Raw genomic sequence first — 272,640 nt, 5'->3', positions numbered from 1 at the left:
CACAAGGCAGGCTAACAGATAAGCTTTAGACTTGTTGTGCTACATCAGTAACAGCCACAGAGACCAAAGCAAAATATTTTGCTACATTTTAACAGTCTGACAACCTAATTCTACTGACTTAATTATTTCTGTCGCTTGTGTCACAGAAGGGTCATGTTCATCGACACTGTAATACTGTAAGTAGATCCAGATAAGTATGCTCCAGGAAATGATGTATTCCTCTGGGGAGGAAAGGGAAAAAAAATAAAGATCCCAGCTGCCATAGGACAAGAGGCAGGGTAGACCCTGGACAGGTCGCCAATCTATCACAGACAGACAATCATTTACACCTACGGGCAATTTAGAATCACAAATGAAGCTAACCCCACTTTTTTTCCTTTGGACTGTGGGGGAAAGTCGGAGAGCCCACTGACAGTTTATTAATATTTATCACTCCTTTTTCTGAAACACAGTGAGCAAGTAAGTGAGAAAGTAAACTCAGCTTTGATAATCGTATTAATAAGGTAACCACTACTATTTTCTGTCACTTAAACAATATATCAAATGTTAGAAAATTCTTATCTCAAACTGTCTCTGAGAAACTGGTCCACACGATCATATGAAGCGGATTAGAAAATGGCAAGGCTGTATTTGCATGATTATACAGTCTATTACAACTTCACCTCAAGAATCCCTACATGTGCTTGGAGATTTGGCCATATTACTCCAGTGCTGAAGCCATTCATTCATTGGATCCTAGTTCAATACAGAATCACCTTTAAAATGATTTTATTAGTTCATAAAGCTTTCAGTGGTTTGACGGCTACATACATCTTTGACTTGCTTAGTGTCTAATCAAGCAAGACCTCTCGGGACCTGAGTATACCAAAAGTGTTTTCAGTTACTGCGGCAGGACTTGGTGAGAATGGGACAATCTGGTTGTTACATCCTGGGAGGCTGTGGGAGTGTGTGGGCGTGGTGTTGTCTTCTCTCTCTCCTCCTCCTTCGTTCTGGCCCCTCCCCTTGTCTCTCTCTGCCCCTGCCCTCTCCTTTAGGTCACACCTGCTGCTCATCTGCTCTCGTTACAACCAATTACCCTCAGGGGTGATATAAGCTGGAGAAGAGCAGTGTGGAAGAGGAAGGGAGAGGTTTCTGGTGGTTTTCCTCTGTGCTGGTAAGAGTGTGCTACTGACTTAGGTGTGGAACAGCCTGCTGCGTGTGACCAGCCTTCTGGTGTGTGGCTCTGGTGTGTGGCTCTGGTGTGTGGCTCTGGTGTGTGGCTCTGGTGTGTGGCTCTGGTGTGTGGCTCTGGTGTGTGGCTCTGGTGTGTGGCTCTGGTGTGTGGCTCTGGTGTGTGGCTCTGGTGTGTGGCTCTGGTGTGTGGCTCTGGTGTGTGGCTCTGGTGTGTGAGTAGTGCTTAACTGAGCAGTGATTGCCCATGAGTGACAGCGGCCTTCCTTAGTTTGTGTGGCCTGCCTGGATATTGTTTGTTAGCAGCGTTGCTGTCTCTTTCTGTTGAAGCCTTATTGTTGTTTTCTTTGTTGAAGTGGTCATTACCACTTTGGGTTGACCTCCCTGATTTCTTATTAAAGCAGCGGTGCTGTCTCCTTTTGTTGTTGCCATTTATAGTTATTGAGGTGTTTGCCTACAATAAAGATCTATTTTATATTAAATACCTCTGCCTGGCGTTCTTTTCATTCCACCTGGATCTAACTGTTACTGTCCCCCACCCTCATCGCCTAGCATTTAAGAGGGGACGTAACAAAGTGGGGGCTCGTCCGGGATCGGAATGAAAGGAATTGGGTTGATTACAAGTGTGAACAGGTGTTTGTGTGTTGTGTGAAGGTCATTTGGCTAGCTGCTGCTCTCCCCGGCTAGCACAGGGGAGTGTCTAGCTGAGCATTTGCTCTTCCTTCGGACACTCGTTTTTTGTTTTGCCTTTTTTATTTTCGGAGCAAACCCGGGTGGGGATTAATTCTCTGTTGGGGGTAGGCTTGTCGGTGCCTGTGGCACTTGATGATTTGCCTTTAAAGTGGCCTCGAGCCTGGTACGCTCCAGAAGCTAGGACAGGCTAGAGTCTGAGTAGGCAGGACTGGGGGGAGTGTGGGTAGAATTTTTAATTAATGGTTGACTTGACACAACACATTTCTCTTTCGCCTGTGTGTGTAGTTCTATAGTGAAGGCGTTGTGTGTGGCCCTTTAGTGGTTTGCTTGTGTTTTGCAGGCCGTTTTGAGTTTTCATGGCTACTTTTGATATTGCTGGGTTTACGGCAGAGCCGTCGCTTGCCCTGCTGGATGTTTGTAGGAAGAGGGATCTGCATGAGCTGGCTACATATTACGGGATCAGTGTCTCCACTGGTCTACGCAAAGCCGAGCTGAAAGCCGCTCTGGTGTCCGGGTTGTTGGAGAAGAGGGTGGTTGTAATGCAGGAACCCCCGAGCACACCCGGTCCGGCTGGACCAAGTGCGGCGCCTCACGTTCCAGGCCAGGTTGTAGAACCATCAGTGTCTACACCTATGGACCAGGGGTTGCCCGAGGGGGGGCTAGTGACGCTGCCCCGTTTTGATCCACTCTCCACCCAGTCATCAGAGGGTTCTAAGCAGGATGCTAGGCTCAAAATCCGTCTGGCTCGTCTCCAGCTGGAGAAGGAGCAGCGTGAGAGAGAGTTCCAGCTGAAAAGGGAGATAGAGCTTAGGCGTTTGGACGCGGAACTGGCTAGGGAGGTTGAGCTGATGAAGGTGGAGGCAGAGACGAAGGTCAAGCTGCGACAGCTAGAACTCCAGCAGGCCTCCTCCCCTCCTGTGGTGGCTTCACTGTCACAGACAGACGTACAGTTTGATGTAGGACGGAATAGTCGTCTGGTCCCTGCATTTCGTGACACTGAGGTGGAGATTTATTTTGAATCATTTGAGCGGATAGCGACAGCCTTGCGTTGGCCGCGGGATGCGTGGGCCATCCTGCTACAGTGCAAGCTGGTGGGCAAGGCACAGGAAGTTTGTTCCTCGTTGTCCGCTGAATGCAGCTTGGACTACGACAAACTGAAAAGTGCAATCCTGTTGGCCTATGAGCTAGTCCCCGAGGCTTACAGGCAGCGATTTCGGGGGCTGAAAAAGGTGCAGGGTCAATCCTTCCTGGATTTCGCAAGAGAAAAGAGTGTCCTCTTTGATCGGTGGTGTATGGCCTGTTAAGCTGCAGACCTAGCTTCGGTACGGGAATTAATTCTCATTGAGGAATTCAAAAACTGCGTCACAGAGTGGATGGCGGTATATCTGAACGAGCAGAAGGTCTCTACGTTGCAGCAGACCGCGACCCTGGCTGACGAGTTCGCACTCGTCCATAAAACCAGTGTTAAGTATGAGAGACGCGATATACTAGAAAAGGCTAGCGGTGCTAGTGGTGAGCAAGACACAAGGAGAGAGGTGCCTGTGCCTCGTCGCAGGTCAGACCGGAAATGTTTCTACTGTTTTAAATCCGGCCATTTAATAGCGGACTGCGAGGCCTACAGGCGGAGACAGCCAGTTTCAACACCACGTAAACCAAAAGGGATAGGGCTGATTAAAAACGCTTCTCCTGGTAGCAGACCACTTAGCACTGAAACGCCTGACGAATGTTTTAAACCTTTCATTTTCAAAGGAGCGGTGTCACTCTCTGGTAAGCCTGGAGATGGGCGTACTGTGACCATTCTACGCGACACAGGTGGTTCACAGTCCCTCATACTGGCTAGTGCACTTGCCTTTGATGAAAAGACTGCCAGCGGCACTGACGTTATTGTTAGGGGCGTTGGAATGACTTATGTGCCAGCCCCCCTCCATCGAATTTGGGTGCAGAGTGACCTAATAAGTGGTGCTTTTCCTGTAGCTGTGTGTCCTTGCTTCCCGATTGATGGTGTAGACTTCATAATGGGCAATGACATTGCAGGCGGGAAGGTTTATCCTACCCCAGAGGTCATAAAGACCCCTGACCCAAGCCCCTTGCCAGATGTTTTAAACCGGCAGCACCCGGATGTATTTCCCGTAGGTGTTCTTACCCGGTCACAGGCCCATCGGCAGGGAGAAGTGGTTGACTTGTCAGGGTCAGTGGTCGGCTCTATGCTGGGGATGGATGTGATGCCCTCGGAGGGGGAGGTGGGTCCTGATGCCAAGGAACTGGCTCAAGAAGTGGCTGAGCCTGCTCCTGAACCCGCAGCCCCCCCTCTCCTCACACGGGAGGCCCTTATTATCACTCAGAAAGCAGACCCATCGTTAACCAAATGTTTTGCTGCCGTAGATGAGAGTGATCATCTGACAGGAGACAGGAAGCAGACATTTGTTGTATGTGATGGATTGCTAATGCGCAGGTGGACTTCAAAGCCAGGGGAGGACTGGAGTGTAGTCCAACAGATAGTGGTCCCGGCTAGTTTACGTCAGCACGTGCTACAGTTAGCCCATGACCATTCATGGTCAGGACATTTGGGGATAACTAAAACATATGACCGTATTCTGCAGCACTTCTTCTGGCCGGCAATGAAGACAGATGTTGCGAAGTACTGTAATACTTGTCATACGTGTCAACTGGTGGGCAAACCAAACCAAACTGTGCCCCCCGCCCCACTATGTCCAATACCTGCTGTTGGTGAGCCATTCGAGCATGTTTTGGTCGATTGTGTTGGTCCGTTGCCAAGAACACGAGCAGGCAATCAGTTTTTGTTGACCATAATGTGTTTGTCCACGCGGTTCCCTGAAGCAATTCCTCTGCGGAGGGTCACCACTGCAAACATTACTAAGGCGCTAATCAAGTTTTTCACTACCTTTGGTCTTCCAAAAACAGTGCAAACAGACCAGGGAACTAATTTCTTATCTCGAGCATTTAAACAGACTTTAGCCTCCCTGGGCGTCTCTCATTCTGTGTCTAGTGCTTATCACCCAGAGTCGCAAGGTGCACTTGAGCGTTGGCACCAAACACTTAAGGCCATGCTAAAAAAGTACTGCCATGACACGGGCAGAAGCTGGGATGAGGGTGTCCCCTTTGTACTGTTTGCAATACGCAATGTTAAGCAAGAGTCCTTAGGATTCAGCCCAGCTACACTTGTGTTTGGCCGCGAGGTGCGGGGCCCGCTAAAGATGTTGAAAGAGAGGTTCCTTAGTGGGGGTGTTCCAAAAACTAACGTGGCAGATTTTGTGAAGACATGTAAGGATCGTTGGCAACGTGCTACCTCATTAGCGAAAGAGGCCCTGTGTACTGCCCAGGCGTGCATGAAGACGTGGCATGACAGAAAGGCTGTGAAAAGGCATTTTCAGGCTGGGGACAAGGTCTTAGTGTTGCTACCGGTGCCTGGTTCTGCTCTTACGGCCCGTTTTGCGGGACCGTACGTCATAGTGAGGAAAGTGTCTGAGACGGATTATGTTCTCAGTACCCCAGAGCGCAGGAGGAAAACACTCCTGTGCCACATCAACATGTTAAAACCCTACAATGATAGGGAAACCCATGAGACTGTTGCCAGTGCGGCAACCTCCGGCTCTGTCTCTGCCACCGTGCTGAGTGTAGAGGCCAGTGCTGACGACGGTCTGCATATACTTTCTGAGGGACAACAGTGTGGACGGTTGGCGAATTCAGCTTACTTAGCCGAAGTAACAGCCCACTTGTCTCATCTGTCCCCTTCACAATGCGAAGATGTGCTTAATCTACTGCACTCCTACCCCTCTCTCTTTGGTGATGTGCCCTCGCGTACAAATGTTTGTGAACATGATATCGATGTTGGTGACGCAACCCCAATCAATGGTTTGGTGAAACCGAGTCACAGCCCTTGGAGCTCTCCATGTTTACTTATGCCCCAATCTGGTGGCTGATGCACTCTCACGCAGTGCATAGTGATGAGTTTCTTCTGTGTTTTGTATAGTGTGGATATAGGGTGGGGGGAATGTTACATCCTGGGAGGCTGTGGGAGTGTGTGGGCGTGGTGTTGTCTTCTCTCTCTCCTCCTCCTTCGTTCTGGCCCCTCCCCTTGTCTCTCTCTGCCCCTGCCCTCTCCTTTAGGTCACACCTGCTGCTCATCTGCTCTCGTTACAACCAATTACCCTCAGGGGTGATATAAGCTGGAGAAGAGCAGTGTGGAAGAGGAAGGGAGAGGTTTCTGGTGGTTTTCCTCTGTGCTGGTCAGAGTGTGCTACTGACTTAGGTGTGGAACAGCCTGCTGCGTGTGACCAGCCTTCTGGTGTGTGGCTCTGGTGTGTGAGTAGTGCTTAACTGAGCAGTGATTGCCCATGAGTGACAGCGGCCTTCCTTAGTTTGTGTGGCCTGCCTGGATATTGTTTGTTAGCAGCGTTGCTGTCTCTTTCTGTTGAAGCCTTATTGTTGTTTTCTTTGTTGAAGTGGTCATTACCACTTTGGGTTGACCTCCCTGATTTCTTAAAGCAGCGGTGCTGTCTCCTTTTGTTGTTGCCATTTATAATTATTGAGGTGTTTGCCTACAATAAAGATCTATTTTATATTAAATACCTCTGCCTGGCGTTCTTTTCATTCCACCTGGATCTAACTGTTACTGTCCCCCACCCTCATCGCCTAGCATTTAAGAGGGGACGTAACACTGGTTGTTCAGTGATCCTACTTCCAGGCCTAAAGTAGTCTGCGTTTAATATGGCTTTTGTCTTGTTAACATGTTTAATGTTATGTATTTTCTTATATTTGATCTCAAAAGCTCCTAAAACAGTCAGTGATCATTTATTTAAGCTCAGTTTTTAAAACCTTAGGATGTAACTACAGCCCAGCCCATGCAGCAGTATATGAATGACTAACCTCGTATTGTGGATGGATTATCTCAGTTGTTCTCCTGGCTGAAGTTTGGTCCTTTTACAGCATCTTGCCATGCGATTACATTTGTTCCTGACCACCGAGAACACTCACGCTAAATTTATTGAGTGGGAAAAAAAGTTAGCTTGTTTATATCATGCTAACATAGCTGTGTCACTAGCGGTCACGTAGCACATCATTATATACCAGCTAGCTCAACTTCAGTAACCCTACAAACGTCACTGCTGTTTAGTTTTCTGTCTTCATTTATGCTGGAAGTGATAACAGAGCTGTACGTTTTAATTTGTTTCCAAAACCCCGCAGTCAGGACATGCTATATTGTATTTAGATAGAAGCTAGCGAGCTAACTCCCAACTCCGTTAAATGTCATAAATTCCGTTTTCATGGATGCCTGGATGTTAAACTCAATTGTTACACCTGGTAGAGCAGAACTCTGATAATTTTATTAAAGATGAAAGACTTTAGACAGTTTTTCAACTCTCAGTAATGCCATAGTGATCGTTTGATATATGGACCTGCAGCGGAATTCAGGTCCAGACACGGCTAGTGACGTCAGACTGAACAATCGGATAAGCACTATGACTGCTAAGGGGAAAGAGCTGACTGATATGATAGAAAGAAGGAAGGTAGACGATAAGTACATTGTATGAGTAGAGGAGGATGAGCAGGAGGCCAAATGGAAGGAAAGTAAGGATGAAAGGATGGAAATGGTGAACACATAATTCAAAAACAGGAAGGAATATAGGGTGATGTAAAGGAATGGAGGTACATGCAAAAGGTGCAATCTGAAAGAGATAGGAAACTAGAAGGTAATGTCTGGGGAGAGTCAGGTAGGTTTCGCTTGCTGTTTTGCCCTTAATAACTAAAATAATTATTAAAAAAATAATTCATCAAATAAGAAGTGAAAGAAATAACTTTAAGTCATAATGTCTTGGAGCAATGCACAGTAAGTCTATTCACCACCATGCTCCAAGAATCACCCATTATCATAAATTTCCCCTGACGCTTAATGTTCTGTTATCAAAATATAAATAACTAAATAAATAAATACATTTTTGGGTTTCATACAAACGGTAATTGGTTTCATCTAGTACAACATACAATGTTTAAAAGTAATCATCCATACATTTTGTTCCACGTTTTCAGTTCAGGGTCGCAGGAGCATACCTCAGCTATCTTAGGGCAAGAGGCAGAGTACACCACGGTAAACTGTCCAGAGATACAAAGAGCCATTCATGCTCACACTGATTGGTGATGATCATTTTCAAGCTACTTTCAGCTTCAGCTTCTGTTATGGGATGGCTTATTTTAGAATTATGTGCAGTACCTGGATTAGAGGATTAATACAGAGAAGTATTCTTGAGAAGTAGTGGTACACAGAGGGTTGTGAACAGCTCTGAAAATGAAAAAGAAAGTACCTAAAGCTGCTGCCAGTGAGGAATTCAAGTCACACAGCACTTTATTTTACATAGGTTTTAGTACTGAAACTACTTGTCAAGGCTAAAATATGCACTTCCAGCCCATCAGTTTTTTTTGCCATAACACAGTACATAACAGACTGCCAAAGGACACCTTGTGTATACATGTGACATGCCAGCAGCTTTGACAAAACAGCATTATCTTGGGAATGAGAACAGCACCAGAGCTTCTGATTATTGGATGACTCGCATTACCTCCTGAGCCAGAGCCACAGCCACCCCAGAGCAATGCCAGCATGAATATGGGATAAAAGCTCCAATTAGTGTCCCTGGAGAAGTTAGTGCAGCTAATGGAATCTCAGTCGCTGCAACTTGATCTTAAAAATGCAAAACTAGCTTTCCAGGTCAGATATCCGCCTTGGGAAAACAGAACAGCTCACAAATGTTTAGCCTCATGGAAAACATTGGCCCTCATCTGCAGTGGACATGGCGTGAGGAAAGGTAAGTGATGCAACAACTTCCAATAACCGTTGGGGGCTTAAAAAATTCTCAGAAATGTACAACATCAGCTAAAAGTGGTTGAGATACCTCATCTATCCATCTATTATTATGACTATGATGAGTTTGTGATATGGACTACTTTGGGTTTCATATGTTAGACTGGTTTTGATTGTTGTGACTTGATGGACGGATTTTTTTATATATATTACATTATTATTATTATTATTATTATTATTATTATTATTATTATTATTATTATAAGCCCAAAAGATTCCCTCCTGCTACTTGTCTCCAGGTGCAATTTATTACCTCTTTACCTACTGCCTGACAATACTTGAGGCCCACACATTTAAAGCGTTAGAATTACTGTCACAGGTAGAACTCTGCTGGGTGCACTTGCTCCACCCGAAGGCCATCTGCTGATCAGCACCTTCACCAGACCATGACTGCCCACCCACAAAGCCATTATGGGTTTTTCCAGTGAGTAACAACCCCATTGGGGAATACTGACACAGGCCCCTACACAGCAAGCAACACCCTGACCCATTGTTCAGATGTCTTTTTTATTCTCTCTTTTCTTTCCTCAGAGAAGGTGTTATAAAGCCAATTTTCTCCTTTCCCAGGTCCCTCACAGATCATAAAAGCCAAACACAACTCAATCCCATTGTGCCACTTTACAACAGCTACAGTAAAAAAGAAATGGAAAGACCACATAACTACCATTTATCAGACCCACTGATAAGAAAGTACAGTTGTTAGCAAATGCTCTAAGGAGTCCAGCAGAGGGGAAATTAGGTTCTACTGTATCGAGCACATACAATGAAAGGCAGACACTGGGAAAACAAGGCTCCCTAGAGAAACTGTGACTCCTGACCAGTGTGAGACGATCAAAATGTACCTTAACCTCGAGATAAATTTGTATATGGGGCTGAAAGCTTACGCAACAAGTTTCAAGAACTTCTCAGTGGGAGACAGCAGGGGAAGATACTGGCAGCCTGTCAGAATTTGAGCAGCGTATTATGACAGGCCCAAACCGCAAGTGCCTGTCAATCAATGTCACTTCCCTTGTTAGTAAGTCATTATTTCATGATAGCACTGACGTTATTCTATAATATCATAATCACCGAAGTGAAATATTGCAAACATACTCTGCAGTGGCCTCTTTTGTTAGCAGAAATTATTTCCAATAATCTCCAATAAATTTAGGAAGGACTAATGCTCCTTTTAGAGGTCACCACAGCAGATCATCTGCCTACAGCTAACCCTTTTTCCAGCATCTTCTTCTGTCACACTGACCTTCTTCATGCCCTCCTTCACTGTATCCATCAATTTATTTTCTTTCTCTTTTTCTCCTGCTTGTCGTGTCGTGTTCCTTGCCTCTCTAACTTTGCCTAAAAAACCAAATAACCTGAGCTGTGCCTCTGATGTACTAATTTCTAATCGTATCAATCCTGGTCACTCCTGATGGAAATCTTAATATATTTAACTCTGCCTCCACTTGATTTTTTATTATTGCTACTGTCTCCAAAATATACATTGCAGCGCGGCTTGCTATTATCTCATAAACCTTCCCTTTAACTCTTGTGCCATCTTTTTTTGTCACAAATCACAGCTGACACTTGTCTCGAAACACTCTAGCATGCCTATAATCTCTTCTTCACCTCTCTTCTCAGCCTAGCTTCAGTCCGTCTGCATATCACCCTCATTCTTCTCTATTGCTCAGGGTTCTTCTCACTCTCTAAGATTCCTTTAAACAAAAGTCTACTTCCCTGTGTCCTACACATGTACTTTCGTGTACTTCCTTATTCCACTTTGAAGTGTCCTTGTTCTTCGTCCTCTGTCCAGATGCTGCACCAAACACCTTATTGGCAGTTTGCCTTGGTACTACAGCTGTAGTGCTGTTTTTTAGTCATTTTATAATTCTTCCCTACCACCCAGAGCCTGTCTCAACTTCTCCCTCAGTAAAAGAATTCTTCCTTTTTCAATTTCTACCATTTAATCCTTGCCTTTGACTTCACTCACTTCCTCATCTTAATCTTCAAAGTCATCCTACAGACTACCATCCAATGCTGCCTAGCTACATTTTCCACTACCACCCATGCCTTGCATGCCTCTCTTAACCCCAACAACACTATTCATATACTTCCTTCAAGATTACACCCACTCCCTTTCTCATCCTATCTAAACCATCTAAACTGTGGTAGAACATTTAGAATCCACCTCCAATGCTCCTGGCCTTGATTCGTTTCTACCTGGTCCCTACCTTGCCCTTATCAGCCAACCAGCTAATACAAAAAACAGAAAAACAAGGCGAGGTGAAACAAGGGAAAAACTAAACTGAAACCTAAACTGGGAAAAATTACGACTAACTATGAAAACAATGACGAGAGACAAGAACATAAAACTGAACAGGAACATGCAACAACGCAACTCTGAAATACAGTGGTCCCTCACTATAATGCAGTTCAAAGTGGCTCAAATGTCTGTGTCTCAATCTCGCGTCTCATAATGACGTGAAGAAATAGTTTTAAAAATTATTGAATATGAAAACAATAAGAGAGTGTTACAGACATCGCCCTAAAGAATGTAGCCTCATGGGCAGTGTAGTCCGTGCTGCAGAGAGAATGGACCGCCATACCCGTGATGTGTCTGTGAGCGCGAGGAGGGAGAAAAAGGAGAGTGGAAAAGTAGGCGTTGTCATTGAGCAGAAACGGGAGCTGGAAGCATGTAAATATAATAATAACCACTGCAGCCAAGAAGAGTGCCTGACGAGCCCAGTTGTAAGTAAGCTATTAAGACTCGACTGTACACTGTGTTCTTGTTTTCCTCCGAAACAATAAGTTCTGTTGGAGCAGTCTTTCAACGCCTCTCTCTGTCTCTCGCTAGCAAAGTTGACCCAGACAACAAAGTAAAGCTAGTTTTCGGCTTCCAACACAGAACCTGACGTATTAGCCAGAGGTCCCTTTACTGGCTCGGAGCCACGGACCTGTTTTATATACGCGCAGAATAGTTTTCTATACGAGATCGCTGCAAAAAGTGCAGCCTTACTAATGTCCACCCTACTGTTCCTCATTTTATATTAAGATTGAAAAATCTAGTCGGTATTGGTAGGGTGAGTAACCTTCAGTAATAGTAATAAATCACATTCATGTAGTTGTAAAAAGCTTGATAATATATTAAGTAATCCAAAGTATTCAGAATACGTTACTGTCATTGAGTAACGTAACGGAATACGTTACCAAATACATTTTGGGGCATGTATTCTGTAATGTGTAGTGGAATACATTTTAAAAGTAACCTTCCCAACACTGACCAAAAAGTTGGAAAAGTGTGAAAATGTTCATGCTTGTTTGAGAAAAGTGTATAAAGTGTGTAGTGAGGGGTTTTACAGCCTTAAAACATCTATAATAATTGTAAAAAAAAATAAATGAGCGACCACTGTAATCCAAACATGAACCTGAACAGTGAAAAGCAAAAACTCTGTGACTTGACATACATGCATACAGACAACCCGACAAAGAACAGGAGACAGAGGACTTAAATACATAGGAGGGAACAGACTGATTACAGACTTACTCTTTTTGGCATTCAGTGCAGTCTTTTCCCATCTACAGCAAATTATTTTCTTTGGCTTGGCTTTGGTGTGGGACCAAAATTTCAAACAATTTCAAGCCATTATTAGTGACTGAGGCTTGGGATTTGTGAATTGAGCTTTTTACTTGGGATTCTTTTACCAAATAGTTTGTTCTTTTAGAAGGACATCAAGTCCAGATCGTTTTTCAAAATGGAAAACCTGGATCAGACTGATTGCTCTTAAGTTTGGCATGCAGTTGAAACCAGCCTCAAATATGTTGTGTATGTTTCTGTTCTGTGTCCTGTTCTGTTTGTATATGTGCTTTTATTCTGCTGCTGTTACAACCAAATTTCCCCTTGTGGGACAATTAAAGGATTATTCTATGCTTCTATTGTAAATAACCAATAGAGGAACTGCAGTTTTTTAAATGCAATGTTCTAATTCAGCTGGCAAATATTGGTGCTTGTCCAGTCTCTTACAAAACACTAAGCATATATTTCCTGTGACTGGTCATCGACATCCAGCAGGGCCAGATTTATTTGACTAATGAACACAGTATATTATCGAATCATTTTTGTGGTTCGTGTTTTCGTTTTTTTTTTTTTTTCAATATTCATATTTGAAAAGTCCAAAAATAGCTGCTCACTTCTTCATAATTGGTCACCATAGTAGATAGATTTCTTTATTAGCAGCCTAGGCTCCACAGTTTTCAAGATATGTTCAAATGTTGTGTGATGGTAGATACCACTGATAATGTCTGATAAGAGGAGATGAGCAGATGTGAACACTGCTCTAGAATCCATTACCACAACCAGTAACACTGAAACCAGTCAGCTGATGTAGGTTATTATGACTGTATTCCTGGAGGCGCTTGGTTATAAGATCTAGGATACATGTAGAGGAACCCATGCAGAAGAAATTCAGGGAAGCCTGGATAATATTAGTCGGTTAACTTTTTTTTTTTTTATGCTATTGTTCACGTGCTATTGTAAGGTAACCTTGAGGGTCTGAAAGGTCCCTATAAATAAAATGTATTATTATTATTATTATTATTATTATTATTATTATTATTATTATTATTATTAACTGAGAAGCAGAGGAGTTTCGTGAGTCGTTGATGGTACAATAAAATGTTCTGGAGTTTCTAGACCCTCAGTTACAGACAACGGCTCACAGCTGTAGCTACCAGGACTTCTTGAATCATGTTTGGCATCATTCTTGGGTGTGGTCCAGTTAATTTCAGTTAATTCATGATTTAACATATGATAAATATGCAGTTGATCTCAGGAAATCACATGATAACATGGGGCTAGGTTTCACAATGGGTTCACCTGAAATCTTGGCTGATTGTGACCCACATCCGTTTTCACACCTTGACTCGTGTGATTAGGTAGAGGATCAGTAGGGGGTCCATGACCCTCTTGGGGACACTCCACCAATTGCTCATAGAACTGAAGAAGCTTCTTGGATGAGAGGTGAAATGTTTTACATTAAACTTAAAGAAGTCCAGACGCTTTTCTTTCAAAGCCCCTTAGACTACGTGGATGACTGAGAACCTTCACAGACATAAATATGAAAAAGCAAATGACAAATCAGGAAGGGGCAAATACTTTCTGATCAGACTATACATGTACCTATTCTACAACGTACTTGGTTCACTTATTATATCCTGCAAATCTTTCTTATATGTCCCATAAATCATGCACTTCCTTCTCACATGTGGCTGCAATAGCAGGTTAATTAGCATTTGTGAAAGCAGTCCATCTGGTCTGTCAGAGAGTATCATCACCAAAGGATGTAATAGAGGAATGGTGTCCCTAAGCATACCATATGTTCTCGTTTCCCAGTGTGAACAACCAGGGAACCAGTCACTAAAAACACTTACTGTTTATTAAAATCAGCATTTATAGATATTTAGAGTCTATTAACAGCGGTTTTTCATGCCAAACCGGTAGAAAACAAACCCATCTGTTGGTCTATTGCCATCAATAACCACCTGAGAAAAGAGTGGAGAGTGTTTGTTGGTTTCATAACCCTCCAGAGTATCTCTGGTCAGTCACACTTTATGGTTCCTAGTATCACAGGCTCCAGAGAAAAGTAAATGGGCAATAGTCGACAGCCTCTTTTTTAGGGGCGTAAAGGTTGATTATTTTATGTTAGGTTGCTTTTCCTTTCCTTTCCTTTTATTATGGATTAAGGGCTTAAAATCTATACAGAACAACTCTAACATAAACATTAGAGATTAGCGACTGCTGTTTCCAGGATGAGTGATACACCTGCTGCTGTCAGACCTGCAGTTATCAGGCTGTGATGTTCTCCTTCATAGTGGACAGAAATTATTTTTTTGGAGTGGCACAATTAATTTGTGTGGCATCTTATTGAATGCAGAACAGCTGACTGTTATGTAAATAGTTTGAAATGGTTATTTAAAAAAGGAAAAAGTCAAATGGCTGCAAATAACTTTCTTATTTGCCAGTTTGTGCATAGGATTTTAAAATTGACAATTTATATTTGCATTTAAAGTTATTAAAGTTATGAAATATGATTCAATAAACATGTTTGTGGTTGTTACAGTAGAAAATATAACTTTTTCTACTCGGATTTTATGTTTTCTGTCTGACTTTAGATCAATTGTGTTAATACAGTATGTCAAAATGAAAACATAACTGTAAATTCAGGCGCATGAGGTTGTGCTGAAAAGAATGATACGAAACAAGGCAAAGTAAATAGTTTTTAAAGGTGAAATGTAGAGGAAACATCAAAAGTAGTAAAAAATGGCCAATTATACCCTGGACCCCAGAGGGTTAAACTTTTTTTTTAAAGTAACGCAATAGTTACTTTTCAAGTAATTAATTACTTTTAGAATCTTGTAACTCAGTTCCTAACTCAGTTACTTTTGGAAGAAGTAACTAGTAACTATAATTAATTACTTTTTCAAAGTAACTTGCCCAATACTGGTCATTTGCAAACATCATAGTCCACAGAGACTCTTGCACCACCTCATTTGTCAACCTATTCATCACTAATGGGCTCAGAAGCAAGGGCTCAGAACTGGTCTGTGATGTAATCCAGTCCCTATTTTACTCATCTGCCACTCCTACTGAACACCTCACCACTATCTCACTGTCCCTATACATGTCCTGCACCACCCTCACATACTTGTCTGCCACTCCCGACTTCCTCATGCAGTACCAATGTTCCTTCCCTATACTTCTCCATCAGCACTCCCACAGCAAACATTGTAGTGCTGTTTCTCGGCCATAAGCCATACTGCTGCTCACTGATTGTTGCCTCTCTTTTCAGTCTGTGTTAAATATCTCTTTTCTATGGCTTGATGGTATGGTTCATCTTTATCCCTCTGTCATTACTACAGCTCTGTTAATCATTTTGTTCTTTAAAATTGGTAGAATTACACTTCTCCATTCCTCAGGCATTCTCTCAGTCTCTAAGACTTTGTTAAAAAGTGTGGTTAGAAAGTCCACTGCACTCTCAGGCATGTCAATACCTCCAATGGTATGTCATCTGGACCAAGCACCCTTCCACGAACCTTCCTCCATTTGTCCTCCTCCCTCTTATTTTCTTCATTCATTAGCTCCTCAGAGCACTGTTTCCACCACCTTAGCACACTCTCTTCAGTCATTAGTACATTGGTGTCAGTATCCTTAATTACCTGTATCCTTAATTAAAATTTTCCTTTACCAGCTCTCTCTTTGCTGTGAGCCTTGTGTCATGACTTCTGTCCATTTTCTCCATATCCCTGCCTATCCCATTTTTCTTTTATTAGTCTCTTCCTTTGAATGCTTTCCTGTACTTCCTCATTCCACCTTATCCCCTTACCTCTGTACAGAGCACCCCCCAGACACCTTCTTGGCAGTTTTCCTCATCGCTTCAGCTATAAACAGCACCACATTAACATGCAGCTGCAAAATCAGATCTCATATTTACAATAGGGTTTATTACACCAGGGCTAGAAGTGCCAGAAGTGGCAGGTAAATTATACCTTTCATATTTTCATTACTTCCTTCTTTCTCTATCTCGGATTAGGAACATACAGCATTGTGCACACTAATGAGAGATAATGTAATGGATGGGGTAAACCCTCTATTTGGCAAGGTTTCAGTATATGGGGAGGCTTGAACCAAGGTTAGTCTCAGTTGAGCCTTTTAAAATTATGGTGAACTACTAATGTTTGGTGTTTTGGCTCTACAGTAGGGCCCAAGGACAGCCCACCTCTTTGCTGATGATGTAGAGGTGACATAAGAGAGCATTTATGAAACTGAAATTAGAACTTCCAAAGTGGATTATCTTGCCTGCTGTAATGTTTTATTTACCATACCAAAAAAAAATAAAAAATCCATATATCTATTGTTTTGTACTATTTGTCTGCATCTCATGAACAAGTTTCTGCATGAAAACAAACAGGGATAGCTCAGTAGGTAGAGTGTTTGTCCCATGATCGGAAGATCGGGGGTTCCACTGAACGGCTACCCTGAGGTACCCCTGAGCAAGGTACCGTCCCTACACACTGCTCCCCGGGCGCTGCATTGGTGGCTGCCCACTGGTTGAATGGGTTAAATGCAGATCCACGTAATTTCCCTACGTAGACTAACACATACACATTATTTATTATTATTACATGGTCTCTTCCCCTCTACAATAATGGAGAGAAACCCCAACAATCAAATGACTCCCTTTAAGAAGCACTTGGGGAAAGTAGGAAGAAAAAAATTCCCTTTAAACAGCAAGAAACCTCCAGTGGAACCAGGCTCATCTCCTGAGACAGGTTTAGGGCTGAGGGGAGGAAGGCAAGACAAAAGTCACACTGTGGAAGAGACCAAGAGATTAATAATAACTAATGAGGAGCCTGAAACCTGAAGGCTCTGCTTCCCATTCTACTTTTAAATATGGAACTTGCAGGAACTACAAGCAAGCAAGCAGTCTGAGAGCAAAGTGCTCTATTGGGTGATATGGTACTATGAGGTCTTTAAGATGAGATGGCGCTTGATTATTCTTGTATGTGAGGAGGAGGATTTTAAGTTTGATTCTGAATTTAACAGGGAGCTAGTGAAGAGAAGCAAATGTAGGAGAATGCTCTATTTTTCTAGCCCCTGTCAATACTGTCGCATCTAGCATTTTAATCAACAAAACGGGTACCTAGCACATGCAAAAATAAAGTTTACAAAGCTTGGATTTTGGGGGTTGTTAAACCATAAAAGTTATCTAAAATATATTGAATTTTGTACATAAGAAATTAAATAAATAATTTAATTTTTTTCTGACAAGAACAAGCTTAGAAGCATTTTTCGATGTGATGTCCCAACTCATTAGTTCATGCCTTCCAAATTCAAAGCACATTTTCAAGTCATTCATGTAATCTTATATCTGTTTGCTGAAAGTTTAAAAAAATATGCAAACTCTCATAGCATAAATTACTAAAGATGGCTAGTTAGAACAATTTATTCATTGTAAGCAAACAGTACTAAGAAAAGCTTGATTGAGTGAGCAATACTAAATGTTTATCCACCGATATTAACATTTTAAGTCCAACTACAGAAAAAAAATAGTGGTACCTTACTATTTTTAATTTTGCTTAATTTTTCTTGCTTAAATTGAATGCAGCTAAATCACAGTATGGATTATCATCCTTGAAGAAATTCCTAGTACAACAACATTTATATAAACACTGTATGTAAGTACGATTTAAAAGTAAGAATTTAAAAAACTTCTTGTGCTGGAGTGAAGATCAATCAAAACTTTAAAAAAAAAGAATTAATAAAAGTATACTTGCCAAAATATTGCACATTGTTCTGCTGAACAACTAAGAAGTATATTGCCACTATTACCACTAATTTAAGAAAAATTTATAACTTACTAATAACCTTACAATGAAACAAAGTATCAGATTTAATTATTGTGTTACTAAGGTTTTTTTTTGTTTGTCTGTGAAGGTTCTCAGTCATCCAGGTCATCGTAGTCAAAGGAGCTTTTTTTTGTTTGTTTGGGGGGTTTTTTTGTTTTTGTTTGTTTTTTCTTTCTTTTCTTTTTTTTCCTTTTTCTTTTTTTCTAAAAAAAAGTAAATAAAACAGTCCAGGTGTTGCGATGTGAATTATGGGAACATTTGTCCATTGAGGTGCACCTCTACAACAGCTCGTGAGGAGAGAATTGTTCGTTTGACTCTTATAAATGCTAGATCTCTAATAAACAATACTTTTCTGTTAAATTAATCCTTCACTTTATGTTTCTGACAGAGACTTTGTGTTGGTGATTTCACCCCATTCTCAGAACTTTTTCCCCTTGACTGTATGTTTTCCAGTTCCCCTCGAACTACAGGCAGAGGTCTGGGCCTAACAACTGTATTAAAATCCAGTTGTGTTACTAAGTTTAAGTTTTCCATAACTTTGTATTTCAAATTAATATGATATAATTAAAATAATATGTATTTATTGTACAGCCACAACTGCAGTCTGAGGCTCAAACAACATATTTGTTTTGCATTCAAACACAGAAGCTTAGTATGTTGTTATGTTTTAAGGATGTTTTGCTTCCCATTGAAAATTACAACATCTTTAACATTGTCTCAACTTACCTTTACTACACTGGCAGTGATGTGAGTTGGAAATGCAATGACCTTGAACCTGGAAGTGAACCTGCAAATCTTCACCGACCACACCATCTGTGACGGAGTCCTCATCTCTCCTGGTGTCCTGCAAGGAAACAATAATTTTCTTTAGAATAATTGAAATATTTGCTCTTCTTAAAACATTTTTTTCTGCATTTGCTACAGAACAGACTTTAAGATAGACAATTAAGCTGCATTATTACACTGTTACCAAAAAATACTGTAAATGTGATATAAACAATTATCCCATCCATCCACCAACCACCTTGGGGCCGCAGCTCCTAGCAGCAGTCTCAGCTATGGCAGTGCAGAACATTGTCCATTCTGACTCATGGTTCCCAGCCTCCTTTGTTTGTTTACGTTTTGACAGAGATGGAAGCGGAAGCCCTCCCGCACTGAAGCCTTCCACACCTAATCGGACCTGACCGGCTGGCAGTAATTATCTGCCATCTCGGGGCTGTCTATTTAACAGTGTGGTCGGGTATCAGCCAGCGCTGGAGCATTAAGCAAAGATTGGTAGTACAGCCATGGAAGTATTTTGGATAGACGTGTTTTCTCGGGATTGCCTAGTCATCGCTCTGTGTGCTTGTGTCACTAGAGATCAGGATGGAGAGGAGTTCACGGGAGCTGTACTACTGACCACAGATAACATTTTGGAGTCGCTGTATATTCACTTCACCTTTTATTGTGTACAGAACTGTTGTTGTTTTACTTCACTGTAAATAAACCCACTATTCTTCCTGAAGGAGCTCTGTTCAAGTATTGTATCATCTGGGATAAGACCAAACCATGAACAATGTGTCATAAACAACAAATTATTATTTTAATCTAAAAGGGTGAGCTATTTTACACATGTAGATTAAAACAGCGGTCCCCAAGCCCCGGGCCTCAGACCGGTACCGGTCCGCGGGAGTTGAGGCTCAGGTGTGAAATGTATGGTTTTCAGGGTTTTTAAACGGTTTTCAGCGTTCTTTTGTTATCATTTTTATCGTTAGCTCGGTTTTCCTGGGTCTTTTCACCTGTGTTATGAATAAATCTTACTAGTTTTATTTTGTTGTATTTATCCAGGACACCTTAAAGGCCGGTTTGTGAAAATAATGTCGGGCATAAACCGGTCCGTGGTGCAAAAAAGGTTGGGGACCGCTGGATTAAAACACAGTGAAGGAGTTAGCTCAAATTAGGTAGGCATCTTTCAGAGGCCCTGGTCTATGAGATCTTCGATTCCTACCTTCAACAGTACTTTGACAGCATTCTGAGGGAGGCTGGGGACACTGCGTCTGAGTGTTCTGCAAGTCAATTGCCAAAGCTGCTGCATAGAGCTGTGGGGGCAAGTTGATTGGTCCCTATCTTGGCAGTGACCCCAAAACCAGATGCCTATCATCTGGTTTTGGGGAAGTGATGGTAGCTGTCAAGGTGAAGAAGGAATCCTATCATGCTTGTTTGACTTATGGGGCTCTGGAGACAGCTGACGGGTACCAACAGGCTAAATGGACTGCAGTCCTAGCAGTAGCTGAAGCAAACATTTGGGTGTGGATAGAATTCAGTGAGGCCATGGATCAAGAGTTTTGGAGGACCTTGAGACAATACTGTCAAACTGTCTGGTGATTCAGGTTTCATAATGCGGAAAATACTGAACCCAAAGAGGAGACTGTCAATAAACATCTTAAACATGCCAAATATTTACTCCAAACGGTGAACTGTGAAAAACTAGTAAGTTGGAGGTGCCAACAGTGTCTTCCCTGCCACAGAAGAGATAGGAAGCGATAAGAAGTCCAGAAGAGGAATATTGTTTACAGAGAGGAGTTTGATAAAGTGTGTCAGTGTTGCAGCAGAATGGAGTCATAGAGAGGGTCTGTGGGTGGGTGGTGGCAAACTAGAAGTAAGAGCAACATGCACAGAGTGGGCAGGCTGGTGCAGATGAGTCTTTCCTTTGACAGGCTCCAGTGAACGGGGATGAAGTGGGAAAGCTTTGCTGGAGGATTCCACAGCCAGAAGGTGATTGTGTTTCAAAGGCAGCAAAGTTTCCAAGAGAGGTGGAAGCAGGCAACTAGTGTGTAAAAACAGGCAGCAAAAGTAGCTTAACATTCATAATGGTGATGATGATTTGGCAAAGAACTCCTGCGACCTTGATATACCCATCGCTGGATTACTAAATGTGAAGCACATGCAGGAAGGAAGGAACTGTGGGGAAACTCCTCTCAAGGATGGATCCAGCAAGAGGAGCCAGCCCAGCAACTCTACCTGACGCCTACAAAAAAAAGGTTAGAGGAACAAAGAAAAACAGGCAACACTTAACACCTAACCAGCCACACTACAACATCAGTAAGGGGAACCAGCATGCTGCTCACACTGTATACAGGTGGGGACAGAGTGCTGCTGCCTACAGCTGAGGAAATAATTCCACCATGTGGTAGAAGTAATACTTCAAGGAACTACTCAACCCCAATGACACACCTTCTACAGTGAAAACAGAGTCTGGCAATTAATTGCCCACTGTGACTGATGTCAGTGAAGTAGTGAAAAAGCCACTCTCCACTGGCCAGGCCCTTGGGGTGTATGAGATTCTCATTGAGTTCCATAAGACTGGTTGCTGTAGTGTTGTCTTCTCAAAGAAAATATATGTCTTAAAAATGTAAAGGCATCCTAAATTCAGACAAAACTCAGATCTCTGTATATTGTTCCCTAAAGATCTTACATTAAATCTGGATGTCTAAAGTAACGGGATGGCATTTCTTTGGTCCCCAGTGAGGAACCTGGGAGTTATTTGTTGTTTTCATACATTAAAGGACATATCTTGATCAAAAATATGCGGGAATGCTGTTTTCATCTGTACAATATCACTGAAATTAGAAACATTCTGTCTCAGAGTTCATGCATTCATTTCTTCTGAGCTGGACTGTTCCATGATATTCTGCTACTCAGATGTTCTCAGAGGTGTAGAACAGCCACTGATTTAAACAAGTACTGCACCCCACTTAGACACAGTTGATAAAACAGAAAGGACTTTAATACACTATTAAAATAACTTTCTGTATAATGTGAGTTGTGAATGGCAGAATCCTTAACCCCCAGCTGTTGCAGGTAAAGTCCTTGACACTGATCAATAATTCAGACCTGTGAAAACGCTGTATATTATTGACATTTTGTGCTACGGGGCAGCAGAACTCTTTCTTTCAGTCTTCTAACTTTCCAGTAGAAAGGGTGTCTTGTTGTTACAGATCATTTCTGGAAAGCTCTGACTCAGTGTCCTCTATTTTGGTCTAATTGAATGATGTGTCAGCATAAATGAATTCAACTCTGTGGTGTGCAAATAGGCAGACAGGTTTGTGTGTAGGTCTGTGTGTGTGTGTTGGGGGGGGGGGGGGGGGGTGCATTTGGGGGCGATTTTGGAAAAGTGGTAGCTACACTAAAAGGTGATTATTGCTGATTGGCATCAAACACCTGCATGCTCACATCATCAGCAGCTTAATTTGTGATTGTTGAACTTTCCCATGAGTCATTCTGGTTGTAAAAACTTTAAAAGTGGCACAAATGTCACCTTTGAAAAGAATGAATTATAGAGAAAAGATATTATTGTCTGAAACATATTACAAGTGTGTGTGTGTATATATATATATATATATATATATATATATATATATATATATATATATATATATATATATATATATATATATATATATATATATATATATATATATATATATATATATATATATATATATATATATATATAGAGGCAGCTGGATAGCGTAGTGGTTAAACTACACGCCTTTGGAACAGAGGATCGCAAGTTCGATTCCTGCCTGGGGCGTCTGTATCCAGTAAGGGTCCTAAGGCTAGACCCCTATGCTAAGCAAGCCTACCGCAGACATGAGCGAGACAGATAAATATGAAGGCATGCCGGCTCGGACGTCGCCCGGATCAACAAGGTCCGCGTCAGGTGTTGAGGAACCAGGGCACCCTGACGAAAAGTGGGCTACTGGAACAAGAAGGCATCGGTGGGCAAGGGACGAAAACAGGGCGTTGTTGGAATGCTACTACGCAAGTAACCCCGGCGGAAGGGGCTACATGAATAGGATGAGGGACCTATGGATTCTTCGATACCCAACATCCACAATGACGGCGAAACAACTAGTAGCTCAGTGTTCCAACATTCGAAAGAAGGGACTGCTCTCACAGCTAGAGATTGACGAGGTACAACACAAATGCTACGGCAAGGAGGAGTCAGGACGCCAGGTCAGGGGGGAGATATCATCACCCCCACCCGAGATTGGGTACATAGCCCCAAGTGCGATAGGGGAAGGATCGTTGAGTGCGAGAGGAACTGACCTGAAAAATAGGATCATGGCCAAGCTTGAAACCTGGATCCCCCGTAGCCGGTTACCAAGATTACGTGAAGTACCCTCAGAAGGTCTGCTAGATGATGTTAATGCAGCACTACGGGCAATACCTACAACCACGATTACCGACACTAACAAGCTGATCTACAATACGGCAGCAGTGATCAGTGAGATGCTTGGCTACAAGTTGAACAGCCACAAGGGGCAGTACCCTCCATGGAGAAGGAGGCTAGAGGGCAAGATCAAAGTAGCACGGAGGGAGGTTAGCCAACTAACAGAGTTGCAGAAAGGTGCGACAAATAAGGTGCCTAAGAAATACAGCAAGCTGTCCATACCTGAGGCCTTGGAAACTGCCAAGCAAAGACTCACAGCCTTGGCCAGCCGCTTGAGGAGGTACACCAGAGAGATAGAAGGCAGGAGAATAAACCAGCTGTTCTCCACAGAACCAGCAAAGGTGTACTCTCAGTGGCAAGGGAACAATAAGAGAACAGCACCACCAAGGCTGGAGACGGAGCAATACTGGAAGAGCATATGGGAGAAGGATGCAACCCATAACGGCAATGCTCAGTGGCTAGTGGATCTGAGGGCAGACCACAGCGACCTCCCTGAACAGGGTCCAGTAACCATCACAGTGGCAGATATCCAAGAAAGGGTCTCCAGTATGAAGAGTTGGACAGCACCAGGGCCCGACATGGTTCACGCCTACTGGCTGAAGAAGCTGACTGCACTCCACGAGCGTCTGGCAGCACAAATGAACCAGCTGCTAGTTAACGAGAGACACCCGGAATGGCTAACTGAAGGCCGGACGGTCCTGATCCCCAAGGACCCCAAGAAGGGACCGGTCCCCTCCAACTACCGACCAATAACCTGCCTCAGTACTACATGGAAGCTCCTGTCAGGCATCATATCGGCTAAGATGAACAGGCACATGGGTCAATACATGAGCGGGACACAGAAAGGAATTGGCAAGAATACCAGAGGTGCAAAACACCAGCTACTGGTAGACAGAACAATCAGCCGAGACTGCAAGACCAGACTGACCAACCTGTGCACTGCCTGGATTGATTACAAGAAGGCCTATGACTCAATGCCCCACAGCTGGATACTGGAATGCCTAGAATTGTACAAGATCAATGGGACCCTAAGAGCCTTCATCAGGAACTCAATGGGGATGTGGCGTACAACACTAGAGGCCAACTCCAAGCCCATAGCACAAGTTACCATCAAGTGCGGGATCTACCAAGGAGATGCTCTGTCCCCACTGCTGTTCTGCATAGGCCTGAACCCCCTCAGTGAGATCATTAACAAGACTGGCTACGGATACCGACTACGGAACGGAGCAGTTGTCAGCCACCTCCTGTACATGGATGACATCAAGCTGTATGCCAAGAGTGAACGAGACATCGATTCACTGATCCATACTACCAGGCTATACAGCAATGACATTGGAATGTCGTTCGGACTGGAGAAGTGTAGTCGGATGGTAACAAAGAGAGGGAAGGTAGTCAGAACTGAGGGGATTGAACTACCAGAAGGCAACATTGCAGACATAGAGGACAGTTACAAGTACCTGGGGATCCCGCAGGCAAATGGGAACCATGAAGAGGCCGCTAGAAAGGCTGCAACCACCAAGTACCTGCAGAGGGTCAGGCAAGTCCTGAGGAGTCAGCTGAATGGTAAGAACAAGATCCGGGCCATCAACACATACGCCCTGCCCGTGATCAGGTACCCTGCTGGGGTAATAGGCTGGCCAAAGGAGGAGATAGAAGCCACTGACATAAAGACAAGAAAGCTCCTGACCATGCATGGAGGGTTTCACCCCAAGTCCAGCACCCTGAGGCTGTACGCTAAGCGGAAGGAAGGGGGCCGGGGACTGGTGAGTGTCAGCACCACAGTCCAGGATGAGACAAGGAACATCCAAGAATACATTGGGAAGATGGCCCCAACTGACCGAGTGCTCAGTGAATGCCTCAGGCAGCAGAAACCCAAGAAAGAGGAGGGAGACGAGGAACCATCATGGAAGGACAGGCCCCTGCACGGTATGTACCACCGGCAGATAGAGGAGGTGGCTGATATCCAGAAATCCTACCAGTGGCTGGACAAAGCTGGACTGAAAGACAGCACAGAGGCACTAATCATGGCAGCACAAGAACAAGCTCTGAGTACAAGATCCATAGAGGCTGGGGTCTATCACACCAGGCAAGACCCCAGGTGCAGGCTGTGTAAAGATGCCCCAGAGACAATCCAGCACATAACAGCAGGGTGCAAGATGCTAGCAGGCAAGGCATACATGGAACGCCATAACCAAGTGGCCGGCATAGTGTACAGGAACATCTGTGCCGAGTATAACCTAGAAGTCCCGAGGTCAAAATGGGAGATGCCCCCAAGGGTGGTGGAGAATGACCGAGCTAAGATCCTGTGGGACTTCCAGATACAGACGGACAAAATGGTGGTGGCTAACCAACCGGACATAGTGGTGGTAGACAAACAGAAGAAGACGGCCGTAGTGATCGATGTAGCGGTTCCGAATGACAGCAATATCAGGAAGAAGGAACACGAGAAGCTGGAGAAATACCAAGGGCTCAGAGAAGAGCTCGAGAGGATGTGGAGGGTGAAGGTAACGGTGGTCCCCGTGGTAATCGGAGCACTAGGTGCGGTGACTCCCAAGCTAGGCGAGTGGCTCCAGCAGATCCCGGGAATAACATCGGAGATCTCTGTCCAGAAGAGCGCAGTCCTGGGAACAGCTAAGATACTGCGCAGGACCCTCAAGCTCCCAGGCCTCTGGTAGAGGACCCGAGCTTGAAGGATAAACCGCCCGCAGGGGCGTGCTGGGTGTTTTTTTATATAAGTATAATCTGTTTGATGCCTGAATGATTATCAAAATCAACACAACACTCAGAAATAAATTCTACTTTCTTTTGGTCTTAAAGTCTTTCAACTGAGCAACACTGGATAAGAGAAGTGGAACAATAAAACTAGAGCACAATACATCATAAAAATTTACCAACTTTTCAAAGAATGGAAAACAAAGACTTACTGTTAACATGCTCATATCTTATACTGGATTACGTCCAGTAACTCTTTTTGAATTAGGTGAATGAAATTAGTTTTTGAGAAACAGGATTACTGTGTGTTAGGTCTTCCACTACTGTGACGAGCAAATGCATTGTCTTTATTTCAATGCCAGTTTTTTTGCAACTTGTAACTGAAGGCCCTGCCTCCCATTGTCTTTAAACTATGTACATGTAAAACTGTAGCTGAGGCCTCTCAAGTGCTAGTGTTTATAGCAGTGACTATAAATGAATATTATGTCCTTGCATCATGTTTAAAAGTACTTGTAAAGTACTTGTAACTGAACCTTGCCAATTTTAACAATACATAAAATACATAAACGGCACATTGTTTCACTGCACCATCTTGTGGAATATTCATATTACAGGAAAGTACACCCAGGCCCTGTTTTAATATTGGGGGGTACTGTCTCTCTTTAACACAATGTGTAGATGTTTTGGACAATGTCATAGAACTTGTTTCTTCATAATTGTGATAGCATTGGTCAATTTGGGGAACTTTGAATCTCTTTTTTTAATTAACAACATTTTACACTAATGTATGTTTAGTACTGCAGAGTGTACTTTGGGTAAATTGATTCCCTTTCCCATGATTGTTTTAGAAAAGTCTTCATATAGCATGAGGTTGTAAAGCTGCTTGCTAACAGATGGTCTTTATACTCTACTTTAGTAGATTCTGCTTCTTGTAAAAAGGATGTAGACATAATATATGGGTACAGACACAGTTGGAAATGCTGTCTAAGTAGTGGGGAAAGGGAACGAATGGGTGGGTGTGAAACTGCACACATTGTGCTGGCATCATGCAGCATACGCTGTGCTGCTAAGCACTGCCCTGACTGTTTACTTAATAGAGTATACAGTGGGGCAAAAAAGTATTTAGTCAGCCACCGATTGTGCAAGTTCCCCCACTTAAAATGATGACAGAGGTCAGTAATTTGCACCAGAGGTACACTTCAACTGTGAGAGACAGAATGTGAAAAAAAATCCATGAATTCACATGGTAGGATTTGTAAAGAATTTATTCGTAAATTAGGGTGGAAAATAAGTATTTGGTCACCTCAAACATGGAAAATCTCTGGCTCTCACAGACCTGTAACGTCTTCTGTAAGAAGCTTTTCTGTCCCCCACTCGTTACCTGTATGAATGGCACCTGTTTGAACTCATCATCTGTATAAAAGACACCTGTCCACAGCCTCAAACAGTCAGACTCCAAACTCCGCCATGGCCAAGACCAAAGAGCTTTCGAAGGACACCAGGAAAAGTATTGTAGACCTGCACCAGACTGGGAAGAGTGAATCTACAATAGGCAAGCAGCTTGGTGTGAAAAAATCAACTGTGGGAGCAATCATCAGAAAATGGAAGACATACAAGACCACTGATAATCTCGCTCGATCTGGGGCTCCACGCAAGATCTCATCCCGTGGGGTCAAAATGATCATGAGAACGGTGAGCAAAGATCCCAGAACCACACGGGGGGGACCTGGTGAATGACCTGCAGAGAGCTGGGACCAAAGTAACAAAGGTCACCATCAGTAACACACTACAACGGCAGGGAATCAAATCCCGCAGTGCCAGACGTGTTCCGCTGCTGAAGCCAGTGCATGTCCAGGCCCGTCTGAAGTTTGCCGGAGAGCACATGGATGATACAGCAGAGGATTGGGAGAATGTCATGTGGTCAGATGAAACCAAAGTAGAACTTTTTGGTATAAACTCAACTTGTTGTGTTTGGAGGAAGAAGAATACTGAGTTGCATCCCAAGAACACCATACCTACTGTGAAGCATGGGGGTGGAAACATCATGCTATGGGGCTGTTTTTCTGCCAAGGGGACAGGACGACTGATCCGTGTTAAGGACAGAATGAATGGGGCCATGTATCGTGGGATTTTGAGCCAAAACCTCCTTCCATCAGTGAGAACTTTGAAGATGAAACGAGGCTGGGTCTTCCAACATGACAATGATCCAAAACACACCGCCCGGGCAACAAAGGAGTGGCTCCGTAAGAAGCATTTGAAAGTCCTGGAGTGGCCTAGCCAGTCTCCAGACCTCAACCCCATAGAAAATCTGTGGCGGGAGTTGAAAGTCCGTGTTGCTCGGCGACAGCCCCAAAACATCACTGCTCTCGAGAAGATCTGCATGGAGGAATGGGCCAAAATACCAGCTACTGTGTGTGCAAACCTGGTAAAGACCTATAGTAAACGTTTGACCTCTGTTATTGCCAACAAAGGTTATGTTACAAAGTATTGAGTTGTATTTTTGTTACTGACCAAATACTTATTTTCCACCCTGATTTACCAATAAATTCTTTACAAATCCTACCATGTGGATTCATGGATTTTTTTTTTTCACATTCTGTCTCTCACAGTTGAAGTGTACCTCTGGTGCAAATTACTGACCTCTGTCATCATTTTAAGTGGGGGAACTTGCACAATCGGTGGCTGACTAAATACTTTTTTGCCCCACTGTAGATACTGCAATGGCTAGGAGCCAGGCTGGACATGATATATGACAAGGAGGAAACTGCAGCAGGAAGAGTGAGATAGAGCATGTTACAACAAACACACACACACACACACACACACACACACACACACACACACACACACACACACACACACACACACACACACACACACACAGTCATACAGTACACGCCATCTATATTCAAATGCCACTCCATATTAAAGTTGCAGACTACTGTGGCATCTAAGTGCTGGTGACCAGATAGCTATGTTGTATATAAAGTGGTTTGCTCCAGAGAGGAAGATGTATTGTATGTGGTCAACATGAGAAACAAGTAAGAAGAAAGTAGCAAAGACACAAAGAGGGAGAGAGAAGAGAGACTGGGAGAGGGCGCGAATGCAGGTTAGACTGCAATGCTGCAAAATGTATTGGAGATGGTTTTATAGCTTTACTTCATGTTTAGACAATTTAACAAACCTCTACTGCCACTCTGTGGTCTGAAAAGGTAGTAAAGTGTGAGAAATAAATAAAGCAAACTGAGTGAAAAAATTGTCTTCTCCTCCAACCCTTTGCCCAGTATATGGCAATAATGTACCTTTAGACTAGAAGAGAAGAAATCTTTGCTCACCTACACTTATGGATCAAATGATCCAAAAGGTTGGCATTGATACGTAATTCAGAAAAGAATATGTATAGGAAGGTTTCGGAGAAGCAATAGCATCTTCACATCAATCAGGTGACCAATCAGGTGTCCATTGGTGACCATGGATAGGATAAAATATGTCCTGTTACGCAACCTTGAGCGGAGCATTTTCAGTTGCACCTGACTGTGAAACTGGATGCTCTTTGGCTAATGATTCTTCAAGCCTGAGTCAATGCCCTGGGTAGTCTCTCCTCCTGACTCTGAGTTTGATATCATTTAAGATAAATGGACTTAATGTGCTTTTCAGTGTGACCTGAATCTAGTGACTGAGCCCTGAAACTGAAGAAACAAATCACGTCATTTTGGCATTCCACTTTTTCTGTAAAGCATTTCCATTTGCAAGTTTGATATAGGCAAAAAGCAGATGTTAACCAAAACCTGAGCATATGCCTAACCATGGATAAGTCACAGTTAACCTGACATTTGCTGCCAACGATGTCTTTCTAAGGAAATTAGATTTTTAATCTCAATGAGATTTTTACATATATATATATATCTATATATATATATATATATATATATATATGTAAAAAGCTAGAAAAGCTGCAACCACCAAGTACCTGCAGAGGGTCAGGCAAGTCCTGAGGAGTCAGCTGAATGGTAAGAACAAGATCCGGGCCATCAACACGTACGCCCTGCCCGTGATCAGGTACCCTGCTGGGGTAATAGGCTGGCCAAAGGAGGAGATAGAAGCCACTGACATAAAGACAAGAAAGCTCCTTACCATGCATGGAGGGTTTCACCCCAAATCCAGCACCCTGAGGCTGTACGCTAAGCGGAAGGAAGGGGGCCGGGGACTGGTGAGTGTCAGCACCACAGTCCAGGATGAGACAACGAACATCCAAGAATACATTGGGAAGATGGCCCCAACTGACCGAGTGCTCAGTGAATACCTCAGGCAGCAGAAACCCAAGAAAGAGGAGGGAGACGAGGAACCATCATGGAAGGACAGGCCCCTGCACGGTATGTACCACCGGCAGATAGAGGAGGTGGCTGATATCCAGAAATCCTACCAGTGGCTGGACAAAGCTGGACTGAAAGACAGCACAGAAGCACTAATCATGGCAGCACAAGAACAAGCTCTGAGCACAAGATCCATAGAGGCTGGGGTCTATCACACCAGGCAAGACCCCAGGTGCAGGCTGTGTAAAGATGCCCCAGAGACAATCCAGCACATAACAGCAGGGTGCAAGATGCTAGCAGGCAAGGCATACATGGAACGCCATAACCAAGTGGCCGGCATAGTGTACAGGAACATCTGTGCCGAGTATAACCTGGAAGTCCCGAGGTCAAAATGGGAGATGCCCCCAAGGGTGGTGGAGAATGACCGAGCTAAGATCCTGTGGGACTTCCAGATACAGACGGACAAAATGGTGGTGGCTAACCAACCGGACATAGTGGTGGTAGACAAACAGAAGAAGACGGCCGTGGTGATCGATGTAGCGGTTCCGAATGACAGCAATATCAGGAAGAAGGAACACGAGAAGCTGGAGAAATACCAAGGGCTCAGAGAAGAGCTCGAGAGGATGTGGAGGGTGAAGGTAACGGTGGTCCCCGTGGTAATCGGAGCACTAGGTGCGGTGACTCCCAAGCTAGGCGAGTGGCTCCAGCAGATCCCGGGAACAACATCGGAGATCTCTGTCCAGAAGAGCGCAGTCCTGGGAACAGCTAAGATACTGCGCAGGACCCTCAAGCTCCCAGGCCTCTGGTAGAGGACCCGAGCTTGAAGGATAAACCGCCCGCAGGGGCGTGCTGGGTGTTTATATATATATATATATATATATATATATATATATATATATATATATATATATATATATATATAAAGGACTGCTAATAATAATAATAATTTTAAAAAAGTATAACCTAGTGGATGTTAAGAGGTTGACTATACCTGAGACATCCACCTCAATCACCCATCTAGGCTAAGCCTAAGCTAGATACTGTAGGTTCCTAATCAGCTTTAATATGTTAAGAAGGTAAAAATAAGGAAGGTGTCATGAAACTGTTAAGAATAAGTCACAGCAGTGTGAACAGTTCTCTCCTTATGATCAAAAAATCCCACTTGGTGTATGTGATTTTTGACACCACAATGAAACAGTGCATGTCCTCATTATTTGTAGAAAACATGTAGCAGAAAGATGACATAATGCCAGGGCTGCAGCGAAAAGGACTAACAGGAGAGTGACTCGAAAAGTGCACTGAAATCTGGAAAATGTCACCCAGGCGAAAACATCAATGTGATTTTCTTGTGAGATCTACTCTGTTAAGGAAATATGTGAAGACTCATGTCATTTTTTATTTTTTTGCACGATTTTGTGTTTTTTCTAAAGAGTTTCAATGTACCTCAGCAATAACAATGAACCTGATCGTGACACTTTGATCTAAAATGTGCATATGTTCAAAAAAAAGTTTTTATAGTGTACTCACTCAAAAAGTGAGACAGTTTAAATTGTGTAACAGAATTAAACAAATCAAGAAAATCTGCTGACTGTGACATCAAATAAAACACTAACACAAAGCTCACAGGCACGATAATATGATTTTAGAGTGCTGGAGCAGCACTTTGTTTCAGTGACAGTAAAAATATAAATGAAGATATGCCTGAGGCATACATGTGCAGGGTTTCCCTAGGAAATTGGTTTGCTGCTTCCTTCATACTCTATTGGCTAAAATATTGTGATTCTCTTACATCAGCCAGATATTCGAGTTGCACTGCAGAAAGTTGTTCTTCTCAACTGAGCCTGCAATGTGATCAATCAAACAATCTCCAGCTTCACCTGCTGAGTTGAATCTGATCCTGGTGCTTCTTGTGTCATAACATCCTCTGATATTGTGTATTTCAGGTTAGGAAATTCAGCAGGAAACCTCAGTATAACAATAGCAGCTATGTGTGTAGTGCACTAAAACCCTTAATGAACCATTGATCTACAGTATAATTACAAGATTCTACTGTAATTAGAATTTGCCGAATGAGTCTGCAATGATGTTAGAGAAAAAAAAACGATTATGCCAAAGGAGATTGCAAAATATTTTTATTTTTGGGCACTGCTAGTACAATTTTGTTATCCTATTTTACTTGAGAGCCATTAAATTCCAATAACTGATATTAGGGCATGTATAAAAGTAATATCTTTTATTTTGTCAGTCATCACTAATTACATCCATTATTGGATTTTTCAACAATATAAAATTAGAGTATGTTATATGTTAATCACAGGCTTTGTGCAATCCATAATGGCTTTTTGCAAATTATAGAGTGTAGAGTTGATGGGCTGTGGTTAGAAATGGTAACCACAATAGTTAATAACAAGTGAGTACAAAACTATCACAATAAAAATAATAAAAACAAAAATCTCCATTACTCTTAAGTAACAAAACAATAACCATGCCTGCATAAGTAGCATAACCTTTTTATGTAGTGTACACCCTGGACAAGTTGACAGCCTTTATCAATCCAGAATATGACAAATGAAGGGAAAAAGCATAGCAAGGGTCCAACATAAACTTGGGTGGACTCATCACTGAAATAGCTAAGCTGGATAAACATTAAACAATAAATCATAATGATCTTAATGAGAGGACACAAAGTGTTTTGTCTTACAGTTTTTCCAAAGGTCCCTTCCAAATAAATTAAATACAACTGAGCTATGAGTTGATCAAAATTTCACAGGGCTCTCTCAAAAAACAAATATTTTCTGTCGCAAAACATAATTTCTAATAAAAACACTAAAGATAAAACAGTCTGAAAGCCATAAAATTAATTTTCCACAATAGTACGCAGTGTGCCCTTAAAAAAATAAGAAGTAGAACATACGAAGAACTGAAAACTATCTACACCAGATGAACAGTATCCTTAAGTAATTCCCTTAAGATAAGAAAAGACCTGATATAGGACTTCACTTCCATCTACTGTTGAAAATCATTGGTTTTGGTTCAAATCATCCTCAGTATATATGCAGAAAATCATAAAAAGAGGTACATTGCGTTTTACTGTGTCTACAACATGACAGAACATGACAGTAGAAGTATACCTGGATACTGAAACACACAATGGTACAGTATTGGTCATAGATTGGAGTCCCCAAAACATAAACTTCGGTATTATTGTAGAAGTGCGAGACCATATTGACAGAGAAGAGAACAAAAGACAGGTTATTGAAATGTCCTTTAAGAAGCTCTGGGATCTATTTCTGAAGACTAGCTTAAAAACATGCAAGAAACCCTGCCTGAGAGAGGCTACATTGTTGAAAGTGTCTCTTCATTGTCAGCTTTCCCTCCACTTTGGCTAAAGCCCCAGTTCCAGTTCCAGAACAGTTCACCTTGCCCGTGATAGGGTTACCAGTAACACTGTGAGGAACCTTGGTGTGATTTTTGACCAGGACATGTCCTTCAACACACATATTAAACAAATACGTAAGACTGCTTTCTTCCGTTTGAGCAACATCTCTAAAATTAGGAGGAAACCGGAGGAGTTGTGCTTACTTCTTATGCCACCAGCTTGTCCTCGGTCACGGTTTCCTTCCACATATAGCTTTGCAAAAATTGCATAAAAAGCGCTTGCAGGAACAAAAACATAATATTCCAGAAACACGCTTTGCCGATCCGATCAGCTGTTTGTAACACTTCCCACAGTGAAACAGACAGACGTTTCACTGTGGGAAAACAACAGTTCAAAAAAGCGCCCCTCCGACAGCCAAACCCATCTGTTCTCTGATTGGATTGTTACATTTGTGATTGACATGACATTGACCAATCAGATGAAAGGAAGAAAAATAGGGTCAAAATTCGTACTTGTAACTTGCAGGGTTTTTTTTGGCTAAGTCCACACACAAATCTTTTTTACGCACACACAAATTTTTTTTACACATACAAATCCTGATTTACAAGTACAAAACCGATTTACAAGTACAAAATATTTATGACCACATTTTGAGCCCATAGTCCCGGATCAAAATGCGGTACAATCGTCGTCGTCGTCGTTTTTTTTTGTTTTTTTTTAATCGTTGTCATTTGGAAATGAGATCGCACATAAGTATGAATCGAGATCGCGATTTTCTAACGATTAATCGTGCAGCCCTACAATCATGTGTGAAAAAGATTTTTTCTTCTTATCTCAGAAGCTGTAAAAGTGTCAGGATTGTCCAGATTAATGCTAGTCAAGTCAAATGGTCATTGATACAATCAAATGTTTAAGTAAATAAATAAATAATAATAATAAAAACAAGTTATTTTTTTATTTAATCTGGCATTTTTACAAATTTGTGAAAATTATAAAGTGGAGTGAAATGTATCCTAACAGAAAAGGTAACATTCAGACAAACAGGTAAATAAAACACAGATCTCATGGCCATCATTAAACAGAGTATCAGCCGAGTTATTAGTAGGCAGAGCTAGCTAACAAAAAAGATTGTATGCCATATTATGGTCCAAGTAAAAATTTACTTAACTATAACTTTGGATGTACATTTTGGAAGGTTAATGAAATCAGGCTGGTTGAAACCCTCTGCCTAGAATATATCCGAAGTATCAGAATATTTGAATAATTGATGCAGCTTCATGTAGACTGAAGCACGTTTTAAATTAACTGCTGTACACATGGGTTTACATATTCTCTGTAATGGCTATAGGTATCTAATAACTAAACAGCAACTAAATATAAACTTCGAGTGAGGTAGTGGTGTTTTCTGTTCCTCGTTTACTTCTACCTCAAAGTAGATGTGGGACCTGGTTTAGATCGGGTTTATTTTTTAGAGTTTTCTGTTTCACAAAGAACACTTACTTATAATGTGTCACTTAACAGGGTAACATACATTGTGATCCTATCCTGCTTGCTAGTAGGTTTTTAGCATAGTGGGTGCACATGTACAAAGGACAGAGGAGTGGTGTAGCCTGGGCTAAGGCAGACCTTATTGTGCAGATGACTGTCTAAATCCATAACATAGTCAGCAGGGGTCAAAGGACACATGGCTTCTCAGGAAGTTAAGGGAACACTTGATCATGGCTTATTTTTTCCCTAGTTTAGCTTTTTAGATTCAGAATGGTTTATGCTTCCTACCTGGACAGACTAATCCATGAAATTTACAGTGTTGTGTTACAGTGTGATGATAGAGAGAACCCTTTATTTTTCTGACAAGCTTTCTTCTGCTGCCAGCCATTTGTTTTTACCCTTCAATTCTTCATTCTCAATCGTACCCTACTGTCAGTGGAATATCACTTAAACTGGAATTTAGTGAGAAGTTCTAAGTTTCTTAGAAGTTACCTTAGTGAATCTAAGGTAACTTCTAAGAAACTTTTCTCACTCAAAAACAAAGATGTACACATCAGGGCATCAGGGAGAAAGCTTTGCTCTTCAAAAGGAAAATTACTGTCCACAGTCTGCAGTTTGCTAAAGATCACAATGACAACCAGGATGAAAACAAATTACAGCTTTGTTGCTTTATATGAGAAGCATTATAGGGCAGCAAAATGCTGCTTTCTAGGGTAACAATCTTATACAATCTGTGGAACACGGTGGTGGTGATAGAATTGCAGCACAGATAGGTCAAAATATGAACAAAGGATACAATCACACAAGGTGTAGCAGACACACAAGGAGGATCATCTGTCTTGCTCTTTTGATCTGTCTCTTACTTATTCTGTTTTATCCTCATCCTTGTACCTTTCATTTATTTTTTCTTTGCTCATTTTCCCATCTCTTCCTCCATTTTATTTGCACTGCAGGGCAGTCCAGTTACAAATCTTAACAGTATTAGATGTGAATGTATTTAATTCAATTCAATTTTATTTGTATAGTGCCCTACAATAAAACAGAAATAAACTCAACAATCTGACAGTACCCTATGACCAAGCACTTGGTGACAATGGGAAGAAACCTGCAGCAGAACCAGGGTCACCTGATCCAGCCCTAATTAAATGATTCATCAAAATGAACATTGTCTGTGAAGGTTCCCAGTCATCCAGGTCATCGTAGTCAAAGGAGCTTGCAAAGAAAAGCGTCTGAACTTCTTTGAGTTACTTGAAGACGTTTCACCTCTCATCCGAGAAGCTTCTTCAGTTCTAAGGTCAAATGGTGGAGAGTCCCAGATATAAACCTAGTGGGAGTAACCCCCCAAAATGAACATTGTTAAGCTTAATCTTAAACACAGAGAGGGTGTCATCTCCCAAATCCAAACTGAGAGCTGGTTCCAGAAGAAGAGCTTCAGATTTGAAGGCTCTGACCCCAGTTCTATATCTTATGACAAAAAGTAAACTAGCAGTCTATGGTTTACTTTTACCAGCAGTCAAAGACTACGAAGTCTTTAAGATAAGATGGGGCCTGATTATTCAAGATCTTGTATGTGAAGAGAAGGATTTTAAATTTGATTCTGGGTTTAACAGGGAGCCAATGAACAGAAGTTAATATGGAAGAATTATGCACTCTAGTGCCTGTCAGTACTTACGCTGCTGCAATGTGATTCAACTGAAGGCTTTTCAATATTTTTTTAGGGTAGCCTGATAATAATGAATTAGAATTGTCCAGCCTAGAAATTATGAATGCATGAACTAGTTTTTCAGCATCATTCTGAGACAGGATGCTTCTAATTTTAGAGATATTGTGCAAATGTAAGAAAGCAGTCCCATATATTTCATTAACATATCATATCCTGGTCAAATACAGCTAACCTCAGTTTTATCTGAATTTAGAACCAGGAAATTAAAGGTCATCCAGGTCTTAATGTCTATAAGAAATTCCTGAATGTATGAAGAAAGTATTAAGTGACATTTTCTTTACTTTTTAAATGTTATGACATATATAATTAAAAGAATGCTAAAAAAAAATCGAGCAAAACCTGGGATACCTAACATGAGGGCTTTTGACAGTAGAAGCAAGCTTCAGTTTCAGAGATATTCTTGATACACCACTTGAGACACATGATGGCACTGCTGCACTACTGCTAAAACACTAAAGCACACTGCAGCAAGAGTGAGCAAGATGTAATACCCCACCACCCGTCACCCAGGTTGTCCATCATCTCCTGAATCCTAAACCCTGCCCCCACTCTCCTTTTCATTCTCCGTATCCTTCCATTATCATATTCTCTCTGTTTCACACTGTCACCTCTCACCTTGGCCCTTTTGCCCTCTATCCTTTAGGCCACCATACACTGTAAAAAAAGTCAGTAAAATATACAGCAAAACACCGTCAAATTCCAACAGTAATGGAGCATAAAACCAAAAACTTCCTTTTACTGTATTAAATAGATTGAATAACCGTTAATTGTGAGACTGGATAAAACTTTGTTTTTTACTGTAATAAAATGTTGAAATTATAAATATTTTCTGTGAAAACAAATAAATATGCATACATTTTACAATTACATATTGTAATGTTGAAAATGTCTGAAAAACTTAGATTTTACGGTATTATTTGAGTAAAACTACATCTTTTGGGGTTGTGCACATTGGAATTCACAGTATAAAGCTGTAGATTTTTAAGCAAACAAAAACATTCATTTTTACAGAAACAAGATGTTAAAAAATAGGGTCCACCGTAATAATACAACCAGTACATACCATTAAAAAAAAAAGCAAATATCAGCAGTGAAAGACAATAAAACTGATAGTATTTTTATTTTTTTTTAAATTCAGATACTGATATACAGATTAAAAGTTAGGCCTGCAGTATATCATTGTTAACCTTCTGATAAAAAAAATCAACAGCAAAAGAAGATGTTAAAAATAAAGTTTATGGTTGTGAATAAAATTGATTTCAATAATCTTTTTTAATTATTATTTTAAAACAACTTTATGTTGTTGTGTTTCACGCCATATTATCAGACCACCTTAAGTGGGTCGGCCTTAAATTTTGAATTTGTGTGATCGCTGTTGATTGGTAGCTAAACTGCTGGTAAACTGTGTGTACAGACGTTTTACGTTCGAATTGCAGAGAAAAAAAATCTGGTAGCAACATTGTGCAGTATGAGCGAACCATTTCACCAAAAAAGGGGGAAGCAAGGCAAGACGTGGCTGCAGCGGTCTGCAGACGTGACTTCTGATCAAATTCGAACCTCCTAAAGAAACAAAGAGCGACGTTACATTGCGGGATGACGTCACCTGAAAATGACCAATAGCGTGGCGCGCTGCTGAGCTGTGTGCCAACCGCTCTTTTTTTCATGCAGGAGACTCAAGTTGGCTTCGCTAACGGACACAGTTTTGAACTCGTATATTAGCGCCATTTATTGCTGCTTGGACCACAGCATCTTCGGAATTTGTAGACATCCTGGCAGCTTACAATTAGTTCGAGGTGAGGTGAGTACATGCAACTTCAAGTTATCTCTGTTATAAAAATCCACCAGCCCAGCGTTTATAGATAATTTTAGCAGTTCGTTTTTTATGAGTGAGGTTGTGAATTTAGTTAGCATTTGTGAGTTGAGTTAGCATTACTGTTGCGAGGGAAGCATTGCTCTGGATTAGTTTCTGTATATGGCGTGCTTAATTCGCTAGGGAGGAATTACCAAAGTACATGGAGTTATGTTAACCTGTAATTTCTGTGGTAAGGTAGTTCAGTCATCAAGGGGCTACGTGCTTCATTGTAAACTGCATCGGAATGAGCCACGTAGTTTCTTTCGGTGTATTGAAGCAGGCTGCAAGCAGACATACACCAGGTATGGCGCGTTTAAGGCTCATTTTTACCGAAGACACTCTGCCCCCACCCATGTCACTGGTGTGGTGGTGGTTTCTTCGTTTACATGTGCAATGGCGATGTGTGAACGTCAGTGTCAGAACTCTAAAGAGTTAATAGCTCATCTGAAGAGCCATATTGTGGAAGGACACGTGGTCACTTGTCCAGTAAGAGGATGCACAAATACCTTTAGAGTTAAATCATCTTTTGCTGCTCACATGTCACGTAAACACAGAGTTTTCAGACAGCAGCATTGGTGATTTATATAGAGAGTCTGGATGTCAATCATCATCTGTTCCAACCACATCAGATGACTTTGTACCCTTGATTTCCGAGCCTGCTGCACAGTCTATTACACATGAAGATAACATGGAAATGCCCCCTGAATTCTGTGATCTTTTTCTGAGAAACATTTCACTATTCTACTTAAAATTGCAGGGTCAGTTTCTACTGCCTGCTTCAACCATACAGAACATTGTAGAGGAAATGCAGAACATGCATGAGTTGGGACAGACATACAGTTTGGGTAAACTTGCATCACTGTTAAAAGATGACACATCATTATCAGAGGAGGACATCAATAAAGTCTGCGAGTCTGTCAAAAGCTATGATCTTTTTTCTGCATGTCATACCGGGCCATTGAGGACAGTTCACTCCAGAGCTCAGATCTTTAAAAAAGCCTTCAACTATGCGGAACCAAAGAAAATATTTTTAGGGAGAGATGAAAACAGAAAAGATAGGTTTGCCTATTATGTGCCTTTAAGAGAGACTTTGAGATGTCTGCTAGAGTCTGATCTGTGGCAGAAATCAGAAGAGCCCTCTACTGAGCCTCCTGCTGATGTTCTGTGTGACATAAGTGATAGTAAGCTGTTTTAAATAAAATGATTTTTTTGGTCAAAACCCACTGACTTAATTGATTTCTATCCATTAACATCTTACATGAAGTATGGGTACCAAATGGTTCCATTGAAACACAGTGTGCTGTCACAATAATGGTGCTGTTAGTTTGGTACTTACGAAACACTGTATAAAAGTGTAGTATCAAGCAAGATCAGCTTCATATTTTAAGACCAAAGGTACCACTTGGTGTAAATTGACCTTTATTCACATTCTTTTATCAGACATCTTGGAAATGGGGGACAGCATAAGGAGTTCCATTACTAAGGTGCTGCCGGACCTGTCTGCCTCAATCCTTGAAATTGTACTGGAGGCACTACAATCATTAGGAGTGGAGACATCTGAGAAACAAACCAGTAAGTATTATGATTTCATTGCACAATAGCCATGAAGGGCTTTCTGTTTTTTCGATTATGCTTTGGCCAAGGTCCAAAAAGTACAATTAATCTATTGTTTGTGATATTGTTTTACAGCACCAAATATGGAAATTTCAAGCCAGGCCAGCATATCGTCTCCATCTGTTTTAAGGTTTAAGGGTGGTGGCGCAGCTAAGACCCAAGAGTCTCTTTCAAGGTTAGTAAAGTAAACAGATTCAAGAAGATATTTTACACATTTCTTTGTCGTCTGTCTCTAAATCTTATTTTGTCTTTATTATGATTAAAAAGGTTTGTTTTGTTCCTGCCCTTTTCAGACACTGAATTTGAGCAGAAACCATAAGGATACTCAAAGGACCTGTGACTCTCAGGAAATGGTGAGATTTCAGGTCATAATGTTTTTTTTTTCCCATTAAATTAATTTTCCTTTTCCCCTTTACAATATTGCTGTTTTGTTTTTGTAAACGGCATCAAATGAGAGGGACCGATGAAACAGTTTCAAGACAATGGCAGGAAAAAAATGCTGAAGATTGAAACAAACCTTGGCTGGAAATATTTGGTATGTGGTTTACCGTAAATCAAATTGTTGAAAAACATTCAGCTACACTGTAACACAGGGAAACTTGATTTGCACTTATTTTGTTACTTTAATTTCTTGTCTCATTATTTTTGTCAGTTATTATTGTTTATGGTGTATGCCCTTCTTGTTTTCTTTCTGAATGCAGAAGGTATCTAGCCAGTCCACAATGAAAGCTTCGTTGCACCCAATGAGTCTTCTGGCAGAAATGATGGCGGCTGTATTCTTTGGTTTCCCTAAACATCACACCCTGCCTGTTTATACGAGGCTCTTCAATTAAGTCTGCACCCAAAGATTCAATGAGAGGTAAGCAGTGGTATTATTCAAGTTTTGCTAAAGAAAGATGGACAGGAGACACTAATCTTAATCAGCCGAGCTCAGGTTCATGTCCAGGTGAGCAGTTTCATACGCTATAAAATGTAGATTGAATGATAGGTCTCATCACCATGCATTCAGCCATTAACTTCAAGATTTAAAGTATAACTATTGCCAAAACGCAACCTGGGCTGTGTTTTTTTTTTTTTTTTTTTTTTTTTTTTTTTGTACTGTATCGATTTTGATGTGCTCAAATTTATGCCCCGGCCCCCTAGTATTCCCATTCACTGGCTATTGACCACAAAATAAAATCACGGTCAATCTCAAAAACGGCTCGTTTGTCGTAATTATGCTTTTAGATATATGTTTGTCTCGTTTACAGTAAAAAAACAACAACAAAAAAAACAGCCCAGGTTGCATTTTGACAATAGCTATCCTTTAAGAACTGTATATTTTACACTTAAGAAATCATTTATCATTAGATCTGTTTTTGGCAGCACGTTTTGTTCATTTCTGTGCATTTTGCTCAAGCACTGATCAAACTTTGTCCATTTTTTTTGCTGCAGAGGGGATCCTGCCACTCCAAAGTGAACTCCTGATGGACACTGAAGTACTCCTGCAGAGCTTGTATCTTCAACACCATGCGCATTAGAAACTCCACTGAGTCCTTTCCTTCACCAAGGCAGGACCCAGTGACTCATTACTGTTGATAGGTCAGGGGCAGGTAATATTTTGTTTCATGTTTATTCATTCCTCCATGGATTACCAGCCATATATATGGACACATGCTGTATTCTCAAGATCTATGCTGTTTTGTAGGAATAGAGAAAATGATATGTTTAGTCTGTTTTCAAATGGTATGTCAAATTTTCTCATTGTTTATCAGTAATATTCTCTACCTTGGTTGTATATGAGCATCTTTAGATTTTTCTATATTTAGCGGTTGCAAATGTAAAATGTACGGTAAACCATTTATGTTCCTCATATTGTACTGTATTTTTAGCGGTAAAATACCGGCAGCTGTGGTTGCCAGGAATTTACCGTAAAATGTATCTGGTCAAAATAAAATGCTGTAATTTGTTATACAATTTCACTGTGTTTTTTACTGTCAAAGGTTTTAATAAGGTTTAACATATTTCTGTTATTTTTACAGTTATTTACAATAATAGGGTCTATCCTATTACTGTTAAATTAACAACAAATTACTGTAAATATTATTATATTATAACTTTTTTTTTTACTGCAAATATCCGTAAAAAGCTATGGAAAGTTGCATTTTTTTACATTAAATTGCTGTATAATTGACAAATATATTTGTTTTTTTCTATCATGATTTTGGTAAAATAATACGTTGTCTACCTTAAAAATTAGGGTTACAAAACCAGTATACCGTATTGTCTTTTACAGATTCCACATTTTTTACACGGTATATTCCTGGCAACCACAGCTGCCGGTATTTTACCGTAAATTTGACAGATTTTTTTTTACAGTGTAGAGTCATGCATAGATATGATCGCAACAGTGACACATGAATAACAAACAGTGTTTTCTCATGGGAACTAAGGAAGGTAGAAGGGATAGATGGACTTTTCATCACTTTTGATCACATCCAGACAGTGATTCAGGATGAATTCTCATCAGGACATGAGTAAAAAAGGGGGTAAAAGTTCAAGGGGAAAAGTAGGAAGGAGAGGTCTTAAGGAATGGAGCACTTGAATGTCAATTCTTGGACAGAAAAGTGTCATTCGAGATGGAATGCTTGGGTGAGGGTGTTGAGGCTGTATAGGAGGAGTGGCTGTTGCACTTTGCAGAATGTCACAGCTCCAGTAAGTATTAATCTTTCATTGCTCTCTTTTCCTAATGTTTGAAGCTTTCATCTTTGTCCCTACGTTTGGCACGCTCTCTCTTCTTTTCGTTTGACAGACTGCAGTTTGACAGCTTTAGCTACAGATAATATTCTGCCTCAGACTGCACATAGAATTTGCTCGCCAGGATAAACCACATTACAACACATTGCAGGCTCAAGATCATTAATTTTCAGGCTACTTTTAGGAAAGTAACACAGATGGCATAATAAAATGTCAAATACATTTAGTGGAGATTTGTGCTAACCAATATCATCTAAGAGTGTGAAGAAGTTTGTTCGGCTTATGGTAAATAAAAGTACACCTCTGAGCAGAGATGGGCAGTAACGCGTTACTTACTTTTTTCAGGTAACGAGTAAAGTAAGGGATTACTATTGCAAAAACGGTAATTAGATTACCGTTAGTTTCCCGTAGGAACGCTGCGTTACTGCGTTACTAAAACCGTGATTTTTTTGCCAGAATGTCTCATGACAGTGACGTAAGCAAGTGCGACGTTCGTGACAACAGCTGTGTGCAGATCAACAATGGATCATATATCGAATGCAGGAGAGAGTATGAGCGTGCAGCATTTAAAGCGTGGAACTACTGACCTTATTTTCAGTTTAATTCCATAAAAAGTGACAAAAACATTAGCGTCCGTTGTGCGTGGGAAGAAAACTTCTCTTTACAGTGAAAAAAACCCCTAAACTTCCAAGCAAGCCCGCGGATTCTTCAACTGACCGCCGCGGCACACCTGCACCAGGGCAAACCTCCGCCTATGCTACTCCTGCTTTACAGGTGAAAATAGAGCAACAGGACCGCTAGTCTTTGATGTTATTTATTTTCTGCTGTGTTTTACTTGCATCTATTTGAAAGAGTGAGTGTAAACACAAAAAATAAATATTTTATGTGCTGGAATGTGCAGAAAATAAGTTTAAATGTTAAGCAAATTTCTTCCAGTCAGAGAATGTTGCATATAATAAAATTTTTGCTTGATGCATAAAATTAAAAGATTAAAACTAATAAAACAAGTTTTAAAAAGGGACTTTTCCATTTGATTACATTTTGTATGATGGATTATGCAGAAAAAGTAGAATTGGGCTGAAAGATCTATCGCTTCATCACCTATTCAGGTTGTAAGTTGTGTTTTTAAAATGTAACTAAGTAATTAATTACTTTTGAAAATCAGTTATCAGTAAAGTAACGAGATTACTTTTTGGGGAAGTAATCAGTAATTAGCTACTGATTACTTTTTTCAAGTAACTTGACCAACACTGATCAGCACCATAAATCAAAAGGGAGGCAGGGATGAACTGAGCCTCCACCAGCCTGGGGACTGAAGCAGGGACCAGCTGGGCCCCAGCCACCCTCCCCAGAGGAACTGTAACAGGTGCAGGAGAGGGCTGGACCCGAGCCGCCCTGGGCCCAGGAACGGGAAGAGGAGAGAGAAGCTCAGGAGCAGTCACAGATGCAGGAGTGTTAACACTGGCCATGTCTGAATAAACTGGCTGTGGAGCCACACAGTCTAGGGGTGAAACAACACTAAAAACAGTCTCAAAATTCACAGGCTGAGGAGTGATACAGTCCAGGGGGGAAACAACTCTCGTCTCAGGACAGTTTCCCAGAGGAGAGCATGTTTATCACGTGGCCATCCAGAAATTCGTGGAGTCTGAGAAGAGCTAGCTGCGCCTGCTGCAACTCAGCATTGTAAGCTAAAGACCTCACAATAATACAGAAAAACCTGCTTGTTCATAGAGGTCATCCAACTGTGGAGGAAGAAGAGAAGGAAAAACTCCCTTTTAACAGGAAGAAAGGCTGGGCGGGGAGGGGACAGAGACACGCTGGGGCAGAGAGCCAGACATTAATAATAAGCAGTGTAGGGGTAGGGACAGGCTTGGGGCGTCGGGGGATTCCCCAGGAGCATCTTGCTTGGAGAGCTCAACCCGGTAGTGATGGGTCGTTCGCGAACGAAATGGCTCTTAGAGCCAGATCTTTGACGTGAACGACGCGAGCCGGCTCCTTATCGCGAGCCGTCACGTGGGTTTTTTTTTTTTTCTTTCTCTCAGCCTCTCTCTCGCACTTTTTTTCCACTTCACTCCGCATGCGAGCCTTGTGCTTTACGCTGGGCAGAGGGGGGAGGGGCGGTAGTTACACTCAGTAGTAGGGGTGGGTTTTTATAATCGATTTATCTATTAAAATCGATTCTGGCTTGGATAACATAAAATCGATTCATTAAAATCCTGAATCGATTTTTTAATATTAATTTATTTTTCCTGAAATGCCAGAATCTCTGGCGAAATCTCACAAAATTTCAATAACCACCAAACAGCTAAGACAGTAAATGAGAGCAGGAACACGGATTCTGCACATAGACTTAAACACACAGCGCAACCCACGGATCAGAATCAGTTAGATGTCGCCTTTCTCACGGTCGGGGCTGAAAGTCGACAGCTCGCTGATTCTGATCTGTCGGCGGGTCCACGCTTTGTGTTCACGCCCTTTATGCGCCGATTCTAAAGCTGCTAGTTTTATCTCTCTCCAACCAATATTGACAGAACCAGCAGCAAAAGAAGATCCAAACTACCCTTCACATGGTAAATGGCCTGCATTTGTATAGCGCTTTTCTAGTCCTTAAGTAGGCAGCACGGTGGCACAGTGGTTAGCACTGTTGCCGCATAGCAAGAAGGTCCTGAGTTCAATTCCACCATCATGCCAGGGTCTTTCTGTGTGGAGTTTGCGTGTTCTCCCCGTGTTTGCGTGGGTTCTCTCCGGGTACTCTGGCTTCCTCCCACCGTCCAAAGATATGCAGCTTGTGGGGATAGGTTAATTGGATAATCCTAATTGCCACTAGGTGTGAATGTGCAAGTGAATGTGAGTCCGAATGGTTGTTTGTCCCTGTGTGTTGGCCCTGCGACCTGTCCAGGGTGTACCCCGCCTCTCGCCCTATGACAGCTGGGATAGGCTCCAGCGCCCCCTGCGACCCTGAAAAGGAGAAGCGGAAGCGAATGGATGGATGGATAGTCCTTAAGCGCTTTACTCATTCAGTCATCCACCCATTCACACACACATTCACACACTGGCGATGGCAAGCTACATTGTAGCCACAGCTGCCCTAGGGCGCACTGACAGAGGCGAGGCTGCCGGACACAGGCGCCACCAGGCCCTCTCTCTCTCTGTACTTCAAGAACAGTTTCACGTCTAAAAATCAATTTTCTGCATTATTCGCTTGCTTGTTACGCACAAGTCTACCGTTGTTTACAGCGCTGTCGGCCGCTGTTTTTTTTCCCTTTTACATTCTTCCGAAAAGAAAACCTCATTTCTGCTGTTTAATACTGAACAAATTTAAACTTTTTAAAATTATTCAAAAGGCAAAATGCTTAACCGTGTCTCTAATAAAACCGCTGTAACGTCAGACGTAATGTTCATATGTTGATTAATGATTTTCTTTCGTTTTTGATGTACTGCAGAATATTTTTTTATAAAATCCCAGGCCAGGAAAATCACCTTTATGTTTTTCTGTGTTTTATCTTCAGCTACTTTGACACAAAGGCATCTGATGTGACGCTTACACCTGTGATAAAGTCTTGCGTGTGTCAGCTTCCTTTTTATTGATACAAAAATATGTAAATGTACTGATCTGATTTATAATATTTCTGACTGTCAAAATTTCCCAGATTTAAATCGAATCGAATTAAATCGAATCGTTGATCAAATCGATTCGGGACCTTGTGAATCGGAATTGAATCAATTCTAGAAATCAGTGACGATACCCAGCCCTACTCAGTAGCACAGGAACAGAGCCAGAGGAAGAGAGAGAGAAAGAGAGCCAGGGATAACAACGTGACATTAGAAAGGTATAGTAATCATCCACAACTATTTTCGGTTGCAGATGATAAAGGATTCAGAAAGTTTATTCATGCAGGCCCATATGACAGAGAATATGCATCTTCTTTTTGTTTTCATATTTTAATTTATATTTAATTGTGTTGTGGTTTGCAGTGTTTTGTGTTGTTTCACTTTAAATTTGGAAAAGGAAAAAGCTGAAAATTTAAATAGTTAAAAGTTGAAATGTGAATAGTTGATTTTTGTATTATATGATTTATTTATTACATTTTATGTGGAGTGAATAAATAAAAGTATATTTACGGTGGCCCCTACAGACAAAGCACATACAAACTTCAAATCATGTACGAACTCTGAAGCACGTACAAACTCCAAAACACATAAAAACACATACTAACTCCAAAACACGTAAAAACACGTACAAACTCAGAAGCACATAAAAACTCAAAACACGTAAAAAAGACAACAGAAGTGCTCCAGGATGCTAGGCGCAGTGTTGAGCCTTTGTTACCTACACAAGCCAGCAAGTACCAATGACCGGATTTGGTGTGTGGTAGTAACAGGTAAATGAACTTTTTTTAAAATTATTTGAATATATATGAGTGCGTGTGTATAAATACACAAACAATACACACATGCTTTCAATTGTGCAATTTAAGTGATCTAGTAGCTCTGCTTTGGAAGTTCAGTTAAAACTAGAAATGTGTTTTGGAGTTTGTACGTGTTTTGTCTCTAGGGGCCACCGCATATATTTATATATAAACATATATAAATAAAACCACTTTTTTTTACATTAGTAATTCCTTTTGTGCATAATTTTATATTATTGTTAATAATAAATTTATTAAAGCAACAAAACAACCCGAAGAGCCGGTTCGGAGCTGAAAGAGCCGGCTCTTTTTAGTGAGCCGAACCGAAAGAGCCGGATCTCTAAAAAGAGACGGAAATCCAATCACTACAACCCGGGGTAGCGGTCATGGCCTATTAAGGGCTCTCTTGGCTCTTAGGTGATGGTTTCCTCGTGGCTGCGTGCAGCGGGGCTAGGGGAGGGACTGTGCTGACGGACGTGGGTTACTGACCTGGTAGCCTGGCTGCCCCTGGGTGCTCCGTCTCTGGGCTGGGTCCCTGGCTGGGCCTTGGGGGCTTGGGACCTGGTTGGTGTGTCGCCGGGGTTGTGGGCGGGTGGGTGTATGGGGGCCCAGCCCTGGCACAGGGTGCCGCCAGTGCATCGAGCCACCTGGGGGACTCTTCAACTGGTGGGGGAGGCTGTTATATCTTGCAGGAGGGGGAGATATAGGAGAGGTGGAGGAAGATCTCAGCCTGGGCGTCTATTGTCTTGTGTAGTCTAGAAGATGAGTGGATGAGTGGGTGGAGTTTTCTCTGTGGTGGGGTCGGGTGGGCTGTCCTGGGCTCTTTGGGGCTGGGCGGCTCTGCTGAACTGGGCTCCAGTCCGGATGGGCCTGGGCCCCCTTTCCCTGGTGGGTTGCAGAGTATGGGGGTGCCTACTGGGGTCAGCTGGCTCCAGGGAGGGGTCACTTGCCCCTCCCTTCCTTCCCTTCCCATCTCCAGCTGCCTCCCTCTTCCCGCTCCACCACAATCACCCACACATGGAGGGCCTTGGGGTAAAGGTGTGTCACCAGGGTGCAGGGGAGGCATCCCCTTCCTCTGTCCCTTTCTGGCTGCCTGTGCCTCAATTTTATATATCCGACAACTTAGACATTCACATTACTCACACTCTCATAACACATTCATATAGGACCTTGGGGGTGGGCACGCTACACGGAATCCAAAAGACCATCAAGGTGTACAACCTCACACCTGGCGTCGTTGCCCACCTCTCAATTTTAAATACACGTATACATTGAGGGCTATCAGGAGGGGCTATGCGCTTACCTGCTGCTCTCTGGCAGGTAGCTCCATGCCCTCCTGGGTTTTAAATGCACCTTAGAACACACATGCATCAACACTACATATGAGCGGGCGGGGGGAGGTTTGGAGTCTTCACACACACCCCCGTTTGTATATGTGCGTGCCTGAATGTCTGTGTCTATATGTCAGGTTGGGTGTCAGATGCCACCTCTCTGGGGACATCTAAGGCCCTCCAAGGTTTGGAGGCCTATCTCCCCCCACCACCACTTCCCCTGCCAGTGGCGGACTCCCTCAGACATTGGTGCATTAGTGGTTCTTTGTGTCCGGGGATGGGCGTCCAGGTACACACCGGCTCCCTCCTGGTGGCTGCTTGTCGGGCCTGGAGCCTGGGGTTCGCTCGGGGCACTTTGGGGGTTGGGTGCCCCCAGTCTCTCGGCCTGGGGCTCGGTCACCCTGGCACAGCTGGCTGCCGGCGAAGCTCATGGGCACGTCACTGCAATCCTCCCTGACTTCTGCCCCGCGTTTGCTGAGTGACCCCTCATCTGGGGCTCTCCTCAGCTCTTTCTGGGATAGTGGCGCGACTGCCCCTCTGTTGGTCTTCATTGGTCTCTTGTGCTCTGAGGGCCTCTAGATGTCTGGAGTCTTGATCTCCTCCATGCCTGCTTCATGCCCTGGAGGACGGGGCTGTGGCACCCCACACCCTCTAGCAGATCATTACATGAAGGAACCTTTTAAATACAAGCGCGCTCATGCTACAGTGAGGAGGGAGGAGGTAGATTGTCTGGCTGAGTGGTGCGACACAAACAACCTGCTGCTTAACACCGAGAAGACCAAGGAGCTCATCATGGACTACAGGAGGAATGCTGACCCACATCCACCCATCTACATTAAGGGGACGGCTGTGGAGCATGTGAGTAGCTTCAAGTTCCTGGGAGTCCACATCTCCGAGGATCTCATCTGGACGACGAACTGCTCCAAGCTGGTCAAGGAGGCTCACCAGCGCCCCTTCTTCTTGAGGACTCTGAGGAAGAATCACCTGTCCTCAGACATCCTGGTGAGCATCCTGACCAACTGTATAACAGTCTGGTACGGGAACTGCTCTGCCTCGGACCGGAAGGCGTTACAGAGGGTCGTGAAAACTGCCCAGCGCATCGCCGGAGCACCACTTCCTGCCATAAAGGACATCTACAGGAAGCGGTGTCTGAAAAGGGCTGGGAAAATCATCAAAGACCCCAGTCACCCATCACATGGACTCTTCACCCTCCTGCCCTCTGGGAGGCGCTACAGGAGCCTCCGGACTAAGACCACCTGGTACCGGAACAGCTTTTTCCCCACAGCTGTCAGACTCCTGAACTCTGCCTTCTGACATCTGACCCACGTTAACACATGGACTGGACATACACACACCCACAACCACCTACACACACAGACAATGGACAACTGTACCCTCAAACACACAATAATAACATGGACTGAACCACCACTCACAACCACTAGCACTTAATAAAGGCTCTTAACTGCACTACTGTATAGTTCTGTGTAAATAATCATACGATAATTTTTAATTCTACAACTGTTTACAACTTGCATAGTTCCCATTTCTGTATAGCTGTATATCTCATATTTCTGTATAGTTCTTTATTTCATATTCTGTACAGATTTTTTCTTATTTATATCCTGTTCATAGCCTGTACATAGCTTGTACTCACTACAGCCTGTACATACTTATAGTTATAGCATATTCATAACATACTTCATACCGTGTACATATTACATACCATAATAGACCCATTTCTGTAATATACTTACATATCTATATTATTGCTAATATATATTTTGTAATATATCTATATCATGGCTAAAGCACTTCTGGATGGATGCAAACTGCATTTCGTTGCCCTGTACCTGTGATATGTGCAATGACAATAAAGTTGAATTCTATTCTATTCTATGCTCACAGGTGTACACACGGGTGCTCACACACACAAACTACACCCTTTTTGGCTGCTACCTCAAAGCACACTGTGCGCTGTCAATCTTACGTGCTGCACAATAATGTTTAATATTTAGTATTTACTGTTATATTCCCATAGATCATCGTGATGTTGTTTATTAAATTGCTCTTTTTTTTTCTTCTGCTTGATTCCCCTTTTTTCTTTCTCAACAGGTGATCCAGGTAATTGATACATGTATTTTTTGTCTGCTTATTTTGTTGTTGTGTTGTTTTGGGGTTGTTGTTTTTTTTATACCCGTCCCTCTTCCCCGCTGTTTTTCTTTCTCCCCTTTCTTTTCCCCAGTCAAGTCTGTCCCGTATTTAGCAAGTGAAAAAAAATAATATAAACAATAAAAGGTGTATCAAATAGACCATTACGGCAAGGCTGGGATGGTCCATTTGGTAAAGTAAATCCGTTGGGCATCTTTCTTCACCTTTAGACAATAATTCTGATGGCAAAAGAGCCGAACAGGACAGGAAAAAAATAAAATATATAAATTAATAATAACAATAATAATAATAATGATAAGCAGTGAATAAATGCAGAGAGGTGTATACAGTCACAGTGACAAGCTTTGATTTAAAGTGACAACACAAAGAAGCAAAAAGAAAAAGGCTGAACGTAAAGCTGCAGCAGGTACTGTAAGTGTTTTAGCATCCTGCACCCTCTCAGTGGCTTCTTATCACCTGCTTTTCATTATGCCTGTTCTGTTGCTTAGAACTGCTAAATAACGGCTTATTGTCACTGTCCTAATGAAATGAGGGCTCATAAAACATAATGAAATCAGGCTTTATGGGCGAGCAGAGCTGAGCTGTGGAACCACAACAAGGGAGCAGGAGAGATATGAACTGTGTTCCATAAGAGATGAATGTAGAGCATGCAAAAGGGGAGGTGAAACACGACACGGGGAGGAGGAGGAGCAGGGTGAAGGCATGGGTGAATGGTGGCTCTGTGAGGCCGATGAGCTGCTGGATTGTGCATTGTTCAGCCTCCCAGCAACCAGCGCAACCACTGCTCAGTCATTCAGCACGAGCGCAGATCCACCTTTATAATCAGAGGTCAGAAGTCAGCCATGCCCTGATGCTGCTGCAGCACATCACTATCACTTTTTCAGCGTTCCTCCCGCTCTGATGTTTTTATATACTCAAAATAAATGAAAACAATGCGTTATAATGGGAGTATGTGTGTTATAATGGGAGTATATGGGTTATAATGGGAGTATGTGTGTTATAATGGGAGTATATGGGTTATAATGGGAGTACATGGTTTATAATGGGAGCATATGGGTTTTAATGGGGAACCAGGAGAACCCTCAGACTTTGCGGTTAAAGAAACATCTGATAGCAGGTGTAAAACCCTAATTTAATGTCTTCCCTCCACCTGTTCTGACCGAAGCCGTCTCCAGCCGGCCTGGACAGCATGTTTCTGCACATCGAAGAGGTGATTGACGTATCGAGCCGTCTCCTGTGCCTGCCGGACCAGAAGCAGCTTCAGCCTGGAAAACCTGACTTCCTGCAGAGTCTCTGTAAGTGACCTGAAACCAGACCTTTACTTTGACGTGTCACCCTCACAGTTTCAGTCTTTCTGTCGTTATAAACAGGAAGTCAAACAGGAAGTGGTTGTTGTTTGTTCTATTTGTTTAAAGCGCATTTATAAATTCATAAATTTACAGATGAAGTAGTGTGATTAAGCTCAGGTGAGCTCCTGAATCACACAGGTATCACTTCCTTGTTCCTGGGAAGCTCCAGACTCTTCTTCACAGACCAGCTCAGCATGTAAAGTCTACCTTAAAAAATCTCATCTGTCATGAGATGGTCAGAATAAATGATCGACTTTCAATCATCGATTTTTCTCTGATCCTCACAGTGTCAACTGTGTCAAACAAGTCCACCAACATTTGGGTTGATGTCTCGCAGCAAGTTACTTTCACGTTTGCTGGCGTTGAACTCTGAACTGTGTTATCAAACAAGTGGGTTTATTTACAACACCGCTGATTTCTACATACAGTGAATCAGGAAGAAGAGGGGTCCAGGGCTGGGAAAAAGGGGAGCGTATGCTCAGTCCAAATCCAGAGTCCACACTGTGCTCAATCTCACTCACACTCAACTGGGAAGGGTCTAGAGAAGACAGGTTCAGGTCCAGGAAGGTCTATATAAGGGAGATGGAGACAGACGTCAGAGCAACACTCGGGAAGATCAGCAAGAGACTAAGCCGGGCTACACTAACACTACCAAGGGACACCAAGGGCCTGAAGTATGCTCAGTGTTATTCAGCCATGATGAGCCACAGTGCATGGGTGTGAAGATCAGATGACCACTGGAAGTCAGGCACCACACCCCAGGACAGCCAATGGTGGATCATGACAGTTACACCTCGACCAGATGCTGTTGGATGGAAGCACAGCAGTGGAGTGGGGCGAGTGGGAGGTCTAATCAGGCACAGTGATACTTCCACAGTTCACAATAATCATTCTGTACGTCATCCTGGTGCTCCTCCTATAAGACAAATGTCTTCTGATTGGCTGCACCTCACAAACAGCAGGTGGGTATCTCCTCTGAACCTTTGGTTCCTACTGACACTGACCTCATTACTACATGTTCCAAAGCAGTGCGTGATGACCTGTAAGAGCACAGTTGGTTTATGTAACGCAGCAGTGTGAGAAATTTGATGCCCTGGAAAGATTCTTCTATGTTTTGGAAAACCGCATCTTGGAGCTACTGGAGAACATGAAAATGTACCTGCAGCACCTGCAGGTAAACTCATGCACACACTTTGTCCTGTCTGTTCACTGCAAAGCTTTACTGGACTTTAGTGACTAAACATTAAAACTGAATAAACTCATTTGTAAAACATGACTTTGTGTCTGTGATTTTGCCTGCACAGGTCAGCAGCAGTCACTCTTTACGGCTTTAATAAAGGTTTCAGGCTGTGACTCAAGGTCAGCCTCTGCAGCAGCATATCATTACAGACATGCAGTCACAAGTTTGAGTCTCTGTCAGGAGGTCACACATGTGTTTGTGTGTGGTTGGTCTGTGGGGCTTCCTGTCTGCTGCACGGAGGACTTTGACTTGGACTGGACGGAGAAAAGGCACCGATCTGTTACAAGGAGATCACTACGCCACTCTGATTAACTCTGAGAGCAGTGCTGTGGTCTTTACAGGTGCAGGAAGTGCTGCATCCTGTCAGCTTGTGTCCAGTTACGAGGACAGAAACAGCACTAGTTAAACTCTCGCTGTATCACCTGTGTGTGGCAGGAGATTTAAAGATTACATCACAGACTTCTGTCTTTGCAAACAGCTTCTGATTAGCGGACGGCCTGCATCCTCCATCCCGCTTCCAATCTCCTCTTCACACGCTCAGAACATTATCATAGGTCAGAAACAGGCTGCCACGTCTCTGAGCGCATGTAGAGGTGGACATGCATATTTTGCCCCCCGTGAAAGGATGATTCAGTGGACGACGGTCTGCTGATGTCGGTCTGTTCTTTATTCCTTCTTCCAGAAGAAGAGGATGAGGTGATCCACCAGTTGCCCTGTGCTCTCTGGGACCTCTGGATGGGCCCGAGGAATCTGATCAGAAAGAGACTCGACAAGCTTCTCAGCTACAAAGTGATCGAAGGAAAACCCAACCTGAGCTACAAGGAGCAGGCTGTGGCCAATGCGTACAGGTGGGAGCTGGTTTCTGATGGTTGGAGCTGTGACTGGTGTGACCTCCTTTACTCCCCCTCTCCTCCTGACAGGATGTTGAACACGCTGCTCCTGAAAGAGCTCCCTCATTTTAATGGGCTGGCTCTGCAGATCAGGAGCATGTTCGGGTCGTTCAGCTGTCTGCACAGAGATCTCGCCGCAGACATGGAGCAGCTGTTTCACTGCTTCGCTCAGCAGGTGACGTCCTTACAGATAGGCTAATGAACAAAAACATGTTGGCTATCTGTGCTCATCTTCCACATGTCTCCCTGCAGCTTACTCACAGCAGCCTCTCTCCTGGTGCATTCTGGGAGTGGGCAGAGTCTTCAGTGCTGGAAGGAGCAAGAAGGCTGAGAGAATTTATGTGATTTACAGAATCACCTCAGGGCGCTTTATACTGTAAGCTACAGACCACTATGGGCAAGTACTTGGCGACAGTGGAAAGGAAAAACTCCCTTTGAACAGCGAGAAACCTCGAGGTTCAGGGAGGGGCAGCAAACTCTGTGACATGTTGGAGGTGAGGAAGACAGGACAAAAATACGCTGTGGGAGAGAGTCAGAGATTATCAACTAATGATGTGATGCAGAGAGGTCTATTAATATATTTAGCCATTTAACTGGCCCACGACGACCAATCCACTTTCCAGGAAACTGTTCATCTAGGAATGCTCGGACCTAGCACCCATAATGTGGTGGTGCACCATCTTGCTGGAAAAACTCAGGGAACGTGCCAGCTTCAGTGTATACAGAGGGAAACACATCATCATGTAGCAATTTCAAATATCCAGTGGCCTTGAGGTTTCCATTGATGAAGAATGGACCCACTATCGTTGTACCCCATATACCACACCAAACCATCACTTTTGTTGTTCCAACAGTCTTGGAGGGATCCATCCAATGTGGGTTAGTAAATGGTAAATGGACTGGTTCTTATATAGCGCTTTTCTACTCTGTCCGAGCACTCAAAGCGCTTTATACATCTAATTCATTCACCCAATCACATCCATTCACACAAGCACTTCTAAGCTTAAGTGCTAAGTATCTAACATTCATACACATTCACACTCCGATGGATGCATCGGAGAGCAACATAGGTTTAGTATCTTGCCCAAGGATATTTGGCATGCAGACTGGAGCAGCCTGGGATCAAACCACCGACCTTCTGGTTAGTGGCTGATCCGCTCTGCCACCTGAGCTACAGCCACCCCGTTAGTGTCAGACCAATAGCGGTGGTTTTGTTTGTTAACTTCACCATTCACATAAAAGTTTGCCACATCACTGAACAAATTCTTCTGTGTGAACTGAGGGTCCTGCTCCAATTTTTGTTTTGCCTATTCTGCAAATTCTGTGCGCTGATCTGGGTCATCCTCGTTGAGATGCTGCAGCAGCTGGAGTTTGTAAGGGTGCCATTTGTGAGTAGCTAATATCCGCCGAAGGGATGTTCGACTAATGCCACTCTCCAGTGATATGCGACGAGTGCTACGCTGTGGGCTCTTGCTGAATGAAGCTAGGACAGCCACTGATGTTTCTTCATTAGTGACAGTTTTCTTACGTCCACATTTTGGCAAATCCAACACTGAACAAGTTTCACGAAACTTAGCAAGCAGTTTGCTAACTGTAGCATGGGAGATGGGTGGTCTCGTAGGGTGTCTTGCATTGAAATCTGCTGCAATGACACCAGATATCAACACAATTTCTATCCGCTCCTCACGTGTTAACCTCTTCGAACATGTCAATGGCTGTGAACAAAGAGAAACTTGTAAATAACTCATGAAAGAATAAAGTTACGTTGAAACCAAGCACACCATTGTTTTTCTTGTGACATTACCAATAAGTTTGATGTGTCACATGGCCCTCTTCCTATTGAAAAAAACAAAAGTTGTATCCAAGATGGCCGACTTCTAAATGGCCACCATGGTCACCACCCATCTTGAGGAGTTTGCCCCCTCACATATACTAATGTGCCACAAACAGGACTTTAATATCACCAACCATTCCCATTTTATTACGGTGTATCCATATAAATGGCCCACCCTGTAGAGATAGTGTCTGTCTCCTGAATCCAAACTGGAAGCCTCAGGCCCCGCAGAAGAGGGGCCTTAAAACTGAAGGCTCTGCCTCCCATTCTACTTTTAAATACTCTAGGAATAACAAGTAAGTCTGCAGTGTGAGAGCGAAGTGCTCTAATTGGGTGATATGCAGAGATGGGCAGTAACGCGTTACTTGTAACGCGTTACTGTAATCTGATTACTTTTTTCAAGTAACGAGTAAAGTAAGGGATTACTATTGCAAAAACGGTAATTAGATTACCGTTACTTTCCCGTAGGAACGCTGCGTTACTGCGTTACTAAAACCGTGATTTCTTGCGAGAATGTCTCACGACAGTGACGTAAGCGAGTGCGCCGTTCGTGACAACAGCTGTGTGCAGATCAACAATGGATCACATATCGATTGTGGGAGAGAGTATGAGCGTGCAGCGTTTAAAGCGTGGAAGTACTGACCTTACTTTGAGTTTGATTCCATAAAAAGTGACAAAAACATTAGCGTCCATCGTGCGTGGGAAGAAAACTTCTTTTTACAGCGAAAAAAACCCCTAAACTTCCAAACAAGCACCGAGTGCGCTACAACGTAATTGGAAATTCACAGAGAAACTCGCGGATTCTTCAACTGACCGCGGCACACCTGCACCAGGGTAAACCTCCGCCTACGGCAGTCCTGCTTTCCAGGTGAAAATAGAGCAACAGGACCGCTGAGTCTTTGACTTTATTTATTTTCTGCTGTGTTTTACTTGCATCTATTTGAAAGAGTGAGTGTAAACATAAAAAATATTTTATTTTATGTGCTGGAATGTGCAGAAAATAGGTTTAAATGTTAAACAAATTTCTTCCAGTCAGAGAATGTTGCATATAATAAAATTTTTGCTTGATGCATAAAGTTAAAAGATTAAAACTAATAAAACAAGTTTTAAAAAGGGACCTTTCAATTTGATTACATTTTGTATGATGGATTATGTAGAAAAAGTAGAATTGGGCTGAAAGATCTATCGCTTTATCACCTATTCAGGTTGTAAATCGTGTTTTTAAAAAGTACACAGCAAAATCTCCAGTGTTAAATTAACACTAGAGAGTGTCTATATGGGTCCACACCTCTGAGTGTTAAATACAACACTGTTGAGTGTTAAATTAACACTTTTGACAGTGTTATATGTTTAAAAGTAACCTAGTCAGTTTTGAAGATTAACAATGGCTAACACTGAGCAGTGCTGATTTTCTAACACTGGAAAATAACTCAAAATGTTAGAAATATTCCAGACGACTCACAAAGCGGTACCGGTCCATGGCCCAGGGGTTGGGAACCGCTGTTGTAAGGCATAAAACTGAAGACCCCAAACAAAAGACTGTAAATTAACAGCATCGTGAGGACAACTCTGCTAACCTCAGACATCTTGAGGTGACTAAGGTCAGAATAATAAATATAACAGTGATTATATTATCCAGCAAACATCTTTCTCTGAATATCAAACAACACAGATGCCGATGATGTCACATCGACTTTCCCAGTCTGAACTTCAATTTCCTGAGATTGTAGGTGTTCGGGTCCCATTATATACTCTGCAGCTGCAGAACCAGAAGTGGCCCTTTCTGAGTCATTGTTTTCATTTCTGAACACCTTCCAGGTAAATTTGACCGTGTGTGAGTAATTCAGCAGCCCGGGCCCTAGTTAGCAGCTGTTTCATTGTGTTCTGCCTGCTCTGAGATTTGACATCTGCTCGTGTGTTTCAGTCTCTTAGCCTGTCCTCTCAGCGCCGTCTGAAGCAGCTAACGGATAAGCATGTCATCTTCCATCATCTTCCAGGTGATAATCTTCCAGGCGACAGCCATGGAAACAGAAGGAGGTGGCTGGTCGAAGCAGGAGGTGAGACTAAGGTTTTATGAAGTCTACACTGAAACACTGAGAGGAAGAACAATGGTGCCATCTGCTGGCGAAACACTGTTATTGAAACAGAAACAGACGTGCAGCCAATGGGATCGCTCTGTGAGGGAGTAACGGGCTGGTCTGACACTGAACAAATGAATGTTAAACTATTTAAATGTTATGTCTTCACGCAGGGAAGCGAGGCTATGACGCTGCCTTGAAACTCATTCGCTATCACAAGCCAACAGAAGACCCGCCCACTTCACCACACCTGACCCTGACAGAAGGTGTGACCGCAGGCAAAAGACAGTCCTACAGCCCAGCAGGCCACACCCCACTGCCCATGAGCTGCTTCTAGGTAACTGAATTCCTCTCGATTAGACTGTCCAGGAGAAGGAGACTGCGTGCTGTCCACCAGAGCAGGACTGCAGGTGTTCACTAACGATTATCCAGCTGCTATCAGAATACGTTTTCTTAAATCCCTGAGGACATTATGTGCTGACAGTCGCTCCAAGACAATAAGAACAGAGTGAACCTATTAAATAATACAACATTTACAAAGTTCGCTCTGATATGGAATCGCACAGAGATGTCCACGAACAGAAATGACTTCCTGTGTCGTTCAGTGGTGCATTATGGGTAATCTCAGTCTCTGACTAAGGCTGTGTCCCAATTCAGGGTCTGCACGCTTGAAGTACACATTTTAAGTGCGATTACATCACCGCCACGCGACGACGGCTGTCCCAGTTCAAAGTGTGCTTCAAATGCATACTCCAAATGCGCCGTCGATTTCCCCAAATATCAAGCGTGGTCCGGTGCACGCTTCATGGTCCTATATATCCCACAATTCATAGCGCGGCGGTGGGTGTGGATGATTTTGCCGCAAAATACGGCAGAAGGGAGTGGCCGAAGAGTGAACTGTCAAAAGTAAGTACTGGATATGACGTCACTTATTTATGTGCGAATGTTTAATAACGAAGAACATTAAAACATTACTGTTGGCCACATGTCGGCACAGTTATGTAACATTAGTGATGTTTGTACTTTCAGCGTTATATAAATGTGTGTGTATATATATAAAAAAAAAAAACACCCAGCACGCCCCTGCGGGCGGTTTATCCTTCAAGCTCGGGTCCTCTACCAGAGGCCTGGGAGCTTGAGGGTCCTGCGCAGTATCTTAGCTGTTCCCAGGACTGCGCTCTTTTGGACACACACACATATATATATATATATATATATATATATATATATATATATATCAATCATAATAATCTGACAATACTATAATATTGGTCATATTATATTTACATTACCACAGTGAGATGACTTTAGTCTCATGAACAACATTAGCTAATTGTTATTTACTAACTAATCTTAAATGACTGTTCAGCACAGAAACGAAGCCCAACAATCATGTTTGACAGTCTCGTGGTTTCAGCCTCAGATACTCAGCTAATCAGAGTGATGTCATGACAAAAATGAATGACCAGCAAAACATTTTTTCTCCTCCATTTCTGTCACACAATGCTGTATGTAACGTTTCTCGCGGTTAGTATCATGGTTGCTAGGCAACCTGAACAGCGCAACGAAGGCTAGACCGTCCCATTTCACAAGCCTCTCACTTCCGCACTTCTCATACTTATAGTACGCACCGTACGTAGTACGCGTAGTGCGCGTACTTCAAGCATGCAGACCCTGAATTGGGACACAGCCTAAGTGTGCTCCTGTGACTGGCCAGCACGTCGTGGCGTGGGTGGGAGGTGTTGTCCTTATCCTGCACAACATCCACCTCTCCACCTTAACAGAGTTCAGCTCTGTCCGTTACTGGCCATCCCAGCATGCAACAGCACAGAGGATGGCCCTGGCCACAACAGTACGACTGAATTTGTTGTCGTGCACACTAACTGTGACGTTGTCACATCCTCGTAACCGTTGATACACTGCTTGATGGAGCACCGGCGGTCTTCTCCTGAACAGTAATGTGAAATGGAGCGGCTCTGCCTGAGCAGGTGATTTAAAGGCCGGCAGGATGTACTCTCAGCTTGTTGGTGATGCTGGATACTGTTTAAGCTGTCAGTGTTTACAGTGTTTAGACCACCCTGTAACAGCCGTCATGTGGATCTGACTCGGTCACGTGCAGCAGCAGCAGGCCTGTGTCTGCCCGTCCTCACACACTGTCCTTCAGTACCTCAGAGGGACAGTCCACACCAGCCTCTCAAACCTAGTTTTTATACCATCATCAGCTGACTGTTTCTTAAACGGTAGAAGAAGACGTGTTGTATCCTACCCTCGTCTCATACATGACGACATGTGTGCTTGGAGTACTTCTTCTTGTCTTCGTGTTGATGCGCTGAACTTCTCTGAGCTTAATTCAGTGCAGAATAAGAGCTGAGCTGCAGTCTGTACAGCAGAAGCAGTCTCTGCCTTCAACTCCTCAGCATCTCTGGTGTGTGCTGTAGAGGCGAGCACTCCTCGTCCTCGTGCTGAAGCTGTGTCGTCTGCAGATGCTGTCGTGGTCATTGATGTTACAGTCACAGCGCCGTTGCTGTTGAGCACAGTTTATTAGAAAGAGCCGGGTTAGGTGGTAATAACGACCCCACGCTGGTGTTTTTAGACGAGTTGGGATGTGTGTGTGTGTGTGTGAGCTGAGGACAGACTGATGTGTGTAATGCTGCTGTATCAGCCTCTGCAGCAGTAACAGCCTGCAGCTGGAAACATCTGCATCTCGCAGCGTCGTTCAGACCTTTATCTACGTCACCGTCAGGGAAGACGCTCTCGCTGAGCTCTGTCACTTCCTGCCTTTGTTTCCTGTATGTGGTCTGCAGTTATGAAAGGAGCGACTGAGTGGAGCTGAATCACAGATTAACTCTGGATCAGCTGAAGTTCAGAGCTGCCCAGGAAAACTCAGTAACGATGATGATGTGTGATCCTCCTGAGCTACAGCCAGGAGGTGCATGTATGTGATGGAGGAAGGATGTGTGGATACAAGTGACGGTGTGGAGGGAGAGACCTTTAATGCTGCCTTTTTTTTCATGTTTTCAGGTTGTGGGCACTTACAACTTCACAGCCAGATCCAAACACAAAGTTTGCTTCTGGGCCAGAGAACCCGTTCATGTCCTGGAGCCTCACAACAAACGAAGGAGCCCCGAGTGGAGCCTGATCAAGGTCAGAGGAGGTCAGAGAGGCTACATGCCCTCCCACAACCTGGCAATCATGCCCGTGGGAGCGGGGCTGCCCTCGGGCACTGGCTTCTTCCTTTAGGGGGTGGAAACTGCAGCTGGTGCAGATGAGAGGACTGATGGAAGAGCCTCCCGGGATCGGTTGCTTACAGTCTCAGTGTTAATCCTTCCACTGTAACCTGTTTACGACTGGAAGTGTAAAGTTTCTTCTTGTGACGTTTCCTTCCTACTGGTCTGCAGTGATCTGTGCACAAACATGAATGCATAATATTCCAAGAACACTTTTCAAAGATGGCGCCTGTAACGTCATGAAGCTCTGAACGTGTAGATAATGTTTGATTAGCGGTTTTAAGATGAAGGACGATTTTCATGGCTGCTGTATGATGAAGTGCTCATTTCCCGTGATCCTCAGAGGCATGCTGCATGTTCTCATTACAGGGTCTGAGTGCTATCAAGTTAACTGTAACGTGTGTGTGTGTGTGTGTGTGTGTGTGTGTGTGTGTGTGTGTGTGTGTGTGTGTGTGTGTGTGTGTGTGTGTGTCCTCACCTGGAGCAGAGCTGACAGGTACATGGCGCTCTCATCATCTCAGACTGTGTAATGTGATGTAAATGTGAAAGGTCTCCGGGGCCGAGGAAGAACAAGACTCAGCAGGAGGAGGAGGAGGAGAAACTGGGAGAGGGGTGAAGGAGAACGCCAGTTTCCCGCTCTGCCTATGAGCTGATTTAAATTTCGTTGCACTTTGATTCCCGAATTTTATGTAGGAAGAGTGAAATGGGTCAGTCAGAACAGAATAAGGTCCTCTTGCAGTCACATTCACCCGACGATGCTTGTTGCTATGGATACAGCTCAGGCAGTGCAGGTCACGTCTGTGGAGTTTGCTCGGCTGCAGCATCATTTCTTGATTCCAGCACTTTAAACATTTTTGGCTCAGAATCATTTGAAAGCATCTCTGAGCGCATGCTGATTGGCTCTCAGGACATAAAATGAACCTGAGCTCCAGTAGTTTTGCAGATGACAGCAGTTTTAACCTTTGAGCACCACATACTCTGTCCTGGCCTCCTTCTGTGAGGTTGAGCAGCCTCAGCTGCTGTGAGCATGGAGCAGAGGGAGGGAGGCCGGGAGTCTGAGCTGCTCAGCTGTTCAGTTCAGCAGTCACTCAGCAGCATGATACAGTAGGAGAAAATATAATAAGATATAATAAAAATAATAATAATAATAAAAAAAAAAGAAAAATAGTAAGGAGCAAAATATTAGAGAGACATGGTAAAAGAGAAAAGATGACTAAATATATATGTATCTATAAATATAAATATATGTACACTAGTGATTAAATAAGAAAATCTTGAAAACAAATATGACGGGAGGGCAGATGGGATATTGCACAGGAATGAGCAGCAGAACTTCCCATCAGGAGAAGGAGGAGGAGGAGGATGCTTCTCTCCTAAAATACCATATGTCCTCAGGGTTAGTCAGATGGACTCAGAAATCTCAGCCTGATAACATTTACCTGATTTCCCCTCCTTGAAGGCCAGTTTAGGATGAGAGGAGCGGTTCATTCCTTAAATGCAGCCTCAGTTATTTTGGGAAGTTTTAATCCAAATAGACATGCAGATGAAGCTGCAGTGTTTCTTCTTGTGGATGAAGTAGATATTTGAACCCATACACACACGGAAACCACAGAGTGAACATTTCTGGCTTTTTCTGTCTGATCAGAAAACAGGTCAACATCTTCCTCGCATGCTGTTTGCATTTTCACCACCAGAGGGTGGCAGAGACTCAGAGCATGTTTGCATGATCAGATTAACTGTGTGTGTGTGTGTGTGTGTGTGTGTGTGTGTGTGTGTGTGTGTGTGTGTGTGTGTGTGTGTGTGTGTGTGTGTGTGTTTGGTAATCGCAGCCACAGTTTGTACTTCCTGTTTTGTTTCTGTGTGGTTTCATGAAACTGCTGCTCAGCCGGTCCTGCTGAGTCATTCTGATGATTTCCTCAATGCTGCAGGGCTGCGTGACCTCAGCCGAGCATGAAGCGCTGCCAGAGTTGTGATGTTGAACTCAGTCTTCACACAGCAGGTGGGAGATCTGAGCAGCAGCGGCAGCAGAGAACTGAGTGTGGCTTCAATAAAACTAAACTCAAACCTTTTTTGTGGCATTGCATCATTTCATAATCAGATGTTAGTCGTGAGAAGAAGCACCTGAATATTTGTGATGATTTACGAAGCTGTGAGGCCCACACCAACTCAGCCTCTTTTACAGTTAAACATCTGGAGACACGGCTGTTCTTCTTCATGCATCATCATCATCATCAGTGTGCACATGTTTTCACCTTCTACTGAATAACAAGCTAAAACATGAAGCTGCAGCTCCTCTGGCGTCCAGCAGAGGCAGCAGTGAGTCAGTCCCCATACACTCCAGTGTTAAAATAAACACATTTACCTGAAACAGAAACACTGAATTCAGAGAGAAATATAACAGCTGTTCAGGGGAGGATGTGTCTGTAACTCACCTGTTTAAATTATATTAAGGCTAAAAGTTTGCATTATTAGGGGTGTGGTCTCTCTGACTGACAGAAGGATGATGACACAGGTGGCTGTAGCTGCTAGTTGTCAGCTACAGCCACCTGTGGTCTCTCTGGACCTCTGGACCTTGTTTGTGCTGTTGGAGCCTTTTGGAGCATTTTAATGTCATCATGTGACCAGTAGCATGGCTGCTGTGAGGTCACTATACTAACAGACTGTGCAGAAAGGATGAGCTCCAGATTTGGTGCAGGGGACAATTCTAGGATTTTGATTGGATGTTACTGATTAGGTGGTGCAGCTGATACCTTAACACACCCTCGCGGTCACTTCAGTCTCCAAAAAACATGACTCCCTGCACTGGGACAGAGGCGGCCTTCCTGATGAGCTTATCCAACTGAAAGGCTGTCGGCCATGTTGTCTGTTGGAACACAACAGACAACATGGCCGACGCCACCTTCAGAAGCACCTCTTGCACTCCAAAGATCTCTGTCTCCTCAGCAGGTTGAGTCTGCTCTCAGCCTTCCTGTAAAGACCATCGGTGAACACTTATACTTCAGGTATGCCACATAGAGATGAAAGCTGTAATTTATACATCATTTAAAGCGCTTTACTCAGGGGTTGATGGCATTCATGGTCCTGATGTTAATAAAGTTGTGTTTGCGATAATTCAGGATCTAACTATCGCTACAGAAAAGGAGCAAACATAAAGGGAGTAGTTTCTATCACAAACTGTTGGTGTGTGTGTTTGTCTCAGTGTGTGTGACCTGAAGGTCCAGCTGCTGGATCACAGCATGAGAGAAGCTCACTCAGAGATGGAGAGAGGGGGAAGAAAGAGCACAGGGAGGAAGAAGAAAGTTGGATTTAAACATAAGGACCGTGCTGACTGTAACTCTGTGTTGTTGAACAGGTCAGCTGGTCGCAGCTTCACACTGTGCCACTACAGCCACTGAGAGCTCCTCCACCTTCTTACACCGTGCTGTAATGGCTGATTTCCGTTTACGGTGGAGGCAAAGCAAAAGAAAAAACTCCCGTGTTGTAATATTACTTTAGCAGGAGTTTCAGTTAGCTTTGCACTACCTGTACTTTGACTGTTACTTGAATCAGTACTTCAACTAACACAAGTCTGTGTACTGCTAGTTAAGAATGTGTGTACTTGCCTGTGCACCCTGCCTGTTTACAAGTAAAGTATTCATCTCACACCTGTGTGTGTGTGTGTGTGTGTGTGTGTGTGTGTGTGCCTCTTTCTGTCTCAGTGTTGAGTTTATTGTGTTGTTGTGTATTTTCTGACAGTTGAAGTGAAATCAGCCAGTGAGAGTGAAACAATCATCGTGTGGACGCTCTCCGTCGGGGACTTCCTGCTTTCACGCTGAGTATGAGCTGATGCAGAGCATCGTTTCCAGGTTCAGCAGCTAAAGTAAAGAGTGGTGATATAAAAGGAGTGCAGTGCTTTTCTTTCTTATCTGACACCAAAGAGTTCAGATGAACTGAATAAAAACAGCAGGGGGTCACATGTTTCGCCGACAGGGTGAGCCTTTCCACGCTGCTTTTGATGTGAGACATCAGTGCGGCTCACTGTAACACACTCTGTATCCCGATGAACTCTGTGAGTCAGGCGTTCAGCAGAAACGAGGCGGCGAGCTGCTGCAGCGTTCAGCCTGCTTCACCAATATCATCAAAGGAGTTTTACCCGAGCTGATGATGGCTGCTTCGACCAGAGAGCTCCTCCGAAGAGCTGAAATGATGAAGATGAAGAGAGCTGCTTCGCTACATGTCTGACAAATATATATACAGATGCATTTCTTTATGATCTCTGCCTTTATTAAGAAACTCTAGCTCTGTGTGTGTGAAAGCCTCAGCAGCTAACAGTAAACAGATCAGGAGCTATAAATATCTTTTCCTTCAGCTCAGCTGAGCTTAAAATAGATCCTCAGCTCACTCTGCCACCTACAGGACAATGCTGGAGCTGCACACAGCCTCCGTCTGGTGCCGGGGCCCCGTCGAGGTCATCGGAGTGTTCACTTTGTTTTTGGTTTTCACCTTTGCTGCCCAGCATGTTCTGAGCTCTGTTATTTTAGTTTATTTCTCTGCATGATTTTATTCTCAGTCTCAGTTCTGCCTCTTGGAGTTCGGTTTCCTCTGCTCTCTGTGTAACGTCTGCATTACTGTTCCCCTTTTCTGTTACTTCTTGTTTTATTTTGGTAGTCTTTTGTGCTTTGCATTTATTTTTACTTCCTTTGTCTGTTTTTCTCAAAGGAGAAGAACAAGAACAGCTCACATTGATCACTAAATCTGTAAAAACCCTGCTGATATAAAGATGAAGGCACACAGAAACAAAAGAAGAAAGGAAAATGGTAATGGGCCTGAAGGAGGGGGGCATAATCTCCTGACTCTCAGCAGCAGCAGCTACATGAGAGGGACGAGGCAGCAGCTCCACATCTGCAGCACACCAAGAACATAGGCTTCAATTATTCCTCATATCAGTTGCTTCAAACATGCACAATTAAATTAAAACTGCTCAACAATCATACTGATGTTTGATGCATTTAAATCCACAGAAATGCAAGTGTAAGCGTGCACGGCTCCCATCATGAAGAAAGGGATGGAACTGCTCAGTTTATACCTGACAGAGAGAAGCAATCAACTCCCTGATGCTACTGCAGAGACATGGAGCTTCAACCCTGCCTGCTCAGCGCTGCTGCTGTTACCTGATGTGTTAGCATGCCGTCTGTGCAGATGTGTTAGCATGCCGTCTGTGCAGATGTGTTAGCATGTGGTCTGTGCAAATTGGTTAGCATGCCCTCTGTGCAGATGTGTTAGCATGTAGTCTGTGCAGATTGGTTAGCATGCCCTCTGTGCAGATGTGTTAGCATGTAGTCTGTGCAGATTGGTTAGCATGCCATCTGTGCAGACGTTTCTGGAGTTTTTGTCCTTTAAAATGGAAAAAAAGTCATCTTCATATCTGCGCTTCTCCAGCCGCACACTGCTCCATCATTCCCTCGCGCACACTGACTGAACTAAACTGACTGTAGGAAGAAAAAAATAATCAGGTTTTTTTTCCATTTCCATTCATGCAGATTACTGAAGGGCCTCTGTATCACATTGACCACATAAACGTAAGGCAGTAACGGAATGTGACTACAGTGGTCCCTCGCTATAACACGGTTCACCTTTCACGGCCTTGCTGTTTCGCTGATTTTTTTGTGCAATTTTGCATGCTTTTTTTTTTATTACAGCGCATTGTGTTCTGTGTCTGTAGACCACCGTTAAACAATCTCCTCCGTGCCATATCTCCTGTACAGTACAGAATGCGTTCAGCTTATCAAATTTACATACATCTTCGATCGCTAGCAGTGTGACTCTGAAGTGCTGTACTGTATGTTTGTATGTTGTAAGTTTTCTCCTCAACAAACACAACAATGTCGACAAAACGTTTCACACCGTCAGAGGCACCTGTGGTAGCACCCAAAAGGCAGAGGAAGATGCTAACCATCGCACAAAAAGTTGGACTTCTGGACATGCTAAAGGAAGATAGAGATTACCGTATTTTTCAGATTATAATATAACACTGGACTTATTTTTCTACAAAGGTTTGAGGGTGTTTAAACAAGAGACAAAAGTGTGAAAATCTTCTTGCCTGTCTAAAAAACGTGTATAAAGTGTGTAGTAAGGGTTTTACAGCCTTAAAACATCTATAAGAATTGTAAAAAATAAAGTTGGCTACTTTGCGGATTTCACCTATCGTGGGTTATTTTTAGAACGTAACTTCCATGATAAACGAGGGACCACTGTATACACATTACATCCAGCACAGTCAAATACACAAGAAGGTACAGGTCTTCATGAGTCCATTTTTTTCTCTTTCGGTTACTTCCTGTTTTACTTTGAAGGTTGTTCTTGTCCTGCATTTTTCTTCCTGCTTTTCTTCCCCACTTTTGTGATTGTCCCGCCCTCACTGATTTCACTGTGTTTTTGTTGCTTCCTGTTTGGGTCCTGGGGCCTGTTCTTCGTACCTCGCTAAGTAAGTTAGCTGGATTAGATTGTTGACGAGTTTGCGTGATCCTGGATCGTTCGGTTCCCCGAAGCTCATCCGGGACTTGCTGTCATAGCAACAGAGCCGTAAGCGTAAACCTGCTCGGGAGCAGGTTTACTTTATGTAAACAGGATTAGATCACGGCCACGCAGGTATGTCCGCTTCATTTATACGAAAGCAACAGCGATATTCCACCACTGTTTCACCATAAATAAATAACATCAATGTAACTAAAGATAATGCAGCACTTGATCCTTTTATTGATGTCACACAGATACATACAGGTCATTTCCTAAAAAAGGGAAATGTACTATTAACATTCTATTACATGTATGTAGGGATGGGTATCGAAAACCGGTTCTTGTTGAGAACCGGTTCCCACTGTTTCAATTCCTTGGAATCGTTTGCCATTTTTGCAAACGATTCCCTTATCGATTCCAGTCGCCCCGAATGACGTCACCACGTTGCGGAGCGTCATTTACCTGGCAGGAAACATGGCGCCTAAGCGGCTCAAACGCTCAAAAGTTTGATTATACTTTATGAGAACCGATGACAACAGGGCAACTTGCAAAGTAGATATTTCATTTAAGGGAGGAAACACTACGAATATGCAAAAGCATTTGCTCACAAAACACGCGATGACACGCGTTTTTAATTCCGCTCCGGACTCGTGACTCTCAACCCAGCAGCAGCGCTAACGTTTGCACGTCCTCTCCCGTTAATGCGGCAGGTAAATAATCAACTAACAGTGCATATTATGTTAGCGCAATCTGCCTTATTACAAGACCTGCCATTACTGTACATGTAGGTGACCATGATGAGAGAGACAGACAGAGTCTGGCTGGCGCTCGCTGGCAGTTCTCGCTGCAGTCTACCGGTAGCGTCTCCTTTCAGGCCAGGATAGACTAATGTCACCGAGCAGTGTCTAAGTTTGTGGTCAAAGGCTTGCACCCATTTGCCACAGCAGATGCCCCCGATTTTTGGTAAGTGAATGTGTTTAATTGTAGGCAGGGACATTACTGGATATTCTTGTGTAATTGCCACAGAACAATTTATGTTATACTTTGTTATTGCTACAGAAGAATGTTGCAGCTTTAAGGCAGGGATGACTCCTGGAGTTGCTTTCTCACTGCATATGCTTTATTTCACAATCAGATCGATTCGATAACAAAAACATACAGCAGCTCCTCTCCTACTCCTAGCCCTTCGCTGCGGTGGAAAAAAGAACGACTTCAATCCCCTTCAAGGAACATACGTACAAAATAGTTTTCCTGATACACCAATGGGGCGTTCAATGCCATCTTGTAAATATGAGTACTCTGGCAGAGTAACAGTTCAAATGAAAAATACACCAGAACAAACAAGCAAACAAAAAAAGAAGTGTGGGGTACCTTTGAACCAATGAACAAAGTATAACAATTTATACTTTTTAACATAACCCGACCCCGTCAATATGTGATATGTCTCACAAGAATATTTATTTTATTATTTTACATTTACAATTTTTTTTTCCTGGGGACCCTGTGACACCCCATTGAAGAGCCGTAGGCTGGATCTCTCAAGATCTCACTGTTGGGTTTGTAAGGCCATGTTACTCCTAAATTTCTATCTTGTTCAAAGAGAAGATATAAAACAAAGCTCTGAGCTAATCGACCTTAGTGTTCTCCTTTTTTAAAAAAAAAAAAAGAATCGATAAGAGAATCGATAAAGAATCGAATCGTTAAACAGAATCGAAAATGGAATCGGAATCGTTAAAATCTTATCAATACCCATCCCTACATGTATGTGATTATTACAGATGTAATTCATATTTCAGAGTAGTAATTGTAAATTACTTCGTGTAATCAAGATGAGAGACCACGGCTATAAAAGCGAAGGTGGATTTGGGAAGCCTGTCGCAGCCATGTCCTGTCCGTATACGCGACCAACCCATTGCGGAAGGTGCAAGATTGATAAGGAGAGTCCTCAGAATTCAGCGTATATTGCGGGATAGACAGGATCCTTTAGCTCAGCGCGACAGTGTGCTCATTGAGAGATATCGATATTCCCGTGAGGGTATTATTTACTTAACCAACTTGTTGACGAGGGGGTGCAGGACCACCATCTGTCTTTTTTTCCTCTGCCCTTTTCTTGGTTGCTGTTATGAACAAACTAACAGAGTATTACAGGCCAGTATTACCTTGCCAAGAGACGAAAAGCAATCTAAGAGATAAATATTACCATTCTGTAGAATACTCCTGTATTCCACTTTTACTTGTTCCCATGTTCTTGTGGGTCCTGTTGTGGCTCTAATGTGAAAGGGGATATAATATAACATATTATAATATAATATAATGCCATATGATATTGGACAATATAGTGTCATATGATAGATCTACCCTACCGCCTACTGGTGTTGGCCAGAGGGGCCGATGGCGCGATATGGCAGCCTGGCTACAACCGTAGCTGCCTCCACCAGTGTGTGAATGTGGGAGTGAATGAATAGTGGTATCGTACAGCGCTTTGGGTGCCTTGGAAAGCGCTATATAAACCCAATCCATTATTATTATTATTATTAAATTACCTACGAGTTTGATTTGTCAGCAACTTTCTGCCAGCCCCTCTCTCCTTGCTTTTGCAGCCTTTGCAGTGTTCTCTTGCGTTTTCATTAAACTCTGAAACTCCTGAAATCCCTCACTCATGAGTTCCTGCTCTGCTGCCGGAAAATACCGAGCACGCCCCTTCGACATTTTCGCCGACCAATCAGCGGGTTGCCGATCAATGTTTCTACTATCGATGCGTAGCCCCTTTTACGACACCCAGTGATGTCACATTACTGCGTCCAGCTGTACTAATCGTCAACAGCAGGTGTGTTCGGGGAACCAGATTAGCGAGCTCACGGTTAGCGCGATGGTTTGGTCTTGGATGTGTCATTTGATCTTGGATGTAGTAAGCGACGTACGAAGAACAGGCCCCAGGTTACAGCGATGGAGCTGAACATAAAAAGCTGACATAGGCTGCAGGTGTTGATAAGAGGCATGACCAGGCCTTTTAACTCCCAGTGTGACTGAGCATGTGCAGGACCTGAGCGTGAATCACAGAGGCCACACCCTCGACCCTCAGGACGGGTGAGCAGGAGGTTTTATCGCGATGACTGATTTGTGTGCATTCCGTACTCGGAGGCTTGTGAGTGAAGGTTAAAGTGTGTGTGCATGTGTGTGATGACGCAGACAGTCTGCAGCATGCTGGATTAATGCACTGAGCCATCACAAACCTCCCCTCCCCCTATCTGAGTACTTATACTACCACATCTGTCCAGCTGCAGACATCAGGCTGACATCTGTGTAGGTGGGCTCAGTCACATGCTGCAGCCAGGCACAGGCTTTCCTCACACACCTGTAAAGATGAGTGTGTCACAGCACACTGGCTGTGCTTTTCTCTGCTGTTGTGTTTACAGATCTGACAGAAACTGACTTTGTGTGATTTCAGGACCCCTGCTGGGGTTAAGGCTTCTCCCGGTGTGGTGTTTATGCTGCCTCTGTGCGTCCCGGTGACCTGATAACAAAAGTCCTCATCATGGAGCCGCAGAGATCTGCTGACACGCCGCAGCACTCTGAGATATCGTTCTTTATCAGCAAACAGCAGCAGGCTCGTCTTCATGGGAACGCTCTCTGACTGTAAGATCGTTGGCTCGAATACCAAGGTCAGCAGCACTTCCTTACTGCCTCATAACGTATTGTCGAGGTGCCCTTGAACGTCACGTGAAGTCTCCAGCCCGGCTGTAAAGAGCCCGCTGTATTGTTCCAGCGCACAATCATAAAACTTTATTCTTAAGCAGAGAGCAGACAAAGGCAGGCCTGAGGAGAATGTTAGCAGCAGCTTCAACACGCCTGCGGGATCACACACACTCAGTCTGAAGCTCAGAAGCAGATCCACTCTGACCCGAGTGTGTGCGGAGCAGAAACAACACAAATATGGCCAATTGAAACAACTCAGAGCAGTAATACAGACACACCTGATGTACAGCATGGTTTAATATCGAGTGGGACGGACCGGCGAAAGAAGTTTAACTGTTCATTTAATCTCCGAGATATCAGAGTATTAGAAACAAGAGCTGCTGCCTCATATGTACTTTCTACTATCGGCAGGAAAAGCTGGAAAACTTCAAAATCCATCCCCTCTAAGAAACTTGCAGTGGGATGCAGTCTTGCTTCCTTTGTGACTATTGGTCCCGCCCTCATCAGCTTCACCTGTGTGAGTCCACCTGTCAGTCAGCAGCCCCTGTGTCGTCTCCTTCATACAGATACAGCAGGTGTGAGACATACTCTGAGACCTGAACGAGAGGTTTTCTTTTTCCATGACGGTGCTGCTTGTAGCTGCAGTGTGTAACAACCTTTATTTTGGCATAGCACCGCCAAGGGGTGTTGTCCTATTATTGTAGTATTTGGAGAGTCTCCCAATGGGTTAGGGTTAGGATGAAGGTTTGGGCCCTGCCTCCAGTTGGAGGTGGGTTAGGGGTTGATAAAGTTGATAAAGAACAAATCAGGGTAGAGTATAAAACACGCAGCTGCCGCACGTCATTCAAACTAACGCAGGAAGTCAGCTGACACGCCTTCAGCGCCGCCTCATTCCTTGGAGTGCGTTCACCTTCCCGTGGACGTGATGACACGCATCCTTCAGTCTGTTATGACAAGGATTACATGTCAACGGCGCCGCTGACTCGGCTCTGTCCCTAAACAGCCGAGTGTTTCAGTGTAAGCAGCCAGCAGAAAGCTTTCCCAGTGGAACCCAAACAGAGCTGAGCCTGTGGTGGAGATGCCATCTAATCAGAGCCATGGGAAGCGGCGCTGCACCGCAGACCCAACGATCCGCCCTCCACAGTCCCACGCGGATAAATCCAGGTAAATATCACATTCCCGGCTCACACTCAGCCTTCTTTCAGACCTCCATGATGAACTGCACATGTTCAGCGAGAGGAAGGATCGAGCATGTGATGCTGCACCTGCTGCGTGGCCACGCTTCATATTACACGTGTGTCTCAAGAACAACGAGGGAATTGTTTAATTGGTTGCATACCTGTGTGCTTCACCACACCTGCAGCTGCAGCCTTCCATCAAGAATTCTCCACCTGCTAATCACACGTCTGTCAAAGAGAAAGAGGCGGGGCCTAGCTGACGCTGTGATAGATTTCTGTCCACCTCATTTTTTACATTTATCAGTCAGATCTGGATGTTTGTGCACACCAATATAAGTGCTTTTACTCTTTTTACTACACATTAGTTTTGTTCACGAGAAACAGACCGACCTGGCGGGCCCACGTCTTCTGTGTCGGCTAACCTGAACTGACAGCCCGCTCGTACTTAACGGCGTTCCTGCTGTTTTACAGGGAAACCTGAAGAAGTTATAGCTAGCTCATGAACATGCTGCTAGCTCGGAGGTACAAACAGCTCCAGGTGTTTGATTTCTGGGTCCTGACCTACTTCCTTTTTTTTTTACCCTCTGCTCTCTTCTCTTTAACCCCTACCCCCAACCAGTCACGGTCTCTACCTGTTAAAAGGGAGTTCTTCCTTGCCACTGTTTCCAGGTGCTGCTCGTAGGCAATCATTTTTGGTTTTCTCTGGATTTCTGCAGGGCCTTTACCTGTAAATATAAAACTCTTTGAAAAGCATATTTGGATATGCCCTCACCTGTCGTGAGCAGACACCTATCTGCCGCTCTGCTACATCAAATGGTCATCAAACAAATGTTTCTTTTAGTCCAAGATCATGTGAGTAAATACCAAATGGACTGATTCTTATACAGTGGGGCAAAAAAGTATTTAGTCAGCCACCGATTGTGCAAGTTCCCCCACTTAAAATTATGACAGAGGTCAGTAATTTGCACCAGAGGTACACTTCAACTGTGAGAGACAGAATGTGAAAACAAAATCCATGAATTCCCATGGTAGGATTTGTAAAGAATTTATTCGTAAATCAGGGTGGAAAATAAGTATTTGGTCACCTCAAACAAGGAAAATCTCTGGCTCTCACAGACCTGTAACGTCGTCTGTAAGAAGCTTTTCTGTCCCCCACTCGTTACCTGTATGAATGGCACCTGTTTGAACTCATCATCTGTATAAAAGACACCTGTCCACAGCCTCAAACAGTCAGACTCCAAACTCCGCCATGGCCAAGACCAAAGAGCTCTCGAAGGACACCAGGAAAAGTATTGTAGACCTGCACCAGACTGGGAAGAGTGAATCTACAATAGGCAAGCAGCTTGGTGTGAAAAAAATCAACTGTGGGAGCAATCATCAGAAAATGGAAGACATACAAGACCACTGATAATCTCCCTCGATCTGGGGCTCCACGCAAGATCTCATCCCGTGGGGTCACAATGATCATGAGAACGGTGAGCAAAGATCCCAGAACCACACGGGGGGACCTGGTGAATGACCTGCAGAGAGCAGGGACCAAAGTAACAAAGGTCACCATCAGTAACACACTACAACGGCAGGGAATCAAATCCCGCAGTGCCAGACGTGTTCCGCTGCTGAAGCCAGTGCATGTCCAGGCCCGTCTGAAGTTTGCCAGAGAGCACATGGATGATACAGCAGAGGATTGGGAGAATGTCATGTGGTCAGATGAAACCAAAGTAGAACTTTTTGGTATAAACTCAACTCGTCGTGTTTGGAGGAAGAAGAATACTGAGTTGCATCCCAAGAACACCATACCTACTGTGAAGCATGGGGGTGGAAACATCATGCTATGGGGCTGTTTTCTTGCCAAGGGGACAGGACGACTGATCCGTGTTAAGGACAGAATGAATGGGGCCATGTATCGTGAGATTTTGAGCCAAAACCTCCTTCCATCAGTGAGAACTTTGAAGATGAAACGAGGCTGGGTCTTCCAACATGACAATGATCCAAAACACACCGCCCGGGCAACAAAGGAGTGGCTCCGTAAGAAGCATTTGAAAGTCCTGGAGTGGCCTAGCCAGTCTCCAGACCTCAACCCCATAGAAAATCTGTGGCGGGAGTTGAAAGTCCGTGTTGCTCGGCGACAGCCCCAAAACATCACTGCTCTCGAGAAGATCTGCATGGAGGAATGGGCCAAAATACCAGCTACTGTGTGTGCAAACCTGGTAAAGACCTATAGTAAACGTTTGACCTCTGTTATTGCCAACAAAGGTTATGATACAAAGTATTGAGTTGTATTTTTGTTATTGACCAAATACTTATTTTCCACCCTGATTTACGAATAAATTCTTTACAAATCCTACCATGTGGATTCATGGATTTTTTTTTCACATTCTGTCTCTCACAGTTGAAGTGTACCTCTGGTGCAAATTACTGACCTCTGTCATCATTTTAAGTGGGGGAACTTGCACAATCGGTGGCTGACTAAATACTTTTTTGCCCCACTGTATAGCACTTTTCTACTCTCACTGAGCACCCAAAGCGCTTTGTACAACTTGTGCATTCACCCAATCATATCCATTCACTTTATCTAAAGTTTTTAGTGTTTCTATCTAACATTCACTCGGATTCACACTCCGATGGATGCATCAGACGGCAACATGGGGTTAGTATCTTGCCCAAGGGTATTTGGGATGTAGACTGGAGGAGCCTGGGATCGAACCACAAACCTTCGGGTGAGTAGGTGACCTGCTCTACTACGTGAGCTACACGATTAAATCACGATTACATTTTTTAGCATACAGAAGCTATCCTACCTGCCAAACAGCGAGCTCCACCACCTTAGAGGGTGTAGCTGTTAGCTGGCACGTGGCCTGACGTGTTGCACAAGAGTCATTATACGTGAGCATAACCAATAGTTAGGACTATTATTATTATTAATAAGCTGGTATTTGATGCAGTAAACAAATCTTACAGGTACACTTATTTTCCAAAATTTGATTTTGTCCTAAAGCAAGAAACCAGAAGATCAGCATTCCTGATCAGGAATCTGGAATATTCAAGTCAAGTCAAGTGGCTATATTGTCATTCCAACCATGTGCAGCGGTACAGTACACAGTGAAACAAACAACACAGTGTTCCTCCAAGACCACAGTGCTGCATGTGACACACAATCAATACGACTGCATTAAGAGCAAAAAAACAAAACAAAGACAGAACAGAATGATACAGACGCAACAGTGCAACAGAAAAGTGCACAAGGTGTGTGTGTGCGTGCGTGCGTGCGTGCGTGCGTGCGTGCGTGTGTGTGTGTGTGTGCGCGTGTGCGTGCCCACATAGGTCGGGCTGTGATGACATGGGTGACATCATGTGTTTGTTTTTACACCAGCTGCTGTGCTTGACCCTCCCCACCAGGGTAGTCGAGAAGGCATCCTCAACAGGTTGACTCAGTGTCACTCACACACACACACCCACAGATGGAATTTTAGGAAGCTGTGAGGATGAAGAGTGTGCTGCTGAGGTCAGAGGTCACTGGAGGTGTGTTGGGAGACACAAACAGATGTTTTCCAGCTGATGATGCATCATGTGGTCCATCAGCAGGTTGGCCCTCTGATTTTTATTCTGAGCCCAACAGGCGGGAGCAGTTCTAAGGTTGCATCCACCAATCATCCATGACTGACATTATCAGCCTCCACGTCTTCCTCACACCAGGTTAAGGTTAGTGAACAGGTGAGACAGTAACTTCCTGGTTTATGAATATTTATGATTTCGAAATATTTTCTTGCATGTTGCTCAGGGCATGCGTTCACATCACGAAGCATTCGACACACCTCAAATACCATGTGAGTCAGTGGTTTCCATGAATTTCAACTTCCCACACTGTGAATAAACTGAGGCTGGTGTTCCAGAGGAACCTCTGACCCTGCAGCTTCTCTGGTGTCCAGCAGAGGCAGCAGTGAGTCAGGCCCCATAGACTTCCATGTTAAAATAAACATGTTTACAGCCTGATACAGACCAAACTGGTTTGGTCTCTGCGGACCAAACCCTTCATAACAGCCACCTCCCACTGGGTGTACGTGTGAATGTGCACTCAGTCAAACTGTAAATGACGACAGCCTGCAGAACAGGAAGTCTCCACCTGGATATAATCCAGATATTTGTGGCTGCACCATCGACACTTGGAGGCTTGGCCTCGGGTTAGGCTGCTGTCTCAGCAGTAAGCAGGTAGTGGGATGCAACTGTTAGCTGTGTTCAGTCGCTGAAGTCGTTTGTTTCAGTTTATGGTCAAAGAGTCTGCGTCGGCGTCATGTTTGAGCTCAGATGAGTGGATTTACCGTCTTCATCCTTTGACTTTATTCTGGATCCATCACTTTCACTGAAGAGCTCTGCACTCTCCTGTGCTTTGGTTCCTTTGCAGAACAGCTGCAATTTAACAATACACCAAAACAACAATGGAAAGTTCAGAAGAGAAACTGAGCATGCCAGAGAGTTGCCATAGAAACACTGCTTTAATGAGGAAGTGATGATCTCTGTGACATCAGTGCTGCAGTGCTGACATGTTTAAATCCAGTAAAGCTGGATCCTGTTTCCTCCCTCGTGCTCCTGTAGGTGGCGCTGTGGGGGTGATGCACGTCTTCCTGCAACCCTTCACAAGTCAACCTAAGAGGAGCATTAGTGGTGATGAGTGTGTTCTCAGAGTTCTTCTGTCACACCCAAGATCATTCTCAGCTAACAAGACTAACTGAAGCACCATGTCAGACTACAGCCTCACCCCCCTGCTCCCTGACCCCTGCAGTCCTGTTGTAAGACGCTAAACTCCAAGCTGCTGCTGATGCATCCACCAGGGTGTGAGTGTGTTAGAGAGCGCTCAGGCATCAGTAACAGTGCTGCATATATGCCAGTCCATTCATTCTATCTGTGATGCACCTCAGTGTTCAGACGCAGCAGCAAGCAGACCCACAACAAGCAGAGAAGGACGATCACCTGCTGACGGAAAGAGCAGTGAGGATAAAGCTGATGAGGCCACGACTAAGGACAGGAAACAAAATGACAGCAGAGGAGAAAAGGTGTGAAAGCCGCATCCTGTTGTGTTACTCATCAACAAAAAGACTCCACAAAAACTCGACAATTGGTGACACGTTCAGGTCAAAGGTGACGGCGTCTGAAAGCTCGGGCCAGGAGTGCATGCAGCCTCCGGCCTGGCAGCCGTGATGGACGAGCGGGGATACGAGTGGACAGGCCAGTGGCAGGATGTCAGATCAGCAGCGTTCTGCTGGTGTGAGAGCGATGAAGAAGAGGATGAAGGAAGTCTCCCTGAGTCAGTAACTCCAGATGTGTCAGTGACATCGGGGGGTGGGGGGGCGTCTACCAGTCTCCATGGTAACAATCAGAGCAGCAGACGGGACCAACAGTTTTAGTGTAAGTTTAGTTTCATACAGACACAAAAAGGCCAGCTCACTGCTTCTAACCTGGTCACACGTTCTCCAGAATCAGAACCCTTCCATACCTGTGCTGCTGTCCTGGTACAAGAGCAGCTCTCTCTCTCTCTGTGTGCTGATTGGCTGAGAGCAGCGAGGCATCACACAGTGATGGGTAAAAGTGAGAAAACTTCCAAATCATTTTACAGGTAAATGCAGGTGAAAGACATGAAATCAGAGTTGATATTTCATCACATCATTCTTGTTTTTCATGCTGCAGCGCATCCAGCCGTCTGCACGTCTGTCCGAAAGATCTCTGTGAAAAAAAACAGAGGGAAATATTTAGAAATCATTAAAGTTCATGTTTAATTAAAATACATCACGTTCACAACGCGTGGTGTACGCGTCCATCAAACAGCGTTTGGAGCATGTTTGAAGCTGGACAGAACATTAACACAGATGTAGCCTGCGCAGTGAAGAGTGGCAACACACTGTGACACACTGGGCTCAGACACACACTCCATGCTGCATGCAGAAGAGTGTTCACAAGATTAATAGTCCCCCAAAGTGAAACATAAATAGCATGATTCAGCACTGCTGCCAGCACACACACGACACCGGAGACCGTCAAAGTCAGCGCTGTGCAAGTTTTCATTCTTCTCTCACTGAAAATGAATCCGTTTCCACATCAGTGTGGCTGAGATGGTCAGCACTGACCTTCATGCATCAGTGATAAGCTGGTCATTAACTGGCTGAGTTAACCCGGACTTGACCCGTGCATTCGCATGAAAGGGGTGGAGTTAGCACTGTGAAATTACATCTTGACTTACAGTCGTTGATGGAGCTGTGATAAAATCACGTTTAATGTTGGTTTTCACACAAACACACACCAACTGCTGTCGTCTCCTTCGTCTCATTTCGCTGTCTGTTTTCCAAGTCATCACCTCCTGCTCTCAGCACCTCCTTCCGTCTGCTCCTGGATGGGTATTGAAACAAAAATGAAGCAGAGCTCAGAGAACTTGGGATGTGTCCACTCAGAAAAGGAACAAAATCATCGTAGGTTGTCTGTCCCTCCCCACACGTTAGTTAATCGTCATGAAACTTCAAGTACTCAGAGTACCAGGGTCACCAACATCTGTGTAGCTTTTGGGAAGTATTTTATAAACCTCAAATCTTTCTAAATTAAATGTAGATTATGTGTAGAAGAAAACCAACGCTCCGTCGACTGTGGATTCCCATGTCTGTCAATTGTCCTGGTGTTTAACACACATGTGTTTCATTGGCTTTTGCAACAAGCCAGCACGGATGTTAAGCAACAAGACGGTGTGTTGGGTCAAAGGTGGTTGGTGCTGAAGTTGCTCTACATGTCAGTGAAATTCTTCCATGTAAAACGGGAAAAGGATTTTTTCCATACACAAACCATCCATCCATGCCGAGACTCTGAAATGCTGCAGGTTGGAGCTGTGATTCCTCTTTGGGGATGTTGCTGGTGCTGGATTTTCCATCATGTGACCAGCTGTGTGTGTGTGTGTGTGTGTGTGTGTGTGTGTGTGTGTGTGTGTCACTGTCTCATGGCTACCAGCAGGGTTATTGATGTCAGTAACCTTCAGGCCCTCAAATGATGGCTGACTGCTCAATAATAGATGGGAATGCTCTTATGGGGAAAATTGTGTGTGTGTGTGTGTGTGTGTGTGTGTGTGTGTGTGTGTGTGTGTGTGTGTGTGTGTGTGTGTGTGTGTGTGTGTGTGTGTGTGTGTGTGTGAGAAATGAAAATGACAGAGTTATTGCTGTATATGAGCAATGTGTGATATGTATGTGAATGTGTGTTTAACTGACCTGTGTTTTGTGCAGCATCCGCAGTGTGTGTGCAGGAGGGGAGATCAGCCAGAGGTGTTAAGATGCCCCAGGGGGCAGAAACAGGTAAAAGAGGGGGGTAAGTGTGAGCGGCAGGTAGAATGTGCTGACGTTTTAAAGCAAAACTCACCTTATCGCTAAGGCACATCCTCCTTTGTATTTAAGATCACCTTTTTAAATGTTCGACTTGACCATCATAGTTTTTGTAACTACAAGTTTAAACTGGAGCTCTGCCTTCCTGGACGCTCTGTTAGTACAGTGACCTCACAGCAGCCATGTTATTGGTCACATGAGGTGTCCAAATTCATAGGCTGCATCCTCCTGAGGACCTGTCCTTCGCAGTCTATGTAGGAAGTGAGCGGCTGTGAAATTGGGCGGTCTAGCCTTCAGATTTGCGTCATCGCTGTCTTGGTGGAGTTTAATAAACTCAGCCGTCTACTCCTTGCTGTCTAAAATATAACAGAACACTGGCGTAAATTCTCAACCATCTCACACTTTTGTTTAATCAGTTTTCTGTTTGACGTTTATTCAACTGTGTGAAAACCAAGGAGGAACCCACCTGAGGGATTAATAAAGTTTTATTTTATCTAATCTAATCTAATAACTTTAATCTCAACCAAACCGATTTACTCACCAACAAATAAAACTTTGAAAAAAGCCAAACAATAAAATTTTTAGGTTGTCTAAGTGACAACCTAAAAGACCGCGGTGATCTGAAAATGATGTGCTGGGAGTTTGACGTTCTCACCGGCTCTAGTGACCCTCGAGCTCCCGGCTAGCTGTCGAGCTGGTGGGTAACAGACGTCTCTGAAAATGTCGGCACACTTGCAAATATGTGATGTCTTGATAATCGAGCAGATATTTGAAGTTTACACAGCTACATTCTCACCTGAAAATATGTTAAAAGTTTATTTTGTGACCCAAAAAGATTAATAAGAGTAATATTAAAACGTAGTAGCGGCCACCATTGTTGGAAACTGGAACTGGCTGGGCCGCGCTATGAATTCTGGGATATGGTGGGCCACGAAGGATACACCCAAACCCATCCTTCAAATTCGGGGAAAAGGAGGACGCATTTGTCGCGTCGCTGTGACGTAATCAGCCTACAAATGTGACCTCAGGAGGATGCAGCCCATGAATTTGGACAGCCCCCGTGTCAGAGGACCAGCTCAGGTGAAGCTAGCAGACAGTTAGCAGCTACAGCCACCTGTGTCACCATCCACAGATCAGCCCGGCAGGCCCGTAAATACTTTGCGCCCCCAGCTGGCACACATATACTTTCTCCTTTGATGAGGAAAAGCTGCAGGGAAAACAACAAAAAGGTTTTAGAGCGTCTGAGAACGTTTAAATGAACAGAAATAAATATAATAAAAATCAAAAGTGATGCAGTTTCTACTTGAGCATGAATCCGGTCTGACCCCTTACACACATCTTCTACTGTCTGTGTGTGTGTGTGTGTGCGCTGTAACACGGGCACAGCTGTCTCCATCAGCCATGCACACAGACTCACAAACGTGGCTCACCATTAACAATGAAACATTTGTTTATGTTTGCAGGAGCGATCGCTCCGTTTCACTTTTAAACTCTATGATTATGATGACACATGTAAACAAGTGACTCATTAGAAACTGAATAAATGGCAGCTACGCTGACTCTGCTGCACAGAACAAACTTTAGCAGCATGTTACCGTGAAGCTGTGTGTGATTCTCCTGAGTACAGCCCTGCTGATTTCAAATCTCCTCTATAATCAGCCGCCCACAGGTCACTCCATGACCTGTGGGCGGCTGGAGTCTGACATGCACCCTCGTTTATTTTCATTAAGATCTTTTTGTTGGAAATTCACCTAAAAGCTTTTTTACTCATTTTTCATTTAAACCAGCAGCTGAAGTCTGGATGGGTGATGGAGGAGCTACACCTTCAGCCAAACCCCTCCAACCTCTTCACGGCACTGCATTATTACCGCCACTAAGCAGCATTAGCGTGTTGCTCTGTGTGCAAACGTGACAGCTGGAAACGTTTGAATGAACTCATGTTTTTTTTTCTTTTTTTCTTTTTTGTGTGTGTCCCGTTTGGATCTTTAGCCATCAGAATTGTTGTCTTAAGGCCAAGAAAGATGCCAAGCGGATTTATTTTACCAAGTGGATCATCATGGCCTTGCTATATTGGTCCATTTGATTGACCTTTATTATAATTATGTATTTATTTTATTTTCGGTTGCTACAAACGGGACAGACATGACTGGGGGATAGGACAGGGAGAAAGAATGAAAGAAAGAGAGGGAGAGAAAGAAAAACAGAGGGGAGAAGAGACGGTGAGAAGGGGGGAAGAAAGAAAGAAAAACAAACAAAACACCTGGATCACCTGTATGGAGAAAAAAAACAGAAGAGAAAGCAAACAAAAAAAGAGCAACATAATAAAAAACAGCACCATCACAATAAACTAGCTAGCAGTAGATAACAGTAGATACTAAATAATAAACGATATTGTGCAGCACGCAAGATAGACAGTGCACAATGTGCTTTGAGGCAGCAGCCAAGAAAGCTGTAGTCCGCGTCTGTGAACACCCGTGTGCATACCTGTGTGGATCAGCATGCTTGTTTTCCAAAGATTTCTCCATGTAATGATCTGCTAGGGAGTGTGGGGAGCCATAGCCCCGTCCCCCAGGGCATGAAGCAGGTATGGAGGAGATCCAGGCCCCAGACATCCAGAGGCCCCAGAGTACGAGGACCCGAGGAGGACCACCAAAAGGGGGGAACCATGCCACCCTCCTGGGAAGAGCTGAGTAGAGCCCCAAACGAGAGGTCACCCAGCAGCTACGGAGCAGAGGCCAGAGGGGGTTGCAGTGGCATGCCCGCGGGCTCTGCCGGCAGCCAGCTGTGCCAGAGAGGACCGAGCTTCAGGCCCAGAGGCCAGTGGCCTGAGGGCGCCCCACCCCCCGGAAGGGGCCCAGCCAGGCCACAGGCGCTAGGCCCTGCCAATCGGCCACCAGGAGTGAGCCGGTACATACATGAGCGCCCAGCCCCAGTTGACAAGAACCACCAACACACCAACGTCTGAGGGCATCAGCCACCGGCAGGGAGTGTGGTGAGGGGAGATAGGCCTCCGTACTTAGGAGGGCCTGAGATGTACCCAGAGAGGTTGAGTGCCAAAGACCCAACCTGACATATAGACACAGACAAACAGGCACACGCGGACACAGACGTGCATTCCCACCCCATATGCACAACCAAATACTCGGCACTCACCCAACGTGTAGACAGACACACTACCCAAACATACTCTATATCCCAGGTCCAGGTATCCCCGCCCCCAGAGGGGCAAGCCACACCTAGACCCAGGAGATGTAACCCTTCTCTCTGAATGAACTCATGTTAACAGTATTTAAAATTTGGCTTCTGTCCTCCCCCGTCATCAAGGTGGGGGGAAAAAGGAACTATGACTCTTACAGGTGTGCTGTGTTGTCAGCACATACAAGGTACCAAATAAAGATATCATGTTTCAGACCTCACTTTTACAGGGAGTGCAGAATTATTAGGCAAGTTGTATTTTTGAGGAATAATTTTATTATTGAACAACAACCATGTTCTCAATGAACCCAAAAAACTCATTAATATCAAAGCTGAATGTTTTTGGAAGTAGTTTTTAGTTTGTTTTTAGTTTTAGCTATTTTAGGGGGATATCTCTGTGTGCAGGTGACTATTACTGTGCATAATTATTAGGCAACTTAACAAAAAACAAATATATATCCATTTCAATTATTTATTTTTACCAGTGAAACCAATATAACATCTCCACATTCACAAATATACATTTCTGACATTCAAAAACAAAACAAAAACAAATCAGCGACCAATATAGCCACCTTTCTTTGCAAGGACACTCAAAAGCCTGCCATCCATGGATTCTGTCAGTGTTTTGATCTGTTCACCGTCAACATTGCGTGCAGCAGCAACCACAGCCTCCCAGACACTGTTCAGAGAGGTGTACTGTTTTCCCTCCTTGTAAATCTCACATTTGATGATAGACCACAGGTTCTCAATGGGGTTCAGATCAGGTGAACAAGGTGGCCATGTCATTAGTTTTTCTTCTTTTATACCCTTTCTTGCCAGCCACGCTGTGGAGTACTTGGACACGTGTGATGGAACATTGTCCTGCATGAAAATCATGTTTTTCTTGAAGGATGCAGACTTCTTCCTGTACCACTGCTTGAAGAAGGTGTCTTCCAGAAACTGGCAGTAGGACTGGGAGTTGAACTTGACTCCATCCTCAACCCAAAAAGGCCCCACAAGCTCATCTTTGATGATACCAGCCCAAACCAGTACTCCACCTCCACCTTGCTGGCGTCTGAGTCGGACTGGAGCTCTCTGTCCTTTACCAATCCAGCCACGGGCCCATCCATCTGGCCCATCAAGACTCACTCTCATTTCATCAGTCCATAAAACCTTAGAAAAACCAGTCTTGAGATATTTCTTGGCCCAGTCTTGACGTTTCAGCTTGTGTGTCTTGTTCAGTGGTGGTCGTCTTTCAGCCTTTCTTACCTTGGCCATGTCTCTGAGTATTGCACACCTTGTGCTTTTGGGCACTCCAGTGATGTTGCAGCTCTGAAATATGGCCAAACTGGTGGCAAGTGGCATCTTGGCAGCTGCACGCTTGACTTTTCTCAGTTCATGGGCAGTTATTTTGCGCCTTGGTTTTTCCACACGCTTCTTGCGACCCTGTTGACTATTTTGAATGAAACGCTTGATTCTTCGATGATCACGCTTCAGAAGCTTTGCAATTTTGAGACTGCTGCATCCCTCTGCAAGATATCTCACTATTTTTGACTTTTCTGAGCCTGTCAAGTCCTTCTTTTGACCCATTTTGCCAAAGGAAAGGACGTTGCCTAATAATTATGCACACCTGATATAGGGTGTTGATGTCATTAGACCACACCCCTTCTCATTACAGAGATGCACATCACCTAATATGCTTAATTGGTAGTAGGCTTTCGAGCCTATACAGCTTGGAGTAAGACAACATGCATGAAGAGGATGATGTGGACAAAATACTCATTTGCCTAATAGTTCTGCACTCCCTGTACATGTCACATGTGCCTTTCTTTCCAGTTTACGCCACATGTATTATAACTTTAAAGTAAGAGAATGAGCTGTTAGAAATAGGCTGTAATAGAATATTAAATAATAATATACTGAGAAGGTATTCACAGATCACTAAACATTTAACAAATCAAACTCACAGTGAAGTGAATGGAAAACATGTACAAGGTGATATTATTGGCAAAACATACTGTATTATATATATTAGTGGTACAAAAGATATTTAATATATAATGTGAGTTTGTATGAATGACTTATTATAGTTGTTACCTTTTTAAAAAGAACAAAGAAAACAAAATGAATATGAAGAAAATACAAAACTGTTCCCTTAAAAGGAAATGTTGGTGAGCAAGTGGGCGAGGTTCGTACTCCACCTTCTGTCTGATTTTGTATGTTTTTGCTGACATCATCATTGGACAAACATCAAAGAGAGGTGGTGTAATTTACCATCCACTATGTAACAGGTAACTCTTACTGCTGTTACAAAGGCAGGATTGTATTCAGAGGAAGAACCTGTAAAACCTGACGCCGTGACTGTGCAGAAAACTGGCACAACCTTTACAAAACCAGAGAAGAAGAGTTCAGAGCCGTGGGCACATGGCCAGGAATTTACTGTCAGTGGGTGCGTGTGTGTGTTGTACTTGAAGGTCTTGAAGATCAGTGAGGGCCATCCGTCTATCTGTTCTTCCATCCACCTATCTATCCATCCAACTGCTCCTCTGGGGGGACACTGAGGGGTCTCCTGTTGGTCAAAAACACTTAAAACACCAAAAGTAGTCCAAGAAATGTCCTGATAGTTTCCAGCAGTGCAAAGCCAGCTCAGAGATCCTCCCGACATCCATCTAATCAGGCTGATGTGTGACAGAGCAGCTCATTTAAATGTCAGCGGGCGGACTGACACAGCTGAGGCAGAATCCACTTAAATGTGTGGTAAGAGCAGCGGTCACAGGGAGGCTCACAGCAGTAGGACCGGTGATATCTGTGAGAGTAACGCCAAGCTGCTGAGAGTGTGCGGCGTTTCAGGCCTGCTGTAAACTGACAGAGGTCGCTTGCTCTAATATGACTGATAAATGATTCAAGGAGCAGATCTATTCTCATCCTCCACCCTGCTCCACCTGGGGGAACACAAAGTCTCCATCATCCTCCATCTTCCCCGCTTTTCTTTTATTCTTCACCTTTTACTCTACCCCCCCCCATCCACAGCTGAGGAGTAACGACAGTGTGTGCATGTGTGTGTGTTGTATTTCTATCATACCGCAGGGAGCAGCGGCTGGTGTCCGTTCTGTTTTGAGACCCTCTGCTATTTACAGAATGTATCATATGAGCACGATCACACACACACACACACACACACACACAGTGACCTTCACACACATAACTCACACAGTGACACTGAAATTTGCTTCCACTTATTCAGACAAATACACACACACACACACACACACACGTGGTGCTTAAACCACAAACAAATGTCAGCAGCATACAGAGCAGCCTCCTATCGGGCTCTGCTCTGTTGGATTTTTATTCGTTACAGAAACAGCAGCTAAAGCTGGCGTCTTCGTGCTCTTGCTGTTTGCTTCTGCAGCTTGTGGGTAAATTGTGGGTTCAGTTGGGTTCTGTGCTCCATGACTGTAGAGTCTTCCTCATGACTGTGTGGATTGCTCTTCTTCCTCTTCTTTAGGGGTCCCCACAGCAGCTCCTCTGCCTCCATCCTATCCCAACATCCTTTTCTGTCACACCACCCCTCTGCATGTCTTCCTTCACTACATCTATGAACCTCCTCTGAGCTGTTCCTCTTCTCCTCCTGCCTGTAGCTCTATCTTCATCCTCCACCCTTCCTCCTCTGCACATGCTCAGACGCCCTCAGCCTCTCTGAGATGTCCCTGTGATGGACTCATGTCTGATCCTGTTCATTCTGCTCACTTCCGACGAACATCGGAACATCTTCAGCTCGGCCTCCACCCACTCCACCATGCCTGCATTCTCTTTTTCGCCACTCTTTGGATGGGTGACCTCAGGTATTTAAACTCATCCACCTTTACTACCTCCACTTGCCTCTCTCTCATTCACACACGTATTCTGTCTTGTTTCTGTTGACTTTCAATATCCTTCTCTCCAGAGCATCCCTCCACCTCTCCTGGGTCTCCTCCACCTCTACATATATTATAGTGTGGAATGGAGAAACATGTGGGTGAGGCTAATTAAAACTATGTTCACTAAAGAAAGACAAAAGACTGACTGTGAATGAGCAGTGGTGCAGCTGTGAGGTGGAGGAGCGAACAGACGTTCTAACCTTTATGTCCAGGTCCTATATGCCCCTCGCCCGAGGGCCAATCACCCCCCTTCACCCATACATCCACCCACAGCCCCTCCTTAATCCTGCCGGGGTTAAAGTAGGCGTTCTGACTTTTTGTTTTTGTCGTCTTCAGCACTGAAGCCTGAGAGTGTGTACATGTTAAACAAGCAGAGCGGGATGCAACCTTTATCCCAAGTTATGAAAACACAGGAGGTGGGGGCTGCTGCATGTGTGTGCACACCACTATCACCCTTACATGCATGTGTGTTTGTTACTGAGAGGACTGGAGGCGTTCTTGTTTTGAATTCCTCCAAACCAACTGTCATAATAGAGCAGTCTGAAAGGAGGAGGCGGAGCTACCATGTGTGTGGGTGAATGTGGTGATCTCTGAGGACAGACAGCATCTTAGCAGCACATCAGATCACTGCTGTAGATGCCCTTGTTGCAGGTGGATGTAGCTGTAATAGAATAATAACCATGCTGGCTGCTGTTTGGACAATTCAGGATATGAGATATTTGTCTGTGAAGTTTCCACCTCTGTGAGAGGAAGGAAGATTGAATTTCCTCTGGAGTGTTCAAAGCACTGGAAAAAGAGAATTAAATAATTCAGCAGCATTTCTAGACTGAAATAGCTGCAGACGTCCACCAAACTGGCTGTGAGCAAAGACACTCCAAATAACACAGAGGCTGTTTCTGGAAGCGTGTGCTTCATTTTTATTAACAAAGATCATTTCTGATGTGTGTGTGTGTGTGTGTGTGTGTGTGTGTGTGTGTGTGTGTGTGTGTGTGTGTGTGTGTGTGTGTGTGTGTGTGTGTGAGAGAGAGAGAGAGAGAGAGAGAGTGTGAGTGTGCATGTGCTCATATCTGACCCGTCCCAGCATTCCTGAAACAACACAAGAGCATTTCTATGTTTAAGGACTCACAAACTGAGCGCTTTCTCATATGGGTACATATGAGCCGATGGGTCTGCATGACGATGGCCTCAAATTATTGTTACATATGTAAGAAAAACACAGCGAGAGGCACACGTGTAATTCCACTGGAACCGTTGCAGGGATCTTTGTATTCTATCGTCTGTAACAAGGGTCGGTGTGAGGCCATCGCCCCCTCTGAGGCTTACTCTGATGAGTATGTGTCATGGTCCTGGGTCGGTGACCCAGCGCTTTAAGTTTATTATTATCATTTTCTAGTTTATTATTATGATGATTATTATTGTTGTTTGAATTCTCTTCGGTCTGCCTCTGCGTCTGTATCTCTGTCTGTCTATGGCAGGGGTGCCCAATCCCGGTCCTCGAGAGCTACCGTCCTGCAGCTTTTAGATGCATCCCTACTCCAACACAGCTGAATCAAATGGTTTGATCTCTACAGCATGCCATCATGTTTGGCAAAGGCCTGATAACAAGCCATTCATTTGATTCAGGTGTGTGGGAACAAGGATGCATCTAAAAGCTGCAGGACGGTAGCTCTCGAGGACCGGGATTGGGCACCCCTGGTCTATGGTGTCACCCCGTCTATTTGTGAATCTGTCTGTTCAGTTCAGCGTCTTGTCTGGTTCCCTGTGTCTGAGTTTCCTGTTTTATTGTGAAGGTCTGTGTCTTATGTGAGTGTGCTCAGTTTACGTTTCCCCTGTCTCGTCAGCTGTGATTTCTCCCAGGTGTGTTCCCCTCCTGTCTCTCATCCCCTGATTACCGGTGTGTGTATTTAAGCCCTGTGTGTTCTCCTGCCTGTTGGATTGTCTGTGTTATGCTGAGTCAGTCTGTGTTTCACGGTGTCCTGGGCGTCGGCTGCATCTCTCTGCCTCTCATTCCTTCTTGTATCATCCCAGGTTTGTTGTTTAGTTTTCCCAGTTCAGGTTTCTTTAGTTTATTGTTCCCCCTCGTTGCCTGTTTTGCCACTTCCCCTCTTTGTAAATAAACTTCACTAGCATTTCATCCACTGCTTGCATCTTGGGTCCTTCTTCCTCCAACTCCACACGGCTCGCCTCGGCAGCCGTGACAGTATGAATATGAATACGCGTGTGCAGCCCATATGAAGAAGTGTGTTTAATGCATCAGCACCTTGACCATCTAAGTTTAAGAAAGTCACTGTTTACTCTGTTCACAAATGGGCCAAAGTCCAAGAGAAGCAGAGTATCTGATTCATTGTTTCAACACCACCGATAAACTGCTCTGTGGTTATCTGTCTAAGGAGACGGCTTGCTTTTAAAGCCGTCCACACAAAGACCAAAGTCAGCTCTTCTGCCCTATTTAGGCAAAAACCGTTAAAGCCTCAAGTCTTCATTTGTCTTTCTTACCATCAAAGTGAATCAGGAGCTGTAATCTGAGTACTGAGTGCACACTAATAACAATCATTTTCATGTTCAGATTTCATTGTGTGGAAAAAAGGCCTGAAATTAGGTCGATGAACGATTGTTCAAACAATCCTCCTTTTTTGGAGGCGGCCCTTGCTGGTTGGATCTGTGTGTTGGGTTCAGGATTGTGCATTGGGTTGGTCAGTGACGAGCAGCTAATACATGACTGTAGTCTGCTTGACTTGCTAAATGAACACATGAACTGTATTCAATTCAATTCAACTTTATTTATATAGCGCCAAATCACAACAAAAGTCACCTCAAGGCGCGTCATGTAACTGGAACTTGTTTCCTTATGTTCATGTTAAATGACATGAAACAAAATCAGTGGGTTTGAAGCTTTCTCTCATTTCCGGGTAAGCAAGCTGCTCCAGAGTGTGGCTGAGCACGCTGGTACTTAACCTCTTTCCTCTGAATTCATCCTGAACTCGTTTTCTTCTGTTTCACAAAGTCCAACTGATCATCATCGGCTGTCTGCAGGGTCATGACAATATTGCCACATGCAGCAGGAATTAACCAAAGCGCCCCAGGGAGTGGGACCCGTGGCCTCCATGTTACACGTAGAATATGCCAGTCATTAATTTGCCCATCAGTATCGTATCACACACGCATATGCATATTAAGTTATCAGAGTGAGCCTCTGAGGGGGTCGTGGCCTCACACCGACCCCATTACAGATGATAGACTCCGCAGCAGTGGAATTACGCGTGATGCAAGCCATGAAAGGTCGCCAAGAGGTCAAAGGAGGTGTTTCATAATGTTTGGAGGGAGGTCGGCGTCTGTGTAACACCTACGGTTCAAAATAAGCCCTGAGCTCAGATAGCTCATACACACTCAGCTTCTCATTTTAGTCACTGTGTCCAGCCCAGCGAGCTGAAAATATCTAAGAAATGCAGTAATGATTTACATGGTCACAGCCAAACGAACTGAAACACGCTGAGGTCGACCACACCTGCAATAACCTGCAGCTCAATACAGCTGCCCACAAAAGGATGGACTTTGTGCCGAGGCCTGTGCCACGAAGAAGGATTTGGGCTCATCCAGGTGACACCCGGGTGTTTCTGTACTACAAAGGTGGTTCACTTCTTCCTGGTTTAAATCGCTATGGTAACTTACGCTGCATGCTTTCAGACCTGCTGATTAGAGGTCAAGGCCTGTGAAAACGATGTGCCGGGAGTCCGCTGTTCTCGCCGGCTCTAATAATCCTCGACCTCGCTGTCTGCTATGGAGCTGGCAGGTCACAGATGTCTCCGAAAACGTCGGAGCGCGTTTGGAAATATATGATATCCTGATAAATCGAGCAGATATTTGAAGTTTACACAGCTACATTCTCGCTTGAAAATAACTTTTAAGTTTATTTTATGACCCAGAAAGAGTTTTTAGCCCCGCTCGTCCGCCATTGCCGTGTTTGAGTTTTGGACAAAATGCATTCTGGGATATTTAGCTGTACCAAGTCCACACAAGTCACCACCGATGCATGCTCGATAAAACGGGCAGAGTGAGAACACATCCGGGACTTTTTTGTGTTCTCGGCTTGATGCGTACTTCGAATTGGAATAGTACTTGGTCTCCGACTGATGACGTATCACGAGTACACAAGAACGCAAGTACGCACAAGTACGCATATTGAGAAAGGCCCCGATTCTCCACAGCCAACAGTTTTACAGCAGTTTTATTGTTCTGTAAGCATTAACATCTGATCCTCAAACACCTGCACTGTACCTGCCCTTCAACATCAGGCCCATGTGCGCTGGTGTCGGTAACGTGTGCACTGGAACCTGAACACGTTTGAACGTTATGTTCAGCAGGTCCAGGTTCTGTGTACGCCACGTGGATTGTAGCGTCCAAATGTGGAGAAGACGAAGACAATGCTGGGGCCATAGCAGCTTTTGGTCGAGGCAATGTGACGACGAGGGGCCAAAAACAAGGCGTGTCATCACTGGAGGTGAACTCAGCACGCTGGTAGAAGAGTGACTGTTAACTGTCAAACAAGCAGTTTGTCTTCTACAAAGTAACTTTATTTTTGAATGCTCCAATAATCTAAACATCCATGAATTACACCAATCAGAGCTCTCCTCCATGGTCGGGATCACAGCGTCACTCTTCCTCCTCCTCATCCTCTCTGAGCATCGATCCAGAAGAAAATCCTCCGGAGGAAGATGATGTGCTCTTGAGATGACTTTCATACTGCACAATTACAAAGAGGCTTATTACACACACGCGCACGCACGCACACACACACACGCACACACAGGCACGCATACATGCTAATGCACAATCACACCATCTCAGGTAGACAGACACACACACACACACAGTCACGTGTATTACCAACACTAATCAATAGCAGCACTAATGGGAACAGCAGGATCAAAGCTGACACACACACACACACACGCATAGACAAAAAATCCTGACATGTGGAAAGGTTAAGACGAACATACACTTTCAGTTTAACTGCAACTATAAATTGAGTGAGTCATGATCCTGCTGTACTAAAATGCAAATGTTGCACGGAGAGCACACAACCACACACACATGAACACACGCACGCACGCACGCACACAACCAAGTGGAATGCGGCGCTCATGTGGAGCTGGCTGACCTTCGGCCACTGACACTCGTCCTTGAGTCACATGATAGGGACTCTGACTCTGAGTGAGCATGTGTGAAAACTGCAGAGCTGCACATGTATGTGCCCCTACAAGATACTGTCTTCACACAGTGTATGTATGTGAGAGCGATACAGCCCTAACTAGATGCTTTAGCAAAAAGGAAAGTTTGAACTCTAATCTGAAAAGCAGAGATAGTGTCTGTCTCCTGGATCCAAACTGGAAGCTGGTTCCACAGAAGAGGGGCCTGGAAACTGAAGGCTCTGCCTCCCATTCTACTTTTAAAGTAATACCAAGTGTATCACATCTAATACACGAGTATCAGTGAGTATTTGAGAGTATCGGTGAGTATTTGAGAGTATCGGTGAGTATATGAGAGTATTGGTGAGTATTTGAGAGTATCGGTGAGTACATGAGAGTATCGGTGAGTATATGAGAGTATCGGTGAGTATTTGAGAGTATCGGTGAGTATTTGAGAGTATCGGTGAGTATATGAGACCTCTACATCATTGGTGTGACTTTTTCCCACAATTCCTAAATGGCACAAAAATACAGAATGCAGCTGACACTAATATTGGCAGAGTAAAAACGAGAGTGCTGCAGCGATGAGCTATGAGCGTGCTGGATAAAATTCAGGCTCCGCCTCTTTCAGCCTTTCTGTACTCTCCATGTTTGAGGAGGAGCCTGTAATAACTGTGCTGTTTTTGTATGAATACCGAGCTTCTTATTAACTGCACGCACACACTGATCTCTGCTCCGCTTCCACTTTATTTCTTATTCTTTTCCCTTGCCCTGAAGCTTCTTGCTCGCCGGTGAATTACACACATTGCAACGACACAGTGCCATCTAGTGGCTGATACAAACATGGGTCAACATGCTACATCTCCCTTCTTAAAAAAAAAACACAACTCAGGCTTGTAAAATTTCTAAGGCAACTGAAATTACAGGAATAACATCCTGAGCACATCCATTGATAACATAGCATTCGACTCAATACTGGCTATATCACAAACATAATAAACAGATGCATTTAGTGACATCATTGGAACAACAAACATATAAACAGCCTTTTTTTTTTTCTAGGGCAGCGATCCGCCTGCACCCTTTACAATATTACAGGTCCAAGACCTGTCTTGGTTTGGTAACATGCCCATATCGAGTCGTGTATCCAGGTGTTGTAATGTCTTCACCAGGGGGCTCCACAGGCGGGGGCTGAGATACCACAGGGCTGTCATCGCTGATGCCTGTTGGTTGAATGAACTCCTCACCTCCTACGCTGTTCCTGCTTCTGCGGAGGTGTCGGCGGTTACGCCGGTAAACTTGTCCTGTATCTGTGGTTATGTTGTAGCTTCTGGACGTGTCGGCACAACTTGTGACCACAGCTGGTTTCCAGGAACCGTCTTTTTGCCGGAACCGGACCGGTGTGCCAGGATATAGTTGAGGCAGAGGTCGGGCGGCTCTGTTGAAATAAGTCTGCTGGCGCTGCTGGCAGACTTCTCTCCTTTCACGCACTGTTTGCTGGCAAACTACTTGGGGTTCCAGCTGTTTTGGTGTTGCAGGGAGGATGGAGCGAAGTCTCCGGCTCATGAGTAGTTGTGCAGGCGACTTTAAGTTGTCCACGGGGGTGTTCCGGTATTCTAATAGGCTCAAGTAGGGATCCTTATGTTCCGCTTTGGCCTTGTCCAGAAGTTTCTTTGCTGTCTGGACTGTTTTCTCGGCTAGACCATTGCTCTGTGGGTAATGGGGACTAGTAGTGGTGTGGGTGAAACTCCATGACTTTGCGAACTGTTGAAACTTACTCGAAGCATAGCACGGACCGTTATCACTAATCACCGACTCTGGAATACCATGCCTAGCCATGGCTGACTTTAGTTTGTGGATCACTGCTTCTGCAGTGCAGCTGCGCAGTCTTTCCAACTCGAAGAATCTACTGTAGTAATCTACCATGATGATGTAGTCTTCCGAGTTCCAAGTGAACAGATCGGTGGCTATGACCTGCCACGGTCGTTCTGGTATTGCATGTGACAACAGGGGTTCCTTGGGGTTAGCAGCTTGTCTCTCCTGGCATGTGCTGCAGGCTCCGACGGCTTCCTCAATCTGCTTTCCCATGCCTGGCCAAAACAGAAGGTCTCTGGCTCTGTTTTTGCTCTTTTCTATACCCATATGGCTGGAATGAATCCGCTCTATCATGTCCTTTCTGAGCCTTTTTGGGATGATCATTTTCTCTCCTTTAAACATGATCCCGTCTATCAGTGAGATCTCATCCCTGTGGTTCCAAAACTCCTGGATGTCAGGCGGGCATTGAGACCTTTTATCTGGCCATCCACTCAATGTGGTCCTTCTCAGGGTGTTGAGCTGAGGATCTTGGGCTGTTTCGTTTCTTATCTCTGAGAGTCTCTGATCACTGACAGGCATGTTGCTGAGGACTGAGTGGATCTGCGCATCCATCCCGTCACATAGTGATTTGACGTGGAACTCTATGGATTTCCGGGAGAGCGTGTCGGCTACCGGGATGTCTTTCCCTGGCTTGTGGATGATGCTGATGTCGTACTTTTGCAGCTGTATTATCATCCTCTGTAGCCGTGGTGGTGCTGATGCTAGTGTTTTTTTGAGTATGGACTCAAGTGGCTTGTGGTCCGACTCAATGGTCACATGTCGACCGTACATGTACTCGTGGAACCGCTTGCAACCAAAGAGAACAGCATACAGCTCTTTTTCTATTTGGGCATAGTTCTGCTCAGTGCTGTTAAGTGACTTGGATGCGTAGGCAACTGGCTTGCCGTCCTGCAGCATCACAGCACCGAGGCCACTTTTGGATGCATCGACCTGGAGTCGTAGCGCTTTCTTGGGGTCGAAGAAGGAGAGAACTGGGCCTGGTTCTTTAGTGATCAGCTCCTTCATTCGTTGAAAGGCTCTGTCATGGTTCTTGTCCCATACAAACTCACTGTCCTGCTTTAACAGCTGGCGGAGCGGAGCATTTATCTCTGACAGGTGTGGGGCAAATCTTGCTAGATAATTAACCATCCCCAGCACTGTTTCCAATTCCGCCCTATTCTGTGGGGGCGCCATGTCTTGGACTGCTTTTACTTTTTGTGGATCTGGTTTCAGCCCTTCGTGTGACAATGTGTGACCGAAGTAACTGACCTCTTTGACGCAGATGGTGCACTTGTCAGGGTTCAGTTTTACACCTCTCTCTCTGCTGCGCTGCAGCATGGCCCTCAGGTTGTCGTCATGCTCCTGTTTGGTTTCTCCGAAGACCAGTACGTCGTCCACAATGGCTGCCACGCCCCTCAGGCCCTCGTAGGTCTCGTCCACGCGTCGCTGGAACTCATCCTGAGCTGAGATTATGCCGAATGGCAACCTGAGGAAGCGGTACCTGCCAAACACAGTATTAAATGTGGTTAACAGAGATGATTCGTGGCTTAGCTTAATGGCCCAGTAGCCTGATCTGGCGTCCAAAACACTGAAATACTTGGCCCCAGCAAGTTTTGTGGTGACATCCTCTAAGGTGGGTAGAGGGTAATGGGGTCTTTGTATAGCCTTGTTGAGGGGTCTGGGGTCCAGACATACTCTGAGTCTGCCTGTCTTGGGTTTTTCCACGACAACAAGTGCATTCACCCAGTCCGTAGGATCTGTGACCTTGCATATGATTTGGTTCCTTTCCATGTTGTCGAGCTCGTCTTTGAGTCGGGCTCGCAGAGCAATGGGAATCCGACGAGGTGGGCTGACTGTGGGTGCAACGTCTGGATTTACATGGAAACTGCATTCACCAGGAAATTCTCCTATCCCTTTGAATACGTCTGCATATTCGTCTAGTATTGCCTGTGAACTGTTGGTTGTCTGGCCTCTTTCCTCCGTCACTGCCATCACAATCCTTACCAGGTTAAGGTCACGGCAAGCTTTCATTGCTAATACAGGTGGGGCGCTTGTGTTAACAACATGGAATTCCAACGTGCAGGTCTTGTCTTTGTGTTTGCATTTTAACTGGCATTTTCCTTCCACGCTGAGTGAGTGTCCCCCATAATCTGTGAGCTTGTGTGTGACAGGCTTCAGTGTCACGTGTGGGAAGAGTGTCTGGAACATGTTAGCTGGAATTGTGTTTGCTTGCGCCCCAGTGTCAACTTTAAACCTCACTGTCTGTGGGGGGGAACCAAGCTGCATGTCTGCATATGCTTGCTCATCCTTTCTTCCTTCATTTTCTATGGTGATGCTATCAATGTAGAAACAGTCTTGGTCCTCATCTGTGTCCTTAGTTGTCGTTTCTATGTTCTCTCTCACAGTGTGTACTGATTTGAGGTGGGTTTTTGTCTGCGAAGGGAGTCTTGACCTGCATGCTCTTGCAAAATGGTTCATTTTCTTGCATTTTGCACATTGCTTCCCTTTTGCTGGGCAGATGTCTTTATTACTGTGTTGTCCGGCACAATAGCTGCACGTTTTTAGTGTTGCATTAGCGTGTTCTTTTGGTCTCACGCTTCTTGTTTGATATTCTTGTCTGTGCGATTTCCTGCCGATGGCGTGCACAGTTTCTTGGCCCCTGGAGTGACCCATAGTTTTTAGCTGTTGCTTTGCTAGCTCGTGTGATCGTGCTATATCTATAGCTTTCTCTAGCGTGAGCTCTGCGCCTTGGCTGAGTAGCTTTTCTCGGACGTGTGGCGAGTTAGTGGCAAATACAATGCGATCCCTGACCATTTCATCTGTATTTGGGTACCCACAGTCTTTAGCAAGTAGTTTCAGTTCCGTAATAAACTGTTCAAATGTCTCATTTTCACCCTGCATCTTTTCATGAAACTTATATCGGGCGTAGATTGGGTTAGCTTTCGGTATGATGTAATCAGTGTACTTATCGTAGTACGTCTGAAGCTTTCGGGAGTCGTCTGTGGTGAGCGTCCACGTGTTGTAGACGTCCCGTCCTTTCTCACCGACCCATAGAAGAAGGTAGCTGCATTTGTCTGCCTCCTCCTTCCCCCGAAGAGGACCAGCGAACATTAGCTCGGCGTGCTGCTTGAAACGCCGCCATGCCTCGGGCAGGTTGCTGGAGTCCCAATCCATACGCGGTGTGGGAACGCCGTAAGCCTCCATGTCTGCGCTGTCCGACGGCGAGGGATTGCGTAGAATCCGCTACTCTGACACCATGTGCTGTTTTTGTATGAATACCGAGCTTCTTATTAACTGCACGCACACACTGATCTCTGCTCCGCTTCCACTTTATTTCTTATTCTTTTCCCTTGCCCTGAAGCTTCTTGCTCGCCGGTGAATTACACACATTGCAACGACACAGTGCCATCTAGTGGCTGATACAAACATGGGTCAACATGCTACAATAACCTGTGAAGTCCAGCCATCCTATCACGGCCCGAGTCTGCTGTAATCTCAGAGTGTGCTCGTAGAGCAGCAAAGCTTTTACTTTTGCTGTGTGTGAGGACAAAGGTCAGAGCAGGTGTGACAGTGCAACCATAGCCTTTGTGCAGGTAACGGCCTCACGGTGACACAGCAGAGTGAACAGGGAGCACACCTTCGCTGAATGTGTTTCAGCCTGCAAAGAATCCACAGACGCTTCCTGCAGTCGGTTCAGGATGCAGCTCCGGGATCACCGCAGACCTGCAGACTCCAGAGAACAGAGCGAGCTCACAGCTTCACTTAAAAGTGTTCAGGTCCAAATGTTTACGGACAGCATTGTATGTTTCGCATATGTGTACAATGGCCGTAATCCCAGAACAGTTACTGCAATACTTTAGCTAAACAGCATGAAATAAAGCTGAGGGTCCTCCATCACATCAGGATCTGTATGGAGACAGAACCACGGCTGTAAGCAGGGGTCCGTTCATTTTATTTTAGTCCATTTTATTTCCAGGAAGTTTTTTTCACAGGCTGCAGTTCTCTGTTGGGGCTGAGCCTACTGTGATGCAGGTGAGCTCAGGTGAGCTGCTCTGAGAATGGACCCAGGCTGATCACCTTATTTTATTTCTTTTATGAGATTTTCAGAAATGTCTTATTTTACTTTGGTGTTTTGCCTCTTGGCTGACTAAAAGGAGCTAAAAGGCTCAAATCAAACTAAAATGATCTCAGTCTGGGAGAGAAGAGCATTCTGAGTCATTCTTGTCACTTTTGTGCAAAACAAAATTCACCAAAGAGCAACGACTAAAGCAGAGCGTCCTGTTATGTTGGGACTGAACTTCTGTCCACATCTGTCTGTGATCTCAACTGTGACGAACACATGACGCTGCTGTCCTTCATCTTCTTACAGTAAATGCGTTTGCTCATTCGTGTCCATGGTGAAGTTTGAACCCCAGCCTTGTTTCTCAGAGTGCAGACCCAGCCCGTGATCAAAGGTAAATCATTACAATATTAACTTCCTCATTCACCTCCATGGAATTTACTGGGATTTGATCCAGACACACGTGACTTACCAAGCTCTTTGTCACCTTCAGTATACATGGGTGAACCGCCGCAGCACAGAGAGCAAATATTCCCCCAACAGGGGCAACAAAGACAGGTCGAGGCGGAGGGTTTGGGTCAAGTATCTCCACAAACACTGTTAAAGACTGTTAAACACCGAGCTGATCAAAAACAGACGAGGGAAACATTTAGAAAAAATGTTTCCTCTCAACCAGTCAGACGGCTCCTCTGGACCCTGGCTTTCTGCTGTGACTGTGGGAGTGAGAGTAGAGATGTAAAATATTCCAGTGTATTCAGTGACTGAACGTGTTTCAGAGTAAATGACTGAGAGATTCAGGCTTCACATCATCACAGACCAGGATGTGTTCAGGCACCAGCTTCATGCTCTCTGGTCCACCATTGGACGCCACCTATATGTTAGTTATTATATTCAAGCTCAGCCTAATACATGTGTTTGGAAAACATGGGTCAGTGGGCGTCGGTCCATCTGCGAGGGTCCCTCCCTCTGCCAGAGTCACCTCACCCAGGTCCAGGAGGTGTCCTGCTCAGAGGCTGAAGCACTGCTCCTGGATCAGCCAGCTCCTCACTCAGCACGAGCCCTCAGAAGATTTCCACCGCTCGATCTCATTTTGTGGGTCACATGACCTGACGCCAACTTTATATTCCTGAAGCTGCTCTCAGCTCCTAATCATCAAGGAGCGATACAGTTCCTCAAGCTGTACCAGAACATGTGCAGGGTCCTTTGCAGAGCAGGGATTATGGGGACATGATGACAGCAGAGCAAATAGCGCCTGAGGGCTGACGGTGTTCCTGCTGCGATGGAGCCATGCCAGCAAGTGAGGATGATCAAACTGTTTCTGTGCTCTGCAAACACATCGTTCATGTCTGACTAATTATCACAGATGTTTATCAAACTGTCGGGAAGTATAAAAGATTTCAGAAGCTTATTCTGTTCCTGTTATTCACTCTCTGTGCTCCTGCAGCACTTCTATTTCTCTCTCAGCTTCATTTTGGTGGACAGAAATAATCCCAGAGTCACGTGGAGAGAGAGGCAGAGTATCACTGCACTAACACACACACATATAAAAGAGATTGTCAGCATGTGTGTTCAAAGACAGTGTGACACAGAAATGAACTGAGAGGGTGAGAGAGGCAGATGACAAGTGAGAGAGAGTTGGAGGGGGTAACAAACACGCACATACACATACTGGTTTCCAGCTGTTGTGGGGACCAACATTTTAATCATCACTTGTAGGGACTCTCAAGGCATTTATTTGGACTCTCCATCACAACCTGTAAACAAACAGATCCATATGTTACTATAAACTAGAGATGGACCGATCCGATATTACGTATCGGTATTGGTCCGATACTGACCTAAATTACTGGATCGGATATCGGAGAAAAATAAAAAATGTAATCCGATCCATTAAATATCACGAAAGCACCTCACAAAACTTGCAACACGCCGTAACTCGCCTCAGAACGTTAGCACGTCGGAGCAGTATGCATCATGTGATAGAGTGGCTGTGGCATGCAGGACCTGTCGGTGGTCTGGATAGCATTTGGAGCTTCGCTAGCAACCCGGCATTTCATCTCCGACAAAGTTATCCCCGAGAGAAGTAAAAAAAGTGTGTAAGTCCATCTCTGAATGTTTGTAAAGCATTCCTGCGTTAAGCTTAACAAGCGACTGCCTCTTCTTGCTGCTACTTCAATCATGAAACTGGTTAATGATCAGCTGATCGGCTTTTCTGTCGCGAGTCCGTCTCTCTGGTTTGTTTTTGGCCCACTTTGCACCAGAAAGAGGAAACCAGCGGCTGAACAACAGCAGCACGTTTAAGCTTGATAAGCTGTTGTTAGAATTTATTTAATATTACTTTCTACTCGAGGATCTTTTTCTACATAGCTGACGCTGGTAACTGTGCAGGGGCGGATCTAGCAAAGTTTAGCCAGGGGGGCCGATAGGGCATGAACAGGGAAAAGGGGCACAAAGACATACTTTTCTTTCTTATTCTCATTTTAAATGTCTAGCTTTTAATAAATAATTATCTGACACCCAAAGTTTTAATTTGATGTAAAATGAATAGAAGTCAATTACTGTATATAGTGACTATTAAGTCTAATATATATACCCTAGTAAGCTATAGTACTTTTTCCTTTGGGAAGGTACCATCTGTGCAGTCTGCAATTTTGTTGAAGAAAGATGTTGAATCTATTTAATATTTCTTGAAAAATAATTGATTTCTGTGCATTTTTTTTCCACACTGCATCAAATTAAGGTTGATTACGTCGATTAAGCATCATGAGGTGGAGGGTGGTTCCCTATTTTTTATTTATTTATTTTTGTTGTTGCTGGGAGTTGGAACCCTATTAGTTAGGTTGCTTAATATTTACACTAAGTACTCTTTAAAATACCAGAATAGGGAGGATGGTGTAGGTTTAAGTTTATTAGATTGATCAGTATTGCTGAACTATGAAATATTTTTTTTGCATACAGGTATAACAGAATAGCTTTAGTGTAGTTGTTGTTTTAAACTTGAGTATGAACTTATACAAAATGCAGCAAGATATTTAAAAAAAACAGTTGTTGATTAAAAAACACACTATATCGGATTCATATCGGTATCGGCAGATATCCAAATTTATGATATCGGTATCGGTATCGGACATAAAAAAGTGGTATCGTGCCATCTCTACTATAAACTAGGATGTTTGACTACGTCATGAGAGATGTGAGCTCATTTTCACTTTGATGTCAGCAACATGTCTCTAAAAGTTTGCAAAATGGTGAACAAGAGGCTGGCAAAGTACTAAAAACAAAGAGTTGGCAGCTACTCAGGTGACCTGTCAGCAGGTCGGTCACATGATCAGGGATAAAAACAGCATCTTAGAGAGGCAGAGCCTGAAAAAACCTGTGGAGCAGCTTCAGAATAGTGTTCCTTACTGTGAATCATCTACAGAACATCATACCATCAACATACTCAGAGAAGCTGGAGGATTCTCTGTACGCAGGCTGGCAACTGTGACCTTCAGCAGCGCTCTGCATTAACAACACGAGTGTGATAAATCAGTGCACTGCTCATGAACACTTCCACTTCCACAATGCAGGTTACAGCTCCATCATGATGACGCCACGTGTGGCCACAATGGAGAAATGTGCTCCTTTAAAACTGATCTGAGGTCGGACCTGTGCAAACACGGACCGCGTGAAGAGGAGAGGGAGCGTCCGGCTCGTTATCAGCGCTCAGGTCAAAGCCTGATCAGCCTGGGGGGGCATCAATCCTTCTGGAGCTGGAAGCAGGCACATCTGGAAAGGCTCCATCAGTGCTGAAAGGTGTGAACAGGTTTTAGAGAAACATCTGCTCCATCCAGATGTGTTTTTCAGGAAGGCCTTTATATTTGAGCAGGACAACGCTAAAGCATAGACTGCATCTTTTCCAGCAGCACAGCTTCACTGTGTTTTCACACTATGCTCCTTCTGATGAAGTCCTCTGCATTTATACCATTACCTGTTTGCTCACTCACCTGTAAATACTTTGTCATTCTATTTGAATTTAAAGTGATACTAATAAGTAATTAAGTAATGACTACTTTCACTGCTGTACTCTTAAATATTTGAGATTTAAACAACTCTCTATCTCCTACAGAGAAACACTAGAAAAAGGAGAAACACAAATATCATAATATATCAACTGGAAATCATGGTGTAATACTAAAGTGTCATTACAGGTTACAGCTCAGGTTTAGAGTTCATAGTAATAAAAAATATCACCACGTTTAAATCTAGTGAATGATTTACAGCCACACCCAGATTTATCATATCACAGGATAATTTTAATGTTGAAGAAATATTTTAAACATTTCTATTACTGTGCGGCAGCTCTTTATTTGTGTTATGAGGTACAGTATGTTTTTACAGAGCACCGCAAGGGACATTGGAGGAAAAAAAATGAAGATGAACTTTTGCGAGATCTCGCAAAAGTAACTCGGGAGCTATGTCCCAATTCCTAGGAGGCATCCTTCACAGGCCGCATTTGAAGGCCGATTACATCACAGCCAGGCGATGAAGGCTGTCCAAATTCTAAGGCTGCTTCAAATGCGGTCGACAAATGCGTCCTTCATTTCCCCAAATTTGAAGGATGGGTTGAGAGTATCATGGCCCAACCTATCCTAGAATTCACAGCGCAGCCCAGCCAATTCCAGTTTCCAACAATGGCAGCTGCTACATAGTTTTAATATTACTCTTTCTGGGTCACAAAATAAATTTTTAAGATACTTTCAGGCGAAAATGTAGGTGTGGAAAATTCAAATGTCTGCTCGATTATCAAGACATCACATAATTGCAAAAGTGCTCCGATGTTTTCGGAGACATCTGTTACCTACCAGCTCGATAGCTTGCCAGGGGTTCAAGGCTCACCAGAGCTGACGAGAACAGCCGACTCCCAGCAAATCGTTTTCAAACACCCCGCGATCTTTCACTACTCAGATTATGATATATAAGTCACTTAGACAACTTAAAAATGTTATTGTTTGGCTTTTTTCAGTGTTTTATTTGTTCCTGAGTAAATCAGTTTGACTGAGATTAAAGTTATAGTTTTCACACTGCTGAATAAATGTCAAACAGAAACTGATTAAACAGAAGTGTGAGATGGTAGAGAATTTACTCCATTGTCCTGTTATATTTTAGATAACAAGGAGCAGATGGCTGAGTTTATTGACGTCCACCGAGACAGCTGTTAATGCAAATCTGAAGGTTCAACCGTTCCCTATTTCACAGCCTCGCACTTCCGGCCTTCTCAGTCTTTGGAGGAAGGACGTAGCTGGGATCTCGCTCCTGAGTTACTTTTGCAAAAGAAACTCGGGATCTCGGAAAAGTTTTGCAGGATCTCGCAAAAGTTTATCTTCATTTTTTTTTCTCCCGTCCCTTGCGGGGCCCCGTATTTTTTAACCCAGTTATAAAAAAATAAATAAATAAAGCAGGATTTGGACATTTTTTATGAACATATCAAGGTCATGACTGCCAACAGAAACCTGCTTGACCTCAGGCTAATGTCCAGTTAATTCTAACCTCAACATTACAGCAAGGCTCTGGGCTTGGCCCAATGTTATTCTCATTATATATGCTCCCCCTAGGCTTAATCTTTGAAAAATATAACATTTCTTATCACCTCTATGCCGATGATATATAAATATATTTTCAATTAGATGATGACGACGTTGCTCCTTCGTTGCACGGCTTCCTCGAGTGCATGAGAGAAGTCAAAGAATGGCTTTCAGGCAATTCCCTTATCCTGAATGAAAAGAAAACGGAAATTGTGGTGTTTGGCAACCATATACCTTTGGTTCCTTTGCCACATCTCTCTCTGACTCAGTTAGTGACCTAGGGGTCCTGCTGGATAGCTCTTTCAAATTTAACAAACAAGTGTCCTCAGTAATCAAATCTTTTGCCAACTGCGCCTTATTGCTAAGGCTAAGCACTATGTCCCTCATAAAGATCTTGAAAAGCTCATTCATGCTTTTGTGACTTCTATATTGGATTACTGTAATTCTCTCTACTTTGGTCTTCACTCCGCTCTCCTTCATAGACTCCAGCTTGTCCAAAATGCTGCGGCTCGCCTCCTGACTGGCACTAGAAAGCATGCCTCTATCACCCCTGTTCTTATTGATTTGCATTGGTTACCCATAAAATATCGCATTGAATTTAAAATATTGTTGCTCACCTTTAAAATTATTAATAATTTAGCTGGTCTATATGTCCCTGGGCTAGCCCTCAGGTCTTCAGCCCAATTACTCTTGACTCAGCCTAGATCTAGACTTAAATCTAGGGGTGCCTTTTGCCTTATTAAGTGTGCCTATGCGAAGGCACACTTATTACTATTGCTCGGATTTATTATTATTATTATTCTTTTTCCGCCTGAAATTTTGGACCGTAACTCATCCCACAGTTTTGACACAAGCTTCATATATGTTATATCATTTTGTGCGGCTGGATCAGGAATGAGTTGCTATGCCTTTTGGTGTTTATTACTTCTATAGTTTTTTAAATATGAATATTTTAATGCAAGTTTTTGCCCATTGGAATGAATGGGAACGAACGAAAGTGAAACTTAACTTACTTTGTGGTGTGTTTGCTCACTCACTTAATTTGTGGTGTGTTGGCTCACTCTAGTGGTATGTCCCCGTATTTGGATTACCATAATGACGACAATATCAACGGCGCGCACAGCGTCGGTGCTTTCAGGAACCATTGGAATTCTTAAGGTTGCACGAAGCATTGAATAGTTACGGTAACGGCAAGGGTGTATGCTTGGTGGAAAACTGCATATCCCACAATTCAAAGCACGCCTCTACCAGTCAAACAATGGCGGCTGCCACTTGGTTTAATATATTCCTCTTATTTGTGTTTCTAGGTCACAAAGTAAACTTTTAAGATATTTTCAGGTGAGAATGTGGGTGTGTAAACGTCAAATATCTGCTCGTTTTGTCAAAACATCCCATATTGGCAACAGATTTTTCACGATGTTGCGCCGCTTCACTCAAAAGCACCCAGGTTTGGCTTTCAGTGAGGCGTCTCTAACTCCTTTCATCCCCGATAGCTCCGCAAACAGTCTTTGTCTTAGCTGGACTTATTTTTCGCTTATATGGGCCGATGATGCTGGTCGATGAGGAAAAACTAACTGAGTTGTTTGGTGGTGGCTAACGCGGAGCTAGCTAGCCACCGGTATGTGTCTCTTTCCCCTCATATGTGGGGAAAGAAACATGCGAGGCGGCCGCCGATCGACCGGTTTTCAGGTGAGAATGTAGGTGTGTAAACGTCAAATATCTGCTCGTTTTGTCAAAACATCCCATATTAGCAACAGATTTCTCACGATGTTGCTGCTAGCCGGCTAGCTAGTTCGGCCGGCCGGCTAGCCGGCTAGCTAGCTCGGCTAGCTAGCGCCGCTTCGCTCAAAAGCACCCAGGCTTGGCTTTCAGTGAGGCGTCTCTAACTCCTTTCACCCCCGATCGCTCCGCAAACAGTCTTTGTATTAGCTGGACTTATTTTTCGTTTATATGGGCCGATGATGCTGGTCGATGTGGAAAAAATAACTGAGTTGTTCATATACCGGTGGCTAGCTAGCTCCGCGTTAGCCACCGGTATATGTCTCTTCCCCTCGTATGCGGGGAAAGAAACATGCGAGGCGGCCACCGATCGACCGGTGGTGGCTAACGCGGAGCTCAATCGTGGATAAGGGGAACCCAATGCAGGAGAAGCAGGCGGCTGGTGAACTGAATTTCAGGTAAGACGTTATTAACTGCACTCTATTTGGGTCAGATATAAACCGAGTTTAGGTGTAGTTTATTTTCGTTGTGCTGACAGTTACAATAACTGTACTGCGTGCTAGCTAGCACCACGGAGTTTCTATACAGCTGTGCGCGCTAAGTTACTGATGTTGAACTTTATGACAGCCTCCCCTATTTTCAGGCGATAATGTAGGGGTGTAAACTTCAAATATCTGCTCGTTTTATCAAGAAGTCCCATATTTTATCAAGAAGTCCCATATCTCTCACGATGTTACTGCTAGCGCCGCATGGCAGCTAGTCGGCTAGCTGGCTAGGGCGGCTTGGCTGACACCCAGGCCGGGCTGACTGATATCCAGGCCGGCTCACGCTCTCGTTTCACCGCCGCATGGCAGCTAGCCGGCTAGCTGGCTAGCGCGGCTTGGCTGCCACCCAGGTCGGGCTGGCTGACACCCAGGCTGGGCTGGCTGACACCCAGGCCCGCTCACGCTCTCCTGTCACCCCTAGTCTTTCGTGATGACTCTTGGTTGACTGCTGGACTTATTTTTCATTTATATGGGCTGGTGATTCGGTATGAGTGTCCGGTGAACTGAATGTCAGGTAAGACGTTATGTATATTTAAGGTAGTGACTGGAATAAGTCACAAGGTGTCGCTGTTGAGCTGCATATATGTTGTAAATTTTAGCAATTTTGACCATTTGTCCTCTGCAGGACACCGTAGTTCAGATTTCTCGTTCGCGTGGGCGCCATCTTGGTTCAGTGTTTACTGTGATGTGCAAAGGTAAGCACTGTCAGTGGCGAACTGCATTGGTTTTGTTTAAAAATAAGTGGACCCACCTCAGCGATATCTGCAATCACGCCTCTCAGGTGTAAAGTCTGTGCTCTCTCTGCTTTTTTTTTTTTTTTTTTTTTTTGTATGTGTCGGGCTGTGAGATGAAAAACTACAGCCGGGTGTGTGGGTACAGCAACTATGTGTGAAAAGTGGTCCATAACGTAATGCTTCAAAGTGTGTTCATGCAAACATTGTCGCGTCTGCTTATGAACCTCTGCGCACAGCGTCTACAAATTGGGGCTGTACGAAGTCACCTCATCTTTACACAAAACTGTAAGCTGTCATCTGTGAGGCGCGAGCGGTGTTTGGTTTTACCATAGTTAATGGTGGAGAATGGCTGCTCTGCTGAGTTTTGCTCTCTGTAGCCGTTTGAATGGCAAACTATACTGATTAGCGGCGGCATAGGCACACTTAAAATTTCTTCAGAAATTTTCGCTTTCTAGTTCTCTTTTATTGCTGTATAATTAGTGCCCTCAACCTGATGACACATGTGGTAATTTGTTAATAGTCTTTTATTTAATCATGTCTTAATTTTCCTGTTTTTATTGTAAAGGAATTTGGTGTACGGCTGTTTTTTTTAAACGTGCTACACAAATAAAGTTGTATTGTATTGTAGGTTAGCTTAAGAATGTTTTAAGCTAACCTAGCTGTACACTGTTTACCTGGCCTGCTATAATTTATCCGTGTAGCAGCGTGGGTATAAACATTACTTTGTAACCCATGCAGCTCTGTTGAGATCATTTTGTTTCACAGACACACTGGACTCCCCCTAAACACTTGGAAACACTAGTGAAGCATTTCAGGGTTCTACACAGGCTCTTTAGCGATTTAGAACCAACTAGCTATCCTGCTAACCAGTTAAGCTCTTTTTTCTTAATGTAAGGGATGATCGCTAGTCCGAATCAAATCACCAAAAGAAAATGTTACCCTGTGTTTGCTCCTCTGCACAAATGATTAGCTCATTAGCTGCAGTGTCCTGTTGATGTTCTTCTTGTCCTTTTAACAGTAAATGTGAAAATCCCAAGTCTCAGTGAGGAACCCTGAGTGCGGTACCATTCAGAAACTATAAGGGGGCAGCACTGAGCATTCCTCACACAAATGCACACAGATAAAACAATGTGTGCTATGAGCCAATGCTAAAAAACATAGTAGTTTCCTTTGTGGGGACACTGCTTTTTGGTCCGTGCTGGCAGAGGTCCCTGTGATGTGACCGTGTAAACACTCTTTGTCCCCACAACATCATGGTTACCAGAACACACACAAACCCTCTGCTAACCAATAGAGCAGCTGTTGTTGGACAGACACCAAAACATCAGATTAATGTGACAGAGGGGGAGGAAAGACTGAAGGAGGAGAGAACGAGTAAGAGAGAGGAATTGCAAGCAAGGAGGAGAGAGGGAGGTGAGAAAAGAGGAGATGAGGAGGTGATGGGAAACAGTGGGATGAGTCATCTTTGAAGAGCCAGAACATAAAAAGAGAGAATAAAGACACAGCTTACACATTTAAGCATCTTCATGGTGAAACAGCAGCCGGAGGAAAAATATAAATGTTCAGGTGTAGCTGCCGATACCACAGACTCACAAACAGAGCCCATCAGACACGTTTATTAGCTCAGTGTTGAAGCAGTTTCCTGTTATGTGTCTGAAATGAAAGAGTGGGTGTGTTTGTATGTACGACTATAAAAGAAGCTGAGGTTAGATGAGAGTAGCACAGTGAGAGTGGATGCACTTCAGAGTGAGTCAGTGCAGCCATGCGAATGTTAATGCAAGGCTGTTTGTCTTCAGCAGGGAGACTGCACTGCTGCCGGCCGGCATCCTTCTTTATGTTACAGTGCCATCACCCCAGATTATTACAGGATTAAAATATAATTTATGTCCCATGCTCAAAGTTTCTGACATGAGGTCAGTGCTAATCCCTGTGAACCTAAAGCTCAGGCCGTCTGGGATTTTCAAGAGGGAATTAGGCTCCACCTACCTGCTTTTCAAACCTTCTGTTTCAGAGGCTAAACGAATCAGAAGTGGAAGAAAGAACTCATCTGAAGCAGAAGAATCAAAGGAAAGCTCTAAGAGCTGCTCCTTGTTTGGCCTCTGTCCCAGATTATTCATAGTCATCAACTGGATTTAGGTTTATAAATTGCTAACCAGCTGTGTAATTTATTAACCTTTATTTAACCAGAAAGTGAAGCTCCAGAGCTTAAGAATCTCTTTGGTGAGGCTTTCCTGGGCACTGAGAGGCTGGGAGGAAGAAAGCTCAATAGAAAACACAAAAGACCCAGAGCTGCCCGGGTTCAAGCCCACAACCCTCTAACTGCCCGTGAGTCACATACACTGGAACCAGACACTGTTTATAGGGTAGTAAATGTGTAGTGAAGTGAAGTGGATTTAGTATTGACTGTTTAGTTTATGTGTATATGAGCATATAAAACGCTCAGCTGAGATTACACAAATGAATTCATATGATCTAATGACAAAAACCTCCATAACAAGGACAACATGAAGGGACAGAGAGGAGAAAAGACAGGAGGAGAGGAAGGAGAGAGGGAAGGAGAGAAGATGATGAAGACTGAGAGAAAAAGGAAAGGTGAAGCACAGAAAAGATTAGGAAAGAGTGAAAGTGAGAAAATTAGAATCCTTCCACGGAGGGCAAAATCATCTCCTATAATTACCTCAGAGCCCACAAGACCACACACGCACGCACCAGCGCACACACAGACACACACACACACAGATAAGAGGAGGAAGGGAAATCCTCACCAAATCCATCCAAAATGTTGCCAGCCCTGAGCTCAGGATGTCGCTCTCTCTCACACACGGACAGGAACAGACTGATGGAACTGGGTTACAGACAGAGCGAGGTGGAAGCGTGATCAGACGATGAAGAGAGAAGAAAGTGAAACTGAAAAAAGGAAAAGAGAAAAAAGCAGACACTGAAATGACAGAAAAGAAATAAATCAGAGATAAGATGAAGGATTTTCCTTACCATGCAGATCTGAACAGATTATATAGAAGCTGTATGTGTGTGTGTGTGTGTGTGTGTGTGTGTGTGTGTGTGTGTGTGTGTGTGTGTGTGTGTGTGTGTTCTAAACACACTAAACAACAAGCCTTCGGATCTTCAAAATAAAACCAACGACTTTATTTTTGCCTGTAGGAGAAACTGATTCACACTACATTTTCATCCATCCATCTAACCCTCCATCCAACCATCCAACCAACGACCCATCCATCCATCCATCCATCTTCTTCAATTTATCTAATTTAGGGTGGGGTGTATGGGGCCTGTCCCTGCTTGGGAAAAGTCCTCAATGTACATTTAAAATGAAACCTCGTTTTAAAATCCACTTTTTTTTAAATTCAAATTACATGTAGTGATTTTATTCTTTCATGTTTCATTTATGAATCATGAGAAACTCTGTCCTGTGAAAAAGAAGGCACTAAAAGTGTGAGCAGAGAGAGTTTGATTCCCTCCACTGTTTATTTACAGATTTTACAAAGAAAAAAAAACTCTTTTCAGCTTGAAGTGATTCTGTTTTTTTCCATTTACAGTGTGAACCAGAGAGGTGCAGCAGCTCTTATTGTGCTGCTTGTGTTCTGAGCTGACTCAGAGTGTTTAGACAGGGCTTAGTTACTGAGGAGAGAGCACACACTATACTTTTCTCTGGAAATTCAGAAACCAAACGGAGACTTATTACTTTTTTATCGACATTTTTACTTTGGGTTTACTGGCTTCAGTAACTCATTGTTTGTATGGGTGTCAAAGGTCACCATTCAGCACATAATGAATATTTAACAAAGTCAATTGGACATTATCTCTCCAGGAAAAACAAACCACGGTGGGAACAAAGGAAGAAATATTGATCATGTTACTTCAGTAAAAAAAAGCAAACTTGTGTCTGTATTAGAGATGGACCGATCCGATATTACGTATCGGTATCGGTCCGATACTGACCTAAATTACTGGATCGGATATCGGAGAAAAATAAAAAATGTAATCCGATCCATTAAATATCACGAAAGCACCTCACAAAACTTGCAACACGCCGTAACTCACCTCAGAACGTTAGCACTCGGAGCAGTATGCATCACGTGATAGAGCGGCTGTGGCATGCGGGACCTGTCGGTGGTCTGGATAGCATTTGGAGCTTCGCTAGCAACCCGGCATTTCATCTCCGACAAAGTTATCCCCGAGAGAAGTAAAGCAAGTGTGTAAGTCCATCTCTGAATGTTTGTAAAGCATTCCTGCGTTAAGCTTAACAAGCGATATATGGAGCGACTGCCTCTCCTGCTGCTACTTCAATCATGAAACTGCTTAATGATCAGCTGATCGGCTTTTCTGTCACCAGTCCGTTTCTCTAGTTTGTTTTTGGCCCACTTTGCACCAGAAAGAGGAAACCAGCGGCTGAACAACAGCAGCACGTTTAAGCTTGATAAGCTGTTGTTAGAATTTATTTAATATTACTTTCTACTCGAGGATCTTTTTCTAGCTGACGGCTGGTAACTGTGCAGGGGCGGATCTAGCAAAGTTTAGCCAGGGGGGCCGATAGGGCATTAACAGGGAAAAGGGGGCACAAAGACATACTTTTCTTTCTTATTCTCATTTAAAATGTCTAGCTTTTAATAAATAATTATCTGACACCCAAAGTTTTAATCTGATGTAAAATGAATAGAAGTCAATTACTGTATATAGTGACTATTAAGTCTAATATATATACCCTAGTAAGCTATAGTACTTTTTCCTTTGGGAAGGTACCATCTGTGCAGTCTGCAATTTTGTTGAAGAAAGATGTTGAATCTATTTAATATTTCTTGAAAAATAATTGATTTCTGTGCATTTTTTTTCACACTGCATCAAATTAAGGTTGATTACGTCGATTAAGCATCATGAGGTGGAGGGTGGGGGGTGGTTCCCTATTTTTTATTTATTTATTTTTGTTGTTGCTGGGAGTTGGAGCCCTATTAGTTAGGTTGCTCAATATTTCTGCTAAGTACTCTTTAAAATACCAGAATAGGGAGGATGGTGCAGGTTTAAGTTTATTAGATTGATCAGTATTGCTGAACTATGAAATATTTTTTTTGCATACAGGTATAACAGAATAGCTTTAGTGTAGTTGTTGTTTTAAACTTGAGTATGAACTTATACAAAATGCAGCAAGATATTTAAAAAACAGTTGTGTTGATAAAAAACACTATATCGGATTCATATCGGTATCGGCAGATATCCAAATTTATGATATCGGTATCGGTATCGGACATAAAAAAGTGGTATCGTGCCATCTCTAGTCTGTATTAATAATTAATAATGCAGTGACATGTGATTGGGAACTATTTTGGTAACTAAACAGTTGTGAATGTGCTGAAAGTGTGTGGACGGTCACAACCATCAGCTCTCTGCCCCCATGTCAATAACATGACCCCCAGATGAGAGATGGTGAAAACATTAAAATCCCCTTTAATGCTGATTATTCACAAGGTTACAAAAGATCCAAAACAATTCAGGAGTAGGAACCTGAATACCAGAAAGGAGAGACTCAGACAAACTCATCACGTAGTAGGGACAGCTGAATCTTATCAAGCAAATAAAAGGAAGTAAAACCTGAAACCTGAATAAAACAGGAAGAACGGCCTTGACACAAAGAGACAACGACAAGTCAGAAGGAACAGAATGGGAACACAGGAGGGAACTAACAACCCTGACATTGTTTCAACCTAAACTAAGAATTAAAGGCTCAGACAAGAAAAAATTCAGGTAACACTTTATAATACAGCCCACAACTGAAGGTGTAATTCCTCTCTAATTAAATGGATTAAATAGATACTCAAAGGTAGAATCCGAGGGACCGCTCCAGCCTTCGTTTGTCTTCGCTGGAGGGTCCGAGGGACCGCTCCAGCCTTCGCCTGCCTTCGCTGGAGGGTCCGAGGGACCGCTCCAGCCTTCGTCGTCTTCGCTGGGGGGTCCGAGGGACCGCTCCAGCCTTCATCCGCCTTTGCTGGAGGGTCCGAGGGACCGCTCCAGCCTTCCGTTTTCACTGGAAGATCCAAGGGGCCCGTCCAGCCATCAGCGTCGCCTGCAGAACAGCAGCCGGTGCCGTATGCGCTGGGCATGAATCAAACATTTTCTTTGGGGTTACATGTTTTAAATGTTTGAGTTTTGGGTGGGGGGAACTGTTACGATTCGGTGTTGTCAGTGTTTTGTTTTAGGCGTGACGGTTGTGTTTCCTGCTTTACTTTGAAAGTCTGTCTTATCTCAGTGTGTTCAGTTTACGCTTCCTTGTCTCGTCAGTTCTGATTTGCCCCAGCTGTGTTTCCCTCCTGTTGTCCATTCCCTGAGTGCTCCCTCTATGTATTTAAGCCCTGTGTTTCAGTTTGTCATGTTCGCGATCTCCCCCCCCCGGTTGTAAATAGTTTGGTGTTTTGATGTAAATAAATGTCTTATTTTGCTTTGATAAAATAGTTGTCGATGCTTTCGTTTTGGGATTTTTTTGTGGAGACCCGTAGTAGTTTTTTTTGTTTTGTTTTTTTTTCCCTTATTTTTATTTTTTCTGTGTTGCATGCCGGTTGCCTAGGCCGGGGTGTAACAACAGACTGTCAAAGTAAAACAGGAAGCATAACACTGAGATGCGGACCTGACACTGAGATATAGAGACATGAAAAAGGCACGGAGTAGGCATAACACTGAAAACAGGGAAGGCATATAAACAAAACCTAACACTGGAAATCAGGAGATACTAAAGAACTTAGGGAGTTAGGAATACAGAAACAAAAACCAAGAGACTAGCAATGACACATCATAATGAAATCAAAGATTAATAATAACACAAAACACTAGGTCAGTGACCCAGGACCGTGACAGTAAACACTGCAGTGGTGGTTACTGTCTTCTTAGTCTGGATTACTGATAACCCACCTCAATCATTTTCTCTAACAAAAACGTTTGTGCAGAAGTTCATGTACCTCAGTGAAGGTTTGTGTAGCAGCAGCCAAACATCAGATATTTTGAAGAAATATCACTGTTCTGCTACTTTTCTTTTAAATATATAAATATACACACATTTAAAGAACATTTTGAATTGTAGCATGACGTTTTAGACTTTGTGAATGAATCCCCTTGAGTTTTAGGTTTTAGTTTTAATCTAAAGGCCGTCAGACTTGTCAAGCAACCTGCTGACTGGGTGCTGCTGGTATCAGATAGGAAGGTTATAAAGAACTGAGTGTTTGTATTTGGTGACCTCAAGATTTACTTGGAAGGTGTGATTCATACAGTAGAACAACGCAGGGCAATGCTGCTGTTTGTGCTACAAACTCTAAAATGTTTTTCTGTTGTGCCATCTCAGGTTTAGGACACGAATCAGTCACATGAAAACACTAAGGACTTGGATCACTGGCTTTATAACCCTGCAAGAGCAAAAATCAAACATTAAATAAGACAATAATTTGATAGTAAAATAATTACCTTCCATAAAATCTAAAAGCTTTTGGGTGGTTCAGCTTGGACCTCTTGCACTAATATACACATGCAGCTTTGATAAGAGCAGCATGTAGGTCACACCTAACCTTTTGTTTGACTGCTGGAACTGGAGATATAAAGCTGAGCTTGATTCTGTGATTGCATGGCTTAGTCCCATTCATAAAGTTCTTCTTAAACTCGTTGTTGTGGAAATGTCCTACCCCATCATATTCTGATGGTATCAGCCCATTATCAGCTGTTATTAGTCCCATATGGCAATAACAACCCAAGTGGTGAAGGAGACCGTTGTGCAATGAAATCCATGCAGCATAGGGTTGTGTTACAGAGAGTAAAATAAATATCTCACAGACTTGTGACGTGTTTAACACTGAGATACGAAGGTCGTCATTAGTTTTTTTGAAATTAGAGTGCTTTGGTGCCTAAATTTAGTCAAATAAGGTTCCTGTTCAGCATTGCGAAACAACCACCAATAACTGCCTACTAGTAGAAGAATCAACGGCAGTATTTATGGAACTGATAAGAACTGATAATGGCCATTCAGTGTGCTGATAACATTCAATAATACTCAAACTTGTTTTCCCAAATTAATAATAGAAACCAAAGAACTTTGAAACGGGTAAGAGTCCGTTCTTCCAGTCAGCATTAAATTACTCGCAGCGCAAACTATGTGATAAACTATTGCTGTTAGCTAGGAAATGTATTCTCATTGACTGGGTTAAGGATAAGCCTCCCTCTGTGACTTTGTGGTACAGGGAATTATTTAAAGTTATTCCTCATGAAAGAACTGCTGCTGTTTTGGAGGAAATGAGGATCTGTTTCTCAATGCTTGGTTCCCTTTGCTTTTTTATTTGTTAAATGATCTGTCCAACTGTTGAGGGGGGGTGGTTGCTTTTAAGACGTCCTCAGGTAAATAGGAAGTGAGCGTAAAGGACAACAGTTCACTCTTGTAGTTTATCTTTTTTTCTAAATCTGTGGGTAAATGGATCAAAATCTATTTATTTTCTCTCCTTTTTTCTTCCTTCTTTTTTTGTTTCTTTCTTTCTTGTTTGTTTCTTTCTCCTTTTGGGTTTTTTTTCTTCTCTTTTTTCCACCATATGTGTGTTTGCACAGGTATATAATGACTTTAATTTAAGTGATTTGGGGGGGGGGGGTTCTCTTGTTTGTCTGCTTTGTTATGTTTTTATGCTTTCCCTGATAATGAATAAAAACTGTTAAAAGAAAAAAAAAGAAGAAAAAAACAGCGTTCATTGTTCTGTATCGAGTGTACAGCTGATAGATGACATTTTTAAAAACTGATTAATGAGAGCTAGGGAGATGGAGGTGAAAATCAAATCAACGTTCTGGTGCTATAACTTCTGATGCACCAGTTTCTGTGTCACTGTTTGACTTCCGTAAGAACAGTTGCTTGATCCTGTATCAGAGGCCGATGTTGATACCGACTTTAGCCACTGTGCTACATTGGCCGTGCAGTATGTTTGGGGTATGATGCTCCAGTTAAAGCTGACAGGTAAGGCTCAGGAGATTTGTTCTGGCTCATCCATTAAGGACAGCCTCTCTTATAAAACTTGTGCTATCTGCCTATACGTAGCATTTTATGGGTCTCCGACAAACATCTGGCCAAATGTACACTGATCTTGCCAGAGAGAAGGGGAGCCTTTTTCGTCGGTGGTGCTCTGCATCCAGGCTACTGACATAGCCGCAATGCTAAGGCTAATGTGGGTAGAGGAGTTCAAAAAATTCAGTTCCAGAGTCTATTAGAGTCAACATAACAAGTAACCAGGCACAAGTAGGTCAAAGGTCATCACCACAGCACCCCAACAAAACTATGGTACTGACATTTAAGGTGGAATGTGTAAGGTCCATCTGGCCTTTAACCTTACTACTGTTGTTGCAGGTGGTGTTGAAGCAGAAGCACTCACTGCACATAACACTACTGACTGTCCAAGAAAAACACGACCGCCATGCGCTTTACTGGAGGTGAATACAGCGCAGCTGATGTATCTGAACTCTGACAGTCCTCTTTGGCCTCACCCATCAGCCCCTGTGCCCTTTGCACCTGTCAGAGCCTAAAAGCAAGTTCTGGTGAGAGGAAGAAGAACACTACGATCTCTCTGACAACATGACCAGTTCTCTCTTCATCAGAATGACCCAACAGCTGCTATGTTTCAGGCTGGAGGCTGCAGACCCCTCAGACAGCACGGCTTCCAGGGTTTTTCAGTAGTTGGATATGAAGTCACTGTGTCATTCAAGCCTTAAGAGCTTGAAAAGAAGGTGGCTGGACCTCTTTATTTTTTTAATTAAAATTTAAAAAGTCCAGTACTACATGTTTTGAGGTTCTTTTGAAGTTCTGGAGACTACCATGACCTGGATGACTGAGAACATATGCAGACAGACTGCCTCATCCAAATAAAGAAATTACATCACAGTAGAAGTTGTGCCTGGAGTCAACCCACCCAGCCTGAGACACATAAAGTCCAATCCCTCTCTGCACAGGTATTTCCAGATCCATGTTGAGTCCCATGGACACTCATCTGCAAGGTCTGGGAATGCCTAGTCATAAGGACTCCACCAGGAAAATACCTACTTACATTTTAGCCACGAAACCTAATTTTGGATACACAGAAGAAGATGGCTGGTTGGATGCTTTTTCATAGTGCACATGACAGAGTGTGGTAGCTTTTCACAATTACATTCCACATTCCAGATTTTTTGTGGTTGGCTGAAGCTCAAATATGGCCATGCAGACTTTTTACAAACTATTTTTTTGTGGTAGCCTCCAGGCTGCCTTGGTGAGACGCTCACTCACAGTTTTAGGCTCTTGTCATGGTCTCGGTCTTTTGACCCATCTTTCTGAATTACTGTGACTTTTGTATTATTATGTTCTAGCTTACACCTGATAGAACACCGAGAGGTACAAAAACATGACTCATCTTTCAGAGTTGCAAAATTCTGCATGGAGCTGCTGTGTAGCATCTGATAAGCTTTAAAGATAAACTCCTTGGTTTGAATTAGATCACTTCATCTACAGTCTGTAGCAACAAGCCTGAACTACAACAGCCCCCTGAGGTGATTTTCAGTCTGAACGCTCACAGGTGTGGCCATTAACTCATTCTTATGGTGAAATGAGAGAACTTGATGTGATTCCAGCGACTTAAAGGCTGAAATCGGTCCAGTATTTTACACTGCAGGGTTTTATTTTCCAGTAAAAACCTGACGGTAAGATCACTCTGCCCTATTCGCTCTCCAATTACAGCGCTTGTAGTGACATTTAGCTCGGTGTGTGCTTTAGCCCTTGAAAAGGCCACAAGTCCACTTCACCTAAGCAAACGACGTTTTTGTCATCACACCTGCTGATTGGATTATCAGGAGCACCTTCAGCTGCCATGTAAGACCTTGGCGTCTGATAAGCTATCAGTCTCCTCTGGAAGGTGAATTACAACGACCTCAAGAAGTGCCCTTGAGCAAGGCATTTAGCATGCCTCCTATTGGCTGTGGGCACAGGGCTGTGTGCAGTCTGTAAATGGCACACGTTGGAGTGCCATATTGATTACACACTAGGCTGGGGTGTGTTTGCATTGATTTTTATATCTGAATCAAACAAAAGTTCGAACACTATAACAGCAGAGTGACGGCCATCAGACGGGATCCACGTGGACGCTACATCAGCTGGTTGGATTGGTGTAATCACGCTGTCAGACGACCGCTGTGGGAATCACTTCAGTTTTTACTGCACAGTTTATACTGCAGTTATTATTACTCTGTTACTCTACTTTATTAAACCTACATTTATTGTTACTATACATTCATTCAGCAAAAACATGTTCAGTTGTCACTGCTCAGTGTCTTTCTTTCTCTGTGCCACTTATATATCCCTTGAGCTTGTCTGTAACCTTATAACAGACCCAGTGAGTCTGGAATGGGTAAAACCATCACTGACACACATAGGAGATGTGGTCGCATCTGAAAAAGCTATAAAAAATGTTATTAATGTCTATTATCAACAAACTGCTGCAGAGCAAAGGTCATTCAAAGGCAGATGATAACAGAAATGAACCTGCTTTGTTTAATGGACTGATTCTTATATGGGGCTTTTCTGCTTCATGTCTCATTCACACACTCAGGCCCCGGTGATGTAGACATCAGGAGCAACGCAGGGTTCAGCATCATGTCAAAGATACTTTGGCATGTACACTGGAGCAGCCAAGGATCGAACCATCAACCTTCCAACCTGCAGATGAGCCACAGCCACTCCACCCAGTGTGAGAAATATATAAGTGTCAAAGGCAAAGTGAAAGCTCGAGTCAAGTTATTTAGATTTGCTGGAGTCTCATAAACATGCACGAGCCTAATAAAGAGCAGTACGAACTCATAGTGAAAGTACACGGTGGTCAGAGCTCCGTAATCAGCTCATGCAGCATACAGCAGGCTGAAGTTCATTCACATTCACTCACATTACATCAGAGCTAGCTGAGTTAGCTAAACCTGCTGAGGCATGAGGAGGTGTTTGTGAAAATACCATCAGGACAGAATGATTAGTGACAAAGGAGGTGCAGGAGGAGACAGCAGAGGATGTGGGAGAAGAGAAAACGATGCAGTGTGAGGCGGGAGGATCAGGAGGACGTGTCAAGGGAAGGTCTTTATATTGCTCCCCCATTCCTCCATCAGCCTTTTATCTCTCTGGGTGGAGAGGATCAAGGGTCAGCCGTAGGACTGAGGGATGGGTGGGAGAAGCATCTGACACACACACACAAACACAGACACACACACACACACTTGACTTGACACTTTTGATCTCAGCAAGCACATCAAATTGACATAATGCTTTCCCTCACCCCTAACCCTGAAAATGACTGGTTACCCCTAACCCTGAGGTTATAGCACATTTTCAGTCTCAAACATGTGTTCAAACTGGGAATGGACATTTGGAACCCATAAACGCTGGTGGTTCCCACAAGTATAGTGACATGATAATTTTCTGTTCTCAAAATGATGTATAATCATGCACACCGATTTTTAAAGTCAGGAATTCTTAGCTGACGCACACACACACAAACACACACACTCCAACAACATCTGCAAATGTGAATTTCCTCTTACTGGATGTTCCCTGTTTCTGTGAGCTTTCACTGAAAATATGATGAAACTAATAAACTCTGGAATGTTTGATCATGTGACAGTTTCACAGTGACAGCGTGGGTCTGGTTTTACTTCCAGTGTGTGACCTCGATAATTACTGAAAACAGTCTTTAGACATTAATATCATCTGCGTCTTATTTATATCTTTCTGATATCTACAAAGCTAAAACAAATGCAGCAGCTCTGTGCACATGTAAAATGATCAGTTTTTAAATGTTGTGAGGAAAACGCTGTGACCGAGTCTGTCTGTGTGACCACTGTGGGAGTCTTCTTATTGTGCAATGACCATGTTTCCAGTCAAAGTGATGCATTCTTTGCATAGAAACTGTTTTGCAACATATGCAGCAATAAGGTCCTCTCACCAACACAGTGTCAGTCAGAGAGCATCTTCTTTCACTTCTTTCACTGCTCAGCTGAACGCGGCTGCTGCTGTGTGTGTGTCACCAACACGTTCCTGCTTCTTAAATGTGTTTGTGAGGGTCAAAGGTGGGTGTTAGCCCACCTGTGAGGTGCTTCAAACCTCTGTGACAGCTGAGCTACACTCAGCACCCCTTTAAACGTTATAATCAGAAGCAGTCACTCAAATGAAACAACATCTGGATCATGTGCAGAACGAACACAGCAGGTTCCAGGAGCGAGCCCACACCGAGGCTGAGCTTTGAATGTAGGCCTTTCTTCATCACTGCATCTTAACACAGACCTCTGTAAGGCGCTGTGAGAGTGAAGGCTGAGCCGGTTCTGGTGTTCACACATGTATGGACGCAGTTAAGAAGGATCCGGCTCAGTGTGCATGATTTCCACAGCCAGCAGTAAAACCAGCAACGAGTGGGAGCAGACGGGACTTCAGTGAAGGCAACTAAACTGCCCTCAAACTTCAGTGGATTCTTCTCAGCAGCAGACACATTTCACACATCTGAGCTTTAAACTCCCACAGATGTCAAAAGAGTTACTCCCGTCACATAATGAAAGTAATCAGAGTAAAATGATGTTGTAATGAAGCTGCTTTAATGGGTGTGGCCTCACAGCAGCACTACATTTACTAAAAAACGACTCCAGGATTTCATAAGATTTAAAAAGCCCGTGAACAGTTAATGAGAGCCGGTTTGAACCAGGAAAGTCTGCCTTTTCAAAGTAAAGAGAATTTTGTGAGTAAAAATCAGGAGACCCTTTCAAATGAAATGTCAAAGGTTTTTTTATTTAGATTTGAGGCACTTAAATTGTGGAATCGCTGCTTTTTCTGCTTCCAGATATAAAATTGCAGAATCCAGTGTTGTTCAGCAAGAATGAAGCTGATTTTTCTTCCTCATCTAACTTGTCTGTGTGCAGGTGAGACCTGGTGTGAACAGGTACATCAGTATTCCCTCCAGTCTGAACACAAGTGGCTCTATTCAGCTCACAGCAGGATATGGATCAGTCCCACCGCCATCCGTCACACTGACGCTGGTTCTGTGCAGGACAACAACAGCCCCATGCCTTCTGTCCTCAGGTTCTCCTCATGCATAAACACAGAACGGTTTATCACCAGATAAATATTTATCCACTTATGACCAACAGTCCATCTGTGTGGGGTTAATCACACAGGTTAATGTGTGGTTAGTGTCAGCCAACATGTCCTCATGTCCTTTACTTATTAAACTGCAGCACTGACTCAAGGAACTGTTATTATGATCCTGAATCACTAAAATTATAAAATTACAGTTTAGCGGAGGCACAAACACGCACTGACGCTTTAATGCTACAGTGACAAGAAATAAAATACCAGCTGACAGTCCGCAGAGAGGCTGCTGCAGTTGCCACAGCCTGATGGACGTCATCCATAAACGTGCTCTGAAACGGAGCAGGAGCCTGACCCTAAGGAACACCTCTGACTGCTTATCACTGATTCTGTTCTTCTGCAGCACTTTATTATTATTAAGTGGACCAGAACCTTCTGTGACTCCGCCCACCAAACCCAGTGTCACCTCCTCACGCTCCTCATGCACCTCTGGACCATCCAGCTGCAGAGACCAGGTTCAGTGGACGCTTCAGACTCCAGCAGCAGGTGGTGCATCAGGAGCAGGTGACAGCACAGCGAGCTAGACACACACACACACACACAAACACACACACACACACACACACACACACACACGCACACACACACACACACACACACACTCACACACTCGCGGCTGATCTCTGTGCAGTCCGATGCTCTCAGAATCTATAGCTCATAAAGTGAATGTTGTGAAAACACAAAGACCTGCAGAGGGTCAGCCCGGCTCAGGGGAAACAAACTTTGTTGTGACTCATCTGCAGCAAACAGCTGAAAATATGCAGTCCAGTGTGACCCGATGAGCTCCCACATCCTGTCGTTACACCTCAGAGGGAAAAATATTTGAATTGGAAGAATAAGTGTTCTTCTTCGCTGCACTACTGTCACTGAAATATCCACACATCAGGATGTTGGATGTCTGGAAACAGGAAAACTTTTGTGAACGCCGGCAGCTCCGGTACTGACCCGAAGGCCCGGCACGGCACCGACATTAAAGCACTCACACATTAATGAGTTGGACTGAAGGTGTGGCAGCAGACACACCTGAACACAACGTGGACGCCACCTGACAGGAGGCATCGGCCGGTAGATATGCTCCAGTGTTCATGTAAACACATGTGTAGAGTGGGGGGCGTGACCCGTGGACAAAGCCACGAGTTTTAGCTAAAATGAAATTTACAGCAGGAGGTTTGTGTCAGACCTACAGCAGCCTCCTTACTGTTTCACGTGGATGTTTCGGCGTATGATGGCATCCATCAGCAGGTCCAAGATGTTTGATTGGCTCATGATGATGATGATGATGATGTCCTGAGCAGATATTTCTCCTGATAATTACAGACTGCTTCAGTCTTTGTAGATTTCCTCTTTCCATCTGCTGCTTTAATATCATGCAGGGTTATTAGTCGTGGATGGAGCACTGACACACACACACACACAACGGGACGACTGGGTTAAATGCAACTCATGCTATGCCCGTGTCAGCATGCAGCAGATGGAAGCAGAGAGAGAGGGAGGGCGAGAGACAGCCGCCTGAATGCAGGTGTTTGTGTTGGATCATCTGAGCATGTGTGACAGCACACACTGTACAGTACATGTACACAGTCTGTGTGTGTGTGTGTGTGTGTGTGTGTGTGTGTGTGTGTGTGTGTGTGTGTGTGTGTGTGTGTGTGTGTGTGTGTGTGTGTGTGTGTACATCTTTTTGAGGACCAGAAATTTGACGCTTACTATACTTGTGGGGACCAACCATCCCAAATCTTCTTCCCCACAAGTTTTAAGGCATTTTTAAGGCTCAAAATGTGGTTTTAGTGTCAGGGTTACCGTTCGGGAAAGCATTATGTCAATGAGATGTCCTCACTAAGATATAAAACGTACGAGTGTGTGTGTGACGGCAGCCAGCTGTGACAGATGTAGCTGTGCAGCCTAATGATTATGCTGAATGTAAACACCATAAGCCCCGTCAGAGTCTTGCAGTCCTGCAGCTCAGACGCTTTTCTTTTACTTCTCTGTGATTTTTCTCTCCATCTTTCTGAAAATGTTGGTTTTAGATGATGAAGTATTTTATTCTTCACAGGAACGTCTCTTTAAACACAGTATAAGCTGGCATGGAGCAGATACATTATGTCACGCTCCAGCATGTCTCTGTTTGTGTGTAATATTCATATTTGCTGTATGTATTCTGCTTTCGTGTATTTAGTTTTGTTCTTGGTTGCTTTAGAGGTGAACTCTTCTGTGTGTGGCTTGTCCTCTTGTGTCTAACCTTGTGTATTCAGCTTGTATGTCTGCACGCTTCCCTGTGTCTCCTTCTCCCAGCTGTTTTCACTTCCCTGATTACTTTCTACGTATAAATACTCGCTGTCCTCCCGTTAGCTCTTGCCTCAGTGGGATTTTTTCTTTTCTTTTAGTCCTATACTTGAGCCAGTGTGTTCTCTATCGTTATGTTTCTCAGTTTCCCCTTTTGGACGTTGCGTATTTCCTTTCTGCATTTTCAGAAAGTTGTAGATGGCTCTCCTGTGTTTGGGTCCGCCACACAGCACTCAGGCTGCTTCTCCTGCAGAGGAGCTTTCCATAACTCACAGCCCCAATGAATACTCCTACTGATACGCAGTAGAGTTCATGGTGGATTCGATCCATCCCAAAGCATCCCAAACCATGTCACTTCCACTTCCTCCATGCTTCACAGCTGATGTGAGGATCTTTTCCTGCTGTATCTGTTTCATGCCAAGCATGTCGTCTGTTCTGGTGTCCAGATAATTCACTTTTATCTGCCAGAGAACTTTATTCTAGTCTCTGCTGTCATGTGCGTGGACAATCAGACCATGCTGACAGCAGACTATTGTCTGGACAGTGGAAAGTCTGATTTCTAATTCTGTTGAGATCTTTTTGAATCTGGTCTCAGACAGGTCTTTTGATCGTACCTGTGTGTTCACTCCGTCTTTAACCGTCAGAATCACACCAACCAAAATCCTCAGGTTTAAGCGGGAGAAGCCTCCTTCACAATGCTGAGTAACAAAGTTCTGATCACGTGCACCTGAAGATACACCTGTGTCAGTTTTTTCTTCACTTTCATTATTTAGTTATGTTATTTGAATCTCCCAGCATTGTTCAAACTGATGTAAAAATATCCATATCTCAGTGTATCCTAACTTTATCCTGCCTGTGAAACAGGAAGCTGGACATGCACGGATACAGAGTGTGTGTGAGTTTGCGGGTGTCCGAATGATGCAGGACTTGTTTTTAATTCAGTGTGGAGAAAATCAAAATCTGGGCTGGAGAAGGAGGAGATGCAAATGTAATAATTAGTTATTGATCGAGACAGCTCATTAAAGGAAGACAGCGGCGGCACTGGATGTATTTGCATCGGTGTAACTATAAGTCAGCGGCGACAATGCCACATTTACGTCCCCGCAGACAGACGCCTGATTTACAGCTCCAGGCTAAGTGTTAATCCATCTGCATGAAGCTAATGGAGCCACGGTGTTGATTTATTCCTTCATCATGTACTGCCATCACGCTGCTTCTACTGTGTTTCTACTGACGGGGGCAGACACAGCATGTCCTCCATTCACCTGAGCCTTCAAAGTCAGGCTCGGCCTGTTGGGTTCTGGACGAATCTGGTGATAATGAAATAAAACTCCTGAATTTAGTTGTGCTGTGTTTATTCCCACATGTGTGCAGCCTGGATCTAAAAGAACACACAAACTCTGTGAATCTTCTTGTAGACGCCAAACACGAGCTCTTTGGGCTGTTTGTATTTTCGGCTGCTTTTTGCACATCTGTTATTTCTGCATCATTTGCTGTTTCTCATCCCTCATCTACCTTACACATCTGTGACTCTGTATCCTCGTCACACAGAATATTTGTTGCTTTGGGGTTCTTCGCTCCTGATTCATGAGCGCTGCCATCGACTCACAGTCAACGTGTCACAGTGAATGCAGCCTTTCCTGAATGATGAGGCGTCATCTCAAATCATTTTTAATGAAAGCAGGACTCAGACCTCACAGAGAAGCCTGCTAAGATGCTGCAGGCACCTCTGCAGACACCTCATGACCAGCGTGGGTCCTTCTGACCACTGTGTTGCGTATGTAACGTTTCTACACGCACTGTAAATCCAAACTCTCAAAGTAATTAAATAAAGTAAAGAAAACAGTCCTAACTTAAGTTCATGTAACATTTTCTTCCATTTGAGTTAGTTCAACTTATTATTATTCAACTTCAACTATTTTGCACATCAGGTATCTACTACTTATAAAACAGAATTTGATTTTACTTGTTTCTTTCAGTTACATGGCTTTGGTTTTCAATTTGACCCTAAACATAAAAGATATGTCTTTAGTCTGATGTAAGAGCTGGGCTGCTTAGATTCTGAGAAAAGACAGTGGAGCAAAAGTAAAACGTGCTCATCTTGTATCAGTTGTTCATGTCACACAGTGGAAATTTGTATTTATCTTTTATATTGGTTTTATTCTGATTTTTAGTATTTATTTGAGTGTAGTTTTTATTTGCATGATTTTATTCTGTTTGAATAAATGCTGAGCACTGGGAGGAGAGAGGCCCCAGATATGAAGAGGAATGCAGTAAGGCCAGGTGGAAAACGAGGGACCCACTGCCTGATGGTGGGGGTACGACGCCTCATCTGGAGACAGACCTCTCAGTGTGACGTGGTGACCCAGTCCCGACAGCAGGAACTGCAACAGTAGGTGACAACGTGTGTGATTGATAGTGGGATTTAAGTGCATGAAGAGAATTGTATTTTTAACAGTTTTAGAATAATTTTATCTAGTCTTGGTGGGAATTTCAGCATATTGAGAACATTTTATTGTGAACTGTTTTCTTTGGTTTGTTTTATTCCTGCTGTCCGCCTTGGGGAATAAACTGTTTCTGATCATACCTGCATCATCTCTGCCTGGGTTCCTGTTGCTCGCTCTGCCCTTGTATTTAAAAGAACCTCTTTAGTAAGACATTCTGGCGCAACAGCTTTAGTGTCTTCATAGATTCTCTGACTTACATTGTGCAGAAAGTGTGTGTGTGTGTGTGGGGGGTGGCTTAAATCAACATTTAAAAAACAACTTGAGACTTTAAAATAAGTTTACTACAGTGAATTTATTTGAGCATTACAAAAGTCTGTATCAAGTGCAGTACTTAAAAAGACTCAACCTTTTTATTATTTTATTTTCTAAATCTTATGTTCTTCTAATAAAGACTTCACTAGTGAGGTAATTTCCTGTCAACTACGGCGCTCCGCACATTTGTCTGCAGTTGTTTTATTTTGACCTGGGAGCGGCAGGATTTAGGACTCATTGAGAAGCCAGAAACACAGCCGGTAGGTGGCTCTATGTTCGTCACTGCGACCGTTACCAGCGCTGTTTGCGTCCTACGGTCCTTCAGATTTCTTTGTGTAGTGAAACGTCAGCAAAGCACTTCTCATTCAGGGGCACTGTGTTAGCTAGCAGTTAATAAGCTAGCAGCCATGTCACTAAGTTAGCTGAGACACATTTAAACACATTAAGATAATTTGTTATTCTGACATATTTGATTTTTCTTTCCTTTTTCATACAATGCTTATCATGGTGTACAGACATTATAATAAAGTATAATCTTTCACATTTATGGGAATGGGGTTGAAGAAGGATTCAGAACTGATGAAAAAGAGTAAGTGTTAGTTAAGTGATATGAGTTGGTTAAAGCAAAGAGAAGTTAACCTTTAGGGTTTGCATGTAGAGAAACGGCAGATCCTTTTGGGAGGAATGTTTTGCTGCACGTCTGAGTTAAAACAAAAGTATTACAGAATTCGTCTCTTCCTTCCGAAAAATTCATGCGAATTTTTGTTCAGATATGTTTCAAGCAGGCCTTCGAACATTGGGATTCTTGTTTTGTACATCTTATGAAATCAGTCTAATATTACCAGAAACCAAATGTGCTCGCCACTTCACTCACTTTGATTTGAAATTAGATTCTTGTTCTCACCATAGTAAACATGCTGGCAGGTCGAAATGGAAGAGCCATAGCTATCACATAATCATAGTTCAATTCATTTTGAACTAAGTAGTTTTCCTGTATTTCACTTTTTTCCTCTAGTGTAGGGTCAAAGCTCCCCCCTTCGAAGTGGTTCAAACAGAGCATGCCCAACACGGTCTACAGTCGTCTTATTCAACTGATGACTTTATTCAAACAGAGGGCTCATTGATACAGGTAAGGCAGCAAACGTTTTGGTGCAAATTTAAAACCTTCACAGTGGAAAGAGATTTATCATGAACTTCCAGTGGAGATTTTAGCATTAGCCCAGTTTCTTTTAATTTTTATGCTTTCCTCTTTTCCTCCTACCTAACAGCTCAAACTTCAACATCCACTATTGTTCACTATATCCACTATCCCTCCTCTGCACATATCCAGACCATCTCAGCCTTCCCTCTCCGTTTGTCACAGGTTCTGTGGCCTCAGAACTGATTACTGTCTACAACACAGATCATCAGTTTCTACCTACCGTTGTGTAGTTTGTTCTCAAAACAACTACAGGAATACAGAGTTGTAACTAAAATAATACATAGCTTTCAAACATAACTCCTACACACCAGAAGTTCCTGGGTGATGCTTAAACACAAAGATAAAGTGACAAGCAGCAGAATCCTCTGGGTTACAGCTGGTGTAAACCAGATTTCTGCTAAAAAGTGAATTGGAGAGATGATTTGTCATAAAATTATCTTGTGAATTTTATCACTCTCTCTCTTCATTCACCACGAGTCTGATGATCAGCAGTCTCCCAAGAACTGCCGATCAATTTGTTGGTAATGTTTGGAGTGATCTGTGCACTACAGTTGTCCCAAAGGACTGAACAACACCGTATTCATTCAGAGTTCAGCAGTTTGAGAACCTTTTTTCATTTTTTAGCAATAACTAAGAAATTTATAATGGTCATTGTTTTTGAATATGAATGTTAACCAAGCAGCTGTTGAAAAATAAGAGAACCAGGGCAGTGGTGTAGTATATGTAAATGTTACAATTTTTAGAGTGATGGTTAGTGATCCCATATGTGTCAGGAGTATCAGAAAGCTGAGACACATTTTTTTCTAAACACTGGGTCTCTGTGGCTTTTAAACCCTAAAACACACTGTGCCAAAAAATGGTCCACCCCAAGGATCAGGTCTCCCGACACAAACAGAGTAATATACTGTATGCTGTTAAGTGCCAGGAGAATTGTGATGATTTATACATCGGGGAAACCAAACAACCCACAGAAGAGCTACCTCGTCAGGCCACTCATCGAATGATAAGGATGTACACATCCTGTACAGGGAGGAATGCTGGTTTGAGTGGGGAGTCAAGGAGGCCATTTACGTGAAAAGGGAAAGACCATCTCTGAATCGAGGAGGGGGCCTAACGGTACATCTGTCACCTTCTTACAATGCTGTGATTGCAGCCATTCCCCAACTCTATGTAAATGGCACTCATAGCCATTGATCAGTTGTCTTCGATCAATGGTCATGAGAATTTGCATATTAATAATCAAGGAACTGACCTCACAGCCCATTGTTAGTGGTGCTAGTTTCAGTTATTGTGCAAATGTACTGTTTTTAAGGTTGGAAACCTGCAGTCAGCTGAGACTGAAGAAGTCACCTGATGATGATGAAACATTTCACTGAAAAGATGAACAGAGTCATCTTGTTGGGATTTCCTTACCTGGAAGATTGAGCGTGCATCAACACACATTACAGTGTTAAAGTTTCAGCAGTTTATGGTGTAGTTAATCAAATCTGCTATTCACAGATTCAAAAGTGTATATTGCCTTTAACATTTACTTTTTATAAAATGATTTATTGTAATATTTGTTGAACTTTAACAGTGCAGTGTGTTATTGGTGGAGGCCAAGGAAATACTGTTGAACTGCAGAAATGTACCGAAGCTGTTAAATTTACCAGGGCTCGATGTGACTCAGGCAGTCGGTCAGTGATGGGGGGGTTCTGATCTTCCTGGCTGATGTGAGGTGAGTATTACGGCATTAACTCATGACTGGAGTTACACGCTGCTGCTGCTGTGGGAATATCGTGTGTTTTGCTGTGAATTCAATTTTATTGTTATCACTTTTGTGTGGAGCGAGGGAACAACATCCAGTGGGAATAGAGAGAGAAATGTGGGATGAAGGAGAGCAGGAATTTAACTTGTGTTAGCGCAGACACACAGAGGTGTGGGCGGATTGTGACCTGCGTGTGTGCTGAAGCAGAAAGCTTTTCTATTTCTGTTCTTGTAAGCGCTGCTCAGGTTCTGGGCTCATTTCTGAACCTAGTCGATCCATTAGCTGCATTCATGCAGGTGCGATGATCTGACGAGAGAGCAGACCGAGGATGGAAGATCTGTGCAGCTCACTGCTGCTGTACGGACGTCTGTGCCGAATCTAGAGAGAGGAAAGGCGGAGTCTAAACACCGACCACAGCCGTGCTCTTAGTGATGGCGCGGCCACGTGTGCACCAGTTAATGAAAGACACGTTTCCTACTTTATCTTCTGCTTGTCGTTCCATCCTGGCCATTTGAATCCAACCCTGACCTCCGAGGTCAGACAGGTTTTATGGATGATGTAACGATGCCTGCTGACTACACACAAAAGACACTGTTACAGTGTCAGAACCTGCCGGCCTTTCAAAAAGCGAGCGTGGCAAAGAGGTCCTACGTGGAGCTGAAGCTCAGCCTGCTGCGCTGAAAGCTCAGAGGACTTCTGACTTTGTGAAAGTGGTAAACACTTTGAGGGTTTGCTGTGAGTGTGAACATGAGGCATCTTGTTATCTCGCTATGGTTCCCTCCTGCTTTCTCGCGTGTGTCATCGAAGGACTATGATATGATGATATGAGAGGAATGGTGTGTGATTGAAATGCAGGATGGTGGAGGGGAGTTGGCTGTGAGGAGATCACTCAGGTGGGTGCTGTGTGGCTTGTAGCTGACCCTGCAGTCCAACCTGGTTTCATGTTTTCTGCTTGTTGACTCGCTGTGAGATGATCTTATGTAATCCAGGACTCTGTGGTTGTTTCCCTAAACACGAAGCCCTTCCTGTGTTTGCTTTGTGGCCATTTGGATGATGCTCTGGTATCACACACCTGTGATTTGCCCACAGGTGGGATGTGATGGCATTTAAAGCAAACCTCAGTGAGCTATAAGCAGCGCGTTTAGTAATAAGGCCTCTCTACCTGACCCACTTTCACTCTTGTGTAACCCTGTTGCATACTGACCACGCCCCCTGCTCAAATGGCAGCTTCCTGTTCAGTAGGTGTCTCCAGGAACATGTTTTGACACACACACACACACACACCTGGGCTCATCTCAGGTGTTAACCTGTGGAGCTTGCAGAGTGACTAAAACATGAATGAATGAATTCAAACACCCCACTGCAGTGGAAACATGGCTCAGGTCCTGGTATTGATTGATTGGCTGAAATCCCATCTTCACACGGCCGCCATCTTTACTCCATGTTATTTCTCTCAGCATGGGGATATAGTGCTTTAAAAACACTGCAGAGGGGCTCGTGTCCACTCGCCGGTCGTATCAATGGCAGCGCTCGAAGGCCGCAGCACGCTCACGTCCTGCAGATGTGTCCTGATGCCACAGAACGGTGTGTATGTGTCTTTACCTTTGACAATGCAGCATCTCACACTGAACGAGTGGGCTGGTTTCCTGTCTGAAGCCACTCGTGCAGGACGCTCAGTGGAAACACGTTTCTGAACATTGCTTTGACAGCGTGTCGTCTGTTTGTGTTTTACCTGCTTGTCAGAGCACATCATGGCGACGCTGTGGGCCGAAAACAGAATGTCACCTTGGCCGTTGCTAATAATCTGCTGGCGTGGACTTACTGGCACTCACAGTTGGCTAAAGCAGGGCTGCTCTGAGCCAACTGTGGAATGACTTAGAGAGTCATAGAAAGACAAAGAACACACTGCTGCTGGATTGGAAGGTCAAAGGTCAAAGAGGGCTGTTGAGTGACCATAAGGAGGCAAAACATTAGACACACAGGTGTGACCAGCAGGCAGACCAGGGCGACTCCTCTGGCTGATTAAACTGGCTGATTGATTGAGCCTACTGATCAGCTGACCTCTAAGTCACTGCTCACTGGTCTGATGATGGTCCTGTTAGAGCCACGGAGGAGCGTTTCGGGAGGAGCTACCTGTGATTGTCTGGTAAATGGTAGCGTCTCGCTACGAGCCTCGTTCCAACTCAAGTTATACTGACTTCGACTTGCAGCTTGGAGTAGAGGGGAATTGAACCATCAGCCTTCTGACTGGTAGTTGATCCGCTCTTCCTCCAGAGCAGCGTGCTCTGGAGGAAGAGCACACTGCCGAGTTTGACACAAACTCGGCATAAAATGATCTCACTGAGATGACATTGTGATGGCTCCGCCCATGTGGAAGCATCTACTGACACTAACATCCACAGCTGTGGAAATCTTGTCTCAATCACTTTATCCTTCACCTTTCATGACATAATGTCTCAAGTTGCATTTATTCTTTTCACACACTTGTTTTTGGGTGTTTGTGCGACGTTTGCAGTGATTGCAGAGCAGAAGCAGAACCACCAACCTTCCAACAGGTTGACAGCCCGCTCTTCCACCAGACCCACAGAGTTTAAATGATCTGCAGCTGTGTGTGAATACTTGTGGACAGGTTTGTTTCCTCAGCGATATATGATGCCAAAGGATCAATCCTAACTTTTCTTTAAATGTTCCTTAATTATCAAATCCACATTTAAATCAGAGTGATCTCTGAGCTATAACATTTCCTTGAGTGCTGGTGAGAAGGTTGTTGTCAGAAAATTATTAATGGTGTGCAGATGCATCAGTCCATTAAGAGTTTCTTTCCACGGAGGTGACACCAAGTTTCCACTCGGTAACGCTCGGCTCTCAGGCCTGTCTGACTCAGGGCTGCCTTTAAAGGAGCACCGAGCCTGGGCTGGATCCGCACGCCAGCGTGACTGCGGTGCGTGATCCTGACATGCAGCATTGATGTGAGGCCTCAGCAGAAATAAGAAATGGTGACAGGTAACTCAGCGTTACCAGCATGCATGTTTTTACTTACTGTTCATGTACTGCATCTACACGATCAATCCATACTGATGATTGTAGTCTCTGATGGTTCTGCAGAGAGCCACAGAGATCTGCTCAGAACAGCAGCACAGTAACCTGCACTCTTTGTAACATGAATGGCTATGGAATAACTACAGAAACACAAAACCTTATATTCTCGGTTAATCTGATAAAAAATCTGTAAATGAAAGTGGTGTCGGTGTGAAGCCATCTCCCTGATAGCCGAGGCTGTCACCGGGTGACATGCTGTACTTGTCCCTGAGGTCACCTGCCACAGCACAGACCCGCTGGTGACAGTTTGACCTTACAGATCAGCCTTTCTTTGGATCAGTGAGCGCTCCATGAGGAATACTCAAATGTGAACGCACACACACACACACACGCACACGTCTCTGCTTACAGGATTGTGCTTAGTGCCTGTGCAGCTCACTGGGGCCCATTCGGGCCCTTACAGCCCCTCTGCCGTCCCGAGTCGTTGCCTGGCTCCACAGGCTTCTGTTTTCTAACCCTCAACAGCTCTTCCTTGTTTCTCTGGCTCCTTTTGTCTTATTCAGTCTTCACTGCTTGTACTCAAGGATAACAAAATCCGAAAGGAGCTGCGGGCTGTTTATGGTTGCGACATATTTCCCCAGAGAATCAGCACTTTTAAAAATGGTGTAGTTTGGAGCATACACTCTTGTTCTGTTATGATGTATCTCGGTCTGTTCACTGAGCTGGCTGAAGGCCTGAAATATGATTATAAAATTCACTAACATAAGAAGAGGACAGCAATGGAATGCAGCTTGGAAAGTTTGTTGGTATCTCAGTCACGCTGGCTGATTCTTCTGAGGACACCACCGACAGAAACAGTGTGCAGACATGGCAGCTCTGTAAATTATGGCAAACACTATTTTTACCAGTTGGCACAGCGGGTGCAATAACTAAAATAGTTTTACTCCTGCAGGAGGAAACAGGCCGGCCGTTCAGGACGCAGGGACAGAAACTGTTCGTCACCTGGGGTTGTGTTAGTCAGGCGTCACTTATCCTAACAGTATCATCAGGTGGTCGTCACCTCCCTCAGTCTGCCAATCAGAAACCTGCACAGGTCTTCTGGCAGCAGAGCGGCTGATGGACAGAGGAAGAAAGAAAAATCTGAGGAGGTTAAACAGATGAGAGCTGAGCTGTGCCCCACTCAGAGACAGAGCTTAACAGTGATCAGCATCAGAGCACAGGAGCTGACTCTGTCCTGCAGCCTGGGGAGGCTTTAAAGTTGTGTCTGAGTTTGGGCTCAGGGCTGAGTGAGGATCACAGAAAAATAGAGCAGAAATACGTTTCTATAAAATTTGCTATTTTTAATGATGCTCCTCACACAAAATCCAATCCTGTGACCCTCTGAGCAGCCCCAACCCATCCTCCAGGAAATGTGGCGCTACCGTCCAGAGATCTGATTGGTCTGCACCAGAGCAGGTTAGGTGTGTCTATTACCTTGGTAACAGATGCTCTGTGCCTGCTCAGTAATCATTACCTTTGAAAATGAAATGCTGGCGTAGCCTCACAGAGAGCAGCTCCATCAAACATGACCCGGCGCTATGAACTGTGGGTGTTTTACTCAGGTAAAGCCTGCAAGTGTTTGTAAAGCTGTGGAGACTGGACCAGAACCAAATGCAGGATATGAAATCGGAGCTTCAGGTGCTGCTACAGACTTTGGAAACGTTCCTTAAACATTGTCTGAGCATCACTCACGATTCTTTTTAGGCATTGGCCTCTTCTTCAGTGGATCAGACAGATGTTTAAACCAGTACTACTACCCGTCCCCCCTCACGGGGTGTGGGCCATTCTTTTCAGTTGGGCCCAGGTGTAGCCCATCGTTTTTGCTTCTGCTTCGAGGTCTTGTTGCCGGGTGTTTCTTGGGTGGCCTCTCTTTCACTTGCCTTCCACCTGAGAGCCTACCTGGTGATGTTGGTTGGCGGTTTGCTTAGAGCGTGCCCTACCTAGCACCATCTCCCTCTACTGGGAATTGACGGGTTCTTTTCCGTAGTTTGATGTTTCTGATGGTGGGGTGTTTAAACCAGTGACCTGCTGGAAACACAGAACCAAAGAAACCTGCAGGCCTGGATGGATCAGTCTGTTTAATCCATCTTCACTGGTATTGGCTGAAGTGGCTCATGTGACACACACATAAATAAGATATGCAGAATTATTCAGACATGTTTCCCTTTTTGTTGCAGTCACTTCCTCTCTTTTATGACACTCGCTGTATGCATACTTTGCATACTTCTAACACTCGGTCTCTGCCTCGTGCTTGTGCACTCCTCACTGACATAATGCATAACTCGGCCCCGCGTTCATGCATTAAAGCACAGAAAAGACCAGAACTGTTGAGAAACATGAACATTCAGACCCTCAAACAGGTGGCGCGGATGCTTCCCACAGACGTGCTGCTGTCCCAAACATCATCAGTCACAACTACAAAATAAGACTTGGATCGAGGAGCACGTTTCTGTGACCGACAGCAAAATGAGAGCAAAAACTTGGCTCTGCAGTAATCACATTACAATCACTGTGTGCGTCTCCATTTTCCCGCTGCTTTCTATCTGGAACAGCTGCCATTACACAGACTCACAGCAGTCACAGCACATTCTGCAGTCTGCATGTCAATGAAGCTTTGGATTGCATCATACAGCAATAATGGATCGTTATGTAATATTATGGGCAACGTATCCTGGAATGCATTTTCACAATAATCTGATAATGTTACAGTACATGAAACACGCAGTCACATTAAAGTTGATTTATTCTGCTCATTTCCATCTCCACTCTTTGTTCCTGGGCTCTATCAGGGCAGCTTTGCATGATTCACAATTCAGAATAAGCCTTCTGTATCCTCCCCCGTCAGTCCTCGGTCTGAAACAAGCTGTTTCTGTTCACACCTGGTGCTGCGTTAGTGAGATCCTCAATTTGTGACATCACACAGATCCCAGAGGAGAAACGCTGTGGTAAACGAGTGTTTGAAGCAGCCTCACAGGGTTACTGTTTATATACTGACTCATCATTAGAAACTTTGCACCGGAGCACGAGATACACTCACCAGACACTTTATTGTGTACACCTGCTAATACCAGTTTGGACCTGCTTTTTTTTACTGAAAATCCCACCAGTAGCAGCCTGAACATGGACACAGGCATGATGGATCCATGCTTTAAACTGTCAGACCAGGAAATGTTTCTCCAGCTTCTGTTGTCCAGGTTTGAGAGTCTGTGTTAGCCGTAGCCTCATTGTCCTGTTCTTACTGACAGCAGTGACACTGGTGTGGTCGTCTGCTGCTGGAGCCCATCTGCTTCAAGGTTCAGAGATGGTCTTCTGCAGACTTTGGTTGTAGCGAGTGGTTATTGGAGTTATTGCTGCCTTCCTATCTAAGCAGTCTGTCCATCTTCCTCTGACCTTAGCGAGTCATTTCCTCCCACAGAGCTGCTGCTGGCTGATTATTTCCTCTGAGCTCAGAGATGGTTGGAGATCAGTGTGTGAAATACTCAGACCAACAACCATGCCACATTCTTTCTTCATCATTCTGATGCTCAGTCTGAACTTCAGCTGCTCGTCTTGCCGTGTGATTGGCTGAGTAGGTATTTGTGTAATAATCAGATGAACAGGTATACCTAATAAAGTAGCCAGTGAGTGTATATGTTGGGGACGTTAAAGCATCTTTCTGGTATAACTTGGGGTAAAGTGAGTATGTGCTGACGTGGAGCTGACCCTGTGGGATGACTCAGGTCAGACACAGCCGGCTCTGTGTACAGCTCACACTTAATCCGCTGCTTCGATCTCACACAGAGAAATCAATCAATCAATCAATCAATCAATCAATCGAGGCTTTATTCGCCACATGCAGGTTGCCCTGCAGTGAAATTGGACCCGACCTCCCCCCCGACCTTACACGCACAACACCGACATCACATGGGGATACAGGTCGGAGATCGGTAGCGTTACAGAAAACAAACACTGAAATATACACTACAATTGGAAAGTACAAGAGGAAAAAAAGAGACCTCTACTCATGCTTGGCTCCTAGGAGGACAGCATGAGAACAGGAAACAAAAAAACTCCTCTGCACAAAAAAGCACATAAATGTCCACAGCACAACATTATGGAACACGTGACAAGCCACAGGGTCGGGTGGGGGGTGAGGAGTAATCCGAAGCAAACACAGCAGTCATCCTGCCCAGCGCTACCATTCCAGCGCGGGCTCAAACCCGCCGTGTTCCCAGGAATCATGAAGTCTGGCTGTATCCAGTGAGCTGGGAGCAAAGCAGGCTCACCTGCCCGGCCTGACTGACCGATGCTGAGCCCACCTGGCTGATTTACTCATTTAAGAATAATTAATCAACATAATCTCAATTACAACAAAGAAAGACTAAAGTAAATACTGCAGGCTGATATCGGCCCTGCTGATCAGTTTATCAGACAAAACATGAAGTTTCAGTATTTCACAGCACCTGCAAACCTGCCCCTCTTCTCCACCCAAAGATGGAGGTGGGATTGATCCAAATATCGATAGTACTGATACAGTTATTGGTATTGGATCGATATGTTGTTTCTGTCCGCTAAGCTGACCCAACAGGCACGTCTACATTCAGGAATGCTAAAAGCTGTTTTGTTATTGCTGCTAATTCAGATGTTTTCAGGATTTGTAAATTGATGGTAATTCATCCTGTAAAAGTGACGCCGCGGCTCAGAAGCTGGAATTATTAAAAGTGTCGGTAACACCAGCCTGCAGCATCACTGGCACCAGGGCACAGCGCCGAGGCCCTCACCTGAATGCCTTCGGCCAATGGCAGCAGGCTGACTCAGTGACTGACAGAAGTTGGCTTTACAGTTGCCTGGCAACCGCCACAGGATGCTGTCCACACCTGTGCTTTTCAAAACAAAGTTATGAAGAGTCCAGAGTGAGGAGCAGGTGTGTTACCGTATGTGTGAGAGAGAGAGTGTGTATGTGTGTGTGAGGGAAAAGGAGAGAGAGAGAGAGAAGAGAGAGAGAGTGTGTTACTGTGTGTGTGTGTGTGTGTGAGAGAGAGAGAGAGAGAGAGAGAGAGAGAGAGTGTTATTGTGTGTGTATGGGTGTGTGTGAGAGAGAGGGAGAGAGAGAGTGTTACTGTGTGTGTGTTTGTGTGTGTGTGAGGGAGAGAGAGAGAGCAGCGGGGTCCGGGCAAATGACGCCACACAAATTAAGCCCCCCGGGGGCCGCCTCTGGGTCCCGGGCCTCATGTTTGTCCCTGTGTGGGCGCTCAGGTACGCCGATCCTGACGCTCGCGGTCCGCGCACGTGTGGTGTGCGGGTGAGCAGAGGCGCCCCCTGCAGGCGCGCTCCCGCGCCGCTGCTCCTCCTCCCGCTATACTCTCCGCCCGGCTCCGCGGCTCCTCATTCAGTGGAAGATGGCGGACTGCGCGGCGCTGCTGGATGAGGAGCTGTCGTCCTTCGTCTTCAGTTACCTGACAGAGAGCTCGCGCAGCCAGGTGAGAGACCGTCCGTGCACATGCAGCTCTGCGGACCGGGGCGCGTGAAGGGAGCCAGCGGCGGCATCCCGACCCAGTCTGCATGCGCGTGGGTCCGGGTGTGTGTGTGTGTGTGACTTTGACGCAGTGTTGGAGGAAGTTTTCTTGTCGGCACGCAGACCGGGACACGTGTTGTGTCCTCACGCGTGAACTGTTCGTCATATTCGGGATTAAAACTGGTGTGTGTGTGCAAGATAGTGTCCGTGTTTGGGGACCTGTCTGTGTGCGTCCCGCTCCGGTCTGCCGGTCCCGGTGCCGAATCCGGTGCTGGTGCTGTGAGCGAGGAAGGGCGCGCGGCTCCGCTCAGGTGAACTCAGAGCGTTTTGTAAGGCTTTGCGTAACCGCGCGTTACAAAACGTTTGTTTGGGTCACGTGGTGTTTTTTTTCCCGTTAAACTGGTGTGTGTGTGTGAGGGGGAGAGGTCACCGGTGAATCGGGGTGAGGATGATGATGGTGATGCGTGGAGTGGACCTGCGTGTATCCGAGCAGCCTCGTGCTGTGCGCGGAGGGAACTCTGCTCGTGCACGCCCCTGAAATGAAAAATTCTCACGCGACACCGGAACTTATCGGCTCTGATCTCCATCTGCTGCGTGCGGGGCACACGCGCAAACTATTCCGTCTGTCCTTGTGCGTGTGCACGTGCGCGTGTGTGAGTGGAGATGATCAGGCTGAGGCTGGGGCGGTGGGGGGATTTGTCACAGCTGATTGGCAGCTTAAGCAGGTTACTGTGAGTGTGTGTGTGTATACAGGGGAGACTGTGGACTATTTATACACTTACATGTACTTTTACACACACTGTAACACACACACACACTGTTACACACACACACACACACAGTATAGTACGTTACAAACACACAGCCTGGGGCAACCCTCACACACATCATAGTAAATATAATCCCACACATGTGTGTACTGGTGTGTGAGTGTCCATGCTGTGTGTATGACATGTTTACGTGTGTGTCTCCAGCTGGTACACACACTCTGCAGTCTTGAGCCGTGTTGTTGTGAGCAGCCACACGTCTCTGGTGCTTCTGAGCGTGTGCGGCTGAACTGAGAGTGAAACGTGCGATCAGAACATGAACAAGTTTGCTCTGAAACAAAATGGAGTCGAAGCTTGGCGTGGAGCGGCGGGGACAGCGATGTGGACGTGTGTCCTGCGAGGCTGGGCTGCAGAGTCCTTGGAGATAAAGAGCAGACGAACCAATCGGGTGGTTGTTGCTATCCCTACGTGGGTCCTGTACAGAGTGATAAGGTGCCGGTGCTCTGAGGTGCATGAACATGTTAATATTCACTGAGGTTATTGGAGCAGGCTGCTCTCTCTCTCACTGTGTGTGGATGGCTCTCGCCCCTGCCGGCTGCTCATTGTAATACTACTCTCTCCTCGTGACCGGAGTTACAGAACAGGCCCGCTGCAGTCATGTGAGCTGTAGTGGAGGAAGGGAGGGGGGGAGGGGGCGTCACCGTGACGTAGGCGAGTGCCAGCACCGCCTCCTCCCCTCCTCCACCTCCTCGTGCTTCTCTTCTTCTCTTTTCATACTCAAGCTTGTCATTTCCTTTTCCTGTCGCCTGTCTTAGACCTGCTCCCTGCCTGCTGCAGCCTCTGTGTGTGCTGTTTCACTAACTTTGACTGCTCCACAGCATTTCCCCAGTTTGCTTTGAGTTCTTGATGAGCAAAGCAGCAGACGGCTCAGTGTTTGAAAGGTCAGGCTGATGCCGTCCTTCAGTGTTTCCTCCCAGCGAGCGGCGTGCAGACAGGTCGCTCTCAGCTGGAAAAACGTTCACTGCAAAATGTGATTTTCGATCAAACGGAGTCAGCTGACGTGTGCTGGGAGAGCGCAACAAGCAGCTTGTTCAGAGCTTAAATGAACTGTGGACGCCCGGGCCAGCCAGCCAACCCCAATTGCAGGGGCTGCGGGTGAGTCGGTGCTGAGCGCCATCAGGCTGCCGGCTGGATCAGGTGTGTAAAATGAGCAGCTGGCTGCAGCTGGACTCTGGGCAGGGCTGGCTCGAGGACACTCACCTTGTTTCACTGTAGCTGGTCAACGATTAGCTCGGCTTGGCGACTGTGACCTTGCAGCCACAGAGAGTCATGTGTGTCGACTGATGTCAGGAAACGGGGGGACACATAGGCAGACGTTCCCGTCTTCACTGCATGTGTCTTGAGGTCACGGGGCACTGAAGTGGCTGCACCTGTTTGTGGGCGTCGTAAAAACCGTTCTGTGCTCCTGAAATAAATCCTGAAGCATGCAGAAAAGTCTGAACGCGCTCAGTTTAGGGTTGGAGCAGACGTGCCCCACCAGCCTCACCGCTGTGTTTGCGCTGGGTGAGACGCTCCACTCAGACTCCAGATATTTGAAGCTCGAGGACGCGGAGCGTCAGGACGTCCTCTCAGGTATCCACTCCAACCAGCAGCACACTCGTGGCTGACCTGGTGCTGTGCAGGAAGCAGCTCAGACAGTCTCTCAGCTGAAGTTTGGACCATTCTTGGTGTGAAGGCTTTCAATTGTGTGGTTAACATCATGAAAAGGATCAGTGGCTGCTCACAGCTGAGTTTAAAAAGGCCCCACACACACTCTGTGAAGCACTCTGGGCCTCCTCTGGGCCCAAAGCCACATGAGAGCTGTGATGAAGCTGAAAATCGCTCTGTGCTGTTTATCGTGTTCATTTCATGGAGATTTAGCCCATTGCCACCATGCCTCTGAGTTCGTGTGTGGCGTCAGTGCACAAATAGCTGACAGGAGCAGTGATGAAGGGTGGAGATCATGAGAACCAGAGCAGGTGTGTTCCTCCTGTGATGCTCGGCCTACCTGACATAAACCACATCAGTCTGCAGGTGGACTCTGACAGAGGTGAGCTTTGAAGTTCCAGGGCAGCGATGGATGCAGGCATCACATCCAGAAGCAGACAGGATCTACATCTCTGAAGGTTTTCTCCATTTCTCCTGGCCATTCTCCTTCTTTTATCTGTCTGTGGGAGTCGTGATGTGCAGTGCTGCAGTGCAGTGTGTTCAGCTTGCAGCCCTGCAGTGACTCACCTGTCACACACACACACACACACACACACACACACACGCACAGACACACACACACACACACACACACACACACAGCGGCAGTTTTAGATGCAACGTGTGTCCAGAAGCGATGTGTGTGTTTACCATGCTGCTAATATACACTGCAGTAACTCGGTGTGGCTATTGGAACACCTGCCAGACCGAGTTCAGGGCACAGGAAATGAGCGGTAAGTGGGCAGGTTCCGAGCCAATGAGAGCAGACCTGCTGATGGTGGTGTGGATCGTGTTTCCTGTTGTGTGTGTGTGTTGGGAATTTGGTTTCTTCCTCTCAAATCCCTCCGAGGTTCATCAGGAATCCGCCTCAGAGCCTGGCCACCTTCAACGACTGTGTGTGTGTGCATGTGTGTGTGCGCGCGCTCTGCAGGTGAGCGGTCTCTCTGTAATGAAGGATTCAGCATCACAGATGAGATTTTGGTGATTTTAATGCTGCGTAAGCCTCACCTGAGTGTTCAGGTGCTCTGATCCTCACGGTCATTCAGTGGTGTCACATATTCCTGCAGATAATCAGCACTGACCTCCAGATTCAGGCCGGGCGAGCGTACCTCCTCATAATGTGCCGTTTTGTGTTTCTGCGCTGGAGTAGCTGAGGCAGCGTCACCTTTAGCCCAGTTTCCATAAACGGGGCTAGCAGAGGCTTACTGACCTCACAGCTGCTCAGAGCTTCTTCTTTAACCACTTGAGTCCGCTGTCTTCGTGCGCATCGTTTTCCTCCTGAAGCTGTGGCTGAGAGCCGTTGGTCGTGCTGTGGGTTGCTTTGGTCACTTTGAGCTCTCCGGAGGATCTCGTAGTGGAATAAATGTGTCAGCAATCCTCTCTCACATGCACATGTTCAGCGTGTAAATCTGTTCATTGGGGCCAGGTTCCAGGTTGTTGCTTTAATGCAGATGATCTGCCTTACAGGCTGTGCCATAGCTCACACTTTTCTCAGCTTTTCTGTTTTTCTGGCTCCTTCAGAGCTTCAGCTCACATCACTCCATTTAAATCATCACAAGCCATCAAAACAGTAACCACGGGACTGCAGCAGGTCAAGCAGGGATGTCCTTTGGGACTGGAGCTTTGTTCTGACTTCTAGTTTGAACCAGTTTTGGCTTCACTCTGTCACTTCAGAGTCAGCTGATGCTGATGCTGAGTGTAACCGTGAATGAGGCGAGCTGAATTATGGGCACACAGGACCCTGGTGTCATTATGAGGTTTGAGCGGGGCAGGTTTGCAGGTCTTTGGCTGTGAAGTTGTGTGCTTGTGGTGGCGGCGGGGGTCCTGCGGCGTGCAGAGAGGAAGAAGATGCTCCACAGCTGTTCGTTGGTTCTGTGAGCCGTGCGCTGTGCGGTCCACAATCAGCCTGATGAGGATCTGATTGTGGTGTTGTGGTCCTTACTTAATGCCAGGAACAGGACGTTTCCTGTGGTAAAGTAAGGCGTGCGTATGTCTTTCCTTGTAAAATCAGAGGTTTTTTCCTAAATTTTCCTGAGCGTGGATGCTTCCACATGAACGTCCTTATCTAACCTGTACAGGTGATTTGTATTCTTCCCACGGACTCTGTGTCGGGATTGATAGTGTCAACATGAGTGTGAGGCTGGTTTTCTTTGTGCACCTGCTCCTGCTGTGGCTTTGTGTAGCAGGCTGATAGGAAGGTGAAGCAGAGGGAATCCAGCCTCCAGCTCAGGGCTGCGGAGGGAAACATGGAGGACCGGAGGTCGCAGAGTTCACCGCCTGCCCTACTTCCTTCAACTTCTCTGTGTCTCTTACCTGATTTATCACGGCCGAGGCCTGTCTGTTTTTAAAATGAAGGCAGTTAGGTGACGAGAACAGTGTGAAGCCTGCCGTCTGTACAGGAGGAAGCATGTGACACATTTAGGAAACAGATTCTGCTGCCGGGCCGAGTGGACCTTCATGCAGCGTGAGCACTGCAGAGGCTTTGACGATGCTTGGGTTTGGGTTTGAGCTCAGACTTGTGGTGGGTGAGGCTCTGTCTGTGAAATGTGTCTGCTGCTGATCGGCGAGGCCTGGGCACCTCTCTCTCTCTCTCGTTGTCACGCTGCCAATGTTTTGGCTGGGCTGGCGTCGACTCGGAGGTATGGAGCTGTAAAGATGTCTGCGATGGGAGGACACAAACATCAGCTGCACCCTGGTACCCGAGTGTCGCGCCGTCCTGTAATCCAGCAGGATTACTGGCTGAGATTACAACAACAGGTCTTCTCCTTAGTTCAAGCATCACCGCGCTTGTACTTTCACACACATGTGCATCCGATTATAGGACGAGAAGGCCTTGCGAGCATCAGAGAAGAAGAGTAGAGGGCGAGCCGCTTTGTGTGATAAAAAGTACGTCTCTGTGAAACCCCGGGCTTCAAACACTGTATTTTATTCATACCTGAGCCAACGTGTCATCGGAAGCATGATCAGCGCTTCTTTAATTCTGAGCGTCTGGACCGAGTTAAAGCTGCACCTCCTCGCCGTCACTCGTGTCGTAGTGCTCGCAGTAATAACTTTCGGCACTTCTGGACTAGCCTCGGCACATCTTTTCCCAGCCGGCGGCAGCTGCGTATGATGGGAAGTTTCAAGTATTCTGTGCCGAGGCGTACCACAGGGCATGCCACAATCTCACCTGTACACACCTGTATTCATACCTGTGCGAGGCAGCCTGTCATACGCTCTCCTTGTAGCAGAGGACATTCAGGGCGCACGGCAGCGTTCAGCTCCGTTCAATCACACGTGTCTGCATCCAGTGCTCGCTCACTCCTCACTGAACCACGCTGTAGCACCGGCACCACCCAGCAGCTGCTCCACCTTACTGAACCTTCTCATGGGATAAAAGTCACCTCACTGCTGCTAACAAGTACCTACAAAATACTGCAGTAGTTCTGCAGCGGCATAGTATAAATATAATACTATACTGCAGCACACGAAGTACAACTGATACAAGTTGTGGCAACTGAAACAAGTACTGGCAACAGTATAGTAAACAGCAAGAGCAAGAGTACTCCACTGAGTAGTAGAAGCTTTAGAAGCTGCTTTCTAGTAGTAGTAAATGGTGAATGGCCTGTATTTGTATAGCGCTTTACTAGTCACTAAGGACCCCAAAGTGCTTTACACATCCAGTCATCCACCCATTCACACACTGGTGATGGCAAGCTACATTGTAGCCACAGCCACCCTGGGGCGCACTGACAGAGGCGAGGCTGCCGGACACTGGCACCACCGGGCCCTCTGACCAGCACCAGTAGGCAACGGGTGAAGTGTCTTGCCAAAAGACACAACGACCGACACTGTCCAAGCCGGGGCTCGAACCGGCAACCTTCCGATTACAAGGTGAACTCCCAACTCTTGAGCCGTGATTGTAATATAAGTACTTGTTTGATGTAGCTGTTGTAACGTGTGAAGCACTGGTTTGTGTTGTTTTGGTCAGACACACAGCAGCAGGAGGCCGAGTACTTGTGTGCTTGTAGTAATTGTAAGCAGGAGGCTGATAGTACTGTGACTAGTAGTAGTATTTGTAGTAATAATCATCTGACTGATAAGCAGATTTGATGGTTTTGTGAGCTAAGCACACACAGTTTATAGTATCAACAGGACGGCTGGGCCCTCTATCGCCACGTAGGCTGTGTGTGTGTGTGTGTGTGTGACAACTCTCAAGGGCACTGGTGTAAACGAGAGAAAAGGTTAAAGGAAATTTCCATGCCATGGTGTAAACGAGCACGGAGAGAGTGCTCACACACAAACACACACACACGCTTGCATGGCATATAGCCGTAGTAACCATGTGCCAGGGGAAGGCGTGCTCAGGCTGATGTGAACATGCACACTGTTTATCAGCTCAGTTACTGAGGAACTCAAGCCATCACAGTCAGCACACAGATATGGTTCAGTACACACACACGCACTTTGGTGCCTTTTATCCAAGAAGGAAACAACAATTAAAAATAACTATAAAAGGACTAGGTTTTAAAGTAGAGTAATAGAGAGGAGTGTGTGTGTACGTGTGTGTGTGTGTTATAAATAGGTTTGGTGCGACAGATGCGTGTCCTTGCTGTCACCTCACAGGACAGATATCGGCCTCATTCAGAGCCGTCAGCTCGACTTCCTGTGAGTACGACCTCACAGATGCCGGCTAGCCGCCCGATGCAGGAACTCATCACGAACTAGAAACGCGGCGCTCTGGCAGTCCAGATGTGATGCAACTGTGACGCAGTCTCACCATAGTGTGATGTAACATAATAGGTCATAAACACCCACTGCTTTCACTGAAAGGCTCAGGACAGTGATGGAAACTTTAGGTGTGTGCGCGTGTGTGTGTGTGCGCGTGTGTGTGTGTGTGTGTGTGTGTGTGTGTGTGTGTGTGGGTTGTAAGTGAGCAGGCTCTTACCTGCATGCGGCAAGGAGAGAGAGAGTAGGGTGAGGCCTTCAGTGTTCTTTGGGATGCAAAGACACACACACACACACACACACAACGTTAGCATGCGTGTGTAACGTGTGAGCACATGCTCCCAGTAAAACAGGATTGTTTTCCACAGGGAAACGTTCCAGTCTCTTCTCCTTCGTACTTCATGTTCTGCTCACATTTGTACCCCAACATGCTCCCTCCTTTCCTAACTAACCTCCTCACCACTCCTCCCTCCCTGCCTCTCTCACTGACCCACTTCCTGAACGCTGCTCAGGCTTGCGTGACCGCAGAGCTCAGTGCTCCAGTGCTATGTTACACACACACACACTGCAGTGAGGAGTGAGGAGCAGCTGACTCAGTAACAGCTGTCGCTGATCGTGATTAAAATCAATAAAGTATCGGTAACACGTGTAAGTGATTTTGTTACATGTTTATATTGAGAGTTTGTGGTGACATCATTACTGCTACAGTGTTACAGTTGGCACATACAAACCAGCACCACGCCAACGCTGTCTGTACCTGAAACCTTTGTGAGTCTTGCACAATCAGGCGGGCGTGCTATTGGCACAAGCCTGGTTATTGGTATGAAGCAATGGAGTAATGGGCCACATTCCTGTTTGTCCGAATATGTGTCGAAACACGCGTGAGCGAGTAGCTGTGCGTGTCTTCGTGTCCTGAGTTTACTCAGCTGGGTTTACCTGAGCCAGGCTATGATCAAGTGGTGATCAAAGTTTGGAGGCTGATTTTATTTTTGGATTTGTGCAGCCAGAAACTGAAACATGCACATTATTACTCCTGTGAGAACGCCGTTAGCCTCCTGATCTAAAAACACATAAATCAGTCACACTGGGCTAAATCTCATCCTCTTGTTTTGAATGAAATCATACATATATCACCATGGTGACCGTGGGAGTTGGACATAAAGCTGAGTGTGTGTGTGTGTGTGTGTGTGTGTGTGTGTGTGGGGGGTGATGGTGATCATTCGTCCTGATGCCGAATGGGGCGGGTCAGCCCATCGGACTCTCGGTGGTGATTGGCTGGTGCACGTGAATAAACGTGATCTGATTGACTAACTAATAATTTGAAGTTTAGCAGAAACGAAACGAAGCATCACGCAACTTCACAGTGAACGCTCGTCCTGACACTGACCACCTGGACTTCTGGAGCGCAAGTGGAGCAGGGCGGGCCGGGGCCTCCTGGGTGGAGCTGCCTTTCATTATTTCCTCTCTTTCCTGTATACCACTTCCACACACACTCTCTTACCATGACACATACGTGTGTGTGTGTGATGGATGTTTAGTCAATCAAATGTGGGCTTTAGCTTGACTATATGCGCTCAAAAGCACTCAAATTTATTGCACGCTCTGTCTGCTCGTTACTGGGACACCAGAGCTGTAGGAAGGCCTGCTGCCGAGCGGGTCCCATATTTAATCATTTGACCTGGTTAGTCCACAGGCTCTGCAGCACTTCTGTTTAACACGGATCGATGAGTGGGTGCTGGAGTACTGGTCTGGCCCAGTCTGGCTCTCTGCTGTTTTATACCGCGGTCAGAGCCGGCCTTCCTGCTCTCTTTGTGGCGTGTGTGTGTTTGGATGTTGTTATTCCCATACTGTGTGATAACGTAGCGCACCGCCTCCACCCTGTGTGTTTGTGTGTGTTCTGGTGCAATCAAAAAGCAGTGGCCGTGGTCCGGGTCTTTATTCAGTGTGTGAACTCCTCGGAAACCATCGGAGAAAAGCCTTCTGGAGTTTTCTGTGCTCGCCCTGCTCGCTGGCGGTGTGCCTCCTCGATTGTAGCCACCAGCGCACCAGAACCTCCATTCGTACAGATTTTAGCTTTCTTGGAAACTGCCCTCGCCTTCATTTAAGGTCTCCTGCAGAAGTCCTTTCAAATCCAGGGTCTGTTTCTGCATGGCTGCCTGCACGTTAGTATGCAGAGCATACAGCAGCAGCATACAGAGCTCTGAGGTGATGTAATGCTCTCTTTGGCAGCCATGTTGGAGCCGGTGAAGTGCTGGATGTGTCCGACTGAGGTCGAGGAAGCACTGTTGGGGGGGTATGCAATGACTCCAGGTGGCATAGATGTCGCTGAGCTGTAGCTTAGGTGGAACCTCAGTCGTTTCTCTGTTAAAAACTCTGTGATAGACTGCAGGGGGTCACAGTGTGGAGTGGGATGTTTAAACAGCTGCAGAGAAAAGTGCAGGTTTGCCGGATGATTCCAGATTCTGGGAAGTTAGCGACACGGCCCTGAAGTTCTCTCTGAACTCTGAGGTAACACAGCAACTCGCCAGCTGTCAATCAATCCCTGCATTAGTACTAGGAGTACCTACTGCAGTACTGCAGTAAGTACTCCTGCTGTGTATGATTGACTGGAGGCAGATCTGCTCCCGTACTCTGGTACAGAGACTGCAGGGATGACTAACGCTTGCATAAGAACATCCTACACACACTCACACACTGACACACAAACACACACTCACACATCAAACACCCACAAATGTGCAAATTCACAGAGTGACATGCCGCACAGCCACAGTCCATCCCACCGGGTCAAAGTGTGCGTTTCCGCAGGTGACGGTGAGATTTATGTGTGTGTGTGTATATAAAACAGAGGAATCAGGGTAGTGTAGTAATAGTGTGAGCTGGTGCCGTGAAGGTCGCTCTGACACTATGAACAACACATACACACACACACACACACAGAGGTAGCTCTGAAAGTGCTGCAGTAAATAAATTCATATTTAAATTCATATTTAAATATAATACACTTCTTCAACACACACACGCTGGACAGGTGTGTGTGTGTGTGTGTGAAGGCCAGGTGACGGGTGTCTGAAGACACTGACAGTCTGTTTTCCACAGTGTCTGTTTGAGTCATGAATAATTTTCCCGAATATGAACAATGCAATCTCTTGTTTGTTGCACAAGCAGCTCATTAGTGATGTCAGTAACCATGACATCACCCTTTGGTTTGTGACGTCTCCTTTTGCAGCTTTGATTTGAGCTTTTTGGACACCATGATGTTTCTTTTTTAAGAGACCACATTTGAATGAGAGTTATCCGATAACACGAACACAGTCTTTAGGTCAGGTGAAGCCTGGCATGACAGCTAGCAGCTACAGCTGCCTGCATCGCCATCCGCCTGTCAGTCAAAGAGGCCATGCCCCTAATACTTGAAATGCATACAGCCGTTATAAATAGGGAAATTATCTATACAGGCTAAAACCCTCTGTGTCCGGCTGTAAACATGTTTATTTTAACGTGGTAGTCTGTGGGACTGACTCACTGCTGCCTCTGCTGGACACCCGAGGAACTGCAGTGGTTGGTGCTCCTGGTTTAGAAGGTTGTTGAAGAAGAGTATTATATTTAAATATGAATTTAATTCTGCAGTGAAAAGAAAAAATCTAATGATCATTTTAACGTCTCGGTGTATGCTGCTGTTGTGCATCCTGCTGGGATCATTAAAGCTTCATATTTATTCTCTCCTACTTTAATTGAATCTGTAGTTTACCTGTCGAAGGATTAAAAATACTTGTTTCATAACAGCAGAACCGGTAGAGGAGATGTGACAGGAACAGATGCAGAAAAAAAAAGATCTGTGTGTGTGTGTGTGTGTGTGTGTGTGTGTGTGTGTGTGTGTGTGTGTGTGTGTGTGTGTGTGTGTGTCAGACACAGAGAGGAAGCAGATCTTTTGATGGGACAGCTGGGAAGTTCAAAGCTCTGCAGCTTTACGCCTGATGATGAGCACACATGTACACACTAACACTTTCTGCTTTCTGTGCTTGGTACAGCTGCAGTGACACACACCCACCCACCCATGCGCGGGCACACACACACACACACACACACACACACACACACACACACACACACACACACACACACACACACACACTTGTTGGGTCAGCCTCATAGAAGCAGGTTCACCTCTGCAGAGCCGAATTTAGAGATAAACCAGGTCAAAGGTCACAGAAAGTCTGTCTTTGGTTCTCTCTTTCTTTTCTACCTTATATGGCTTTGCTGCTGCTGCTGCTGTTGCATGAGACCCTCCGTCACGTGCACCGTGCAACACACCACACACACACAGGTCACAAACCAGCTTCTCTCACACACTCTGATTCTCGTTCATAACGGAAGTTACGGATGGAGGGAAGCTGTAGTGTTAGTATGGACACTGACTGATGTGCCCGTTAACAGCGTTAAACCTTCACCAGTGGCTGATGGGTCCATGGTTAGGGTTAGGCAGGAACAAGGTCAAAGGTCCAAGCCCTGTACCTTATGTGTGTGTGTGTGTGTGCTGAGTCAACATTAAAGCAGCGGTACGTTAATGCTTAGCTCTGTTTTTATTTTTCCTCTCTTTGCATTTCACCGTGCACGTGATGCTACATGTACACGCTCCTGACAGTGACGGATGGAGCTTGCTGCAGAGCCACATCTGCTGCTATGTTTTACACACACTGTTACGTTTCGGTGTGTCAGTGTTTTGTTTTTGCGTGACTGTTATGTATTTCCTGCTTTACTTTGAAAGTCTGTGTTATCTTAGTGTGTTCAGTTTACATTTTCCCTGTCTCGTCAGTTCTAATTTGCCCCAGCTGTGTTTCCCTCCTGTGGTCCATTTCCTGATTGCTCCCTCTATGTATTTAAGCCTTGTGTTTCAGTATGTCATGGTCGCGATCTCCCCCGTGTTGTAAATAGTTTGGTGTTTTTGTTGTAAATAAATAGTCTGTTGTAAATAGTTGTGAATGGGTTTGTTAATACTTTCGTCATGGGATATTTTCGTTTTGGGATTTTGGTGGAGAGCTTTAGTTTGTTTCCCGTGTGTTTTTTTTTCCTTATCTTTGTTTTTCTACGTTGCACCCCGGTTGCCTAGGCCGGGGTGTAACACACACACACACACACACACACAGGCTATTTATAGCTGAGCTCTTGCATGTGTGTGATTGTCTCTCTGTTCTATTTCAGTGTGGGAGCACTTGGCATGCACAAAAGACGTGCCTGAAAAGCGGTGGTTGTTTTCGTGCTTGCGAGGTCACTGTCTGACCTACGTGCGTGTGTGTGCAAGAGCGATCTTATGAAACCCGATCAAAGGTGAAAAAGGTAAAGCAGTAGCACCAGACAAATGGTCTTTCACTTTTGTGTTGCACAACAGCATCACCGTTGCACAGTGATTGTGTGAGCTGGAGGCAGAGCCAGAGGCTGTGATTGGCTGATGTGTAAATCCAGTCTGAATTTTCTGAAGTCAGTGTTTTAGTGTGGACGCAGTGAGCGCTGACCGTCATACACGTATTCATGTTGTTGCTGATCTCTGAGTGGAAGCTTGTTCCTGGCTGCTTGGTGCAGATGAGCTCTTGAAGGAGAATATGCCAGCAGCTCAACGGGCTTCAGCTCCGCAGTGGAAAGTAGAATTAAGCATTCATGAAGGTACAGTGGGTTAGGGTTAAGTGGACTGGCAGTCTGTAACCCCACAACCGCTCAGCATGAGAAGGACACGTAGAGCTGCTGCATCATCCACATCAGTGACTGTAAACACAGCTCCTCCATCACTCTGCACTTACAGTTTGGGTTGTCTGTGGGCGGAGCGATCTTCTTTTAATTAACTGTAATCACCTGCTCATGGACTCACAAACTTTTAAAGCTGCGCGGTCATGCAAGATGGCTTGGAGCCCCTCCCCCAAGGGGAGGCGTATACACCTGCTGCTCAGACGTATGTGAGGATGCAGAACACAAGTAAAGATTACACAGGAACAGATTTGAGCACCAGTCAGCTGAGTTCTCCCAACGGCACTCAGAAAAGGAGGCCGAGCTTTTTGTTGGCGCAACTGAGCATAGAATTTGAGAGTTTGGGGTGAGAGAAGTCATTGGACATATTATGATAAAAAGATTTTATTACCATTACTTTTTTGTGGGTGGCTTTAGCTCAGGAGGTCGAGGAGTCCAATTAGAAGGTCTGAGAGATACTGGACCATGATCCGAGTGTGAATGTTGGAAAGCACATCTGTGTTGGTCTGTGTGAGTCTGGCTGCAGTAACAGGGACTGTGTGGCTCTTTCTAATACTGTGTAGCGCTGTCTCAGTCTGGTCTGTGATTGGCTGAAGTATTAACTGAAAACTGAAGTAAATCGTTTCAAAACCAGCTGTCAGGACAGGTGAGGTCACGAGCTGCTTTGCTGTTGATGGCGGTCTATAAATAAAAGACGGGCACAGAGAGCCTTCAGCTGACTCCAGGCCCTCTGACATGCTCAGTGAAGTCTGCTACACCTGCGGGTGGTGCAGGGGAAGGCTGCATGCTGTATTTATAGCTGCACTGTTTCCATGCTAAGCTCTTACATGTTTTACTGCATAGCAGCACACGCTGCATCCACTGACAGCATGTCCTTCAGGCAAAGAGCTCACTGACCTTCATGACTGCTGCATATCAGCAGAATGGACAGCTGAGGGGTGGAGGTGGGGGTTACTCTGGGGAAAGGGCACCACAGCTGAAATGAGTGGGGAGAGGAGCGGGAGGAAGTAAGGCCACAGGAGAGGAAAGGAAGGTTAGAAGGAGAGAGACAGAGAGAAAGAGGAACTCTGCTTTTAATTCTGTAGAGAGCAGTGAAGGTCTGCCTCAGTGCACACACACACAGTAGTTTTTTGTTCGTCTTCATCACTTCGGCCGCTTCCTTGGAGACGATTCACAGATTTGAAAGCGAGGGGAGATAATTAATAGTGCTTATGCGTGTGTGTTTGTGTGTGTGTGTGGCAACCAACTCTGCAACACTGACCGTCTCCAAGGAGACGCAGAAGGCGAGAGAAGCAGCCAATATGGCGTAGTAAACCCAAGAAGTGTCCCCCTCTCTCTGTGTGTGTGTGTACCTGTACCTGCTCGTTTGTTTCCTAGCAGCTCTGTGTTTGACCCAGGTGCGTCTAATTCATCCTTCCTCCCTTCTTTGGTTCCTTCCCTGCTCACAGCTCATGTTGATGTTACCTTTGCTTCTCCAGTTTTCCTTCATTCCGCCTCTGATTATCTGCTGTTCTTCTCTTTCTTTCATCCGTCATTCTGTTGGCACCCTTTTTACTTACCTTTCCTTCTTCCTGTCCTTGCTTCCTTCTGTCCTCGACTGTATGTGGACAGAGTGAGCACAATGGTGTTACAGGCCGAGAATGACCCCATCCTCCCATCCTTCCTCTTCCACTTCAGGGGGTGGTTTGGTTGGAGCCTTTGTGAACTGTCATTGGCAGAGAGGCGGGGCACCTGGACAGGTTGCAGGTCTGTCACAAGGTTAACACATAGAGACACGATTCACACGGACTCCCACAGCCAATTAGAAGTCTCCATTTGACCTAATGAGCATGTGTTTGAAATCAGGACCTCTTTCCTGTGAGGTGACAGGGCCAGCCTCTGCATTAGGGCTGCCACAAACGATTATTTTGATAGTCGACTAGTCACCGATTATTTTTGTGATTAGTCGACTAATCAGATCATCATCCATTGGACGTAAAACGTACAGCTTATTGCACCAGCAGCATCTGCTCTTATATAACTATCATTAGCTTTTAGCTTTAAGTGTTTAAGGTCTGTACTAACTAAAAATAAAGACAAGATGATAGTTTATTAAATTTTAATGAAGTTTGCAGATTGTTTCGGTGGAGTTTAATAAACTCAGCCGTCTGCTCCTTGCTATCTAAAATATAACAGGACACCGGAGTATATTCTCGAGCATCTCACAGTTCTGATAATCAGTTGTCTGCTTGACGTTTGTTCAGCTGTGTAAAAACTATAACTTTAATCTCAGCCAAACCGATTTACTCAGGAACAAATAAAATACGGAAAAAAGCCAAACAATAACATTTTAAGTTATCTAAGTGACTTATATATCATGTTTAACCTGAGTAGTGAAAGACGGCGGTGGGTTTGAAAACGATTTGCCGGGAGTCCGGTGTTCTCACCGGCTCTAATGAACCTGTAACCCCGGCTAGCTATCGAGCTAGTGGGTAACAGACGTCTCCGAAAACGTCGGAGCGCTTTTGAAAATATGTGGTGTCCTGATAAACTGAGCAGATGTTTGAAGTTTACACAGCTACATTCTCGTCTGAAAATATGTTAAACGTTTATTTTGCGATCCAGAAAGAATAATAAGAGTAACATTAAAACTAACTAACTGCCGCCATTGTTGGAAACTGAGCAGGGCCGCGCTATGAATTCTGGGACACAGTTTCTTCTTCTTCGGGGTTTAATGGCAGCTGGCATCCTTGTACATGCAGTGCTGCCATCTTCTGTTTCAGTGCGTTATACACTCTTAAATCCTACTACTTATTCCTGCGTCTTTTACGCTCTTACAAAGCTTCAAATGACGCGTCGACTATTAAATTAGTCGTTGACGATTTTGATAGTCGACGTAATCGTGACTAGTCGACTAATCGTGGCAGCCCCACTCTGCACCACCATGGCGCCAGCTTTCGTTCAGCTCAGCTTCACACATGAACTCAGTGATTCTCGGGTGGAGGCTGCTGCGGCACATGGCTGCCCCTCCCTTAGCCTGCTTCAGCTGGATGTTTCTTCCTGTTAAAAGGGAGTTTTTCCTTTCCAATGCCGCCAATTGCCTGGTGATATGATTATTAAGACTGCTGGGTCTGGGTCTAACCCTAACCCCTACAGTATGAAGAGGCTCGAGCCTGCAAGTGCTGAATAAATACACCTAGACAGGTGAGAATAATTAGCAGAACGCAACGATCGAGGATCGTTTCCTTTATATTTGTTGTGATGTGCCGAGACAAACGGTGTCTTCCCAGCCATCTGATTTGAGGCCGTGGTTTCAGACTTTATGGATTTCCTTTGAGCTTCACCTAAAGACGATTCCTTCCTGCTCTTTATGAAGCGTTCCAGACATTTTTCCCTCTTGGATCTTTGTGTGTTTTTGGTTAAACAAAAGCACAAAAGGCTCCAGACTCACAACAGCACACATTAGCTTTGCTGCCTCCAGGTAACCGGCCTGCTTTATCCTGAGAAATGCAGCAAATTACTCATCAAACAGCCGACTTCTGCTTTAGCTGTCACTGTGTGTGTGTGTGTGGTGTGGGGGGGGGGGTTGAATGAAGCTTTGTGTTGGCGGCCGGCCAGCGGTGGGAATTACAGGTTATTTGTCAGAATAATGTTGTTGGCTGACTGCAGGAGTGTGTGAAGCCCCGTGGCTTTGGATCGTATATTTGGAGCTTTGGTAATTATGAGTGTGAGTGTATGTGTGTGTGTGTTTACATGACAGTGGCAGAAAGATGGACGTGCATGATGAATGTTGTCAGCTCTGGGTTTGCAACAGATCGTCTGCTCCTGAAAGGTGAAAGGTCATCACTATGAAGCTCAGCGGACTGACCCTGTGTGTGCGTGCGTGTGTGTGAACATTACGTTACCACACACTTAGAGTCACCCCCCCCTCCACACATACACACACACTAGAGATGGACCGATCCGATATTACGTATCGGTATCGGTCCGATACTGACCTAAATTACTGGATCGGATATCGGAGAAAAATAAAAAATGTAATCCGATCCATTAAATATCACGAAAGCACCTCACAAAACTTGCAACACGCCGTAACTCATCTCAGAACGTTAGCACGTCGGAGCAGTATGCATCACGTGATAGAGCGGCTGTGGCATGCGGGACCTGTCGGTGGTCTGGATAGCATGTGGAGCTTCGCTAGCAACCCGGCATTTCATCTCCGACAAAGTTATCCCCGAGAGAAGTAAAGCAAGTGTGTAAGTCCATCTCTGAATGTTTGTAAAGCATTCCTGCGTTAAGCTTAACAAGCCATATATGGAGCGACTGCCTCTTCTTGCTGCTACTTCAATCATGAAACTGCTTAATGATCAGTTGATCGGCTTTTCTGTCGCGAGTCCGTCTCTCTGGTTTGTTTTTGGCCCACTTTGCACCAGAAAGAGGAAACCAGCGGCTGAACAACAGCAGCACGTTTAAGCTTGATAAGCTGTTGTTAGAATTTATTTATTATTACTTTCTACTCGAGGATCTTTTTCTACGTAGCTGACGGCTGGTAACTGTGCAGGGGCGGATCTAGCAAAGTTTAGCCAGGGGGGCCGATAGGGCATTAACAGGGAAAAGGGGGCACAAAGACATACTTTTCTTTCTTATTCTCATTTAAAATGTCGAGCTTTTAATAAATAATTATCTGACACCCAAAGTTTTAATTTGATGTAAAATGAATAGAAGTCAATTACTGTATATAGTGACTATTAAGTCTAATATATATACCCTAGTAAGCTATAGTACTTTTTCCTTTGGGAAGGTACCATCTGTGCAGTCTGCAATTTTGTTGAAGAAAGATGTTGAATCTATTTAATATTTCTTGAAAAATAATTGATTTCTGTGCATTTTTTTTCACACTGCATCAAATTAAGGTTGATTACGTCGATTAAGCATCATGAGGTGGAGCGTGAGGGGTGGTTCCCTATTTTTTATTTATTTATTTTTGTTGTTGCTGGGAGTTGGAACCCTATTAGTTAGGTTGCTTAATATTTACGCTAAGTACTCTTTAAAATACCAGAATAGGGAGGATGGTGTAGGTCTAAGTTTATTAGATTGATCAGTATTGCTGAACTATGAAATTTTTTTTTTTTTGCATACAGGTATAACAGAATAGCTTTAGTGTAGTTGTTGTTTTAAACTTGAGTATGAACTTATACAAAATGCAGCAAGATATTTAAAAAACAGTTGTGTTGATTAAAAAACACACTATATCTGATTCATATCGGTATCGGCAAATATCCAAATTTATGATATCGGTATCGGACATAAAAAAGTGGTATCGTGCCATCTCTAACACACACACACACACACACACACATTCCTGTCTTGCATAACGACTGAGGACCGGGTAAGTGTACTATCAAAGTGAGGACCACCATTTCTGCTACACTTGCAGACAAACCTTTGCCAATTTTGAACACTGGGTGGCTCTCTAACACCAAAAATCACCTCAAAATCTTAAAACACTCAAGTAAAAAAAAAAACTCATTCTACTATCAGAATGAGGACCTTGTCATTGAGTGCTATTCAGGTGATTTTCCACCAGGGGGTGCTTTTGTGTTCGTTTCTGTCTATATGTTTTTTTCTGTTTGCATTTACTCCTTGACATTTTCTATTTTAGTGCAACCAAATAATGTTAAAGTTAAACAGTCTCAACTTTATACATAAATAGAATAACTAAAAAGTTCTGATAATCTATCAAGACAACCCTACATAACAAAAGGTAGTATTACATTTCAAATACCGCTGTAGATTTTATTAATAATTACCAAGGAAATTCCCACAATGCTGCAACAAGAGCAAATTCAGTTTATTTCACAATGTAACATCCTTCCAGAGGAATAATAATTGCTATTATAACAATGAAGACAACTATTAAGTCTAATGACTTACAACTAAAATAGTGATCAATAACTTTGATCAGTTTGTTTTGACTTCTGCCAAAAAGAAAAATCAGTAAAGCTTAGGATGGCTACAACTGTACCAGTATGACCTTCCTGCTTCCTACATAATTCCCAGCCGTCTTTGCACTGCCGTCTTCTCTGCTTCACTCCATGGCCTCTTGACCTTCGCACGGGGGATCTCTACAAATAACACAAAAGACAACATGGACTGTTAACTTTACAACATGTATGTAACCGTAGTTTTTTTGTTTTTGTTTTGATTTTGAAATGGGGTTCTGCTTGTGTATATTTACAGAAAATGCCAAACCAAACTGTAGGTTCAACAATTTACTACATTTTGTACCCAAGATATGTAGTAAGCACTTTTAAATTAAGTATTTTGAGTTCACAGAAACATGAGATCAGTTATTGAGTAATATACCTACGGAGTGAAGCCAATTTACTTTTATACATTTTGTTTTCAAAGGTACATGTTGCATCTAGCCTTTTAAAATAAGATGCTAACTAGTTATTAGTCCTGTTAAAATCATTCATCATAACAATATTCTTGTAAAAAAACAAAAAAACTGTCAGACTTTAATAATTTGCTATTGTTTTAAATAAGGCAAATATTTCTGATGTACTAGTAATAAAAAAAAACCTGTGCTGTTGGTAGTAGTTCTAATCTAGTTAACTGACATCACATATTTTTTTTTTTATTATGAAATACAATTGCTAATATCCTTGACAATGTAACAAATTACCTAGATCATGATTCAGAACCAAACATAACTGATTGACATGATCTTTTCATTTTATCTGAATTTATGCGTTTTATTTGACAAACTGTCACAGTTTTGCGACTGGCGCACAGATACAATACCAAAGAGCAGAATTAAGTTTTGTCTATCATTAGTCATAAGGCCTGTACTACAAAGCACATTCAACACATCAAGGCTATCTTTCCATAATCTGGATTCACTTAACCTGAAAGTGGCGATCTGGATAAGTGGTCACAAAAAGCTTAACCTGCATGGTCGCATGAAAGGGGTGGCATTGTGAGCATCTGTTCACTAATGATTATTGAAAAGCGTACTGGAAACAGAAGCTGATTTTTCAAAAGATAAAAGTATAGTATTAGGCAAATATGAAGATATTAAAACAGACTGCAGCATAACTAAGGGAGGATTCAGGGTCACCTGGTCCAGCCTGAAATATATGCTTTAGCAAAAAGGAAAGTTTGAAGCCTAATGTAGTCTACTCGATGAGCTTTGTTGCTTGTACTTGCCGTTTCTTGCTGTCTTTTCACAAACCTCTCACTGAAACTGATGGTCCATACTGTCAATCTAGTTCACTTTACAAATTTTGATTTTAAAACACAACATCTGTGTGTGTAATTGGTGGAAACTAAAATACGCATTGTAAAAAAAAATAACATTGAGATAAAGTAGTTGTCTTTAATTGGTAAATCATAGGACCTTAAACAGGTATTTTCTATGATAATATAACAAGACATTTTCAGCCTGCATTTTTTTTTTTAATTCCAGACTTGTGAAATGACCTGCAGAACCCTGCCATGTGTTTTGTAGTGCTGTTCTTGCAAAGTGTGAACTCACGCAACACAGCAGGTTAAACTAGTCACTCACCAGAATAGGTAGCCTAACAAATCATAAATGTAACAATAAAAGTGAAGCAATCATTCTTTCAGCTGAACTCTTTAGGGGTCATCACAGCGGATCATCTCCTCAACCTCCTCCTATACCAGCATCCTCCTCTGTCACACCAACCTTCTGCCTGTCCTCCTTCACATCCATGAACCTCCTCTGAGGTCTTCCTCTTCTCGTCCTGCCTGGCAGCTCCATCATCAACATCCCTTGGCAGCCTCCTCTGCACATGTCCAAACCATCTCAGCCTTGTCTCTCTTTGTCTCCAAACCTCTGACCTGAGCTGTCCCTATGATGTAGTCATTTCTAATCCTGTCCATCCTGGTCATTCCCAATGAAAATCGTCATAGCTTTCCTCACTACCATTTTGTAAACCTTTCTTTTCCCTCTTGCTGCTTTCCTTTTATAACACATCACCCCTGACACCCATCTCCACCCCCTCTGAATTCTCCTCTTCAACTTACTGTAAAGCAATACTTAAACATTTTCAATAATTTTTCTAATTACCAACAAAATAATTCTGGATCAATATTATCAAGAATTTTGTGTTTGTGTAGGCATATATTCTGCCACAGAGGACAAAACTATAAGGAAATAAAGTCATGTCTACATGTCCTGATTCATATACTGCAAACAGAAAATTTTAAATACATTTAAAGCTTAAAACATCTCACCCTTTGCTTTGGCCACTTTGGTTTTTCCCCTTTTCCTCAAAGCCAGTCTTGCTTCCTTGCTCTCTTCTAAAACAGAAACACACAAACAATGGTAGCTGTTATTGTACAAAGCAGATTGTACTGGAATAGAATTTGAGTAGAATACATACAACAGTGTCACTACATTTCAGACAAAAGCTTAAACTCACCATCTACATCTGAACTCTCTTCACTGGTGGGCTCCGGTCTCTTTTGAGAGGAGAAATGCTCAGAACTTCCACCTGAAAAACAGAAACATTCATGTGCCACATCTTCCTAATTCACTGTGTTTTTGTACTGAATGACTCTGTAAAAAACCTGACCTTCATCCATCTCACTGCCTCCTCCTTTTTCATTTCTCTGGGGGACACGGAGTAGCTGCTATGTCAAATATTAGCCATCTGGAGTCACAAAAAACTTCAAACACAAACAGTATTGTTGACAAATATGACAAAAAACAAAGATGCAACAACAACGTGCAAAGGAGCAATCTTAACTTCTCCAAGTGTCACTATGTCATCCTAGAAATGAAATTACTCTTCTTTTAGTTAAGATAATTAAAACAATGCAGCACAACCATTCAAAGGTGCCATTTGTGTAAACATGCACTGGACAAATGTAACAGTTTTTAATTTAGAATCTGGGTCGTGGTGATAAAACCACAAATCTCTGAGATGTCCTTTTTTCATGTGTTGTGAGTCTAGTTCTTGCTGTAATAAAAGAGCTCACTATAGAGTGAGTGTACATGATCAAGTGTTATCTGTTGTATAGACTACTGAGCACTGAACTAGGCCAACAGTGTGTTTCTTTGGCTGTAACATGCCACCCAGTTCATTTTACCATTAGGAACCCAAGCTAACAGGTTAACGTCACTCTCTAATATTAGTCAATGTCACATACATAACTTGCAGTTGCATAGCAGTTTATCAAAAATGCAGCTTATTCATGAGGCAGTATACCAACAGCTGTACTAGTGAGCAGGTAACACTTACCACCACTATCAGAACAGCCATTATCACTGCATGCGAGCGCCACGTTATCGTCTGCAATGTAAGAAATAAATATTGAAAGGATACAATTATATTTGGACATTTTTTATGAAGAGAGAAGTCTATAACATGACATTACTGTAAAATGTATAACCTAAGCTAATTTCTATTGTCATGAGCTTTAACCTCCTATGACCTGAACTCTTTCATGCCATTTTTAATTTCTCTTTGCTATTTGGGCTGATTGGGACCTGATGTAAAAACAAAGAATTATCTGAATTTTTTTTACTTCTCTTGTTTCTGAGAGGAGTGAGATCCACATACGAGGGCATTTGTTTTAAATTTCGATAGAACAGTGGCAGTATAATGTCCTTGTAGAGCAAAATTTAGTATTTTGGTCGAGACAACCCAAAATGTGATGTCCACATATGTGGACACCAGGTCCAAGGAGGTTAAAGTACACAACACTAACAATGCACCATAAAACAACAAGCAGGAGATCATGAATAGAAGACTAATCTTATTTTAAAACCAGTGCCCATTTAAATTTAAGATTATGCCAGTCAGGATTCAGTTTGAGGTCCTCTAGCAAGGAATTCTACATGTTCTCTCCTGAACAGGAAAAGCTGTTTCTCCAAACAGGGATTTAAGTGACATCAGCTTCCAGCTGGAAGCTAACAAAGCCAAAAACTAAATATGACCATAAGATCACTGAGCATGTGGGAAACCTGGTTAATAAGCATTTTTTTTAATTTGTTTCAGAAAAATACATTTATTAAAATCATCAACCAAAAATTTCTTTAAAACATACCACTGCTGTGATGCTGACTTTGTCCTATTGCTTGATTATATACCATGAGACGGTGTTTGTAAACACGTTATACATGAAATTAAATGTAAAATAAATTCTCAGTGGATCAAAATATCTGTTGCATAAATAAATTGAATATATCCAAATAAATTTGTCATTTGAAAATCTGCTCATCATTTCAACCTGCTTAATAACAAAAATTTTCACATGTGAAAAGATATGTTTTTAAAGTTATAAGACTTCACTGAGCTCGTGTATTCCTGGCTGTAAGTAAAATAAGATGTTGTGGTATGACCGTGGTATCAGACTGCAGAGGACTGCACAGGTCTGCAATGAGGACACAGGCTGCAAACAAAAGTTACGTTCAACAACTTTTTGTCTTTGTCTCCTGTTTCTGTTGTCTGTTTGGGATTGTTTCTCATATCTGGCTTACATCATTTATATTATAAAATGCTGAGTTTCAACCATGTGTTGTCCTTGTGCCATTTTCAGGTAAAGAGGCTTCAAATGATTTTCTGATCAATGCCTATTTTATTTACATTTTATGCAGAACGTGGGGCCGATGTGATGCACATGAGTATTGTTCTAGCAGCAGTTGTTCATATTATAAGCAACAAAGAATCACATTTAGAAAACAATCACGTCTGATCTAAGAATCACCTATTCCCACCTTAACTGATAATGATTCTTAATGCATATTATAGTTTGTAGTATCTGTTGTTTGGTCTGTTGTTTGACACTCCTACGTACGATTCAGTAACGATTAAAGACTACATGTTCAAATATTCGATAAGAAGGCACATACCTGTATTTGGCTTGCTGCCGTGGCTTCCTTCACCTAATACCAAAGACAAAAGTCAAAGTTACTTCTCAGTTACAGTTAAATAATCCAGTTACAGTCAATAATGACTTGGAGGTGATACAGTAAAAGTGCACCAACAGTTTTGATGCAGCCCATTACCCATTCATTTACAGTAGCTCACCTCAATAAATATACAGGTGTCTTAGCAGTGAGCGCTCATGCAGGTGAACCTGCTGTAAAAATTGTGACCTACAACTCTATCAAATTTAAAGTAAAACAAAAAAAAAAAAACATGGAGCATCACAACGTTTCACCCGTTTTAGATATAGTAGTATTAGGCATTTAAAAAACAGAGTGTCATATAGGAAAGCTTATATGCCTTCTGATGGCTACACTGTTAGAGTGACATCATTTCCTTTTTTAACATACTTTTATTAATTACTCTCTGTACATAAAGCAATATTAGGACAGCATGTTATTGTTTCCTCCAAGGTGAGTCTTATTATAACACTAAAACATAGCAGCCAAAGAGACAACACATAAACACACTTTCAATTGTTGGAAGGCACAATTATAACACACTATACAAAAGGCTTATATTTTGTATAAGCATGTACATTATTTGCTTTGAATAGCCAAATTAATACTACATGACAGCCTTGATGTTCCACAGAAAAACACTATCTGAAGCCCACTTCAGCAACAGAACACCAGGCCTTCTGTCCAGTTATGTTTGACGGTGAAAAACAAATGAGAGGAATAAGACAAACGAGGCTAAACGGAGCACGCTGCTCAGCTGGGTCATGCTGATGTGCGGCTACGTCAGTAAATATACTGGACGGACAGACGCTGCTCAGTCACTGAAACATCGACACCAACATAAAACTCCATGTTGGCGTAAACACGTGGGAACGTTTATATTTGATGGATAAAGGAGGACAATGATTTCAAGCATTTTGGATTGTAAACACTTTAAGACAACAAAAGTTAAAGCATTGCTACGCGCATGCGTCACACTTCAGTCGTTTCCTTTACATATTTTGAAATGCTAACTTGATAGATGTTATAGCTGGGCAACTGAGGTTGGGTTTTAACAAAAGATTAAAGCGCTCGGAATAAAAGTGCCTTTCGACTAAATCTAGGCTAAAATTGTGACTTAAAAAGAAGGGGACAAAACCCAGTCAAGCTATAAAATGCCTTAAAGAGATACCCTAAATAAAACGGTACAAACCACAGTTTGGCCGCTTGTTATCTTTAATAAAGTTTGTGAAGAATTAAAAAGCATTCCACTAAGCTGTGTTGTGGCGAATCCACTTAGCCAAAAAAATGGATCGGACATCAATTGGAGAAACGATAGTCTTTATATAAGGCTTCAAAAGGGGGAATGTACAACAAATAAACTGCTCGACATCAGAGCAACATATAATGGCTTCCCAAAACTTTCTTTGCTAGCTAAAAACCCAGAGTAACTTTTGTCTACCACAAAGGATTCTGGGAAACGCAGTTTTCTAATGAAAATACCTGTTAAATAAATTAAATCTATAATTAACAGCTCTCACTAAACATGTGACTAACACTTAAATCACTTACAAAATAATCCAAATGCTGTCATCAAACAAACTGCACTAAAGTTACAACAAGCTGTCTTGTTAAAAGGCTGGAACTCACACAGGTCTGCAACCAAAACACTGCATAGGATTTTTCATTTTAGACTTTTACTCACTGAAACCGTGAAAAATCTCTAACTTCATGTTTTCTTGCAAAAATCATGTTTTTACTGTAATTAAGCGTACATTTTTCCCCTTTAAACTGAAAACCAGATCCGATAATTATTTCTTACGTTAATTTTATATTTCTAAGAGCGAGACTGAAGAGAAATACAGATAGAAATTGCCAGAAATTGAGGGGGAGGGGACGGTAGGTTTGGCATAAAATTTAGTGTTAAATATATCACGAAGGAATCGGTTTTTGTTCCTATGTTCAATTATAAGAAAAATTATGCATAGTTAATTGTAATAAAATATAGATTGAGACGAACTTTATGCATTGTTCAATTAAAAAAAAGTATATTTACTGCCGTGTCATTAAGTTAAAAAAAAATTAAACTTAATGTAAGATACCTTTTTCTTTCGTTTCTTAGAAAGACAACATTTGCACAGTTTTCATATAGCAAAAATGTGAAATCTTACCTGCAGAAAGCGTGATTTGCAGTCTTCAGAGCTCCACTTAAACGGCTACTCCGACTGTGGACTGAATGACGTCACATGCCCTGCAAAAGTTTGAGAGCTGCAGTGCAGGTGCGCGGGGGGAGGGTCACTGATGGAGGAGCAGAGAGAGCCAAAGTTTTCTCCTCAGCTCTGACTCTCAAACCTGATTTACAGGCTACAATATGTGAAATAAAGGAATCCTGACATTTATTTTAACTACAGTTTAGTACACATTATGAAATCACAAAATAAAATTTATCTAAAGTAAGATTTAGTTTTACAGTCTAATTAAACTTTATATATATCAGTAGTGGAAAGAGCCATTACCATATTATTTATTTATTTTACACACACTAAACAGCTATATTAGGTACACTTTGCTAGTCCTGGTTTGGACTCTCTTTTGCCTTCAGACCTGCCAAAGTGCTGGAAACATTTACCTGCCCCTCCCCCACTGCAGCAGCTATGGGGGAGGTGCAGGGCATCAGTTAAGTTGGGAGCAGAGTGAGCTACAATTCTCTGCTCAGCTCTCACTCAGGCTCAGGCTTAGTGTACTGGCCAGAACACATGAAACAAAGGAACCCTGACATGTTTTACTACAATTTAGTACACATTATAAAAGCACATACCAAGATTTATCTAAAGTAAGATTTAACTTTACAGCCTAATTTTACTTTATATACATCAGTAGTGGAAAAGTACTTAGTATTTATCTAAAAGTATTATTACCATAGGGAAAAGAAATACATATATATACACACAGTGGACTCATTGCGAGCCCTTCAGGAGGCGAAATGATGCAATTTAATGCAAAATACGTATTTCATCTGCTATGATGGGAAAGCCAGATATTTCATAGATGAAACTTTGAAATATCTGGCTTTTGATGATGATCAAACATTATTTTTTCTGCATATAGGGGAGAAGCATGTTAGGAGTCGAAGAGAAGGACAGGCAGGAGCGTGGAAGTACTATGACTGGCAAAGGGAGAGAGCTGGCTGATATGACTGGAGAGAAGGAAGGTAGATTTACTGTGTGTGCAGGAGACCAGGTTGAAGGTTGGATGTCAGTTAGAAGAGAAAGAGGAATTCTGCAGTTAGTTTGATAAAGTGGTAGAGAGTGTTGATTGGAGCAGACTTCAGTAGCCATGTAGGTGAAGGAAAGAGAGATAATGAGGTGTTAGATAGGTATAGTGTTAAGCAGAGAAATGCACAAGGTCAAAATTAGGAAGATGGAAATGGCTGGGGTGAACTCATACTTCAAGAAGAAGGAGGAACAGAAGGTGACGTAGAAGAGTGGAAGAAAGTGTACACAGGTGGCTTACATCCTAAACAGAAGGGTCAGTCTGAAAGAGATAGGAGACTGCAAGGTGGTGTCAGGAGAGAATGTAGCCATGCAGCATTGGACACTAGTCTATAGGATGACTTTGGACGTCAAGAAGAGGAAGAGAATGAAGGCAGAGACAAGAACTAAATGGTGGAAGCTGAAGAAGGAAGAATGTTGTGCAGTTGTTAGTTCAGGGAGGAGTAGACATTCTCTGGGTGGAAGGGAAGTGTTACCAGATGACTGGAAAAATACAACTGAAATGGTGAGAGAAAGGCAAAGAAGGTGTTTGGTGTATCTTTTGGAGAGAGAAAAGAGGACAAGGAGACTTGGTGGTGGATTGGACACTTTCCTGTAGTTCCTCAAAGGAATAGCTAAGAGAAAGTGCGATAGTCAGGGGAGATGGATAAAAGTAGACAGGAATACTGGGAGGCCAGGCCAACTGCAAAGATAGAGGTGGCAAAGGAAAAAGCTTATACTGAGTTGTACGTGAGGCTGGGTACTAAGGAAGGAGAACAGTACTTGCATGAATTAGCTATACAGAGATTGAGCTGAAAAGGATGTGCAGCAGGTTAGAGTGATTAAGGATAAAGATGGTGAAGAGAGTGTGTTGAGAAGATGGAAGATAGAAGTATTCTCTCACTGTCTTCATTAATGAAGACATTAATAAAGACAGAAACTGAGGACAGATGGAGGAAAGTTAGTGAATCAGGAAGCGCAGGGGATAAGTAAGGAGGAAGTGAAGGCAGCTATGAAGAGAGGAAAGGCAGTTGGTCCACATGACATATCTGTGGTGGTATAGAGATGTTGAGGAGAGAGGACTTTTTTTTTTTTTTTGCCTGTCCCGTTTGGCTCTTTTGCCATCAGAATTATTGTCTAAAGGCAAAGAAAGATGCCCAACGGATTTACTTTACCAAATTGACCATCCCAGCCTTGCCGTAATGGTCCATTTGATTCACCTTTTATTGTTTATTTTATTTTCACTTGTTGAATACGGGACAGACTTGACTGGGGGAAAGAAGGGGAGAAAGAAAGAGAAAGAGCTGAGAAGAGGGATAGGGGAGAAGGGCAAAAAAACAAAAACCAACAGAATGGGCAGAAAAAGAAAAAAAAATGCATCTATCGATCACCTGGATCACCTGTTGAGAAAGAAAAAAGAAAGCAAGCAGAAGAGAACAAGAGTAATAGAATAAACAACATCACAATGATATATGGGAATATGACAGTAAATACGAAATATTAAACATTATTGTGCAGCACATAGGATCAACAGAACACAGTGTGCTTTGAGGTAGGAGCCAAAAAGGGTGTAGTTTGTGGGTGTGATCACCCGTGTGTACACCTGTGAGCATGGACGCGCTTCCATCCATCCATCTTCATCCGCTTTATCCGGAGCCGGGTCGCGGGGGCAGCAGCCTAAGCAAAGAGGCCCAGACCTCCCTCTCCCCAGCCACCTCCTCCAGCTTATCCGGGGGAACACCAAGGCGTTCCCAGGCCAGCCGAGAGATATAATCTCTCCAGCGTGTCCTGGGTCTGCCCCGGGGCCTCCTCCCGGTGGGACATGCCTGGAACACCTCACCCAGGAGGCGCCCAGGGGGCATCCTTGTCAGATGCCCGAACCACCTCAGCTGGCTCCTTTCGATGTGGAGCAGCAGCTGCTCTACTCTGAGCCCCTCCCGGATGGCCGAACTTCTCACCCTATCTCTAAGGGAGAGGCCAGCCACCCTTCGGAGGAAGCTCATTTCTGCCGCTTGTATCCGCGATCTCGTTCTTTCGGTCACTACCCACAGCTCGTGGCCATAGGTGAGGGTAGGGACGTAGATCGACCGGTAAATGGACGCGCTTGTTTTTTTAAAAGGTTCCTTCATGTAATGATCTGCTAGAGGGTGTGGGGGGGCCACAGCCCCGTCCTCCAGGGCATGAAGCAGGTATGGAGGAGATCAAAACTCCAGACATCCAGAGGCCCCCAGAACACAAGAGACCAAGGAAGACCAACAGAGGGGCAGCCGCGCCACTGTCCCAGTAAGAGCTGAGGAGAGTCCCAGATGAGGACTCACTCAGCAGCCGCGGAGCAGAAGCCAGGGGGAGTTGCAGTGACGCGCCCGTGAGCTCCGCCGGCAGCCAGCTGTGCCTGAGTGACCGAGCCCCAGGCTGAGAGGCCGGGGGCACCCCACCTCCGAAGTGGCCCGAGCGAGCCCCAGGATCCAGGCCCCGATAAGCGGCTGCCAAGGAGTGAGCCGGTGTGTACCTGGACGCCCATCCCCTCATCCTCTCATATGCACTTCACACTCAACCAACGTGGAGACAGACATAAAGAGACGCTGTACACACGATCACACTCCCCAAGCGTACTCAACGAACCGGGTCTAGGTACCCTTGCCCCTGGAGGGGGGAACTGCACCCAGACCCAGGTGGTGTTACCCTTTTCCCTGCGGTGGGGAGAGGCAGACCGCCCCGACTCCGCAGCAGCAGGGAGGCCCCACACTCCAGATGGCCAACTCCTCCTCCTAGCCCCCCCGCTCCAGCAGGCCGCAGATAACGGGGGTGAGAGAAGACTCCAAACCTCCTTCCACCCGCTTATTGTAGTGTTGATGAATGTGTGTTCTAAGGTGCATTTAAAACCCAGGAGGGCATGGAGCTACCTGCCAGAGAGCAGCAGGTAAGCGCATAGTCCCTCCTGCTAGCCCTCAATGTCTACGTGTATTTAAAATTGAGAGGTGGGCAACCACGCGAGGGGTGAGGTGTACACCCTGATGGTAATTTGGATTCCGTTTATCGTGCCCACTCCCAGAGAGGACTTTTTAACCAGATTGTTTAACACAAGTTTGGAGAGTGAGGAATGAATAAGTGTACTGATACCAGTTTTCAAGACCAAGGGTGATATGCAGAGCTGTAGTAACTACAGAGCGATAAAGCTGAGACACACCAAGAAAGAGTTGTTGAAGCTAGGTTAAGAAGAGAGGTGATGATCCATGAGCAGCAGCATGGCTTCTCACTGAAAAAGAGCAGTGCAGATGTGATGTTTGCTTTGAGTGTGTTGATGCAGAAGTATAGTGAAGGTCAGAAAGAGTTGCACTGTGTCTTTGTGGATCTGGCAAAAGAATATGATGGGATGCTAAGAGAGGAACTGTGGTACTGCATGAGGTAAGTCTGGATGTGAGGGTGGTGCAGGATGTGTTCAAGGTGAGGGTGGGATTACATCAGGGATCTGGAGTCAGGAGGAGGGACAGGAAACAGAAATGAGTATACAAGAAGGACAGCTCATGCTGAATGGTATGGAGAGAAAGTTAGAGACAAGGCTGAGATGATTCAGACATATGCAGAAGAGGGATAGAGGAAATACTGGACAAAGGAGGGAGAAAACAGCATGACCTCAGAGATGACCTCAGAGGTCAACACCAGAGCCTCTGGTGTTGTGACCCCTAAAGAGAGCATTTCTCTCTCATATATATATATATATATATATATATATATATATATATATATATATATATATATATATATATATATATATATATATATATGTATGTGTGTGTGTGTAAATGAATGATGGATCAGGTGATCACATAACATGTAATGTGATCACCTGATCCACCATAGAGATCATAGAGGTCCTCTTTTGGATTGAGATCTGGTGACTGTAGAGGCCATTTGAGTACAGTGAACTGAACTGTTATGTTTAAGAGTGCAATTTGACATCATTTGAGCTTCTTGACACTGGTTATTATCCTCCTGGAAGCAGCCATAATGAGATGGGCACTTCTGATGGATGGGACATATTTAATTTTTATAAAGTATTACAGAACACATGAGTCAATATTATATTGCATTACAGATTATATATTAATGGTAGATTTTCACTAATAGAAGCTTACAGTAGAGGAACCAGGTTTTAATATAAAAGGGAACACAGCAATATATGTATCCTTTGTACGGAAGCCCATGCTTTAATATAATCTATCAAAATTCACCAGTATGATTTATAATAGTTTGAAAAATACTTGAAACAAAACTACAGTTTCTTGCACATTGTCTATATTTATGTTATGTAGACACAATTTGTAGCTCACTACTAAGGCAGGGTCAAGGTGGTTTTTCAGATTCAGTCTCCTATTTGTGGAGATATTTTGGTAAAATATGCTGGTAACACTAAATCGAAAGCAGCCCCTCAAGACGTTAAATGATTTTTTTTTTTAACTGAATGGTCTAAAAAAGTTACTTATATGCCATTTCTATAGCAGAGATAAAAGTATGGTTTAAAAAGAGACGCCTAAAATGAGAACCAGAAGGCAGAAATGATGAGCTGCATTAATAATTTCTAAACCTGTCTCACATTAACTGATCAAACCCATGTTAACTAGCACACTGTTTAGTTTAAATTGAAAATCCAGTATTAATTTTTCAGGAACTGAAGCACTGTCTCATAGCCCAGTTTAGGCCAGTCCATATTCAATATTTCTATTTCAGCATTTAATTTCAAAAACTGTATTGGTGTGCTTTCCAATTTGGGTAGACCAAGACCAGATATTAAAAGTAAGACATAATAATATGTTTAACTTACCTTGTAGGGTCTTTACCCTAAAGTATAAAGTGCCCTCAGGTGACCTTTGTTGTGCTTTGGTGCTATATAAATAAAATTGAATTGAACTTCAAGGCGATAGAGCACTATTTATTTCTCCTTCATTAGATAAACTGTCATTATCTTCATTTGTAGTGAATGGGCAAAGACAGTAGTTGGCAGTAGAGTGCAAAAAAGTTCTTGGGTGCAGTGACTGTCCAAAAGCAGTAGGGGCAGTAGAGAGCAAAAAGTACTTGGGTGCAGTGACTATCCACAACCATAAGGGGCAGAAGGGCAGTAGAGAGCAAAAAGGCTCAGGAGCAGTGATTTTTCATAACCACTAGTAGCCAGTAGAGAGCAAAAGTGTGTGTATGAAAAGAATAGCAGTGTGTATAGAAGTGTGCATTTTTTCTCGTATTTCTATCTTTCTGAGGACCTCGCTCAAACTTTGAGAGAAGCATAAAAATGGCCTCTAGAAGCCATTACAGTGAAAAACAAGTGAGGACCATATTAAATGTCCTCACTTTCCCAAAAGGTCCTCACTCGTAAGGTCTAAAACCCGCGATGGTCCTCGCAAGTATAGCAGAACAAGCACACACACACACACACACACACACACACACACACACACACACACACACACTTTTTTGGTGTTAAAGCTGCAAATCTCTCACCTCACCCAAACAAGGTCTGGTCTGGGTATAATCCTGTCGTACTGACGGGTAGATGCATTCTGGGATATCGGTAAAGGACAGGGCCTGCACAGAGGTGATAGCTGCAGATCGCTCCCATTAGCTCAGTTTGGTCGTATTTGTTAAATCAGATTTGGAAGCCAGGCTGAGTTTAAACCTGATCTCAGTGGGTCATATGATGAGTGCGGAAGATCTTGTGGTGTTTGTGAGGCAGACTGAGAAAGGGAACTGGAATCCTTACATTACACTGGCTTCACTGGTCTGTAACCCAAGATATAAATTACCCAGATTCTGAGGAGGTTTGAGCCCTGATTCTGCAGCTGCGACGCTCTAAGAATTAGGGCTGCACAATTAATCGTTAGAAAATTGCGATCTCAATTCCTACTTTTGTGTGATCTCATTTCCAAATGACAACGATTTTAAGAAAAAAGAAAAAAAGATGACGATTGTACGGCATTTTGATCGGGGACATAATCTGCATGAAAACAAGCGCTCAATCTTCCTGCTCAGCAAATGACAAGGGCGGAGCCTTATACCACGTGATACAGAAGCCGGCTGGCAGAGAAAAAACTACGGAGAGCACGTGAGAGATGACGAAGCTGTAAAGGCCAAGAAAGTGACACCGTCTTAATGATGCAGCGTGATTACTCTGGATTTCCTCTCTTGTGTAGTGCGAGTTGGTCCTGATTGGTCGGTGGCACCACATTTACAACATTTAAAGTCTGAATCCACCAAACAGAGTCTGAGTCAGTGATATTCAGGTCCAGCTTCTGCCAGCCAATCACGCGGCTTGCTGAGAGCAATGTTGCTGGGAAAAGTCACTGATTTGTTGTTGCCTTGTGAGCAGATGGCTCGGTCGTCTGTCTCCAAGTTAGCAGGATACAGATGATATGAGTCAGCTAACACACACACACACACACACACACACACACACACACACACACACACACACACACACACACACACACACACACTCACTCTCTGTGGGGACTTTAGTCTCTTTTTCCTGATAGAAAATCAAAGTGTTTTTGACTGAAAGTTTAATGTTTTCTGAGTGCCGAGTCAAAACCAATCAGAGTGTGCATGCTCGCTCGCTCAGGTCTTGAAAACACACCGTTCTCAGTAGAATGTGCTGCTGCTCTGACAGCAGCGTGTGTGTTACGGCCGATGAGGATGGATCTGGAGGATGTGTGAGGAATGAAGCACTGAAGACAGCCAATCAGAGCAGAGACAGGCGTTCCATGTGACCTGCAGCAGTGTGGGTCAGTGATCAGACTCAAATTATTCTCTTTACAGTTTGGGTTGTTTTCCATCTTCTGGCTGAGCTGCCTTAGTGCCGACCCACAGGAAATCTTTCCTCTGTGTGAGGTCACATGACACCATGTGATGGTCGGACTGCAGAACAGTGTTAGCTGCAGGCAATTAGCCATTGTTTTGCATTGCACTAGTGACCCTGAGCCGAAGCCTCCTGATCCTTGCACTGCTTCAGGTGTTTCATGTAAAACAGCTCTGAGGTATTTCTGTGCATTTAATCATGATGCTGCTTGGCCATCAGCTGAAATAACACACACAAACACACACACAGCTCTGCAGTGAGAGTCTGACATGTTTACTTCCGGGACTTTGTAGCCATTGGTTGCAAGTTTATTACAACTTTACATAATTCCATAATTGGCCGAGTGTGACTGGGCTGGCTCGTCGTTGCCCTCTATGCCGTGATATGGATGCGCGTAGAGGTGTGCGGGGAGGAAGGGGTCAGGTGAGCTTCAGTAGGGATCAAGTCACATGGTACATGGATGAGGTCACTGTCAACCTGTGTTTCTGTTTCTCCACATAGGGTTCCTGATTGGAGGGATCAGCTGGCTGATGGCTGAAGAACGCTGAGCTTTCCGTGATGCGTGCAAATATAACACACTTATTCTATGTGCGTGAAACCTGCTGGATCATCTTTACGGTGTGAGAAGCACACTGCAGAATCAGCAGCTGTGCAGCTTAGCATGTGTCACATCTGCACTGTTTTGAAATGGTGTGTGTGAAAGGCTGGAAGGCCTTTTGTTTTGCTCAGGGCATGTCCGCTGCTGGGATCGAACCTGCGACCTTTCTGTTAGACGTGGAGTGGGCTCAGAGGCAGTGGGAGGCGTGTGGAGCAGCCCCAGGCCTTTTTCTGTCTGTGTGTTTTTATTTACTGTCTAGTATGTGCCGCTCTTTGGCACAGCTGTTTCTCACTGTGCCCTTTTTAACCCCACAACACCAGCGCCCCAACACACACACACACACACACACACACACACACACACACACACACACACACACACACACACACACACACACACACACTAACAGTCCAGGATAAAGGTCAGAGTGCCCCCCGTCCAAGCTGCTAGAGTTACAAAACAAATTGTGGGGTGGCCTGGCGAGGAGGGGTGGAGGATACAGTGACAGCCCCATACTTCACACACGCCCACACATGCGCACAAACAGACACACACCAAGGATAAAGTGACACTGGAACATTGAACTTTGAACCTTTTCTCCCAAGAGCTGCTCACCTCCTCCTTTTCTTCCTTCAGTTTTATGTCTGTAGGTGTCTATGGGTGTGTGGGTGTCTATGGGTGTGTGGGTGTCTATGGGGGTGCATGGGTTTCTGTGATGGAGAAGGCAGGAGGCTCTGCTGATGTTTGCAGGTCTGCCTGCGTCTCTCTCACTGCATTAGAGCTGCTCCCTGGGGAGAGAGGGGAGAGATGGATGACGAGCGTGGCTGCAAAAATAACTTCCATATTTAGACTCGGAGAGGAGAGATCAGGAGCGGCGTGGGTTTCAGGGCTGCTCGGAGAGCTGAGGCATCCTCGGGAAAGCTGCTGGTCCTGATCCATCTGTAGTTTCAGGGATGTCAGTGGAATGAGCGCCTGCGAATCGGTCCTCTGTGGAACTGATGTTTGCACGTGAGCTCTGATAATTGATGCTTATGGCTGGTTTGGGACGATGCCGCTTTTTGCTCTTGGCTGCACTCTGACCTTTCAGCCACGTGCCCCGATCCTCCTAAGGTTTAAAAATCTTAGATGAAGTATTCAAATCATCGTCTTTTACAGCGTGTCTGTCTGCCACTTAACATGTTTATGGGTGACCCACAGCTCTGTGGGTTTTACTGTGTTGATGGTGAAACTCGGGGGTCACTGGGTGATTAAGCTTTCTTTAATGTGAGCGGATCGTTGGGTCTCAGGAGCAGGTGCGTCAACACATATTAGACAGAAACTGGCTTCATTAGTCAGCATCTGGAACGAGTTGAGAGTGGTAAAGGTGACTAGTGGCCGCGGTCTTGGAAAGAAGCTGATTGATTATTTGTTGTTGATCGATGGGATGTATTTGGCTCATGGGCAGCTGTTAGTCTGTTTGTGTCAGAGTGAAATGTACAGAAAGGTACTCCATCATATCTTAATTTTGCCGTCGCATTGTGATTCAGCCTGGGTAAAAAGGTCCCATTGTTGCATTCAGGTGCTTTCAGGAAAGCAGGAAAAAAGATTCATCAGCTGTTTCCTCCACGTTGCCATCTCCTCCGCCTCAGCTGCCCTTCTCGCACCATTAAGGAGTCGTGACTCTGTAGATGCAGGGAAGCATCGACTGAGAGGGAGGGGCGGGGTGTGTCGTGATGCTCGGCTTCACCTTTCTGCTCTGCTACAGCGAGACAAGGTGGAGGCAATGGAGGGGTGGGGATCTGTGGGTGGTTGAGGAGAAGTGAAAGAGCACAGAAACAGAGTGAGGGGAAAGGATGATGGAAAGAGAGAGGATGCGCACGCACACATACTGCACACACACAAACAGAAGGAGGAATTTAAAAGCTTGAATTCGTTTGACCCCTTAATGAGCTGGCTGCACTCACACCTGTGTGTGTGTGTGTGCGTGTGATTGAAGGGGAGGCAGAGGTGTTGTCTGTATGATCAGTGCTTGTGTGCCATGATGTTTCTGATGCTCCTGAAGCTTTCACTGCTGTCTGTCCTCCTGCAGATCACACACTCAAACACACACACTTCCTACGAGTATCAGAACGACCTTGAGAAAGCAGCCGTGTGTGTGTGTGTGTGTGCGTATGTGAGAGATGTCCAGCAGTGATAAGATTTTTCTATTAGTTACACACGACACGTTCCATTAGAAGAGAAGTGAGAGTGCCCTGCAGACGAACTCTGGATCACTGATGTGTGTGTGTGTGTGTGTGTGTGTGTGTGTGTGTGTGTGTGTGTGTGTGTGTGTGTGTGTGTGTGTGTGTGTGTGTGCGTGTGTGTGTGTGTGTGTGTGTGTGTACTGCGCGCACAGTAGGTGTTGTTAACTGACCAAGAACTGATGCAGCTCCACACTGTAACCTGCAGCCTGCAGAAACACACACACACACACACAGATTTGTTTATGTTTGTACGAGTGCAAACAGGATGTGATTAGGCGTGTAATTAGCTTTGAGTGTTCACGGTTTCATGAGGTTTACACGTCTGAGCTGCGCTACAGACACACACTACAGACGGGTGCAGGTTGAATTTGGTTCTGGACTCAGATGCATGTGCTGTGGCCGCTCCTGTTATTGACCGTGCCAGGAAGTAAAGGCTGATCGATTGGCTGTTGTGATTGATTGACAAGCAGATAAAGAAGTCCAGAGTGCGTGGATGTCACGGTAGCAGAGGGCAGCAGGGCCTGCAAGCCTCCAGCTCGTTACTTCACCTTCTCCGCCCTCAGCCCGCTCCGTGAGCTCGCCACCTTCCTGTCTGTGGTGTTTTAGGGTCAGGGAAGTGATGCCTTACACCTCTGTGAGTTTGAGTTCACCTGTAGGGGCTTTGTGTGCAATCAGGTGGTTCCACACGCTGAGCCATTATCTAATTTGACTCTTGATGATTGATTAAAGCCCACCGCTGCCGCTGCTGCTGCCACTGCTGCAACTCGCCATATCGTATTGCGAGGCAAAAGGATCGTATTTCCTCCCGGCGTCCTTGCTCTGTTTGTCTGAGGTGTTCCTGAGCCTCAGCAGTTCTTTAGTCACAATAAGTTGAAGGCGTGTGCTCTGCTGCGGCGTGCTGCAGTTTTGCTGACGGCGTGGTTATGAAGCAGGAAGGACGGCAGCGAGGCTGAGGAGGTGCAGACTCCGTTTGGTCCGGAGGCTGAAAATGAGATCTTTAAGTTTAGATTTGAAACAAGTTTGTGAACAAGTTTGACCAGCTGGGATTCACATATAGTTGGCCTCGATTAATGAAATCTGATCAGCTGACGGGTCAAAAAGGCGTGACCGTGAGTTTAAATGAAAGTGAAGTAATCTGATTGGCTGACCTGTCACACTTGAATTAAGGTCAGGGGGAAGTGCTGTAGTTTCAGAATGAGCGGGTGTGGCGCCATGCAGGCGTCTGAGATTTGGTGAAAACGGTTTCGATGCATTGGTCAAACGTAAGGCGAGGCTCCTGCTGCGCTCCTGCTTCTGTCTTGGAGAACCTGCCGCCGTCCTTCGGATGGTTTAGGCTGTCTGAGTCTTCCTCATTTAATCCCAGATCGACTCAATGATGTCAGGGCACTGTGGCGACCTCACCATCTGCTGCAGGACTCCTTCTTGTCACTGATGGTCAGGAAACCTCTGACCATCAGATTCCCACAGAATCCACCTGCTGGCGATGACGCCTTTATCCTTCTTTGTTAGTTTCATCCTCCTTTACACACACACACGCACTCATTATCCCCTGCCCTGCTGACCTGATGAGGTTCTCTCTGATTTTCTCAATCCTGTTAAGAGATTACAAACTGTGTCTGACTGAAAATATAGATTAACAGGGTGGAGGTGGAGGTGGGTGGAGCTGGGGGGGCTGTGATAGATGTGGATTACTGGAGGGTGGTTGGATGCACATTAGTGGGATCAGTGCGAGCGATGTGAGGTTGAAGTTCACAGGAATAATTTGGGGCAGTAATAAAATTCAGAACGTGTCACAGGATGAAGAGGAGGAGCAGAAAGGCATGATGGGTACTCCTGCTCCTTTAACAAGCACCTCAGTGCAAAAACAAGCATGTGGACTGCATGAAGTAAGAGGAGGAGGAGGGGTGGAGGCAATGCTGTAGGAGCACAGGGAGGTGGATGAGCTTGGGTCGGGTGTGTTTGTATGGCAGGGATCAGCTCCACTAATGGCTAGCACAGCTTTGAGGAGCCTGTCAGATCCTCTGATCCCTGAAGACCTCGCAGACATGATGGAAGCAGGTGCAGGTACAGCTTCACAGGTGAGAGGTTAAATAATGAGCTGTAGGAAACTAGGTGAGAGGAGACCGGGGCGGGGCTCAGAAACAGGGCAGGTAAAATATACAGCTGCTGTTGTGTATATTTCACAGTAAAACCCTGAGGTATAAGATTAAATAAAGTAATTTCATCTGGAAAACTGAATTCCAGTTTTCATCTTGAAAACTGGTTGGGCTGATGGATGGAGAGCAGCTAAAGGGCGAGCTACAGCGCTCTGGAATGAGATACTGGGATGGCCGGACACCTGAGACTAGAAGTGCGTAGACACTGAGGGATAAAGCGTGCTCAGTGGCACTTCAATCAGCACAGGTCTCTGAAAGGGAAACTGTGGAGGATACAGAGGACACTCGGTCTAAGCTTAACTTCATGTTTCTTTAATTTATCACGATGAGGCCTTCCTCTCCATGTTTAGCTGTGCCGACGGTCCATTGGAGCGTCTCTGTGTGTTCAACTGGAAGTGAAACCAGTTCAGTTCAGTGTGGCCGACTCTCCTCTTTCATCACCAATTTTTATATACACTGCAGGAAAAACGGAAAAACAATGCTATGATGCAAATTTGCAAAGAAAACAGCAGGTGCATCAAAATAAGCTATTTCCAGCAGTGCAATACGAGTTCTAAGTATCCCAGAAACTATTCAGAAAAGTCAAACATGACCAGTATAGGCTTTTAAGGCCTACAAGTAAAAAACTACATTTCCGCGAAAATGATGTCACTTCCGGTTTCGGGGAGGAAATGGCGGACATTTGATAGTTCGCGCTGACGTCTGTTTCACTGTGGGAAGTGTTACGAACAGCTGATCGGATCGGCAAAGCGTGTTTCTGGGATATTATGTTTTTGTTCCTGCAAGCGCTTTTTATGCAATTTTTGCAAAGCTTTATGTGGAAGGAAACCGTGACCGAGGACAAGCTGATGGCATAAGATGTAAGTACAACTCCTCCGGTTTCATATGCAAAACAAATTATTGCGCTAGCTTACGTGGTTCAGGTTCTACAGGGATTTAAAAATAGTTACACAAAACGGAGCGTGCTGCTCTGACCGGCTTCAATGACTTTAAAAAATAATATAAAATAGTGTGCAACACCACTGAAGTTTTTTTTTTTTTTAACCTCTCTTTTCAACCAATGGCAGTCACTCTCCTCTCCAAATAACTTCTGCTTAGCTTTCCGAGCTTCCCTCGGGTCCTCTTAATCAGCGGTCTCCAACCTTTTTTGCGCCACGGACCGGTTTATGCCCGACAATATTTTCACGGACCGGCCTTTAAGGTGTCGCGGATAAATGAGGGAGGGGCTAATAATCGGCTCAGTCATTTTTAATGATCGTTGAAAGCCCAGATCATAATCGTGATTAAAATTCGATTAATTGAGCAGCCCTACTCGGCCTCCATGCTATCTCAGCTGCCACCAACACTCTTATACCTGAGCTTTAAATCGGCCCTCCCCCTCAGATCCCATTACCCAGCAGCCCCGCAGAGCCAACTCCGCCAGCCGCTCGCCTTCGTTTTCCTCGCTCCATCACCGTTCTGCACCTCCACACTGTCTGAATGTTCACACTTTGGGTCCAGGTGTTCTCTACTGTTGCAGGGCTTTGATTTTCTGTTTATGGGTGTAATTAAAAAACACCTGCCCCCCCCCCCCCCCCCCCCCCCCCCCCCCGTCTCAGACTTGTACCCATCAGCCCCAAGAATAGTCGGATTTAGCCTTTACTGCTAATCTGAAGTCTTACTGGATCTGCCTACATCCCAGGAAGCCCAGTCAATAAGTCCAGCGACTGCCAGGCTGTGTCTCAAGGATGGCTCTTCAGCTCAGGTGGATATAATTTACCTGAGGGCAGGACGGGACAACAGGAAGAGTGTTAGCACAGCTCCGGCCTGTCGAGTCTGGTAAAGACTGGTCAGCTTAACGTGCGTATTTCCATCCTTGCATCATTAGCCTCTTATACTCAGGCTAGATTTAGCCCCACGCCTCTGCTGCTCTCCCTGCCTGAGAGGTGGAGGAGTCGTGAAGGCGGGGTGGTGTGGGGGGGTGGATGAAGCCAGATTAGGTTTCAGAGCGACAGAGGTTGGCTGGAGGTGAGATCAGTGTAACGGATCTGCCAGCAGGAAGAAAGAGAGACAGGTAGACGGGCCGGATTCCACGACGCACGAACCCAAAGAAACCCGGACTCTGTTTGTTAACCCTTGTGAGTCTGAGCCACGACGGACGGATGGACCCAAACCCTGCATACGGACAATGTTTGTCGCATTGTCAAGCTGGACAGGAAGTCTCTGACATGTGGCTCATTCAGCGAGCAGAAGAGACGCTCACAGAAATATTCCCATAAAAACCAAAAACAGAAGTTTTGTTTCTCAACATTGAAACTGAAATGAATCAAAATGTTCTGATTGGCTGACTCGTGCCTGGGCTTCTGGTTTTAGACTTAAAGAGGGGGATGAAATGAGGATTTGGAACGAAGGGGAGGAAAAGAAGAAAGAAACAGAATCTAGAAGCGTACTTTTGGCTATGTCAAAACAGAACAGCCTGAGGTCGAGCACTTCCCCACGTCGCGCTCTTGACCACAATTTGTCTGGTCCTCACTTCATCTCTGCTAAGGTAGGGTCATTGCTCACATTTGAAGCTTGTGGCAGTAACGAGGGAGGGCGGAGCTTCACAGACGCACCAGAGACATAAAAGTATGACAGTTTCATGAACGCTGAGTGGGACTGAGTGTAATTCGTCAGAGCGGATTCAGGAGTTTGTGGTGCCGAGCCTGCATGAACAATCTTAGAACCACAGCTAACAGATAGTTAGACGTGAGGTGGTGAGATGCTCACTCAGCTCAGCAGGAGGCTGTTATCAGTAGTGGTGCAACGGATCACGGTTGATCCGTAATCCGAACCGATCCCACTCCACGGTTCGGCACACACGTGAAAAGTATGTGTATGGTGGTCAGTCTGTCAAGCGGTAGTTATGGTCAGTGCTAGCGGTCCAAGTGGAGGAGCACTTTGCGGCATTTAAGCAGCCCTTTGCTGCCCAATCCAACTGGGCTAAAGCTATTACAAAAGCTACTGAGGTGTTTAGCTGCAGACGTGAGGCCGTACTCCGTTGTGCATAACAAGGGGTTAAACTATGATGAACGTGCTTGAGCCACGCTGAGTGTCCACTTCTGTGACAAGATCGTTCCAAGCATGTATAAGCAGGAAAAGTTTAAAGTTACAGCTGAACTGTCCCAGGCATCTTCTGTTGCCCTAACTACAAATGGGTGCAGCTCCAGGGCAACGGAAAGCCACATGACCGTGACCACTCATTATATCACAGCGGAGTGGTAGATACAAAGCCCTGTACTGCCCTATAGATTAGATTAGATTAGGTGAAACTTTATTAATCCCATGGGTTCCTCTGGGAAATTCAGTTTCCAGTAGCATAGCACAGACAGAAGTTGCAGAATGTGAGCAGAAATATACCACATATACACATACATAAATACAGAGTATACAAAAGGGATAAATAGGAATAAGAATACAAGGTAACGGCACATTTCAAGTATTGTGAGTCTATTACACCGTTGGATGTTAACAAAAACTATTGCACAGGGAAAAGGCACTACAGCTTACTTGTCCCCCCTCTCCTTTGTCCCCCTGTTTCCCCTCCCTCTCCCATCCAGCGAGGAGTTAAACAGTTTGATAGCGTGTGGGACAAAGGAGTTTTTAAGTCTGCTCATCCTTGACTTTGGGAGAAGCAACCTCTCGCTGAACAGACTCCTCTGGTTGTTTATGGCCGTGTGCAGAGGATGCCCAGTATTGTCCATAAAGTCCATATTGCACCTTAATTTATTTTTATATAAGTGCATGGAATGAGTCTTGAGCTGAATGTTTTTTAATAGGAAAAAATACTTAAATAAGTAAATGGTCTTTTTTTTCCTTTTTTTGCTGATCTGAAAATCCGATCCGTGACTTAAAACCGTTGATCCGATCCGAACCATGAGATATTTGATCCGTTGCACCACTAGTTATCAGTGTTCCTGACAGTTTCCTACAGCTGGGTTAGAACTCCAGTAACTCTGCAGCTGGATTAGATCATTAAACTGAGATTAATCACCTCTAGGGCTGAACGATTATGGAAAATAATCTAATTGCGATTTTTTTTTTGCCCCAATATTGCGATTGCGATGCGATATGCGATTATTTTTTAAGGTCTTTGTCTTCTGTATTATTAAACAAAGACAAGCAATACATCATATAGTATGGCCAATACTATATTACATTAATTTTAAACTGTTCTTTCCTGGAAGACAGACCTCTGTTATGATGACATGAGGTGATGCATGAATTGATGACTGACATTTTTATTTAACTTCTTCAATCACAACAGTATATTTGAACATACACAATAGTTTATTTTTAGCTTACAAACATCTGAGCATAAAGTGCTGACAAGGAACCCTGGTGTAAACATTAAAATGAAAGTCAGTGCAATGTGCAGATTGCAGAAATATACATAAAAAAAAATCGGTGGCTTTACCACACTCAGTTTTTCGACATCTGTGAACTACTAGACAGTCATTAAATTAAAAAATAATATTAAATAAATAAAACTAATAAATAAAAAATGCACACATCTTACTGATCTCTGCAGTCAGTAACATTACACATAAAGTGCAAACATAATAGCAATTGTATAAACAATGAGTATGGCTCAGCTAGCCATAATCATCCTAGCTCACAGGTTTTTTGCTAGGAAGACCAGCATATCTACTTTTGCTGGCTTTAAGGATGAGCGAGTGCAGGTCACTATATTCCCTCCACTGCTGAACAGACGCTCTGAGGGGGCACTTGTGGCTGGCACACACAGATATTTGCGGGCCATCTTGCACAGTCGTGGAAAGTGAATGTTGTGCACCTTCCACCAGGCTAAGGGATCATCCTCTCCGTCAATGACAGGGGTCAACAGGTAACTATTCAACTCTGCCTCCACGACATCTTCAAGTGGCAGAGGCAAAGCTGAAGAGGCCGCACTGGTCCTCAGAAGGTCGGGTAGGCCGGAAGTAAACGGCCGTGAAATTGGACGGTCTAGCCTTCTGATTAGCGTCACCGCTGTCTCGGTGGAGCTTAATAAACTCGGCCGTCTGCTTCTTGCTATCTAAAATATAACCAGACACTGGCGTAAATTCTCGACTGTCTCATACTTCTGTTTAATAAGTTTTCTGTTTCACGTTTAGTCAGCTGTGTGAAAACCAAGGAGGAACCCACCCGGGGGATTAATAAAGTTTTATTTTATCTAATCTAATAACTTTAATCTCAGCCAAACCGATTTACTCACGAACAAACAAAACACTGAAAAAAGCCCAACAATAACATTTTTAGGTTGTCTAAGTGACTTATATATTACGTTTAACCCGAGCAGCGAAAGTCTGCGGTGATCTGAAAATGATGTGCCGGGAGTTGTGCCGTTCTCGGCCGCATCAGTAGCCCTCGAGCTCCCGGCTAGCTGTCGAGCTGGTGGGTAGCAGACGCCTCCGAAAACGTCGAAGCACTTTTGCAAATATGCGATATCTTGATAAACCGAGCAGATATTTGATGTTTACACAACTACTTTCTCGCCTCAAAAAAAATGTTAAAAGTTTATTTTGTGACCCAGAAAGATTAGTATGAGTAATTTTAAAGCTTAGTAGCGGCCGCCATTGTTGGAAACTGGAGTTTGGCTGGGCCGTGCTATGAATTCTGGGATATGGTAGGCCACGAAGGACACACCCGACCCATCCTTCAAATTCGGGGAAAAGGAGGACGCATTTGTCGGCTACATTCGGAGGAGTCTACGAATTTGGACAGCCTTCGGCGCGTCACTTTGACGTAATCGGTCTACAAATGCGGCCTCAGGAGGATGCAGCCCATGAATTTGGACATGTCCAGAGTATAATCGCAGCCTTTGCGGTTAGAAAATTGCACTTGATCATGTCGCGATATTATCGCAAATGCGATATATCGTTCAGCCCTAATCACCTCACAGGTGAAAGATGCTTCACCTGTGACGTCTTTGGGCAGAGCTCTCACACAGAGCATCCACCAGAGTTTTGGTCTGATCACACTGAAGGTCATGACCTTTGGTGCAGGCTGACACACAGACATAGTCTTGGCCGGCCGTGGCTCTTTATGACATCTCATCACCACCCAGAAATGAAAATCATGTTGAAGGACGGTTTCCCACTGCTGGAGGAGGTCCAGGGTTCCTACTGGGAGATTTAAGAACGGACACCTGTGTGAAGCCGGAGGAGAGGGTGGGGCTGTTCTCAGATCTGTGATCACACATTGTTTCAGTCCTGCTTTAAATATACAACATAAAAATGGCACCTCAGCAGGACAAGTCATTATACCCCACTACACACACACACACACACACACACACACACACACACACACACACACACACACACACACACACACCCTGAAGCAGCAGCAGTGATGGGAACAGCCAGTACTTCACAGCACTCTGGTTTAGCAGCATCTCACTTCCTCCTTCAGTTGGCCTCAGTTTTACTCATCACTATACACACACACGCGCACACACACAGACACACACTCCTGTTTGTCTGGCAGCAGCTCCTCGAGTCAGCAGCACTCTGTGGAAGAACTGGTCATGAGACCAGGATAAGAGCTAAAGATAGTAACAAACACACTATGACAGGACACACACATATACACCTATTACAAGTGTGTGTGGTTTACACACACACACACACTGTAATAGCACATTTACGTTGTGTAAAGTTTCTTCTTTCTTCTCTCAGACAGAAAAGAGTAAGTCCAGAATCCAGACCCTGTTCCAGCTCTGAGCTGTTTGTCTTTGTAAGGAAACAGAGATCTGGGGGCGGGGCTTTCTCTTGTGCACAGACACACCTGTGACCCCTGTCCCATCAGTGCCTTGGAAATTCTGATGGACAAACGTCCCGTGGCTCTGTCTGAATGAGTGTGAAGAGCTCGGTGTGGTAGAGCAGGTCGTTTCCCTCCTGCTGCTGCTGCTGCTGAGCTCAGGCTCCACCATCCTGCTGTTAGCGAAGGGCAGCCAATCAACAAGGATGAACTGAAGTTCTGCACGGAGGCTCGGTATCAGAGAAAGGAGGATTATTTTGAGCTGTGAGTCATGCAGAGCTGCTCTGGGAGTCCCCATGCAGCAGAATGGATGGATCAGAGATCTCAGCAACCAAGCTATGTTACAGCAGCCTGACAGAACCATGTTTGCATGTTTGTGGCATCATCTGCATGTTATTGGTCAATCAGCAGATTAAAGTTGAGTTTACACGGTGAGCTGTCGCAGGAGGAGGCGAGGGAAAAACGCTGTGGCGCTCAGTCAAGCTTCTCGGGACAAATGGACTAAACGCTCAGCCTTGGCATATACCCCTGTGAGCTTTCACTGTCTCACTTTGTGCCTCAATAATCAAACGGCAGGTAATTGGCTCTTTGTGGGGGGAGGAGGGAGGGGCACTTTTTTGTCTGCTGTGATTAAGCTCATCCTTTCTTTACCGGCTGCGTGGAAGTTGAAATCCTTCCACCGCTCGCAGGTGTGTCGCAGTGAACCTTCAAACAGACCCTGTGACTGCGATCAGCTGCAGGTATCACTGCGTCAGCTTGTGTTCTCCTGCTGTGGTTCTGTGGGCCGTCAGATTCCTGCACCAAGCACTTCCTGTCAAAGTGACTTACAACAAAGTGGGCATTAAAGGCCTTATCTCCTCCATGTCAGTTCTTTATGCGGAGCTTGGATGTGATTACACCTTCTTCATCCGCCGCCTCTCATCACCATTTTTCAGCTCTATGGGAGCGTCCGTCACCTCACCTTCACGTCTGTGCCACGCCTCCTTTTCCTTATTACTGAGCTTGGGTCATTTCAAGTCCCGATAAAATATGTTCATGATCGCACTAAAGCCACGGGGAGCAGACTAATCGTGGATTCGCTGCTCAGAGGATCAGGAGTTTGGGAAAGGTGTCGATCGAAGCATCGATTACTTCCTTTTGTGTTCCGGGATTATTTCAGTGATTCTGCAGTGAGTGCTGTTGCAACATCAGCTGTTTGGTAATCTCAGCTGATCTGGAGCTGCAGGCCCTGAGGGCAGCCCGGTCTCTGAAACTCGCTAACCTGGAAACACCACCCAGTGCTCCGCTCTCAGCCTCCTGCGGTGTGCAGTCTAGAGAGCCTGACCTTGTATGGTGTTGCGTGTGTGTGTGTGTGTGTGTGTGTGTGTGTGTGTGTGTGTGTGTGTGTGTGTGTGTGTGTGTGTTTGAGGGAAGTTGGGACAGCTCTCACATGACCGGACTTGTGACTGACCTTGCGCAACATTACAACAGGCCTGCGTCCAGCTGCCAGGACAGCAGCCGAGCTTTGATTCCTGCGTGTGGATCAATAAAGTTACACGTTATTATCAACGCTCCGCTATTTTTATTGTCGTGATTTTTGGCACAAAGTTTGGAGGAGGTGTGATGCATGTACAAAAACATGACAGCCTAATTTCACTCAAGTTATGAATCACCAGAGAAGCTAATGTTTGTACCAGTTGTGTGTGGCCTCCTTGCTCCTCGTGATTGGCTTGTGTCCTTTCTGGACCCGTCTGCAGATAGTTGTGTGTTCTTTGAGATTTTTCTTGCTTCATATTTTTCTTAAAGAGTTAAAAAAGCGTTCACCTTTGAAGGGTGACCTCAGCTAACGAGATGATTTCAGCTTGTGTAACTCTGAGTCCAGTGGAAAGACGCGGCGCTCGCGCTTAGCCAACCCAGAGATAAGCTTTGAGGAATCTGAGTGTTTAAAGATAGAAACGAAGGATGCTGGAGCTCCACCGCAGAGCCTCGCTGGCCTTTCCACATCCACTCTCTCCTTTTAGCCCAGATAGCTCTCCCACGTGCAGGCGTGCTATAAATAGCCCAGGTTTAATGCACGATTGTCCCGGCGGACTCTTCGTGTTGGTAGCGTCTCGCTGCTTTCGCTCAGGCACACATTAACCACAAATGGGTCCCACCACACCTCCACCCCCCAAAACAGCAGAATTACACAGTGAGGGCCTTCTGAAGGAGCTGATAGTGAGCAGATCTCAGAGGTCAGGCTCATTCATTTGCACATTACCTCTGCTGTTCCAGCACGAGGCGGAGGCTCAGCGCAGAGCCTTCGTCTCTTGTCTGTCAGTAACTTCAAAGATGTGAGTATTCTGCATTAATTTCATGCTCATTTGTTTAATCTGCCCGTTCGAGCAGTAACGGCTTCAGAGACACTCTGAGTGATGCTGACGGGCCGTGGTGTCAGGGAGGAATAAACCCGCCTCTGCTGCCGTTTGCTTTCAGAGAGGGGATGACGGAGCGCCGTGCGGTCACTCAGCAAAACCTCTCATTTAAAGTCACATCTCAGGCTCTTTGGCACAAGTCAGGACCTGCTTTGTGCAAAAGCGGGCACGTACGTGCTGCTCTCACCTTCTGGTTGCTTCCACTTCTCCCTCAACTGATGCTTGATGACTGCAAAAATTTGAGCCCTGACTTCGATCGGCAGGAGTCAAAGCTCCGCCTCCTCGCGCTCACCTGAACTCGACCCGATATGGGGTCAGAGTGTCAGAGCCGGTGTACATTCGCAGCAGTTGGAATAAACGTGGGGAGCGACAGAAAGGCTTCAATGAAACACGAGCAAACATCTGCTCTCAATCACACGCAGGTCAGCAGTAAATCACTGCATCAATGCCTTAAATGGGCGTCTGGAGGCTCTGAGAGCCTTCCTGTAAATGCTCTGACGCAGTTTGACTTTTGGACCTGCAGTGAATCCCCTCACCTGATTGGATGCTGCACACGTGTTTATGTTTGGTTTGTATCTTTGCAGAGACGGTTAACACAATCCTTCCTGGAAACAGGAGCAGAATTGCTCCTCGCCGAGCTGCTTCCTCCTCCCGGCGTCTGATTCATGTCGAGAAGCTTACAGTCTTTGTCGCTATTCAGAGTCAGTGCAGCACTACAAGCACGCCGCAGCCTCGTATCGCCTTCCGCTGCTGCAGCGTCACGTGTGCACTGATGTTCTGGGACATGTTCTACATACGTGGGATGTCCTCATGTGTGTGCCTGTGCATGCGTGTCATGTTCAGGGATGGTTTTATTGATTGATGGCTGTGGTGGAGGGAAGGGAGGATGATGGAGGGAGGAGTGGTAACATTCAATCAGACTGTCCTCTGATGGACGAGGGTAAAAAGAGTATACGAGGAAACTGTAAGTGGAGAAAAGGGCAGAGTGGCCAACGAGGGAAGGCTGCATGATGGTAGGAATGAAGAAAGGATGGGGATGAGTCAGAGCCACGTGAGGAGGATGTGAGCTGCATGCTGAGGGAGGTTCACACTCAGTTAGGTGAAACACACCTGCATCAGCAGTGGGGGGAGGGTCTTACCAAGGGCGCCCTCTCCTCTGTCACTCCACCTTTCCTCCTCCTCCTCCTCCTCCTCCTCCTGCTCAGTGAAGTCATGACCGCTCTCCCCCCCTTTTCCCTTCGCTGACGTTATTCTGACCTACATCTTCCTTCCTGTGTCCTTCTTCTTCTTCTCTCCTTCAGCGCGTCTTCTGTTTCCGGCTCCGTTCATCAGCTTGTCCACCGCTCAGGTTCCTATGCTCTCTGCTGATTGGCTCTTTGATCATGTCTCATGAGTCGTTTATGAAACCGTAAACGCTATCAGCTGATCTTATCTCTTCCATGACCCAAATAAACACGCTGAATAAACACTCATAAACCGAGACGCACAGTGAGGCGGTGAGCTGAGGTTGGAGATCACTGAAGGTGTGTTTGTGTGTGTGTGATGTAACTATGCTTTGATTTAAAAGTGGGATAAAACACGCAGTCCAAAAACAGCCAAATATTAAAATGATGGGGCAGCGGGATGGGGAGAGGAGCGATGAGGCTTTTATCATTTCTGTGTTCTGGCTGTCGATCGAACAGCTGATTGGGAGAAATATACGAATACTGTTAATTGCTTTTATGAAAAATGTGTTGATTCATGGTGACCGTGAAGTAGAAGACGGCTCAGAGCTGCTTTGTTGTAGCTGGTGGTGGTCTGTCAGCTGGACAAGTTGCCGATGTGGACTGTGTTATGTGTTACAAACAGAAGCTCCTGCACAGTTCCAGAGATTCCCAGAGCTGATCTGAATGGCTCAGCATTGGGTCTGACGTAGAATAATGGATAATAATAATGGATTGGATTTATATAGCGCTTTTCAAGGCACCCAAAGCGCTTTACAATGCCACTATTCATTCACACACACTGGTGGAAGCAAGCTACGGTTGTAGCCACAGCTGCCCTGGGGCAGACTGACAGAGGCGAGGCTCTGTCAGTCTGGTAAAGTGTCTTGCCCAAGGACACAAAGCGACCAAGAGCCAGGACAGAGAGCCCGGGGATCGAACCGGCGACCTTCCGGTTACAGATACGCTTCCCAACCCCCTGAGCCACGGTCGCCCCAAGTGTGCTATATATACTTGATGTATTGCGAGTTTTTCCACATACGGTGGTTAAAATATCTTCTAGAAGAAGTTGCCGTGGAAATATAAATATAAATATTTCTGAAACATGCCGTAAAGCTGTTGCTGCAGTGCCATGAATTTATTCCAGCAGCTGAAAAGTCGTCCTCTGCAAAACAAACAAAGACTGTTTTAAACTTTGCATGTGAGCATCTCCATGTTATAAGCACAAAAGAGAACCTTTGCAAGTAAAGTCTCATTAATTCTTGTTTGTGATCGTTTGTTTGTCGAGTGTTGACCACAGAGACAGTCGTACTGTCACTGGTGAAAAAGCCTCTGTGTGCAGATGATGCTTCAAATAAAACATTTAAATTGAACGAGTGCAATTTTAGGCCATATGTGGTTAAATATAACATTAAAACATGTAACATAGTCTGACAGTGGGTCCAAGGGTTTCACCCTGATACCTAATGACAGGATACGCCTCCTCAGAGATGGTGGGTCTCTGAACTCGGAATAAAAAGTGTTCCTTTCATTGTGTGAGCAGAGAGCACTGCTTGTGTTGAACGTGTTAATTTGGTTAATTTCATCATCACATCAGTGGTCTCAGCTATGCTAGCTGAAACCTGATAGAAACGTGACAGTTGCTGCTGGGACAGAGTGTTCTGCACGCTCAGACACAAACGGCAGAGGACGAGTCGGCTACAAGCTGAGCTGCTTTGTGTTTGAGGAAAGCTGATCTGTTTGAATCAGTTAAATACGTTTAACTGGTCGACCCAGTGTGTGTGTTGTCGTTTCCTCATCATTCATAAAACAGGACATTGATTCTGTGTGTCGTCTTCATGCAGACGTTAAGGAAGGAATGTTTCCTCCTCCCTTCAGAGACCACGCAGTCATTTCCCATCACGGCGAGTCACGCACACACACTTCCTGCTCTTCGCAGTGACGTGGCTCAGTGTGTGTGAGAGGCTCGGCCTGCTGTGACTGTGAGCCACATGGTAAAGAATTTAGAGATGTGATCTTGAGGGTAAAACACAAACTGAGCACAGTTTCCCTTTTCACATGTTCCTGAGAGCATTTCAGGAATTGTTGATTAGGAAGCGGGATCTGAAATCGTCTTGTATGGGCAACGGACATTTTCAGGGAGTGAGTTTTTCAGAGTTGGGCAAGCCATCGCTGAGGTTTTAGAGAAGTGTTTGGCAGTTCCTGACTTTATGAAGGGTGAAGGCTCTTGTTCCTTCAGGCAGAGGCTTCGTGTAGGTGTCGAGTGATTTGGTAATGGGAAATGATTCTTGAGGTCTTGTTACCTCAGATGTTGCGAGGGGTCAGAGGGTGCCTGCTGAGGTCCTTTATGTCCATAAGAGTTCATGTGGAGGTTCCTGTGATTTCATGTGATCGTAGGAGATCCTCGTTGTTGATTACTGCCTGGAAATAATCTCCATTCCTCTGCTGTGTGTCTAAGCCTAGGTCTCCTTTTTTTTTCTCTTTCGGTGTTTGCAGTGAGTGACGCGCAGAGCTCGAACAACTTTGAGATATTTGTCACTAAAGAACATCAGAAAACAAAGTTATAAGCACTCTCAGCACTGGAGCCCCCCAGGGGTGTGTTCTGAGCCCCCTGCTGTACTCTTTGTACACATATGACTGTGTGGCCACTACCAGCTCCACCACCATCATCAAGTTTGCTGACGACACCGTCGTGGTGGGCCTGATCTCTGATAACAACGAGACGGCCTACCTGAAGGAGATTAGGAATCTGGAGAACTGGTGCCAGAGGAACAACCTCCTTCTAAACGTCAGTAAGACAAAGGAGCTGATAGTGGACTTCAGCACTAAGCAGGAGAGGAACTACCAGACCCCCGTCATCAACGAGTGCCCAGTGGAGAGAGTGGACAGCTTCAAATACCTCGGAGTTCACATCACGCAGGACCTGTCATGGTCCTGTCACATCAACACCGTGGTGAAAAAGGCCCGACAGCGTCTCTACCACCTCAGACGCTTGAGAGACTTCCAACTGCCCTCCAAGGTGCTCAGGAACTTTTACTCGTGCACCATAGAGAGCATCCTGACGGGAAACATCTTAACCTGGTTCGGGAACAGCACCATGCAGGACAGACGAGCTCTACAGAGGGTTGTGCGGTCAGCTGAGCGCACCATCCGCTCCGAGCTCCCTGACCTGCACTCAATCTACAGCAGGCGGTGCTGGACCAAGGCCAGGAAGATCGTGAAGGACCTCAGCCATCCCAACAACAGACTGTTCTCTCTGTTGAGGTCAGGAAAGCGATTCCGCTCCCTGAAGACCAACACAGAGAGACTGAGGAGGAGCTTCTTCCCGCAGGCGATACGGTCTCTCAATCACACCACCACACAGTACTGACCCACACATATGGTTCTTACACACACACTGGACTTTCTGGACTTTGGTTTTGCACAACACTGGTCACTATATTCTTCATTTCCGGTTAATACTTGTATAGCTGCTGTTATTGTGTATATATTTATTTATATTTAGATTTCTTCATACATTCTTATATAGTTCTATATTGTGTATTTTGTTGTACAGTTATTTTATTTTCAACTTTAATTTATATATTTATCTTTATCTTATTCTTCCCAGTTAAATTTACCCTTCATTCTAATTTGTGTTGTACAGTTATTTCATTTTTAACCTTAATTTATATTTTATTCCTTCCTAGTTAAATTTACCCTTTTTAATTTTTCATATTTATTTCCTTTCTTATTCATAGCCTTTTCCTTTTTTGTTTTCTTTAGGTCACGAGCAGTTGTCCAAGCATTTCACTACATATCGTACTGTGTATGACTGTGTACGTGACAAATAAAATTTGAATTTGAATTTTTATATCAACCATCCACCTCCTCGGTCAGAATACACATGCAGCTCAGTAAAACCAGCACTCATCACATGTGTCACTGTGACCACAGTGAGACGTGCATTAATAGATGATGACCGTCCACACTGGGCGACTGTACATGTGACAGACAGTCTGTGCGATCCTGGTGTTGAACCTCCTCTAATGTGGAAGCCTTATTACATCTAATGAGCAGCTGTTGATGAGAGCTCCTTGTGATGCTGACAGCGAACAGTGATTTACAGTGCAGACTTTTATCCAAAGTGCCTCTCACTTTGAGAAAGGGCGGCTTGATTGGAACTGAAGCTCTGACAGTACAACCACACAGAAACATTCAGACTCATCGGAGTCGTGGAAGGAGAACCATCTCCACGTTTGTGTTTCAGAGAGCACAGATAGCATCATCCACTGCTTAAGGCAAAGCAGAACAAAAACACTTTTACCCAGCTGTGATCTTTGTGACTTGTGCTATTTTTTTGTATCCCGAAAGAACCCAGGCTCCTGGGAATGCTGCTTTGATCTCAATGTTTAACTAACGTGACCTCTCCTTCTCTTTTTCCGTCCTCAGTATGGGGAGGAGGAGGTGTGTTCGGACCGTCTGGACACCGACTTCCCGGACATTGACCTCTCCCAGCTGGACACCAGCGACTTTGACAGCGTCAACTGCCTCAGCGAGCTGCAGTGGTGCAACGATCAGTCGGCCAACGCGTCGCCGGCCTCCATTCACTACAGCACAGCAGACGAGCTGTTCGAGGTGAGGTTTCTGTCCTGAAGCCGGCGCCTCTTCTCGAAAATACGTCTCCTTTTTCGGCGTCTTTCTTTCTCATACCTATGCTCGTTATCTTTCTATTCTTGGAAGAGCTGGTGGTCAGAGGGAAATGAATCTTCGTCTGTTGTTTAGTGTTGAGACAAAGTTGGTGTTGTGTGAAGGACTTCCCAAATACTCCCTGCTGACTCCTTTAGCTGCACAGTGTACAAAATATATGCTCTGATATTATTTTAGTGAACTGAGGCGAGCACGAGGTGTTAGGCCGGAATCAGCTGGCAAACATGTCCACGCGCTGCAGGCTTGTCTCAGCACTTCACACCAAACAGAGGCTGAATCTGTGCTTTTTGTTTTGGCACCTTCTTGTTTTTTCAGACCTTTTGACCAAAGCTGTTGTTTTATGAATTAATTCAGCTGTTAATTGAATCTCACACGTGCCTTTCGTGGAATTGGGTCTCAGAAGCATGTTGTTAGAGAGCCAAAGTTTCCTATGCTGAAGTGGGTGTAAAACCCAAACCCCTGTCTTGACCCTTGTGCTTAGATGTGGACATGTGTGGGCCCAGCCAAGAAAGTAGTTCCCAGTTATGCTGCGTGTAACACGATGATGCAAGCAGCACATCTGCTGGGCCGCTGAAAGCCCGAGGCTCCGGTGTCTGGTGCCCTTCCGGGATGAATTCAAGGAATACCCTTCTAATCTTTCTTTATCTGCGAGCCGGCCCTGGATCATTGATCGTCCATAGGTTTGCAGTCCCTGCAAAGTCTTGCAGTCCCATTATGGAGGCTAAATTGAGAGCACCTCGAGAATAAAAAGACAATAACGGAGAGATAAAGTAGCATTTAGGTCCACATCATCTGCTGTGTAATGCAAGTCTGCTGATGGAAATTGCTTTGATGCTGCAATGTGCCACAGAGAGTATTGGTTAAATGAAGACAGGCAAAGCATTATGGGAATTCAGGTAAATAAACACCCACAGCCCCTGTCTGCACTCTGAGCGCCTCAGTTTTATTCTTACTTCGATCCACATTAGCTGACGCCTGAGCGACTCTTTGACTTCCTGTTGCTGACACGAAACTAAACTTCACAAGATCACAGACGCACAACACAGACAGTTACAGACGCAATCATACAGCACAAACACAATCACAGACACACAACAGACACAGTTACAGACACAATCATACAGCACAGACAAAATCACACACACAGTCGCATAGACACAATCATGGACACAGGTGTATTCATACTGAGAAGTTACAGCAGTGAGATTCTTCATGTCTAACAGCAGCCGACTAATAAGAAAATACACGAAGAGGAAACGGGCGCGTTAATCTCACCGTTTTTCTGGTTCTTTGTCTCGATCAAACACTGCAGCTGCTTTACTTCCCGGCCTTTGTGGTATCGGGAGCTCTTTGATGGCTTCATGGCACTTTTTCCTTTCTGTGTTTGTCACCAGTAACTGCTCCTCCTGATGCGTTCTGGTCTGTGTTCACTCATTTTTCTGTTTCTGCAAACTCACTCTTCACATGTACAGCTTTGAAAAACACAGCACCCCCCTTCATTCCTCTGATATGTTATATTTCAGTCAATACTATATTGATCAGATTAAAACAGCAGTGTAGATGGTCAGACCGCGTTTGATTATGAATACGAGTAATGAATAGAGTGATAAGCAGGCACATGAAGCCCTCCCAGTGTCTCTGCCCCTCTGCTATCAGTCAATATGGTGCTTATTTACGGTCGCGTGTCGCAATCTCATCCCCAGCTGGAGGTTATCGATCGTGTTTGTGTGACTTAATTTAACCTCAGAGTGCAGAGATCAGGAAAGGAAAGAGCAAATTGATTTAGAATTATGATTTTAGCAATAAAAGCCCACACATGCTCAGTGGACATCTATTTAGCTGTTCGTGTGTCAGCCAATCACACGGCAAGACAAGCTGCTGAAGCTCAGACCGAGCATCAGAATGATGAAGAAAGAATGTGGCATGGTTGTTGGTCTGAGTGTTTCACACACTGATCTCCAACCATCTCTGAGCTCAGAGGAAATAACCAGCCAGCAGCAGCTCTGTGGGAGGAAATGACTCGCTAAGGTCAGAGGAGGATGGACAGTCTACTTAGAGCTGATAGGAAGGCAGCAATAACTCCAGTAAGCACTCGCTACAACCAAAGGTCGTGTCCAAATTCATGGGCTGCATCCTCCTGAGGCCGCATTTGTAGACCGATTACGTCACAGCGACGCGCCGAAGGCTGTCCAAATTCGTAGACTCCTCCGAATGCAGCCGACAAATGCGTCCTCCTTTTCTCCGAATTTGAAGGATGGGTCGGATGTGTCCTTCGTGGCCTACCATATCCCAGAATTCATAGCGCGGCCCAGCCAAACTCCAGTTTCCAACAATGGCGGCCGCTACTAAGTTTTAAAATTACTCTTACTAATCTTTCTGGGTCACAAAATAAACTTTTAACATATTTTCAGGCGAGAAAGTAGCTGTGTAAACATCAAATATCTGCTCGGTTTATCAAGATATCGCATATTTGCAAAAGTGCTTCGACATTTTCGGAGACGTCTGCTACCCACCAGCTCGACAGCTAGCCGGGAGCTCGAGGGTTACTGATGCGGCCGAGAACGGCACAACTCCCGGCACATCATTTTCAGATCACCGCGGACTTTCGCTGCTCAGGTTAAACGTAATATATAAGTCACTTAGACAACCTAAAAATGTTATTGTTGGGCTTTTTTCAGTGTTTTGTTTGTTCGTGAGTAAATCGGTTTGGCTGAGATTAAAGTTATTAGATTAGATTAGATAAAATAAAACTTTATTAATCCCCCGGGTGGGTTCCTCCTTGGTTTTCACACAGCTGACTAAACGTCAAACAGAAACCTGATTAAACAGAAGTATGAGACAGTCGAGAATTTACGCCAGTGTCCTGTTATATTTTAGATAGCAAAGAGCAGACGGCTGAGTTTATTAAACTCCACCGAGACAGCGGTGACGCTAATCAGAAGGCTAGACCGTCCAATTTCACGGCCGTTTACTTCCGGCCTACCCAACCTTCTGAGGACCTGGCCCACGTAGACTGCGAAGGCCGGGTCCTCAGGAGGATGCAGCCCATGAATTTGGACACGACCAAAGTCTGCAGAAGAGCGTCTCTGAACCTTGAAGCAGATGGGCTCCAGAAGCAGACGACCACACCAGTGTCACTGCTGTCAGTAAGAACAGGAAACTGAGTCTATGGCTAACACAGACTCTCAAACCTGGACAACAGAAGCTGGAGAAACGTCTCCTGGTCTGACGAGTTTAAAGCATGGATCCATCCTGCCTGTGTCCGTGTTCAGGCTGCTGCTGGTGTGACTCTCAGTACCAGCTGAGCATCGTTTAAACTCCGTAGCCTGGCCGAGTGCTGCCGCTGACCACGCCTATCCTTTATGACCTCATTCCACCGTCTTTAGCAGGATAACAAAGCTCCGTGTCTCAAAGCTCAGATCATGTCAGACTGGTTTCTAGAACATGACTGTGAGTTCACTGCACTCAGGCAGCCTCCACAGACACAGATCTCAGTCCTGCAGAGCAGCTTTGAGATGCAGGAGACACATCTGCATCAGCTGTGTGATGATGTCATAATGATGTCAGTCTCTGAGCAGCTTGTTGAATCTGAGCCATGAAGAGTTAAACTCAGTACTAGCAGATGTACCTAACAAAGTGTAAGTAAGTAAGTGTCTGTATTTTGATTGTCAGGTAAATGTAAATCTGTTTTTCTGTGACTGTTAAATTAAGTATTGCTTTTAGCCAATCAAAGGCTTTCCTCTGCTGATGTAGCTCTGTGTAGATTCCCGCAGAGAAGACGTGAGCTGGCCTGAAGATGGAGAATAAATGTAGGAATAAATAGTTTTGGCAGCTGGGGACAGATGGATCTGGATGATAAAAGAGAGAGACAGATGAATGAAGCTCGCTGGCTTCCCGTAGGCCAGCCGTGCTATCGCCTCTCCACCAGACTCTGCTCTCAGCAAGATGGCAGCTCATCAACAGTAAACAACTCCTGTGTGGATGTCACAGGAGGGCCAGCGGTGGAAAGAGAGCTGAGCTTGGACTGAAATTACACATAAACATTATTTTCTTCAAACGAGACAATGTTCATGCTGAAACATTACAGAAGTGCACATGCAGCATTGCAGAGAACTCAGTGTCGTACTGACGGAGATAACAAGGTCAAAGGTCAGAGTGGAGTCACCTGACCTGTGATGTTATTGTGATAAATGACACAAACAAGAAGAAAGAGTGATCAGAATGTATGGGGCATTGTTTGAGGAGTGATTCAGCTCCCGAAGAGTCCTTCAGTCTGAGAACCAAGACATCTGTCTATACATCCAAGCATCCATCCATCCACCCATGTATACATCCATCCATCCATCCATCCAAACATACATCTATACATCCATCCATCCACCCATGTATACATCCATCCATCCATCCATCCAAACATACATCTATACATCCATCCATCCACCCATGTATACATCCATCCATCCATCCAAACATACATCTATACATCCATGCATCCATCCAAACATCCATCCATTCATATGAATGTGGTGATGGTGATAGATCTGGTGTGGTGGATTAATAGTGGGTCTCTGAGGTTTGTATCGGTGTTCCTGATCCCGCCCATGTTCTCTTCCTGCAGATAGAAGAGGAGAACGCGGCTCTGCTCGCCGCTCTCACCGACAGTTTGGATGGGATTGTGGATGCCGAGGTGGGTGGACTCTCTGTGTTCCCCGCCCTGGGGGAGGAGCCCAGCCAAGAAGAGGAAGATGGTCTTTCTCTCAGCGCCGAGGACTTCAGCCAGCCTCTGGGGTCCGAGACCGAGGACCCGTCTCTGGTAAGAACACAGAGCGGCGTGAAGCAGCATCAGAACGGTTTCTTTTGTCTCTATTCTGGGTCTGGACCTCAATTTTCCACATCTCCCTCTGTTATGTTTGGTATACAAAAGAGAAACAGGAGATGAATATACCAAACATAACAGAGGGCTGTTATGTTTGGTATTCATCTCCTGTTTCTCTTTTGTCATTGGTCTGCAAATCAAACGTCTCTCACAGCCCAACAGACAGAGATCCTTTAATGCGAGCTTCAAACCCTATCCAGCCCTCGTCACCCCGACGTGCTGAGCCTCTCCTTTCCCATGCTCTCCCTGCAGCTTTCTCCCCCGTATCTCCATCTCACTAACCTTCATGATCCCCTCATCGGCCTGCGAGGTTCAAAGTCTGCCTTTAACTGCAGGAAAACAGAGCAGCACAAAGTAACCTTTCATCCTGTGTGTGTGTGGGGGGGTGGGGGTCCCGTTTCTGGGAACCAGGCATTATTTCAGTCACACAAATAGGGTGAAATGCTTCAGAGAGAGCGCCTTGTAGAGGTTTGTGTGACAATGAGATCTGGTCATAAATGATGAAATCCTGAAAAAGAATAAAGTCTGAGATGTGTTGAGAACGGCGATACAACAGTTTCTTACAGCGAGCTGCTGACTTCAGACTTTTAGGAAACTTTCAAAGTTGTGTGAGTGATTTGATGATTCTGCAGACCTACACAGTCTCAGGACCATGAGTGAGGTGGTCTGTGTTGGTCTTTGTGCTGAAGTGTGTGTGTGTCTGTTCTCCCCCCCCGGGCCTCTTCCTTGTTCCCTGAATCACTCTTCCTGGAACAAATCCTGTTCTCTCCCCACTTGCCCCTTCCCCCGTTATCAGCCCTTGTGTGCACCTGAGCCCGTCGCCTCCTTACCAAAAACTCTGAAACCTGTTGAGCCCCCCCTGCTGGGCTCAGCCTGGAGGTAATTGAAGCAGGAAGTTATTTGACTGCTCATGCGATTACCTCCAATGCGGTCTTGTTGCTCTCGTCACAAACACAAATCCACCCGCTTCCTCAGCGCACGGTGCTCGCAGGCTTTACTTGTGTGCTCTGATTTAGCGGCAGCTGACAAAGATGCTATTGTTTGGCAGTCGTGAGTCATGGCGGATGTCTGAATACCTGCAGTGTAAATGTTTACCAGCATGCTCTGACTTCTTTTTGTACTGACACGATGAGGCCATCTATAAAACCACCCTGTTGAGCCACATTTGCTGGGCTCTAAAATGAATGCAGTGATAGACTGTGAGATAAGAACGGGTCAATATCCTTTATGGAACAATAAAATATGTTCTTACAGTGAAAGAAGACACCATTGAGTCTCCTTGGATTGAACTGCTCCGCAGAATTATACCAGCAAATGAATGATGGAGCCTTACAGTGAATGCAGCTGTGCTGCAGTGTGTAAGCCGTGAGGAAGCAGACTGAGCGATGGCAGCATATCAGCCGTTGCTCTTCTCTGGTACAGGTGCACTGTAGTAACTGCTTTGGCCTCAAGCCGCTTTATACTTTATACTGGAGTAATAGAGAGAAAACCCCAACAATGAGACAACCCCCTAGGAGCAAGCACTTGGTAACAGTGGAAAGGAAAAACTGTTTGAACAAAAAGAAACCTCCAACAGAACCAGGCTCAGGGTGGGAGCCTGCCTGCTGTTACCTCTTCAAACCGCTTTGCAACCCACCCCACCCCAGCACCTCCACTTCATGCTTTTACTAACTTAATGTAACTGACACCTGCTCATATCTGTGCTGGGGTCAGAGGTTGGAGCTGGGGTCAGAGGTCGGTGCGGTGCAGTATAAAAGAAGGAATCTGTGCATTTTTATGCCTCATGCTTCTCACGTATGTATACAAAAGGACCAAGAGGTCAAGGAGCGCCATATATAAATGATGAGAGGTTCTGTTCCCCACCTAAATAATATCTGAACACTAAGACTACAGAACCACAGACACTAACAGACACGTAGGTGGAGCCTTGACAGTGTTGGTGTAATCATGTCCAGTGTCCAGGGCCCCATCATCGTTATCCCTGTTCATTTAAAGCTACACTGTAAAGTGTGTGCACCCACTGCGAGCTGTTTTAGTGACACCACTGGGATTGAGTGTTCAGTTTGACAACATGCAGAACACATCACCAACGACACGTTTAGGAATAATACTTATATACAAGGTAGTAAGACAGAGGTTTTACTGTATGACTGGAGTACTCTAGTGTACTAACAGTAGTGGGGACGGATCTGAGAGGCATTAGCAGGAAAATAGGGCATTCCTTCCAAATTGGTGGAAATTGCAGTGACGGTAAATGTTTCAGTAATCAGGACAGTTTGGCTGTTGAGGAAGCCAAAAAAGAAGCAGTCAAGCCTGTGAGCGCTAATGGTGAGTGTGTGCCGGCAGGAAGTCTGGCATCGCTGCAGGCGGTTAAATGCAATGAAGCTTTTGTTTGGTGCAAAACAGGCCAAAGATAGTGAGCTGTCACGCCACGACATGCCGTCGTCTCTGCTGTCTCACACGTTTGTCCTTGAAGCTTCGGCGGTCATCAGTCAGCCAGAACTCAGGTTGTAAGTACGAGACCCCGAAGGTCACAGAAACGCCAGCTCAGACTTCATGACTGTCGCCGTCGTTTATTCTTGAAGTTTTGGTGCACTTTTGATAATATTGATCCCAAAGGTCCACATGTAGAAAACTCCAGAGCAGTTTGATTGTGACAGATGCAACTCTGAGACTCTTTAAATAGCTTTAAATTATTACACTGCACAGGGCTGCGTTTGACTTGAGAAACAATTTTAAAAAGTGAAGGTGTTCTCACAGGTGCAGCAGCCGGACATCCATGCAGGCAGAGCAGCCTCCTAACAACATTATTCTCTTTACTCTGCGTGCTGTCACATGACTGCTGTCACTGTGTTCAGGCTTAAATGAGGTGGCGGCCTCTACTGATAAATCCTAGAATCCTAAATTTTGTTCCAAAGTCTTCTAAAAGTCGTGTCGGTGTGGCGTGATTATAATTACATGACATATACGTATAAAGCTGCATAAACAGTGACAAGTTCAGTTTCCTCAGAGCTAAAAGAGCCGTGCAGAAGCTTTTAACATGTGTTTTCTCTGCACCGTGTCCCCCTCTTTCGGTGCTTGTGCACACTCTTGCAGTTTGTTCACATGTGATTGGCCCTTGGCTCTTTCTTCATGACTATTTGTCCCAGTGTAGAACAAGGCCTCCATTGATGAGGCCACTGAAGCTGTGGGAGGTGTCCAGAGTAGAGTAGAGCGAAGAAGAGTAAACTGTGTGTTTGAGGGCCCCGGATGCTTTCAGTGGTCCAAACAGACACAAACCTTCAGTTGCCACTTTCACGCCCCTCAATGGGACTCTGAGCGGAGCATCAGCACGCGCTCAGAGCCAAGTTGGCTCGCCCACAAAGAGCCGCTGTGGCCCATTAACGATGTGGGCGACCGGCCCACTCACCCCGACCCAGATAGTATCTGTGCTTGCAGCCAGTGCTGACGGCTGGTGATGATGTGCAGCGTCGCTCACAGGTACACAGCTTCTAATGCTGACCTCCAGAGAGTCAGCCGCAGCATCACGCCATCATAAACGCTCTGCACGCCCTGCAGTAGGTCTTCATATAATGTTGCTTACCTGTGACGGCCCCAATCAGAAACAGAGTTTTTATAAAGCGGCAACATCCGTGAGTTTCTACCAGCGATTCAGAGAGACTGAAAAAGGAGCTGATGGAGCTGACATGAAGCTCAGACCTGCACTGAATGGGCGACGAGGACAGTGGGCGGGGCTTGGGGGGTGCTAGTGTTAATATTCAGCTGAAGGGTAATACTGGGGGATGATGAAGGACAGGTTGGCTTCATGCCTGTAAGAAGACTGTGATGGAGGGATGAAGGAGCAGTCGTGCTCGGTTATTATAGAAAGAGAGAGTTTTTAATGGGAACGTGAGCGTGCCGTGTCGCTGTCAGCTTTAGTCGAGTGATAAATGTACAGTATGTTGACCCGGCCTGCATGTTACTCTTGTACAAACATCCATCAGCGAAGTGTTAACAGCTGACAGAACGTAGATTAAAAACTGGCGCATTCATCTCTCTGTGAGCCCTCTCCCGTGTTTGTGTTTTTACTACATTTGTACATCCGCCTCGCCGTCGTGCACGCGCACAAAGCGGCGCTCTATGTCTACGTCATGAAGACACTTCTGAAACCTTTTGATTTTCTTCCTCCTCAGCTGAAGAAGCTGCTGCTGACGCCTCCCAACATGCCTGCAGGCATGGACGTGCACAAAGAGGGCGTGAATGGCCATCGCTACTGCAACAGAAGCTTGCGCCTTCGTCCGGTCAGGCCTCTGCTGAAGGTGAGACACTTCCTGTCAGTACGTGCTGTTTAAAAGTTCACTACTTGTTGAATTAGGTTTTCAACAGAGCAACGAATTATCAAAATTAAATTCTCCAGTCTCTGGATTTTTACAATGAGTCGACGCAGTACTCGTGGCTGCGTAGGTAGTAGTACATCAGCAGTAAATGGTACAGTACGAAGCAGTTTTTACAGATTGTTAAGCTGTAGAATAAAAGCTTGCCGAGACCTTCCCGAGGAGAGGATGCTGTTGATGCTGGACGGAGTTCACAGAGCTGTGGCTTTAGCTTTAGAGCCGCGTAGCTGTGCTGTGGCAGATGGTGTGAGGGCAGCAGTGAGTTATGTGGATAATCCACAGCTGCACGCAGCACAGACATTAAACGTGAGCCTCTGTGCAGGGCAGGAAACCGCTTCCATGTTTTGTTGTGTGGGGCTTCATTTTTCATTTCCAGGAACAGCTGCAGACAGGAGAATGAAACAAAACAGTTCATCTGAAGCATCAGGATGTAGTGGAAGACTACAGGCTGCTGTAGTTGCATCCTTCATTACTGCATAGCAGGCCTGAACTGTGTTAGCTCACAGCACCGATGCTACAAGGGCTGCAGACCAAAAAGTTGTTCCACAAGCTTTTAAATATCTAGGCACAGAAAGGCCTTTTGACTTTTCCTTTCTTGTCCTTCAGATCGTGTTTTTGTTTCGTCCCGATGGCTTGTTTTCTTTAAATTCCAGCTTCCAAATTCCATCAGATTCTCTGAGCCACCTGAACATGCCGTCTACCAGCACACTGGCGTCAAACACAAAGCAATTCTGAGAATTGTTGTAGAATTTGAGTCTAATTACACTGATCCTTATCATCTGTTGTGATAACAATCACAACAGACTACAGCTACTCAGTAGCATTGTGAGGTAGTATGGCTTCAAAATCATTTATGGCACTGATACTGCCTCCTGCAGAGGGAAACAACATCTATTGCCATGGATACTTAATAAAGTTACGTTATAGTACATTTTTACAGTGAGCCGAGCTGTTTTTGCTCAGCGGTGCACACACAGAGCTGAGCATCATCATATTTCCCTCGCATGTTATTTTTTCCTACATGCTCACCTTGTTTCTCACCCTCTGGTTTATGCTCTTGGTAGACTGTGGTGCTCATTTGGGCAGTGCTTTTTGCAGGTTGTTGGTAGACACGCCCCCACTGCCATGTTTTTTATCCTGTAATGCAGAGCACTTCCTGTTCTAACCGCTTGTTTGTCTCCATCTTCAGAGTGACGTCCCTCAGGAGAGGAAGCCCCGGGCGGTGCGTCCCGCTGGGCGTCTGTGCACAGAGCTTCACCGCCACCTCACCACCACGGAGGACACTGTGGCTCCTGACACGGAGGAGGAGGACGAGGAAGAGGAGGACGAGGACAGTGAGTCTGAGGAGGAAGAAGAGGAGGAGGAGTCCTCCAGCAGTGAAGCAGAGGGAGCGGCAAGCGTGGCCGCTGCCCCCGTTGAGGCACCGAAGCCTCAGTTCAGCTCAGAGAAGGAGCTGCAGTCTGTGGTGGAGTTGATCAGGTACATGCACACCTACTGCCTGCCCTCGCGCAAGCAGCAGGGCTGGGATCGTAAGGACCGTGACCTGCTGCGGTCCCGGGCCCGACCTGAGGCCCCCCGCTCACCTGCCACAACCTCTCACAGTAGAGTGGTACTGGTGGCTGGTCCCGGGACCGGCGGGGGCTCGACTGGGTCAGCCAGCACCGCCACCAGGAAGCTCCCCTTCGCTCGGCGAAGGGAGATGAAGGCAGACTCCCTTCTCCGCACGCTCTTGCAGCAGAGCAGCTCTTTTGACGTGAGCAAGCCTTACAGACTGCACCGCCCACCCTACTCTCTCAGCCCCGACCGAACGGGAGAACCCGCTCCCTCAGGCCCGGCCCAAATCCCCACCTCCGCCAACCCCAAGCCAGACCTTGAGACCCCTGAGAGGAGAAGCCACTCCTCTGAGCCACCACGAAGCCCGGAGAAGACTGCAGACTGCAGCGGCTCCTTCTCAGTTCGGCGCTCACGCCGGCTGGCATCGTTTCCCAGCCGCTTTGCCAAAAGGCTGCGGCCTGAACGGGCCAGGGAAGAAGACAGGAAGGAGGGACGGGTGGGGCTCAAACTGCCGCCCACCCAAGCTGGAGGGGAAAGCGCGACGGAGACGTTGAGGGGAAAGCTAACGTCCAGTGAGCTGAGTCACCCCTGCTGCCACGGTACGTCACGCACGTCCTCCTTCGTTCGTGAAGGCGGGGCCTGCGAGTGTGACCTCGTCACAGCAATACTGACCTACATGCTGATGAGTTTGTACATGGCAGTGAGAGGATTTTTGTTGTGGTTGCAGAAAAGCCAGCCTGCCTGTGTCTGCCTCTCAACACAAAGTCTGCAGGGTGAGTATTCACAGCTCAGAGTACCTGTAGGTTTCATCATGCAGGTGCACCATAGTTATTTAGGCCGGAAACTTCACTTTAGGTTTACTAACGTTGAGCTGACAGCAGTGCAGAGGTGACTCAGCAGGCGCTCCACGCTGAACATACTTCAGATTATGATGCTGAGAGGATTGTTTCAGCTGTGCTAATCTAAAGCCTGTAAACATGCAAATGACTGTTAATCACTTGGAAACCATAAAAACCTCCATTCATTCGTTTCTTCCTGTTTGGGTATTTGCTTAATGATCTTAATTATAAAAATTTAAATGGTTGGCAGTTTGTCAGTGTGTGCACTGTTTGGGCTGACACTAAATTTAAGGCTCCGTGCAGGAACACAGGGACATCACTTACCCTGCAGTGAAACGGTCTCTCTCCAGTTGAGCTCACTTTTACTTCAGTATAAAAGACGCTCATGTTCATCAGAAGTTCTAGCATAAGGTAACCAAAACAGGAAGAACCATCACATTCCGGCTGCTCACCTGTGGGTCTGATGAGATTTCAGGATAAAAGGCTTCAGCACCATCCATGGGGCCATTTCTGAACTTTTAAGCCAGACCCAGATTCATCAGGACCCTGGCTGGTTTCTCAGAATTTAATTTGGGCAGACAGAGTACTTTTTTGAACATTATTGAATGGTGATTGTGTTCAGGGCTCTAACGTGTCCTCTGCTTTGATCCGGCAGAGAGTCCCAGTACAGCACCAAGGCCTTTGAGCAGACGCTCAGCGTGGACCTGTGCGGAACGGCGGGTAAGCCTCTTGCTGCTGGGGCCCCACGCGATGACATCATAGCTGCACATGCTGTTTCTCGCTCATGTACTCAAGCCTTTGTCGTCCCCACTCAGGTCTCACCCCTCCCACGACTCCGCCTCACAAGCCCGTGGAAGACGAGCTGTTCAAGCCGGCAGACGGAGGAAAAGGTGGAGGTGGCGGAAGCGAGCCCGCCCACCTGGCTTCAAACAGCAGTGCTGCCGTAAAGACCTCGTCCTGGGCGAGCCGGGCTCACCACCAGCGGAAGCTGCCAGAGCAGACGGAGCTATACGCTCAGCTGAGGCGCATGGGCCAGGCCAGCGAGACTGACGCCCACCGTGGCTTTGGTGACCATGACTACTGTCTGCTGAGCCTCGGCGAGAGCCGCAAGCGTAGCGCTGCCATCTTTGGCGCCATGTTACAGGGACGAGCAGAGAGCGAGAGAGTCGGTGCTCCAACTCCCAGAGTGGCCGAGGAGGAGCGGGAAGGGAAGGAGAGCGAAGACGGGCTGGTGCACCCGGAGGCTGCAGAGCCGCGGGAGCAGCTGACATCGTCATCGTCACCCCCATCAGACCGCCAGTCGGACGCTGCCACGCCGCCAGCTTCTGAAGAAGAGGCAGAGGGCTCGTCGGTGTCTCGCTCGCCCTCGCCCATCCCCCACCTGTGCCCCAACTCCCCCTCCAGCAAGAAAGACTCCAGGTAAGATGGACACTTGGGGGGGGGGGGGGGGGGTAGAAGCAGAATCCCAGTGAGTCTTACATTGTCAAAGATCAGAGGTCATTATTTCTGGAACACAGGTTTTTTTCTTTGCCGCAGTCACCTGTTACCTGCTCGTGTCTTTCATTTTCACCTCGTGTTTGTCCTAATCTCGCATTCAACCACCCCTGCTCTTTCAGTGAGAACTCGGAGATTTGTCCTGACGACACGCAGGGGATCAAAGCCAATCCTGACGAGGTACGTTCGTCGTTCCAGAGCCTGAGTGCTGATGTAGCCACAGTCAGGTGTGCCTCTGCGTACCTGAGAGCAGCTCTGCGCTCGGCCTCCCCTCGCTTTAGTTCACACATCTTTCAGTATTCTGTATTGTCCTTTGTCCTGACTGTTGCCATGGTTTCCCTGTTGCCAGGACAACTGCCAGGTGTTTTACATCCACAACCTGCCGAGCAGCGTGACCCAGAACATGCTGAGGAAACGCTTTCAGATTTTCGGCAAAGCAGAGGACTGCAAAGTCATCATCTGCAACGAGTAAGTGTGTGTGTGTGTGTGTGTGTGTGTGTGTGTGTGTGTGTGTGTGTGTGTCATTGAGTCTGTCTCGTGATTGGCCACAGCCCCTAAAGGTCAGAGAGGGTCACTTCCTGAGGGGCTCATTAAATGTGACTTTGAAATTTTAATTTAATGATGGCGCCCACTCCTGTTGTTGCAGACAAACCCAAACATTTGGTGGTGTTGATGTAATAGTTTTGTTTTGGGGTCAGAGGCGAAGTCACTGCTTCATTGTATCCAGGATGTCACGTGTCTGCACCACGCCTTAAAGCACCAGTAAGCTAATGCACCGCCTGTCCTCTGCCGGCCTGTAGGGAGCGTTGCGGGGTGATAAAGATCCGCTCATCGGGCGTTCAGAAGCACTGGAGAGAGCGGGAAGGTGTTTTCCAGAACGGACCGGTGAGCCCGCGGAGGCTGACGAGGAAGCGCTACATAGACCTCGGTAATGAACGCACACAGCAGCACTCACAGGTGCACTCAGTAACCTGGACAGGTGTGTCAGTCATTAGTGCTGCAGAGGAAGAGCACTTCAGCTACCGCAGAGCATCCTCCCGCCTGTAGAGGCGGGGCACGCACCCAGCTGTGGTTTGTTTCCCAGCAGCACGCCTGACCTGAAGCTTTGCTCTGTGTGTTTCAGATGAGGCAGGTCCCGGCCCGGTCAAGAGCAAGTACGACGCAATGGACTTTGACACTTTGCTGAAGGAGGCCCAAAAGTCCCTGCACCGCTGACAGTAGAGGTCCACCGTCTGGCCAGCCTTAGTAAAGAGCATCAGCCCTGCAGCGACGCGGCTCTGCCCTCAGACTGACTCCTGGTTCCTCCTCACAAGACGACCTCGCGAAATGTTTACATTTTTACCGTTGGAATAAACAATGAGGACCTTGTTTTTTTAAGTTCTTTCACCGGAGGACACTGCTCATAAACGAGGCGCCGCTGGGACCGCAGAGCGGTGCAGGGTCACTTCAGAGAGATCGCTTCTGTGCTGCTTTCTTGTCTGCACTGGGATGCCGTCGCCTCGCTGTGGACAAGCGGGCGTGAGAGACCCAGTAGCAGATCCTTGCTATCCCTGCGTGGCGTTGGTTGTTGTGGTGTGTGTCCCCATGTGTTCGTTGTTCTGTTTGTTTTGTAAAAAAAGAGAAATGCCCCTCTGAGGTCACCACAGGCGACTACGAGCTGCATTTGCTCGTGCAGTCGCATAACCCCAAAAAAGAACCTGCTTTGTTTCAGCGACAAATTGTGGATGTTATTAATTTTAAAATTACTGTGTGTGTGTGTTATGGACAAAGAATATAAGAAAACGTTTAATGTAATTATTTTATGACTGAGAAAGTTTACAAATCTAATATGAAGAAAAAAAAATCATGTTTTTTCCTTTTTGTAATTGTAGTGCTTCCTTGATTTGATCTATGCACTGTAAGGACGCACCTGTTTCTGCTGTCCCTCCCTCCGATCTCCGCCATGCTGACGTTACGGCTGCTGCTGCTGCTGCTTCACACACGAAGGCTTTCGTGATTTGGGAAAAGTGTTCCCGCACTCGTTCACACGCACTGAAATAAGATGTGAGTTTACTTGAACGCCTGGAGGCGTGGCCTGAGATGGAGGCATAGGCACAGATTAGTTTGCCCACATCCATCAGAACCAGGACGAAAGTTGGAAACACTTTTCCCAGATCTTAGAGCCTCCCTGTCTCCCTGATGGGAGCCCCCCAACCGCCAATGCAACCGTTACTGTTTACATCTGGACAGCAGCAAGCGTGAGGAAAATGGAGAGCGCTCTGTACAAATCCAGCACTTTGTCCAGTATTCACCCCTTGAAGCTGCTCATCAGCCCTGTGGGGCCAAGAGCTGCCCGCGGGTCACGTGTGTGGGCCGGCCGCGGCGCGAGCCTTGCCCTCGACAGCACGCAGAAGGATCGGCTGGTCTCGTGGAATGTATTCGAGGACCTGAATGTAATCGTGGCGTTTTCCCCGTTTCTGCTCGCCCAAAGATTGTGGAGCTCTCCGGTGCTTTAAAAGGCTACACTGGCAGGGCTGCGTGAGCCGCTCCGGCCTCAGCGGTCGTCCGCTTGCGGCCGATTTACATTCCCTGCGCAGCTAGCAGCAGCAGCACCCCGTCAAAGGGAGAGAGCCTCCACAGCTGACGGCGAGGTGGCATGATATGGCCCGAGGACGAGCAAGGGGCCGGCCGAAAGGGAAGGAACAGAGCGGGGGTTTCCCGCCTGCTTCAGATGAGCATCTCTACCTCACATCCATCCGCCCCCGCCCTTTGTCTGTGTACGCTCTCCCCCTCCTCTTTTATAAGTGTCTGTCACTGGTTTCTTTGCTCTGTGTTTTCGGTGTGGGGCTTTTCTTTGCTGATGGGCAGTGTGGGTGGGTTTCTTTTAATACTGCGACTCCTACCACTACTAGCCACGATGGGGGGCTACTCTCTGTGTCCGGGGCCGCCTCACGGCGGTCCTCGGCGTGTCTGTTTCTTCGAGTCTCGACCGTGTCCTCGTGTAGCTGAGTGTTTCGTCTTCGTCTCGTGTTTAAGTTGGACACTACTGATGCTAACCCTAACCTGTGCCGGGCCAGGGGGGCGGAGCAGGTCAGGTTACCCGTCTTTCCCTCGTTCTTCCTCGGGAATGCGCCCAATCCTGATCTGCTCATCCTCGCTCCCGGCCCGACTCTCTCTCTCTCTCTTTGGGTTTGAGGGTTCCGGGTCTTCCCCAGACTCCTCCCACTTCTTTCCCCTTCCTCTTCCTTTCTCTATCTAATCGACTTGTTGGTAACACACAAAAAATTGAATGTTTACATCACTTGATTCTTGTCTGACTTTATTAGGAACGCACACTAAGTACAAAGGCGCCTTATTCAGTGTTTCAAACTAAAACAACATCAAGCAAAGTGTCCCGGGGGGGCCGCACCCCTCCCCCAAGGCTCACTGATGTCCAAAACGTATACATACTGATGGAGGAACAAGAACCCCTGAATGAGTATTTGTGCTTAGTATGTATACTACTCAAAAGTGAGAGAATGTGCTGGTTTACATGTTAAAAAGAAATATATGAGTATATAATGTGTACATAGCACTATGCCTCATTGTAAACATAAAATGTATTGTGTGTTTTTGTAAAGGTGGTGGGTCACTGTTGATTCTGAATCAGGCGGGAGGTGCTGGTTTGGGTCGGGGAGGAAATCCAACACTGTAGTTCCCTTTAGTCCGTCACACTAGCACGTCCCATTTCTTTGCTGTTTATGAAACGATTCGTTTTGTTTTCAGTTTTCTGAAAAAGCAATTTAAGATGCAATACGTAATAATCTTCTGATTACAGCCATCCTCACATCCTGAGGAAATAATGTGTGTGGGTGGTGCTGAGGTGTACTGCCGGATGCTCTGTGCGCAGACCGCAGCGGGAGGAAAGCGGTGCGTCGTGAATGGCCATCTGAATTTACTCTTGCACAAAATTGTCACAAACGGTGAAACGGCGTTTCCCATCAAAGAGCCAATGGGAAGGAGTTTCTGTCGTGTGTCAGCAGCAGCCGATCCACACCGCGACCAGAACACGGGATGTGAGAGGGGGGAAACAAAAGGAAGCTGTCGCCGGTTTGACCCTGTTAAATATCTGCACCCCCCCCCCTCCCCCCGCAGAGGCACAGGTGTGTGGGCGGAGTTTCTGGCTGAGGTTTCCGCCCTGCTTTTAATTTGAAAATCTGAGACCGAGAGGGGTTTCTGCAGTCAGTCCTCCAGGTGAACGACATCAGCTACCCCCGTCTCCAAACGGCAAGCCTTAAAAACCAGCCGGGGGAACCACTAGCTTTTATTATTACTGTTTAACCTCCTTTCCAATCCAATGTGGTTTATTATTAAATAATTACTGACGTAATTACAACTTTTTTCAATAGCCATATTATAAAAAATATATACATATATATGAATATATATTTGTGTGTTTGTGTAGATATCTAGATGATTATATACTTTCTTATAGAAAACTTTGATGTTGATCATTCTCCTGAGTGTTTTGAGAACACATTTCAGCATACATACATATATATATATATATAAAAGTGCTGTCTGCCTGGTCTAGGTCCTAGGTCAGCAGGCAGCAAATCCAAATAATTTAAAAAAAAAACCTTCCAAAGGGAATACCCTCGTCACAATGCAATACCTTTCTTTCCACTCTTCCTTTCAGAAAAATGGGAAATGGCAAGAAAATCATTTGTTAGGCAGGTTAACCAAAAAAATTTTAAAAAATCTTCAGTAATAAAGAGCTTGGCTCGCAGCTCGTGGAAAAACACGTAACGTCTTGGGTTTTCTACGTTGGCGACGCCGTGGCCATTTAAAAAAAAAAAAAAGCGCGTCCGATCACGCCTCGTTTCACATCTTGTCGGGTTTTTGGTTTGAGAATGGAGCCCAGCATCGACGCGTCTTTATCTGCTAAATGTGAGTTTGGAAACTCGACAAAGGGCATACTCGTTTCATCGTTTCTCATTTCTATTGATTTCCTGTCTATTTACATCTAATGACTATCAGATTCACAAATTCTTATTTTTTCTTTTTTAACTTAGTTTTTGGTAAAAGACAAAAAGGTAAATACTGCTAGTGAGATTTTATATTTTTACATATGTTGGTTTTATTTTGCGTGTCTTCTTTTTTATTTATATGCCACTTAGTTTGGACGTCTTTGGTTTTGTGTGAATTCATATGTCTGCAGAATGTGGAGACAAAGGCATTTCAGTATTTTTGAATTGTTAAAATCTAGTTTCATAGAAGCGGAGTATCTGATGTTATAAATTATATTTTAATTCATGTAAATAGTTTAAAACAGAAGATTATGGCTTCCTTTTAAACTGAATACATTTCTCTTCAGAGATTGTTTACATTATTAAACTGTAGAGATGTGCTCCTCATATACTGTATAAAGTACATATATTCATTGATTTGCCTCCAAAAATAAAATCCTAATGAACAAACCTTCAGTGCACGTGCTGCTTTTTGGCACAAACGGGCGAAGCCACCGGAAGACCACCCAGGTCTCCAGCCGTTTGTCAAGGCCGAAAATTGAAGCCACTGACTCTGTCCCACGTAAACAAGCTTTTTCTGCTGTTTTAATGCAGCAGTCTGTGGTTCACCAGCTTCAGCCCACAGTATGTTCAGTTTTCATGCTGTCACCACCTGTCATACAGCACCAATCGCAGTAGTAGTCGTCTAAAGGTGCTTTACACAATCAGACCTCCCCTGTAAACAACGTTTGGCGATGGTGGGAATGAAGAACTCCCTTTTAACCGGGAGAAATCTCCAACCAAACTGGGGTAAGGGAGGCCTCCTGGCTCTGTACAAATCCATCACTTCTGCACTTTGTCCAGTATTCACCCCTCGAAGCTGCTCATCAGACCTGCAGGGCCAAGAGCTGCCCACAGGTCACGAGTGCAGGCCGGAGGCGAGTGTGGAGGGAATGGCTGGTTTCTGATACAGGGACGTTGTTAGCAGAGTGGAAGTGCTTTCTTTATAGGCGGATTTTCAGAATAATACTCATGTTGTGTTGAAGTACGAAGGAGAACTGCAATACTGCATCCAATACTTCCACTGCTAGAGACGGCCAGTTTCCTGTAAATAGGATCAAATAAGAACTCAGTGTTGCTGGATCCAGTCCTGAGAGTAAATGTCACTTCTGAAAAATTACTGCATCTCATATTTCCAAAATCGTCTCCGGAGCCAAAAGTGTTTAAGACTAAACTCTGTGACTTGGTACGTCGTGCACGGGGATGTTGAGTGCATGTCACAGTAAACTACGCTGACGCAAATAAATTTTAGTCACTGTGCCGTCTGTTTGACTGACGAGACACGGTGTCTGTCTCCTGAATGGAAGATTGAACTGAACTGGAAGCTGGTTCCACACAAGAGGGGCCTGAAAACTGAAGGCTCTCCCTCCCATTCTACTTTTAAATACTCTAGGAACAACAAATAAGCCTGCAGTGTGAGAGTGAAGCGCTCTAATGGAGTGATTTGGTACTATAAAGTCATTAAGATAAGATGGGGCCTGATTATTTATGTGAGGAGCAGGATTTTGAATTTCAGAGCTGAAAAATGAGGTTGGCTTTAAACCACCAACCACTGCAGTTCCTCTAGCATCCAGCAGAGGCAGTAGTGAGTCACTCCCATAGAGTCCCATGTTAAAATAAACATGTTTCCAGCCTGATACACAGCCTGTTCTGATCTCTATAGATAATTTCCCCCTTCACAACGGCAGGGGGCGGGGGTTCTGTAAGTCACATTACGTGTTAAAGTTTGCACATTTAGGGCGTGTGTCCTCTTTAACTGACAGGCTGATGGTGACAGGTCACTGTAACTGGATTGTTGTCACTTTGGTTTCATTTTGAGGATGGGGCGGAGTCACACCGGTCCAGATCTGGAGGATGGTGCATGCTGAGTGGGATTCGATGCAGATGAGCTGCCTGTGGGGGTGTGTTTGTGCTGCAGCCCTGCGAGTGCAGGAAAAACGGTAAAACCTTAATGAGCGTGTGCCTGGCCACGGCCTGACCTGCTCTCTCATACAGAGGAGGACATGCCCTCTCTCCAGTCTTCCCCTGGTTAAACAGCATACTATTAACAGGCCGCTGGCGAGTTTCCGGCTGGCTGGGCCGTGATTCGCACGTCACTGAGTGCACTGATGATTGTGCACGAGGCAGCACTACACCAGCACTGCTGCACTCGTGCTCTTGACTCTGCTGCAATTCCCACGCCAGCAAAAACACAGAAGAACATCCCAGAACCTGATCCTGAAGCGTGGGGAGCGTGGAGGCAAGAAAGGAAGGACTAAAGATACGAATATCTTCAGTTTGATGTTCTGATTGTCCAATTCCACAGAGGTGTCATCGATCCTCTTGGTTGAGATCGCAGTCTGTCTGTGAGCGCTATGGTGAGCCAAAGTTCAGAATTACATTCTAATTTCAAATCAAATATATTGAATATTGAAGTTGGAAATTACGTAGTGTTACCCAACAAACCACGACCACAGGTTTACGCTCCAAGCAGTGTTGGGAAGGTTACTTTTAAAATGTATTCCAGTACAGATTACAGAATGCATGCCTCAAAATGTATTTTGTAATGTATTCCGTTAAGTTACTCAATGTGAGTAACATATTCTGAATACTTTGGATTACTTAATATATTGTCATGCTTTTTACAACTACACAAATGTCGCTATCACATCCTGCAAATCCTTGTTTGTTTTTCTTTACCAATTAACTGTTAAGCCCAACTTAAGAAAATATATGTAATGTAGAGGAGCAAAGGCTTGGGTATGTTTGTATAAGCTGTTTTGTCTTCTTAAAGATAATAAAAAAGCACAGTCTTTCCTTAACATTTTTTTTATATATAAACCTGACAAGTGGAAGACAAAAAATATGCCATTGAAAAGTATTTACTGTTATGGTCACCAACATCACTTAGTTCAAATAAAAAGTAGCCTTGCAGAAGGAGAAAAAATATCAGCATTTTCAATGACTGTTTTCTTATTAGGACAAGAAAGGATATATATAAAATTATACTCAAAAATTAAAAATATCTTATTTTGGCATTTACTGTCAATATTATTCTTCCACCAATAATTTTAAATTACAAAAGATTTTTCAATACAACTCAGATATTCAAACTCAATGTAACAATGAGAAATTACATTTTAAACCTTACCCCTATAATTTTTAAAACAAGACAATATATGTTTTATGCAACTCAGCAACATTACCTTATGGCCATTTAACAAAGGCATGCAACAAAGAACTGTCCAAGGTGTCAGTGCTGAACTGCTTGGTTGAAAACCTTAATTGGCCCCAAAAATCAAATAATTGGCGAACAATTGCAGTAAACATATGAGGTGCTGCTTTTTGAATGCATGCCAAAAACAAATACTAAAGACTACAAAATACTGAGGTTGCAAGCCCTATCTGTGAACAATACCAAGATAGTTTCAGCAGACTACCTACATCTGTTTCGCCTAGTCTACAGTCCAGTAAAGGCGGTTGTAACGCAGCAAGAGCACCTGTTCAAAGTGTTTGTCTGTCATGCAGTTACGGTGTGGCGTGAAAACAAGTCCTCCGTGGCTAAAGAGACGCTCGACAGGAGCACTTGATGGCAGAGTTGTATTGTACTTTAAGAAGAGGGCTCTGATCAATGGATATCTCTTTAATGAGGTCAGTGTCTTATCTGAATCTTGAAGATACCTCTGTACCTCATCCTCCGCTGTAGAACAGGTCACCTGTGTACTCTGAAAACTGAAGAAGCTGTCATCATCATCTTCTGGCTCATTTCCCACTGAGGCATGTCCAGTGGTGCTGGTGTCATTAGAAGGTTCTGTGTTGAGGAGACCATTGGACCATTGTTCTTCTCATGGATTCTCTTTCATCATCAGCAAGCCACCAGAGTCGAAATTTTGGGATGGTGGATGCTGCCATCCTTGCTTCATGGGAGGCTAATACAGCTGCAAATCGAGTGTCAATTGCTTTGATGATCGCTAAGAGGATGTGAGTTGAAAATTGCACTTGTGTCAACTTTTCAGATAACTTAGCTTTCAGACTGAGAAGGGTGGGAATCACATATCCGAAATAGCAGTTCTTTTCCCCCTGGAACAGGTTGACTGAGTAGGCAAGTGGTTTCAGAATGGCTGCTACTCTTTGAGAAACACTGTCTCTTGAGGATGCAGTTTTGCCACCTTCAGTTGTTCACAGATTTCATTGAGCTGACTTTCAGCTAGATTCATTAGCTTCTCGATTGCATGGTACTCTGAGCTCCACACCTGTGGGGATGGCGCCCAGGCCCAGAGCAGCGCCGCCATCCCCAATCCTTTCCAGGTGGCGCTCGGACCGGTCCTGCAGCTCTTCCTGCTGGCGACACACCTCCGCCGCCTGCTCCCGCTGGGCGGCCGCCATTTCGGCCACCCTCTTGGCCAGCTCCTCCATTCCCTGGCTCCGATATGGACCCGCCGTGCTGCCTCCTGGGTTTCGGCACCAATGTGGCGTGAATAAGGCACGGCGGGACCACGGAGCAACGTTCAGAGCCATCTTTATTTAATTCACGTCACACCACAACACACCCAAACCCCTGAGTCCCCGTGTTTTTAACTAGGCGGGCGTGATTAAGGATGCCGTGCAGGTGCGTCCGCCCTCCCTGCACGGCACCGCAGACCACGCCCCACCACAACACATTTTGAGTATGTAGAAAAATTTCAGTTATTGCTTCCTTCATTTTTGGAAAAGTTTTCTCAATGTGAGTCATCAATGTTTTTCTGCAAACAGGACTCCTGCCCCCACTTAGTCCTTCAACCATCTTACGGAATGAGGTGTTCTCAACGGTAGAAAAGGGCTGCACTTCATTGACTATGAAGTCAGATACCAAGGAATTTACTCTCCTTTGGGTGATGGCTGGAGTGCTAAGGATAGCTTGTTTGAGAGGAGGAGGGGCTGTGTCTTTGCCACTTTGTTCATCACCATGATACGATGTATTTGCTTTGGGTAAACTGTGTATAACCCTGGGATGCATCCTCTGAAAAAAAAAAAAAGAGAGAGACCGACCAAAAGATAAAATATTACTGATGAAGAAATAGTTTTGTATTCAAGATCACTGCAAAAAAGTTGGGCAATTGGACGAATATCTCGACTATCAACAATAAGTTGAGCCTTTCACCGATTGTTTTTACAAGAGGAATTTTTTTTTTTTGCCAATGAGTAATTATAATAATAATGTTGGTTGAAGGTAAGAGAAGCAGTCAATGGAAAATATAATAGTGGTGTTTTAACGCCATGAACAAATGCAGCGATTCATTTACTCAAACTCATAACAGAATGAAAGAAAAGCAGTAGTCTATGTTCAAGAAAAAACAAAACATTTAATTTAAATAAACAAACCACAATGGTGGGGAGGGATAGAAGAAACTGACTTCTTTTTCCACTTTAACTGTGTTCCAGTGTTTATGTCTTAGATACTCGACCAAAAAACAAATAAGTTAAAAGCCAAAATGTCACTTCCAGCAACCATAAAAAATATCAGAGGTAAATTTACGTTTTTTGTGCACTTTGGTGCAACTCGAATAAATAAATGAATAATCCAAAGAGTAGATATGTTAATATAGAAACTTCAACAAGAAAAGAAGATAAAATATCCCCCCCAAACTAAACTTTCTATTTATGTTCTAAATGCGCAAATCAGTCCGTGCATTATTACATTGCTCCGCCCATTAACAAGTCACCTCCGCGATTATGTGTGAATGGGTTGACTGCGTGTGTGTGTAAATGGGTGGATGACTGATTGTGTAAAGCGCTTTTGGATCCTTAGGGACTAGAAAAGCGCTATACAAATACAGGCCATTTACCATTTACCATTATGTTGGTTATCGTTTGACTGACGATTGTCGGTTGGAAAAATTTTTAATCTCGCCCAACCTTAATGTCCACCCTACTGTTAATCATTTTGGGATTGCTTTCACAACTGCACACGATAATTTACAGCTCGTTAATGCTATCTATCAAGTTTAACAGTCTATGAACTAACGTTAACGCCAGCTAACAATGTTAGCTAAAATCACAGCAATATTATATTGAAGCTACTGAAGTGGCATATAGCCTAGGTAGCTACCACAACTAAAATAAGATATTTGCAGTATGTTAATGTTAGTTTTTTAAAAATAACTTACTTTCAGATGTTTTGTTAGATTGGAGGTGGAGTCTTTTGACACAGAGAGCATCTTCTTTGCTAGCAAGCAGAGTTTGCATTGCACTGTGAAATTCCGCCCACCCCTTTCTTCTTTGAATATAAAATGGTGTTGGAACTTCCAACTCTGAAACGCATTCCTGACTCTGTTGTGCTGGCTCCGGCTCCATTGTTTGACTGACGCTATACCAACAGGACGATTTTTTATTTTTTTTAATTTTTAAACAGCCTCTTCTCGCGTGTTTTGTTTGGGTTTCCAGCCGCAATGTGCGGCATGGAATGACCAGAATTACAGAGGACCGCCATGTAATCCATTTATTTCAACAAAGTAATTGTATTCTAAATACCACCTTTTTAAACGGTAACTGTAACGGAATACAGTTACTCATATTTTGTATTTTAAATACGTAACGGCAGTACATGTATTCCGTTACTCCCCAACTCTGGCTCCAAGCTACGTACTCTGCATACTCTACAACCTACCAGAGACACTTGGGCTGACCAAGCAACTAAGTTACACAGCTTTGCATGCTTTTATTGATTAATTTGTTTGCATGCACTCTCTCTCGTGTGACGCAAATTCATCCGAAGGTCTATAACTGGTGATGACATCATTACTTCACTAGCACTGAGGCCGTACTGTGTGAGAAATAAAGAAATCCAACTTTTCCAACTAAAAAGCAATACAGTTTTTAAAAGTTAGAGCCTGGAGCCTCGGACACGAGGTGCAAACACAAGCAATCATCCCAATGTCGGTGATCTGGCCACGAGAAGAGGAACCTTGTGCCGTTCTCTCACCGTTACCAGCTCCTCTCTCTCTTGAGCTCAGGTCTGAGCTTCGTCACCCTGCGCTCAGGCTCACAGACCGATGTAGTGACTTGGGAAACTCTAACAGCAGAGTGTTAGAGCACAAATAGTATTTCTATAATTAATGAGGCCAAATATCAACCTGTCAATACAACAATTAAATCCAGCAGCAGCTTGTCCTCAGTGTATAAGAGTCCAAATACAGCTGATATATACATTAATGCGTGATTAAACAGTTAATACAGATGTTTGTTAAGCATCTGCCTGTTTAAAACGTTGGCGATTAATTGCACAGCCCAAAGCCAGAGGAGAAAGCATGCGACTGGAAATCATCCTGTCAGCCATTTCCTGTCACGCTGTCCTCTCTGTGGCTGTTTCTGTGGGGCAGTCGTGACTGCAGCAAACAGAGCTCTGCACTGCAGTTATCAGACACACGCTGTCATCCCCGAGCTTCAGCTACGCTCTGACGGGGACACCAGGACGGAGACGCTGCTGCTGAACCAAACCTCAGGACCATCCAACAGCCTCCCACGCTGATACACCTGGGTATGTTTATCCATTTGGGCCCAGCAGAGCTATGTGTTGGTACGTAAAGGAGGAGAAAGAACTCCTTTGTGTGGGCAGGAACGGGAACTCCATCAGGCTGCTCATGCATGTTTCCAAACTGTGATGACACACCAGCCTCATGTGGCTTGTAGGCGGATCATAGAAACCACTGACTGGACCTCATGTCAAATAGGTGATATAAATATAAACCATAGAAGTCTGAATACATCTATGAAAGACCCGACAGCCTTTATGCTTGTCTTTCGACACTTCACACTTTCTTTTGATGTCTTGGCCCCTACCCTGGTTAAATGAAGGTTTCATTACAGTTAATTATCCATCCTCTGTTCTTAAGTAATGTTGGACAGTGTCCTCTAACCTTGGCCCTACAAAAGACTGGAATCCTGTGCAGACTGGATCCTACCCCGAAGTCAGCTGTGATAGGCTCCACCCCCTGCGACCCTGAATGAGGTAAGTGGAAGAAGCTGGATGGATGATGTCTCAGAATATCCAGAGAACTACTGTAACATGGTGCAACATGAATGAAGAGATGCAGGAAAATTCGCTGAGTTGGATGTTATGTAGAGAGGTGGGACGAGTCTCCTTCCTGTTTGAATTCAATTCAATTCAGTTTTATTTATACAGCACCAAATCACAATAACAGTCATCTCAAGGTGTTTTATACTGTAAGGTAGACCCTACTATAATACATACAGAGAAAAACCCAACAATCCACATCTGCACCAAAGAGTAAAACGGTGAAATGTGGAATATTAAACATTAGGTCTCTCTCTTCTAAGCTTCTGTTAGTACATGAGTTAATAACTGATCAACAAATCGATTTACTCTGCCTTACAGAAACCTGGTTACAGGATGATTATGTTAGCTTAAATGAATCAACACCCCCGAGTCGATCAGAATCCTCGAAGCACAGATCGAGGGGGTGGCGTGGCACACCAGCCTATTAATCAACCAAATTTTTTTTCATTTTAAAAGTTTGATCTAAGCTCTGCTAATTCCTTTTTTTCTTCTTTTTTTTTGCCTGTCCCATTTGGTTCTTTAGCCGTCAGAATTGTTGTCTGAAGACCAACAAGGATACCCAATGGATTTATTTTGCCAAATGGATCATCATGGCATTGCCGTATTGGTCCATTTGATCGACCTTTGTTTTCATTATTTATTTTATATTATTTTCAGTTGTTACAGACGGGACAGACATGAGTGAGGGTTAGGAAAGGGAGAAAGAAAGAGGAAGGAAAAGAAAAACAGAAGGGGAGAGGGAAAGTAAGAAAGGGAAAAAAAATCTCCTGGATCACCTGTTGGGAGAAAAAGAATAGAAAACAAGCAAAAAAAACAAAACAAAGCAACATACTAAACACAACACCATCGCATTAATCTAGCTAAGTGTAAACAGCAGTAAATACTAAATATTCAATGTTGTTGTGCAGCACGCAGGACAGACAGCGCACAATGTGCTTTGAAGTAGCAGCCAAGAAAGGTGTGATTTAAGTCTATGAGCAGTGAACACCCGTGTGCATACCTGTGTGGATCAGCGCGCTTGTATTCAAATGGTTTCCCCACGTAATGGTCTGCAAGAGGATGTAGAGAGCCATAGCCCCGTCCCCCAGGGCATGAAGCAGGCATGGAGGAGATCCAGGCCCCAGACATCCAGAGGCCCCAGAGTGCGAGAGCCCAAGGAGGACCACCGGAGGGGCATCCGTGCCACCCTCATGGGAAGGGCTGAGGATCCCCAGACGAGGGGTCACCCAGTAGCCACCGAGCAGAAGCTAAAGGGGGCTGCACCGGCGTGCCCGCCAGCTCCGCCGGCAGCCAGCTGTGCCAGAGTGAACCGAGCCGCAGGCCCAGAGGCCCGAGGGCCCCCCGCGCCCCGGAAGAGGCCTGACCGAGCAACAGGCGCCAGGCCCCGCCAAGTAGCCACTGAGAGTGAGCTGGTACATACCTGTGCGCCCAGCCCCGGACACCAAGAACCACCAATGCACCGACCCCTGAGGGCATCAGTCACCGGCAGGGAGTGTGGTGAGGGGAGATAGGCCTCCACACTTTGGAGGGCCTGGGAGTTCCCAGAGAGGTGGAGTCTAAGACCCGACCTGACACACAGACACAGACAAACAGGCACACACAGACACAAACATGCATTCCCACCCTCATGCACACATATACAAACACTCAGCACTCACCCAATGTAAGGATTGAGCTCTGCTAATTCCTGATGTCATTCCAAATTCTTGTGCAGGACAAGCATTTGTTAATTGGCCACAGCCGCCAGCATGTTTCTGCTGCTGTTTGTGTAAAACATGTTTTTGAATCAAAAAGAATCATCTGATGTCAAAGTGCTTTAAATCTGCAGCCGCTTACCACATGAACCGTGAGACAGAGGGGATTTGTGATTATCTCATTGTTGCTGGGATGGACTGGTAAACGGACTGGTTCTTATGTAAAAACCCAACCTGCGCGCGAGCCTCCTACACCACGGACTCTGGGTGGTATTGGATTGGGCTCACAGTAGAAAGATGAGTCGGACAGAGGTGTTCAATTTGGCTGCGACGGCCGTTTATTCAGACACCCTGACGTAAACTACCACATCTCTGCTACTGGCCCTTGCAAAGCAATCACAGTAACCACTTTGCTTAATTATTAAAAGTACAACAAAGAAAACCAAATGTATAAAACATAGTCACGTAAACGAGGCCAGTTCCTGGGTCAAAGCTACCGGTATTAGCAAAGTGTAGCTTAACAGCTAATGCTTTGTCATGCATTACTTTGCATGAACACACGAGAACACAAACTCTTCGCATTCCATCAGCTGCCACATAAACATCTCATTAAACTCATTATCATTAGACTAAACTTAAAAAAAACACTGAGCGGCAGCACAAACTATAAACAGGGGCCTGTTAACAGGGCATGCACAGCTCAACAGTAACACCCTCTGATTTATCCAAGTAACTACCCTAAACTTACTCCTGCACTCCTCCACGATTAGGTGGAGTGCAGTCTCTGTCACTACCCGATCCGTACCGGAAACCCGATCGGTACCCCACATGCGCGAAAGGTGTCTACTTTTTTTTACGATAGTTACAGGTCAGAGTATCTGTTAAGATGTTAAGAATAATAAGTATCTCTTAAAATGTTTCCAATAATGAAACATTTCAAAATAATGTAGACAAAAACGAAAAATAAAAAGATAGTTACGGATCAGGACTCACCGATCCTTACTGCGCATGTGCAAAGTTGGACCATACAAATCGGGTCTACCCGATCCGTACTGTGCATGTGCAGGGGTTTTCTTCTTCTGTTCGTTTAATGGCAGTTTACTCCCCAGTGTACGAGGATACTGCCACCTGCTGACAGAGTGAATGAACCCTATTGTAAACTGAATTAGCGTCATTACAAACGTGTGTTAAATTTGATTTAGTGATAGTCGAGTGTGTTTATGCTTGTCTGTGTGGAGAGGATTGATTAGAATAGTGATGATGATGTGCGCTATCACTGTCAATTGTCAGTAAACACTTCATCTGGCTGCTTAATCTACACGTGACATATTACAAAGTCTGTGTTATTAACTCTGTAATTAGGCGCCATTCTTCTTATTTTACGGCGCTGTTGTTCAATCGGGGAACGCTCTCTGTTGAGGAGAAAAGCGTGAATTTGTTTGTATACGGATTATCCATTGTTTACATGTCCCGGTAGTCGAAAAGGAGGCAGAGCTGTTGAGAAATGCTAGGAGCTAACTGGGCGCTAACCGTATCATTCAAATATATTGAATGTCGCAATGTTGGCAAAGAGAGGAAGTGACGTATGATTTGCGCATGCGGAGTACCGATCGGGTTTCCGGTACGGATCGGGTAGCGTCAATCTCTGCTATTGAATTCAAGATGGTGGGGGAACATGGTGGCATCCACAAACCGGCGCCCACACGCATTTTAATAGATTCATTCCAAGTTTGTGAGAATACATCAGTTTGCTGGAAGATTATTATAATTACACTATTGTGTACTATGATGTTCTCTATGAAATATGCTCACAGAAGCGACCGATGCAGATTTAAATGCACTTATTAATAAACAGAAGCGTGAGATCACCAGCATCCACTGTGGAAATGAAAACAGTGACAGCAAAGGGAGAACCACTGTGATCACAGCACAGGCTGCAGGCAACACTGCTGCTATAAATAGAGCCGGCTCCCTGCAGCTCTGCAGTCACCACGGCCCCCTAAGCCCCTCCCTCCGCCTGCGTCACAGCCCAGCGCTGCACGCTCTGCTGATCACCATCACCGTATACGGCAATCCTGCCAGCTCCCAGCATGCCTTTACGTCACAGCAGCTTACGTCATACACAAGTGACGCCATCCTTCAGATTGTGCATCGATGCTATTATTAGAAGACTACAGCAAGCATGCGAGGAAGGCAGGGAGGGGCGCATGATGAATACAGCTCCTGCTTCACCCCCCCCCCCCCCCCCCCCGACGGAGGCTCCAGCAGCTCTCAGCTTCCATTCTGCTGCTCACACACCAACACACACACACACACACACACACACATTCATATCTTAGTGAGGACATCTAATTGACATAATGCTAAGTCTTGTTTTAACATATGGCATAGAAACTGAACATTTGACAAAAACCCTCTCCTGTCTGATCATTTCCTGATAACATTCAAATTTACAATAATTGATTACACAGCAGTGGGGAGTAGACTTTATCAAAGTAGATGTCTTTCTGAAAGCGCTGTAACTAAGTTTAAGAATATAATCCACCCACTGTTATCATCTTCAATGCCCTGTACCAACATAGAGCAGAGCAGCTATCTGAACGCTACTCCAACAGAGGTCGATCATCTTGTTAATAATTTCACCTCCTCACTACGTACGACTCTGGATACTGTAGCTCCTGTGAAAACTAAGGTCTCAAATCAGAAGTACCTGACTCCGTGGTATAATTCTCAAACACGTATCTTAAAGCAGATAACTCGTAAGCTGGAGAGGAAATGGCGTGTCACAAATTTAGAGGATCATCATTTAGCCTGGAGAAATAGTTTGTTGCTTTATAAGAAAGCCCTCCGCAAAGCCAGAACATCTTACTATTCATCACTGATTGAAGTAAATAAGAACAACACCAGGTTTCTCTTCAGCACTGTAGCCAGGCTGACAAAAAGTCAGAGCTCTGTTGAGCCAACCATCCCTTTAACGTTAACTAGTAATGATTTCATGAACTTCTTTACAAATAACATTTTAACCTTTAGAGAAAAAAATGACTTATAATCATCTCACAGATGTAATATTATCTACAGCTACTTTCAGTACCATTGATATTCATTTAGACTTAGGTAATCTGATCAAGATGGCGGCGCGCACAGACGCAGCGGCCCGGAGCTCCTACACTTTTGCACTTTTGGTGGTACTGTGTATCATTTCACACAGTCTGGGGTTACTTCAATATAATAGAGATGATCTACTACAACTAAGCCGTGGAGATCTTCAATTAACATCCGAGTATCTCATCCCCCCGGAGATCGTCAAGCAACCCCCGGGGCTACCCGCAACAGCAAGCCGCAGGAGGAGACGCTGCGAGCGGAGGCAGAAGAGAGGCAGGCGGGGAGGCCTGTGGGCACGGCTAAAGGCTAGTCCGTTTAAACCACCACTCCCGACCATATTCCTCTCCAATGCCCGTTCAATCCGTTACAAACTGGATGAAATACGACTGCAGATCGCCACTCGACGGACTTTCAACAACTGTTCGTGCATGATTTTTACTGAAACCTGGCTGGACAGCGCCATTCCCGATGCGGCTATTGATCTAGCAGGCCGCACCGCCTATCGAGCCGACAGGTCTGCGGACTCTACCCGAGTCCGCAGACCTGTCGGCTCGATAGAAGACCGGCGGGGGGCTGTGCATCTATATTAACAACTTCTGGTGCACGAACGTCACGGTAACGGAAAGACTGTGCAGTACAGAGGTAGAACTGTTGGTGTTAAAGTGCCGTCCATTCTATCTCCCTCGGGAATTTTCTGCCGTTTACATCTGCGCTGTTTACATTCCACCAGATGCTAATGCTAAGCTAGCGTTAGCACAACTGAGCAGCAGCATCAATAACAGCCTGGTAGCACACCCGGACAGTGTCTTTATTGCGGCTGGGGATTTTAATCACGCGGATCTGAAATCTGTACTTCACAATTTCCACCGAAATGTGAAGTGTGCTACCAGAGGAGATAGAACTTTGGACCAGGTGTACACCAACATGGCGAATGCATACAGAGCCCAGGCCTATCCCCACCTGGGTCTGTCAGACCATCTCTCCCTTCTGCTACACCCAATATACACACAAAAGATCAAGAGCACTGGGATTACAACCAAAACCGTGAGAACATGGCCGCAGGATGCTATTCCGATGCTTCAGGACTGTTTCCACTGCACAGACTGGGAGGTATTCAAGGTGCAGGACACTGACAATCGTGTCGCATTGGACAGTTACACCTCCACTGTCTTGGACTACATCTGTTTCTGTGTGGACAATGTAACAACTTGGAAACGACTCCGTGTGTTCCCTAATAATCCACCCTGGATGACACACAGAGTTCAACAACTTATTCGAACGAGGAACAACGCTTTCAACTCCGGGGACCAGGAGGCATACAGTGCTGCCAGGGCTAACCTGAGAAGAGGCATCAAGACTGCCAAGCAGCAGCACAGGAGGCGTATCGAGGCCAGGTTTGAGAACATCACAAACCCAAAGCAGGTCTGGGAAGGCATCAGGGCTATCACGGACTACAAAAGGAGAACACCATCACCCTCAGCCGATAGTCCTACTCTGGCTGAGGACCTAAACCTCTTTTATGCCCGCTTTGATAGGGAGAACACCGACCCTGTCCTGTCCCCTCTCCCCTCAACCGACCCTGCTCCGGTCCTGAGCACTCATGAGCTGAGGCGTGTGTTCCGGAGCATTAACACCAGGAAGGCGGCCGGGCCGGATGGAGTGCTGGGCCGGGTGCTAAAAGACTGTGCTGCGGACCTGGTGGACGTCTTCACCTCTATATATAACACCTCGCTGTCCTGTTCACTGGTACCATCCTGTTTCAAAGCAGCAACCATCGTTCCCATCCCAAAACAGTCAAATGTCACATGTCTGAACGATTTCAGACCTGTGGCACTCACCCCCATTCCCGCCAAATGCCTGGAGAGACTGGTCATTAAACACATCAGAGCTGCTTTTCCACCATCTCTGGACCCGCACCAGTTTGCATACAGGGAGAACCGGTCAACTGAGGATGCGATCGCCATAGTGCTGCACACATTATTGAAGCACTTGGAACACAGGAACACCTATGCACGGCTCCTCTTTGTAGACTACAGCTCGGCTTTTAATACCATCCGGCCATATAAACTCCGTCCCAAACTCCACCAACTGGGACTCAACTCCTCTCTGTGCAACTGGATTGTGGACTTCCTCACTAACCGCAGACAGAGTGTCAGAGTGGGTAAGAACACCTCTTCCACCCTTGTGGTCAACACCGGTGCCCCTCAGGGGTGTGTTCTGAGCCCTCTGCTATACACTCTCTTCACCCATGACTGTATTTCCTCCTGCGCGTCCAATCTCATTGTTAAGTTTGCCGATGACACCACAGTGCTCGGACTTATATCCAACAACAATGAGACAAACTACAGGACAGAGGTGCAACAACTAGAGTCATGGTGCCACGACAATAACTTGGTCTTAAACACCAAAAAGACCAAGGAGATCATTGTAGATTTCCGGAGGAAGGGTCATAACAACCATCTGCCTCTCTTCATTGGCAGTGAGGCGGTGGAGAGGGTGAGCAGTTTTAAATTCTTGGGGGTAACTGTGACCGAGGACCTGTCCTGGGGCAACCATATCACCTTAGTTGCACGGAAGGCCCAACAGCGCCTCTACTACCTGAGGAGACTACGGAGCGCACACATTCCCAGACCTCTGATGTTGAACTTCTATAACTGTGCCATCAGCAGCGTCCTGACGCATGGATTTCTAGTGTGGTTCCCCAGCTGCACCAAGGCCGACCAGCAAGCACTCCAGCGGGTGGTGAAAGAAGCTGGCAGAATTATTGGAACAATTCTGCCAGAGATTAGTAATATCTTCCCCACTCGCTGTCTGAGGAGGGTGCACAGTACCCTGCGGGACCAACATCACCCTGCGCGCCACCTTTTCCACCTGCTGCCCTCAGGGAGAAGGTACAGGTCTATACAGGCCAGAACATCCAGACTGGCCAACAGCCTGTATCCACAGGCTGTGAGGCTCCTGAATTCTGCCCCCCTCCCCTCTCTGCCCCCCTCTCACGGACAATAACCATATCCAACTTCTTAATAGCACTGAACTGGTTTGCATTGGTGCATTATATCTTTATTCTCTCTTCCCCCCCCCCCCCCCTTTCTTAAATAGACAACCATCATATCTCACAGTACAATAATATTGAACGGGTTGCATTGTTGCATTTTGTCATGTTTCTCAGGTCTTTGTCTGAATGTCCTATGAACATTACCTGTCTTGTTCTCATGTTGTTGCTAAGGATTGTCTCATTGCACTGAAGTCACACTGGGTTAAATATTTACACTTGGGTTTTAAGGGGTATTTGTTTGTTTGTTTTACGGGTTGTACGGAAGCCCCAAACGCAATTTCATTGTTCTTTGACAATGACAATAAATAAATACTTGACTTGACTTACTACTTGACTGTTTTACTCCAATTGATCTTTCTGAGTTAACTTCAATAATTACTTCCTCCAAACCATCAACATGTCTTTTAGACCCCATTCCTACAAAACTGCTCAAAGAAGTCCTGCCATTAATTAATGCTTCTTAAATATGATCAACCTATCTCTAATAATCAGCTGTGTACCACAGGCCTTCAAGCTGGCTGTAGTTAAACCTTTACTTAAAAAGCCATCTCTAGACCCAGCAGTCTTAGCTAATTATAGGCCAATCTCCAACCTTCCTTTCATATCAAAAATCCTTGAAAGAGTAGTTGTCAAACAGCTAACAGATCATCTGCAGAGGAATGGCTTATTTGAAGAGTTTCAGTCAGGTTTCAGAGCTCATCACAGCACAGAAACAGCTTTAGTGAAGGTTACAAATGATCTTATTATGGCCTCTGACAGTTGTCCTGACTCCAATTTGTTCATGTAAATGGAGAGTCCTCTTCACACGCTGAGGTTAATTATGGTGTTCCACAGGGTTCAGTGCTAGGACCAATTCTGTCTAACATAAGTTAAGTTACTCAATGAGTAATGTATTCTGAATACATTGGATTACTTAATGTATTGTCATGCTTTTTACAACTACATGAATGTAGCAATCACATCCTGCAAATTCGTGTTTATTCTTTTCTAACAATTGGCTGTTAAGCCCAGATCTCCCTGAATAGGCAGTATATTTACTGTAATAATAATAATAATAATAATAATAATAATAATAATAATAATAATAATAATAATGGATTGGATTTATATAGCGCTTTTCAAGGCACCCAAAGCGCTTTACAATGCCACTATTCACTCACTGTCACATTCACACACTGGTGGAGGCAAGCTACAGTTGTAGCCACAGCTGCCCTGGGGCAGACCAGTCAGTGGGGCAGACTGACAGAAGCGAGGCTGCCATATCGCGCCATCGGCCCCTCTGTAGAGGAGCAAAGACTTATGTTAACACGAGATGTTAGCTTGGTGGTGAGTAGCCTTCAGTAATAGTAATAAATCACACAGCATTAGTACATCGAAGATACTGAAGTGGCAACCCAGGTAGCTACCACAACTAAAACAAGGTAGCTGCTGTAAGCTAACATTAGTTTTTTTTAAAAAGAACTTACTTCCAGATGTTTCTTTAGGTTGGAGACTTGACGCTGAGAGCACCTTGTAAAGCACTTTGTGACACATGTCTGTGAAAGGTGCTATATAAATAAACTCTACTTACTTACATACTTACAACTTGGTTGCTGGCAAACAGAGTTTGCATTGTCAAAGGAGCTTGCAAAGAAAAGCGTCTGGAGTTCTTTAAGTTGCTTGAAGACGTTTCACCTCTCATCCGAGAAGCTTCTTCAGTTCTAAGGTCAAATGGTGGAGAGTCCCAGATATAAACCTAGTGGGAGTAACCCCCCACAGAGGGACAAAAAGACCCCCTGATGATCCTCTAATCGCCTGAGCCAAGGTGTGAAACTGGGTGTGGGTCCCAATCAGCCAGAGTTTCGGGTGTGTTCATTGTGAAACCTGGCCCCACCTTATCATGCGAATTCCTGAGGTCAGATGGCCCAGGATGTGAGTGGGCGTTAAGGCGTCTGGGAAGGGATCTCAAAACTGGATTATAGATGGCAGAGAGGTGGTGTCGTAAACCCCCGCCTCTGTTCAAAGATGGTCGCTCACAGTGGACATAGATGGCTTCTTTCACTCCTCTTTCAAACCATCTGTCCTCTCTGTCCAAAATGTGAACATTGGCATCCTCGAAAGAGTGTCCTTTATCCTTAAGATGCAGATGGACTGCTGAGTCTTGTCCTGTGGAGGTGGCTCTTCTGTGTTGTGCCATGCGCTTGTGAAGTGGCTGTTTGGTCTCTCCAATGTAGAGGTCTGAGCATTCCTCGCTGCACTGTACAGCATACACCGCATTGTTAAGTTTGTGTTTTGGCGTTTTGTCTTTTGGGTGAACCAGTTTCTGTCTGAGTATGTTGCTGGGTCTGAAATACACCGGGATGTCGTGCTTGGAGAAAACTCTCCTGAGTTTTTCTGATACACCGGCTACATAGGGGATGACAATGTTGTTGCGTCTGTCCTTCTTATCCTCCCTCGCTGGTGTCTGGTCTTCTTTTCTGTGCCTCTTTGCTGACTTTAAGAACGCCCATTTAGGATAGCCGCACGTTTTGAGTGCTTCCTTTACATGTGTGTGTTCCTTCTTTTTTCCTTCAGGCTTAGAGGGAACATGTTCTGTCCGGTGGTGTAGGGTCCTAATTACTCCAAGTTTGTGTTCCAAAGGGTGATGGGAGTCAAAGAGGAGGTACTGGTCCGTGTGTGTGGGCTTCCGGTAAACTTCGATGTTGAGTTTGCCGTTCTCTTCAATGTGCACGGCGCAGTCCAGGAAAGGCAAACAGTCGTCCTTTGTGTCTTCCCTGCTGAACTTGATGTTTTTATCCACAGCGTTAATGTGCGCAGTGAAGGATTCCACTTCTTGTGTCTTGATTTTGACCCAGGTGTCGTCCACATATCTGTACCAGTGGCTGGGTACTCTTCCTTTGAAAGAGCCAAGAGCCTTCCTTTCCACTTCCTCCATGTAAAGGTTGGCTACAATAGGTGACACGGGGGAGCCCATGGCACAGCCATGTTTTTGTCTGTAAAAGCCTTCGTTGTACTTGAAATATGTAGTGGTGAGGCAGAGGTCTAACAGTGTGCAAATCTGATCGGGTGTGAAGTTGGTCCTGTCCTCCAAGGAGCTGTCTTCTTGTAGTCGTTTTCTGACAGTCTCCACGGCCTCCGTGGTGGGTATGCAAGTGAAGAGAGAGACTACATCAAAGGACACCATGGTTTCATCTGGATCCAGGGTAAGTTTCTGGACCTTGTCGGTGAAGTCGGTGGAGTTCTTGATGCGGTGTGGGGTGTTCCCCACAAGAGGAGCAAGGATGGTAGCAAGGTGTTTAGCAATGTTGTAAGTGGCTGAATTTATGCTACTGACTATGGGTCTGAGTGGGACAGCTTCCTTGTGGATCTTAGGAAGTCCATAGATGCAGGGTATGGCATCCCCTGGGTAAAGGCGGTGATATGTAAGGCGGTCAATAATTTTGTCCTTTTCAAAGTCTTGAAGGCAAGCTATAACTTTCTTTTTGTAGCTGCTTGTGGGGTCTCGCTTTAGGGCTTCGTAGGTATTGTTGTCACTGAGGAGAGTAGTGATCTTTGTATGGTAATCTGTAGTGTTTAGGACCACGGTGCATCTTCCCTTATCAGCTGGTAAAACAGTGATGTTGTGGTCATTGCTCAGGGAAGCGACGGCCTTCTTTTCCTGTATTGTGAGGTTGGATGGAGGGACTTTGGCACTGGAGAGCGTGGCTGAGACTTTCATCCTGATTTGCTCTGCTTCTGTCTGTGATAATTTATTAATCCGTATGGCAGATTCTGTGGCTGTGATCAGAATCAGAATCAGAATCAGAATACTTTATTGATCCCTGGGGGATCAATGAGGTCCACTATGGGCAACTGTTGTGGAGAAATGGCAAAATTGAGTCCTTTGGCTAATACTCTCTTTTCAGGTTCAGTGAGAATCCTGTCTGAAAAGTTCTTAACCCATTTCTCCTGACTGACTTCAGGTGTGTTTTCTTCTCTGGGTTGTGTAGGTTCAGGATGAGGAGTGTGTGTTTTTGAAAGCAAGGTGTAAAATTTCCTGCGTTGTCTTTCTTTTCCTTTAGAGTGTTGGGCCCGCTGAGCCTTGTCCGCAAACTTGTAAACCTCTTCTAAGATTGGAGAGGGTAGAAGGATTTCCAGTTCCTGCAGGGTCTGGCTGATCTTGATCTGGAGGGCATCTATAGTGAAATGGACCTGTCTTATCTTTTCACTTAAAAGGTGATTTTGTGCTCTCTGTAGAATCAAGTCTGCTCTGTATCCCCTGACAGTGGATCCAAGGCGCAGCCTCTTAGGAACAACTCTGCTTTGTCTACATCTTAGGTTGAAACGGAGATGGTTCCTATAATCCGCTAGTTTCCTTGATTCCCTTTCATACTCCCGCACCAGTTGAAGGGTGTTCCTCCCAAAATGTACGGCAATATGTCTGTGAAGGTTCTCAGTCATCCAGGTCATCGTAGTCAAAGAGTTTGCATTGCACACCCAGATTTGGCCCATCCCTTTCTTCTTTAAATGTGAAGTGGTGTGGGAATTTCCAAGTAAGAAATGCATTGCTGCCCGTGCACTGCTAGCTCTGTTGTGCTGGCTCAGTGCAATCCATTTATTTCAACAAAGTAACTGTATTCTAATTATCACCTTTTTAAACGATAACTGTAATGGAATACAGTTACTTATATTTTGTATTTTTAGTACATAACACCAGTACATGTATGCCGTTACTCCCCAACACTGGTTATAGCGGTTTTACCTGCTACCATCTCACCTATTGCATGGTTCACTCAAACATACGTTCAATTTTAAAACCGTTTTCTCTTGGTTTTGAAGCTACTTCCTGCCTCTGTAATGGTGAGTGCTGTGAGTGAAGCTCGGGTTTTCCAGCTGTTTGTAGGAGTCTCTCTGTGAGCGTCCTCATGCGAGGCCTGAGAGCTCTGCACAGTTCTCACATGCACAGCTGTAACGTCACTGATTAGTTGTAGTGAATCTGAAATCCAATCCTTACTCAGAGAGAGCATGTTCCTACACCTCAGACAGTTAAATAATTTCTCAGCTTTAGAGCAGCTGAGGCCATTACTGTGAAAGTGCATCGCTGCTGTAGTATCCACGGATAGGTATGATGTAGAACACAGCGCGTCCCTGTCCTGTCTGCCATACCTCCACCAAGTCACAGCAGATGGCTGTCCCTCCCTGAACCTGGTCCTGCTGGAGGTTTCTTCCTGTTAAAAGGGAGTTTTTCCTCTCCAAGATCACCAGCTGCTCACAGATACAGAGTTGTCTGAATGATTGGGTTTCTCTGTACCTCTGTGGGGGTATTTACTTTTACAATATAAACATCCTGAGGCGACTGTTTTTGTGATGTGGTGCTATCAACACCATCCTTCCAGACCATCTCCGAGGCAAGCTTTCCCAGATGAATGTGCCTGATCCCATCTGCCGGTGGATCACTGACTTCCTGACGGACAGGAAGCAGCATGTGAGGCTGGGAAAGAATGTCTCGGACTCTCGGACCATCAGCCCCTCAGGGCTGTGTTCTTTCTCCTCTGCTCTTCTCCCTGTACACCAACTGCTGCACCTCCACCCACCAGTCTGTCAAGCTAATCAAGTTTGCAGATGACACCACCGTTATTGGGCTCATCTCGGACGGGGATGAGTCTGCCTACAGGAGGGAGGTTGAACGTCTGGTGTCTTGGTGCAGCCACAACAACCTGGTGCTGAATGCCCAGAAGACAGTGGAGATTATTGTGGACTTCAGGAAGCACACAGCCCCACTCCCCCCCATCTTCCTGACTGACACCCCCATCACCTCTGTGGACTCATTCCGCTTCCTGGGTACCACCATCACTCAGGACCTGAAGTGGGAGCCCACCATCACCTCCGTCATCAAGAAAGCCCAGCAGAGGATGTACTTCCTGAGGAAGCTGAAGAAATTCAACCTGCCAACACGGACGATGATGCAATTCTACACTGCAATCATCGAGTCCATCCTCACCTCCTCCATCACCGTGTGGTACGCTGGAGCCACTATCAGGGACAAACAGAGACTGCAGCGTGTTGTGCGCTCTGCTGAGAAGGTGATTGGCTGTAGACTCCCATCTCTGCAGGACCTATACACCTCCAGGACACTGCGGCGTGCAGCTCGGATCTCAGCTGACCCTTCTCACCCTGGACACAGTCTGTTTGACCTGCTCCCCTCAGGCAGGAGGCTCCGGTCCATTCGCACCAGAACCTCTCGCCATAAGAACAGTTTCTTCCCCTCTGCGGTCGGACACATGAACAATAACCGTATGACTGTTCCCACCACTAACACATGACCCTACGCTGTTTTCACTGCATCATTCCATGTTTGGCACTGATCACCACCTGCACTCATGTATATATCTATCTACTTAGCACTTTTAATTCTTATTCTCATGTATATATCTCATGTATATCTCATGCATATATCTTTCTACGTAGCACTTTTAATTCTTATTCTTACTTTTATTTTTTCATGTCTATTTAAGCGCAATTTATGACAGTATGTTCGCACTGAAGCACCGCAGCAATTTCCTAATGTTGTAAACCTGCTCAACATTTGGCAATAAAACCCTTTCTGATTCTGATTCTATTTAAATAACACTGAATTGAGTTTGCAGGTAAAATACATTTTACCAAAAGATTCTCTACAATAGTGAGGAAAAATGCCGTTACGCAATAAGAGATGGGATTTAGTGGAGTATTTCACCAACAAACATCTGAAAACTTCTTGTGGTGGAGAATAAACCGGGTTTGAAGCATTTGTAAATCTCCTTGCTAAATTCTTTCCAGCCCACTAGAACAGTTCCTCTGTTGTTGAGGCTGGCTTCAAACTGATGTATAAAAGCAGCAGGATGTTGGATTTTGTGGCGGACGTATGTTAGTCAGATGCTTGTTAGCTTTAAGCTTGAAACGATGTAAAACATTTCCACTGATTCTCCTGGAAATGAAAAGAAAGTGTGCTCGAGGCCCAAGAAAGAAACTAGTGAGCAGGCAGACATCCGACAGATACTTTCTAGTACAAAGTCATCTACACACACACCCTGAAACACACACACATGCACAAACACGCTGACACAGCTGTCATTCAGTAGGGAAATAGTCAGAAATCTTTACTAATGTCTGCAAACAAGCTGTTTCTCTTTTCTTCATTACAAAGTGAGCGTCGTTGGTGTGTGTGTGTGTGTGTGTGTGTGTGTGTTGTGTGTGTGTGTGTGTGTGTGTGTGTGTGTGTGTGTGTGTGTGTGTGTGTGTGTGTGTGAGCAGTCAGTGTGCAGACACAGAAGTGATGCATGTTACATCCTGAACATGAATGCGACACAGGTGAGTGAGGGACGACTGAAAGGCTCCCATCACTGGGTCAGCTACAGGAAATGATGCAAAGAAAAGGCAGCAGCTTCTATTTTACAGCCTTCTAACGAATCACAGAGTTCTTATTGTGACTCTCTGACAGTGTGCACATGACCCGGGACACATTGTCAAAGCAAAATAATACAGAAATGGTTTCTGACATTTGATTCACAGGCTGGAAATATTGTTGTCACAGTCTTCAAGAGTATCCTGCGATGTTGGGCTCAGCTTAAGGGCCTTGCACTGTGATCCTGCACTAAACTGGCGGTAAATGTAAAAAACTGTGATTCCCACAAACAAATGAATGCAACAGGAAGCACAGAAGAGCGAATGAGACACATTTACAGCAGACCAAGGACATTTATGAAGCGACAGCTGCAGGAAACAAGTGTCCAAAGCAGGAAACGACCTCCCAGCGAAGTGGGTTCCTCAGGTGCGGCATGTCGAGCCAGCCCGGCAGGGTACCGCGAGCAGCTCTAGCTGAGAATGCACGTCTTTGACTGAGACTGGGCCGCGCTCGCTGCAGCAGGAAGGAAAGGAGAGAAGTTCAGTGTTCAGTCAGAGTTTGGAAAGCTGTGACGCCTGACCGCCTCCTACCTTGTCTGGCTGCCGCAGCTTTCTCAGCCTCCTCCTCCTTGGCTTTCTTAGCCGCCTCGATGGCAGCGACCTTGGCATCGTGCTCCTCCTTCAGGGCGTTCCACTCCTTCCTGTTGTTCATCAGCCGGTCCAGCATTGGGGTGATCTCCACGTGGAAGCGACTGAACTCCTGGGACGACACAAATCAGACACATCAGCGTTGCTCAATCCAAACCGCTAACGCTGCTTAAATGACACAGAGAGCCAGAGCAGCTCATGGGCCATATGCCGCTGCTCCACGCTTGCAGATGTTTATCTGGGTGGAAGCAGCAGCTGTGGGTGTCTGAGTGGGTGAGCTCTCACCTTGTACACAAAGGCGCAGACAAAGTCGATGAAGCCACACTGCAGCTTTGGAAGTTCCTCCGCTTTGTTCCTGTCCATCATGGGCTGAAGGAGAGAGAGAGAGAGAGAGACAGCTGATGGCCTCATCATCACTGTGGCCTCACACACCTGTGAGACTCCTACAGTGTCCAGCTCTGCTTCTGCAAATGACGTTTATCCACCTGCTGAACTCTCAGCGGTCAGCTCCTCACGTTTTCCTCCTTAATGACTGCCGAGTTACTGCACAGTCCTCAAACCATGTACAAAGCCCTGACTGTGGGCTGAAATGGAGACCAAGGTCTTGGATGCTTAGTATTTAAAAATACATTTAATAAAGGGCTAATTATACAAACATGAAATGATGCAAGCTTCTTTCAAACAGGCATCACCTTTAAAACAGAAGCTGCTACATTCAAACGTCATCTTTCGGGGAAATGCTGAGGCGAGCCCTGAAAAGGTCACGATGGCTGCTGGAAAAGCCTCTGCAGAGTCCTGTCAGACCACAGTGAGTCACATGACCTCTGTGGCACAGGAAGCTCTCCCAGCTGACACTGCTTAAGATTAACTCAGAGCACCGCCAGGTAAGCGTGGAGGGCGGTGCTTCAGGTGTCTGAAGGGCACGAGAGAGCAAGGCAGGGAAGAACAGGAAGGTCGGAAAGGATTTGGTCAGACACAGTCACGGCTCTCTCTGTATCAGCGCTCCACACGATGGCTCAGCACCGCCTGCTCAGCAGCGCCACAGGGATGCCAGTCTGTCCTTTCATATTTGCTCCCCATCACTAATGAAACCCCGTGGATTCGGTCCACCAAGTCCTCCCCAACTCCAACTTCAGAATAAACACATGGAAATAACTGAGTGGAAATGTGTTTGGAACGTTTCACTGTTCCTCCAAATGAGTCTTATTTTAAACTCCAGAAGAATCGAGTGAAGGTGGGGTGGTCCCATGCCCTGATGTGAGAGGAGATCCAATCCCTCCACTGGAGCCTTCAGGCACCATGTTTGCCGTACATTTGAGGAACCGCGTACCTTCTTTCCTTTTATTCTAAATATTATTTTTTCTCACATTTCTGACAGGGAACAACAAAAACCCAACAGCTGTTTCTGTCTGTGACTGTGTCCATGTCTGTGGGCTGTGGTTAGTTTAGAGTGAGGACAGCAGAAGCTGCAAACATCTGAGCTCTTACGATAGGCTGCTGCTCGAGGACCGTCCTCTCCAAGTCTCCCTGCTCCCAGAACTCTGCAGCGACAGACAGCGCCACCTGGAGGAGGAACCACACAGGTCGGGTCAGAGCTGCTGCTTTGAAGGAGAACACACACACACACACACACACACACACACACACACACACACACACACACACACACACACACACACGCTGGGACTGGAGGAAGGACAGCTGCTGCAGTTTACCACGGAGCTGATAGGAGGAAACATTTGATGGAGCAGGAAATGATCCTTTGTGTTTCACATCGGCCGCTAAATCTGAATCAGACTGCTACAGTGTCAGGCTGTGTCTCAGAGAGATGGAGGAGCGCTGATGAATAATATGGAAATTTTGTATTCAGCAGCGAGTTAGTCATCGAGCCAGTTTTGGGGAACAATTGTGGCAAAGCGAGCAAAGCCTGTAGACACAATCTGTGTGCGTGGGAAGCAGAGTGGAGTGAAACGTGGGAATTATCAGCCATAAAAATGTCAGCAGAATTTCACAGAGAATCAAGAAGCTATTGTCTGTGAAACATCTGAGCGAGAAGGCGTCCATCACTATCTATCTGCACCGGATTATCTGTTTAAATCACAAAGCAGGCTAAGAGAGTAACCAGGGTTAAGTTACAGCGGGGTATCGAGCGTCTGCATGCCTCTGCTCACGATCGTCACGGATGTTTCCGTATGACAGCTGCTCAGCTCTGAGGGTAGATTCAGGTGATGAAGGAGCATCAGAATACACTGGGAACATCCTCAGTGCCAGCTCTCACTGTGTCCGTTACAGGATTTTTAAATAGCAGAAGGCTCTCAGGATCAGCGGGATGTTCCCCTCTAAAGGTCAGACGCTTGGTAAAAAGGGACACACCAGAGAGTGTCTGCTGATCCCGAGACCTCTGAGATCTGGACCCTGATTCTGATACGATCGGTTCGGTCTGCTGCACAGAACATGAACACCGCCCACGAGCACGTTTCGCAACACGAGCTGCATTAAGAATGTGACAGAAGAATCGAACCTGTTCTGAGCAGACGCCACATGGGCCTTTACCCAGAATGCACTTCTACTGCTCCTCCAAGTCACAGACATCAAACTGCTGCAGTTCATTCAGACCCCATCACTGATGCTCACAGAAACCAAGTTTAGTCTTTAGACTGTGCAGTACTTAGAAAGTTTGGCCCCGCCCCCTGCACGTCCACCTGAGCAGGAACGTTTCAATTAAAGTGTGTTTGTTTGGATTAGCTGATCTAAATAATTAATACACCTCATCCATGCAGTAAATCACCTGGAGGAGAGCCTGACAGCGTAAACACTACTCCACCTGCCACCTCAGAGGTGTTCGGCGAATCCTGGGGGGTCCCGGCTGGGAGCCACCGTCCCAGAAACTAAATGCATTATTAGTCCTGCTTTCTGTCAGTTCGTGCTGATATTACATACTTTACAGAAATGCTGAGCCTGCCAGGCGTGCCAAGCGAGCGAGAAGCAGCAGGTTGCTTTTGATGCACGAGGCCGTCAGGAACCGACGCCGAACGCTGCCTGGAAAAATGGCAGCGCTGACAAAACGTCTCTCTGCATCTACTTCATCATGGCTCGCCTCTCGCAGAGTGTGTGTGAGTGTGTGTTGAGTTACAGCAGAGGGCCCGTTTTACAACCAGAACTGAGACACTAGGGGGGCCTACCTTACTCTGGATCTCCCATGGTTTGGCGATGGCGGACAGGTCACAGGCTGTCATCATCATCGCCCTGCAAGCATAGCACGTGGATGGGTCAGAGCTGCGCGTCTGGGTCTCCTTGCTTGCCTGAGAGTGAGTGTGTGTGTGTGTGCGTGTGTGTGTGCGCTTCTGCATACATGACAATCTCTTTGCGCGTAGTCTCCAGCATCATGTATTTGGTCCAGTCATTCCAGTTCTCGTAGGTCTTGGACTGGTCTACAATCTTCTGGAACATGGTCCTCTTCCTGCACAGAGACAGACATTCCAATCAGCTCACAGGAACCATTCCGCTGTTACTGTAGTTATTCCAAAGCCTGGAGAAAGTGAATTAAGTCATTCTGTGGTCCCCTGCTGAATGTGGAAGTTTGCTCACTAACAAAGAAATAATCAGTCTCTAATTTTTATGGTAGTTTCATTTTAAATGAGAGCGACAGGGCATCAACCAAAAACCCAGAAAAGTCATTATATAAACTGATTTTCATAAGAATTTGGTCCAAGCAATTCTGGCTCCCACAGACAGGCTCTGTACCCGTGTCACATGCACTACATGATTATAATCAATCAGTTGAGTACTCCTGATCTCAGCTCATTGTGTGAACAAAGCACAGCTGAAAGCTGAAGCCAAGCTCCATGCAGGATCTCGCTTCATGGGGTGAGGATCATGAGAAAGGAGGTGGGTGGAGCTAGTTAATGATCTGAAGGCAGGCGGTTCCACAGGTATGTCTGAGATCTGCAGGGAACATCATAGAAGGCTTGGTGCTGATCAGATGAAGCCAAAATTTAGCTCCTTGGCATCAACTCAACCCACTGTGGTTGGAGGAAGAGACTTCATAAACATTAGAGACTGTTTGAATTCAGCAGGGATCAGGTAACTATCCCCCTGCTGTAGGTCAGGTTACTGAAGCCTTCACATTCCAAAGGTAACGTTGTGGAATGATGCTGCTAGCGTACTGACTTGAAGTACAGAGCCAGATCAGTGGCGATGATGGCGATGTCCATAAGGTGGATGACGAGGTCGTGCTGACGGCGGTTCAGATTCTGATAAATGTTCAGCGCCTGAAGCAGAAGAAAAAAAAAAGACACTTCAAACAACAAGAAAGGATCCAAAGGTTGAGGTTCCTGCACCTGAGACTCAAAGAGCTCAAAGACGCCTCCTCTGATGAAGCAGAGGTAACGCTCAAACATCTCAGCCCCACTGCTGAAGATGTGATGGCAATCAAATCATCACTGCACACAAACAAAGCTTCACATCTTCATATTTAACGTGTGTGTATATACCTCATCTCTCAGCAAAGTCTTCCCAAACTCCAGATGGTGTCTTTCCAAGATGGAGGAGCCGTGAAGCTTCGCCAGAGGATTACCAGACCTGCACACAAAAACACACACACACGCACAATGGGAGGCTAGACTGTGATAAATCATGCATGTTGAGCCCAGGGTGGGCCTGGCTGCCTGTGTCCACTGCTAATGGTGGCTTTCATTAGCTCATCCATCAGCGGGAGGAGCAGAGCAGCTGGAGGCGTAGCTCGTCAATATCGACTCATTGATATTCTCTGTGTGTGACGTTGACTTCACTTAAAGAGCTGAGGTCAGCTCGGCAGCTCACGGGACAAGCGACTGTCGCTCGGAGTCGATAAACGCTCCTCAGAGTAAACAAAGGTCTGATTTCCAGAAAGTTTCAAAGAACGTGACTGATGCTCTTCAGCAAATCAGGACATGCCGCTCACAAAGGTGACACCTGCTCACTATTCAGGGTTCCCACTGCTGCCCCTGCACTTTGGCATCCTTACATGAGCAATGTGCAAGTACAGAGGGTCGCAGCAGTCTCACCTGCTCACCAAGACACAGATAAGTTGTAGCCACATGTATCAGCGTGGTGTTTGTTCTTAAACAGGCAAACTTTGATTTAGCTGTAAGTTTATATGTGCAGTGTTTTTCAATGTTAGGGTCTGCGTGTGACACCAGCCTTCAAAAACCTGTGGAGCAGCTTCAGAAGAATGTTCCTCACTGTGAATCATCTACAGAACATCATACCATCCACATACTCAACAGCTGGAGGAATCTCTGTGCGCAGGCTGATAAGGATAGATCAGGAACACTTCCAGCATCTATGAGTGGCTTGGCTACAGCTCAGTCATGGAGGGAAGACGGCACGTGTGACTACGATGGAGAAATGTGCTCCTTTAAAACTGATCTCAGGTCAGACCCAAACACGGATCCGCATGAAGAGGAACGGGAGCTTCCGGCTCGTTATCTGCAGTTTTCAGGCTCGCAGACCATCACAGACTCATGAACTGTCCAACTTTTACAGACACGTCACTACCTCCAAATCTTTCTGTTAAAAGGGAGTTTTTCCTTCCCACTGTCGCCAAAGTGCTTGCTCATTGGAGTCATATGATTGTTGGGTTTTTCTCTGTATGTATTATTGTAGGGTCTACCTTACAATATAAAGCGCCTTGATCTGGCGCTGTATAAATAAAACTGAACTGAATCAAATTCATAATGATGTCGTCATGTTTTTCTTATAGTGTTTGATTTGAACATTTGATTGTTTTCTACGTCACAGCAACCTGACTTTTTGTAATTGTGGTTGTAGTTTTCTTTTAGTGGCTTATGTTTCATTAAGATTTGTTAATAAATGCCATATTTTCTGCACATGCTCCTGTCAGGAGATCTGCTTCTTAAACCAAACAGTAAAAGCTGCCTTCGTGCAGGGCCTCGAGTAGAAATCAGTGTTTGATTTGATCAAATCGAGCCAACAGACTGTACAGAAAATATGGATGTAATTTTAAGCCCAAAACATTGTTTCTTTGTAATGACCAGCAGAGGGAGACTCCTCTGTGAGAAAATAAGGCTCCTGATTGGCTGCTCTCTGAGCTCAGGAAACAGTCTCAGATGTTTTTAAGTCTTCTTTAATATAACGTGATTTTTTTCTGCAAATGACGGAAAACAAGCTAAATGCTCCACTGGTGACTACACCCATCTCATATATGCAGCATGCCAAACACCCCCACCCCTGCCTTCTTACTTCATCTGGTAGAGGTTGTTGGTTCCTCTGTGGTCGATATCGTGACAGAAGCCGGCGGTTACCATGGCCATGCACTCCAGGTCTGTGTAGTAACGCTTCAGATCACCTGTCTGAGAGTGTCAGCCACACAGAGCACATGTTTATTCATGGAGTCGGCGTGCAGGTGTGCACTTGCACACAGACACACACACACAGATATGTACACACAGGGATTAACACCGATCCACACCCAGAATCATTGCATGTGTCTGCGCTATATGAATATAAACTATGACTCTGAGTGGTTTTCTTAATAACGACCCCTTCAGGCACACTCCATTATATCTGCCACAAACACACAACCTTGACTGAGAGAATGAAGAAGAAGAAGAACAGGGTGAGCAGAGGGGTGGGGCTGAGGGATACTGAGTGTGTGTGTGTGTGTGTGTGTGTGTGTGTGTGTGTGTGTGTGTGTGTGTGTGTGTGTGTGTGTGTGTGTGTGTGTGTGTGAGAGACCATCAGCAGGGTGAACATTGTCTGTCCAACGTTGAATCCGTGCCTCCAGTTGTGGTAGGTGATCTTCCTGTAGCCTTTACTCAGGGAGTACATGAATCTCACCAGGACCTGCAGAGGAAGCACAGCATGAGGTCCAGAGGTATTAATAACAATCCTTACATTTGAAATGATGCTAGTTTATCTAGTAGTCAGTCACTTTTAACCAATAAAAAGTGTAAGTGTGTGCATGGAAATGTCTGTTCTTAAACAGATCATGCTAAACTTAAAGCCCCTGAATTGACGTGCTGTGTGAACATTAGCCATCCAATTTTTCGTCATCTCTTATAATTTGATATCCCAAAACGCTCCTGTGGCGAGTATTGTGGTGATGACTTTAAACCATGTGCACGTCCAGCTGTTGCTGAGACAGAGTTCACATCACGTCTGTGGTCATGAAATCCTTTGAAGGACATTACAGACCACCAGTTGGATCCCCTGCAGTTTGCCTAACAGGTCGGTGGATGATGCAGTGAACATGGGACTTTATTACATCCTGCAACATCTCGACCGCCCGGGAACTTATGCCAGGGTCCTGTTTGTGGACTTTAGTTCGGCTTTTAATACCATTGTGCCTGAACTTCTCTCCTCCAAACTTTCCCAGCTCAGCGTGTAACCAGCTACCTGTCAGTGGATCACCAGCTTCCTGACAGACAGGAAGCAGCAATTGAGGTTGGGGGAGATCACCTCTAAAACTCGGTCCCTCAGTATTGGTGCCCCTCAAAGATCTGTCCTCTCACCACTATTGTTCTCTCTCTATACTAATGACTGCACCTCCAAGAACTCGGCCGGTAAACTCCTAAAGTTTGCAGATGACACCACCATCATTGGCCTCATTCAGGATGGTGATGAGTCTGCATACTGGCAGGAAGTTAGCAGCTGGTACTCTGGTGCAGTCAGCACAATCTGGAGCTGAACAAGCTTAAGACTGTAGAGATGACAGTGGACTTCAGGAGATATCCCTCAACACTGCTCCCCCTCACCATGTCAGACAGCCCGGTGTTGACTGTGAAGATCTTCAAGTTCCTGGGTACCACCACCTCCCAGGACTTGAAGTGGGAGACCAACATCTCCTCCATCCTCAAAAAGACCCAGCAGAGGATGTACTTGTTGACACAACTGGGGAAGTACAGTCTTCCACAGGAGCTGCTGATCTAGTTCTACACTGCAGTCACTAAGTCTGTCCTGTGCTCCTCCATCACAGTCTGGTATTGTGCAGCCACTAAACAGGACAGGAGCAGACTGCAGCGGACTGTACGGGCAGTAGAAAAGATCACTGGCGCCCCCCTGCCCTCCATCCAGGACCTGCACCTCTCAAGAACCAGGAAACGGGCAGGGAAAATCATCACAGACCCCTCACACCCTGGACACAGACTTTTTGACCTGCTGCCCTCTGGCAGACGGTATAGAAGCCTGCAGACCAGGATGGGGCTTGCCAGCATGACCTCAGAGCTAACAGCTGTAACTGCACTGTGTTGAGAGCAGGTGACTGCTGTTTCATCACAACCAGCGCTCTGTTTCCTTTGTGCAGGTGTACGTAGACCCCTCCACCGATTGATGGAGGTCAGCTGCAAACTTTTCTCTTCCCTAAATGACACTTTACCGTATTCTTAGTTATATGTAACCACTAACATGATTATTGTGTTACAAGTAACATTGAAACCATCATAGCTGCTGCTGCTCCTGTGTGCATCGCACTTAAAGCCATGGATGGGGGCACACGGACCTCTCTGGGAATGTGAAACTTGTCCACCACTTTGAGTTCGTAGTACATCTTGACGCCACACTTCACCAGGTCCAGTTCGCTGTGTTCAAAGTCACAGAAGTGAAACTCGAAGATCTCGGCTTTCTTGGAGTTCGGCAGCACCTCGGACTGTCGAGGAAAACAAGAACAATGCATCAGATCAATGTGGGAATATTTTATTTGGTCATGACCCGGAGCTCCGCGTGGATTAGGAATAATAAAAATCATCAGAACAAACAGCTCCCTTCTCATCCTGCCCTGTTTTTCTTTTTGTGTGCTGATGGGAGCGTTTGGCATTTTTACCAGGATCTCCTGAAGCTCCTCCTCCTCGCACTCGTCCGGTTCCTTCCCCCACCTCTCTCTGGTGTTCTGCGGACAAACACACATTGTCAACAGTCACCTTGGATAAAATGGTTTGGCATCCATCAACTGACACCTGATCTGAGGTCAGAGCAAGTTGTCTCTCTGACAAATCACCTCATAGAAAACCTGACAGCTTATTCCAGCTTACAGATGATGCTCAGCTCCTGCTCCTGTCATCCACATCCACCAACAAAGCTTCAGAGAGACAGCTTTTAGCACGAATACTCAAACAATAAAAGACAGACATAAAAGAGAGCGCTTCATCTCCATCTGATTAGAATCACATTTATCCAAAACAATGCTGTAATTCAACGACTCTTCAAGTCTTCCACTAAAGATGTTCACTTACTGAAAGTTTCATTAATCAGAGCCAAAGAGATTAGTTTTAGAGGCCATCCTCATCTCTGAGGTGCTCCTGCCTGAAACAGGAGGAACAAAACTTGAGTGGGGAGACACAGACTCACTCACCAGGACGTTTTGGATTTCATCTTTGCGACACTTGACGTGGTAGAGCACCATGTCCTGGTAGATGTCCTTCCTGTTCTCCAGTTTGTTCATCTTATCGTAGGTGTCGGTGTTGAGCACCGACCAGCCCAGGAACTGAGTCAGAGACTGGGAGAGAAAACACTGGAGCTTCATTCACCTCACAATCCGCGTACAATTAAACAGTATGTGTTATTGCGATATAGTCTAGTGGGTAAAGGTTTGTTGTGTGCCGTGTGTTGTCCTGTATATATCTGCAGCCTCAGTCAGCTTTAAATGTACAGCAGCCGGCACCACAGGGCGCTCCCTACTGTAGGGTACAGTTCATTTAGTGATAAAATCAGGGCAACAATATTAAGAGCAGAGGTTTGTTGATGAGCTGAGGGTGTTTTGTGTTGCAGTGAGGTGGCCACAGAGACATCAGTAAAAGCCTCCAGGCCTGATTATAAATAATGCAGACGCTCTGAATGGCCTGCAGTGTATTTATAGTAAACCAGTGACACACACACACACACACACACACACACACACACACACACACACACACACACACACACACACACACACACACACACACACACACACAGTGTACCTCCATCAGGGTTTCATCCATCTCATCAAAAGGTTTCCCATCCTTCCTGTTATAGAACGTGGCCACACCCACAATCTCTTCCTTCTTGTTGACGATGGGCATGGACAGAACGTTCTTAATGGTCCAACCAGAGTCATCCAGCGGCTCCGTCTGAACATGAAAACACCCTGAGTTTAATTAGCGATGACAGGACGGCCTGCGTGCCCACTCTGAGCTGGTCTTATAAAGGAAAGAGTTATTTATTTTCTGTAATAATCTTTTTGTCCTACAGACCGTCTCAGAGTCAGGCGGTCTGCCTCCATCAGTCAGCAGACATCTGAGATGTTCAAATGACTGACTGCAGCTTTAAGCCAGGGTAACAGGCCCCACACTGTCAGCAGACCTGAAGCACGATCCGTGTGTGAGCTCGGACAACAGTACCCACCGCAGTAGAACGATTAGAATAAATGCACTCGGAGCTTAACAGCCCCCAGGAACATCATTTAAAGTAAGGAGAGCAGAGAATGTTGGAAATGTCACCGATTTATATGTTCATGATTAGTCTCTGGTGTACTGTTATAGTACAGGACAGACCACTGTAGTGCCAAGGCAATTTTTTTGCATACTTTATACCTACACGTCCTTCGAGCTGGCTCGCACAGTGCAATCAAATTCCAGCATCTTCTTCTACTGAACATCTGATTACAGATGACAAGCCAAAGCGGTCTCACTGAGCCCTCAAACAGGAAGCTAAAACTACTTTGTCCTTACTGAAAGACTTCAAACATCATTATCGTCATGTTGTAATCTAAGATAATACTGAGGATGATCACTTTAGTCTGGAGTCTGTGATAACTGACAGCAGGTCAGTCCTGAAGTCGTTCAGTAACATCTTTGTGTTTTATGAAGCATCCTTGGAATGAAAGATGGCGTACAGCTTACCTGAAAGCTGAAAAACTCGTCCTCAGCTGCGTTCATTATGTTACAAATCTGTGGGAAAAGGAAGTAAAAAGATGAGCACGTGAGGGGAAGAAGCTTCACATGTTAGCAAAAGACTTCTGAATCATCTGGAAGCTTCAGAAGCAGAAATATCGATGAGAATGAGGAGAAATGAGCAGAAGGTGGGATGAACGTGCTCTAGCTCTGTGGAAGAAAGAACCACATGTTCAAAATCATCACCGTCAAGCTCTCAGCTTTTTCTCTCAATCATGGAAACGTAACTCTGCATAGGAATAAAGTTTTCACCTTGTACATAAAGCAGAAGGGGAAATATGAAGCGGGAGAGATGATGTAGGCGTGACAGATGATGAGGAGCAAAGACGACGGGAGGACGGGACAGGAGGAGGACAGACGAGGAGGAGGATTAGACAGACGAGCGGCGGCAGCGGGCTCGGCGGTTTGGGAAACACTTGCCGTGATTAATTACAACGGTTGCAGAAATTACAATTATACATCACCGCAGCGTGTGGCTGAGCACTTTTCATTTCCACAGCGGCATGCACGCTGACAACTGTGTAATAACTCTGAAGGCACTCTGCTCATCGACCCACCCGCACACTGCAGCGAACATGAGTGGAAATCAGATTTTTAAAGGACAATGATCTAAAGTTTTCACTGTCTCCACATCAGTGGCAATGATTTAAGACTTTATTGTTTAAGAAGTTATTAACGTGGTTCTGACAAAGAACACAAAGTACAGTAAAATTACAAGATGGACGTAATGTTAACGACCAACATTAGAGACTTTAAAAATTTTTTTATTCAGTTCCATTCAGTCCCCTTGGGGTGCTTTATATGATAAAGAACCTACAATAATACAGAGAAAACCCAATAACCCATCATGACTCTGTATAAGCATTTGGCGACAGTGGGAAGGAAAAACTCCCCTTTAAAAGGAGGAAACCTCTGGCAGAACCAGGCTCCGAGGGGGACAGGAATAATAACTAATAAATAACAAATAAATGTCCTCACTCAGGAATGGCTAAAGACAGTCTGAGTTTGTGGGGAAGTGCAACTTTTCAAACACTGAATCTTTTCTTCAGCTCAAACAAGTTTTTACTGCCTTTAATTAAACCTTTAATGAACCGAGCTGGCACCGTTTGTACTCATCCGGCTCTCTAAACACTCATTCATTCTCACATTTGTGACCTCCAGGGTGTCCAAGCTCCAGCCGTCATCACGTGTCCACATGACCTGACAAACTGTCCCAACTCATCGTGAGGCACAAATGCAAAAGCCTCAAATTTAAATCTCAGTACAGTCCTTGCCTATACATGGTCCCCTCGAGGCCCTCTGGGAGCTGACATTTCTCACAAGAGACAAAGGAAGAAGGGCATGTTTGTTTCTTTAGACAGAAAAGCTGATCAGGAATATTTTATGCAGTAATATGACACAAACTTTAAACACAAGTATTGCCAAAAATATTTAGATGGTTCACTTCAGGCTCCAGATCATTAACCTGCGTTTTTTCTAATGACCAGCAGGGGGCAGCAATTCAGGCTGTAAAAAACAGTCTATGAGAAGCTAAACTTGCTGCACACTTGATTTACAGCTTTGCTGATCAGTGTATGGGCTCCATTCGTGTCTTAGTTAAGAAGATCTGATGCTTACTTTGTAAACGGGAGTAAAATAGACGTAAAGTAGAAAAGCTTTAGGGTTGAGATGACAGCAACCTCAGTTTCTCGGTCAGATCATCACTTCTGGTTTTAAAAGTATTAAAATGCTAACTTGGAGCTTCTGAATGAGTTCTCGTGGGGTAAGAACAGCAGAAACGTTGGAAATTGATTATCTTGTGACAGTTAATGTGAGCTCGTAGGAACAACAGATACTGACCAGCCCAGTTTCTGCTACATAGGTGGGTAAACCGCTGACCAGGGCCCAGTGATCTGCTGGAGGACCCCTGGAAATGAAGACATGCCACACAGAAGGTTAAAATGCCACAATCACCTTTAATAAAAGCGAACAAAGTGTACATTTCAGTGGTAATACTCAGTTTACTGTATCATTGTTAAGCAAATGTCATGTAAAACGAGCTCAGGTCAAATAACGTCTGTTCAGCCTTCGGTTTGCACTGTGGTGAAGTTACTGTGAGCTGCATTGTTTGCACAGCGGTTATTAATGTTTACAGAGCAGGGTGGGATCACGGAAATCACAGCCTTATATGGCTGAAGGGAAAATATATCAGTGGCACTGTGAGGCTTGGCTGTGAGGCTTCGCAGAGCTCCCGAATCCGTTTTTTACCCTCAGGTAAAATCTTTATTTTTCTCCCACATAGAATGTTATTACTATTAAAATCAGCCTTCTCAAATGTATTCTTGCTTCATTTAATTTAGTGCGTTTAACTTCACTTGTTTTATATATTAACTTACTTGTATTGAGTCACCTGTGCTCTCTCAGAGGACCGCTGCTCATGCTAGTAAGGACAGACTCGCCAGGCTGTTCATGTTTATCATTATACTGTCGTCACTCTTCCACGTGTTGTGTTCAGATTGTGATTCCTGTGGATGTGTTTTTTAGGACTCCAAGTATTCACGTTTGAATTAAGCCACTCTTCCTTCCTTCCTTCCATGAGAGCAGTGCAAGGGTCACAATCACGTGACCCCTGCACTGCTCTCATACACAACCATATCATCTATGTTAAGAGATCGCTGCATCCGTGCTCAGATTTCCTTCCTTGCAGACACATAAGTGTGACCCGACGTAATGCTAGTGGTCAAATCTCTGCAGCGGCACTAATATCTGCTAATGTCACATCTGCTGAGACTTACGGTATGACTTTGATGTCCTCTTTGCCATGGAGGATGTAGTCAATCACTTTGTAGAAGATGATTTCCTTGAGAGGTCAAATAAGATCACAGTTAGTTTGCTGAAACTCTCTGCACAGACTCAGGTGTGAAATCAGGTGTAAACTCCACACACAGATAGAAAAAAACCAACAACACTTTAAAGCCCACTGTGTGTGAATTCTGATAAACTAGAGCCAGATAGGGGAAAAAGATTAGAGGAGAAAGACTTTGATAGGGCTGGAAGCATTACTTCACTCAGCGTGTGTCACAGAAATGAGCTTCTGATTGGCCTGCTGATGGAGATACAAGAAGCTGGCACGTTTTAACCTGCTGGAGGTGCTACAGTCACTGTGATTGGAAGCACTGAGTAACAGATGAATGCCACATGGACTTGGATCTCAGAGTTTGGTCAGGACCTCCTCACCCTGCCATCAGGAGTTTTGGGTCCATCATAAGGAGGAACCTCTCCCATCAAAACAGGCCACAAGTCAAAGAACTCCTGCACACATAACAGAGACACAGAGAGAAAAAGGCAGATTTAGAGGAGAGAAACATTAACGTTATTTAATGTTATTCTGGGAAGATGTGGTGCTTTTGTTCAGTCTTCAGAACATGCCCAATTTCACAGATCACAGCGCAGCTTCTACTGCTGTTTGTTATTAAGTGTGTTATTCATGAAATCCAGTATTGTAAGCAGACGGCCATCTGTACAGACACACAACATGTGTTTGTTCTCTGAGAGCAGGTGCTGGGAATCAACTGGCAGCTGCTTGTAATTAGGTGACAGCCACAGCCAGTATTTATGGCACCATGTTAGTTATTACAAATACATGGAGAAGCTAAGAAGATACTTTAAATATACTTTTGTCAGCAGAAGAAAAAAATCAAGCAGATCAGATAAAGAAAGCCCAAGGAGTCTGAAAATATGCATTCCCAAAAGATGAAGATAAAAAACACAATGGATTCCATAAAAACAAAGACTGGATGGACGCAGCATAGAAACAGGGATGATACTCTTAAACATGTTGGTTCAGCAGGTCCTGGTCCTGAACCCAGACCATTCACATTACAAATAGCAGGATGCTGGACAGCTTGCTAAAGATTTCTGGCTCCTCTGTGACTCTGGCTGTGAGTGTGTTGTTGCCTACCTTGGTCTTGGTCATGTCCAGCAAACCCACAGAGTAGCGGTCACAGTTGAGGAAAGCTCGGACTGTGTACAAGGCTTTGTGGAACTGCCTCTCGATGTCTGTCATCTCCTCAAACACCTTGCTGGCTGACCACAGCAACACCTGGACAGCAAAATCAAACAGAAACCTGAACCAAGGACAACCACGCACTCATCTCTGCTGCTTCTCTTCCTTCTAATGTCTGGTGCTTTTTTTTGTTCATCACCACTAAAGAAAGTGGCTTTGCATAGATCTATCCTTACCTGTCCTCTCCTGGTCTCACAGTTGTGTAGGTAGCTCAGGTGGAAAACTCTCAGTGCCAGGTTAGCAAAGTTCAGATATTTGTTCAGGGTCTGGGAGAGAGTAGAACATGAGTGGTGAGGATTTTGAACTGCACGCTCTTACATTTCTTATTACACCAGCAATCCTAAAAAAACCCTCTCCTCCAGCTGATCATCTCAAGGAATTAATTTGCAGACTTGGAGCTTGTGTCCATGTTTTAATGAAGAGCTATAATAATCTTAACCCAGAACACACAGTTCTGATGAGTTGCTGTCAAGAAACTTGCAGAAACGCCTCATTTTTATCTTCAAATGCAATGTTTAAATGGTCCCTGTTAGTTATGACAAAAAGATGCCTCATTATGTCTCTCCTGACATTCATCATGTTTGGAGCAGCAAAAAACCCCCAAAATTAAGCAAAAATCGACTTAAGAATAAAAAAAATCACAAAGACTGCACCAAAGAGTAAAACAGTGAAATGTGCATTATTAAGTCTCTCTGTTAGTAAATGGTTTTGTAATTGATCAACAAACGGATTTACTGTGCCTTACAGAAACCTGGTTACAGCAGGATGATTGTTAGTTTAAATGAATCAACACCCCTGAGTAATAGTAACTATCAGAATCCTCGAAGGTCGAGGAGGAGGAGTGGCAGCAATCTTTCACTCCAGCTTATCAATCAACCAAAGACCCAGACAGACTTTTAATTAATTTGAAAGCCTGATGCTTAGCCTCATACACACTAGCTGCAAAATTCAAAAAACATTTTTACTTGTTGTTGTTTCTGTTTCTAATTTCTACTTCTTTGACTTTTTATCTTAATGAAGTGCATGCAAACCTTCGGTCCAACTTGGTCACCTTACAGATCTTACAGCTCTTCATGATGCAAAATTAGTCCTGAATGCTAACAAAACCAAAGTAATGTTGTTTTCCCATAAGTGAAGCTCCGAACATCAACTCGGGAAAGTGATACCATAGAGCTTGTTGACTCATACAAATGTCTTTGTATTTGATAAGGATCTCAAATTACATACTTGATAAAAAACCTCAAATTTACTTTACAGTTTTTTTATAGATTAAAATCGTGTTTCTCTATTGCAACTTGCGTTAAGCTTGTTTTTATCGCTGTTGGATTAAGCGATGCTGTCTATCGATTTGCCTGTCCCATTACCTTAGCTCAATTAGACCCCATTACCGTGCTGCCCTAAGATATAGAACAGGCTCACACTTCATGACTCATCACTGCACTTTGTATAGCCTTGCTGGATTTACTTCACTCAATAGTTGAATAATGAAGCATTGGTATATTTTTATATACACAGTCATTCTAAGAAAATTGCCATCATATATCTACACCAAGTTCATTGCCCTCCAGAACACCTACAATCTCAGAGCCAGGAGCTGGCTGCGGTTTAAAGTAGAACTTGTGAGCACAGAGCCAGGAATGTCAAGTCTGTCTTATTTCGGCATGTGGTCTTGGAATTATCTGCAGCTCAGGATGAGGTTGGAATTTCTTGTCCCTTTATCTAGTTTTAAACAAAAAACTGACAGAGGTCCTAGTCACCAACTGTACCTGTAAAATTTAAATGGCTTGAATTTGGAACTGTTTTAAATGTTGTAATGAATTTGATATATTTTACTGCTTCATATTTAGTGGTCAATGTGATCATTTCATACATTGTTGCAGTTGTATATAAACTGGCTTGTTTTGCACTTTACACACTGCTGCTTCTTACTTAGTCATACACCACCACAAAAACAGCCACCTCATGAGCTTTCTGTCACTTTATTATTCAGTTACACACAGTTTTTCAGTCTGTTGATGGTTTTCTGATAAATCTGCTGTGTCACAGTTAAACTACATGACATATTGTTCACATCGGTGGCACCACAAGAACGCGATTAGATCCGAGTGGAGCGTGGTTTGGGGTTAGGGGGACGCAGCTGGCTCAACAGCCACCGTGAATTGTTCCTGGTGTGTTTGAATGTCTGTGTGATCCAGAGTTTTGAATTTTCTAATTAGTTTTTATTTTTATTTCATTTTGACTCTTGACTCTAAACTGTTTTACTTCAGTTTAGAGTCAAGAGTCAATGTTCTTGTGTCAGTTTAGTCTTTATCTGTCAGAGGCAGGGTTTATGAAAATCAGTGCTGCTGTTACAATAAAAACACTTTTTGAAAACAGCAACTCTCTGTCTCATACCAAAACTGAGCATATTAACTCTATAAGCTTATTTTCATTCTTTTTAGTTTTAGTGAACTATAATAAGTTTGGTCTCGAATGCTGCAGCTGACCATGCTTCTCTGATTGAGCCAATGGACAGTGAGGAGGACACATCATCAAAAGCAGGTGGAGTATGTCCATCCAACAATAACCATACCTGATGGAGTCAGGACCTCTGGAGTTCATGTGAGTCAAAGTTTCATGTTTTTCTGGTCACATCTGTAACATCTGTAACTTCGACTCCTTGTGTTTGTGATTGGTCTTAAATGAAGATCATTTTATTGGGGATTATTCTGGAGGTACGCTCGATAGTGTTCTTTATCAGTTCTGTCTGGTTTCCTCCACATTAACACTCAGTCTAGTCCTGCTGCCAGGTTTTCTTTTAGTCCGGGTCTATCTGGCTCCAGGTCTGAGAAACTGACCCTACATGTTACTTGTTAAGACAAAAGGGGATGCAGCTACCTAAATATCACTGACAGAATGAGACAAAGCGGAAGAAGAAAGTCTGCTGAGGGACAGGCGCTGTTACAGGTTACCTCTTCATCCTTGGCAGTGAAGCACGGGCCATCCAGCTTGTTAACAGCCATCATGACAGCCACCATGTCTTTACCGTTCATGATCGGGACGGCGAGGACATTCTTCGTCACGTACTCGGTCAGCTCATCCACAAAGCTGCTGAAGTGTGTGCTCTAGGAGTAGAGAGAAGAGGCAGAGTGGATATTTCACTGTATCTAATTATCATTGCTTTCTCGCTGCACTTTTCAAAACTCCCAGAGCTGCTTTGATGAACGCTCTGATGATATCCATAAATGCTGTAAGTGAAGCCTCTCCCTTATCCTCAGATGCCACGCGCTCTCAGCTGCGCTCCATCTATGCTTCATCTATGCTTCCTCCTGAGCAGCAGGGGTCATCAATTGTTCCTCTGGGGGTGTAACACAGGAAAAGCAGCTCATTAGCTGCCAAGCTAATCATATGATTGTTTGGTTTTTCTCTGTATCTATGAAGCGCCTTGAGGTGACTTTTGTTGTGATTTGGCGCTATATAAATAAACTTGAATTGAATTGAATTGAATTGAAGAAGGAACAAAGACCTGCACAGGGACCCATTTGGCTATGACGAGGTCTCTGTCTTTTTCTGGATGTTACCTGAGTGAGGCAGGAAAGGGATCAGAGCGCATGCAATTGTTTAAGAGGAAATATAGAGAAAGTTTGATACTTGTCTGCTTTCTGCTGAAAATACACTTGAAATCCACCCATCTATCTTCTAGAACAGGGGTGGTCAACTCCCGTCCTCGAGGGCCGGTGTCCTGCAGGTTTTAGATCTCACCCTGGGTCAGCACACCTGAATCAAACAATTAGTTCATCTGGAGAACTTCAAGACATGCTGAGGAGGTCATTTAGCCATTTAAATCAGCTGACATGTCTAAAATCTGCAGGACCCTAGAGGCCTGGAGTTGCCCACCCCTGCTCTCGACCAACCAAGTGCAGTAGGATATAAAATCAGGTGTGACAGTTAAAACTGAATAGATGCTGAAGCTGAAAACCATGTGAAACCCTTCTTCTCCCCTAAAAACACAGCGTGGAGTTTTCTTATCCAAACACTTCCACCGCAAACTGAAACGTCTTCAGGTGCATTCGCTGTTTAGATTCTAAAAGAAGGGCACAGAAACCCTGCTGTGGCTGATCCTGGATCAGCTGCTTCATCTGCTGCCTGACAAACAAACCCACTGCACAGATAGGGCACTTTGCCAGCTTGTTATTAGGTGACCTTTGACCCTCTTAAGCTCGCAGAGCTCATCACCCTGCACATGGATCATTTACCCATTTTTAGATGGAGACACAGTATCGTTTATGCAGCTCTTACGCGGTTGCTCTTCCAGTTTGGCTCTTCATCCCAGAGCACACACACCTGTAAGTACAGCTCTGCAGGTGTGATAAAAGGTGTGCAATAGTGCTGAGTCTGTGGAAGCAGCGGCCTGTGTGACCTCTGCGACTAATCTGGGATTGCTATTATTCAGGACAGATTAACCTGTTTATGTGGAGCCTGTCCACCTCCCTCACACACACTGATAAATAACAGGGTACCACTCTGAATATAATTGCATTATTCTCGGTCTCACTTTGAAGGAAGAAGAAGATGAATCGAGAGTCTTGCCTGATTGGCTGATCTGCAGTTAACTGGGTCAGGATGGAACCAGTGAGCACAAAGGCAGCAATGCCAGTCCCTGCATTTCATACAGAGCCACCCCGTGCGCATTAACATCACAAAGCCAACCTGTTATCTGGAAACACTCGTCGGTCGTTGGCTGGGGGGAGAAACTGAGGCTCTGATTGTTCCTGTCAAACTGTCACGTGTTTGTGTGAAGCTGAACACCGTTTCACAATGAAGAGCCAACAGGCTGCTGGGAGCACAACTGCTGCAAATAAACCGGGCACAATGAGCTTGAGCCCACTTTGTTCCTCCGTCAGCAGCACGGCCTTCTGAGGTCAGTGAAAGGATGCGGTGGAAGTGATACAGAGGAGCGCCTGTGTAATGTGGGCCGCTGCCCTACGTGGCGTGAATGTCTCAAAAAGAGCTGCCAGAGGCGGCTCCTGCAGGCGGACCTGCAGGAGCATGATGCAGACACGAGAAAATGCTGGCCAGCTATTTTTAAATGTCAGAGGTATTGGCTGTAATGAGATTGAGAGGAATTAGCAGCATAAACCGCATGGAGTCATGTCACCCTCTGGTGGACACACCGAAGCCGAACGGCTCTGATAGAAAATGAAACAGGTCATAAAAGCATCAGAAACACAGATGATTGCAAACATTCAGGGAACCTCGAGGCTCCTGTCTGTTAGTGATGTGTCGGTCGCGAACAAAATGGCTCTTAGAGCCGGATCTTTGACGTGAATGACGGGAGCCGGCTCCTTATTGCGAGCTGTGGGTTTTTTTTTCTTTCTCTCACCCTCTCTCTCACACTTTTTTCCACACAAGGCTCACATGCGGATGAGGGGGGAGGGGCGGAAGTTACACTCTCAGTAGCACAGGAGCGGGGGGGGGAATGTCACATTAGAAAGGTATCCGGTTGTTCAGTCTGACATCACTAGCCGTGTCTGGGTCTAAACTCCGCTGCAGGTCCATATATCAAACGATCACTATGGCATTACTGAGAGTTGAAAAACTGTCTAAAGTCTTTCATCTTTAATAAAATGATCAGCGTTCTGCTCTACCAGGTGTAACAATTGAGTTTAGCATCCAGGCATCCATGAAAACGGAATTTATGACATTTAACGGAGTTAGAAGTTAGCAGGAAGTTAGCTCGCTAGCTTCTATCTAAATACAATATAGCATGTCCTGACTGCGGGATTTTGGAAACAAATTCAAACATACAGCTCTGTTATCACTTCCAGCATAAATGAAGACAGAAAACTAAACAGCAGTGACGTTTGTAGGGTTACTGAAGTTGGGCTAGCTGGTATATAATGATGTCCTACGTTACCGCTAGCGACACAGCTATGTTAGCATAATATGAACAAGCTAACTTTTTTTCCACTCGATAAAAGTTAACGTGAGTGTTCTCGGTGGTCAGGAACAAATGTAATCGCATGGCAGGATGCTGTAAAAGGACAAAACTTCAGCCAGGAGAACAACTGAGATAATCCATCCACAATACGAGGTTAGTCATTCATATACTGCTGCATGGGCTGGGCTGTAGTTACACCCTAAGGTTTTAAAAACTGAGCTTAAATAAATGATTAGCGGTAATAAAAGCCGAGGGAGGTCAACAGTGATCGCTGACTGTTTTAGGAGCTTTTTGAGATCAAATATAAGAAAATACAAAACATTAAACATGTTAACACAAAAGCCATATTAAACGCAGACTACTTTAGACCCGGAAGTAGGATTCGTCGCGTCATCACTGAACAACCGGATAGTAATCAGCCACAACTATTTGCGGATGATAAAGGATTCAGAAAGTTTATTCATGCAGGTCCATATGACAGAGAATATGCATCTTCTTTTTGTTTTCATATTTTAATTTATATTTAATTGTGTTGTGGTTTGCAGTGTTTTGTGTTGTTTCACTTTAAATTTGTTAAAGGAAAAAGCTGAAAATTTAAATAGTTAAAAATTGAAATGTGAATAGTTGGTTTTTGTATTATATGATTTATTTATTACATTTTATATGGAGTGAAAAAATAAAAGTATATTTACGGTGGCCCCTACAGACAAAAGACAAAAACTCCAAAACATGTAAAAACTCAGAAGCACGTAAAACCTCAAAACACGTACAAAACACAACAGAAGTGTTCCAGGATGTTAGGCGCAGTGTTGAGCTTTTGTTACCTAGTGGCTACACAAGCCAGCAAGTACCAACAACCGGATTTGGTGTGTGGTAGTAACAGGCAAATGAACATTTTTTTAAATTATTTGAATATATATGAGTGCTTGTGTATAAATACACAAACAATACACATATGCTTTCAATTATGTAATTTAAGTGATCTAGGTAGCTCTGTTTTGGAAGTTCAGTTCATGCTAGAAATGTGTTTTGGAGTTTGTACGTGTTTTGTCTCTAGGGGCCACCGTAAATATTTATATATAAACATATAATAAACTTTATTTATAAAGCACACTTAAAAAAAAAATATATATATAAATAAAACCACTTTTTTTACATTAGTAATTCCTTTTGTGCATAATTTTATATTATTGTTAATAATAAATTAATTACAGCAACAAAACAACCTGAAGAGCCGGTTCGGAGCTGAAAGAGCCGGCTCTTTTTAGTGAGCCGAACCGAAAGAGCCGGTACTCTAAAAAGAGCCGGAAATCGCATCACTACTGTCTGTGCTACTGACTGTCCACGCTGTAGTTTGCTGCTAAATTAACTGCTATTACTACAAATAACTGGAGTCATAACTGCATTAATTCCCTCTGTTTAAACCAGTCGTGAGTTCTTTTACATGCTTTCATAAAGTGAACGTGTATCTGAGAGGATTTCCTCTTAGCTAAACAGCCACATGCTGCTTTTAGGCTCTAGATGTTTTTGGGGACTTTACTTCATATGTGATGGCACAAAGATGAAGGTTTCCAATCGACCAATCAATCCCCCATAAAGAGTACTTTGGGGGGGGGGGTTATTACCTGTGACACATCAGAAATGTTGACCATCTTCTTGCTGGTGGCCACGTGGCCCACGATGCCCATATCCAGCGGGTACACGATTTCACTGTCGGGTTGCACGAGGCACTCGTCAAAAATGGCGTCTTTATGAACGTTGAACAACCTGAAGGTAAATATGGAGACAGAAACGTGACCCAGGGTGACCAGGCCCTCTCTGACCTCACTAAGTGCTGGAAAGAAGGAAATCCCAGTGTGCTCCGTCACTGGTTCCTGAGGAGGAAGCTTGACCTCCGAGATAATAAACATGTCCAAGCTTCATGCTTACATTTAAAATCTTTCAATTGCCCCAGGGGGACAAATAAAGCTATCAGCATCGCTGCTACCTGCACTGCTTTCAGACACTGAAGTGGGTCTGCAATCACCTGGTGGCGAGCTCAGCGACGCCGTTCCTCTGCCGGTACATAAAGAGACTCATGCGATCCACCCGCAGCATGAAGCTGAGGTGCTTCATCAGCCTGAAAACGGACTTCTCCATGTTCAGGTTATCCTGGATGTCACGCACCAGATCGATGAGGATCTCGCTCTCATCCACCATCGTCAGCTCATGAAACGTGCTAATGTTTACTGCCGTCTTGCGGTTGGGATCCAGCAAGTCCGAGATGATCTTAGGCCGGAAGTTCATGTCAAAGTACTGCTTGGCAAACTGCGGGTTGGCATCGAGGAACTGCTCTGCTGCTGCTGCATCCACCATGATTACTGCTGACAGGGGGCAAAGCTGATTGGAGGAGTGCTTCTACGAAAGACAACAAGTAGCAGATGAGTTTAATACTGAGAGAAATATAATTTCGTGCAACAGAAGAAGAAGAGAAACTGGATTTGTTTCTGGGCTGAAGCCAAAACAATGAGCTAAAAGATGCTGAAGGGCCTTTGGCTTTTCTCAGCATTTTACTCTCAGATATGACAAGAATACAGAATGTGGTGTGAAAAGCTGGCATCACCATCCTTGCTCTGCACATACTTTTATCAATCAAACCATAAAATAACATAACAATGTAAAAACAGTTAGCAAGAATAAGGCGGCTGTACCTGTGAAAGTCCTGCTGTCTCCGGCTAATCCGTCTGTGCTGCAGATGTCTGAGAGGAGAGAAAGGATTACAGGGATGGTTTTAAATGGTCATGTGTGGACATAAGCCTGTGTCCAATTACATCTTGGGGATTATATGCCTTCCAGTGTTCAACTTCTTTCTGTGTCTCAACAAAACTCTGCTAACACTCGCTGATCTTCTTCAGGACCAAGAAAATTAATATTTCTCCAGTTTTCCGTTTACTGGACGGTTTTTGGTTCATGCATCCAACCAAAGGCCTCATAACACACTTCATGAGTCAGCCACACGCACATTTAAACTACCACTCAGCATCGACTGACCAACGCACATCATTTCAGAATAACTTTGCAAGGTTCAGTTTTCAGTTTGAGCCTTGAAGGACTGAATGTTCTCAAGTATTTTAGTGGAAAAAAAACTCTCAATCGTCTCTTTCAGTGTAACCACATTCCTCTGAAACGCACTCAGACGTCAGTGTGTCTCAGCATAAAGAAGCAGTGTACGTATGACCTGACACACCAGCAGCACACGTGCTGTGCCGGCACACGGAGTCCTCGGTGTGCTGCAGGACAGTTTAAGGTTAATGGGGACGCGAGACCAACGAAGACAGGCCGGACACAAACTATGTGAGTAAGTCTGAGCGTGCTCAGATACACAGATCACATGACCCGTGTGACATGCAGTGAGTGGAAAAGCTGGACAGTCAGGGACGTGTCTATCTTTCCATTTCTCTGATTTCTTATCAAATGTTCAAATTCACACGCGGTGTGCTGGAAAGGAGAAACAGGTCCCTGAATCACCTGCGTGTACTGCAGGGCGTGTATGCACGTGTGCCACTCGTTCTGTCTGAGAGCACGTCAGCGAGCTGACGGCGGACGTGTGAGCTCTCTGAATGCTTTGTGTTGGGTATCATGTTTCCTCTCTGACCTCTGACTCTGGGGTGAGAATTTTGGGGGACATCATTTGTCTCCCCAAATTCTGCAGCTTTCACAGACAGCGAGTTTGAACTCTGAGTCTGCTTTAACTTTGCGATGCCCACCCAGTGTGGTCACGACACAACCCCCGTCAGCCTTACACAACTGAGGACAAAATGAAAAGAAAGAGCTGAACCAGGTTTGCTGTGAGTACAGTCATGATGACTGACAGATATCCGTGTGTTTGTAATAAAAGCATCCAGCTCTTCTGGCCTGACGACTGTAGGGTGATATTTTTCACTTATCCTTGGACTCCAGGCGATTAGCGCATGCCTCACACCCACAGACTGTAAATAACAATGCAAACTTCTTGAACTCATGCCAGATCAAATAGCTGTAAGAACCTGTAACAGGAGCTGTACTGCCCATCCCCACTTCTAGTGGGTTGAACCTGAGATTCTGCCGTGTTTGAATCCAGGAGGACACGACTGTAAGAAAGAGGAACAAATTTTTAGGAGCTTCAGTTCACAGACCAACGAGACAAACGAGGTGGATCAGAATACTTTAATATCAAAGGAAATTCATTTGTCATTATTAGGTAACAAAAAAACAAAAACTAAAAAAAACTTCCACTAGAAAACAGGGAAAAGGGGCGGAGTCTAGTGATGTGTCAGAACAGTCAATGGTCAGAACAGTAGGAACCTGTAGATGAGTGCAGGTGAAGAGGCACAAACATCATTTCTACATGTTTCTGAGGGAGTGAAGAACGTCCACACACAAGTGTTTCCAGGGTTCATTGTCCTGCTGGAGCTCCATCTCAGCCTTTGGTCGCTGACAGTTCACCTGGCCGTGCTTCGCCAGTATCCTGGCAAACACAGGTGTGAGTTTTGACCTTTTCTTTAAGAAAAGGTGAAGCTATTAGATCTGCTGCCCCCTCCTGATCGGGTCTCGGGACAGTCAGGCTCATCAGTAACTTTGCGCATGTACGCAGCTCGTGTGACGTAACACGCTCCGTTCCACGCCATCACGCACGGAGTTGCGGCGGGGCGGAAAACAGATCCGCTGCGGGATTGGAGCGGACGGTGAGCGGCAGGGACGGCTCATATGGACTCGGTACCGGCACCGGGATCCAGCTCAGGTGAGTCCCCGCGCGAGTGAACGCCGCCTTGCTCCCGGTGTGCTGCGGGTTCGCGTGCGTGCGGCAGCTCGCGCTCAGGTTTGTTCCTGTCCACGTTTACACTGTTTACAAAGGAGCCATTCACGCCGGTGTTCACACCGGCTCCCCTGAGCCCCCACGGGAAGTGACAAGCCTTTGAAAACGGCGTCCTCGTTTCACCGTGACGCTCAGTAACGTTCTGCTCATCACACAACACAGCGCGCCGCCGTACTTCGTGACGTCACCGCAGTAGTCCGCTCGTGCCACGCTCTCACACCGGCTGTCCAGGTGAGGCAGAGGCACGCGCGCACCTGGATCAGTCAGCGCAGGGAACACCGGGACCCTACGTGCCTGCGCGTGCACACCGGCAGCGTGCACCACCTGTAACCCGTTTAGCACATCACACCGTCAGATTCCGCTGCTGCTCACGGAGGGTGGAGGTGCTCAAAAGGCCTTCATCATGATGATGTTGGTGTTTTGTGTGAGTGAGTGAGTGAGAGAGAGTGTGAGAAGGAGTGTACTACGTTTACAAATCTTTGTGGGGACCAACATCCTGGGGACAAAGTGTCCGTCCTCACGAGTTTGAAGGTATTTTTGACACTCAACATGTGGTTTTAGTGTCATTGCTACAGTTGTTGTTACGGTTATAGTTAGGTTCAGACTCAGGGTTAGAGTAAGCGGCTGGGGAAAGCATTATGTCAACTAGATGTCCCCGCAAAGATACGAAAACACGAATGTGTGTGTGTGAGAGCGAGAGTGAGCATGTGTGTGGTGGGAAGCGGAGTAAGTTACCTCCATCATCACCAGTCAGAGGGCGATGGTTAATCATCGTGGTTCAATAATGTCACAAGATACCGATAACATTAAAAATAAGAGACAGATAACGATAAAAAAAGATAGTTAACCATTAAAAATAAAAGGGAGATAACGACTTAAAAAAAGAGAGATAACGACTAAAAAAATTAAATGGAGAGATAACAATTCAAAATAAAAGACAGATAACGACTAAAAAAATAATGATAAAAAAGAGCTAACGGTGAGAAATAAAAGAGAGATAATGATTACAAGTAAAAGGGAGATAATGATTATAAAAATAAATGAGAGATAACGCAAAATTTAGAGCAGCAGTGTCTGTAACATGCAGGAGGAATGGTCAACAGCCTGAAGGAGAGAATTCTTCAAATTGCAGATGAATATCCAACTGTCACAAACATTGTTCTGCATACAGGGTCAAATGATGTGTCCAAACAACAGTCGGAGGTTCTGAAACGGGACTTTACTAGATTACTAAATACTGTAAACTCTCTGAATGCAGCTGTATTCATCAGTGGACCTGTACCGCCTGTCAGAGGAGGAGACGAGAGATTCAGCAGGTTGTTTACACTGAATAAATGGCTTATATCAGCATGTGCTGACCACTCAGTGCATTTTATCAACAACTTTAATATTTTTTGGGAATGCAGGCATCTGTTTAACCCTTTAAGACCTACCATAGAACCAAGTCCGCCAGAGCTTATATTATATTTTTACATGCTGTGGAGCCATTTTTGGGAGCATTTCAAGTTGCTATACATCAATACAACAATTATAGCCCAGATTTTAGTAATATGTATTCATTAAGTGCATAGTAATCACATAAATTGCAAAAAAGTGCAATAAACTACAAAAAAATTTAAAATCGTTTTTGTTTTTTTAACATATATTTCTAGTTAGAGAAATTTAAGAGGCTTATCCCTCAAAACTGTAAATACAAAAAAGTTGCACAAAATAGTTTCCTACCACAGGAAATTTATTTTGAGTGTCTTCATAGTTTTATTTTTGAAATACACCAATTTTTATACACTGCAGGAAAAATGAAAATAAATATTATACTGCAAATTTGCAAAAAAGCAGCATATGCATCAAAATAAACTATTTCCAGCAGTGCAATATGAGTCCTAAGCATCCCAGAAACGACACAGAAAGTCATGAAGTCAAAGATAACTTTTAAAAAATCCTGATGGACGCCCTGATGGTAAAAAAAAACTACATTTCCGCGAAAATGACATCACTTCCGGTTTCGGGCAGGTAATGGCGGACATGCAAAAGTTCGTGCTGACGTCTATTCCAACGTAGGAAGTGTTATGAACAGCTGATCGGACCGGCAAAGCGTGTTTCTGGAATATTATTTTTTGTTGCTGTAAGCGCTTTTTATGCAGTTTTTGCAAAGCTTTATGTGGAAGGAAACTGTGACCGAGGACAAGCTGATGGCATAAGATGTAAGTACAACTCCTCCGGTTTCATATGCAAAAAAAATTATTGCGCTAGCTTATGTGGTTGCAGAGCTACCGGGATTTAAAAATAGTTATGCAAAACAGAGCGTGCCCGCTCCGACCGGCTCTAAAGGGTTAAAGCAAATGGATTTAATTTTAACAAGTCAGGGGTGAAACTGTTCACCTCCAACTTGTTTTATTCCATACGTCATCCATCTGTGCTTGGTGCCAAGGCTGAGATAAACGAGGAGTTATCTCATAAAGAGGAACAAACAGTACTCCAAGAACAGACAAAGCCCAGCAGAAACCTTGAGGAGGAGCTCCATTTGCCCCCACCCGGGAAGAGCCTCAGAAAGGAGAGACATCTGAGGGAAGAAGAGGGGTCCCTATTTGCCTCCAACTCTCTCAACAACACCAACGACCAGGACCAGGGACCACGATCTTCCCCAGTCCCCCAAACCCCTGACAGACCATCACCCCCATCACCCTCCTCCCCCTCCCTTTCTCCCTCCTCCCCACACATAAAATTCACTGAGGAGATGATGGAGCGGGTCAATGCTGGGCTCAGATCTACCCCCCGGCCCAATCCCTTTTTGTCCCCCATAAACCCCCCACCAGAGCGGCCAAAGGTTCGCCATCGAGCCCCACCCTCAACAGAGCAATCGAAGTCACATTGCCCAGCCTCGCCCCCCTTAGTTCCTCCTTACCACCTTCATGCCCTGTCTCCACAGTCTGATGTGTGATGTGTGGAGGGTCCGGGCTGTGAGGATTATGGCAGTGGTGACTTTTCCCAGGAGAAGCTGGGACCCTGTTTACTAGAAGGTTTTAAAATTTCTGTACTTTTAGGTGACAGGAGACATGTGGCCTGGTCAAAACACAGAGAGCTGCACTCTAAAAGATCTTTAAATATAGTAAACATACCTTGTGTGCCACAGACTACTCCCAAACACAAGGGGACAAGTAATACCTCTAAAACACTTAAGTTGGCTTTATTAAACGTTAGATCTTTAGCTGGGAAAACATTTTTAATTAATGATTTAATCACTGAGCACAGCCTTGATTTTATGTTTTTAACTGAAACTTGGTTGGACCAAAGTAACAGTGGAGCTATTCTCATCGAGACGACCCCTCCTAACTACAGTTTTATCAGTGAGGCCAGGGTGAGCAGGAGAGGAGGAGGGGTTGCTGTCTTATTTAATGAATCATTTCAATGTAAGCAGCTATCTCCTGGAAGTTTTCAGTCTTTTGAATATGTGGCTTTACAGCTGAAGGCCCCATCCAAAGTTGTGTTTCTTAATGTTTACAGGCCTCCCAAATACTGCACAGACTTTTTTAATGACCTCAGTGAACTGCTGTCTGTGATCTGTGTTGATTTTGACTGTGTAATTATTGTTGGGGATTTTAACATCCATGTGGACAACCCTCAGGACAAAGGGACTAAAGACCTGAGTAACACTCTGGGCAACTTTGGGCTGACTCAGCATGTAACAGAGGCCACACATAATAGAGGACACACTCTTGACCTACTGATCTCCAAGGGCCTGAGCATTTCAGAGGTTACTGTGTCTGATGTGGGCCTGTCTGATCATTACTGTGTTTTCTTTGAAAGTAAAATCTCAGCCCACATAAATATATCAACAGCAGTGATCACAAAACGGTGTATAACTGAACACAGTAGTGCAATTTTTAACCAGGTCTTCCCATTAACACCTGACCTGTCCAGAGGGTCAGTCAATGAGCTCGTCAATAGCTTCAATGCTAAAATGTTAAATGTAATGGACACTATTGCTCCCATTAAGGTGAAGGTTATCTCTGGAAGGAAAAAGTCTCCATGGAGAAACTCCACACTAGTGAAAAATGAAAAAAGAGAGTGTAGGAAAGCTGAGCGCAGATGGAGAAAAACAAAACCTCCAGGTTCATTATGACATCTATAAAGAGAAACTTCACAATTATAATTTACAACTCAGGAGTGCAAGGAGGTCCTACTTCTCTGATATCATCACTAAAAACAGCCATAATGCTCGGGTCTTATTTTCTACAGTTGACAGGCTAACAAACCCTCCTGTGTCAGTTGCAGCTGAACTTCATTCGACCATGGCCTGCAATGACTTTGCCAAATTCTTCACAGAAAAAATCCAAAAAATTAGACAAGCAATTGGTACATCAACAGCAGATCCAGAATATGTACTGTGCCCACCGAAAAACTGTTTAAACACCATGAAACAGTTTCACCCTATTAACAGCAAAGACCTGGAGGACATCTTAGGTCAACTGAACTCCTCCTCCTGCTGTTTATATGTCCTGCCAACAAGTTTTTTCAAAAAGGTCTCAAAGACTTTGGAGTCAGACCTGTTACAGATCGTCAACTTTTCTTTAATATCAGGCATGTTTCCAGAACCACTAAAAACTGCTGTAATAAAACCTATACTGAAAATGGACAATCTTGACAAGACACAAATGAACAACTACAGGCCCATCTCAAATTTCCCACTCTTAAGTAAGATCATTGAAAAAGCAGTTTCTCAACAGCTCAATTACTTCTTAACCCTTGTATGGTGTTCGGGTCTGTGAGACCCGTGTTCAGTTTTTTTCAAAAGAAAAATTAAACAATTAATTATTTTTTCACGTGTAAATGTGTTGTGTCTTTCCACTCACTCCACTTGATTATAACTGATTTATTTATAACATTTTATATAAAAGAAAAACGAGAAGCACATTAATTCATAAATGTGATCTAACAAAGGTAAAGGGAAAAAATTAACCATGTTTGCTGTTCATATGTCTTGTAATTGGGATGAAGTAAACATCTGTTGAGTAATTTAACATAAAATTGTTTGATAGTGTTAATTTGGAAAGCCAAAACTCTAGCGGGTCCACCAGACCCATGAACACTGGCTGAGTAACAAAAATACGAACACCACACAAGGGTTAACACAGAATAACTGCTATGATGCCTTCCAGTCAGGTTTTAGACAGAACCACAGCACTGAAACCGCTCTGACCAAAGTGTTCAATGACATATGTCTGAATACAGACAGTGGAAAAATGTCAGTCTTAGTTTTACTGGATCTCAGTGCAGCATTTGATACAGTTGACCACAACATATTACTCAAACGACTGGAGAACTGGGCAGGTCTTTCAGGAACTGTACAAAACATACTTAGAAAACAGGAAATACTTTGTATCAATAGGTAACTTCACATCTGAGCAGACAAGTATGACATGTGGAGTTCCCCAAGGTTCCATCTTGGGACCCTTTCTGTTTAACATTTACATGCTCCCACTGGCACAGATTATAAAGAACAACAAAATAAACTACCACAGCTATGCAGATGACACACAAATATATATCACAATGTCACCAGGAGACCAGGCTCTTGGTAAATGCATTGAGGAAATTAATTACTGGCTGTGCCACAATTTTCTCCAGCCAAACAAAAACAAAACTGAGGTAATAGTCTTTGGCGCCAAAGAAAAATGATTACAGGTCACCAGAGAACTTCAATCTATACACCTAAAAACCACAAACCAGGCCAGAAATTTGGGTGTAGTGATGGATGCAGACCTAAACTTAGAAAAACACATTAAGACAATAACAAAGTCAGCTTACTATCACCTCAAGAATATTTCAAGGATAAAAGATCTGATGTCTCAACAGGACCTGGAAAAACTAGTCCATGCATTCATCTTTAGTAGGCTTGACTACTATAACAGCATCTTTACAGGTCTACCTAAAAAATCAGTCAGACAACTACAGCTCATTCAGAACTCTGCTGCTCGAGTCCTCACTAAGACCAAAAAAGTGGACCACATCAGTCCAGCTCTGAGGTCTTTACACTGGCTGCCTGTCCGTCAGATGATAGACTTTAAAGTTCTGATGCTGGTCTATAAAGCTCTGAATGGCTTAGGACCAAAATACATCAGTGACCTCCTGACCCAGTATGAACCTTCCAGATCCCTCAGGTCATCTGGATCTGGTCTTTTATCAGTTCCCAGAGTCAGAACCAGACACGGAGAAGCTGCATTCAGCTTTTATGCTCCTTATATCTGGAACAAACTCCCAGAAAGCCTCAGATCAGCTGAAACACTCAGTTCATTTAAATCCAGGTTGAAGACTCACCTATTCTCAGCTGCATTTGAATAAAGCACCAAATCCACACTTTTAAGCTTAAATTTCAAAACTTACATTTAACTACTGATTTTATCTATTGTTCTGATTTTATCTGTTTTGATTTTATATACTGTTTTGTTTGTTAATTAGTTTGTTTGTTTGCTTGTTTTAATCAATTTTAAATCATGCTTTTTATTTGTTTTTGTTTCTAATGTCTCTGTAAAGCACTTTGAATCACATTGTTGTTGAATTGTGCTATACAAATAAACTTGCCTTGCCTTGCCTTGCTTCTGGGTTCGGGTGGCGTTTGGGTGGTGACCCTAAACTCTGCAGCTTTTACTTGGAGCTGTTGAACGTTGACCAGAGGCAGATGTATTGGGGCGTGGTGTTCAGTTTGAAGAAGGGCTGCGACTCACAAGGACTGAAAATGCAGAAGTGTTTTATCTGTGCTGTGATGCAACATCAGAGGCAGGAAATCAGCAGAAAGTCATAAACGCACACACACTGAGCTGATCTCAGTAACCTCTGACCTCACAGCTTGAACTGTGACCACATTCAGCACACACACATTATTAGAATAAGACATACTCTCAGGTAAAGGTACCGGTCGTATCTCAGGGATGTTGAAGTGTGCTTACACGGTGGGCTGGACCGGTGAAGCAGTCCTTCCTGTCTCAGTAATGACTGCACGTCTCATCCCTGACGCTTTCTTTTGGTAGCTCATTCGCCAAACTGTCCTAGATTAGCCCAAGGTTTCAATAAATCAGAAAATGTTTACCTATAACTGGCAGGCGGTGCTAGTTGCATGCTCTCTTTACACAGAATGCATCTTTAAAATCCTTGATGCTGGTTTCACCAACTGGTATTCCAGGAAAGTGCAGTCCAGCGTTTAGCTAACGTCAGTGGCTCACAGCTCCTGTGGCTTTTTAACAAGTCCATCAAATTCCCTGACCACTTCGGGGGGCTGTTACAGTCAGTGGTTTGAGGTGAAGCTGAGAAGAATAATGGCTTTTTTCTCAACCTGAACACAGATAAAGGCTCAGCCATGCTTCACGGGGAGGACAGCTGTACGGCAGTAGAAGATGGTGGTGAGGAGGACCAGCACCGGCCTCTTATCCTGGAAAGAATTGAGAAGGAAACGGGAAGAACCTGGAGAACGGTTTTGTCTCAGCGGCTCAGGAAGCACTGCTCCTGCACGCCAGAGAAGGCCAAATCCAGAATCCTCAGCTTCTTCCCGGTTCTCCAGTGGCTGCCGCGCTACAAGCTCAGGGACTGGATCCTGGGGGATGTTATGTCAGGAGTGATTGTTGGAATCCTATTGGTTCCCCAGTCCATAGCCTACTCCTTATTGGCCAACCAGGATCCCATATACGGCCTGTACACATCTTTCTTCGCTTCCATCATCTACGCCCTCCTGGGCACTTCCAGGCACATCTCGGTGGGGATTTTTGGAGTGCTCTGTCTGCTCATTGGCCAGGTGGTGGACAGGGAGTTGGCCCTGGCGGGATACCTCCCGGAGAGCAGCCTGAGTGGGAATGACAGCAGTGTCCCGTTGGCTGGAAATGACAGTGGTGTGGTGGGATGTGACCGGAGCTGCTACGCGATTGCCGTGGGGGCCACAGTTACCTTTACTGCTGGGATTTACCAGGTAAGTGTGCAGGGGCACATGTGGGCTTTAATGACTGAGCATAGAATGACACTACCTTACTTCTGCTCATCTCTTTCAGGTGCTAATGGGCCTTCTGCAGGTGGGCTTTGTGTCTGTCTACCTGTCGGACTCCCTCCTCAGCGGGTTTGCTACAGGAGCCTCCTTGACCATCCTGACGTCTCAGATCAAGTACCTGCTGGGCCTGAAGATCCCCCGTCCTCAGGGCTGGTTCACTCTGTTTAAGACATGGTACGGCCTGCTGAGCAACCTCGGGAACACCAATGTGTGTGACCTCATCACCAGTCTGGTGTGTTTGGCAGTACTCATACCTACGAAGGAGCTCAATGACCGCTTCAAGTCCAAGCTAAAGGTAAAAGTGTGGCGATATAACACTCCAGTAAAACTAAAATTAAACCTCCTTTTGGCACCGTCGGCCCTAAGGATGCTGTTGGTGGCTCACCTGGTCATTTTGTGAAATAAACTCAACTGTTGGTTTGTTTCCTTACCGAACACATTTCCCTTTGTAAATTTATTATTTATTTATTATTATTTGTATAATTTTCCTTATTATACAAATATTCATTCTATGAAAACAAAAAGCACCCTGTTTCTACCTGTGTGGTTTACTCTGTCCTCGCCCTCACCTGTCCTTCTCTAGGCTCCGATCCCATTCGAGCTCTTTGTGGTGATAATTGCCACCCTCGCATCTCACTTTGGCCATTTCAACACCGAATATGGGTCAGGTGTGGCTGGGGCCATCCCCACAGGCTTCCTCCCTCCTCAAATGCCCATGTGGTCTCTGATCCCCAACGTGGCCGTCGACGCCTTCTCCATCGCCATCGTGGGATTCGCCATCACCATCTCACTGTCGGAGATGTTCGCCAAGAAGCACGGCTACACGGTGGATGCCAACCAGGAGATGTATGCCATCGGGTTCTGCAATATCCTGCCATCGTTCTTCCACTGCTTCACCACCAGCGCCGCACTGACCAAAACCCTCGTCAAGGAGTCGACCGGGTGCCAGACGCAGCTGTCAGGGCTGATCAGTGCTCTCCTCCTGCTGCTGGTTCTTCTGGTGATCGCGCCGCTCTTCTATTCCCTCCAGAAGTAAGAAAAGCAGGACGTCAGTCTAACCTCTAAATGATTGCTAACTAGTCTTCTTGCAGACTGACCTCCTGATGAGGTCGTTCGAGTCTCGATCTTAAGTTTTAATCGGAGCAGCTTTTATGGCTTGTGCCGTCTTTACCCCATCACTCCTTCAGCTCTTCCATGCTGAGGACGTTGATGCAGGTAGAGGCCACAGCTGTGTGTAAGCTTCTGATAGGCTGCGGTGATCCTCACCTCTCTCCTCTCCTGTTTCTGCTCAGGTGTGTTCTTGCTGCCATCATCGTGGTGAACCTCCGCAGTGCTCTTCGAAAATTCACCGATATTCCCTGCATGTGGCATGCCAACCGCATCGACGCCTTCATCTGGCTGATCACCATGGCAACCTCAGCGCTGGTCAACACGGAGATGGGGCTTCTTGTGGGGGTTTTGGTGTCGGCTTTCTGTGTCCTGGGCCGAACTCAGCGGGTCCAGGTCCTGAAGCTCGGCCGGGCTATGACCAGGGAGCATTACGAAGATCTGGCGTCTTACAAAGGCCTCCAAACGCACCCCGACGTGGCCATCTTTAGATACGAAGCGCCAATCTACTATGCCAACCAGAGCCTGTTTAAAAAGTCTCTGTACAGGTGTGTAGGACTTGACCCTGTGAAGGAGAAGAGCCGCCGTGTCAAGTTCCAGAACAGCAAACTGCAGGAAGAGGCTGCCGGAGTCCCAACTAGCAAAACGGACGAGAAAGAGGCCGAAGCTCCTGCAGCCGTCACCCTGATGATGGACACAGCCTCCCGTTACTTACGCAGGATAGTGATCGACTGCAGCGCCGTCTTGTTCCTGGACACTGCCGGAGTGAATGCTCTAAAGGAGGTCCGCAAGGATTACGGAGAGCTGGGGGTGGCGGTGGAGTTGGCTCAGTGTAAGACCTCTGTGCTGGACACGTTGGAACGAGGAGGATACTACTGCAACCAAAAAGGAGGCGACGCAGGAGAGAACCGCACGATCTTCTTCACTATCGAAGACGCCGTCCGCCACGTCGAAAGCCGCAGCACTCCTAACGGAGACTATAAGTCCTAAAGAGACAACACGTCTATGTTTACATGTCTGCAGCGTGTGGCTGCACAGATGTGCCTTTGTAACAGTTTTCTGAAGTCCTACCTTCATCTCAGGTTTCTGCATCCAGACAGGTGATCAATCACCACAGTGTGAACGTCCATGTACCGATAACTCACCTGTGGACTGTATAAGAAGAACCAGCCACCCACGAGGAAAGAATACCCAGACCCTACCTGACAGCTTGAGTCTGTGTCTAAGGCAGACTCAGCAAGTTTACATCTGCATAGTACAAGTGCTGCACAGTGTAAAATATGTGTTTTATACTGCACGTGGGAAATATGTGTTTCATAATGCACAGTACTGCACAGTGAGTACAAGTACTGCACAGTGTGAAGTTCAATTCAATTCAACTGCGCAGTTGGAAGTGTTCCCAACTGCACAGTACAAGTACTGCACTCTGTGTACAAGTACTGTACAGTGTGAAATATGTGTTTCATAATGCACAGTACTGCACAGTGTGTACAGCACAATGTGATATGTGTTTTATACTGCAGAGTACAAGTACTGCACTCTGTGTACAAGTACTGTACAGTATGACACTGGTCATGCCCTAGTGTTGTTTATAGAAACCAGAGCCGTATTCTGACTTAATTTTTAGATACTGAGTTGGAACGATGCACGTGCACATGTTCAGGATGACGACTGGGGTTACGATTTAAAACAGGTGTAAATGATTTAGTATTTTTTTTTGTTGGTTTTTTTTATAAGGTATAAACTGGATTTTTTGCCACAATCAAAAACGATCGTAATCGTCTGCTGTTTCGTGTTTGGGTCCATCAGTCCAATCATGACTGACGCCTCAGGGCAGGAAGTTTGAAACACATGTAGAAAAAAGCAGCAGCTCTGCTGCTCTGAGGAGAGACATTGGAGGTATCTAAATGCTTTAGATTTTTAGATCAGAACCCTGCTGGATAAAAACATAGATTCTTCATATGTGCTTAATAAGAAGCAGCCATCCTGTGCCTGAACATGAATGTACGTGCAATGACCCGAGGAAGCATTTGTCTGTTAGCACTGATCACAGGTGTATGCATGTGCTTCCAGATCCTCTGACAGACGAATATTCCTCCGGTGAGGATGAGAGACTCTTCCTGTTTAACTGTTAGCTGCAGTCACATGACCTTGGCCTGTGCCTTCTTTCTGTGAATCGGGTAATGAATTAGGCAAAGTTCGAGTTGAAGAAAAACAAAAGTGCAGTGTGAGATTTCGAGGTTGCTGTGATGTTGATTCGTGGGGGTCAGAGATCATGGGTTGTGCCTTAGTTAACCTGACCCCCCCCCCCCCCACACACACACACACACACACACACGATGAACATAGCCTCCCGTTACTTACGCAGAGTAGTGATCGACTGCAGCGCCATCTTGTTCCTTGACACTGCCGGAGTGAATGCTCTAAAGGGGGTCCACAAGGATTACGGAGAGCTGGAGGTGGCGGTGGAGTTGGCTCAGTCTCCGTGCTGGACACGCTGGAACGAGGAGGATACTATTGCAACCAAAAAGGAGGCGACAACACACACACACACACACACACACACACACACACACACACACACACACAGCAGAGAGGGGTTTTGATGTACTTTCTGTAGCTTTAATGAAACCTGCCTCAATAAACTTGGTAGCATTATTATTCATAGAGCACTTAATTATTAGAAAGGCTGAAGTTAGTTCTTAAGCAGATGTATTCTACAGTTTTTTATTATGAGAAAATTTTTTATGTATACGTGTTTCTGAGTATGTGCCTAAAGCTTATGCACTAAAATTTTGTACATGAGTTTTACTGTAAAGCAGCACAATCCTGGCAGCAGTTTTACTCTTTGCGCTTTTCAAAGCTGTTTTATTAACTTAAATATCCAAACTCTCCATCCTGCTTCCATCTCAAAGGGTTTAATCATGATAATCAGATAATTGAGCGGCTTATCTCAGCTGAGACCAGAAAAGTTTTTTTGCTCTTGACCTTTCAACCCTGCTTTGTTTAATGTATGTTCACAGCACCAACGTTAAGTTTTAATGCTTGAACCTTTTAACTAGCTGATCAGGGTAAGAACAGAAGTTTGTTCTCAATGCAAAAGTGTTGCTGAAATGGAGCGTGCTGATATGCAGTGATGGAAGATTTTAAACTGAGAAAATCTTTGTAGAGTTGTTTTTATACTGGGTGTATGTGACAGGACGTGGCGTTTCCAGCCTCTGTCCTTGCTAATTTAAAGCAGTAGTGGTATATATTTTATAGCTGTTTTTACAGAGAAAATCAAAAAGAATTATGGATTAGTTTTGCTGCAGAGTTGTAAAAGTTGATCACACAGCTGTTGATGGAGGTGAATATGCTCGGTGACGCGAGAGTTTCATGTCGTTCTCCCTGAATGCTTGCCCGAGCAGCTAAACACACACGCGGTGCTTTTAGAGAACAAAGTCCTCGCTTCTGTATCTAAATGTTAAACAGAAAAACATGACGTAAGCTCCCATTTATTCCAATCAGCTTATTTAAGTTTATTGTGTATCCTGGTATCAGAATGAAGCTGTGTTTTACTGGAAAATAAAATCCTGTCTGATTCCTCTCTTGTTTTTCTTCATTACTGCATTTACATAGCCAGCTCTTATTCTGTAACAGTGGTTTTCTGTGTGACGATTTCCTTCATTAAACCAAAGTTAATGCACTTGATGAGTCCAGATGAGAAAACAAGACCTGCAGTATAAAAAGCAGTTTTAAAGTGGAGGGAAAGTAAAGAGAGACTCGTTTGGTCTGTGGGGAGTTTCATGGTACTGAACAATAATTGTAGAAAAGATGGACGATGCCACAGCACTTCCTCCCATTGCACAAAAATGAAGCCAAAATACCCCTCTTGTGGGAGCTGCCGTGT

General features: G+C 44.8%; 4 protein-coding genes and 3 long non-coding RNA genes across 11 annotated transcripts; 4 read left to right on the top strand and 3 right to left on the bottom strand.

Annotated features, from left to right (window-relative positions):
• The first annotated feature begins 51,696 nt into the window (after nt 1-51,696).
• arhgef37 (Rho guanine nucleotide exchange factor (GEF) 37) lies at nt 51,697-61,693 on the top strand. The gene is given in 15 exon segments (XM_080308737.1): nt 51,697-51,783; nt 52,228-52,357; nt 52,947-53,128; nt 53,484-53,584; nt 53,867-53,904; nt 53,907-53,992; nt 54,342-54,499; nt 54,572-54,716; nt 54,794-54,882; nt 54,984-55,035; nt 58,300-58,432; nt 58,627-58,719; nt 59,111-59,126; nt 61,116-61,242; nt 61,475-61,693. Coding segments are annotated over 15 exon segments (1,656 nt in total).
• A 6,790-nt stretch (nt 61,694-68,483) lies between these two features.
• LOC145430485 (uncharacterized) lies at nt 68,484-69,364 on the top strand. Its single transcript, XR_013911055.1, has 2 exons — nt 68,484-68,885; nt 68,964-69,364. It is a non-coding gene; the product is annotated as an uncharacterized LOC145430485 (long non-coding RNA).
• Nucleotides 69,365-69,631: 267 nt separating this feature from the next.
• On the bottom strand, nt 69,632-75,519 carry LOC145430487 (uncharacterized). Its single transcript, XR_013911057.1, has 2 exons — nt 75,045-75,519; nt 69,632-69,930 (listed from the first exon to the last, which is right to left on the bottom strand). It is a non-coding gene; the product is annotated as an uncharacterized LOC145430487 (long non-coding RNA).
• A 62,087-nt stretch (nt 75,520-137,606) lies between these two features.
• Nucleotides 137,607-210,425, top strand: ppargc1b (peroxisome proliferator-activated receptor gamma, coactivator 1 beta). Of its 3 annotated transcripts, none has more exons than XM_026185389.2 (12): nt 137,607-137,842; nt 191,593-191,778; nt 196,469-196,663; nt 200,899-201,024; nt 202,289-203,252; nt 203,381-203,426; nt 204,148-204,212; nt 204,308-204,911; nt 205,109-205,166; nt 205,336-205,454; nt 205,787-205,914; nt 206,110-210,425. In XM_026185389.2, exons 1-12 carry the CDS (start codon nt 137,762-137,764, stop codon nt 206,199-206,201), a joined length of 2,664 nt encoding a protein of 887 aa, XP_026041174.2. In that variant the 5' UTR covers nt 137,607-137,761; the 3' UTR covers nt 206,202-210,425. The 3 variants fall into 3 exon arrangements, with proteins under 3 accessions (XP_026041174.2, XP_026041165.2, XP_026041157.2); XM_026185380.2 differs by lacking the exon at nt 137,607-137,842 and adding an exon at nt 175,274-176,708; XM_026185372.2 differs by lacking the exon at nt 137,607-137,842 and adding an exon at nt 178,273-179,313.
• LOC145432425 (uncharacterized) lies at nt 156,643-168,643 on the bottom strand. 2 transcript variants are annotated; one of them, XR_013912720.1, is made up of 7 exons: nt 163,884-168,643; nt 161,698-161,730; nt 160,085-160,135; nt 159,416-159,509; nt 159,263-159,334; nt 159,075-159,140; nt 156,643-156,937 (listed from the first exon to the last, which is right to left on the bottom strand). It is a non-coding gene; the product is annotated as an uncharacterized LOC145432425 (long non-coding RNA). The 2 variants fall into 2 exon arrangements; XR_013912719.1 differs by lacking the exon at nt 163,884-168,643 and having other exon boundaries at nt 161,698-163,843.
• Nucleotides 210,426-232,970: 22,545 nt separating the features above from the next.
• On the bottom strand, nt 232,971-257,563 carry pde6a (phosphodiesterase 6A, cGMP-specific, rod, alpha). Its single transcript, XM_026185361.2, has 24 exons — nt 257,472-257,563; nt 256,808-257,178; nt 256,407-256,548; nt 251,813-251,965; nt 249,038-249,127; nt 248,757-248,897; nt 248,033-248,107; nt 247,591-247,655; nt 246,656-246,722; nt 244,766-244,813; nt 243,845-243,994; nt 243,238-243,381; nt 242,710-242,775; nt 242,389-242,535; nt 240,627-240,734; nt 240,132-240,241; nt 238,382-238,469; nt 238,059-238,159; nt 237,241-237,348; nt 237,071-237,134; nt 235,377-235,451; nt 234,174-234,257; nt 233,832-234,000; nt 232,971-233,754 (listed from the first exon to the last, which is right to left on the bottom strand). The coding sequence occupies exons 2-24, from the start codon at nt 257,134-257,136 to the stop codon at nt 233,711-233,713; spliced, it is 2,568 nt and encodes an 855-aa protein (XP_026041146.1). The 5' UTR covers nt 257,137-257,178; nt 257,472-257,563; the 3' UTR covers nt 232,971-233,710.
• Nucleotides 257,564-258,956: 1,393 nt separating this feature from the next.
• slc26a2 (solute carrier family 26 member 2) lies at nt 258,957-272,337 on the top strand. 2 transcript variants are annotated; one of them, XM_026185351.2, is made up of 5 exons: nt 258,957-260,146; nt 266,953-267,569; nt 267,649-267,939; nt 268,228-268,676; nt 268,937-272,337. In XM_026185351.2, exons 2-5 carry the CDS (start codon nt 266,967-266,969, stop codon nt 269,739-269,741), a joined length of 2,148 nt encoding a protein of 715 aa, XP_026041136.2. In that variant the 5' UTR covers nt 258,957-260,146; nt 266,953-266,966; the 3' UTR covers nt 269,742-272,337. The 2 variants fall into 2 exon arrangements, with proteins under 2 accessions (XP_026041136.2, XP_026041130.2); XM_026185345.2 differs by having other exon boundaries at nt 259,119-259,540.
• The last annotated feature ends 303 nt before the right edge of the window (nt 272,338-272,640 follow it).

This window comes from Astatotilapia calliptera, chromosome 2 (genome assembly GCF_964374335.1).
Source record: "Astatotilapia calliptera chromosome 2, fAstCal68.1, whole genome shotgun sequence".
Lineage (NCBI taxonomy): Eukaryota > Metazoa > Chordata > Actinopteri > Cichliformes > Cichlidae > Astatotilapia > Astatotilapia calliptera.
The sequence above is the reverse complement of the archived record's forward strand: the minus strand, read 5'-3'. Positions and strand labels throughout refer to the sequence as shown.

Bases quoted from the DNA above. Each gene is read 5' to 3' on its own strand.
- slc26a2 (XM_026185345.2), top strand. From the start codon at position 259,507: ATGGACTCGGTACCGGCACCGGGATCCAGCTCAG. The intron at 259,541-266,952 runs GTGAGTCCCCGC...ACCTGAACACAG, and splicing joins GGCACCGGGATCCAGCTCAG to ATAAAGGCTCAGCCATGCTT. The intron at 268,677-268,936 runs GTAAGAAAAGCA...GTTTCTGCTCAG, and splicing joins CTCTTCTATTCCCTCCAGAA to GTGTGTTCTTGCTGCCATCA.
- ppargc1b (XM_026185372.2), top strand. From the start codon at position 179,158: ATGAGGATTTGGAACGAAGGGGAGGAAAAGAAGAAAGAAACAGAATCT. The intron at 191,779-196,468 runs GTGAGGTTTCTG...CTCTTCCTGCAG, and splicing joins CAGCAGACGAGCTGTTCGAG to ATAGAAGAGGAGAACGCGGC. The intron at 203,427-204,147 runs GTGAGTATTCAC...TTGATCCGGCAG, and splicing joins CTCAACACAAAGTCTGCAGG to AGAGTCCCAGTACAGCACCA.
- pde6a (XM_026185361.2), bottom strand. From the start codon at position 257,136: ATGGTGGATGCAGCAGCAGCAGAGCAGTTCCTCGATGCCAACCCGCAG. The intron at 247,656-248,032 runs GTGAGGAGGTCC...TGACCTCTCAAG, and splicing joins CCAAAACTCCTGATGGCAGG to GAAATCATCTTCTACAAAGT. The intron at 244,814-246,655 runs GTCAGTATCTGT...CTTTTCCCACAG, and splicing joins ATGTAGCAGAAACTGGGCTG to ATTTGTAACATAATGAACGC.